Source organism: Anabas testudineus, chromosome 24, assembly GCF_900324465.2.
Source record: "Anabas testudineus chromosome 24, fAnaTes1.2, whole genome shotgun sequence".
NCBI classification, from domain to species: Eukaryota; Metazoa; Chordata; class Actinopteri; order Anabantiformes; family Anabantidae; genus Anabas; species Anabas testudineus.
This window is the reverse complement of record NC_046632.1, coordinates 18,528,227-18,816,584: the sequence shown is the minus strand read 5'-3', so window position 1 is coordinate 18,816,584 and position 288,358 is coordinate 18,528,227. Positions and strand designations below refer to the sequence as shown.

The window sequence follows — 288,358 nt, the reverse complement described above, 5'->3', positions numbered from 1 at the left end:
CCTCTCTGATCACTTCCTTTTGTTTAAAGGATGCAACAACATGAATGAGTCTGGTTATGTCTCGACAAAGTGTAGTCCAACTTGAATACCTCTCAAAGCACTGAGAGCCCAGCTGAAACTCTGATGTTGCAGTTACCAGAACAGTAACGTCTGGATGAATCTGCTGCAATGTCCATTTTGTGTGCAGACACCATGGTTTTGTGATTATATGGTGTGAGCTTCCTTGTATGAGGAGAGATATGGCTGGAACTGGATATGGCAAAGCTTGGGTCGTTTCTCATTTAACATTGTCTTTGTTAGTGAGCCTGGGAAATTCCTCTAACTTTTTTAAGAATGCATCCTCAATAACCTCAGGTGAGCCCTAGCACTCTTCGAGGCATTGCCTGATCTTCTTGGCGCCTTCCGTAGGATTTAGGTTATGTACTGCACGGATCCTTTTAGCTTGTTCTGACAACTTGGGACCCAACCATTTTGTCAACAGGTCTACTTCCTCTCTGGCAGATAGATCTAAGTCTTTAGTTGCACTTATAAATGAGGCTTTCCATGACCAATAATTTTCAGGTTTGTCATCAAATTGCAAGAGACCTGTGCTCACCAGTTCTTTGCGGATGAGATATCTTGCAAAGTCTTGCGTTCCCTTGGAATCAGGTATTTGGTTGTTTGCACAATTGAGTGTGTGCTTAGGAGCATAAATACCAGTGGGACCAACATTTAATCTGTTGTCTTCTCTTTCAGAAGGTTCTACTACCGTGTGTTGAAAGGAAGTGTCTGGGAAGAGTAACTCTCGTTTGTCAGCTAACAAAAAGTAGGAGACTCCATACAAGGCTTGCTTTTCTTGTTTTTACTGGAGTTGTAGTGAACTGAGGAGTACATTGCTCTCAACTACACTTCTATCTTTGTCTTATTCTATCCTTTCTTATCTTGTAACTGAAAGAAACTAAATTCACCAATAATACATAACGTTAGACATTTCGTGTGTTACACTCAGTAGCTTGACTTGAATAAAGCTAATTCAGATAACATGCACAGGTAACAATTCTAACATTCTTCTAATGTCCATAACCATGTTCATACTTAAGACAAATGTTTCCCAAGGCACAAAGGTATAGAGCACATTCAGCACGTACGTGAACTACTTCGTTTCACTGTGAAAACTAGCTTACTGTACCGACGGAGAAACGTCAGAGATGTACTATTAAACAGAGAGTGGAGAGAGCGCTCACTCTGCAACTAACTATCTTTACAAAGATCAACTGAAATACACAACTCTCACGATGACGACAAGTTTTTAGAACAAATACTTTTTAGCTGCCTTTGTCACAACTTACTCTTATTCATTTATCACTTATGAACTAAACCATTAACTTATTCATGCTTTTGACTGAAAGGCATGACATCTCCTTTATAAATAATTTAATAGAAGTTAAACCAGCTTTGAACAACATCTGTTCAATCTGAATCCTGCTCAAAAGCAGCTCGCAGCCCAGACCAAAAACCATCTGCATCAGGGTAACAGGACCTGTATCTGTGGATCTGGATTCACGCTCGCGAGCCAGCCCACAGGTGATCCACCTGGAGGACTGTTCCAGTGACCACTGCACGCTCACTGTACTGTATTTGAATTAACTGAAGGCCTTTGTTGACTCGTGCACAACTTGCTGACAACAGTCTTGCCTGCAGCAGAAATGAATTCAACCACAACCGTGTGTGTTGTAATCAGTGTTTTCAGTTCCTGTTGAGTGCTCTGAAGAGGCAGAGCGAACCTTTGAATAAGTCACGTTTCATTAGTGAAAGTGAAAATGCTATTTTTATACTGCACATGAAGAACATTCTTCAGGACACCAGCGGTAAGACACAGCTATGATTTGACATGTATTGGGTCTGTGGTACGTTTAAGCTTCAGCTTTTAGAGTATTAAAGTATTTAAAAAGTTACTGCTTGTTGTATTAATCAGATGCTAAATGTGTTTCAAATAGTTTTTAAGACTTACCTCACAGCAATGGGAGGACGATCATCTACACCCGCTCCTCCAACTCCTCGTGAGTAAAAAACACCACAGAAACAGATTTTTATTGTTCACTTCATCGTTTCTTTAACATTTGTCTTTGTCAGTTCTTGAAACACCGTGGAGGGAAATAAACTGGAGGTGAGTGTTTGATATCCAAACATTAAGTTTTAACATCACAAATAACAAAGATTTACACGCACACGTGTATTTGTTTCCTGTAAATGAACTGTTGACTGGTGTTTTAGTTTGAAGGTGACCTAACGTTTCCTTCTGTGAGCAGAGACAAACCGAGTGCTCTGCAGAGCGTGAACAACTAACGACCTCAGACTGAAGATCGGCAGCTCAGGATTCTTGTTTGTGGACCAGTTGGAGCTGGAAAGTCTAGTTTCATTAACTCCGTTCAAAGTGTCTTAAGAGGCAGGATGTGTGCAGAGGCCTTGGTGGCCCCCATCTCTGAGGACTGTTTCACAAAAAAGGTGTGAAGTCTGATGTTGCTGCAGTAAAGAGGAAGTCATTTTGAGAAATCTCATCCTGTGTAGTTAAAGCTGCACTTTAGCTGCAGCTGCTGGTTCTAGCTACGTGTACACAGGATGCATTCAGGTACCGCGTTTAGTGTAGGATTTAGTCAGTGCCTAAAATGACCTCTGTGGTTACACATGAAAACAACAACAACAACAACAAGAGAAAGCCTCCTCATATGGGATTATTATTATTATTAGTAGTAGTAGTAGTAGTAGTAGTAGTAGTAGTAGTAGTAGTATTAGCTCATCACTTTGCTCTGTGTACTTGAAATGAAGCAGATGTTCTAACAGTGTACTCTCTACAACATCCGATTAACCATTTAGGAACTACAGCTATTTTTATTTGTAGTGGTTCATTAATATTTGGACAGCTGGCTGCTCTGCTGTTGGACAGACATAATAAATTTGTCGTTGACACAGAGAGAGAGACCGAGAGGAGAGAGAGAGAGAGACACACACACACACCACACACACACACACACACACAGAGAGAGAGAGAGAGAGAGACACACACACCACACACACACACACACACAGAGAGAGACACACACACACACACACACACACACAGAGAGAGAGAGACACACACAGAGAGAGAGAGAGAGACACACACAGAGAGAGAGAGAGAGAGAGACACACAGAGAGAGAGAGAGACACACACACACACACACACACACACACACACACACACACACACAGAGACACACACACACACACACACACACACACACACACACAGTTAAGTACAACGATGGAGTTTAACAGTGAATCAAACGTGACGGTTTGATCTGAATTCATTTCTAATAATTAACGAACACTGTTTTCTACACGTGTTCTCACTCAGTCAGGACGAAGTGAGCGACATGATGTTTATAAGTAGTTCAACAGCTCAAATCTGAATCAACACGAGTGAATAGTTTGATAAAGTAAAAATTAAAATCAACAACGATGTGACGTCACGTTCTGTGTGTTCGTCCTGATTCTTTTTTTTTTAGTTACAGTTCGACAGGTGAGATTCACTGTCAAACAGACAGAGCTGCTCTTCTGATTGGCTGACTGACATCATTCAACTGCCAATCACACGCTTTTTAGATTATTTCAGTTGGTGTCACATGACGTGAAAAAAACAAAGTGAGAAAAAGAAACTCACCTGCAGACAGGTGTGACATGGTCGTCCACGGTTACTGTAAAACACACACACACACACACACACACAGTGCTCTCCAGGAGGGTTCAGTGTTTAAACCTTCGTTCCTGCTGTGGGAGAAGATGTTTGTTCCTGTGTCTGTGGTCAAACCAGGTCACGGTTTGTTTTTACCTGTAACCTACAGGTCGTCGTTTCCCAGGTTACAGTCCGATGTTAATGTCGTGTTACCGTGTTCAGGTTAAGTTTAAACCTGAGTCTAAAGTCCGGCTCCGGGTCACGTCGGTTTTAAACACGTGGCCTCTGATGAAGCTCTTTCTGTGTGTGATGCTTCTCTTTCTCCTCCGCACAGCAGTTACTACGGCAACAAGAGCTGAGCTGACTCACCATCACTCACACTTCAAAACCAGAAGATTCTGATTTTCCTGTAACGAAGGATGAAGTCACAGAAACACAGGAAGTAAACGATGACGAGGTTGAACACACACACACACACACACACACACACACACACACACACACACACACACACACAGTTTCAGCGTGGACAGAACAAAGAGGCTGCTGCTCAGGAAACACACGGAGTCGTGCAGATTCAGGTCTGGACTGATTCAGCTCACAGTTGTTGCACAAACATCATCATCTGCATTAAAGACTCACCACACAGAATAGCGCCACCATCAGGCTGAAGTTTTACTTTGCACCATTACTTGGTTTACAGACCTTCACTTTGACTGTGCTCAAACTGAATGAAGCTGAATTCTGGAGGTGAAACGTGTAAATGAGATGAAAACACATGAGAAACTGTTTAACTACAGGATGAATTCAGATAAAACAAGTGAAACTTAACAAAAACTAAATTCAACATGAAGCTGTTTAATGAACTGGAACAGCATCAAACAAATGCACACAGAGATTTTTAAGAAAATAAATTACCAAATACTTTAACCGTTCATAAAAATAGCTTCAAAGGTTCATTTCAAATGAAACTTTTCACTCTAGTTGGAAACTGAAACACTCAACAGACAAAAAGTATAAATACAGTGATGAATCCAGCAGCTTCAGCTGAGAACCAGAAACCGCTTTTGTCGAGAAACGATCTGTTAAACAGAAAACTAGAGAAACACAAACTGTACACGGAACATATTTACAACATGAACATGAAGGATTAAAGAAGAACTGAGCTCCATGATGTTTGTCCACAGTGTGAGGGAGCAGGAACAGAATGAGGAGCTCTGTAGTCTGTCCTTCGGTGTTCGCTCCTCTGTTACACGACGCTGGGTTTGATCGGTTCATATGTCGTAACGACACTTAACTGAATTTAAAAATCTTTGGTACAATGATCTAACAACTTTCTTCCTGTGAGATTTACGTTCGGTCTCTGATACACTAACTTTAAAATTCAGACTTTTGTTGTATTTATCTAGTTTCTGCTCCAGTCGTGCTTCCCTCTGCTGCTTCCAGAGGTAGTGTCATTGTTCTTCTATGAGCTCAGTGTGACTCTTAAGCAGCTTTCATCTGCAGACACTCGGGTTAAACTAATAAAACTGTCACAGTCTGAAGTGTGTCGAACGGTGGAGGTGTGACGGTCTCAGCTTCAGCCCTGCAGCGTAGGAACAACGGTCTTCTGTATCCCCAGCACGGAGTCGTAGAAACAGTCTTCGTTGATCATGGAGGTCATGCTCTGTACACTGAAGTCTCTCTCCAGCTCCAGCGCTTCTCCTCCGGCGCTTCGGCGCAGGCTGGAGCTCCGCCTCTGCTCCTCGCTCCTCCGGTCGTCACTCAGAGACGGCGCTCCTCGCTCTGCCGCGTCCTCCGTGAAGTTGAGTCTTTGCAGCTGAGCCTCCAGCTCGCTGGTCAGGGAGCAGAGTCTGGTCCTCCTCTCTGCAGCGTGGCTGGGCAGCAGAGGCTCCGAGCAGGTTTCTCCCAGGAGCGCGCCGTCAGGTCTGCAGCTGTCCTCCTGCTGATGGGGAGTCGTCCTCTGGGTGTCGGAGCGACATCGCTGCTGCCTCCTCCTCCAGGAGCCGCTCCTCTCTGTTGTCGACAGCCTGGTTCTCCTCAGGGAGCCGGCGGGGGCTCGGTCTCTGAGGAGGGAGCGAAGAGCTCGCAGCACAGTGGCCTTGGTGTCCAGACCACTGGAACAAGACAGCAGAGATCATTACTGAGTTCTCTGTGTACTGTGTACTGTACACAGTATACAGAGAACTGTATACCGTGTACTGTATACTGAGTACTGTATACTGTGTACTGTATACTGTGTACTGTGTGTACTGTATACTGTGTACTGTATGTACTGTGTACTGTATATACTGTGTACTGTATATACTGTGTACTGTATGATCTGTGTACTGTATATACTGTGTACTGTGTGTACTGTATACTGTGTACTGTATGTACTGTGTTCTGCATATCGTATACTGTGTACTGTATACTATATACTATGTACTGTGTTCTGCATATCGTATACTGTGTACTGTATACTATATACTATGTACTGTGTTCTGTATATCGTATACTGTATTCTGTGTACTGTGTTCTGTATATCGTATACAGTGTACTGTATACTATATACTACGTACTGTGTTCTGTATATCGTATACTGTATACTGTGTACTGTATACTATATACTACGTACTGTGTTCTGTATATCGTATACTGTGTACTGTATACTATATACTACGTACTGTGTTCTGTACATCGTATACTGTGTTCTGTATACTATATACTACGTACTGTGTTCTGTATATCGTATACTGTGTACTGTATACTATATACTACGTACTGTGTTCTGTATATCGTATACTGTGTACTGTATACTATATACTACGTACTGTGTTCTGTATATCGTATACTGTATACTGTGTACTGTATACTATATACTACGTACTGTGTTCTGTATATCGTATACTGTGTACTGTATACTATATACTACGTACTGTGTCTGTATATCGTATACTGTGTTCTGTATACTATATACTACGTACTGTGTTCTGTATATCGTATACTGTGTACTGTATACTATATACTACGTACTGTGTTCTGTATATCGTATACTGTGTACTGTATACTATATACTACGTACTGTGTTCTGTATATCGTATACTGTATACTGTGTACTGTATACTATATACTACGTACTGTGTTCTGTATATCGTATACTGTGTACTGTATACTATATACTACGTACTGTGTTCTGTATATCGTATACTGTGTTCTGTATACTATATACTATGTACTGTGTTCTGTATATCGTATACTGTGTTCTGTATACTATATACTATGTACTGTGTTCTGTATATCGTATACTGTGTACTGTATACTATATACTATGTACTGTGTTCTGTATATCGTATACTGTGTACTGTGTACTGTATACTGTGTTCTGTATATCGTATACTGTATACTGTGTACTGTATACTATATACTATGTACTGTGTTCTGTATATCGTATACTGTGTACTGTATACTATATACTATGTACTGTGTTCTGTATATCGTATACAGTGTACTGTATACTTTATACTACGTACTGTGTTCTGTATATCGTATACTGTGTACTGTATACTTTATACTACGTACTGTGTTCTGTATACCGTATACTGTGTACTGTATACTTTATACTACGTACTGTGTTCTGTATATCGTATACTGTGTACTGTGTACTGTATACTGTGTTCTGTATATCGTATACTGTGTACTGTATACTTTATACTACGTACTGTGTTCTGTATACCGTATACTGTGTACTGTATACTTTATACTACGTACTGTGTTCTGTATATCGTATACTGTGTACTGTATACTTTATACTACGTACTGTGTTCTGTATACCGTATACTGTGTACTGTATACTGTGTTCTGTATATCGTATACTGTGTACTGTATACTATATACTACGTACTGTGTTCTGCATATCGTATACTGTGTACTGTATACTTTATACTACGTACTGTGTTCTGTATACCGTATACTGTGTACTGTATACTTTATACTACGTACTGTGTTCTGTATATCGTATACTGTGTACTGTGTACTGTATACTGTGTTCTGTATATCGTATACTGTGTACTGTATACTTTATACTACGTACTGTGTTCTGTATACCGTATACTGTGTACTGTATACTTTATACTACGTACTGTGTTCTGTATATCGTATACTGTGTACTGTATACTTTATACTACGTACTGTGTTCTGTATATCGTATACTGTGTACTGTATACTTTATACTACGTACTGTGTTCTGTATACCGTATACTGTGTACTGTATACTGTGTTCTGTATATCGTATACTGTGTACTGTATACTGTGTTCTGTATATCGTATACTGTGTACTGTATACTTTATACTACGTACTGTGTTCTGTATACCGTATACTGTGTACTGTATACTTTATACTACGTACTGTGTTCTGTATACCGTATACTGTGTACTGTATACTGTGTTCTGTATATCGTATACTGTGTACTGTATACTGTGTTCTGTATATCGTATACTGTGTACTGTATACTTTATACTACGTACTGTGTTCTGTATACCGTATACTGTGTACTGTATACTGTGTTCTGTATATCGTATACTGTGTACTGTGTACTGTATACTTTATACTACGTACTGTGTTCTGTATATCGTATACTGTGTACTGTATACTTTATACTACGTACTGTGTTCTGTATATCGTACACTGTGTACTGTGTACTGTATACTGTGTTCTGTATATCGTATACTGTGTACTGTATACTTTATACTACGTACTGTGTTCTGTATATCGTATACTGTGTACTGTATACTATATACTACGTACTGTGTTCTGTATATCGTATACTGTGTACTGTATACTTTATACTACGTACTGTGTTCTGTATATCGTATACTGTGTTCTGTATATCGTATACTGTGTACTGTATACTTTATACTACGTACTGTGTTCTGTATATCGTATACTGTGTACTGTATACCGTATACTGTGTACTGTATACTGTGTTCTGTATATCGTATACTGTGTACTGTATACCGTATACTGTGTACTGTATACTGTGTTCTGTATATCGTATACTGTGTACTGTATACTTTATACTACGTACTGTGTACTGTATACCGTATACTGTGTACTGTATACTTTATCATGTTTGTACCTGCTGCAGAGCTGGAACACCGTCTCCGGTCGCCCCTCCACCTCTGACCTGCTGTGGACCAACTCCCACACACACGGGTCCTCGGAGCCTGAAAACACAGAGAACATCTGTCAGGTGAAAAGTGGGAGTGGAGCTGCAGCACAGCGCCACCTGCTGGACGACTGCTGCTCAGATCTTACACCCTGCTGGATCGATCACAGTGATCACACGCTAACGGGTCCTGACAGCTTGTGTCACTGACCTGTGATGTTGGCCGGTCTGACCTGAACTGCCGAAACTGGGATTAACCAGCGGAACCTGAAGGGGTCCAGATCAGCTGAGCGGGAGCCGGTCTGTCGAACAGAAAACACACAAAGATACAGAATGAAAGTTCTTCCATTAGACTAAAAAACCTGAAACATCATTGAAACCCCAGTGAAGAGGATTAAAGTCCAACGATTCCACATTAGAGTCTGAAGTCAGGGTGACGAGCAGAGGAAGACTCACCATCCTCTTCTTCAGTTTGCCGTTCTCACGATAAACCAGGATGACGGCTCGTTTAAACACTGAGAACAAGAACATCAGCTGGTTAAATGTAAATATGTTAACGATGTGGAGAAGTACTCAGAGTATCACAGAGTAGAACTTCTGTTTGTAAAGTAAAGTAAAACATAAAGTACCGAACAGCGTGAGCTCCGGTTCCTTCCTCAGTCGTCCTAAACAGGGCAGAGGGTTCAACCAGACCACTGAGGAGTGGACCAGGAACTCCCCCATGGAGATCTCGGTCACCTGAGAGTCAGAGGGTGAAAACAACATTTATTCATATCATCAGCTGGTTGTCATAGAAACGCGGCTCAGACCGTGGTCGTGGTTTCTGAATACAGACGTGGTCTGTGGTCTTCAGGGACCATCGTGATCATCACCTGTTTGTCAGCTCCGCTCTGCTCTGCAGCCAGCTGCTCGAACACGGAGCCGAAGTCCTCGTAGATTTTCTGCATGTCGTTGATGTGACTCGCCACCTTCTCCATCGCTCTCAGAGCATCTGAGTGGACACAGCGAGGACGCCGTCACAGAAGAACTCCAACATTAATGAATGTCTAAGGACAACGTGCTAGAACTGTGCCGTACCTGTCAGGTGTGCGTGTTCGGGGCTCTCTGTGTCGGTCAGGAAAACCAGCTCTCTCAGCAGCAGCGGATACTTCAGGACTCTCTGGACAGGTTTGATCAGGTAGGACTCCAGAGACGACGAGTGCTGATTGGTTGGATTCCTCGTCTCCAAGAAGTGTTTGAAGGCACCGTCTGTCTTGGCTGTCGGAAACACGTGATGATTTCCAGCAGCTGATACTTGGTTCATTAGTTTCTTAAGAACTAATTGATGATTAACTTTCATGGGACGGTTTGAAACTCACCTCTCTCCAGAACCTTCTGGACTTTAAAGTGATTCGCACAAAAGCCGCTGTAAAGTTTGAAGTGGTCGGCGTAGTAAAGAAACGAGCCTCCCAACGAGAAGAGCAGTTTCTGGAAGTCGACATAAAGAAACATGAAGCACCTGGTGTTTGTGTTACTGACGCTGGTTTTACTGATAAGACGCAGGTGCAGCCGCACTAATCAACGCATTAATGCAACAGATACAAAAAATAATGGACCTTCACTTTACCTGGAACTGTTCAGGTGTCTCCAGGTTACTGAAGTTCGGACACGAAGCGATTCTCTCCTCTAGCGTTTGAAGAAAAACTCTCTGGAAGTCCAACATCTCGGGCAGACTGCCGAACAACGCCTCCATCTGAGGGAGAGACGACGCCGTCAGAGACACAAACACATCCTGACGTCTCATTGGGTCGAAGGGTTTTTCTGTACGTACCTCGTCTTTACTGAGGAAAGTCTCCTTCTGCAGAGGAGTCAGGTAGATGTCGAACAGACAGACCAGATCCTGAGAGACACAACGTGAACCAGCAGCGGAGGAGCAGAGGAACATGAGGAAAATATTTATTGATCCAGAGGAAATAAAAGAAGAATCACAGAAGAACAATAAAGTGAAAAACACGACTGCACAACAAAAACGGAGGTGGTGACAAAAACAGTACTGCTAATAGTACTACTAATAGTACTGCTAATAGTACTGCTACAAGCTGGAGGAGCAGTCGTGCAGTTTTACTAACCTTGACGTAGGATTTCTCTGTGTCCACCAGCTCTTGGATGACTTTACGCAGACGCTGACACACACTCAGGTGGGTGGGACTCGCCGGCTGCAGGACCACTTCTCTGCTGTACGGGTTTTTAGGAACATCCGTCTCCGCCGCTCGGCCTTCTGGGAACGTCTGGTACAGCGAGTACACTCGCTCCATGTTCTGAGGGGGAGACACAGACAGTGATGATCAGGTTTCTTACGACTGATTCAGCGACTGAAGACAAAACGACGATGAAAGAATAAACTCGATGTTCTGGATTCTCAGAATATGAAGTAACCAGATGAAAGAAGGTCAAAGGTCAGAGGTCAGGACAGGTCAAATGGCCACGAAAGACAAGGAAAATATCAGAGCTCAGTCAACGACCGATTTCAAATCAGACCCGAGTTATTTTTAACCTAATTAAACAAGTAGCAACACAAAGTGCTTCATGTTCTTTCTGTTCAGCACAGAAGATAAAACGTTGAGTTCTAAACTGTATGAAGACGTCCTGGAGTCTCTGCTGGTCCGACCCTGGAGGAGGTCGAGGTTTGAACCGACCAGCCGCCTCATTCATCATCATTATCAGTGCTGCCAGCCGCTAACGAACCATGTTCACGCTGCAGCCGCTCAGATTTTAATAACAGACGAGGACGCAGCACCTAACGTCTCAGGAAGTTTGGTTCATCTGGTCTCTGAGGACGGACTCTGATCCGCTCTGGACTCTCACTTAGACAGACTCTCACAAAGAAACACTGGAAATAACCTATAACTGAGTCAGAGTTTAGACACACAAAACCTGAACCACCTCACTCTGTATCTAGAACCTGAACCACCTCACTCTGTCTAGAACCTGAACCACCTCACTCTGTATCTAGAACCTGAACCACCTCACTCTGTCTAGAACCTGAACCACCTCACTCTGTATCTAGAACCTGAACCACCTCACTCTGTCTAGAACCTGAACCACCCCACTCTGTCTAGAACCTGAACCACCTCACTCTGTATCTAGAACCTGAACCACCTCACTCTGTCTAGAACCTGAACCACCTCACTCTGTATCTAGAACCTGAACCACCCCACTCTGTCTAGAACCTGAACCACCTCACTCTGTATCTAGAACATGAACCACCTCACTCTGTATCTAGAACCTGAACCACCTCACTCTGTCTAGAACCTGAACCACCCCACTCTGTCTAGAACCTGAACCACCTCACTCTGTATCTAGAACCTGAACCACCTCACTCTGTATCTAGAACCTGAACCACCTCACTCTGTCTAGAACCTGAACCACCCCACTCTGTCTAGAACCTGAACCACCTCACTCTGTATCTAGAACCTGAACCACCTCACTCTGTCTAGAACCTGAACCACCTCACTCTGTATCTAGAACCTGAACCACCTCACTCTGTATCTAGAACCTGAACCACCTCACTCTGTGTCTAGAACCTGAACCACCTCACTCTGTCTAGAACCTGAACCACCTCACTCTGTATCTAGAACCTGAACCACCCCACTCTGTATCTAGAACCTGAACCACCCCACTCTGTCTAGAACCTGAACCACCTCACTCTGTATCTAGAACCTGAACCACCCCACTCTGTCTAGAACCTGAACCACCTCACTCTGTATCTAGAACGTGAACCACCCCACTCTGTCTAGAACCTGAACCACCCCACTCTGTCTAGAACATGAACCACCTCACTCTGTATCTAGAACCTGAACCACCCCACTCTGTCTAGAACCTGAACCACCTCACTCTGTATCTAGAACCTGAACCACCCCACTCTGTCTAGAACCTGAACCACCTCACTCTGTATCTAGAACCTGAACCACCCCACTCTGTCTAGAACCTGAACCACCCCACTCTGTCTAGAACCTGAACCACCTCACTCTGTATCTAGAACCTGAACCACCTCACTCTGTATCTAGAACCTGAACCACCTCACTCTGTCTAGAACCTGAACCACCTCACTCTGTATCTAGAACATGAACCACCTCACTCTGTATCTAGAACCTGAACCACCCCCCTCTGTCTAGAACCTGAACCACCCCACTCTGTCTAGAACATGAACCACCTCACTCTGTCTAGAACATGAACCACCTCACTCTGTCTAGAACCTGAACCACCTCACTCTGTCTAGAACCTGAACCACCTCCCTCTCTGTCCGTTTACCATCATTATGAGTCTGTCCGTCGGCCTCTGGCAGTTCAGGCAGCAGGCCGCCTCGTCCACCAGCCCCACCAGCCGCTCCACCAGCCCCACACCAGGAAACCCCTCCCCTCCCTCCTGCTCCTCCTCCTCCAGCATTTCTCTGTCCTCCTCCTCCGGAGGCAGCACCCAGCACAGAGCACCCATGGTCATACAGTGGGGTAAGATTGGCTGGGGTCAAAGGTGAACTCCTGTAGCCTCCACCACTGGGGCGGGGTAGCAGAGCGGGAACAACATCTAAGAGTTCTCCCCGGTTCTACGAGCAGACGCCATTAATCCCCTCTGCTCCACAAACACACACTCCAGAAGGTGTAAGCCTGGATTATCAGCCTGATCACAGGTCATGTGACACAGAGTCTGAGCTTCAGGAAGCACAAGAGGATTGTGGGAAATGATTTCTGCAGGTAGGTCCTTACACTGTGACACGTGATAACGCTGACAGAGACCGAGGTGAAAGTTAAGAAAGAGAAAAGGAGAGAAAACCTGGAAAAAAACTGACCAGTCCTGAGCTCCAACTCTCAGGCTGCTCTTTACCTGTGGTGGGGGCCCGGCTTCCACAGCATCAAAAACAGGAGGCGGGACCTTGTCTGGAGCTTCAGGAGCAACGACAGGAGAAGAACCTGAGAGATCATCAAGGTGAGAGCGTGAATCTGCTGTTTGTCATTAAACAGTCACATCAAACAGAACCAACAGATTCACATTTAACTTTCAGCTGCTTTAGTTTATCGAGCTGCGAATGAAGCCAAGTGATTCAAGCGTCTGTGCTGCAGCTTTAACTGTATCTGACTGAGCATCGACCTCCTGAGGGAGCTGCAGGAAAACTAAACCTCCTGCATTAAATCCTGCTTCCTGACTGAGTCTTAGTTGAAAATCTTTGTCTAATCTTTATAAAACATTCATTTGTCTTTAATATTCTAATAAAAAAATGTTCCTGTTCTGTACCTGAGGGAGGGGCCAGGGGCCCACACGGGTCTGCAGAGTCCCCAGGTTCCAGCCAGACGGTGGTGGGCTCCTCGGGGCTGGGGGACTCTTCTCTCCTGAGCAGCAGCTCGAGTCTCTGGTGGCTGAAGAGACTCTGCATCAGCTCCAGGTCCAGTCTGGATACAGAGGCCCCGTTCACAGCCAGGATCTCGTCTCCTGCCCTGAGGCCTGATGGGAAACAGAAACCAACACAGTAGGTGAGGGAAACATCAAGAAGATTTAAAACAGTTTAAAACTAAATGTTAGATTAAAACAGTTTAAAACTAGATGTTAGATTAAAACAGTTTAAAACTAAATGTTAGATTAAAACAGTTTAAAACTAGATGTTAGATTAAAACAGTTTAAAACTAAATGTTAGATTAAAACAGATTAAAAATAGATGTTAGATAAAAACAGTTTAAAACTAAATGTTAGATTAAAACAGTTTAAAACTAAATGTTAGATTAAAACAGTTTAAAACTAAATGTTAGATTAAAACAGTTTAAAACTAGATGTTAGATTAAAACAGTTTAAAACTAAATGTTAGATTAAAACAGATTAAAACTAGATGTTAGATTAAAACAGTTTAAAACTAGATGTTAGATAAAAACAGTTTAAAACTAGATGTTAGATTAAAACAGTTTAAAACTAAATGTAGATTAAAACAGATTAAAACTAGATGTTAGATAAAAACAGTTAAAACTAAATGTTAGATTAAACAGATTAAACAGATGTTAGATAAAAACAGTTAAAACTAGATGTTAAATTAAAACAGTTTAAAACTAAATGTTAGATTAAAACAGATTAAAACTAGATGTTAGATAAAAACAGTTTAAAACTAAATGTTAGATTAAAACAGATTAAAACTAGATGTTAGATAAAAACAGATTAAAACTAGATGTTAGATTAAAACAGTTTAAAACTAGATGTTAGATAAAAACAGTTTAAAACTAGATGTTAGATTAAAACAGTTTAAAACTAAATGTTAGATAAAAACAGTTTAAAACTAGATGTTAGATTAAAACAGTTTAAAACTAGATGTTAGATTAAAACAGATTAAAACTAAATGTTAGATTAAAACAGTTTAAAACTAAATGTTAGATTAAAACAGTTTAAAACTAGATGTTAGATTAAAACAGTTTAAAACTAGATGTTAGATTAAAACAGATTAAAACTAAATGTTAGATTAAAACAGTTTAAAACTAGATGTTAGATTAAAACAGTTTAAAACTAGATGTTAGATTAAAACAGATTAAAACTAGATGTTAGATTAAAACAGATTAAAACTAGATGTTAGATTAAAACAGATTAAAACTAAATGTTAGATTAAAACAGTTTAAAACTAGATGTTAGATTAAAACAGTTTAAAACTAGATGTTAGATTAAAACAGTTTAAAACTAGATGTTAGATTAAAACAGATTAAAACTAGATGTTAGATTAAAACAGATTAAAACTAGATGTTAGATTAAAACAGTTTAAAACTAAATGTTAGATTAAAACAGTTTAAAACTAGATGTTAGATTAAAACAGATTAAAAATAGATGTTAGATAAAAACAGTTTAAAACTAGATGTTAGATTAAAACAGATTAAAACTAGATGTTAGATAAAAACAGTTTAAAACTAGATGTTAGATTAAAACAGATTAAAACTAGATGTTAGATTAAAACAAATTAAAACTAGATGTTAGATTAAAACAGATTAAAACTAGATGTTAGATAAAAACAGATTAAAACTAGATGTTAGATTAAAACAGATTAAAACTAGATGTTAGATTAAAACAGTTTAAAACTAGATGTTAGATTAAAACAGTTTAAAACTAAATGTTAGATTAAAACAGATTAAAACTAGATGTTAGATTAAAACAGATTAAAACTAAATGTTAGATTAAAACAGATTAAAAATAGATGTTAGATAAAAACAGTTTAAAACTAGATGTTAGATTAAAACAGTTTAAAACTAAATGTTAGATTAAAACAGTTTAAAACTAAATGTTAGATTAAAACAGATTAAAACTAGATGTTAGATAAAAACAGTTTAAAACTAGATGTTAGATTAAAACAGATTAAAACTAGATGTTAGATTAAAACAAATTAAAACTAGATGTTAGATTAAAACAGATTAAAACTAGATGTTAGATAAAAACAGATTAAAACTAGATGTTAGATTAAAACAGATTAAAACTAGATGTTAGATTAAAACAGTTTAAAACTAGATGTTAGATTAAAACAGTTTAAAACTAAATGTTAGATTAAAACAGATTAAAACTAGATGTTAGATAAAAACAGTTTAAAACTAGATGTTAGATTAAAACAGTTTAAAACTAAATGTTAGATTAAAACAGATTTAAACTAGATGTTAGATTAAAACAGTTTAAAACTAGATGTTAGATTAAAACAGATTAAAACTAGATGTTAGATAAAAACAGTTTAAAACTAGATGTTAGATTAAAACAGTTTAAAACTAAATGTTAGATTAAAACAGATTAAAACTAGATGTTAGATAAAAACAGTTTAAAACTAGATGTTAGATTAAAACAGTTTAAAACTAAATGTTAGATTAAAACAGATTAAAACTAGATGTTAGATAAAAACAGTTTAAAACTAAATGTTAGATTAAAACAGATTAAAACTAGATGTTAGATTAAAACAGATTAAAACTAGATGTTAGATTAAAACAGTTTAAAACTAGATGTTAGATAAAAACAGTTTAAAACTAGATGTTAGATTAAAACAGATTAAAACTAAATGTTAGATTAAAACAGATTAAAACTAGATGTTAGATTAAAACAGATTAAAACTAGATGTTAGATTAAAACAGATTAAAACTAGATGTTAGATTAAAACAGATTAAAACTAAATGTTAGATTAAAACAGTTTAAAACTAGATGTTAGATTAAAACAGTTTAGAACTAGATGTTAGATAAAAACAGTTTAAAACTAGATGTTAGATTAAAACAGATTAAAACTAAATGTTAGATTAAAACAGTTTAGAACTAGATGTTAGATTAAAACAGTTTAAAACTAGATGTTAGATAAAAACAGTTTAAAACTAAATGTTAGATTAAAACAGATTAAAACTAAATGTTAGATTAAAACAGATTAAAACTAGATGTTAGATTAAAACAGATTAAAACTAAATGTTAGATTAAAACAGTTTAAAACTAGATGTTAGATAAAAATAGATTAAAACTAGATGTTAGATTAAAACAGTTTAACGTGAGGTCGACTCAGATGTTTGACCTTCTCTAACAGACAGTCCCAGCGGGTCGACCTCGCTGGCGTAGATGTGAGTTTTCCCTCCTCCGTCCACATGACCGGTGACAGCAAAACCTGCAGAGTCATCAGAAAACTCAGTCTGAGGGATTTTGTTTTTAACAGATTTCATGTTATTTAAGTAGCTTCTCAGACACAAGTTCTGAAAAACATGAGTTCATAAAACATGTGAAAACTTTAAAGTCCCGACTTCAGAACTAGTTCTGGGGCCAGTTGAGTTTATCCCAACACTCATGTTCTTACCGAAGTCTTTGACAGCGTCGGGTCGACAGATGTGCAGAGTGAAAACACCAACATCCGAGAGCAGCAGCTCATCACACAGCTGAACAACAGGAGAGACGGTTTTATTTAATCGAAGACTGGATTTACTTTGTCCTCATCATTATCATTATTGTTGTTAATCATGATGAAGAAAACCAGCATCAGTGAACACACCTGTAGAGCTGCAGGACATCCTGCAGAGGGCGCCACCTCCCTCTGTTTGGACACAATATCCAGTCTCTGCAGGAGAAAACAAATTCAGATATGTTTTAACTGCAGGTCAAATTTAAAAATAATTCTGAAAGACCTAAAAATACAGTAAACAATAAGCTTCAAACTGTTTCTGAAGAGCTGCAGGTTTTTAACACAGTGTTCGTCATGTTTATTAAAACAGCAGCAGGACACAGGAGACAGACGAGGAGGCATCATGTTGAGAGGAAGGAAAGGAGAAAGGAGGTTAAAAGAGGAGAGGAGTCGAAGAAGAAAGGAGTTGGAGGTCATGTGACAGCGGGAGGAGAGGTCATGTGAAGAAGGGGGGAGGTGGGGGAGTCATTTTCTGCCTGTGTAGATGGATTAACACTCGGGGACAAAGGAATTCTGGGAGAAGAAAAGGCTCTCGGACCTTTTCATCCTTAATCAGCTCCTCCCCCTCTTCCTCTGTAACAGCTGTCCCACTGAACAAACTCTGCCTGAGGAAGAACTATCTAATATTCCTCCTCTCTTTGTCCTCTTCTCTCTCCTCCTCTGGGGAATAGAAGGCGACAGGTGGCCACAGGCTCTGGACCAAACCACGGTTCACATCAGCAAGTCCTGCAGCGAGCTGCAGCCCTGAAGCTCCTGAAGCTCCTGAAGCTCAACTGTCTCTGTTTTTATACTTTGCTGTGATGTAGTAAAGTATTCTGCACTTTTCTGTCTGTGACACGTCCACAGTTTCTTCATCAAACAGCTGCACCACAGTTCATCATCCTCTATTTACTGCGTGTGCTTTTAGAGAGGAACTGAATAGGAGCCTCTACACTCGTCATGTTAGATCTTAGTGCTGCATTCAACACTATAGATCACAACATTTTATTACACAGACTGGAACATGTCATTGGAATCAAAGGAACAGCACTAGAGTGGTTTAAATCGTATCTAGCAGATAGATTTCAGTTTGTACACGTTAATGATGAGTCTTCCATGCACAGCAAAGTCTGCTATGGAGTTCCACAGGGATCTGTGCTTGGACCGATTCTTTTCACTTTATATATGTCCCCTTTAGGCAATATTATTAGGAAGCACTCTATAAATTTCCATTGTTATGCAGATGATACCCAGCTATACTTATCTATGAAACCAGGAGAAACTAATCAACTAGTCAAACTTCAGGAATGCTTAAAAGACATAAAGACATGGATGTCCTCCAATTTCCTTCTCCTAAATCCAGACAAGACAGAGGTTATACTGTTTGGGCCTAAAAATCTCAGAGACACTATGTCTAAACACATTCTCACCATTGATGACTTAGTTCTGGCCTCAAGTAATACTGTAAGAAACCTCGGAGTTATCTTTGATCAGGATATCTCCTTCACTTCATATATCAAAGAAATCTCTAGAACTGCCTTTTTTCACCTAAGAAACATTAAAGTTAAAATTAGGAGCATCCTGTCGCAAAGTGATGCTGAAAAACTAGTCCATGCATTTGTTACTTCCAGACTGGACTATTGTAATTCATTATTAATAGTTTGTCCCAATAACTCCTTAAAAAGCCTCCAGTTAATCCAAAATGCTGCAGCCAGAGTTCTGACTGGAATTAGTAAGAGAGATAATATTTCTCCTACGTTAGCTTCTCTCCATTGGCTCCCTGTTAAATCCAGAATTGAATTTAAAATTCTTCTCCTAACTTATAAATCACTTAATAATCGAGCTCCATCTTATCTTAAAGAACTCATAGTTCCTTATCTTCCAAGCAGAACTCTCCGTTCTCAGGCTGCAGGTTTACTTGTGGTTCCTAGAGTTTCCAGATGTAGAATGGGAGGCAGAGCCTTTAGCTACCAAGCCCCTCTCCTGTGGAACCAGCTCCCAGTTCAGGTTCGGGAGGCAGACACCCTCTCCACATTTAAGACTAGACTTCAAACTTTCCTTTTTTATAAAGCTTATAGTTAGAGATGGATCAGGTGACTCTGAACCATCTCTTAGTTATGCTGATATAGCTTAATCTGCTGGGGGACCTCTACTGATAAACTGAGCTCCTCTCCTCTATCCTCTCTCCTCTATCCATTCAAATGCCACCATTGCATGTCATTAACTTTGTGTCTTCTCTCTCTTTTAGTTGTGTTTCCTCCTCTCTGTCTCCCTCTCCCTGTACTTTTCTGCAGGTATCCTCAGCCTGGAGCTGTACATCTCCAGAATCCAGTTCATCTGCCCAATGTTCTTGATGCTTGTTGTTGTCTTTATTGCCTGCTGTTCTTTTCTCTCTTCTCTTTCCACTCACCCCAACCGGTCAAAGCAGATGGCCGCCCACTATGAGCCTGGTTCTGCTGGAGGTTTCTTCCTCTAAAGCGAGTTTTTCCTCTCCACTGTTTCCTAAAGCTTGCTCAAATGGGATTGTTGGGTTTTCTGTATCATTTTTTGTATAAATATTTAAGATCTTAAACCTTACACTGTAAAGTGCCTTGAGATAACTTCTGTTGTAAATTGACGCTATACAAATAAAATTGAATTGAATTGAATTGAATTGAATTGAATTGAATTGAGCCTGATCGGTAGCTTTTATCAGCTGTACTGGAAAGTAACTGAGTACATGTACCCAGGACGTGTACTTGTAAGAAGTAAAATAAAAGTAGAAAGCAGAGACGGTTACCTCAGAGCTGCAGGCAGTGGCCTGGTGAGCAGATGGTGTGTTGGTGACTTTACTCTGGAAAACCTGAAAGCACAGAGTCAGAAAAACGATGACTCAGGTCAAAACTAAAAATAACAGCTCACTGTCTAAATTTAAACGTAATTAAAAAGGAAGTGTCGAGGGGAAAAAAAGACTTTGATTCTAAATTCTGTTCTGCATTAAAAGCAAAATGAGCCCCAGGGACCCATGGGAAAAAATGAGGGGTTGAGCTGTGCTGAAATTACAGGTTGGTGAAGTCAGAGCCGAGGAGCTGCAGCCAGTCTGGAGTCTGAGGACCACCGAGTGACAGTAAACACACCACCACCACCATCACCATCATCATCAGCAGCAGCAGCAGCAGCAAAGACTAATAAGTCGTGGTGAAGAACACTGTTCATCTGTTTTTACTTCTGTCATAAAACCATCTGACATGAAAACAAGAGGTTGTTAAAAACTGATGTCAAAGGTCAAATTGTCCTGTTGAACATCTCGAGTCACAGCATCATCATGAACATCTGTCCAGGAGCCGTTTTTGAAAACAAAAGTCTGATTTTCTGGAAGGACTGAACCTTTTTACAGTAACGATCTGAGCCCGCGGCTCCGAGGCCGTGTCCAGGAACCGTGTGGGCTGTTTGCAGGACAGAACCAGCTGTTTGTCTCCTGCAGGGACGACGTAGCGAGCAGAAATTAATTCCACATGTACTTCAGAGATGTGACAGATCAGACTGTCTCTGTGGGCTGGCACTGCCTGGAAAACCTCTGTATCACTAGATCCGATCTGAGAACAGAACCACAAAACCCTGGACGAGATCCAGCTCACAGAATTCCGTCTGCCTGGTCTCACACCTCTGTTTAGAGCTTTCCCATCACTGGGTTCTTTATTCTTCCAGGTCTTTAAATTGTGATAAAACATAATCATTTAAACCAGGGTCTCTCATACGATTGTCCACAGAGAGCAGACATGGACAGGGACCAACACACCACAACACACTGAGCAGCTGCAGCGGTCCAGTCTCCAACATTCAGGACTGTACAACGGAGTTTACACAGCAGAGAGCGCGTGCCGTAATGTCAGAACAGAAGAAGTTCAGAATGTTTCTGTGAAAACCTGCAGCCAAAATAAACCTTCAGCTGCAGAGAAAGTAGCTGACAGATTTATCCTCTGAGATCCCAGACGCTGAGAGCCTGAAAATAGCTCACTGTGTATCAGGAGGGGGCTTTCAGGAGCCAGAGATGATGGAAACTTCAGATGACTGATGCTCCTTAGATACAGCACTGAGATTCAGCAGAGTCAGGAATGAAGAGCGGCCAAACACCAGCGTCACACAGACGAATGACGAGCGAGATCAGGTTCGTCCGTGAGACATAAATCTGGAAATGATTCTGCCTGTGTGTTCCTGCTTGGTCAGGACCTCACTTGTACAGTGAGCTGCTGCCAAAAAACTAAATATAAATGTCACTGTCAGCAAAAAAAGGATCAAACTGGCAGAAACGAGGCAGATTCATGGAAAAGAGATGAAGATGTTTCCTACTGGAAAGAAACGCTGCCTCCTGTTCTGCAGTGTGCTGTGTTACCTGGGATCCACAGTGTCTGTCGTCCCTGCTGCGTCTGTTCTGTCCATCCAGAGCCTTTAGAGAAGATGGGAGCCCCCTCCTCCTTGCTCCTGACAGAGTCCGACACCCCCGCCTCAGCGTCACCTCATCTCGACTGCAAACCTGATGACAGCGAGGAGACCCAGAGTGAGAAGATCCAGGCTGTGTTTTTATCTGTTGTTAACGAGCTCTCACTGCATTTCTTACCAGGGCATGGAAGGAGGACACCGAGAAGACTCCCAGACGTCCCAGCATGCTCTTGGAGGGCCGGCTGGCCACGGCAAGGAGGCTCTTGGGGTTTGGGAGTTCACTTCCCTGCAGACTTGACAGATAGCACCTCAGTCTGAACAGATCCAGGTTCAGTTTCTCCAGGTTCTGCTCCCACTGCTGGATCTGAACACAGCATACGTCGGGGTCATACAGCATATATGAACCCATTATTCCATTAGTTTCCTTTGAAAACCTCTGATTTACATTAAATGGAGGTGGGATTAAGAGGAATATGCTGTAGTCCACGTTTTATTTTTATTCATCAAATCAGTAATAAAAATATACACTTGTGCATCGTCTACATAAAGTGGCATCATGCTGAGGAATAATGCTGCAGAGGGAGCATTTCTGAAGAATGTGACATATGACATGAATACAGCAACTGCTGACCCTGTACACTACTCTACTATGTACTGTAGTATTAGTAAATTGTGTAGTATTTACAGCAGTATTACTTTGTGGGATTCAGTCAGAGTTTAACAGTTGGCTAATTAGACATGATTAACTAATTAGCTACTTGCAGTTGCTGTGGATAACGTAATAAACTACAGTTCAGAGCACTTTATGCAGCAGAACAGAGATAAAAGATCAAGGTCACAATGTCTACAATAAACTAAAACCAACGATGACGATATTAATAAGCAGCTGATTTCACACTTGAATCAAACCAACCACATAAAATGACTAATTTCTGACGGTAATTTGTGTCATTTAGCAGCTGGTTAATCTCTTTCTCTGAACAATGGAAACTGATCCCAGCACTGCTGTTTGATCCTCTGAGTGCAGATTAGAGACTAATCTTAGTGCTCGACATTCAATTACACATTTACTCGGGGGGCCACGTGGAACTGAGTGGATGAAGAGATGAAGACGAGTGAAAAATGGAGGAAAGCCGCAGCTTTTCCAAACATAACTGTAAATTATCAAACTATGTTGTTCCCTACATGTGGTGTGTGTTTTAATAGGTCTGTGCACTTATGTACATTTGAACTTTATGTATCTGTATGTGAATAGTTGTGGGAAAGAGTCGGAGAGGAAGATGAAAGGGAGGACGGGGGGGGGGGGGGGGGGAGAGATTCCTTTCACTGGTTTCTGTGATGATGTCAGATTAGACTGATGATGGTGATAATCATACAGTGAAGGACAAAATAACTACACAACAACAAGACTGTAGCTGTGGCCTGTGTCACGTCATGTGTGTGTTTTATGTGTTGATGCTGCTGAAGTCAGTTGTATTAACATCATGGATTATTCCCATTAATGAATGCTATTTTGTTCATGTATGTCTATTTATTCTCCTGGGTAAAGGACGTGATGTGGTCATAAAAACAGCAGGAAGTGAGGTTGGTCAAAGCTTCAGTCATCAGTTGGCTGATGGGAAGTGTACCTTTCTCACCATGGTTGGTTTTGATCTGTTGGTGTCTGCTGATTTGATACAATGGCCGCTGTCACTCTCAACAACCTCATCTGGCTCTATCATTAGGGGGAAACCCCTTGTTGTTTCAGGCTGCCAGTTACAGCCTGAAACATCTGGAACAGATATTAAACTCAACTCCACGTGAGATCAAGTTCGGAGATTTTTCTTCCCTGCAGCCACCAAAACATCCTCAAGGCTGTTTGTCATGTAAAACGTCTAACATGACACACAGTGTCTCCTCTGGCTGCCAACGCTACCAGCAGGACAAAGTCAGCAGATCCCCCTTTGCAGCTGTTGTCAGGCAGGTTTTTCTTTTTCAGTTTTGATGGTGTTAACACGTTTACCTGCAGCTCAGGGCTCTGCAGCCTGCTCCACACTTAATGTCTCAGAGATCACACAGTGTTTCCATTTCAAACACTGGCTAGTTGGTTTATTTTATTACTGAACCCTGGAGGGAACTAAAGCTGCAACACCGGCAGAAGACACAATCACTCGTCTCGCACTAACCTGGCTCTCCACGGCTTTCCTGTTCTTGTGCTCCTTGATGACAGACAGCTGCAGCTCGGCCATCTTCTTCATCTTTCCGTCCATGTCGATCTTGTGCAGCAGCGAGCGGGTCTGGCAGCGGAGGAGACGCAGGGTGTCCTCCCTCCCCTGACGCTTGGCCAGCAGAGAGGCGCTGGCAGAGTGGAGAGCTGTCACCCAGTTCTCCAGGTCTGTCTGGTTGGTGGCCTAGAAGAGAAGAAACTGATAAGGCTGGGTTTAAAAACTGGGCTGCAGGTCACTGCAGGTCGCTGCAGCTGTTTTCAGATCCTGGATGTTGACCATTAAAATAACAGCTTGAACTTTTACTCTACAAATGATTTTTGTGTGTTTTCCATATGTTAAATGGCCCAAGCTATAAACCGTTTGTATCAGGAGCCCCCCCCCCCCCATTTCCAGGTACAGGAACACTGGCAAAGCAAAGCATAACCCACCGCCTTATTATATGATGGGATATACTGTAAAATAATAATAATAAACTAAACTCACAGTCAATACACAGCTGAACAAACAGGTTCAATCTTATTTTACAAATGTTCACACATCAGTGGAAATGTTGTAAAAAGACATTCTGACTAAAGGAGAACTTAAAACAGGTAATTGACACCTGGGCTGGAAAACAAGGAACAAAACACTGGAGAGTCCTTAACAACTGAACTGAACTGTGTTTTAGTCTTCAGGTTTCCCAGATGGTGTGAAAGCTGCTTCAGAGGCTTTAAGAAAACACCCAGCGCTCAAACAGCCAAATGGAGAACAGTAGCGTCCATGACACTAACAGCTGTTTTTGTTTACGAGTCAGAGGATGAACTGGCTCGTTGTCGTCAACAGAGATGTGTAGTAATTAGCCGGGTGTCGTGAATCCCATTAAAGGCTTTCAGCCTCCTCCGCCCTCCACCTTCAGCTCCTTCTAGCTGCCAAAAGCTTGACACCTCAGGACCATTCACCCCCCCACCTTTATTCCACAGTGAAGCTCCAGGAGTCCATGGACATGTGTTGGGGGTGGACCTCTGGGTGATTTGTGTCTGTAAACACACTCCACAGCTGGGAGGAGTGAGAGTTACAGTGAGCTCGTAAAAGGCAGCAAGGAAGCCGATCACAGGGGGAAATGCTTCTTGTTAAATCACGGCTGCCAACGAGCACACAGGAAATGTGGTGCATCTATTTTTAGAGCTCTGTGACCTCTGACCCTCCATTAGTCTGCTTCACTCACTGTAGTCTGAAGTCAAAGAACACACATCCAGCTGCGTCCTTATGTTTACATGAAAGGAATATGACACATTAACATTTAGTCTGGATTAACATGAAGACTGGAAACAGGAGGAAACTGTAGCAGAAGATAAGGAGACAAAAGAACAAACTGAGAAAGTAAAACCCATCCTGCTGTCTGTGGTGGCAGAGTTTTCAGTTTGACAACTGTTAAAAACAAAAGCTCATCTCAAATGTTTGCTGGACTGAAATGAAACTGCAGTGGCATCTGATTTTTCATTTGAAGGTTTACATTTGGTCCGTTCGAAGTCACCATTCAGCCAACACGACTCCTCTCCAACAGTGGTGTGAAACCGGCAGCAGACAGAGGAAGCGCCCACAGCTACACAGTCATTTTCAAGTAAAACAGATGCAGAGAAAATCCTGTGATGACGCCGACGGTTCTGTGCTGGAGAGAAACCACAGCCCTCCACAGCACTGCATCCCATTCATTCCCACTGTCCTGGGACTGAAATGACTGAGTATTATGGGAAAGAAATGCAGCCAGCAATCAACAAACAGACAATCGAGAGAAAAGGGAGAGGACTCTAATTTAGGAAGAATGTGATGAGAACTTTGTGGAAAACTGCAGCTTCACTCAGTGATGTGTCACAGTCGAGACTTTACAATGGGAAGTGTCTTTATGTGATTTGGGATCCGAGGAACTGGATTAAAACCTCCACCTGGTGGAGTGTCGAGGAAAACACCAACACCTCACAGCCCAGTTTAGATGTTGGTTTCACAGGTTTCAATTTCTGACAACAAACTCAAACAAATAAACGAAGCAGGAAACTCACTTGGAACAGATAGACGTCTCCGTACAAGTTGCTCAGACAGAAGACGTGTTCCTTCTTGGGATGTTCGGGGACGGCCTGGACGATGCTGTCGTCAGTCAGCAGGGCGTAACGAGGGGACAGCTCCTGCTCGGTGCCGCCGTTCTTCCCGTAGGTTTCATAAAACAGCAGAGTGCAACCTGAGAGGACGAAATAATGAACCATTAAACTAGTTGGGAGTCAGGACATCCCGTTTATTCTCAAGTCGAGTTTTTGCCCTTGTCACTTTTCAGACTGTTACTTCTGCTGCGTTCATGTAAGAGCCAAGATGCTCAGATTACCATAAAACTACAAAGGCTCTGTTTTTGCAGTTCTCCAGTGATTCAGTACGGTGCTTTCTAAAGGTGGAGACGTCAGTAAACAAGAAGAATCTGCACTTTTACTTTCTCATAGAAATCACTGAATCCTACATTTCCCACAATACACCTGGGTAGAGTTTTACATCAAACTTTCTCCACCTAATAAATCAACCTTTCAGATTCCACGCTATGTGAGACGTGTGCAGCCACAGACGACATTTCCTCCCTCATTTGAAGGAGGATCTGCTCCAGAGACTGAATTTAACTCTGTCTCGTACCTTTCAGTGTGACCCAGTAGTGTCTCCACTTGCGACGGGCGACCAGCTCCAACTTCCTTTCCTTGTTGACTGTGATGAGGGCTTTAAACGAGAGCCATCCTGCGCGTCGCACCACCCCCTGCTCCTTCTCAAACAAGATGTCCAGCTGCTCCCCCCCTCCCACCCCCAGCTCCCCATCCACCTCCACCTCCCCCTCGTCTTCCTCCTCTTGTTCCTCTGCGTCACCTTCTGACGTCTCCGTCCTCTCGGCTGCACTGCTGCAGCCCGTCTCCAGCTCCTGCATGAAGTTGTCATAGATGTTTTGTCTCTGGGCATCGCTGCTAGTCTGGGTGAGACTTCTGGAGGAGCCGCAGTGAACTGGAGGGAACTGGTTCTGGTTCAGAGCGTGGAGGGGGTTGGAGGACCACAGCGTGCTGGAGCCAACCAGACCGGAGTTCAGTGTATTGATGAAAACATCACTGGGGTCGTAGCTGTACGGCTCCTGTGGAGAAATCAGTTCATTGTGTTTCTAAAAGTCAAAGTCACAGGTGGAGGAAGTACTGAGATACTCAGTAAAAGTTAAATGTTAAAGTTAATGTTAAATCACACTGGGGCAGTGTAAATGGATTTAGTTACACTTCGCTGCTGAGTCAGAGGAAATTGTCCGTTTAAGGTGAGACAGAGAAAACACCACCACCATCACTTATCCTGCTACGTCTCTGCTGTAAATTTGCTCTTAAGCAGTGAAATATTTATGAGTTACGTTAACAGACCACGACTTTACCCTTCATTACAGATAATTGGCTGTGAAAGTGCTGCACGCTGCACTGTTGGCGTAAAAAGAGAACAGCCAAGTAAAGATGTTGAAGGACTCCACCCAGTGTTTTACTAGGAGAGAAAAGCCCCAGTGAAGGGTCACCTGCAGGTGGAGCACTGACTGTGAACATTCAGTAAAACATTCATTAACATTATTCTACACCTCATAGTTCACTATATCAAGCGTCTTCAGCAGCTTTCAGCTCAGGTCCCATTCACACTCAGTACACACAGGACGTGACCTCATCCTGCTGAACGTAAACAGGAAGGGGAGTTCATCCGAGCTCAGTCACACACAGGATTAAACCAAATGATGAGAGATCTGGACGTGATAGAAGAACCGAGCTGATCTGAGTTTTTAATGATGTTATGAAGTAATAAAGTTTGTATTAATCCACACGGCCATGTGTTCATGGTCTTTTTTCCAGTATTATTAAAGACTGATGTTTAAATTTAAAAGTGAAAGTAAAGTGATGCTTCCTTGGTGATAACTACTAGAAACAAGTGGTTTACATAGAAACATATATTAATAGTAGTACAAGTACAACAATGTGTTTGGAGGATCAGTCAGTTAAAGACAAAATGCTAAATAATATATTAATTATTTCACAGCCACATGTGAAAGAAACATGAAAAAGAAACAAGAAAAAAAAGATTTGTTTTGTGTGTGTTTTTAAATGATTACTATTAAATTTTGCGGTTTTAATCTGACTCTAAATTGTCTGTAGAAGTGGAAGTCAAATGTCAACACAGTGATAAACTTCACTCTGACACGATGTTAAAATAATTCCTCACCTGAATCCTCCTCTTCTTCCTGCTCAGACTTCCCGTCCAGTCGCTCAATCGTCTTATTCGGTTCTTCAGGAAGTCTTTGCGGCTGTTCCCACAGGTGATGCTGACAGACTCGGCCTTGCGACAGGGCAACGTGAGGGAGGAGTAACACTGCTCCACACCTCCACCTGAACCTCCGTCCTCATGAATCACGTCTTCCAGCAGCGCTGAGGAGGAGGTGGTCCTCTGCTGTAGCTGCAGGGAGGTGTCAGGTGCAGGGGGGAAGCCGGGCAGTGTGTTGTGGGTGGTGTAAACATTGTCCAGAGAAGCTGTGGACGATGAAATTAGGCTAATATCTCTGAGGTCTGGCTGCAGGATCACAGAGTCCCCGATGCCGCTGTCTTCAGTTCGACCAGAGGAGGTGGAGGCGAACTCCTTAGTCTCCGCAGCAGGGAAGAGGAGGTTAGAGGTAAATCCAGGTGAGACCTCCACCTGAGCTGAGAAGAAGGTGTTGTATCCACTGCTGTTGGTGGCAGTCTCCTCTGTGTGGGTGGAGGAGTAGGTGGTGTACCCGCTGCTGTTATCCACGCTCTGCCCACAGGTGAACACGTTCTCAGCTGGCTCAACACCGCTGCCCCAAGGTGAGTCGTACCAGGAGCCGTCGGAGCTGAGCGAGCTGCCTTTGCTGGTGCGCAGGGAGGGTTCCCCCCCCCGGGGCAGTGGTGGTGACAGTGGGGAGGCCAGTTAACCCCTGTGGTTCCATGGGGGTGACCCTACAGTTGGTGAACTCCACCCTCATGCTGCCATCTCTGCTGAACAGCACCTTAGGGCTGCCACCGCTCTCCAGGGATGTGCGGGTCCCACACATCCTATTACTCCCCCCACAGTTCTCCAAGTATCCAAACTGACTCCTGCAGTCCGCTCTGCTGCAGCCCTGAGGAGACCCCGCTCTCAGCCTGCAGCCTCCTCCGCCTGCTTTGGGTTCATAGTGCCAGGAGGTGTGCGGCGGACCGGTGGCTTGCTGGGTCAGGTAATTCCTCCCTCGGCTCCTGCAGGGCCCCTGGCTGCTCCTCCACCAACTGCGAGCTGACGGCACCTCCTCCCTCCTGGAGTAGAACTTCAGTGAGTGGGAGGGTTTGGCAGGAGAGACGAAGCTGCTGTGACTGTCTGTGTTTCCCATCGCTACCTGGAGGAGGATCAAGGAGCATGACTTCATCAGCATGAGGCAGACATGAACAGCAGAAACAGAAAAAGGTTCTGAGTCTGATAAGACTGGACCAGAAACATAAATACGTGTGCACGTGACCTTTCTAAAGGTTTGTACTGAGCTCACACATCAACGGGTCCGTCTCCATGGCAACTGAACAAGCTTCATCTGTTGACGAAGACCGATCGACTTGAAAGATCAAAGTGGGATTGATTTGTTCAACTAATCCCAACAACAAAGTGTGTACAAGTACAAGATGGGGATACTAGTATACATAGTATTTATATTATATTATGTTATGTTATATTCAACCTGTAACTAATTGATCTTTTTTTCCATTCACTTGTAAATCTTCCACTTCTTTAACAGACTTATACAGATTTGGAAAAGAATTACACTAATAAAGTTTTACTTACCAGCATAAACAGGTACTACTACTACTACTACTACTACTACTAGTACCACTACTGCATTTTGTTGCTGCTCGTGAAAACGGACCAAAACATGTAACATTGAAATTAAGACAGCGCACGACCACCAGTGTGTAATCAATGAAACCACATCACGTGGGTTTTGTAAAAAAAAACTCAAATGTACCTTTAGGAAGTAAAATAAAGTTTTATAAAAACAGCTGAGAAGAGAACGTTCAAACCATTGAATCTAAAACAACAAAAAACAGTCAGAGCAGGTTTAAAATAATCCTATAAAATATGTAAATGAATGAAAGTCAGAAGAAAAACACAATAAAAGTCCATCAGTAAAGTAAAAGGAGGGTTGTTGACCTTTTTGTTGTTTTCGTCTTCAGAAACAGGAACTCTGCGGCTCCTTCATGCTCCGTCCTGCTGCCTCCTCTCTCTCTTTACTACTGAACCTCAGTCTCCTCCAGCTGCTCTCTCTCTCTCTCTCTCTCTGTGTTTGTCTATGTCGCTCACCCCTTCTCTTCACGCCGGCTCATCTGTTGGGGAGAACAGAGGGAGGGAGGGGCTTCATGAGCCTCAGCACACAGACTTTCCTTTTGTACACCCCCCCCCTCCTTGGTGTAAGCCTCTTCCATGACGTCCCTCCTTTTCTTCTTAAACCAGACCTCACTCTGTCGTCTGTTTATTTTGCTTTTCTGCTATGGAGCAATTTTCTCCTCATTTTCTCCTTCTGGTTCTCTGTTTTCTTTTTTTAACTAAGCATCAATCAGAGGCTGAGTTCATCAGATAGGAGCTATTTTAAGAAACTATTATTCCAAGATTTTTATAACAGACAAAAAAAAAAAAAAAAAGGCAAAACAACAATAACAAAAAAAAAATTAATGTCTTGCAAATGTTTGAAAATGTCCATCGGAGTTCTCAGAGGTCAAACATGCATAAACTACATAAGCAACAGATAATGATGCTAAAACCATCATTAATAATCTGTTAATTGTTGATACACTAACATAAAGACTAAGACCGGAACCTATAGATGGATAAAAGCCAAAAAATTGTATATTTTAATCACACAACCAAGACAAGTGCAAGTCCACGAGTCAAAGCATCCTCAGGATGAGACGAGTCCGAATCGAAACTCTCAGATCCAATTATGTCAAGTCAGGTCTGAGCCAAACACAAAAAGCTGAGTCAAAAGTAAGACAGTCTGAACGAGAAGACACAGAGTCAAGACCCCACGAGACTGAGACGTTACCGTTGGATCAGGTAACTCCTGATATTAATTCAGACAAACGTCTGATGACGCCTACAGTAGATTGTAGTGCTGTGTTACATAATGTCCAGTCCAGGACTTTCCAGGACTTTCAATAACCTGTGAGCAGATCTTGCTTGCAGATCTGCCTGCTTCCTTCTGACTTTTAATTTAAACACTAAAATCTATCAAATTAGGCTTTCTGAACGTGAATGCTTATTTCCTGAGTGAGCTGGGAAGAGGTCAAAGGTCAGGGTGGACAACCAGCTCAAGCGGGCCGACACCCATCCTGTCCCACAGATCAGAGCTGAGGAGGAAGGAGAAGGAGGGGAGAGGCAACACAATGCATTGCTGACCCTTAAACACATCCGTGACCTTTGACCTCTGTCTCTGAAATGAGACGGGAAGAACCTCGACAGTCGGATCACTCACGCAAACACGAGGAGGAACGAGGGAGCACCTTCAGTTACTCAGCATGTACGTGGTTTTTTAATGTGACTGGTTTGATGAGAGCAACAAGGTTTGTTACTGTTCCATTCAAGCCCGTGAGACCAGGTTTGAGACCTGCTCTGGTTCACAGGTACGACGGCGCCGAAGGTTCCATGTGGTTCACGGGTACGACGGGACCGAAGGTTCCATGTGGTTCACGGGTACGACGGTGCCGAAGGTTCCATGTGGTTCACAGGTACGACGGCACCGAAGGTTCCATGTGGTTCACAGGTACGACGGCACCGAAGGTTCCATGTGGTTCACAGGTACGACGGCACCGAAGGTTCCATGTGGTTCACAGGTACGACGGCACCGAAAGTTCCATGTGGTTCACAGGTACGACGGCACCGAAGGTTCCATGTGGTTCACGGGTACGACGGCGCCGAAGGTTCCATGTGGTTCACGGGTACGACGGTGCCGAAGGTTCCATGTGGTTCACAGGTACGACGGTGCCGAAGGTTCGATGTGGTTCACAGGTACGACGGCACCGAAGGTTCCATGTGGTTCACAGGTACGACGGCCCGAAGGGTTCACAATGTGGTTCACGGGTCCGACGGCACCGAAGGTTCCATGTGGTTCACGGGTACTGACGGGCCGATAGGTTCCATGTGGTTCACGGGTACGACGGCGCCGAAGGTTCCATGTGGTTCACGGGTCGACGTGCCGAAGGTTCCATGTGGTTCACAGGTACGACGGTGCCGAAGGTTCGATGTGGTTCACAGGTACGACGGCACCGAAGGTTCCATGTGGTTCACAGGTACGACGGCACCGAAGGTTCCCTGTGGTTCACAGGTACGACGGCACCGAAAGTTCCATGTGGTTCACAGGTACGACGGGACCGAAGGTTCTCATGCGGCCTACAATAACACAGACTGCAGCACCATCTCTCATGTATGACCATCCATTCACAGAGTGCCGCTGACAGTGTATACACCGAGTCCTATAAACAGAACCACAGTCTTCTGTCCACGTCTCTGGAGTATGTCTGGACCTTCACGGGTTTTGCAGAGAAAGCACAACACAACTTCCTCCATTATTTCTTAGAGATAAGAGTCTTTGTCTGCATGACCTTTACAAAGACAAAAAGGTTTTGTGCACAGCAGGGCTGGGAGTGCGTCTTGTTTTGTTATTTTTGAGTTTGTGAAAAGCTGCATGGAGACAGACTCCAAAACAAGTTTTTAACATCTCTCTTTAACCTCTCTGTTCTCCTCTGCAGGTATCCTCCTCCTTGGAGCTGTATGTCTCCAGAGTCCAGTTACTGGTCCTACCAACCTGTCCAGTGTCTCTGCTGGCTGCTGTTCTTTTCTCTCTCCCCCCAACCGGTCGAGGCAGATGGCCGCCCACCCTGAGCCTGGTTCTGCTGGAGGTTTCTTCCTCTAAAGGAGTTTTTCTTTCCACTGTCTCCTGGTGCTGCTCAGTGGGGTTGTTGGGTTTCTATATAATTCTATATACAGTTAGATTTTTAAGATTTTAAAACCTTAAACACTGTAAAGTTCCTTGAGACGACTTCTGTTGTGATTTGGAGCTATACAAATAAAACTGAATTGAATTAAACAGTTTCCATGGTTTTTATTGAGGAGATCTGAACACGCCTGTTGAACTTGACTCTTTAAAAGTTAATAGTTTATTAAAATTAAATTAATTTTAAATTAAATTGAGTTAAATTCAAGTTCCAGAAGTCAAATATGACGGTTTGTGGAACCTGTTATAAAGTTATGACAGCAGATTTCACAGTGTTGAACTCCGTAACACTTCGCTGACTCTCTCCCCCACCCCCCACCCCCCCACAGGCCGGTGCTGCAGCTCTGAAAGGAGAAAGTCTGCCGTCCACTTTTGTCTGCTCGTCCTATCGGCCATCTGCCGGCTCGCAAGACGCCCCGCCACGGGCGACCCCTCGCATTCTTCACTAACAAAGACCCTGCTCACTCCATCGCCCCCTCCCCCAGGCAGGCGTGAGGCTGACATATTGAAAAAAATCATCTGGTCTGAAGTGAAAAGAGTCTGATTATTGTGCAGATTATTGTGCAGTTTGTATGGAGGAATGCCACCTGTTCTTCAAGTGGACGTCAAAGAGATTTTACCATCAGATGGTTGAGAGCAGACAGTCGATGACTTTTAATCTAAATGTCTCAAACGTCTGTGCGATGAAATCTTTTCTGGACTTTTTTTAGTGTTTCAGAGCTAAAAACAGATCTGACCAGGACGCTGCAGCGATTAATACTGACAAATATTAACACTTCCCTAATGCACAGTTCTCTGGGATCCAACGACGCAACAAGCTAAACCCAACCAGTGAATTTGAATAAATCAGCTGCTCTGTAACCACGGTAACAGACATGTTCGGCGTGTCAATCGAACTGGCGGAGGAACACCAGATCTCAACTGTGTAATAGATAAATAAAAAAACAAAACAAAGAATAATAAGAACAAAAAGACACATATAAAAAATTTAATACATTAATCACTTAGGTTGCTTTTTTGTTTTTTTAATTGATGCCAAGTCGACACAGGAAGCAGGAAGTCGAGGAGCAGGAAACTACAACACCTCCACAAAGCAGCTCCACAAACACACAGACTGCTGAAGCTTTTTTCTTTCTACTTTACTATAACTGTCAGTTTTTTTAGTATTTCTTTAAGTTGGACATTGGATTTTTGATTTTACATCAACAGTGCAGCAGAAACTGTTTGGGAAACAAAGAAAGTCTAGAACCACAACTAATGATTTTCATTACTGATCATCTTCCTGAGCAATCACTACAAGCCCACCACAGTTTCTCAGAATCCACGGTAAAGTCTTCAAATGGCTGGTTCTGTCTGACCAACAGTCCAAAGTAGAAAATTCAGTTCAGTTTATAATAACAATTTGATCAGTTCAGTTAAATTGAACTGGGGCTAAAATGTGAGTTTAAAATTCAAACTTTAACTTTCAAATGCCACTAAAATTTAATCAGGTCCAAAATCCAAACCCTTTAAGTCCCATCCATCCATTATCTATGCCACTTATCCAGTTAGAGGAGGGGGGTGCTGGAAACAAACACAGATGTCATTAGGTAAGAGGTATGATACAACCTAAACAGGCCACTAGTCTATATCAGGACTACACAGACTGAACATCGTTCACACTCACTCATATCTATCATCTATAAAATGGTTCCAAAGTTACAACATTATTTCACACTGGTGTTTTATTCATTCCAGCGTGTGATAATAAACATTTTCTTGTCTTAGAGTTTGTTCTGTGGTGGCATTAGAAGAAGGATCGCAGAACTAAAGGGTTCATCCTCTGCAGGAACATTTACATTTGAACATGTTGCTGTTTACATCCTGAATCTAGCCTTGATCATGTTGAAGGTTCACCATTGTGTGGTGGTCATAGATGAACTAATTAAGGTTACTGTTATAAACTGGTATAAATTCAGCTCCTGACTAAACTGATGATATTTTTTTGCTTTATTCTTTGGATCACAAGTCAATTTAATCATTAGCAAACGTAGCTGCTGCCGAGCGTGGACGTGTTGTCTTTCTGAATAGACATGCTCCACACATTTACTCTAGAAAACATGTTGGGGTTTTATTTGGCTAAGCATCATAAGGAAACGTGAAAGTTATACACTATGACCACTCCCAACACTATGTGTAACTGCTTAAGTTGAACAGCGCCAAAGAGACATGGGAGCAGACCCTCGTGGTGTTGGTGACAACATTTTGGTTTCACAGATTCTCGCAGACATGCAGATACAGAAAATGTGCAGTGGACTTTCCTTTTTTAAGTTTTAGTTAACTGTAACTAAACGCTTTTGACTAGTGAAATATTTTACCAGGTCTCCTCATGGAACCTTCAGCATGTTAAACTGTTGCTTTCTTTCTTAGGGTCTGTGATTCTGGCTATATAAATAAAATTTCAGTTTATGTTTTCTTTGGTTTCAATTCTGGACCACAACCCCCTCCTCACACAAGGGTAGAGGGTTGTGTTGTGTAGCAAAATAAGCTCTCCACCTCCCCATGGGAGCACAGACATGCAGGAGCTTCGATAAGAAGGAGCCAGCAGCTACTTTCCCTCCATCAGAGGAAGTGTGCCTGGGCTGAGGGGTTTTAAGGGCGGGTGGGGGTCGGTTTCCTGTCCTGGCTGACTGGGGTCCTTGTCTTGGCACTGTGGGCAGACAGGCGGGGCACCTTGGACTCAGGTGGGGCCAAGTGTTGAGTTTGGTGTGGCGGCTGCAGCTGCTTCCTCCTCTGGAGAGACTCAAACATCCAGATCAACCTTTACAGAAACCGTTTAATGGTTGCTGCACTTTTGGCTGTGAGCGATGTACTTTATTACTCCATCCAGACTGTAAAGATTGATGCTCTGATATAAATCCTGTTATTTATATTACTATTTATAACAATGATAATAAATATAAATAAATAAAATAAATAATATTAAAGATCATGTATTATTTATTATTTTGCTCTTGCGGGTCCAGAGTCCAAGAGATGTGCTCTACCTTATTTGAAGACTGGAATCAGCGAACACTGTTAGCCTAGCTCCATCAGAAGTGAAAATGTGTAACTCAAAATGCTCAGAGGTGAAGCTGACATCAATCATGTTGTGCAAAAATACAGTGATTAAAAGATCCTGGAACAGCGAGCAGCAACTGGTTTGACAGACTGTGGACTAACTCTGATTTATTGGTGGTTCACTGAGGACCCGCAGATAACCTTATGCTGGTTAAACCAAACTACATTTGACCTGGGACCAAATCTGATTAGTGTCGCTTTAGCTCTGCTGCACCGCCTGAGTCTGTGAGCCTCCGCAACACCAACAAACACTTCATTCAATTAATCCTTCATTGGAGTGCAGGTGATCAATCCATCACAGCAGCTGAACGGCCTGTTGGGAGTCATGATGGTAGAGTTGGACATCAAGCAGCAGCACTGTTCCGACAAAACACTGTCATTTATTATAGGCAGCAATGATCGCAATCTTTGTACTGCCACTAATCAGTTTACTGCTGAAGCTGCGAATGTCTAAACAGTTGTAAAATGCATGGCTATAACGCAAGAGTCCAAAGATTATTCTTTTTTATTTCCAGCTCTTCTTAGTGCTTGGTAATATAATATCACCAGCAGTTGTGTGAGATGCATAAACTAAGGATGGTTTGCCAGTTTTTACTTGTTGCAGCAGCTGCTGTCATGGTATATTTGGAAAGAAAAGTCCTCATTACAAGCACAGCAAAACACTATGGCAGTTTTTAGCACTCGAACATTTTGAAGTTAAAGGAATGAAAGTAACATGAGGATGACTTCAGTCTGAGAAAAGGTTCCAATAGAACCAAGAAAGCTTAAATAGAAGGAAAACTGAAGTATTTTAGAAAACCTACAGCTGTGTTTAATCATATTTCCAGGTCATGAAAGCAACTTAAAACTTTCAACCCACATTGTGGGGACGTTCTGAGGGGCCTCAGTTTAGGGAACTATATGATCTCCATTGCGACATTTGGCACTGATGCAAACGTCTATGAACTCTGAAAGCTGAATCCAACCAGACAGCTATGAGCTTCCTAATGACTGTGGTAAAGTGTCTGAGAGGTAAATGTGTGATGCGTCTGTGCAATCACACCTTTCTTCCTTCTTTGTCCTGGAGAAAGGTCTGAACAAAGCAGTGACAAGTGCCTCACTCGCTCCTTTCAATTCAGTCTCCAGATGCTGCTGTGGGGCCCTCTGGCCTCCAGAACATCCATCAAAACACAAGATTCACTGTCAGAGAGACAAGTGCAGCTCTGTGAGCAGTGCACCATCCTGACACTGACACTCAGAGATTGCTACAGTAACATGACTCCAAGCATCGTGTAAATAAGATCTGGTTTCTGTAATTGCTAGGGATGAAAGATCTATCCTGGACAATACTATTTTCAACCATTTCAAATGTTACCACCACATTAAATAGCTGTTATTAGATGTTATCGTGCCCATATTTTGACTTCAGTAGGGGAAAACTGCACCCAGTACACCAAACATTGAATATCATTGATGGATTTTTCTCTAAACCGAACCAAGTTAATTTTGTGATTAAACCTTTTACATCCTGTTCTTGCTATTACAACAAAGGTCACATGATAACAGCCCATTGAGCCAACAGGGAGTTGAAGTAGGGCTCTACAAATTCACATCTACTATAACATTTAAAGTAGGTTCGATATCTTAGCCGTGTTCCTGATTCAGGTTTGTAATAGCTTTTAGTCATGACAGAAAGAACTGTTTACACAACTTTGTACTATGACCTTGTCAAAGATTAAGGTAGGCAACATTCAGTGAATTCCCAAGCTTGTCCAGTAATCTGATTTAATCAGCATCACAGAAATAACAAACTTGTGTCTGAAATGCGAGTAGAAGATAAACCTAATTTCAGGAAAACTACACATGTAGAGATGCTTCTCTGTGACATCTGAGTCTAAACATGCTTCAATACAAAGAGAACTACATGCAGTACAAAACCTTGTGCCCATGATGCATAATAATGGAACACTAAGCTAACATTGTTGTACGCTTTGACTATTAATCACGTTTACGGGCCTGATGACTAACAAATCGTAATGGCCACTGCATGTGGAGATTCCTCTACATAAAAGAAATTCTCACAAAAATCTTTCCAGGAGTTTAAATCTGGATTTCATCCATCAATTCCTCCAGCGAAAAGACTACAGGACAAACATGCGTACTGATGAGCAAGTCTCTAATGGCAGCTTTGAGTGTCTAAATCTTTCAGGGATGCAGTAATTTGGAGAAGAACAATGTGTATGGTTGATACACTAGAAAGAATAAAGATGAAGACAGTGCAAAATGATTCATCCTGCAAATAGCTCCATAACTCAAAACCAACAGAACTACTGCCAGTAAGAACTGAATTCCCTGTGGGGACTCTAAATGTACAACCCAACAACATTAAACACCCTGATGGCCCTGTACATGTAATTTGGGCAAAAAGCATTCATTAAAAAACATATGCTGTTTTCTTCAGAGATAAAACTCTGATTGGCTCACACTAAGAGAAAGCAGCAGACTGTGAGGAGTCGAAGCTACAAACAGTGAATAATGACGTTGGTCACAAAAACCTCACTGGATAAAAGGAGCCATATGTTGGCAGCAGGTCTCGGTGCCAAGTGTTCACCAAGAGGCTGGAAACAAACCAGCGTTGGATCGCCTGAGAGCAGCCTGAAATCAGCAGCTCTGCTGATAGTCGAGTTTACCTGGTGGCTTAATGTGCAGAAGATGTGTTGTTCATTTTTAGTATGACTGCCTGGCTTTGATTGAAGCCACAGACCAACACCTGGCCAAGGGCAGGAACTGACCACACAGAAGTACACAGAAATGAGCAGGATTCAGTGGTGAGCTCAAAGCTCATGTCAACAGAGTCCAACCACAGCATCAACACTGACTGAAGCTCAAACAAACTGAACACAGCAGGCATTTGTTACTGTCATAAAGTCTTACTTCTGCATCTGGATCTGCATCGAAATAAACACAACAACAGTTGCAGGATACACATGGACGTTTTCTTTGCATTTAAGTATCTGCAGTTCATGAGAAAACACAGAATCTTAACACGTTTTAAAACTCTTGGATTGTCACCTAATCAGTTTGGCTCAGGAACTCACTTTCCACCAAGTCTCTTTGAAATCATGAAAGGATTCAAAATGTGGTTTGGGCTGTTTAAACCAGACATGGCAAAGTTGATTAAAAAAATCGAGAAAAGCTGTTTCACTTTTCAGAAAATGTCAATATTATTTGTAACTGGAAACATTTTAATTGAACAAGTAAGTTTTCTTACATATCCGCAAAACATGTGCCGTTGCTGTTCGGTGGCAAGTGGTTTGTAGGCCAGCTACTCCAACCAGTAAGTCAGCACTGAAGAAGCTTTTCAGAGGAAAAGTGAAACATCTTTAAGAATTTAAATCAACTTGCAGCTGCCACTGAATAGCACCTCTGGGATGCTTATCTTCAGAGAGCTGTCTGCAGGGCACTCACTCTCCAAACAGAACTGGCACATGCTACCCGTGTTATAATGAGGAAGTGGTTTTCTTTTGTATAGTTGCACAGTGCCCGTCTACAGAAAAGAACCCTTGTACTGTGGTCAACACCCAATGCCTGTGGCATTGTTTCACCGGTGCTGTTACGTAAAACATATCTAACATAAAATCCAAAACCAAAAGAAACCCTAACCTTTCCTCTAGGTGCAGACACTGTGTCTTGATAAAGGTTCGTTGCCTGAAACATCATTTGAACACAACTCTGTGTTGTGTTTCCTCTGTGATCTCAAAAAAAAAAAAAAAAAAAAAAAAAAACAAGCTCAGAGTCCTTAAAGTGTATTAAAGAGTAAAAGAATAGAAAGGACTGTTTGTGTGGGAGCAGGTAACACTCCCTAGGGTTTACAGCTCTCAGTGGTTTGCATGTTTTGGTCCTTAAAGGCCACAGTCCACAGCCACTGAGCCTCAGAGGAATGTGAACGTTTTCACAGCGAACTCGTTGAGGTGAACAAAGTATTTAGCAGGACAAACTGTGCAGTTGAGTTTGTTGCCTGTTGGGTTTTCCGTGTTTTGCAGGCTGGGCAGCCATGCAAAGCAGTGGAAATGATCCTGATCTGACAGAACAGCCAGACTGAAGCTGAGAAAACACCTTTGATACAGACGAAGACCAAAGAGAAGTCAGACAGGTTCAGGAATTCTGCTGAGCTGACTATTTGCCCAAATGTAGAGATCTAATGTGACAGGATCGCTGCAGGTGCTTCTCTGTGTTTCCAGCTACCTGTTTCTATGCACAGTCTCTGAAGGATTTATTCTGTACAGTTAAACAAAGTGTGTGACACGGTTCACCCACAGAAACTAAGCATGATGGACGTCTTTTAATCTGTCCAGCTGTGACACAAACACGAGACTCAGACTGCACTAATTCAAACTGTCTAAACAAGAAGTGACCTGGACACTGGATACCTTCAGTCTTCTCAAGAACATTTCCAGTAAATTAGCATAATTCCAAAATGCAATCCAGCCACACCCTTCATTTTGTTTCTGAAGTTACCTCCGTCCACATGTAATTCTGCTCTTGGGCATGATGGAGGACAGATGAGAAGGCCGGTTACAGAAGGAACTGTATATCATTTCCTTTTCTGCCACGTTTATTGTTTATAGCCAGCAGATAAGTTCTGAGTTACAGAACAACCTCTTATCTCTGAACAAGCTGTCACAATAGACAAAGAGCTGTCTACTGTTGCTATTGTGCTGTTTCTTCTTCCTCTTACAAATTTAGGTCAAGAAAACAATGAAATGACACAACAGCCTTTCTACAATCCTGTTTTCCCTCTACACACACAACAAGGACGGGTTAGTGTTTTCTCTGGAGGGTGTTTTGGAAAAGCTTAATTCTTGTGGATAGAAAAATCCAGTTTCAGTCTGTGTGGAGAACAAAAACAGAGGAAGAATGTGTGTTTACGAGCAGTTGAGGAACCCTACAAAGACAAGAACATTCATTCTCTACAGACTGAAGCATTTAAGGCTTCCGGCTGTGAGTTGCTACCCAATTACAATTAATACTGCATTCTGACCAAATATCTTTGAAGGTGAGTCGGTGCCTTCAGAAAAGACTTACACATGGAAACATGTGAAATGACCACCAACTTCTTCAATGATTTTTCCAAAACAGTACATTTATTTAAAGCAGCTAACATGAACACCGTTGGCTCCTAGCCCAACTGGACTGGAGACAAAGTGCAGCAACATCTGGCTGCTGGTGCAGGAATTTCCCACCCTGGTTGTAAACGACATTACATCAACGTGCACGCACATACTCACGCATGCAGAGGACATGCTGATTTCCTGTGAGCCGGGTTTGATGCAAACACCTCTGAATGTTCAAACATCCCGTCACACACTTCCTGTCCTGCTGTCACTGTACAGACACAATGACCTTCAAGCTTTTTATTACCCAACAAGAAACAGAAAGTCCGGAAAGTTTCCAAATGTGACGTCTGCAGCTGGAAGATGGTCACACCTGGATTTTAATGTTTTAGTTAATCACGTATCAAGTTCAAATTTCCACAGCAACATGCAAATTGTTTTATTTGCAATAAAACTCCAGCATGTCTTATTTTGAGGAGTATTTTAAAAATCAACCTAGAGTCTTCTTTAAAGAATCCAGAGTCACAAAAAAGCATCTTAAATCCTGAGCAGCACTGTCATCTTTTATAAGAGCTGCTCTAACCCAGAAGGGCGAGAGTCACTGGAAACCACAGGAAGCTTAGGACAAACCCTTTCTGCTCATTACATAACACTTGAAGAAACAGAGGCTGGAAAACAATGACGAGTAGAGTCAGAAATGAGGAGAAGAAATCAGAGAACCCAGAGAGAGGGGAGAGAGTGCTGCAAAGAAAAGATGGAACGAGAAACAAGGGAAGTATGACTGAAATATCGTAAATCAGAAACCAAATTAAAGGCTCCAAACAAAAAAACTCAGTGAAGCAAATGTGCTGAGGCTGAAAACGTCCCATAAATCCACTGCAGTCTGTGCATTAAAACCTTTCCTCTAAAGGGAATTTAGTCCCATGTTTATGGCCACAAACATTTAGATACAAGTCTGGAATAAATGCTGTGTAACAGTACTCTGTAGGCATGTCCTGCAGTTCGTCTTTGTAATTATATTCCAGTTACACTACATGACACTCCACATCTGTTAGTGTCTTGGTCAAAACATCCAACACAATCGCAAACGACGAGTAACTGTACAGTTACGATAGCAGTGGCAGCCAAAGCAGCGTATGACCCGTCCATTGGGAGGGACGGGAAGGAATTTGGTTGTGCTTTGTGTATTTTCATGTGCAGTATTTTCATGAACTGCAGTGCACTGAGCTCTCAAGGGCACTGGAGAGTTTATCCTGCTGTCTCATAGAACAAATACATGCTTGACTGTATACTGTTATACTATATTTGACTGACTAGCCCGTCTGCTCCTTCACAGTAAAACATCTCCAGTCTCGTCACAAAGATGATTCACAACAGTAAAAGCTCACAAGTCTGTTCAGTAGCTTCTCCTAAAGGCCAACTGGTTGCAGTAGTAATGACTTCCCTGCATGTCCTTGTTTCATCAAGTATTATAAGATTTTATTTACTGTGAGGGATCTGTGTCAAAAACTGTAGGAGAAACAAAGACTTCCTCACAGCATACAGCAGGTTGACTTACTAACTTTCTTTCTGCTCTTTGAACGTGGATTATCACACTACTAATAAAAACACAAAGTCAGTGTGATGCCTGCAGCTTAGTATCAACATCTTCTGGTTTATCCACAGCAGAGTTGACTGGAGAACCAGAGCCACAGGCTGTACGTCTGGGAGCTTCACCCTCCCTCTGTTTCCAGCGTCGCATTACCATACCGAACCAGTCCAAAACCCAAGAGCAACAATGGAAAAACTCCCTGAACAGATCCAGCACGGCAACAACACACAGCTCCAATCCAATGGAAATAAAAACCTCAACATATCAGGAGTGATTTTCCCAGAGGAATCAAAGCTGGTTGGATGATGGAAGTTCAGACGGAGGGTTGGAAAGATGTGCCCAGAATATGGGAAACAGCATAACTGGATATGTGTTTTCCAATCTGAACTAATCCACATTAGTGGGAGGGGGGCAAGGGGCCTCTGATGCTCCATGTGAAATTAAAAATGACCTTTGCTCTCTGATGGAAGGTGGTCTCAAAATGTATTTTCCAGGAGGAGTCCCACTTCCTGGAATGGAAATGCAACAATCAAGGAATTATGGAAAAAATATAAAAGTAAGTTATGAGAAATATCGTGTTTTAGTAGATGAATTAAAAAAACTTTTCTTAGAAAGCTGAAAGTCAGTGTTTTCATTTTCACACATATAACGACCACAAGCCAAGTCCACTATGGTTGAGGATGGGGAGGGCGAGTGGGGGGGTTTGTCATAATGTGGGGAAAGAGACAGAGTATTAAGAGAATAACTGGAAACAGCTGTTGAAGGAAACACTGATCATGGTTGGTTGTTGGTGAGAAGCTGCTCTGAGAACAGCAGCAGGGTGACGTAACACAGCTGATACACAAACACCAATCTGCATTTAATTTAATTCTCAGATTACAATGTTCTGAACCAAAGGTTTTTGAAGTCTGACTAAATTGAGAGGACTGAATTTTTCACTGTTAGTATGTTTTATTTTTAAAACTCTTATCAGTTGTCATTCTGGGGCTTATTCAAAGTCAAACTTTTGGAAGTACAGTTCTTAAGAGAGCGATATGAGATACAACTGTATACATGTTTGGTATTTATTGTCTACATTTCTTTAATTTAGCCAAAATGTCCCGTTCAATGAGCCGAATTAGCCCTTAGCAGCTCCTGTTTGCAGGAAACCCATGAACATGCAGACAAATATCATTGGACTGCTGTGATACAGAAAAACTATTTAAAACAAGAGTATTGTCAGGCACGTTCTGCAGGCTTTTTTTCTGTGATATTTAAAATAATTCATAGACACTTCCTCAGTGTGTCCTTCCACTGATTTACTTATAGTTCAGTCTAATACACAACAATTGGAGGTGAGTTTCTCAATACATTTCATGACCATACTGAGCCTTTTCCACCACAGTCTGCAAAATGCCCTCTCAAAGCCCCACCCCACCCTCCTCACTGCCCCCAACACGCTAACCAAAGTCTCTCAGTCCGGTGGTGCAGACAGATGACTCCTGAAATTACAGCTGCAGGCACCAAATAAACCTCATTATCATGAGCTGTACAGTTCCCTTCATCCTCTGAGTAATCAAAGCAGGATGAATGAGTGTGTGTGTTCAGTGGCTTTTAATGTTTTTATTCACAAGGAAATTGCTCTATTATTTAGACTCTGCTCATCTGGTAGGAAATTGCAGAATTACAGAAGCAAAACTGCATCTCGTCATCTTTTTCCCCTCCAACAAACACGCTTCATTAAAGACGTTTTCAACCACATTTTCACTTGAATTAACTGAAATTTGAGGTGTTTGGAGTCGACTTCAAATTCAGCTTCACAGTCTTTCAGCTGAGATCACAACAACCTTGTCCAAACCACTAAGTGGGGAAAAAAGAAACTTTGGGTTTTGCCAAGAACAGTGTTGGTCTTGTTAAATTAGGTGAAGGTACGCTGGCCAAAGGTTCTGCCCATGTTCTGTGTTGACATCAAAGCCCGTGGAGCATTTTTCCCCCAATAAGAGAGTTTAATTTAGCTGCACGTGAACCTTAACAGAGGCTGCAAGTCAAAGGATGACAACCACAGTGTGTCCCGACAGCTACAGCACTGATTTTTCTACTTTTTATACTGAAGCGACTAATGGTTTTCGCTACACCTACTGCAAAACATTTTCCCCATTATTCTTATCGAGCAATTCAATTACAGCAGATATTTGTGGCACAACTTCACCTACTGTCAAGGTGCAGCAAACTGAAAACGTTGGAACAACATACTGGTGTTGTGACCTGCAAGCTCAGCCGTGGCACCTAAAACTTGAAATATTACAAACTTATTTCATGAGCAGACGCGCTGCCTGAATCCAAACACAGACAAAGCTGAGTCATCAGAAAAACAAACCATAGTCTTACGTGTGCATCACTGTTACTTTTTACACAGTGAAATGGTCCCAACACGCAGATGAATCGTGCAGGGTGTCTTCACTGACCAAAAATCACAGGAATTCTGTGAAATTTAAAACAGGAAATTGAATTTACTCCCAAACTGCAGGTTCTTTTTCTGCTCATTCAAAGTTAAAGGACGTTTGAGTCTTTGGAGCAAATATCAGAGGTAACGTTCTTTGACTCTGAAGCTTTCTGAAGTCTTAGGTCTAAAATCTCAGTTTAACCTTGTTGTCTTTACCTGTAATGAATCCATCACAGTGAAAATTTGATCCAATTAGTGTAATTGGCCACAAGGTGCCTCACTGAGCTGTAACTGAGCTCTGCTCTGCTGAGTCAGATCCTATCAGCTCTGCTTCGAGCCACAAACACAAACAAAGCCGCTCCGTTGTTGGACGGCTCGCTCTGAGCTGGGAGGCCGAAAGAACCAACGCCATCGGCTCAGACGGCAACATCAAGGTTAATTAGGGAGAAAATCCACCGCACATTCCAGGCGGACACAGAATTCTTTCTTCTGCTGCTGCTGTTCGGAGCTGCAGGGGTGGCCACAGTCGGCTCTCGGCCCACTATGACGAGAGGAAAAACAAACTGCTGGTTTCACCTCCACAATGTATGTTTGTGTTCTGGTGCTGGGAGAAGCCGCTGAATGAATTTGAAGGAATCTGGTCAGAAGTGGTTCTGTCACGTGTTTCTCTGCAGTCACAAAGACAAACCACAGTAAATCAAGACGCTCACTGGACAAAACTCTGCAGAAACACCAACTACATCGTCTCTGGTGTAGTCAAAGTAGAATTTAACGCTTTTTTCAGAGTAACTGATCAAAGAAACGTCTTTAACAAGTCTTTTCATGATTTGTTGATAAAGTAAAAGACTAGTCCTTATTAGAGAGATATTGAATATTATTAGTCCAACCAAAGGAGAGTGGTCCTTATATTTGCAATTAACAAACTTTACTAAGCCAAAAAATCTGGTTAGCTTAAGGCTAAAAAGCCAACTTCATCCTCCAGTGTCAGAGTTACAGGGGCAGTAAGCAGACTCAACATATGTCAAACTGAAATGATGAAGTTAACTTTTCCTAACCGCCTCAATCACAGCTGCTGCGTCCACTGATGAACAGTCAGTGGTGACTTGTTCAGGATCATTCACGGTTTCTGCTTGGGGACGCTCAGCAGACGCCTTCCACACATACACACGGCTGAACCTGGTGCTTCAACAGTGTCGACTGAACAGAGTCACCAATGTCGAAACACACAGCGTGACGAGCTTCAGAGGACTTGTCTGGCACATGTCGGTCAGACAATCTACACGAACAACGTTTGGAGCTGCATGTGGATCACGACCAGCACTAGTCCCTAAAACACATGTTGGACTTTTAAATAAACAACTAAATAAACAGCATCCATCTGAACTGAGGACACCAGAGGTCAATGAAACCAAAGAAAGAAAGAACCTCACAGCTAATTATTGTTCCAGGTTCCTTTTTGTCACGGAGCTGATGTGAAAGTGTAAACTGGCTCTCATTAGCACACAGCAAAGTCTAATGAGCTCCACTCAGTATTCATTAACACGGCGTTTAACTGTGAGGTGACAGATGGAGAGCCAGGACTGAACACTCGACTGACAGAGCATCACGCTCCCAGAGAACAAGTTCCTATTGTTGACCACACTGAACCAGGATCTCTGGCCTAACACATGTCACGCTGATCGATGAAGTGTGTTATTGATCACTGAGCCCCCCACAGGGAATCAATGGCATTTCTGTTTTTAATCACTATAACCTCCATCGGTTTCAGATCAATTCCTCTTGCTGAAACAAAGCTGGTTCGCTCAGCTCTGAAAATGTGTTTGCAGAACAATAATTCATCCCTATTCTCAAAGTATCTGTATCCACGTGTCAACTGTTTGTCTGCGGTTTCCGACCTTTGTGTCAAACAGAGGATCGTCTACTTACATCACTTGTGATTTTACTTTATCATTTTAAATGGTATTATACAGGTTTAATCATGATGTATTTTAGAGAAATAATTCATTAGTCTTGCTGATTTCAGCAACGTGTTTCGTGAAGAGGTTTCGGTTTTTGTGCCTACTGCTTTAATCAGATGGTATCAAAGAAGCAACATCAGGAACCAATCTTTCTTGGTAGGTGATTATTTTCTTCTTATTATTATTATTGCTGCAGTCCGTGGCCCCAAAGATTTAACCCGACCCCTACCACCATTTAACCATCTCAGTGTCTTCAGTTTGGATCACTACAGTTTTAGGATCCATTATTTTGAAGAGTCTTGTTTCATCTCTAATTCTTTCCTGCTCTGTTTGACAGCATGTTGTAAAACCAGACGCTGAGAAATTTTCTGGTCTACCTTTGGTGTCTCACCACTGACTCCAGTTCAATGTCTATTCTGTCCATACAGTGAGGAGTAAACTGGTGGCTACTGGTCTACCGTCATCTTTGTTATAATACAACATCACATCTGCTTGACTAATCATCACTGATGGCGATGCCAGCTCCACCGGGAAGTATCTGGAACTTGGATTTAGTGTCAGTCGTTGAACAATCTAGAACAATAGAAACGAAGGCAGCATCTGTAAGGATGGATACATACGGTGAAACATGACGTATACATCCAATTGTAACATGCTAATGCCTGACAGACAATGTGTAATCCAGTTTAAAAGGTTTTGTTTCATGAAAACCTGAGATTATACAGGAAAACTGAGCTCTACAGTTTGTCCAGGACAAAAGCCGGGTAATGCCTCTGTAACATATTTAATAGAACAAGGACGTGAGTCTGTTTGGCATCAGTGCTCTTGTCCTTTTTATTGTGACAATGTTAAAATGAAACCTGAAGACTCAGTGTCGGTGTTCAGGTTTCCTCCAAACATTTAATAATACTATCAGGACCATGGGCCTGCTGGACCTTCCAGCTGTAAACACAGCTTTGTGTGTTTTTTTGGACACAGGCGAGCAGTGTTCAACCTGCCAGGGTGTTTCCCGCTGCCACATCGCCACCTGATCTGCTCGTCTTCCAACAAAAACAACCAAGTCAGACCACGGCATTAAGAAGAGGAGGAAACCTACAGCCGAGAGGTGAAAATGGGCAGTAGGGCAGAAAAATAAACACAACTTCTGGATTTCTTTACACTCTGACCAGTTACATTCCCAAATAACCCACATAAAATTAGGGTTTGCTCCAGATGTATTAAACTGCAGGTAAACATGGCACCAGGACTGACGTTTCAGGCTCCTTTCGAGGTTCCTGACAGGTGAAACGACACTAACCTGGGCTAATAACAGCCTCTTTGTGCCGTTGGTGACTGGACTCCTACTGGTCTTCATTTACCGCAGCAGAGAGGACGTTTCATCATTAGCGTGTAATTTAAAATATTTTTTATGGCCACTGTGTGACAGCACAGACTTAATGTGTGTGTTGGGGTTTCAGGTCTTGAACCCTCCTCCCTGGGGGGTTTGGGGGCTCTGCAAGACACCACTTAGCTTTAAATGTGCCTGCTCTTTACTCAGCCACACACCACAACAAAGGCACCACAGGGGCGTACTGGGGGGCTATTTAACAGGGTTTCCCCTAATAGAGACACAGCTGCTGGATTTCATGCTCAGTTTCTTGCTGTGAAATTTCGGGAAACACTAAATGAAGCAACAACTGAGGACGAGTCGGAATTTCTATCAACAATAGGAGCTGATGATTAACGTTTGTGGTCACATGAGGAAAAATACGGACGATGCACCAGATGCAGAAGTGTTCATCAAAGAGACATTATGGGCAGAACAGATCAAGTATTCATGATAATAATAATAATAATAAGTCTACAACCAGTTCAAATCTAAGCAGGAAACGTGTTTCCACCAGTTAAAGCAGCAGCAGCTGCCTCTGGAAGCTGAAGGAGAACATGTCATCTCTGTGCTCACGTTATGTAATCAGCTCAGGAGTCTCCGTCAGGAACACACGAGGCTCTGAAGTTACAACTGTGCTGAAACGAGTCACTACAGTCACATTAAAAGTTCTTCACACTTCTTCTCATGCTCTCATTTCTCAATAGGAACCAGGGAGAGAACCACCACCTTATTTTACTGAATGTTCTTTTTTTTACATGATGCTAAAGCAGGAATTTTGCTATAAATTCCTGACTCGCTGCAGATCCCACAGGAATGTGACACATGTACAAAACTACAAGTTAAAACTGTTCAACACACTGTTGCATAAACTCAGTCAGTCCACGTATGATGATCCAAACTAATGCTGTGGTTTAACCAAACACTGGCGGCCGGGACAATGAAGACCACACACTGCACTCATGAGTCACCACCTCACTCCTGAATTACCTCCAAACCAAAGAGCAAAGTGAAAAACCAACGCACCTAAAAGTGACTTCCAGGATAAAAAGTCTCTTCTGTCCTCTGAGAAGAGATGTGGTTGTTTTTCCACGACTATTTTTCCTCAGCTGTCTTCACGTTGAGTTAAATCTCTGCTCGACTCTCACGTTTCCCGTCCTGACAACAGGAGGGTGGGTTCCTTCAGCTGGACCAGGACCAGAGGGAGGAGGATTTGTTTCTCTAAACCACACCTCACTGACTCAGTGGTGCAGCTAGAAGTATATTTACTCAAGTAATACTTTGTTTTACTGCCATTAGTTAGTTACTGAAGTATTTTCTCAGATACTTGAAGATTTTGAAAGAATTAAAAACTGTTAAAAGTTGTTTAAATGAAACCTTCTGAGAAAACATTAAACCACTGAAGTCAAACTGATCAGGAACCTAAAAACTAACCAGGACCTACAGCTGACAGATAATATACTGCAGTAAAAATTACAGTACTACTCTCTGTACTGTAATGAGGGGGAATGCCATCTAAAATGGAAATAATCATCTCGAGTAAATACTGAGCTACGGCCATCACTGCTCGAGTTCTATATACTGGACTTTTAACTTCGGCACATCTCCTTTGAGGTCGTTGCCTTTAACACTTGTTGTATTTAAAAGTATATGACACATTGTGCATAGTACTATTGTTGTACTGTTATTACTGCTTTCCCAGTATCTGAGTACATCCTCCACTCAACCGAGACCTAAAGTCCACTGCTGCCCCCTACCTGCTACACCTGGGTGTCACTAAATGACCCATGTATTAGAAAATACACTTCTTAAAAAAAATAAATAACTAAAAGTCCCCACCTGGATTTAAGTGAATAGGTAAGAACCTCCCACTGGATAATTACTGCCGGTGGTTGGGTGCTCTGCACTGAGCTCTGTGAACCTGAAGATTCTGCAACAACACAATGAAATGAAATTACCATCCTGATCCGACTCTCCTCTACAGTCAAAAAGAAACGAAAGGACAGAGGGAAACTCCCAGTTAAATAAACCTGAATGTTCTGTCTCTACCTCTTTCAGTGAAGGAATCTCCAGTTTCGTTTCCTCAGGAGCTTTAATAACAATCATCGGTCAGGCTGAACAGCTGACGGGCGCAGCTTTCGATGACCAGCACGTCCTCCATCAGCTTCATGTGCTGTACTTCTCTCCAGAAGTTCTGCTGGTTCCTCCACAGGAAGCTGGAGATGGGACTCTCTCTGCAGAGAGAGGAGCCAGATAGTAGGTTTACCAATTCAGACAGTGACACCTCAGTAAACACACACAATATGTTGTAGATGAAGCAGAAATCACAACAGTCAGCAATGAACTGATCATTAAAGTTACGGTTGGACACAAGTTTCTGTTTCTTTTTAAATTCCTATAATCGACTACTTTTTAAACCTGTGTCTTTGCTTCACGTCCTGTTCACACTTGGAGAACCTCAGACTTTAAAGACTCACAGAGACTTTCTTTGATGAAAAACCTTAAAATATGAAAACCCACAATCTGAGGCATTAGTGACCTGGTCTTCAGAGTCTCTGGATTCTCTAAACCTCCACCTGCATTCTGAAAACCACAAAGAGAGAATCAGAACAGTTCAAGCTGTGAAAACCAGTCTCCAGACCTGCTGCTGTGGACCAGGTGGAAACATCATCTTCATCCTCATCCTCCTCCTCCTCCTCCTCAGAGGACTCTGCGCCCCAGGAAGCGGTCGGGCCCAGCGGCCCGTCCAGGTTAGCTTCATGGGTCTGTGGGGAACCTGAAGAACCTCCTCGGTGGTCGGGTACAGACCCCCTGGTTACCGGACTAACGGTCCCGGTTCATGTTGAGCAGACACACGTGTTCGGTTTGTTTTGTCCGAGTCTCGGTGGTTTTCAGACCGGATGTGATCAAATCTAGAAGAGTCATTGGCGCCACCTGCTGGTCATAGAACGAATTACAGCAGGTGTTGAACCTTTACAGGTGTGCGTGTTTCTGAGGTCACCAGGCCAGTTTTCTCTGCTCTCCACCTTATCTAGTTTGCATTAAACTCTGGTTTATTTCCTCCCACTGTCATCTCATGATTATTTATATGATTCAACTGGATTAGAAGGTTTATTATTGTTCTACTGGCAGCGTGTCTCACTTCCTTATTGTGGCTTATGAAGAGGACAAACCAGACTGTCTGACAGAAGGTATCTAAATGTATAAAGACTGGTTACAAAACATTATCATTTTACATTAAAAGCATCTGCATAATATAGCTGATACAGTCCTAAAAAGTAAACTCTCAATATGGTGATAATTAGGAATTATTATGTTTAAAAAGTTATAATGTCATGTTGTCATGTTATAAAATAAGAACGTCAGCTCAATGAGACAAGTTTCATCATTTTGGCTCTGTGCACACCACTGTGGATTAAAATGAAATGATCAAGACACGATTCACATGTAAACTGTCAAAAAACAATCTGTCAAAGCATGAGATGCCATGAGGAAGAGCAGGGACGCAAAGACAGGAAGTGGAACTTTCTAGAGTTTTTCTTCTTCCTCCAGCTTCAGAATTTTGAACAGAACAAAAATCTTTTTTTATGTTTCAGATTTCCCGTATTTTCTAAGATTCATTATTGTGTCTGTAGGTTTAGCAGCTCTCATTTTATCTGCTGTTACAGTCGACATATGGACGAGAACTAAAGATAAAAACATTGACACATGAAACTTATGAACAACATGTTCTGATGTTCTGGCCTGTGTTTAGTTCCTAACCTCACTTTTATCCCTTGTGCCTGGACCTTTCCTTGCCCTTTGCCCTGTGGGGGGTCTTTGCCTGTCCTGTGTTTTGGACCCTTGGTCTTTCTCGGATCAGCCCTTGGATTATGGACTTTAAACCTTTGCCTGTGTACGTTTTCACCTGCCCTTTTGGTGTCCTGCTGTGTTTACTTAATACTTTGCTTTGTGTTCTCAGTTTCATGCTTCTCCTGCCTGGTTCCTGTGTCATTCTGCTATAATACTTTATAATAAACTATAAAACTACAACTGTCAGACAGACGGTGACAAACGTCAATGAGGTGAAAGTCATTAAAAGGCTGAACCCCATTCAAAATGTTCACACTAAAGTTAATCTAACACCAGTTCATCTGTGGAGGTTTTGGTTTCACTCAGAAATAGAGCAAACATCCTGTTGAAAAGGAAAGCACCAATGGAGGGTGGGGTCTGCAAAAGGCAGTTAGAAATAGAGAGTGAGAATAACTGAACAGCTACTGTTTCATTACATACACATATTACTGATTACTGACTATTACTGACTGCGTTTATTTACCTGTATCAGAAATCAATGTAATAAATTCTCATTTGATGTGAGACCTGCTCTCCAGCTCGGTCTCGTGTTATCTGCAGCCTAAATCAACTCAACCAGAAACCACAGCTGACATCACTTCCTGTGCTCAGTCTGTTCAGCTTCTTGCTCATTTAGTGATTAAACTGATCATCTTGGAGTGGTGGATAGGGATAGGGTCTCCCTACCGCCCCCTGCAGCTTTCCCACAACTTGTCCTTCCTCTGGAGCCAGATCCAGAAGCTCCTCTGCTATGGCTCTTCAGTCAGTCTTTACTCTCTCTTCAGGTCGATGCTTCTGATGCCCAGAGATTTTAAGAGGTGCTGTGTTTCAATGTAGTCTCTGCACCCGACCTCCACAGGGATCGTGAATGCCCTTTAACCAGCTTTTGAGCACTGTGCTACCAGCTCAGCGTACGTATCTTTCTTCCTCTCGAACGCAGCCTCCATTCCATCCTCTCACGGGATTCTCAACCATGAAGTCTTTGTGGGCATGGACCACAACACAATGTCAGACTTGGATTCTCTCCTCTGTGCCATACCAGAGGTGCAGGGTGTCATATTGGGCCCTAATCAGGAAGCTGAGCTTGCAGTATCTTCCACATGTTGGCCCAGGTGACCGTCCTGTTTATCACCACCTGACAGCTTGTCCACTTTGCCTGATGTTGCTGGCCACAGGCTTTTATTATTAGATAGGGGCCTATAAGTAAAGGAGACAGAATTACTTCTTACTCCATTAAAGCAGAGAGAAGAGAATAAATGCAGCTATATTTTAAACATCAACACCCTGCCACAAATCCTTCTCCTTTAAAATGGACTTTATTTGATTCCATAAATACATCAACAACAAGACAGTGATGATACAGAACAAAGAGCATCATCATCAACAACCTATCCAATCCTAAGCCTTTTTAATAATTTCTAAACTGTTCGAAAAGTTGCGGCCATGTTTTAAACTTAAAGTTCAACAGAAACTCGCCTGAGTCAGGTTAAAATCTGAAGCATCCTGTAGTCTAAAGAGAAGGGGGGGTTCTGTAAAGAGACATTTCCTGACAAGTGAAAGTAAAACCAGGAGAGACAGAGTAGTTTCATTTCACTATTTTACTCTGAATTGTCAACAGCTCAAAGATCTGAATATTTGAGTCTGTCTCAAAGCAGCACAGGTAAGATGACTAATGACTAAATGTGTTAAAGATGCTTCACTTATGTTAATTGAAAACTGGTTATCAATAGAACGTAAAGACAGACGAACCGGTGTAATGACAGAGGAAGACAAACAGAGGAAATGTGTTCAAAGCAGCTACTGTTACTGTTCCTTGTACTAAATTCACTGTACTAGTTCTAAACTTCTCTATGTAAGGTGTTGGAATCATTTTGCAGTATAGCAGAAACAACATTAATACTTAAACCATAATCTCAAGATAAATTCTTTTCTTTCCAGTAATGGGAAGAGGATCATCGAAACCTGCCCCACGTATGTTCATTTAAATACTGGTTGAAGTTCATTGAACTTCTCACATTGCACCTTAATATCATTGTTTCTTAAACATTTGTCTTTGTCAGTTCTTGATAAATCACAGAGGAAAATAAGCTGGAGGTGAGTGTTTGATATCCAAATGTTAAGTTTTAAACATGTTTCACAGAAAGACAGATCTATTTATGCGTCTCGAGATTAAAACTAACAGGTTGTTGACTGGTGTTTTAGTTTGAAGGTGACCTAACGTTTCCTTCTGTGAGCAGAGACAAACCGAGTGCTCTGCAGAGCGTGAACAACTACCGACCTCAGACTGAAGATCGGCAGCTCAGGATTCTTGTTTGTGGACCAGTTGGAGCTGGAAAGTCCAGTTTCATTAACTCCGTTCAAAGTGTCTTAAGAGGCAGGATGTGTGCAGAGGCCTTGGTGGCCCCCATCTCTGAGGACTGTTTCACAAAAAAGGTGTGAAGAAAGTCTTTATGACTGTACGCTGCTGGAAATCAGCTCGAATGTATCGTATGTGTCATTCAGTTTCTCTCTGGGATTCGCCTGCTCGGGCCATGTCCCACTCTTGTCCCTTTGGCCGGAGTTACTGTCGGCACTCTGGGGCGTGTTCACGCTCCTGCACTCACGCATCACGAGCATGAATCACCCGTTGTTTTGCTGCACCACTAACGAAAGAGTCCTCCCTCTCCTCTACTTGGCTTCTTTGGAGGTGTGGATGTTTTCTGCTCTTTGGTTCAGAGTCCTGATGGCTCTTAGTTTGTGTTGGACTGGGTGATGGGAGTCCAACAACAGGTACTGGTTAGTATGGGTGGGTTTACTGAAACCTTCCTGTAAAGGCCAGGAAGTACAGGGCTTCACAGACCAGCTCTCAAGACCTGTAGATGTGAACCTTCAACACGGCAGCGTCTCGGTCCAGAAAAAGGGCCGAGACTGAACTAAACAGTCTGAACAGGCCAAAGGAAGAACCTGCTTATTCTTTACATGACTGGTGTATCTGAGAAGCTCAGAGGGACTTTTGGACTTTTGGTAAACACAACATAGCTGTGGACTTCAAAAAAATAAAAAAACTGTAAAGTTAAGATTAAACAGAAAGTGAATGTAGCTCTGAAGAGTAAACCAGATCAAACAACCTTAACAGATTTTATTTTCCACGTGTTTCACAGTACACAACGTACAAGATCCCAAAAGGGAAAAAGGGAGAGGCCTTCTACCCTTTTGTCCTCAGTGACATGATGGGACTAAAAGAAAGAAGCAGAAGAAACAGAAAAACCCATGTGAAAGACGTCAAACGCTTGTTGAAGGGACACGTGAGAGACGGATACACGGTGGTTACTGCATCTTAAAAACTGATGAAACATCATTTTTAACTAACAGCTCTGTGGTTTGTTAACGTGTTGTACAACTGTTGAACTGTATTTGACTTTATTTCCAGTTCAATCCTGAATGTAAGATCTCAAAGGAAGATCGATTCTACAACGAAACTCCAACTATCAACGACAAAGTTCATGTTCTGGTTTTAGTCATTGATGCAAACAGACAAACTCTGATGAGAAAAGAAGTCGTGGACATGATTCAGGACATCAGAGACGAAGCCAGTGACCTGGGTGAGAGAAAACTTCACCTTCACTAACCCGAACCCTAACACATCACCTGAATCTTCAACTGGTTAAAACATCAGATACTCCTGTCGTTACCTTTAGTCCGTTCGACCCTCATAGAAACACTGTTTGTTGTCACTTTGTGCTAAACGTCCGAAACTCTGTGTTTGTTCCTGAAGGAATTCCTCAGGTGGTGGTTTTTACCAAAATTGATGAGCTCTGTCCTGAGATTAAAAATGATGTGAAGAAGGTCTACAGGAGCAGGATACTGCAGGAAAAGGTACTACTACTACTACTACTACTACTACTGCTACTACTACTACTACTACTACTACTACTACTACTGCTACTACTACTACTGCTACTACTACTACTACTACTACTACTGCTACTACTACTACTACTACTACTACTACTACTACTACTACTACTGCTACTACTACTACTGCTACTACTACTACTGCTACTGCTACTACTACTACTGCTACTACTACTACTACTGCTACTGCTACTACTGCTACTACTACTACTGCTACTACTACTACTACTACTACTACTACTACTGCTACTACTACTACTACTACTACTACTACTACTACTACTACTACTACTACTACTACTGCTGCTACTACTACTACTACTACTACTACTACTACTACTACTACTACTGCTACTACTACTACTACTACTACTACTACTACTACTACTACTACTACTACTTATTATTAAGGGTTTCTGGAGTCTACAGACTTATTTCCAGTCCCTGAACACACCGTTCTCATTTAGTCTTGATTATTTTATGATTATTAAAATGCAGATGCAGCAGTTCAGTGGAACTGTGGGTTTTCCAATGAACTGCATGTTTGCTGTGAAGAACTACACCAACACCAACTTAGACAACGACACTGACACTTTAATCCTCAACACCCTGAAACACGTCATCGACTTTGGAGACGACTTCCTCAACAGGATGGTCACTGATCAGGAAGAATCATCGATCGTTCAGGAAGACGCCTCAACAGTGGCTGAATTTCATGATGTACAAACAGCACAGTGTGACGTTCAGGAGCCACTTCCATAATGTGTTTTAAACGGATCTTTTTTCTAAATGTGTCCTAAGACGTCAGACGTTTCTGTATTGTGTATATTTGTACTGTATGTGCCCTTCCTCTTGTAATATCCTGTAGACTGAATGACTGTGTATCTGGAATATTTTAATTTGATGTAGTAGTAGGTGTTTTCATTTCAACTCCTGTAACACACTCAAAGTTGGAATAGAGTCATGTTTACCACTGTGTTCCAGCAGCTTTCATTTTATTTATACTGTCTAGTGATCTGGGAGCTGAGTGGACTTATCGTTGCAGTTCTATCAGTGGAGTATTTGTCTCTTCCTGCTGGATATAAGTTGTTCAGTGCAGAATCTCTACAGAGTCTTATGCATCTGTAGATCTTTATATACCATCGTCCACCTGCTCATCCTCATACCTTTCCACCAGTGGAGCTGGAATCCCTCCTAGACGCCCGTCTTATCATTACTACCTGCCTGATTGACTTGAACAGTCCATTTTATTGAACCAGCTCAACACCTTTCCTTTCATCAGGTCGTCTTTTGTGGACTCATCAACAGCCTTAGTGTCTGCATTTTGATCTGCTTTAGTATTTCCTTATACACTCACTTGTTAAGAAAAATAAAGTATAAGTAAAGTGAACGTTATTCTTATTTAAAGTCTGAGTGTCAGCCAGACTAGAATTAGCCAACGTAATTTAATCAGTAGAACTGTATGTCGGTTGTAGTTTTCTGTTTAAGAGGTGCTATGAGAAGGTGGTGGAGCTCAGCAGGTGAGTGGAGTCTGTGGGAACACACAGTCTCTGTCTTTTTGGTCAAAGACAAGGTAATGTGAGCCCATAATGTCACGTTAACCTGCTGGGTATCGACACATGAATGGTGATTTTTATTTATTTTTTCTGGCTTTTGTTCGTTTATTGGAGAAATAACTGTAAATGGGACAGAGAGAGATGTGAAATGAAACACGGGTCACCAGTCAGAAATAGAACCAGGTCGATGTGGTTCAGTGGTTTGTATCTTAATTATTAACACAAGATGAAATATTTGGGAGGAGAAGCAGAAACAACTTTTAATTGAAGTCAGTAAAACGACCCACAGAGCGAGGTTCAGGTTCAGGTTTACTATAGTCTGACAACACACACAGAGCTTTGAACAAGAATGATGTCAGTGGAGTGATTTGAGTGCTGAAATCTAAAAAGTCATGTTCACTAAGTTATATTTATTTATTATTGTCTCCTGGGACACAACTTGACATAAAAACACTGAAATGATTTGCAAATCTCATAAACCCACGTTTAATTCAATGTAGTTCTGAGAGATCAGTGGAATCACCAAGAATCAGCTACAGCAGACTCACTGCAGCGTAAAGCCTGCAGACGTTAACCAGTTTCTACTGTAAAACCTGAGCCCAGTCCTAATGCGAAACCTCAGACCCTGTTCAAGTAGCTAAAAAAAGACTGGGCTGATTCAGAAATAAGTTATTATCTGATCTACTGCAGACATCAATAATTAAATCACTGGATTATTTCAGTCCTAATATTAAAACAACAAATTTCCAGTGTCTAATTACTACTTTTCAATCTCAGAGATTGAAATCAAACCTCTAATAATCTGTGGATTCCTCATTTTCCCCCACGTGTCACTGATGCACAGCTATCATCAAGCTGTCATCAGCACATTAGCTTCAGTGAATTCATTAAATCTAAGGCTTCACTAACCTCTGTGGTTGAATTTTAATTTAATTTAAACATGATTTCTAATTGTTCTGATGATGACACACATTCTCTGCCTGGAGCCAATTTATTTCCATCTTGGTCTGTATGAAGTGCAGGACCCTGTGACAACATTTAGTTTTTTCAACGTTATGATGTTTCTGGTTTAATACAAAATGAATAAAGAAAGAACAGAGTAAAAGTAAAGTAGCTGAAGATGGAAATACTAGAAATACTCAAAGTACAAGTACCTCAGCAGCTTTGTTGCTGTAAACGTTCCTTCTGTTCTCATCAACTGTTCCACGGTACATTCAGATCTGTATTTAAACAGCTGTAACACGCTGTTTGACTGTTGCTGGAGTCGTTTCGTCTCCAGGTGGAGAAGTCTGAAGACTGATTGATTTAGTTTGGTGTCCTCTAGGAGACACGAGGACACCATGACCATGTTCATGCAGTAGTTGTACCCAGGTACCTCTGGAGGGAGTCATGAACTCATCTGAGCTGACGTTGGACACCAGGCACAAAATTAACAAATGAACCTGTTGAGCTGTGGAAGTAAAATGAAATGTAACGAACATTTGAAATAAAACTTTAAAGGAGTGGTTTAAGATCCATAGAGGACGTTTATCCCAGCAGTGATAACTTCTCTGGTATTTTGTTTTCAAGAAGCTCAAACAAGTCCGGTCACCACCGAGTGGCGCTGTTGACACGTCAGAGGTTCAGTGATGGAGCGGCTTGTTTCTGTATGTTTTCTGTGAAGGGTTTCATTTCTAAAGTCTATAAAAGCTGCCAAATAATAATAATGACACCAGTGACACACAGAAACGTATTGATCCTCTTCAAGAGAAAAGACAAGTGCAGCAAAAAGAACTAAACTAGAACAAAAAGAACTAAACTAGAACTAAAAGAACTAAAAAAACTAAACTAGAACTAAAAAGAACTAAACTAGAACAAAAAGAACTAAACTAGAACTAAAAAGAACTAAACTAGAACAAAAAGAACTAAACTAGAACTAAAAGAACTAAAAAGAACTAAAAAAACTAAACTAGATCAAAAAGAACTAAAAAGAACTAAAAAGAACTAAAAGAACTAAAAAGAACTAAACTAGAACTAAAAGAACTAAAAAGAACTAAACTAGAACAAAAAGAACTAAAAAAACTAAACTAGAACTAAAAAGAACTAAACTAGAACAAAAAGAAACTAAACTAGAACTAAAAGAACTAAAAAGAACTAAACTAGAACAAAAAGAACTAAAAAGAACTAAAAGAACTAAAAAGAACTAAAAGAACTAAACTAGAACTAAAAGAACTAAAAGAACTAAAAAGAACTAAAAAGAACTAAAAGAACTAAAAAGAACTAAAAAGAACTAAAAGAACTAAAAAGAACTAAAAAGAACTAAAAGAACTAAACTAGAACTAAAAGAACTAAACTAGAACTAAAAGAACTAAAAGAACTAAAAGAACTAAACTAGAACTAAAAGAACTAAAAGAACTAAAAGAACTAAAAGAACTAAACTAGAACTAAAAGAACTAAACTAGAACTAAAAGAACTAAAAGAACTAAACTAGAACTAAAAGAACTAAAAGAACTAAACTAGAACTAAAAGAACTTAACTAGAACAAAAAGAACTAAAAAGAACAAAAAGAACTAAAAAGAACTAAAAGAACTAAACTAGAACTAAAAGAACTAAAAGAACTAAAAAGAACTAAAAAGAACTAAAAGAACTAAAAAGAACTAAAAAAACTAAAAAGAACTAAAAGAACTAAAAAGAACTAAAAGAACTAAAAAGAACTAAAAAGAACTAAAAAGAACTAAAAAGAACTAAACTAGAACTAAAAGAACTAAAAAGAACTAAAAGAACTAAAAAGAACTAAAAGAACTAAAAAGAACTAAAAAGAACAAAAAGAACTAAAAAGAACTAAAAGAACTAAAAAGAACTAAAAAGAACTAAAAGAACTAAACTAGAACTAAAAGAACTAAAAAGAACTAAACTAGAACTAAAAGAACTAAAAAGAACTAAAAAGAACTAAACTAGAACTAAAAGAACTAAAAAGAACTAAAAGAACTAAAAAGAACTAAAAGAACTAAAAAGAACTAAAAAGAACAAAAAGAACTAAAAAGAACTAAAAGAACTAAAAAGAACTAAAAAGAACTAAAAGAACTAAACTAGAACTAAAAGAACTAAAAAGAACTAAACTAGAACTAAAAGAACTAAAAAGAACTAAAAAGAACTAAAAGAACTAAAAAGAACTAAAAAGAACAAAAAGAACTAAAAAGAACTAAAAGAACTAAAAAGAACTAAAAAGAACTAAAAGAACTAAACTAGAACTAAAAGAACTAAAAAGAACTAAACTAGAACTAAAAGAACTAAAAAGAACTAAAAAGAACTAAAAGAACTAAAAAGAACTAAAAAGAACTAAAAGAACTAAACTAGAACTAAAAGAACTAAACTAGAACTAAAAGAACTAAAAGAACTAAAAGAACTAAAAGAACTAAACTAGAACTAAAAGAACTAAAAGAACTAAAAGAACTAAAAGAACTAAACTAGAACTAAAAGAACTAAACTAGAACTAAAAGAACTAAAAGAACTAAACTAGAACTAAAAGAACTAAACTAGAACTAAAAGAACTAAACTAGAACAAAAAGAACTAAAAAGAACTAAAAGAACTAAACTAGAACTAAAAGAACTAAAAGAACTAAACTAGAACTAAAAGAACTAAACTAGAACAAAAAGAACTAAAAAGAACAAAAAGAACTAAAAAGAACTAAAAGAACTAAACTAGAACTAAAAGAACTAAAAGAACTAAAAAGAACTAAAAAGAACTAAAAGAACTAAAAAGAACTAAAAGAACTAAAAAGAACTAAAAGAACTAAAAAGAACTAAAAGAACTAAAAAGAACTAAAAAGAACTAAACTAGAACTAAAAGAACTAAAAAGAACTAAAAGAACTAAAAAGAACTAAAAGAACTAAAAAGAACTAAAAAGAACAAAAAGAACTAAAAAGAACTAAAAGAACTAAAAAGAACTAAAAAGAACTAAAAGAACTAAACTAGAACTAAAAGAACTAAAAAGAACTAAAAGAACTAAACTAGAACAAAAAGAACTAAACTAGAACTAAAAGAACTAAACTAATCATCAGTAATCAAAGTCTGAACCCACTCAGAAACTTGAAAAGGGTTTTTAGAGTCTGTCGTTTAAATCAGCTCCACTTCAACATCAGTGTGACGTTCTGTCAGTGTTTCTCTAGAAAGGATGAAGACAAATCATCATCACACAGCGATGTCACATAGAAAGAGAGTTTTCCTGCTCATTCACAGTTGGAGGCACTGAGAGCACGTCTGTCTCCTCTGAGACACTGATCTGACTGTGGACTCAGGTTCTTTGAGGATTTAGGGAGAAAAGAAACGAAAACATCATCATTTATCAGCATTTGACAAACGTGATGGTTTCACGTGCTTCATCCAGAAACTGTGCCGCACGTTTGGAAATCACCACACTCACACGTCATTCATTGGTTGTTTTAATGAGTTTAAGTCATTTTAATCTGTAAACAAATAAATATCCTGAAATATAAAATAACATAAATGTGTTAAAGGCCTCGAGTTCAGAACATCTGAAGTTAGTTTACAGCTGGAGTTTGTCGCCATGTCTGAAGACATCAGGACAAAATCGAATGAATAAAACCAGATTTCTGCTGCACAAATGTTGTTTGGATGTGAGCTCAGACTGAGTCACCTGCTGCTCTCCTGGGACGAATTAATGCAAAGATGGGTTTTTAATTGTGACCCGTTAATCATGGTTCATGTCGGCAGGTGGAGGAAAACTCTCTTTTAAACCGCTTCACGCAGCACGACCTGCTCTGGACCGTGAATGCAGCAGGAATGAAATGGGAACATGTTGGACTGATTCTTACCGAGTGACTCTGAGCTTGTGTCACAAAGATGCTTTATTACAAACAAGAGGCCGTTTGTCAGCCAACGATTCCGATTCAAACCTGACAGAACCTCTGTACGGACATCAAGCAGGATTATTGCTCTTTAGAGTCCAATTAACTCGTTTCCTTTGGCTTTTAAAGAGTCTGTGTTGCTCAAATGTTCAGTGCTTTATACAACTTTATGTTCCGAGTAGTTCAGATTCAGAGGACACCACAAAGCTCAAAGCTCCTCTAACACTCTGCAGCTGATTCAGCGTAAACGTGTGGAGACGTGATGCAGCATTTAATCAGGAAACAGGTTAAACCACTGATTCTGTGGTCAGTAAAGATTCTCAGTGATTCTACAAATGCTTGGTTTAAATTCTCTGTTTCTTTACCTGGAAACTCTACTCAGGTTGAGACTGCAGTGAATAATAAGAGCAGCTTCCAACATGACAGTAAAAAACACTAGTTTCTCTTTGTGTTTCGCTCTTAATCAATTAACAAGTTCAACAACACTACTCACTATCCACCCTTTTATCTATGTCAGAGCTCAAATATTTGTACTACAAATATTACTACAGTTTAGTAATTTGCACTAAATGTAGTAAATCCATCTGAAGTATCTTAAGTATGATGACACCCAAAGTTTTCCTGCCACCTAGTGGTCAAATCTGGATCCATTTTTCAACTGTTCCCAGGCTTTAAAACGTGCTGCCTGAAGTAAGAGCAGATGGTTTTCTATTAGAACAGTGAGAGAGATGTGGCCACATTCCCACTGAGATTCTGATGATGACACTTGTAGTGCTGCTGAGAGGTCGACATGCACTGCTCAAGAAAATTAAAGGAACACTTAAAAACATGAGATTTCAATGGGGAAAAATCATTCTGAATATTTATACTGATATGGAAGAAAAGAGGCCACATCGCTTGATGGAAATGAAAACGATCGACCTACAGAGGGTTGAATCAAAGTAGGAAAATGATGCAGCAGTTCAGTTCATTTTACTCAAATTTCATTCCAGAAACTCAACAGCAAGCTGCCGTATGACCAAACATATGATTCAAGGGTGATCGTCATGCTGGCTGCTGGTTCTGATCCAACCTGCTGGAGGTCATTTGGCTCTGACAGTGCTCATCCTGTTCCTCCTGTTGATGGGTTAAGGACCTTCTACAACCCTGAAACTGATTAACAACCTACTTAACTGACCAGATCAATGTCCCAGAAGTTGAACTGACTTGATGCTAAACTCTGATTAAAGTGTTTCCTTTAATTCATGTTCCACATGCACAGACAGACTATCAGCTGTGAGCTCCTTCAGTGTCAGTAAATATATATATGACTGGTTTACACACACTTTTATAAATAAAAGACCCTGGTTACATGAAGTCATAACTGTGCTGTTGTTTCATGCTTTCTTGTGAAAATATAAAGATTCTCCAACAGGTTACAACAGATAACAGATATATTATTATTCACATTCAGCTCTGAGAACAGGACGACTGACTGATCAGCACAGGACTCTGGTCACTGCGTCTGAAAACCTCACAGCTCACTGTTCATGTCCCACATTATACAGAAGGACCATTTTCTGATCTTACTATGTGTTGAGCTCATTTGTGTGAAGCTGCAGAGACTTGAAACGGTCACAGTCGCTTCTCATCGCTCATCTCTTCAGCTGCATTTCACAGTAAAAGACTCTTCTCGCCTATGGAGTCATGAACTGAGGGAGGAGGAAACCCCCACAGGAACAAGGTCCAAACGCCAACTCCACACTGGGAGGCACCAGGTGGGAGGTTTGAACCCACGACAGGAGCCAAACCACCAAACCCTGATCTGCCATCTTTTCTTTGTGGTATTTTATTTAAAGAATAAAACTTCTCATTAATTAATCGTCCCATTATAAGTTCTTGAAGCTATTTAATTCGTAAAGTTGATTATTTCATATATTCATAGCTGACATCCAGAGGTCGTTCACTGCAGCTCAGTAAAGTTTGTCCCTCTGCAACAGTCCAGGTCACCACAGATTGAAATAAAACATAAAATCAACATGCAAAGAGGGAAAAAATGAATTCAACATCGTACTCGTCTGTTGCTCACTTTATCCCACTCTGCAAATGTTCTTCTATGATGAAATGAGCGGTTTGGGGATCTGAGAGTGAGGTTTTCAGTTCACAGCAGCGGAGCCGTCGCTGACTGAAGAATTTCAAATTAAAACACAAAAAGTTGTAAATGCTTTTCTCTGTGTATCAATCAGACTCAGCTGAAATATTTTCTGTCCCTCGCTGCTATAAATCACATGAGATCATCTGATAACAGGAAGGTCGCAGGTTCAACTCCTTCAACTCCCTTCGAGTTCTCTGTCAGACACTTGAAGGGAGTTGAAGATGATGAAGATGAGCTCATCAGCAGTCAGTCCTCCTCTTCTGAAACTAGCTTCTAAATAAATTCACAGACACACTGTACATGAACAAAAGGGTCCATTTTTGGTGTTTGGGATCCGTCGAGTCGAGCGGCTCTCACTGTGCCTCTCCCCCTCAGGTCTGGTGTTTGAGTGCATGTCGGCTCCTTTTCTCCCAGAATGCAGCTCTGTACTTCTTCAGTTGTTTCTTCAACATAGACTTTTCTCCTCTGAGGAAGAGCGATTGGTGAGAGACAGTGGGGACGGGGTTGGTTTATTATTCTGTGCCCCTGTGGTGTGTCCATGCTTTCATTGGTCTGTGTGTGTCCTTACCGTCTTTGTGTCTGGTTGGAGCAGAAGCTCAGACACTTGGCGTCCTGTGTGTCCTCACAGAGGCACCGGCTCAGCTCCCTCCTGAGTCTCACTGAACCAAATCCATAAGGAACCACGTAGCTGGAAGACAAAAACACCGGGTTATATATTCACACTACGTCCTCTCACTGTGTTAACAGCAGCACAGCGGACGTGTGACTTGGGCCTTAAACCGCAGTCACACTGACTCACTGTGTTTATGCAGTGGAGACGGGCACCGCGGGGGGCGGGGGCCGCGATGAAGAGAGCTGGATCTAGTCCAAGTCTTTCTGCAGCCCCGTGTGGCGTCATCCACGCTGTTATTGCATTACAAGTCTGCTCTGACGCTTTAGTCTGAAGGTAGTTTTGCTTCAGGAGGCATCAACAGCCAGTCGAGCCTCTTTTCCTGCTGTGTGGCTGCAGCGAAGCATCGAGCTGCTGATCCATCTGGAGCCAGTTTGACCACAGCGACAGTTCTGTGCTGGCTCTGTGTTAGAGGTGGATCCACTGCTGCGTTAGTGGTGGAGTTAACTAGACCACGGGGAGAACTGCCAGCAGATGCCGGTGGCTAACCAGCACTACATTTATGTGGGGACCTTAAAATAAAACAAAGCTTCCTGCTTCATTGTTTGACACCACTTGTGTCGCATGTTTGAACTCAGGTCTCTGGGACAAGTAGTTGGACAGAACTGAGGTTTCAGTCCAGTTGGGATAAATCCATTAGTGGTCCCATCGTCTCTTTCTAATTAACATGTGGGTCCTATTTCCACTGTGTGGTCGCTGATACCTTTCATCTCTCTGCTGCCAACACTCGACCAGCTTCTCTCTGCTCACTGCTGCTTCGTTCACTCTGATACTGGACGACTCTGGACAATCTGGATTTCATCTTGAAGATACCAACATTTCTTAAACATTCCTAAAACTAATCATGGCTGCGGTTAGGGAACAGTTCCAGTTAAGATTACTGACTAAAGCTAAACATGAATGTTGGGCCTATGACAGGTAGTGAACTACAACAACCTCTCCACCTTTAAGGAATCACTGTGCTCCAAACCAGGACATCCATCTAATGCAGGAATGTTTGCAACTGTCCAAACCTGACAACCGCGGCATTAAGGTCTTAAAGGAGAATGAGCTAAAACAACAACGTGGTCATGGAAACTGAGTCGCAGCATTTTAGCATATTGTATAAAATCAAATCAAATCATAGTTTTATGTTGCCTGGCTTCGTTCCTTTGGATGAATGTGTCCACCGAACGGCAGAAGTTATGTCAACTGTGTTTCTCTGAGTTCACCAAAGGTGATTTTATCCTGGAGGAGGTTTTCTGTCCTTAGTTTGGATCGCAGCTTTGTTGGATGGATACAGACATTCATCTGTGATTCCACTGATTTCCACTGGCTTAGTTTGATAAGAATAATCCATAATCAATGTAAAGATGTTTGAAGGTGTAGATAAACGGTGTCTGTTTGTTTGGTTCAGAACCAGCAGCATGACAGTCACTTACATCTCTGTTCTAAGATTCACACCATCTTATAAAGATGTTCCATAACTTTAATCCACTTAATGTACGTGCACGTGTGTGCGAGCACGTCACACCTGGTAAGATGCTGTTTGACTCTTGTTTCTGCACAACGAAGGCAAACTGGATGAAACCGCTGCTCGTTTCTGATTGGTTCAAAAACTGAAAGTGTCAAAACAAAGATCTGTGAGCCGAGTCTTCCACACCACGTCCCCACATTAAGATAAGTTAGCGAGTATATTTTAATCTTTAAAAGCAGCTGGTATTTTTAGCTGCAGAAGAAAACAGCTCTCAGGATCTCCCTGTGGCCCACAGAGTTTAGTGGTACAGTAAGTCATGGTGGGCACTACCACTGCTGTTTAAACCCTCTTTATGATGAAGGCAGCACCATTTTATCACACTGCTATGTTTAGACTAAACTAACAATCTTAGAGACTTAGTGAGAGGGTCTCACCGCTGCAGGAGCTGTTTTTGGATCATCTCTGGAAGCTATTTTGGTGACACCTTGCTCCTTTTCCCCCAAAGTTAATTCATTTAAATGTGAGTTATTGCCAGGACATTCAGGAAGCTGCAGCTCAGTGTGACCGTCGGGAACAGTCTATAATTTGGGAAGCAGAGTCAAATCATTACCGCTGATAATGTTGATGCCACTGGAAGAAGGAAAGTCCTGGTCACAGTCATTAGGAGCTGTACTTATGAAACATTTGAATCATCAGAGCGACTTTGAACAGCAGTAAATAAATATTACAGATGTGTCTCAGCTTTTTATCGTGAGCTCAGCTTTCAGTACCTGGAAACCTAGGAGCAGGCGGTGGTGCCGATCAGGGTCCAACCACAGTAATTTGAGACTCTTTGTGGTCTCCTCGCAGGGTTCGTGTTAAAGGGTTAAAACAGGCTATTTAGAACAGCAAGGAAACATGGCAGAAATTATCCTTCGTTAGGAAGGTGTGCTTTCTTATTAGCTCCACCACATCTAACTGCTGCTCATTGCTTGTGCACACTGAGCTAAAATGAAGTTAATTACTACCAATTGTGAAACTGTGGCGCTGCGTCTCGGTCCAGTTTGAAGCAAAACAACTCAAACATATGAAGTGAACCTTAAAATCAACAACAGAGGCTCCTGTCCGGATGAAATAACGTTAACATGATGTTTTTCTGACTCGGCGCAGGTGACGTGGCCAAAAAGATATCACTAATAACTAATAACTAACAACCTACTCTCTCATACCCACCATGGGAGCATCTCTTAGGGCCCCTACAGCCACTGATGTGCCTCTGAGGGGGGGCTACACTATAATCTGGTTCCTGAGGTGTGTAGGGTCTCGGGTCACCCTGGTTAATTCTGTGGAGGGACCCCATGCTGGTATTTTCAGGCTTTGAATTCCCCCAGGAGGCTGCTCAGCTTAGACTAACGTCTTCCACATGCTTCCTAAGTCCTTGAGGAAGTGATCAAACCAAAAGACTGAAGGTTTTTGTTCTCTACTGACAGCGAACCCAGCTCAGCGGTCTTACTCTTTATCCTGTTGTCTGTACTTTAGTGTCCCCACCAGGCCTCAGATGATCTTCAGGGACATTCCACCAGGAGGTGCACTGCAGAGAACTAGTGTCAACATGCACCGTGTGACGGTACACACAGGTGTGAACATCCTATTTCATTTATACAGACACACCTGTGTCCACTTTGGACTGTTCAGATTCACTGAGGTCAGCTCCACTATTTCCATTTATGTTCAGTGTTTCTCTTTTTATTTTCTCTTTACTCATGAAGGAATCGCTCAACAAGAGGAATTCCATTTTCTTTAAAAACAAAGACACTTACATGAACTCTTACATGAGACGGGCGTCATGTCATTTTTCTACTTGGGGATCAGTGTATTTTACATTTAAAGAGAGTGAGTTAGGAAACATTGAACTAAACTCAATATTTTTTATGAATAAACTAATTTTTGTTTATGTCATTTATACATTTTTAATGTCAAATCTCTCGTCATGTAATTAAATCTGAACGTGTTAACACAGTGTTAATTCACTGATAATGTTAATTGTAAGACTCTAACCCAGAAACCATCTCTGTGGTCAAACACTGGATCATTTGTCTTCGTTGGACTTGAGCTGCTGTGCGGGCACCTCCTCAGAAAGCTCCCAGCTACTACTTCAAACATAATGTTGAACATCCCTCTGAGGCTGCAGACAGATTACTGACTGCTTCTTATCTGTGTTTTGTTTCGTTGTCCCATTTTACAGCTGTAAAATATATCACAACGTTCCCGTGTTTCGTTACTGTGGATCCACTCAAAGAAAACCCAGTGTTTAATTTTCTTCTCTCGCTGACGGCGAACCCACCTCGGAGTGTTGACCCAGACGATTCCAATGTGGCAGAAAAAAATGCACTCCTTGTCTTTCTGGTTCTCACATGAGCAGCGCTTCTCTCGCCGGTGGGCCGTGTGGGGGAGCTGCGCCACGGGGCCCTCCTCCACTGTGGGACTTGTGTCAGAAAAGGATGCAGCTGAAAAACCCAGATGGAAAAGAGAAGTTAGTCACGTGTTGTTTTTATTAGGCTCTTCATTTTTGTACTGGAGCCGTCCCTGCTCAGGTGATGTTCTTAAAGAAACCTAAATCTTCAGCTTTCAGGCCAGCTCCGTGTGAAGGCTCAGCTGGGTACAGTACTTCGAGTGACATAATACAGTCTGACACAGCTGGTGTGAGTTTACTTTAAGAGTGTGTGACTCGTCTCTTCCTTTGTTTTTTAGTTCGGGCCTCGTGGCACAGCTCCCGGTCTCTGCACACTTTACAGCACAACAACCACAGCATGAGCAGAAATGGTACCGTACACGCTCACGCTCTCACAGAGACAGACAGAGCCCGTAAAGCCCAGAGTCACAGACAGCCTTTGATCTGCTCTCAGTGCACACAGGGGAATATTTGGGCCCCTAAAGAAGGATTACACCATTTACACATCGGGACAGAATACCACCTCTTCTCAGCATAAATGCTGCAGCTCCGTCCTGTATGTGTCCCCCAGAACATCTGATGTAAGAGGAACTGTCACATCCCAGCTCTGCCGGTCTGACGTGTGGAAAGATGCTCAACTGATGCCTTTTGTTCTCAGAAACTGAACAAATAAAAAGCCCTATGTCCTCAATCACCAACTTCAAAAACAACCAGTACAGACGCCAACATTCAGAATTCAACACATTGTAATAATTGAAGCTAACACATGTAAACAGAGCTACAGGAAAGCTCCACTTACTGGCTTCAATCAGGGCTTTCAACTGGATTTTATAGTCTTCATTATTGAACAGAACGGTTTCTTCAGTGTTAACTGGCTGGTGGGGAGTCCCAGGCTTCACATGTCTGTGGAGTTGTTCACACCCTGGGGGTTGGAGAGGGTTGTTCTTCCACCCACTCATCATGTGAAGCCTTTGCTAAGGTGTGATAAGTGGTGTCGTAGACCAGCTCATCAGTTTTGTGGTGGTTACTCCAGTTTGATGTAGATGGCCTTCTTAACTCCCCAGTGAAGATAGTACGTCAGATCTTTGTGGAACAGTGAGGAGACCGGAACCTCCCTCACATTAAGACATGCAACTAATAAAAATCATTTCCTCATTTCCATCGTGCTTTCCCACTCAGCCTCCAACGACATCACATCCCATGGTTCATCTCCATCAACCACATCCTGACGGACAATTTGCCTACAGATGTTTAAATTTTTATATTCAATAGAATTTGAGGAGAACCGTCACTGTTTTGCTGAATCTGTGCAGAGACCTGAGGGTTACCTGTGAGTAATGTTAACTTGATTTAACACCAATTCAGTTTTTACCTGTTAAGATTTTTAAATGTTAAACATTTAGGCTGATGTGAAAAGTTCACATTCAAACACAAATCACCAAAACATCAGGAGTGTGTCGGACGTGTCAGGGTTCATTGAATCACAGTTCAGGAGTTTGTTAAACCTGCTTTCTGGTTCAGGCCCCTAAAACTACCACAATTACCAGCTTCAATATGACCTCCTGACCTTTGTGAGGGGCCAACATCATAGACTTCTCTTTGGGTAAAAGCTGAAATGTTCCTTTAATGAACGGTTTGAGACTTGATGAACTGAGATTTGCTGAAGCAGCATGTTAAATGGAAAAACAGATAAAAGATATAAAAGGACTTTTAGAACATCTGTTTTTGGATTAGAGATATGTTAGAGATACGGAATCAGTCTGAAGAGAGCAACACTCTCCAGATGGAAACTAAACTCTCAGGTTTCAGCAGAGAGTGCCACGCCGTCTCCTTATCTCGAGTTTACGTTGCAGCAAAAATACACAGAAAGCAAAAAACAACCTTCTCATTGGTTTGCAAGGTCACGTTCTGACCTGCCAAACCAAACTGGACTGAACTGAGGTGTTTTGTGCTGCTGCTGAAGAGCTACAGCTCTAATCCGTTTGGCATGGAGATGTCACACTTCATCCATGGTCATCACTCCACCTCCAAAGAACACACACAGCCTCCTGTGCTGGGCTGACTCTGGTTCAGACACAAGTTAAACAAGCAGGTTGGAGGTTTGGCTCAATGAGCAACTGATGCTCTTCATCCTTATTGTTACCGTCGACGTACTTTAGAGCGACGAACCCCTTCTATCCAGACAGATACTACTGATCTACCAGAGAGGGTTATGGTTACGCTACGAGCATATTTCACTAAATGTTGCTTTACAGCAGGAACATGAACTGAAACGTGCCCAACTCAAATTCACATACGTGCACAGATGTTAAATACCGTCTCCAGCCGTGTGGTGGGAAGAGTTGCTTCATTTCAAGATCTACAATAACAGGGATCAAACTGCATGTAGCTCCTCATTTCAAGCTTAATGAGCTGATTGATGAGCAGCGGGGGGGCTGGGTCACTCCTGTAACCCCACCGCTCGACCTCTCATCACACAGCTGGTTCATCAACAGTCCTCAACTGTCAGCTCACTGTCATGATGGAGAGTGGTTAAAAACACAGCTTAGGGTTAGTGAGGTTGTTGGAAGCACGTTATATATGTATTATAATACATATTTTTAATTTTCTATAGATGTTAGTACAAAATTCATCTTATTCAAGATCCAATTTCTGTTACAGTTTCAAACAGAGAAGATCGAGCAGCTGCTTTAATCACTTCCATCACACCTGAGTCGTCACGCATGCAGCAGATATTAACTCAACACGTTTTTTCATAAATGAAAGTTCGTAGCTCGACTTCAGAGACTCCAGTGCGATGCACATGACCTCTGAATCCCACATCTGCAGGCACCTGCGGCGAGCATTTGCACGTGTTTAAATGATTGTTCACATTGACATGAAGCAGATTCAGTCTGTCTCCAGCTACATAGCAGCACAGGTCAGTTTCCATCTTTCCATCCTGCCGATCCACTCTCTCCCTCCCCACCACCATTACACATCACACTCAAACTTCAGACTTTAGAGCAGGACAAACATATTTTTATGTTTTTGAATTTGGGTACCGCTCCTTTGTGTGGAACCATGTACCAACAACCAGGCACAGTTGGAGTTTCGAGCAGCTCCATGAGTCCTTGTTAAACCGCGATTAGTCAGACTATGCTTCTCGTTCTTAGCGGAACAAATAACACCACAAAGTCGTTGTCTGCCACCAACAGACCACAATATGTGCTGTAACAATGTGAACAACAATCCTGGTAAACATCAGAACCCGTTGTTTAGATCCTTCCGTGTCACCGAGTCCGGTTCAGAGAGCAGCTGCCAGAAGACGGCAGAATCACTGCAAAGAACAAAGACGTTAAAACAAACACCACAGATCTTTAAATTCATGTTCATTGTCTGTTAATAGATGCCAAACCGCAGAGAAACCTCAATCAGTCATATTGTTCCTGTAGTCACAGAAAGCCACATTGTGCTCAACCAGATCGTGAAGTCGTTCAATGTTCACTGGAGAAAATCTCAAGGAATTTTATGGAAACTCAAACCAGACCTGAATAATCTTTTAATCTTCTTACTCACATTTTGATTGGAAATTTAAAAAGCAACAGCTGCCGCGACACTTTGATTTTCTTTCTCTAATGTCACAGAAAGCCGTGCCTGGATATGAGCCAACCTTCTGTTGTACTGGAGCGAATGGTCCGTCAGACTCCATGCTGAGTGTTAGCGGTTTGTTGTTCCTTTGCTGAAGTGAACAGATCATACTTCATGAATGTAGAAGTACACATTTTTACAGACATTAGTTTGGATCGAACTGTGCTGCTTGTTTTCTTTCCGCATGATTCAATGAAGTATTTTCTGGTCTTGGAGTGCAGGTATTTGTGTGCCAGCACCCAGAAACTTACATTCTTTGCGTCCATGTGCAAGCATTCATGCAAATTCCTGCATTAGTTTTTTATCTGTGGGAAAACCTAAGGGGCAAAACCCCGGTTCATACTCCTGCATTGTTTGGAAACGGCCAGGCCAAAACCCTGGCTCCGCAGGGTTTGACAATATCTGACAATAAACAGGTGGATTAGCTGCCTAATCCATGAGCTGGCTGTTTGGACGGGCAGGAGTCGGACTGCAGGTAGAAGCCTCCAACCATCATAGATTCAGTAATGTGTAATTTAGCTTTAAAAAACACCAACAAGACAAAACACGACGTCCTGCACACGTCTCAAAATGCAAACTCTGCAAAGACATTAACAGGAATCATGTGATTGCTGCACATCCAGTAAAGAGCAACAACATTTAAACTAATCCTCACTACTCAGCATCATAGTGATTTTTATTTACACATATTCAACAGAAACAGGCTCCTATTAGAATCTAACACCACACAAGACAGAGTGAGAGGTCATAGGTGAGCTCTCCTCCTCCTGACGCCCTCTGTCCATGACTCTGACCCATCATCCATCACCTCTCGGCTTCACCTACATTCAAAACAGTCCATCTGTGCAACCCTGATTTATCATGACTTTATTTATTTGGACTCGTCTCTGCAACACAGGAATCCACCAAACCTGCAGTCAACTTTCTTAAACCTCTTTTTGTCATTGGTGATTCACAAACAGCACAAACAGCTGCTGTGACTTGGACTTGAGGTGGAGGAACATCTCCACAGTAGATTTTAAACTCTGCTCCTCACCTCAGCTCTTTCTATTCACCTGTTTTCTTATCGGGCGCCTGTTTTGTGATAAATGTAGGAATTTAGCATCTCATTTAGTAAAACGTGTGTTTGCTTTCCTGTGATTGTAAATCACGCTCTTCAGTCACATGAGAAGTGAAACATTATTTCCTACAAGATGCTAATTATTATTCCAGTTGTCGTCATGTTTGGCCGGCAGGGACAATATTCCAGATCATGTTATGTCCTCAGTTCTCCTGCTGGATGGATGAGTTACATACAGTTATTCTTTATAATTCTGCAGAACTCGAGACTGTTTTGTGAACCGAGTTTGTTGTTTATTGTGCTGATGAATTTGCCAAACCTCAACATGTGTGAGCAGTTAAGCATCATTGTGCACTTTAAATACACCACCAAGTACTTCACGTCTATTCTGATATTCGTGTCTTGGTGGACTCGACTTTCTCGGGAGATAATAAAGGAGCTGAAGCCAACGTGAAAGCCAATGTAAACTGTCAGCCTAATTTGTAGCTTTGAAAGCCCCTGAAAGGCTGGAGGAATCTTTCTGGACTCATGAGAGTAAAACTGACTTTGACTTCATCAACAATCCCTGACGAGTCACTGAGGACAGTTAAGCACCACTGGACCTGATGAAGTGTGAGAACCAGTCGTGAACTCCAGAGGGAGCACAGCTTGGAATCCTTCTCAGGGTTAAGGAAAGTATGTTATGCTTGGTGTGGATTCAAGTAAAAATAGAAATCAGAAATATTAAATACATGTATTTTCTGGCTTAAACTGTGGAAACCAGGAGATGGATATTAAGAATTTATCTAAATCGAGCTGCATTCAACTGATGCAGCTTATTGACTGGAGATAAACGGCTCACTGTTCATAAAGCTGCACAACCAAATGTAAATGTAACATGAAGGAGTGTGTTCTAGTTCACATAGACCACAATGTCAAACACGGCTACGAATTACATCCATATCCAGAGGGACTGGGTCCAGAGTCCAGAGTCCAAGTCCTAAAGAAGTGATTGTGTGTGTTTTCTTCCACACTCAAATACGTCTTTTTATCTGTTGTCAGAGAAATTAAGAGATGATTAGCTTTTTTTTTTTTACATCACACTTTTTAAATTGTTGAGTTTGGGGAGGACACGATGTCAAAAGCCTCGAGTCCAAGTGAAATCATGAGTTACTGGGGTTAAGTCACAGACACAGTCTAAATCTTCTGTCACGGCGACTCGAGTCCTGATTTGTGACTTGAGTTCAAGATATTTGCCTCCATCACTGTAACTAACCTGAGGAGTGAACAACCTGTGAACCGAGTCTCTACTTTCACAGTTACCTGACTAAGAAAGAACATTTTTATACATGAAAGTAATCTGAGTGCACACCTGATGGGATCAGTCTCCAATCCAGCAATAAAAAAAAGAGTCTGTACTAATTAATCTGGACACTTACTGCACCGTTAAGGGAGCCGTGATGAAACGTTGGAGAACTGCTGGGTTACCTATGAGTGGACAGTGGTCCTCGTGAGGAGAGCATACTAAGCTGTTTCCCTGTGGGGTCAGATGAGCTGTAATACAGCAAATCCACTTTAGAACGACTGGTAGCAGCTAACAGAAGCTCATCACAGCGCTGGCACAGCACAACCGACTGTTGGCACGAATCCTCTGACGATAATATGTTTAGAGACCAGAGGTGCAGTGTTCTAAATAATTCCTGTTCCTGGCACCGTGCCTTAAACGTGCACTATTTACATCTGTCCCCTCGACTCTGGTGCTACTAACGTGTCCACCTTTGACTTGATTTAAAATCCTGAATGAAGTTCTCAGAAAACAAATGTACTTTTACACTTTGGTATAAACGTCTCACGCAGTACTCCGGCACAGGTTGCTGTAGGTTAAACAAACCCAGTAAAGAGCCTGAATTCTGATCAGGACCAGCTTCCACATGTGTTAGTTTTACATAACTTGTAGCCCCACATAATTACACGGTGCCATAATGACATACGAACCTTTGGCTTTGGCAGCGAGAACATGTTTGCTGACATTAGAAGAGACCAAAAACAATGTTCAATCCATTCCTTATACTTCGACTCTCCTAAAAAAAACTCTTCACATGACATGATTTACAGAGTCAGGTTGTTTCAACATCACTAGATTAGTCAGGGGAGGAGGTCACTCTACTGTTTAGTCTTTTGAAACACATTTTAACGTTAAGACATCATGGAGCTCATGAATTATTTTAAGTGACTTTTCTTTACAGAAAGAAAAACAATATATTTGATGCTCACAGTATCTTTGTGGGCAGGTTTTGTTTGTCTTTGTTTGGATTATTCATCCACTGCTTAATACATTCATGAAATAAACCATTTCAAGACAAGACCAGACCAGACGGACTTCCTGCTGGAGCCACCCTGCAGAGGCACAAACAGTGTGTTGCAGGTTTACTTTCACTTCACTAACTCGGTCAGTCGTTCCTGTACTAACACGGGCTGTTAGGTTTAATTTAATCTCTTAAATTCTTGTAGACAGATCATCTGGTGCCGTCTTGTAATTTTTAAGTATTGTTTTCATCAAAGAAACCTTAACAGGCTTCAGATGTCTGGGTGTCACACATGATGAACACCAAACAGGCAAAACTAATTAAGACCAAAGGAACAGGGTGCGTAGTGAAAAAAGAAAAACAGTGAGAAGAGGAGTGGAAATGGAAAAGGTAGGAGCAGTGAACGAGTGGTTGAAGAAAAGTAGAGCAAGAGAAGAGACGAGATGTTGACAGGAGGCTGCTGGAGATTCCTCTGAGGCCCTTCCACTAACACAGACTCTACACTAAAAATATTTATTTAACCCGATGGAGGCGGCTGTGGATGAATTCAGCGTGGTCCACCTTGGTAAAGATGTTCCCTGTTACAGTAATAAACCCGCTCTCTGTACGCCACAAACCCTATTTCATAACGACAAAGTCAGCTTAGGTAGCAACACACCTCTCCTCAGGCGACAGGACAGTCGGCCTCCGTGTCCTGGAATTCATAAAAACAACAGTAATTTATGACAAACCTGTTTCTGTAGCTGTAGATTTTCATCCCACCTCCAGTACACACCGCTCACTGATCATTAAAGTCTGGGGCACCTGGATGATGCGAGTTAAAAACTACTGCAGAGCGAGCAGAGCCTCCAACTTGGCCCCACTAAACCCTGGCATGTTCCTGGGTGGGAAGCCAGTGAGGGATCAGGATATTGTTGCTAAAGTGGACTCGTGGACACATGCATGGAGACAGCTGGTGGGGAAATTACATAAAGAGCCCAGGGTCTGTCCTGCTCCTTGTCCCCTGATCAATAAAACCACAACTACTTCAGTTTTACTGTGTTAAATGAATCAAGTGAGGAACTGTGGCTATGATAACAGGTCATCTGATCAAAAGCAGCATGCTGATCTAGTCCGATAGTTACTGTTTAAAGTTGAGCTTGGACTTGGAGTCTACAGTCTGCATTACAAACAGGTTAGAAGACGTGGTACTGCAGCACAGACTAATATTAGTGCCCAGTAATCAGATCCAGTGTTCAGTCCAGAGACAGCTTCCTTGTCTCTTGACTGTCTCCACTGACCCTTGTTGTTGCTCTCGTCCAGGTTTATTTTTACTGGCTCAGTGGTGCTGACACTGAATGATGAATTGTGATCTTGAACGTCCTAAAGTTGGACATGAAGACGACCTAAGTTCTAATGTGAACGTAGCTCTAGATTCATTTTAAATCTCTTTCAAGTTCTTGAACTTTACAGAGGTGAAACTCTAAAAAGGTGTAAGTGACACTTTCTGTGTTGAGTCACTTCTGACTCAAGTCTTTGAACCAGTGTAATGTTCACACAGGTCTCACACTGTGCACGCAGATGTGAACCGTCATTACAACTTCAAAATGAAAAACTGTAACACAGCAGTGACACGTTCCCTCTTTGATCTGACAAAGCTGAGATCTCACTCAAAAATGTTCCCTGTAATCCAACAAGTGTGAGGTCGACTTACTGCATCAGCTCAGATAAGTTTTTAATTCCTGTCCTGTGCACTAACGCTTCTCTCTCTTCAAACATTAGGCCCAAAAACCAAACAGCCAGTAAAATGTTGTCACAAGTTAATATTTAACTGACAGTATCAATTAATCCTGTTTGGTAATCGACTCTTTGCACAGGAGACACATGGACACACCCATCGGACTGTCAAACATGAGAACTATTCGAACGCTGGTGGGCACGACATGACTTCTCAAACATCAGCGCGGCCACAGGCTTTTCTCTTACCAACTTATACTGGTTAATAAAACTGACGGTCGAGATTGATCTCTGATCAATCATTTTATTAAAAGTGATCATTTGCTCGTTGATACATCTGATTTATAAAGGATACAGCACGGTTGGGGTTTTTAAATGACACATTTACTTTTACAGCAACATTTTAGGAGCTGGAACATCAGCTCAGATGATGACAGACACGTGCATATTTTAATTCTCTGAAGTCACTCTTCCTATTTCCACAGACAGTGAAGAGGGTTTTACCTTCATACTGGTGGAGCAGCATCAGAGTTGTGGTGAGGAGCCAAAAGTGAGTGATGTCCATGCTGCGTCCAGCTGAGAAATCTGCTGAAGGCACCTCAGTCTTCACGTGCAGTGAAATTCCTCACAGCAGCTCTAAGATATTTAAAACACCTTCTACACGCGAGGCAGGAAAAATCCCTCAAGTTTGATCGAGTCAGGTCGATGCGCTGCCACCCAGGTGCAGCTCTAAGCTGAAGTCTGGCTCAGAGTGTGGAGCTGTGCAGTTTCCAAACAGAGGGAGGACACAGCGACTGGCTGGGAGCACAGTGCTGTGGAGCAGTATCAGAACAGATGTGAACTGCAAGAGACGAGGGGGAGGAGGGGGACGCTCAGGGGAGGCTGGGTCTGCAGGGAGACATCGCCACAGCTTGAATGTCATTAATCACAGCTTCCCCGCCTGTGGGTGACCTGTGTCATTCTCTCAAGCTCGCTGCGTCTCTCCCATCGTCTCAGGGAGGATCTCTGCTTTTCCTGTTCTCCACCACACGTGGTACAGCCCTGTTAGAGACCTCAGGCGTGAAACACTGATCCACACACACACACCTTGTTATTCCGAGCTGCTCCAGCACCACAACATTTCATCTACTGCCGGAATCTGGAACATCTTTAACATGACTGGAGCTACAGATGATCCTTTAGGAGAAGGTGAACTTTGAACACAGAAAGCAGGTTCACAGAGATGCAGTCAGTATGAAAGTGCACGTTATATAGTCAAAGGCACGACAAGAAGCAAATTTAAAGATTCCCACAAACTTTCCTCCATCAGATCTGCCGCCTCCCGTTTCTGTTTAGTTAACAAGACCAATAACTGAGGTGTTGACGACTGCAGCGGCGTCAGGTGTAAGTGTGAGCTTCTCCTTAGAGCTCGTTCAACGCTAACCTCGGCCCAGAGAAGCTAAAAGAGCAAACAGAACGTATTCCCGTCCTCCATTCGTGATTTTAGTCCTGAAACTGTGCCGTTTAAATTTCCCTACCACTTTGACAGATAACTGAGTTTTAATGCAGAGGAGCTTCCTTCTGTCTTTAAGAGACTATTCTCAGATCATCTGGAACAAAATGCTGTCCACCGGGCCGGGATAACACAGAACCACGAAAGCTGGACCCCTGTTCCGGTCTCTGCCCTTATCTTTTTTTGGGCCCGGTTTAGGGGAAGCTGTCTCGCTGCCTTTCTGTCTCAGAGGCCATTGTGGTAAACCAGTTTCATAAAGAGATTAACGAGGACAATCCAAACATCTGGGAGGCAGATTCTATGGCGAACTCCTGAAAGAGTCTTTTGGTTGGGTTTCCCCAAAATTGCTTGACCAGATCTCATGAAATTTTCTCAAATGAGCACCGTGCCGAGATGGAAATAGCACGTTCTGTGGGGAGGATGTGAGTTTCAACACCATGAAAGGGAGGCGGTAATTTACTGTGTATCGGAACTGCATTTTCCCTCCTTCACCTCTTGTTAAGGATGTGGAACTTGTTTAATGTAAATGAGCAAGTCCACTGTACAACTGCATGGATTAGATTCCACCACGTGCTGAAGTTTTTATACAGTTTATTTACACCAGGTAAATGCAGCATAATCTTTGTTTGTGGTTATGCTAAATAAATATGCTTAAGGCAATGTTAGGATTAGAATTAGCATTCAAACAACTGGTTTAGATTAAGGAAAGGTTGCAGTCACATCTTCTGTGATTGGAGGAGAACCCCGGTCTATCAGTCCTCCTACTGCACCCAGTTGCATGCAAAAGAACCACAACAACACACATTTTTAGATTAAGCGGTCAACATATATGTTAATTAGTCAACTTCACAGCTGAAGGTGGGAGTGTCTTTAAACTGTTCCCCTTCACATGACGTCATTGCAGCAGATTATTACAACCAACACCAACTAACTGCGACTGAAGCAAAGCTGAAGGTTGGTGACACAGTGAGAAAGTCGACACGACGAGGAGGCCGGTCAGAAAACACAGGACTTTCCAGGAGACTTTGTGTGAGTGTCTGCACACCATTTACCGGCTGTTTGACTTTTCATCAGGTCTTCAGAAGATGTAATTAGAGATTTGAGGGAAACTGGAAACAACAACAACTTGTTGCTCCCTTTAACCCAGAGATACAGCACAATGCTAGAGGTGAGAAAACGGTGCTGAGGTAATAAAAGACTGAGAATGAGTAGTGTGAGAGAAAGGGAAGCATGACGATGAAGAGGAAGAGAAAGAAAGAAAAACAGAGAGGCACCAAACAAGTGACATGAGAAACAGATGGAGGAACGTATGGATTTCATAAGCTGATCAAAAACAACATGTTTCTCCCCTCAGTCACTGTTTGAAGTCCAGACAGTGGAGCTTTGGTTTGTTGTTCCAACATACAGTAACAGGGACATTCAATCCATATTAATGGACCACAAAGAAAACCAGATAGGATTAGAAATGTCTGTCCGTCACAGTCCAGATCTTCCAGACTGAAGCATCACAACAGCTACTGAAAGAAGTGACACTCAGCTGAGACGTCGCCACTATCAATTTGAACTTCTTCATGAATTTTGGTGATTCTCAGATATATATATATATATATATATTTTTTTTACACATTTTTATCCAGAAACTTTTATCAGCGTTGTTACATGAAATGGTTTGAACGGGGATATCGTCCTGTTTACAGTGGAGTCAGATAAGAATATGCTGCTGTGATTTGCTCTAGAGGACGTGGACCTTTTAGATATTTACATTTGGAGGACAGATTCACAGAGAACAAAAACAAAAACCCAAGAAACTCCTGCTTCACCTGTTTCCTGTTGTCTCAGTGTTGTTGGAGAGAAAAAGCATCACGAATGTCTGAAACCACCTTAGTGAGCTCAGAACGACGTTCGAGAACTGCTGTGAGTCCTGTTCTACTTACTTTTACAGCTATAACTAAAACAATTGATTATCCAACGGTAATAAAATATTTTTAAGCACAAAAAACTTCACTATGACATAACTGTACATATGACATAAAACCAATAATTGATCCGTACTCGATCCTTTTTGCAGCCTTAAAAGAACAAATAAAGCCACAGCAGACATTTATTGTTGTAGTAATTCCTCGTCCATTTATCTGCGTCCATATGAAGTCTGCTTGCTGCCATTTCAACATTCCTTTCTGTTAATGACTTGATGCTGCAGACTGAAGAGGAATGTCTGATTGATCAGTTCTCTTATTGTTCCCTGGAGGGGGTAAGGAGGAGTGAGGTGGGGGTAGTTCAGAGGTTTAGAAGGACGATAAATGGTTTGAATACAACAAAATACACTGCAAAAAGTGAAGACGTGAAAACCTTCTGATGTCAGATCATTGTTATCGCCTTGTATTGAAGAAGCTAAATTAGACAGGTCCCCAGCCCCCGTCCTCCTACTGCAGGGAGACTGGTAACATCGGATGGGTTTGTAATTCGACTCGTAGCTGTTGCCAATTCAGCCTTATTCATCAGGATTAAAACATTTTGCTATTGTGGAAAAATAAAAGTTTTGGAATTGAAAGATCCAATTAAAAGTAAATAAGTTACCAAAGAACCTAAAGCCAACAAAAACTGGATGCTTGTTCCTTTATGCACCGTTTTCTTTGTTAGGAAGTCATTGAGAAACACTGACACTTGGTCCATTCAGTGTTGAAAAATGAGCTCTGTTAGAGACAAATCTTTGGCAAGTAGATAAAAAAACAAAAACAGAAAATCTTTGTGAAGAAAACTCTGCATAATTAGTCAGAACACCTTTTAATTTCAGTCTATTGGGAACTGAGGACAATGAGTGCAGCATCATTTATCAGAGCTGCTGATAAATGATGCTGCACACTGAGTGCTCACAGCTGTGAGAGCTCAATGTGCAGCATCACTTATCTACAGCATTTATCAGAGCAGTAGATAAATGATGCTGCAGTTAGTCCCCCACTGACAGACTTACTGACTGAACATTGTTTGGATTGGATTTACAATCAATCTGATAGTAAACTATTAAAATCAGGATTGTAAAAGAAAATGTGAGCTTTCCTGTGATTTAAAAATAACCATAATGCTTCAGATTCAAGTGGATAAGACTAAAAGAAGTTTTTAACTTCCAACCGTCTCATATGACCAGAGTCACTGCTTGTTGTTAGAGCACCCCCACATCCCCGTTATCACCAGGGAGTTTGGGGCATAGCGTCATGTCCAGTAGTTGATCAGTGGCTGAGACGATTCTTTTACCTGCACCAGTCACTGATGAAACTACGATTCCACTGAAAATCTGCAGGAATCACATTTTCCAACTGTTACCAGTGTTAAATAGACGTGTGTCTAACAGCGGCATTCTATCCGAGCATGTACCGACTGTTACCAAAAGAATAATGATGACGTCTCTCAGTGGATGTGTTAGATTTAGACATATCCACATGTTAGATATATGTAAGATTGTGATTAAGATAAAGTATTTGCTGACATATACAGAACCTCCCTGATATCACATGGTAGAACTATGTACAAACATTAGTAATGAGAATGAACTGAAGCAGGGATGGTGGAACAGATCACCTGCAGTCTGTCCTCACAGATGATAAACAGGAATATACAGAAATATGTACAGCAGACTTCTGTCAGGTTATGGAAACTATCAGACTTCAGAATTTCCACTAAATGAATGAAAGTTCATGAATGTTTCACAAGAGTTCTCTTTTTGGCAGGTTTTTGAAAATGAAGCCAGTGCAGAGATCTGAACAGTGGTGTAACGTGTCCTCTTTGGCTGATCAAACAAGACGTGCTGCTGCATTTTGATCATATGGAGGTTTGATGGTGCAGAACTACTTCAAGGTGTCACCAACAGCCAAAACCTGAGTTATACCAGGCCCAACCCAGAAAGAAAGCAGACAACAAGGTAAAGCGTATTCAAACCGGCCGCACATAACAGAAAGAAAACACACAGAAAGAGGGAAAAGATCCATAAACATCTGGAATGAGGCCGCGACAGTCGGGGTGGGGGTGGGTTGCAGCACCGCTGATGATCCAGCACAGCGAGGCAGAGTGAAAGGAGAGGACTGGGAAAAGCTGTGAATTCACAGCTGAGAACGTCAAAGCATTTAGTTGAAGAATTACTTCAGTGATTAATCTGTAACAAGACGGGACTCACTCACTTGTTCCTGTGCACACAGGTGTGCAGAACTGAGCCCACATCTCAGCCAAGGTCAGATCATCTCCTGCTCCCACAACCCTTAAAACAAGAGATGGACGGTCGGTCAGTCTACTAACTGCTGCAGCTCTGACATCACTTATCATTTATGAATGAATGAAACATATTGTCAACATTTGTTTTTAAACCTCCAATAAAACCACGTGGAGATTTTAGGAGGAGCACATCACAGCGTGGTGAGTTCATGGAGATTTGGACAAAATTCATTCGGAACAAATCCTGAACATTTGGCTCAGTGGTGCTTTGAACTGTGAGTCACCCACTTTTTATCTGAACCTTCATATTTGGCTCTGGATCCTGCAGCTCTTTAAAACTGGACGGTGTCTTTTGTATTTTCACTTTACACCCGTCTCCTGCTCTCATTGATCTGTTGGTGTGATGGCTCTTTTCTCACAGTTTCTCTTTTTTTTTTACCATATGAAGCGGATCAGTGAGGATGAAAAATGACTAATTTCCTGCTCCCTGATGAGTTCTCTGATGGACTGTAGTAAGTTCTCCTCAGAGGTTCCAACAGGTGGCCTCCACTGGAAGAGACGACTTATTCTACCAAACAGTCTCAGCATCTCACCTCTTCATTTGAATAATAAGAATCACAGCTTCACAGACGATCTGTGGTCGTCTGGCCAGGTTGCCTGCTCAGTCTGGGCGTGTATAATTACCCTCTAATGTTTAAACGAGGTTGCTTCAATCCAGGAAGTGCTCTTGCCAATTTTCTAGCTTTGTTGTTGCTGTGTTTCTATCATGAGCCAGTGGGATTCTGCTGGAGAACACACCACATCATACAGTCTGAGGCCGGGACCAGACGCTTCTAGTCTGAAGCCACCACACCTACGCACCTCCTGCCCTCTGAATACCAAACACCCACCTAATCCCTCAACCCACAACCCCAGCCCAGAACACCTCTTAAAAGTCACCCCCATCTGAAAGTGTATCAGAGCTTGGGTTAGAATAGTGCTCCTTCAAACTGTGCGTGCAAGAAAAGAGAAGCATAGAAATCAATGTCACGGTGGTTGAGCTCAGACACAGTTCTGTGCACTGAAGGTGGTTTTTGCCTAAATCCCAGTACAGTAGTTGGACAGTAAAGATGTTACGCACAATAAAACCCTTTGGGTTAGAGCTGGACACATCAAGCTCTTGTAAAGCAAAGTCATTACTGAGTCTGTGGTTAATATTAAAATGTATCTGTCCAGTGCAAAGAGTCTGCTGGTCAAACCAACAACATCAAGACACGAGAGCGTAGATCATCTTAAGATGATGACCAGAGCCAACGGTGTTAATATTTAGTTAACCAGATCTGCACAGTGACGGTGTGGTTACAGGTCAGTGCAGAGCACGACTCTGGTGTCACTCAGGAAACTCAGACGTACCCACAGTTTGACTTATCACCATGTACGGCCAGTGAAAGGTACAGATGGGAGAAACCACCAGTAAGTGGGGTTAGTCTCAGGTTAAGCCTGAGACTAACCCCACTTACGCTTAAGATTAACCCCACCAGATCTGCTCTTCCATTAACCTCCATCAGTCACTGAGTCGTACAGCCATCAGCGATCAACAAACAGTCCATCCAGAAAGATTTGTCATCATCGCTGGCAACTTCAGTTCTGCAGATTCAAAGAGTGATGAGTTCAAGTTGTACAAGCAGGTCAGGCTTGTTGTAGGAGGAGGAATACACTGGACCTTGTTTACACCAAGAATGTATACATTCCCCTGAACATGTCTGTCATACTAATCCCAGCTTACAGACTCTTGAAACTATCCAGACCCTGGGGGGGGGGGGGGGGGGGGGGGGGGGGGGTCGTTTCAGACGCCCTCAACAGCACAGATTGGAATAGAGCATGTTCCAAGAAGCAGCTTCCTGCATTTCTTTACTGGTTGATGCAGTCAGTTCAGAAAACAACTTACACTAAAGAGTTGCACCAACCAGCTGCATGCAAAGTGAAGGACAGGGTGATCTAGACGCCTCACACTGACCACACACTGTTCAACGATGGGTCAACAGCAGAACACAGAGGAGCACTTCAGGACCTCACGTGAGAGAGCAACTTTTCCACTTTCTACTGTCGGCAGACAAAGGTCAGTGCATCCAGAAAGTTTTCACAGCACTTTTCCACAGTTTTTAATGTTAAAGCCTTATTGCAAAATTAATGAAATTCAAATTAAAAGCGACTGGATGGTGCAGTGTTAAGATCGTTGCCCTCTGTGCAGGACAGCTCCTTCAGTAGGGTTCAGGGTAGGTTAGACCTCCTCACACTTAGCCTGCCGTTGCTTTAAGAGTATTTTATTTGCTCAGTACTTTGTTAAACCACCTTTAGCACCAATTACAGCCTCAGGTCTTTGAGTCTGATGCTTTACACACTTCTCTCATTCTTCTTTGCAGAACCTCTAAAGCTTTATAAAGGTTGGATGGGGAGTGTTGGTCCACAGCCAGGTTCAGATCTATCCAGAGATGTTCAATCAGGTTCAAGTCTGGGCTTTGACTGAACCACTAAGGACATTCACAGAATTGTCCTGTAGCCACTCCTTTGTTATCTTTGCCGTGTGCTTAGGGTCGTGGTCCTTTACATTTAGGCCAAAGAGCTCAATCTTTGTTCCATCAGACCAGAGAACCTTGTTTCTCATGATCTGAGGAGTGGTTTCCATTGATGAGTGCTGCAGAGATGGTTGTTCTTCTGGAAGAGAAGCTCTTTCAGAGTGACACTCTGGTTCTTGGTCTCCTCCCTGACTATAGCCCTTCTCTCTCGATCACTCAGTTTGGCCGGTCGGCCCGCTCTAGGAAGAGTCCTGGTGATAACTCACTTTAAGTTATCAAGGACTTTAGGAAGAATATCCAACTCCTCACTTAGTTACCCTTATGACAGAAGGTTCCTGTGCTGACTGAATAAGGGGAGTCTCCCTCCAGCCGTCCTCATGCTAGGTTATCACAGATCTCATGTAGACTCATGCTCATTACACACTGTTGGGCCTCCCTTCACCCCGTCTCACATTAGGTTAACACGGAGCTCATAAAGACTCATGCTGCGAACACACTGCTGAGCCTGTGTCCACCCATCCTCACATTAGATTATCACACTGCCCACACACACTACTGACCATCAATCACACCCGGGAGAGGAGGTCAGCACAGGGTTGCTGGGAATGCAGATAACAGAGGACCTCTCCTGGACCTCACATGTGTCAGGTCTACATGAAGTGAAAGAGGCGAGCCTCCTTCCATCTGTCCTCACATTAGGTTATCAGAGGCTTCACGAAGACATGTTCACCACATACCACTCAGCCTCCTCCCCCATCTGCACATTAGGTTTTCAAAGACTTTGAGAAGGTGCATGCTGATCACACAGCGCGTAGGTTCTTAGGTTTTGACTGTTTAAAACACACTTGAAGAAAACAACAATGAACCTAATTTAACAAACCGCAGCAGCTCCGTCGGCAGAGCAGTCGTCTGTGGACCATACTGCCCTCATACTAACAAAAGTTAGAAATAGAAAGACACAGACTGTTCTCCTCACAGTTGTTAAGGTCGTAGCCAGAGAAATTACCGTGGTTTGGAGACATTTTCAAGACACATCAGCTCAACACTGCAGCAGAATCTCTGGTCAAAGTGACTCAGAATAGACAGAACAGAAATACAGCTCACAGCAATCATGTAAATAAATGTGGCTTTAACGCTAATGTAAGTTATTTGACCACAATAAGACAGAAACTCAAACGTAAAGCTACACAGTCAACATACGATCGATTTCATCTGCTGTCAAAGGTTTCTACTATTAAACTATTGATTAGTTTACATCCACACACTGACTCCTGCTTTACAGTGTTTTGACAAAACAGTGTCGATCACAAAGCTATGAGTTTCAGGTCAAAGGTCACAGCCATAAAATGGTCACTTTGATTGAAGCGGTGTTTTCTGTGTGTCAGATGAAGTTGTTAAAAACCAGATGACTAAAATGTCGAATCACTAAAACTAAATCTTTGAATGAACTGAAAGATGCAGGCTGACTCCTTTCTTGTGAGACTGCTAATGATGCTACAGTTAAAATAGCGGCTGTAGCTGCTGGGATGGAAATGTATGATGTTCAATGAGCTCATGACGGTGACCTCGTATTGATAATGCTCCAGTCTCGTGAAGCGTTTCCATCCACCCGTTGATGGGGGTACACCACCTATTACATACTGGAAACCTGCTAAACACAGAACTCCACGTGAAGCTTCTTCAACTAGTAAAACATAAATCTGACTCTTTCCCGCCTCTGTTCTTTAAGCTCAGGAATGAACTCTGTCTACCAGCACATGTAACCCCGTCCTCCCTCTTGCGTCCTTCTCCCCTTCCTTCCGACCACACTTTATACCGAAGGCATATATGGTTTTATGAGCTCTGATGTTGGGTCGACTTCATCCCTCCTCTCTGCTCCTCCATCCCTTCATCCCAGCTTTATGGGGAGAGACAAGGCAGCTGGGTTTGGTAAGTATTGTACTCAGCCACTGGTTTTAATCAGCAGCACTGTGAAGGAAATGTGATGATAGAAGGAGAGAGAGAAGGAAGAAGTGCAGAAGAAGATAAGAGTCTGATTTACCTTGTTGTTGCTCCAGAGGCTGAATCTCCGATAAATCCACAGATACACTGTTTATGGGCGATTCGCTGAACATGAAGAGCGCAGAGCTCATCTTCGTTTCCTCATCACCTGAGTAGAGAAGAGATGACAACAGGAGGATGTGAGTGAGGATGTTCAGATAAAATACATGTTGACAAGAGCAGCAGCTTTTTGTCCAGCTGGACTTAGACTAGACTCTAGATACAGAGGTGCTTTAACCAAAACGCTGACATGTTGACGTTGGAGTAAATTCAACCTCAAACTGACAATAAAAAGTTGCTTTTCAACAAATATTAATGCACTTTTCCTTTTTTATTTCACTAACACAAAAGGTACTGGCTCTGTTATTCTCGTCCATCTTGTTCAGTCAAACCTGGAAAACATTTCAAAGTCATTTCATGTCACCATCTTTGTTTTGTTGACTGCATCACTTTCGATTGTTTGATCCAGTGTAAAATCCCACAATGACAGTCGAAAGATACAATAAAAAAAAATTAAAAATCACCATTTTAGGAACAAAATCAACAGATTTCAAGTTAACATGACACTAACTCCACATGTGAGTGTTACAACCAGCGCTTTAAGTCTTTTAAGACTCGGTTTTTAGCTATAATTGTTTTTTTCATGTTAATGTTGTGAAATCTCTTACAGATCATTTTCTAATATTTTTTTAAGAAGTTTACTGGAAAAAAGTTACGTAATCTGGTTCTAATTATCAGAACACACACTGGGCTCACAGTTATTTTAACTGGTGTTGATTAGTTGATTTTTACAGAAATTTTCTGTCCCATTCAAAAACCACTGGCACAAAATAGAACTGAGCTCTGTGAGGCAGGTGGAACCCACGACCTCCGCATCTCTAAACCCTGGCCTTGGATGCGATGTGGAGTTATTTAATGTCTGATTAAAGTTAATGACTTTAGACGGCTCAGGTCAAATAAAACCAGCATCAAGAAATTCTCCCAAACAACAAGCAGAACTTTGGCTCAGCAGACATTTATCAAATCAGTGAACAGATGACTGGAGAGCAAAGAACGCAAAACTGGAGAAATCCATCAGCAAACAGTGAACACACGGTCACAGAGGAGACATGTAGTGAGGACAGAGACTGACGTGTCCAACTCACCTTAGTTAAAGTGTGCACACGTTTTAAAACACAGACTAACACAGATGAACTCTTCTTGCTTCACGTAGTCTCCTGTTTGTCTGACTGGACTCGTGTCTCAGTCTCAGTTCACCATGTTTTTAAATTAACCTCACCTGGCTCCATCATTAACACCTCTGATCACACACGTTTACCAGCAGTTATGAACCCGAGGGGGCGCCGTTTCACCCTTTGGACAGATTAGAAAACTCTGCTCCTGCTTCAGATCATAAAATCAGTCCGAGCTCCTGCCACCGTCACGCAGAACTGTTTGAAATAACAACTGGTGCCTCACTAACTGGTTGATGTTGGACTCTGGTGACCTGTAACACAAGTGACCACTGCAGCTCACTCTGACCTTTGACCTTCCTCTTTTCATCTCTCTGCTTGAAAGAAGAGGGGACACAATGAGAGAGTGTTTTATTAACATTCATGATTCGTTGTCACATAATTCACAGTCCAGCAGTTCGATTGGAAAACAGCATGTGTTGAAATTCCAGAGATTGATCCTGAGAACAGATCGTTTCTGGAGCAGTGAAGGAAGTTGGAGGAAGGAAATGTTGAGGATCAGAGAGGGAAGGCGAGACTGCAGATATCGAAGTAGAGAGGTCAAGAAAAACGGGAAAACTGAAAGTACGTGATGAGTTCAGACTGTGAGGAGGCTGAAACAGAGTGTGACCGACGTAGAACGGATCTTACAGAAGCTTCTTAAATGAGTTGTTTTCAACCATTCATGTTTTTACTCTTAATGTTTCAACCCACAGGTTTTTAATGTGATGTAAAGGGAACGGTACATTGGCAAACCACAGTAATCAGACGTAATGAATCATTGTACAAGTTAATATCGCAAACAACAAGCTTCTGTTTATTACAGCTTATAATAAAAAGAAGATGAAACCACGCAGGCACCAGGACACTTCCCGTCCCACCTACACTGCGTCCGTGTTTCCCTTTCATTCTCAGCAGTTATTACTCTTGAAGAGTTTTTCAAACTGGTCCCGTCAGGCTGTGAAATCTAAAACCACCTCATCTCCAGACACTGTGTGATGAATGACCTGCGACTTCTTGTTCCCTGGACTCCTGGCAGATACATTTTAGTGACCGACATCTCTCCTACCTCTCTCTTCCCACTTGTTTAATTTTAAATCCCAGTGTGCTGCTGAAGAAAACCACATCTGGCTCCATCCTGGAGATTAAATAGCGACAGATCCTCCAACCTACACGATCTCATACAGTACAGACACATTCAGATCCACCTTCTTATCCAGTGGTTGTTTTTCACGTGGACATTAAAACAGTAAACATCAGATCTATGGAAACCACATATGGCACTTCTGTTCTCCAACGCCGTCACCTTTTGCCTCAGTAACGTTTGATTGGCATCATCTCAACCGGCTCCATGGGGTCGTTACTTGGGTGCTTTTCCACATATGCTGAGCACTTGTTGGCTGCTTTTCATTCACTCTGCAGTGCAACGCATCCCAACAACCTCAGCTGGGTTTAGGTCGAGGTCGGATGACGGTGGAGGCCAGGTCACCTGCTGCAGCATTAATCAGCATATATAAAAAAAGAGTGCTCGTTCCATCTCATTAATAAATAATGTGTCACTGTAGAAGTCATGTTGTGGAAGCTCATTAACTGTGATGCTCTGCAGCCACACCATCACACCTCCTCCTCCCTCCTCCATGCTTCCCACACATTTAGAGACCATCCATTCCTCTTCTTTGCTTCCCACAAAAATGCAGCGGTTCCAACCAAAAATGTCAATTAGATCAAAATACAGATCTAAATTAATGTGTCACGTCTTTAACCATGAAGATTCACACAGTCTCTGGACGGATGAGCACTGATGTGAGTTCTAACCTGAGAGGTTAACACTGATTTCTGAGGCTGGTAACTACTAAAATCTATTTAAATAAAGGTCTGAGGTTTGAGTCTTTATTTATTATTATAACAATGTGACTGCTGATTGACACGTGTGACTGACACTTGTTCTCTGCAGTTCCTGGACTCACACTGAGTCAGACTGTCAGGACTTCTGTTTCCTAATGATTAAAAACACGTTGACCCACTCAGTACAATATAATATGTGAAGTGAGGACGATTCCTCTGACCATCACCAGCCTGAGAAGGTGTCAGTATTTGGTGGCTGGGGAATATGAACAGGTTGGAACTGACTTCAAGGTGAAAAGATGGAGCCTGTAAGCTGCAACTCGATTCTACATAGAGTTTAATATTGACCTGTTTCACCGTAACTATTTGGAGTTAAACCACTAACCCTGAGGTTACTAGACGAGTCCTCCTCCAACCGAGCCACCTTCACCCGGTGGTGGGCGACGGCGCTCTGTGCTTTGACCATCTTTATGTTCCACCCACTCATTTGCTTTAAAACAACCTCTGTTCACATTTCATGGAGTTTTTAATTCCCTTTAATGACAAACCACACAGCAGCAGCGTCACTGGCTGCAGACAAGAGTTTACAGATTAATAATAATTAAAATAATAATAATACAAATACTACACAATAAAAAGTCAGGATCCATTAAACCCTCAGAGAAACAACTTATTCAGCAACTTGACATAGTTCAGAGATACAAGATAAGAAATAGTTCAATTACCTGGAGCTGTACACACACACACACACACCACAGACCAGCTACAGACCAGCTACAGACTGAGCTGTTTCAGTTCAGTCAGGGGGAATTTATAGAAACTCTCTTGTCCTGATATTTTTGGACCCTTTAGACAGTTTGTGTAACCGTGTGGTTTGTAGAAATGCAGCTCCGTCACTGTCAGGCTCCCAGATTTACTGAGCTCTGACCACACGCATCCAACCTTTAAACCAGGAACAGATGAATCCACTTGATTTGTGTTTGGAGTGCCAACGATAATCTGTCGTATCGTTGAGCTAAAGAACGGTTATAGCAACAAGAGAGGAATGATTAGAGACCTCAAAGTCCTTTTCAGTGTTTGTGTTTGTACCATACCAGCAGAATGGGGGTGGTGGGTGGGGTGGGGGGGGGGGGGGGGGGGGGGGTCGACACTGGATTAAATCAGTTTAATATGTAGAATATAAAGAGTCATGTATATCTGCCCTGTTGTTTTCACATGAAACCCGTCATTAGACTGAATCTTCTGTTGTCCTTCACTTTCAGTCCAGGAGAATCATCAGGAACTGATGGAGAACTGATCTCCACCCTCAGGCTGAACTCAGACATGTGACTGATTTATGCCACGATGCCAAAGGGAGTGACTTCTACTTTTTTACATCAATCTGGGCAAAAGAACAGAGAAACAGGCTCCAGGGCGCCTGACGGTCAGTACAATTCGTGCTTCACTACACAGTCCTGAACACAGCTGGCTCCATGTGGACAATAGAAGAACGCTGAGCCAACATGAGATGAGACAAAGTCCCAACATCCAGAGTCCAAGCGCTCAGATGATTGTAGATAAAGTGAGTTGTACAGATCTGTGATCAGCTGCAGGCGGAAAAATAAATAGAAGAAAAACCATGTTTACAGTAAACGGCTTGTGGAGAAGAAGCAGAAGACACAGTTCAGAACAAGCCAAACATATTGGATAACAAACAGCACAAACACAGAGCTACTTTACATAAGAAGTACAGAAATCATTTCAAAGAAACCCCACAAAATGACGTTCAACTGCACCGAAGCTGCAGGTCTGAAAATATTTTTTTAATTATTAATCAGACACAGTTTGTTTTTTGTCCAGTTAGAAAATACTGAACATGAATTCTGGATGAAAAACCAAATCATTTTTCTCACTCGCTGTAATAATTCAGGTTAATAAGAACACATCAGGTGCACAGAAAAAGAATCTGATGAAGTTACAGCTGCTACTGGGGCCGATGAAGACACACGTTGAACCTCGTAATTAACCATGTTCTTAATTTGTTGTTCAAGTGTGACGTTGATGAGCTCTGGACCAACACCCGTCCTGTTAGGAGAGCTCCATCAGGTGTCTTTATGTTTACTTTCTGGCTTCATACGATGGAAATGGGTTCACTTAGTGAGAGGATATCGAGTGTGATTGTTGACAGACAGTTTGACTTTTTACAACTCAAACCAAATGTGGAAATGATGCAACATCACTATTAAGCTGCAATAATCAGAATCAAACCTGAAACCGATGTCGTGACTCAGTGAATCTTATCTAATACGTGGACTTGATTACATGAACGCTGTATCTGACAAACCAGAGCTTTAGATGCTGGGATTTCACTTGTGAAAGAAATGTTCTGATTAGTTGGATAATCCACAGACCACTGGACATCGTTTCACAGCTAACATGTCCGTTTGCAGCTCTGTGCATCGTCAGCTGTAATCAGGTTTCTGGAAACACATTATTTAAACCACACAAGATGAAAACTGCAGGGTGAGTGGATTTCTTCATGCTATGACTTCTTATTGCTACCACAGAACGTTACTATCAACGGCTAAAATAAAAAGCACACAACACAAACACATTTCCTCACATTTTAGTTCAGTATCCACAGACCACCAACTACTGATGCAGGGTTTAACTGTCCAATCTGACACACAGGAAGCGAGAGGGGATAAATATTTCATGATTACAGTATGATCATTATTAACAGTCCACAAACTGTGCTCCGTCTCATCCATCCTGTGAAGAGTTTCTCACTGTCACAGCATGAACGTTTGGTTTGTATGAACAGTGGTGGTGACCTGTCCAGGACCCCGTGAAGGCATGAACACAAGCATCATCTAGACACAGTATAGTGCTAAGAATAAGGCACATAGAAGGTACAGTTCATCAGTATTTACATAGGATGTGGCTCACACACACACACACACACTCACACACACACAGTTTAAACAAACATCACAGTAATAAAACGAAGCCGTAGCTGTTTTCTGTCTGCCTTCGCTGTGCTCTCTCCTCTGCGACCCCTTCATTTCCTCTTAGCTTCGCAGCACGGTCGGCCGATTCTGGAACTTGATATGATACAGTAGAATTGCAGAGTAGCTCTCAAACATCATCCGGACGACCCCGACATTAAAAACCACTGAGTACGACGTGGTCTGATTGTCTGAACGTGGTCTCTGAGCTTTTAGCAGTTTGTTAGTTGAACATTTTGCATGAAAGACAGTTTCTTCTCGACTAGTAGGTACGTTCACATGGAGCTAACAGTGCACGACGATCTTGGCTCTAGGTTAAGTAATGCAGCTACTGTTCATGTACTACACACTGTTTACGGCTCTACCCAGGTAGTGATGTGTCACACAAACTAACAAGGTCCATGTGAATTCTGGAGACTGGATCTGGAAACCTCTTAGTCTAAATTAATTCGAGTTTAAAGAGCGGCTACGTCTGCCAACACGGTACATGAAAAAACAACAACAGATTAAATTACAAGAGCAACGCAGGAAATCCAGATGACAACGTGTTGAGAGGAGTTAACGCTCTGGAACATGTTCTACGGTTCGAGATGCTGGTCCAAGTGTTTCACCACAGAAGGCTTTAGGATGTTTTCCGTAGATGGATCTAAAACTCCTCCGTTAGGCCGATGACCTCGAATCCTTGAAGAGGTTCTATAACAGACAGGGTTCCAGGGAAATCCAGAACCCTTATTCATCACTGAGGATGTTTTAGTGTTCTAGACTGTCAGGGTTTTTTTCCACAACCTGAAAGGTTCTTAAAAGTTGTGCAGCAGTTCCAGAACAAAAGCAAAGCAATAAATAACATAGTAAGACGTCAAGGAAAAGCAAAGCCTCCATTTTTGGCCTCTGAAATCAAACAACCTGCTGACGCTGGCAGAACAATTCAGAGAAGCTCTAAAACCCTCGGGGGAGCGGGTGCTAGAACCTGGTGCTGGTAAAGCTGTCGGACATGAGGATGTTCTTGTAGAAGTTGTCTGTGCGCATGGAGCAGTAACCCTTCACCTTGTCGATCATCTGGCTGACGGGGAGGATGGATGATGAGGTGGAAGAGGAGTTGGGCTCCACCTCCGAGGAGCACGAGGACGAGGAGACGCACCTGGGGTTGGTCTGATTGGAGAAACATTTATCTGCATCCAGAGAGCAAAGAAACAGGAACAAGTCAGGATTGGGACTCGACTGTGTCGTTATCAAAGCAGTTACCAACAGATAAGGCTGGAGATGTTCAGCGTAGATACTGTGACTGTGAAAGTGTCACAGATGAGCGGTTAGTGGTGAGAAGACCTTTAACTGTTGGTTTAGTCTCTAGTTGAAAATCACCAGCATTAATCTGTGACTGTTAAAGTGTGAGAGTCAGTCGGAGTCTCATCATATGAACCTGCAGCAGGTGAATCATGTCAACACCATTAGTTTTATTACAGCTTAAAAACAGAGACACCGTGGTTACGTGGTTCAAATAAACTCACAGAGGCAGCAAAGCGAGAACTGGATCATCAGTGAGGGCAAAATGTCCAGAACCAAACTGGATCCAATACAATACGATGTATGAGTGTAGATGTCTGCCACCACCCATCAGAACCCCAACCAACCTGTGTACTTATAACACGCATGATGACCATCGTTCAAAAGGTCAGAGGTCATCGAGCAGGCTTTAAATGGATGAAGGGAGTAAACCTCTGGGTTTGTGGGTAAATAAAGACGAATTCACCAGTGAAAATCCCAGCGTGAGGTACAATTCCTTCCTTAAGTTACTTTTAAGGATTTCACACATTTCAAGAGATCATGGGTTTAATGGGTATAAACAGACCTTTGATTTTCTATTTCTTTATTTATTTCTAGTCACAGTGATGTGTTAGCCTCTTAGTTCAAGCTGAATAATTAACAAAGTGGTTGTTGACGTGTTTTTCCGCTTTTTTTTCCATATAGAAGCGGTTTGGTTTCCTAGCACAGTAAGACCTATGGAAACATCAGGGCTCTTCATGAACTTGGAGGAAACATCTGGAAACTATAGAATGAGAAACTGATGCTGGTGCAGAAATAATGTTGACTGATCTCAGACTGAGAGAGAGAGTAAGAGGTTTTAATGTGTGATTATGTTTTCTGGTTCCACTGGAAGATAGGGTTTGTTTCTTTTCAGAAGTTCCTGTAAAGAATCCTTAAATTACACTAAATTGTTTCCTTCAACTTCATCCAGTGTTCACTTCACACACACACCCAGCACACAGTATTAGTGACGGGGCATCCAACATACATAAACTGTACCTCACTTTTAAAAGGATTCATTTCAGAAATGATTTGGACTCAAACTAAGTTGATGCATGTATCATGTTGTTCACACATAAGAATTCAAACAGCTGCTATTTATAACGATGAGATCCGGTTTTGAAGCTCTGTGACCCCTGCAGAGCCTGAAAGGTGAGAAAGGTGCAACAGATCCGCTGTCTGTAAGTCTGCTAAGAGTCAACAGTGATCATCTTAATTCATGTGGAAACAGAAGCAGAGACTTATTTCCTACTGATTTTGTGGTTTTGGGTTCTCAGTTCCCATGAGCTGGACACAACAGTGACTCTCCACCACTCAGTCTGACAGCGTATGTGGGAAAACAAATGTCTCATCACAAAAGAGTTCAGTTGATTTGACAAATCCATGAGAGTCCAGAACAAAAATGAAGTTTTAGCTTTGTGAGAAAACATTTTGTGTTTGATTAAATAAATTTACTACAGTAAATAAGTAAGTTATCAACTAAAGTAGCAGTAAAGATATTGAGGATGAAAACAGAGTTTCTAGGAGCTTTTCTAAACCTGCAGAAGTTTCCTCGAGTCCAGAAGACATTAGCAAAACACTGACGTAGGTAACATGGGAAATGACCTGATACAGAGAGAAAGTCCTCCATTAAAAGTAGGAAGCAACGTGCAAACATGAAGCACAGAGAGCTCATAACACAGCGTATGAAATATTCCAAAGTGGAGGAAAACTGGTGGATAACATCTGGACAGTTTTCTTTTCTACAGCTGCATCAACAACACAGAGCAGCTAGAGGGAAAAGAGCTAACTGATGAACTAACCCAGAAAAGCACTTCTAGTACTCATCACAAAGTGGGATGAAGAAATACTGGGAGGTGATAAGAAGATAAGAAGCACGTTATCAGGAGTGTGTGTGTGTGTGTGGGGGGGGGTTGTACAGACTAAAGAACAGAAACTGGACGATGATCATGGTTTGATTATGACCTACTCACTATTACACATCTGCAAGTGTTCAGTCAACACTTTTACAGTCTGGACTGTGTCTTTGCTCAAAAACCACCAGGAACTCAGTGAATGTTGTTGAACATCCCTCTGTAGAGGTGAATACTCTGAACGGAGCCTCCTATTGGTCAAATCTGTCTGGAAACGCTAACGTGCACTTGACGAGCACCTCTCTGCTGCCAGTGCCGAACACATTAATCATTGAGGAGATGTTATTCAGGTGTTTGGCTCCACTACCTTAGTTACAGGGCAGTAACTCATCAATATTTTAAATCATGACAGGAAACGTTAGTGAAAGTCTTTTAGTGCTTTGACTAGTTTTAATAAAAACTCTGAGACTCTTTGTTTAAACCTGTTTAAAATCATTTGTAAAACTCTAATTCATTAGTATTTAACAGAGAGAGATCCACACACAGCTGAGCTGCTTCAGACTCAGCTACGATGAGTTGAAATACAGAAACAACGTGGACTTCCATCCCTGTGGGTCCTGGACACACACAGACCTTCATACATCACTACAGCGATGTGGTGAAATACCAGCTCTCAAGTATGAGCGTGGTGCACAGACTGAAGCACGACTCTGCCACAGGAACCACATGTGGAGATTTACAGCAACACTCAGCATCTCTCCCCAACGCCTCTGTGATGACAGGAATCTGTTGACTGTCTCTCGGACACGTTAGAAACCACGTGAGGAGCGTTGGAACAGGCCGTCGCTGCCGGCGCTGCATCGTTGCTACTGTTTCATGGGAGAATTGAGTTGTAAGATAAGATATAGAAATAGAACGTTCCACAAGTCAACTGGAGAATTTCAGGCAGAATAGTTGATTTCTCCAACATGTTTCAAAATTCAATCAAGATTTCCTGGCAGGAGACGGGAGCACATTGCATTTCCAACGCCACTTGTCCTTTGGCTTCACTTTCTCCCACCTGCTTTGTGTCTGACAGGAGCCAAATTCACAAGCAGCTCTTTTACATTAGAGTCCAGTGGACGTTCGTGCTAAATCTCTTTAACACTAATGGTTCACAGTCTCACGCAGGCAGTCAGTGTTGACATCTTTGTTATGTGAATAGAACCACAATCATTCCCTTTAACCAACACGCTTCCGTTGCCTAAATTCAACCACACGCATATTAAATCCAGCAGTGAGAGGTTTGTGGATATGCACAATGGGAAAGTGATGGAGATGGATTTACTCTACTTAAAGCTGCAATAATCATTATCATGAGTCACAACAAGTCAGTAGCTTATTCTTTTAATTCCAGTCTAAACAACTGATCTGAACTCTTTCATTTTAAAACTAAAACGATTGCGTGTCATCATCGTATCTGTAGTTTTCTACTACTGAGAATCACAGTGACGCAAACTCAAAACAGTACAAAACACAAATGGGAAAGAAAAACACTCCAGTCTCCACTATTGAATGTTACCACCCTGTTACATTATCATTAGCTAAATTACAAAATCAACATAAAGGTTTTATAATATGTGTGTGTGTGTGTGTGTGTGTGTGTGTGTGTGTGTGTGTGTGTGTGTGTGTGAGTGTGTGAGTGTGTGTGTGTGTGTGTGTGTGTGTGTGTGTGTGTGTGTGTGTGTGTGTGTGTGTGTGTGTGTGTGTGTGTGTGTGTGTGTGAGTGTGTGAGTGTGTGTGAGTGTGTGAGTGTGTGTGAGTGTGTGAGTGGGTGTGTGTGTGTGTGTGTGTGTGTGTGAGTGTGTGTGAGTGTGTGAGTGGGTGTGTGTGTGTGTGTGTGTGTGTGTGTGTGTGTGTGTGTGTGTGTGTGTGTGAGTGTGTGTGTGTGTGTGTGTGTGTGAGTGTGTGTGTGTGTGTGTGTGTGTGTGTGTGTGTGAGTGTGTGTGTGTGTGTGTGTGTGTGTGTGTGTGTGTGTGTGTGTGTGTGTGTGTGTGAGACATGGGTAAGACCAACATTCAGGACACGGCCAAGTCAGCTGGTGAGCAGAGCTGCACTTTGTTGTCAGGAAATCAAAGTTAAAAGTCAGAGGAGGAACTAAATCCTCTGCAGCTGTGCAACTTCACACTGACACAAATAAAACCATAGAATCTTTATTTATATTTATAACTGTGCAATAAAATCAAGTTTTTGAATCAGTCAGTGAAAAATGACTGATGAAGAGTCTTTTTGTTTCTGTGTGTCTGACATGAGAAGATGTTGAAGATGGATTTGGATTAATGCAGAGAGAAACATCATCTGTTCAAGTTCAAATAAAACTGCAATAAGTCACTGCTCTGATCAGAAATCATGTCAAAGGGACTTTTCAATGTGCTGTTCATTAAAAGAAGAAAACCCTTTGTTTACTGGTGATGTAGAAGAAGAAGCACCATGAAACGTCTCTTTGTCACCAGTGACTTTACTCTCTAATAACAGTAACTGTTGAAAATCTTCACTTTGATTTCAGGTGGTGTGAATTTAGAATTTCACTGTAGAACTGGTTTTCATCAAACTTCCAGGTTGTGTTCCAGGAGAAAACCACATTCTTTCTCTGCTAATCACTAAACGTCCCGCCTGAACTGAACCATGTCATTACAGAGTGTTTTCAGATAAAAACTAATAGTGTTGTTTCCACATTATTAGTTTTATAGCAGCTGTTTCCCATGAGGAATGAGAATAAAACAGAAAGTCGCTGAAGGACATCAGTCAGTGAGCAACAATCACTCTGCACGGTTTTAACAGGTCCAAACAAATACACTACGCAGCTTTTATTAAAGGTTTTCAGTGTTCAGGATTCAGTTTGCATGTTGTTTTAAAGTACGTCAAAGTAATTGAATGACGTGTATGAAGCTACATCTATTAGCAGAAACCAGGGGCAGGTAGTTGAGGTGGATGGAGAGTGAATAAGATGAGTGAACATGTGGTTAATATCCTACTGGAAAACAGAATTCAGATATTACACACGAACAGATTCGTGATTTATCATTTTAAGGAGACTGGTTTACTGAGATAATGACTTCCAGGACTTTTCTACTTCCTAATTTTTCAGGATTTTAAAACCTCATTTTCTATTTTTTTAATTATTCAATAGATGAACAACTCATTTCCTGTAATGTGACAAACTCAGATGTGTTACTGATCCTCTAATGGATCAAAAGCTGAGCTGTGAAGAATTCACAACTAGAGAACTCTGAATCCTGAAACTGATTCTCTCCATAAGCACAGTTTTTATCTGCCTACGGTTCCTAATGGACATTTGTTTTTTCTTCTTCTCTGTTTCTCTGTGCTGTCGTTTAGGGAGCAGAGACTCAGTTTATCTGATTGACAGTCGACCACATCTCTAACACGACGTTTGAGTTCATGCTATTTGCCGACATCGTCCTGAACGTCTGGTGTTGAGTTTAGTTACTCAACACCGATGACTGCTCCGATGTGAACACAGCGTTAGCCTGTTACTAAAACTCCAAACATCACAGTTAAACCCACATGTTAGCTCGGATGCAGTCTGCTTGTTTCTGCACCTCGGGCACTCGGGGGGGGGGGTTGGAGTTTGAGTTTAGTCGGTTTTAACGGGTGTAAACTGACCTCCCCCCACTCACAGTGTCTCAGGCTGCAAACAAGCTGGCGTGACATCACAGTGACCAGCCAATCAGAACACACACAGCGGCTGCTTTCCCAAAATGTCTGAAGTCTCTGAATTTGAGATTAGTTCCAACTTCAGCACAGATGCTTTAACTTCCAGATCCACTTTGAGCTCAGGCATTTTGGGAAACACAGAGTAGGTCACGTGATGCCAAAAGCAGGAAGCCGATGCACCAATCACCTCGAGCTTTACCTCAGTCGCTGCTCCACTCCTGCTATTGGTTGGAAGAGCTGTCTACACACCAAACACAGAACATGACAGTGAGAGGACATTAACAACGTGTAAAAACCAACTTCAGTGACATATGAAACAGCTGATTGGCTGTGAGATGAACACGAAAACAAAGCAGAGGAACTAAATCCCGATGTCGATTAAAAGGTCTGTTCTGTGTTTTATTATTGAGGCCACAGGACGGACACGTTCAAACTCTGAATGTTCTGGTGATTATTACTGGAGAGAGACGCTCTGAGCTTTAACGATGATCTATTATTAAAGCAACAAAAGAGCGTGTGCTGCGGCGTTCGATCTGCAGAGAGCTGAACTTCACAAACTGTCTCAACCACAAATCACGTCTCCTGCTTTTCTTTAATTCCTTCACTTGATGTCTCCCACCTCTTTGTTCTCCCTTCATTTTTCTCTGTGTTTTATGAGAGTGTGTGTGTGTGTCTAACCTGTGTTACTGTGCCGTTTGGTGAAGGGGTTGAGCGAAGCTTTGGCCTTAGACGTCCAGTTGGCGGTGCTGGAGCCAAAGGAGCTGGAGGACAGAGACTTGCCCAGGTTGTCTGAGCTCACCTTCTTCGTGTTGTTGGTGGCCGTCTTACTCCAGTCTGCACGAACAAAAGCATTAATGAGTTAAAATGTTCTGATCCATCAGTTCTGTCCTCCTTCACATCTACTTAACAGAACACGAACCCTCTGTTTCCTCTTCCTGTCCTCCGGCCTTGCTTCCTTACTTCCTACACTGCCCACCTTACCTTCTTCCTCTACCTGCCTCTTTAATGTTCCTCTCTTCCCATCTCACCCGTTACAGTCATGGCTAATTACACAGCCAATGTGATTAATACAGAGCAGATGTGCATTAGTTCGCTTCATCTCTGGTGTGACTGCAGGCTCCAGTTTCATGTGCATACCCCAGGTTCAGTAAATATTACAATAAGAAATGAATGTTCACACAGAGTCAGCAGAATCACTGACTGATGTTTAGAGTGATTTAAAACTGAAATGCATGACAAACCGATGAAAACAAACTACAGTCACTGCTGTTTGACTGAAGGAGGGATCGGCCACTGTGAAGGCTGCAGCTGCATCTTGATTTTAGACTGAATGAACCTTTATTCTTGTTTACTCCTGCTTTCTGTGGCTAAGTGCCATTTCAGAGGCTTTGATGCAAATACTACCTTATGAATAAAGAATTCAAAAACAAGGACTCATCTGCCAACTTCTAAATGAGATGGCAGCAGTACAGGGCATCCACATCCACCAGGAGCAGCTGGAGACTCCCTGACACGACTCAGTTTGATCTTTTTTTATTAGCTGCAAAGCTGAGTTGACTCAGGTTTTAGATTTTAATATTTCTGCTGCTGTGGGAATGTGGCCGGTGTCCAGCAGACGGACTGGACAGGTCTCCTGTAGAGAGACGTCCATTTACTTTATTGCTCTGATGTGAACTTTCGAGATGAACCTGAGACAACCAACAAACAGAAAGACAGACAGACAGACAGACAGACAGAAAGACAGACAGACAGACAGAAAGATACCTGAGTTGTCGGACAGCCTGAGTTGGCCACAGCAGAGGTATCTCCTCCACTGCTTCTGGACGTTTTCTTTCAAGGCGCAGTGGAAGATAAATATGAACAGACCTGGAGAGAGCGTGAAAATCATTTGACAGTTTTTAGAAATCTCAAGTTCTGAGTCTCATCATAATAAACTGATGGTTTGACAGTCTGATATTTAGCACCTCTAAAGGAGCATTAGGTCATATTAGAGAACGATTCTAAGCTCCTTACATCTGGAAAATGAATAATAAAGCGAGGACGCCTCGTGTTAGGCTGCGTTTGAAGTGTTAAAATTGAAAAACTGTTTTAACTTTCTGTCTTCTGCTGGGTCGGCCGCTCCTGTCTGCACATGGCAGCACATATTCCTGTTGTATTACTTTGTAAGATGTTGGTGCTTAATGTTAAAATTAAAATGACCCTAAATGACCCTCATTTTTCAGGAATGATGGTTTGCATCCCAGCCGTCATGGCAGCCGCATGCTCGCTGCTAATATACAGCACGCCATTCAGTGTACTCCTCATGACTGACGGTCCCTCCTTTTACCACCTGGAGATCCTCATCTCCTACCTTCACCTCAGGGATCTGCTCCCCTCACCTTCCCCTCTCTGTTCTGTGATCCCCACTAACCTAAGTTCTCTCTCCTCTAGCTGTCTTGTCCACTCTGTACCACCTCAGGACAACACACCTGTCACAGGTTATCATCAAGGGGGGAGCAGGTGTTACTCCTCATCAGTGAGGCATTTCACCAGCTCCCTCAATGGTCCAATCTGTGTCAGTAATATTCCAGTTATCATCAAAGGCAGACAGCAAACAGGTCACAGAGCAGCACAAAGAAACTATTCTGATCTTGTTAGGCCTCTGACCAACCCCAGTACTAATATTAGTGCCCCTACTACAAGACTTGCTCTTCTAAATGTCAGATCCCTCTCTAACAAAACATCTCTCTTAAACGACTTTATCCTCTCTCAGAATTTAGACTTCTTTTTCTTAAATGATACCTGGCTAAGGATGGGTGAGTGTATCCAGTTGCAGGAGCTCTGTCCCCCTAATTTCATTTATTTTACCTCCCCTAGATTAAGTGGTCGGGGTGGTGGTGTTGCTGTGGTCTTTAAAAATCAATTCAAATGCTCAATGCTATCACTTAAACAGGTTCACAGCTTTGAAGCTCTGTCGTTTCTTATCCACTGCTCTGTTCCTGTATGTTGTACTGTCATCTACCGCCCACCAAAAGCTAATGGTAACTTTTTGTCAGAATTCTCCCAGTTTGTTGCTGACATTGTTGTGAGGTATGATAAGGTCATTATCGCTGGAGACTTTAACCTTCATATTGACAATAATACTAATACTCTAGCAAATGATTTTATCAGTCTTACTGAATCTTTCAACCTGGTTCAACATGTCAAAGGTCCGACCCATAACCAGGGCCACACCCTTGACTTGATATTCACTTTAGGTTTGACTCTAAATTCTATTGAGTTAAAGGACTCCATCTCTGATCATAAATGTGTCCTATTTGATACTTGTCTTCATCCAATCACTGTACCTCAGAAATCCACAGTTAAACGCCATCTATTTAACAGCCAGTCAGCAGCTAAATTCACTAGCACCTTCTCTGTGTTGAAGCAGGGTATTTCTTGCACATCACATGTTGATGATGTCGTCCGCCTTTTCAACAATAATTGTGCCTCTGCGCTAGAGGCTGCTGCTCCCTTAAAAACTGCAAATGTGTCTCGTAAAGACACCAACAAACAGCCTTGGATAGATGTCAGCATTCGTAGTTGTAAAGCTGAGTGTAGGAAAGCTGAGCGGAGATGGAAGAAAACCAGACTTCAAGTGCATCATGAAGCTATGAAAGAAGCATTACTCCACTACAATACGATGGTAAAGAACGCCAGATCTAAATACTTCTCAGACCTGATCACTGCTCACTGCCATAATCCTAAATTTTTATTTCAGACTGTTGACAAGTTAGTAAACCCAACCCCTCCTAGCATCCCAGCTGAAAGTGATGCAGAGTGTGAGAAGTTCTTAACCTATTTTAATGATAAAATAGAATCAATCAGAGCTTCTGTTATCCCCAACTCTTCACCAGTCATAGTTTCACACCCTTTTAGAGAATGCACTTTAAGCCAGTTTCCTCCCATGTCCGTATTTGAGCTACTACAAACTGTCTCTAAAATGAAACCATCTTCCAGCCCAGTTGATGTCATCCCAACTAAGTTCTTAATCTCGATCATTGATTCGCTTGCTCCCTCTCTCCTGAATATTTTCAATACTTCTCTGTCCACTGGGATTGTGCCAGATTATTTTAAAATTGCATCTGTGCAACCTCTTTTGAAAAACCTGGTCTAGATCCCTCATCCCCCGAAAACTACAGACCAATCTCCAAACTACCCTTCATATCAAAGATTTTAGAAAAGTACGTGTCTAAACACTTATTTCTAGCTGCAGACAATTATAACATCTTTGACGAACTGCAATCTGGTTTTCACAAACACCACAGCACAGAGACCGCCCTACTGAAGGTAACCAATGACATTCTGTTGGCTTCTGATGCTGGTTTGTGCTCTATTCTTGTCCTCCTTGATCTTAGTGCTGCTTTTGATACAGTAGACCACCAAATTTTGTTAAACCGGCTAAAGCACTGGGCTGGAATAGAAGGCACTGCACTGGACTGGTTCTCCTCATACCTGTCCAACAGATCGTTTTGTGTTACAGTTAATAACTACAAGTCGTCTTTTTCTCCTGTAAAGTACGGAGTCCCACAAGGTTCAGTGCTGGGGCCAATCTTGTTCTCTTTGTATATGCTCCCTTTGGGACATATTATTCGCAAACATGGTGTTTCTTTTCATTGCTATGCTGATGACGCTCAGCTGTACTGTCCCTTTAAGATATCAGACCACGGGGACTGAGTTCCTTACATGAGTGTATAAATGAGATAAAAAACTGGATGGCTCAAAATTTCCTGCAGCTGAATTCTGACAAAACAGAAATAGTTGTCATCAGTCCACAACGTGTAGCCAGACACATTCTGCCCTGCACAGATTCTCTCTTAGCTAATTCTAAGCCCACTGCAAAAAGTCTTGGTGTTTGGTTTGATAGTAAACTTAACTTCGAGCATCATGTCACAAAGCTTGTCCAGGCATGTTTTTATCATCTTAGAAATATCTCCAAAATACGTTCAATTCTTTCTTTTCATGACACTGAAGTAATCTTACACGCATTTATTTCCTCACGCCTTGACTATTGCAACAGTCTGTTCACCTGTCTCAGCCAGAAATCTATTAATCGGCTCCAGATTGTTCAGAATTCAGCTGCAAGACTCTTAACTAGAAAAAGAAAATACGATCACATCACTCCTGTATTAGCTTCCTTACACTGGCTGTCAGTATGTTTTAGGATTGATTTTAAGATATTATTAATAACTTTTAAAGCTCTGCATGGCCTTTCCCCCAGCTATATATCCCAGCTTTTAAAGCCTTATGAGCCTGCACGTAGCCTGAGATCCTCTGGTAGAAATCTTCTGTATGTCCCCAATGTCAGAATGACTACTAGAGGTGACAGAGCCTTTTCAGTTAGAGCCCCTAAACTCTGGAACAGCTTACCCGAGGAAATAAGATCAGCTGACTCAGTAACATCTTTTAAAACTCTCCTTAAAACATACCTCTACCGGCGAGCCTTTTGCGATCTTCTGTAAGCTAAAACAAATCTGTCCTTGGGAAGACTCTCCATTAGATTACAATGTCTTTACGTTGGAACTGGTCTCCCCAAGGATCGATGTGGTAGTTGTTTGTATTATTGTTTTGTTTGTATAACTGTTTCCTGCTACCCAACCGGTCGAGGCAGATGGCCGTCTAGCTTGAGCCTGGTTCTGCTGGAGGTTTCTTCCCCTAGGGGGAGTTTTTCCTCTACACTGTTTTCCTAGTGCTTGCTCAAGTTGATCTTGTTGGGCTACATGTGTTTCTTGTCTGTCTTGTGAAGCACTTTGTAACATATGTTTAGAAAAGTGCTCTATAAATAAATTTATTATTATTATTATTATAATCATGGTTCATATTTTTTTTAAAACAAATCCATTTCTTATTTAAAACTGTTTCCTTGACAACAAGTTGCCAAATTTCACTGAGAAAAATGTTCCAGTCAGAAATCAGCAGGTTCAAACGTGACAAATGTGCCTGAGTCAGAGGTGATGTTACACCTGCAGCTGTCAATAGCGAGGTCACGGTGTCGCCAGAAGAAACAGGTGCTGAAAACGCTGCATCACTGAGATGCTACGTTACAGATCTGTAAACTGAGTCTAGTAAATCTGTTTTTCCCTGTTGTGTTGAAAGAGAGCCAGCGTCACGGTGAAGAGTTACCAGCTGGTTACTGTACCTTGAAGTGAGTTGAAGATGGTGAAGAGGTACGTGAAGGCCAGGTTGACGGGTCCCCAGGCGAACAGAGCGAAGCCCCACGTCATCCCCAGCAGGAAGGTGAGACTGATGGCGCTCCGCAGGTTTCGCAGAACCTGGATCACACAACACAAACATGTTCGGGTAAATATTAGCTGTTAAACACTTTATGTGACACGTGGTTCAGTCACTTTACTCCTCTCCTCTTCACACACTGTTGCTGCCTGGTTTTTATGATTCAGCTAGTTAAAAAGTTCTGCACGTTACTAATTATAACTAATTATTACAATAAGAAAATAAATGTTTTTTTTCATTTAAAATGTCGTCAGATTATTTGCAGACCTCCTCTCGCAGCGTGCGGTTGCTGCGTTTGCCGTTGCGGCCACAGATCTGCATCATCACCACGATGAACATGGCCACGTTCAGTAGAAACACCAGACAGAAGTAACCGACACAGGTGGTGTAGAAGACGGCTGCATTATCGATCCAGCAGCTGACGAGAGAAGGAGCATATGAGAGTGTTAGTGTGGAAGACAGAGAAAGGACGTCCCAGAGTGCAGCTGGTCTGATTATTATTCATTAATTAAACAATTAACAGATGTTTGTTTCTCCTAAAGTTGGTTCTGACACTAAAATGATGGGATTTCATATTTGATAGTGTAGAGACGTCCTTAATGTAAGTAAATGAATCACACAGGCTGGAAAAAAGACTCACAACTGGGGGGTTAGGCCTTCGGACCCTCCATCGTACAGCAGCTTGTAATGTTGTTTATTCACTGCAACAACAATCACCACCACCAGCGCAGGGGAGACCTGCAACAAAACACACCACTGCTCACTGCTCTTTTTTCATGTCGGATTTTCTCCTTTGTGACGTCAGCTGAGTAAATACTACACATGTACCAGTACATACAAAAGGCATCATGGTGGTAATTCCACTCTTACGGTTGTTAATATTTTTACACTGTATAGGACCCAACTCACCGTTGTGTTAACTAATAACGACACAGTTGATGATACGATATTAAAAATCAAACAGCCACTCACCCCACCCGACGATACAGAACTTGAGGATGTATCTGCGTACGTAGGTGTTAAAGACTTTGACCAGAGCGATGTACATGTGGATGGACTCCAACCCCATCCAGGTGAAGGAGGTCAGCAGGAAGTAGTGCAAGAACACAGCCACCAGCTGGCACAGCCAGTCGCTTCCCAGGCTGGCCAGCCATCCGTCCAACAGGAAGACCATGTTGAGGAAGAGTAACGACGCACTGAGGTTCATCAGGATCTTAGACGGGTAGTCGCGTCGAAGTTTTCTGTGGGAACGGAAGACAAACAGAAAAAAGATGTTAAATCAAAAGAGGAGAAAACCACCAAACATGAGCTTAGAAAGACGAACTCCTGAGGAAACCTGCACCGCTGTCACCCTTTAATAATAATAATAATAATAATAATAATAATAATAATAATAATAATTTGGTCTCTGATTGACTGTGGTAATCGTAGATTTATAGGAATAAATCACAGTTGAAGGTGTTTCATCAGGTTCATGTTTAAATGTTCACTGAGTGAAATCGATTTCTGAAGCTGTGGTCGTTTAAATGTGACATTCACAGTTTTATACTGTGATTCTATGAATATTTAAAAGAAACGTTGTGGAAATGTGCCTGTTTGATATTCACTAGTTATTTACTTTCTTATCAGACAGGTGATATTAAACCCAGTCAGTCTACAGCACAAGAAACCAAGTAACAGGCAATGACCTCCTCTCTTCACTAAGTAAATAGTCATTCTAAGTATAACAGCACCAATTTCTGACTCATCAAGTCTCAAGTCTAACATGATCCACTATGTTTCATTAGCGACACCACTGAATCCACGGGTCGGCTGTTTGTCTTTCTGGGTGAGGCACTCTGGCTTCCTCCCACAGAGGCATGCAGTTAGACTCTGACTGGTGTGAAAGGTTTTCTGCCTCTGTACGTCTGGATAGGATGATGGATGAATGACTGCGTGTACTGGGACTCACTCGAAGGCGATGTATGTGAGCAGCGTGACAGCCGTGAAGATGGCGGAGACGCCGCAGCCGACGTAGGTGATGAAGGTCAGTATCTTGTTGTTCTGTGGATCTATATGAGATGAAGTTCTTGATATGTCCTAAACAGAGAAATGCAAACTGAGTTACGAACATAAAGATTTGAAATAAGAAAATCTTTTAACAGAGACAAAAATACAATTTGTCCTTTGATGTGGAAAAATGATTGAATCTAGTGTGAGCTCTGGTTGGTTAATAGATGCTGAGGATGTGCAGAGAGTTCCTGGGGGACAGAGACCAGCTTGTACATGTAAAGACAGTAAACTCTGACTAGTTTGTACTTTAAGATACTGAATTTCTACAGATGTCAATATGACAAGAGATTCTAAAAAATTGTACTAATAGTACTAAAATAATGCAGATAGTACTACCAAAGAGTGAGACGATGTTAATGTTGAGAGGGGCAAACTGTTTATTATTGAGCATATTTAGGAAAGTACCTCGACTTTCACCTGTGCATTTAGTGTTTGTACTTCTACCACCTGTGACTGTGAAGCACCAGCGTCTTACCATAAGGATAGCGAAGTGTGTCAGGTGGTCACACAGACAGACGGTTCTGTTGTTGGTGAAATTCTTGGACACGGTGCAGCCTTCTCTGTTCCAGCCTCCAGTCCCACCTAGTGGCAACACAGAGGTACTGCATTACAATCACCTCACCTGTATAACATCAGCTTTTCAGAAGACAGCTGACAAACGGCTGTCGCTGCAGAAACACTGGAAAACAACTCTCCTGAAGATAATTTTAAAACATCAGCACGTAGTTTTATTATTCACCAGCACAGGTACAGTTGTTTTCTTCTGTACTTTATGGAATAAATAAATTCCTGCTGTCTTTCTACCTCAGAATAATCACTTTACAGTAAGAAGATCCTCTTTTTACTGTTGGAAGCTGTTTGAATGCCAGAAAAAGTAAATGTGTTTTAGATAATGCTGAGCACCGTGACTGAAATTCAAGAAGCAGAGAAGAAAGAAGATTTATTTATCGGCCCGAAAGACTGACAATTTATGAGCACGCTCAAGCGCTACGAGAGGATCCCAGCGGAGGAGAGAGTTGATAAAAAACCTTTAACAGATGGGATCCTCTCCTCAGAACGTTTCCCTGTTGGTCTGACCTGGAATCAACCTGGAGAAGTGTAGAGTGATGTGATAACAGACGCACAGACTTACTGTTCATGCTGAAGTCCCAGAACACGCAAACTGGATTTGAGGACTGTCAGGACAGGAGGAAAAACAAAGAGCATCAAGTTCACTAAAGCAGATGCTCAGAGGCAGCTCATCACAGACACCAGAGCAGAATCCCAGTTTACTTCACTTTAAGTTGTGTTGGGTAAAAACACACTAACACTGCTGTACCTGTTCAGACAGGTGAGCGATCTCGATCTGCACCGGATCCTTCAGGCCACTGATGGACAGGTTCCCCACACTGCTGGCCACCACGTAGCTGTTCAAATAGCGACCGTCCTGCTTCGTCTGCAAACAGCCACAAACAACAATCAGCTTCTTTAACGAGTTTACTGTTGCTCAGCTTTATTTACCCTGATCCAATATTTACAGGTGTTGTTTTGTGTCTTCTCGTTTTCTCTGTGTGATCTGAGCTGAACTGACCTGAAAGAAGTTTGTGTTGTTGAAGAACATGAAGTTGATCCTGGACAGAGACGATCTGTCGGAGACGTTGGACAGTAGAGAGGCAGGAAGGGTGATCTGAGCTAAAGGGTTCATCCTGTCTGATTCAAAATCAATCTGTGAGAGGAGGAGAGGAGGAGGAGGTGGAGGAGAGAGGAGGAGGAGAGGAGAGGAGAGAGGAGGAGAGGAGAGAGGAGAGAGGAGGAGGAGAGGAGAGAGGAGGAGAGGAGGAGGAGGAAATAGGAGAGGAGAGAGGAGGAGAGGAGAGGAAGAGAGGGGAGGAGGAGAGGGGAGGAGGAGGAAGAGAGGAGAGGAGAGAGGAGAGGAGAGGAGATCGGGAGGAGAGGAGGAGAGGAGGAGAGGGGAGGAGAGGAATAGGAGAGGAGAGAGGAGGAGAGGAGAGGAGGAAATAGGAGAGGAGAGAGGAGGAGAGGAGAGGAGGAAATAGGAGGGAGGAGAGAAGGAGAGGAGGGAGAGGAGGGAGAGGGGGGGAAATAGGAGGAAATAGGAGAGGAGAGGAGGAGAGGAGAGGAAGAGAGGGGAGGAGAGGAGAGAGGAGGAGAGGAGGAGGAGGGGAAGAGAGGAGAGGAGAGAGGAGGAGGAGAGGAGAGAGGAGAGGGGAGGGAGGGGAGGAGGTGAGGAGAGGAGAGGAGGAGGAGACGAGGAGAGGAGGTGAGGAGAGGGGAGGGAGGGGAGGAGGTGAGGAGGAGAGGAGGTGAGGAGATAATCAGCCCTCGTTCATTTCAACCCTCTGTGACCTTCGACCTTCTCTGGATCTCTGATCTCCTGTCACCTGTGGCTCGGTGGAGTTCGGAGTCCTGAAGGCGCTGAAAGACGCCCCGTTGAAGGTGCTGGTGTTGAAGGCCAGAATCCCCAGAACCAGGTTTCTGGAGGTGATGTTGATGGACGGGCCGTCGAACTCGATCTTCTGAGCCAGATCATCAACAGTCTTCAGAGCTCTGAGGGAGAGAAACATGTTAGTGAGAAATTAAACCGAAAAAGAAAAAAGAGGAGAAATGAAAAGCTGGTTATAGCAGCTACGAAGAAGTGACATAGTACAAGTACACGGAGGGAAAGTAATACTTCATTCTTACAACACAATACACAGAACAAGTACAAGTACACGGAGGGACAGTAATACTTCATTCTTACAACACAATACACAGAACAAGTACAAGTACACGGAGGGACAGTCATACTTCATTCTTACAACACAATACACAGAACACCTCGAATCAGTGAACTCTACGTCCACGGTCGTGCACGTCCGTCCAGACTCATGTTCTGATCAGATGATGTTTGTGTCAGATGAAATTCCCTCCAGGAGTTTTTACTATTTTACATTGCAGTGAGCTTGACCTTTGACCTCAGATCTCATCAGTTCATCCTCGAGTTCAGGTTGATGCTTGAGCCAATAAAAAACTAAATTCCTCAAAGTATTTGTCTGATGTCGAATTCACAAAATGGGACAGATGTGAAGCCACAGCGACCTTTGACCTTTAATTTACCCAATGTCTAATGATCTAATCTCTTTATGTAGAATAAAGGAATAAAGGCGAGGCCGAGATATATGTAGGAACATATGGACACAGACAACCTGAAAACATAATGTCACAGCGATACAGGAAGTAGAAAGTAGCAGAGCAGCTCGTGACAGCTGAACGTACTCCGAGGCAGCAGCAGGCACCGTGTCGGCGCTGGTCATGACGTTGGAGATGATGCTGACGACGCTGGAGGCCAACGTGCTGTTGACCTTCGCCACACTGACGAGCTCCTTCACCTTCTTCACCACATGCAACAACTGAGAGAGGCCGAGGAGAAGAAGAAGAGTTTCATCAGTCTGTGATCTCAGAGCTTGTCCAGAGTCTGAGAGACGTGTGGACTCTCACCTTGTCATTCGACGCGTTCTTGGAGAACTCGACGAGCTGCACCGCCACATCTGCAGCATTGTCTGCACAGAAACACACAGTTTTCACAGTTTTCCTCTTTGACATTCTCTGCCTCAGTCTGAGAATCTGATTGGCTGGGGGAGACGCGTACCTGCTGACACCTGAATGGTGTCGATGTCCAGGCAGTTGCTGAGGTTCACAGGCGACCAGTAGGACGAGTCGTTCTGTGGATCGATCAAACTGAAAGAGAGAGAGAGACGGTGTCTTCGTGTCTTAATGTGATAAAGCTGAGAGAGGACGTAAGAGGACGTGGGTCTGTCACAGGACGGGACGGCAGAAGACGTCCACACTCTGAGAGCATAGTTGGAAAGACGCAACTCCAAAGACAAAAAGAGTAAAGGTGTGTGTGTGTGTGTGTGTGTGTGTTACCAGGTCCTGGATGCATTCTGGTCCTTGTTGAGCAAACAGGGCAGGTACTTGGTGACTCTGGGTCCGGTCTCAGGCCAGTAGTACTGAAGAAGACTCTCCTCTGGACAGTTTTCTATCAGGAACATAAAAAAAGAGTTGTGTCCATTTATTGGCTGCAAAACGAAAACGTTATTTAAACAGAAGAAGAACAAGAGAGACGGACGAACGGTACAGACCCAGAGGAGAACGGAAGACAAATCAAAGGGAGCAAACACACCGTGTTGTTAGTCATTATTTGTCTCTTATGATTTCTATTTTAATTAGGTATGTTAGGGCCTTCAGGCCTCCTGCTATGCCCCACGTTGGCCTCTAAGTGGCGCTCCAGTATCTCTAAATGTTAGACAAACTCTACTCCATCACTTCAGGTCGGAAACCCTGCAAGCTGCAGACATTTACTGATATTCTACTGAGTTTTAGGGAGCAGCTGGTTATTTGAAGCATTTTAAATGCACCTTGCAGGATTTTGTCTAAGTTAGCAGAGCAGGACGTCTCTACCAAGAAGCTGGATGGATTGAAAAAAGGTGAAGATTCACAAGCACATGAGATGAGATAGAGGCAGAGTCTTAACGGTGGATTTAATGATGGACTGAGAGCAGAGAGACAGAGGTAGAGAGGGAGAAACTACATTCCCTTTACTTTAACTAAAGGTACCAGGCCAAATGCTACTGTGTGATTAGGCTCAGAATCATAATGAACCAATTCTTTCACTACAGTGCACGGTATTCCTCATCATAAACAGTTACTGATATTCTATGCTGCAAACCCGGCCACCTGAAGAGCAAATCTAATTATGCATTCAGTCTTAAAATCTTGAAGTTTCTTTGTCCCCATAACTAAATAAGCATAATAATTTAATTTAAATACACTATATGACTAAAGTCTGTGGAAAGCTGAATATTATATACCATATTGTTCCAAATGCGGTAACAGGCTATACTCTTTGTAGAAGGTGTTTGTGGCTGTAGAGATTTAGTCCTGTTGGATGGGACTGATGCCAGAGCAGGTCATTTAAAAACCATGTCTTTATGGGGACACAGAGGTGAAACAGGAAGAGACAAAGACATACTTTTGCCCGTGAGATCTGATCTTTAGTGACACTTTATCATTAACAATCAAACGTGCAGAGGACCTTTGGCCATATAGTGTATACTGCAGTCTGCAGTGTTGATTTAGTGTTATATTTAAGTTAAGCACCTACTTTAACACCCCCCCACCTGTTTTTGAATATATACACAGACTTTAAGACTTAATACAAGTTACTATGATGATTTTCTTCACATGCATGCTGATGCAGATGATTGTTCTATATTCTCTACATCTACAGTTTTGGTACTGCATGACATACTGTTCCCTGATGACAGTCCACACAGACATGTAAAATGAAAGCGTTGTTTACATTGGCATGGCAACGCAGGCCTGGAAGTTAAGTCCACAGTTGGGGATCCAGGGGTAGCGCGCACCGTGGCCTTTTTGAGGCCCCCGCTGCCACCACTGCTAGCTGACGCACTGACAGCTTTGAATGGAGCTGCTGGAGAAGAGTGCTTTGTGGTTATAAAATGGTGAGCATCACCAATCACAGGCTGTGTAGTGGCAAGGTGGACAACTTTGACATCGCTGTGGTCTGGGTTCATGGCTCCGTTCACTCCTGAGCTCTGATTCCAACTGTGATTCAACACACTCAGACTAGAGTTCAAACTAGCATCTGAAATACTGAGATCTGCTGTTGGTTTGTTGTCTTTGACGTTCCCCTGGGAGACTTCCATACTTCCATTTTCTCTGAGTGTTGTAGCATTCTTGGCTTTTATGGTGTCTGTCATCTGACCTGGCACTGCAGGAGGATCTTTGAGTGTTGGAACAGTGGCCACATTTGACTTGGCGATGTATTTTAATCCTGCTGTGTTTGTATTGTGGCTGTCAATCTCAGTAGGTGAGAGCTCTGCAAGACCAGAAACGATGCCATGATCTAGGGCATCGATAGAGGAGCCAGTGGATCTGGAGACTGGGGCGGAGGATGGAATATTAAGCCCAGAAGAGTGCAGGGGGTTTAAAATGACGGGACCTCCAGTGGGTTGTGCTGATTCTGCAGTAGTGGGGGGGGTGGAGACAGTTTTCATTTCAATAAGGAAAATCTGAGTGTTCAGGACAGCTTTTTGATTAGTTTGAAGGCTTGAAGCAGTGTTTAACATTACATCCAGAGTTACATTGTCATTGGTGTTGACTGCTGAAGAAGCCTGTCCTGCATCAAAGTCATGTTCATTTCCAAGTTGGATTTTTGGAAGAAAATCTGCAGCTGAAGTGAGGTTACTGGATGTCTCAGGTGATAACACTGGAACTGTGACAAAACCCGAATCATTCACTGTCTCTGATTTGTTTGCAAGCTGTGACAAAAGCTCATCGTTGTCATACACTTCAGCAGGAAGGAGAAGTTGTGAATGGCTAGATTTCAGTTTGTCATCATGGAGTGAGGACGCTTGGTGAAGAGGAAATAATTGGCTGACTGCAATAAACTGCTGCATTGACTGTGTTGACTGGCTAATGGGGTATGTAGTTAATCTTTGGAAGGACTGCCGGTTGTCCAGAGCGGGTTGGGTTGTTGTGGAATGGTTAAATCCAGCAGTTGGTCGAGTTGGTGACAACGAGCCAGTTTTTGCTTGTGCCATACTGGCAGCAACTGCTGTCTGCGAAGCCACCCAGCTGGAGAGGACAGGAGTGATAGAAGGAGTGATTAAAGATGAGTGAGGAAGGAGGGAGAGGGTTATGGAGGGATGGATTGTAGGATAGATGGGAGAAAGGTGAAGAAAAGGAGGTGTGAGGCTTGCTGCAAGAGATAGAGAAGACACAATGGAGGATGAAATGGGAGGTGAAGTAAGAGCAGAAGTTAGGTGGGATTGTTGCTGCTGCCTCCCCCCAGCATTGACATGTGCCTCTGCATACTGTGCCTCCTGCCCTGGCATCTCACGCATTTCTAGTTCCTCTCTTGCATCCAAAAACTCACTCATATATGGCCGAAAAGCCGAATGTGAAAGCATCTGTGTTGAACTGTGTGTGTGACGGTGTTCTTCAGTGTTAGTTTGTGTCAGGGCTGAGTGGTGCGTATAATCCAGCCCCGGAGCATGCTGAGGGGTTGTGATGCCAAGCTGTGCACTAGGGCTGTTGTGTAGAGCCAGCGTCTGTGTCGGAGCCATGACAGATGGATTTGACAAAGGGGGAGTGGGGTGATTAAATGCATGATCATAGCCAGGGAGGGCCTGCGAGTCCACAGAGTTAGGCTCAGCACCAGCGGCTGTGTTCACCTGATTATCGGTGTGGAAATGAGAGATTGTTTCCTGAAACCTCCATGGAACTGTGTTAAAGGTCAGACTGGAAGTATGTCTGTCTTGTGACCCAGATGAAAATGTCCCAGCCAAAAGAAGAGAGTTCTCAATTACAGCATCTTGGGACAGTGACATGGAAGACGGTGTACTTTTCTCTTCTTCTGTGAGTTCTGTCACATCAGCAACTCGCATCATGGCGTCACCAGGAAGAGTCTCTGACGATACAGTGAATGACACACTGTCACGATGATGTACAAGGGGACTCCAGCTTGAAAGAAAGGGATTTGAAGATGTGGCAGACAAAGAAGCAGAGTGCAAATCTTGGCTTCTATCAATAGTTGCTTGAAGCAGCGCTGGGGTGCGTTCAAAGGGCCAAATGCCAGCAGCTGGCAGGGATGTAAAGCCAATGTCAGACTGACTCACTGGATATGACACATGTGAAGGAGTATATATGTTACTTAAATATCTCTGATCAGCTAAGAACTGACTGACTGACAGACTGGCTGCATTAGAAGAAGGCCACAAAGCTAGTGACAAATCCAAATCAGGGACATGCAACTCCAATTGTGACAGAGACATTTCAGGCGGAGAACTTGGTGTGTTGGTCACAGAGCTGGATGACAACTTCTCCATAGATAGTCCTGAAGGAGTTGCATTAATTTGATTAAAGGAGGGGTCTATAACAATCTCAACTGGCTCGACAAATATACCTGATTGAGCATCAAGAAACTGATTATTGACCGAGTAGGGCAGTTGACTTTTAACAAGTTCTGCTATATTGTTAGTGGACCTTTCAGCAGAGAATAAATTATATTCAGAGAGCACTGCACCCTCAACAACTGGCATCTGAGAATCACTAGGGGCTTTAGAAAAGAGAGGAAGTGACAACAAAGACGCTGTTTCAACCCCTGTCACCACAAGGTCCCTTTGAAGGTTTGAGGACAGAGACAGAAATGACAACAGAGAAGGCTGAAAGTTCTTATCATCTCCATCTGACTCTGGAACACGACCAGGTTCAACAATGCCATCTGTTTCTGAAAGCATGTGCTTGGACTGCGGGGAGGGGGAGGGCTGCTGCAGAGCAAAGGGTGGAAGAGGAATGGTGGTGGACCAGGTTTGAGGAGATGCTAGGAGAGGAGGGAGGGTGTTTGTGTGCAGAGATGGGGGGGTTGGAATTTGTAAAGTAACAGGGCTGGAGGAGACAAACAATGAACCAGATAGATTGAAGGCATGAGAGGAGGTTAATGGATTAGAGGCTGCCAGGAATGCAAAAGAAAGATTTTGGGGACTAAGAGGTAGGGCAGTGGGTGTGGAGGAATTATGGATGTTAAGAGAGGACGTAAAAGTGCTAGAACCATTTTTGGGGAAAACAGAGGGAGAAATTGGGGGTGTGTGGAGAATGAAGTGCACAGATGAATTCAAGTCTGTACTATATAAATTGCTTAAAAGTCTACTTTTGGCTACTGCAAGTTTAACATCACTTCCAGCAAAGTCTGCTTCATCCATACTTTCCAGTAGGTGTAAAGAAAGGGAGGATTCAGAAATCTGTGATATGTCTTCCTTCTGTGGCACTGAAGAAGAGAATATCTGTTTGGGGAGACTCTCCTCTGCATGATAAGCAGAGGAGCTCAGTCGTATCATGGGCAAAGAAGGTGTTGGCTGTATAAGGAGGGATGAAAGGGATGAAAGTGGGGGAATAAAAAGATCTGGTGTTGGGTGAAAAGTCAGTGTTTGTACTTGTTGAGTGGCAGCCTGTGAGTTGGGATTTTCCTCTAGCCTCTGTCCACTTGAGCTAGTGTTGTTTGAAACCCTGTGGTGGGTTTGAGCTCCTGTCAAAGTCTGAGAAACAGCTACTGTAGCAGTATGAGACCTGCTAATAAATGGGACTGCTTCTGGGTTTAGTCGATGGATCGAGTACGTTGGAGAACTACTGTCTGCTACTAATCTACTGTCTAGACTCATGGGGAAATGTGTTTCCATTAGCAAATGTTCACTTCTTCCTTCAGAAGCACTTAAGGGATGTGGTGTTGGAAGTAAAGTATGAGGCTCGAATTGGTTGAAGGACTGTTGGTTGTTGGTATCAGGGCTGGTAAAGGCTGGTGAGATGGTGGTTGGTTTATCCAAGGAATAGGCAGCATCAAACTCATACAAGCTCAAAGAAGCACCCTCTTCTCCAAACGGAGTCAAATCATACACAAATGATTCATCATTCCCTGATGAGTCCTCATCACCCAGTGTTTCCAGAGGATCTGTCCAGTTACCCTTAACCATGGTTTGGTTTTCCCCACTGTTCATGTTTAGCAGTGACCACTGGGGTGCTGCAGGCTTGTTCTTCCTGTAGCTGAGTGCAGATGATGGTGACAACAAAGATGATGCTGATAATGACAGGGGTGATGCCCCCACCACTGAGGAAGATTCTTTTGTATGTAATGCCTCATCTCTACGTTGCCATGGATATGACCCTTGAACCCCTGCTGCAGGAGAGAGCTTTGAGTCTGGAGTAGTTGTAGGACTCTCCTTGTTGGAGCCCGGATAGTGCAAAGGGTTTGCTTGTGATGTAGGTTGAGTTGATGCATTTTGGCAACCTGTTGTGTTTTGCAACACAGGTGACTTTGTGTACATAGGCGTGTATCTGAATCCAGTTGGTTGTCTAGCATATGTAGGCCTGGATGTGGATTTAAGTACACCTAGTGATGCAGCAGGTTTTGTGATGTGAAAAGGTGGCCTGGGTGATGCTCTTGTGGAAGTTGGGCGTCTTCCTCCATTCGGACGTTTCCTCCCCTGCCAGATCAAAGGTGTAGAGATGAACCCCAGGAAGGTCTTAGAGCTGCGATGTCCTGGAGGCCTGGGAAGAGAAGCTGGAGGTCTAGAGTAAGAGGATTCTGGTGGGGCCGGAGGACCAAAAGCTGGAGCTGTGAGTCTGGGTTGATCTGCTGGATGTGAGGATTTAGGGCTTTGGTCTGGAGGACTCAAGTGACTAGATGCAAAGGACCTACGGATTCCTGTCTTTGGAGGTCTACTTAAAGTGGCAGGAGTAGCATCTGGTCTAGGTGCCTCAGAAACAACAGGTCCACCAGCAGGTAATCCAAAAACATGCCTGAGTCTTCTGTGGTGATCAGTTGGTCCAGAAGCTAACTGATTGGACTGGGAAGCAGGGGATTCAGGAGAAGAGTTTTTGGTTGAAGATGTCTTCTTTGCTGCCAGAACATGGTACATCGAACCAGGTGTCATTATAGTAAAAAGGCAGGTTACAGAGAGTAACAAAAAGTAATAGAGTACTTTAAAGAAAAAATACCAGTGCACACAACACACATTAAGATTAAGACACTTTCACCATTAAATAAACCTCAAGCTTCACTTCATTAGTTTCAGGAAATCGTACCTTGATTTTAATCATGTTTAACATTATATTTGCTTATTAGAGAAAAGTTACAATTACAAGAACAGAAGAAAAGAATAACAGGAAAGGACCGAAGTGTGAGTAACGAGTAACACAAACCGAGGCACCAACAGATTATGTAAATGTACTGTATGTACCATATGAAAGGAGAAGTTTGTACGAGCAGGTTAAGATGTTTTATGGATTAAATTGTGAGTAGCACAAGAGAGAACAGCAACAGTATCCCAATGCTGATCATTATGAATCAAGGGACCTGAACACATTACAGCTAAATCAGGAAGATAGTACATCAACATGCTAATAGAGAAACATGATTTACTAAATCATAGTTTGAATTCCATCTTTTTTTTTAAGAGAGCACAGAAATAAAATGACATGGATGGCAGCAGTTTATCATACAGATGGTCGTTTCTGAGCTACACGTGCGAGAGTGCGTCTTACCCCAAGAGGAAGCAGTAGTAACAGCTAAGTTAGTGGTTGGCTGGTTAATAGTTACTAACAGCAGCGGAGGAGTCGTTCCTTCAGCTGTTGGTGGGGAGGAAACAACAGGAAAATCAAGCTAAAGGGTGAAGGCTGGAAATTTAAATGAAGCTAGAAGAGTAAGAAAGGATGATCATGTTCTTAAGGGGGCAGAATATTTGGATGGTAGTAATGAGTGCTTCAGAAATGATAGTTACTAGTAAAATATAAAAATATCTAAAGATGTCACTGAAGGATTTTACAGTCTATAACTCGACTGTTTCCCTGAGCTTCCTGAAGTAATTAATATAATTACTTTGCAGAGTTGTACATAGGTCTAAATTAATCAATAGGAAACTTATTATTTCAGACTCCGGAGAATGAATTGATTTTCTTAGAAACATTAATTTTGCTGACATGAAAACAGTGTAAATAGATTTTCACAGGTGTTAAAAATTACAACGACATTTTATATGAAAACTGGTTTAACCAGGTTTCCTGACCAGGTAATATACACATGAACTGAGCTGATGTATGGAAGTGAGTTTAAACCGACATGCACTCGTGGCAGTGTTAAGCTGGTCAGTCTTAGCACTGGCCTTATTCCAGTATTATGGTTCTTACCATGCAGTGGGGGGTTAGTAGCTGGGTTGTTAGTGGGAGCAGCTGATGTAGTTGTTGTGGTGCTGGTTGTCTGTTGTTCTATGGGAGAAAATATCACATCAGCATAAGATTCACCGGTCTGTGTGCAGATTAATGTCACATTCAACACCTGTATTTAAACGGGAAACTTTGTTCTTGTTGTTGAAGTGTTTTTGTGCAAGAGGTTCATGGGAGGCCGACCTCATGTTAACACCCAGATTCACTCCCACTAGCTTCAGTCACAATGAGACAGAGGTGACGCCGTGTCTAAACAGGGAGCATAGTACGGGCAGCACGGTTAACTACTTTACCATGTTCTGTACTGTAGGCTGAAGGGGGAGGTGCAGGGGTAGCAGTGCCAATGGTAATGGTGATGGTAGCAGTAGCCAAAACTGATCAGCATAATGAAAAGGTCAGCAACACAAAACACACAATCCCACTTTGTAATAAGAAAATCGTCTAGCCTGTTCAAGAAAGGTTTCTTCTTGATTTAATGTAAAAAAACGTGACATCTGCTGCACAAACTGAGTTTTCCAAAAGCAACCAGGAGTCAGTGTTAGTTTGGTTTCAAGAGCTGGAAGTACATAGATATAAACGGGTCCCTTTTATCTCTCTTTGAATCAGAGTGTGATCCTGAATGTGAAGAGGAGGAACCTGCTGTCAGACAAGATGTTTTACAATGGTTAAGCTTCTTACCAACTGTAGGCAGTAATAGATTGAGGTTGAGGTGGATTTTAGCACAGACATATTATTAACTTTCTCTGTTGTTTGGTGTTAAACATTTTTAAATGTTTTAACAGTTGTCCAATGTCAGCACATGGTGCAGCATGAATAAACTCTACATAACGTTTTTGATGTTCTCTTATTTAGGTATCAAACCGCAGGAATATGGAGATGAATTATGACCTCTCTGGCATTCAATTTAGTACTGCTAAGACACCAGCAATAGCAATCTACAATATTTAAATTAGACATGACATTACCTATTACTGCTTAGAATAACTCTACAGAAAACTAATATATAATAAAATAAAATTGCTTTTGGCACACTCAGTTTGACAGTCAACAGAAGCAACGGTTGACAGAACAAATGTTCCTGGACTTTATGTCGTTTCTCTTTTCTGCCCTAAATTCAATCAATTTAGAAGAGGAAACATCAAATAATAATAACATAGAAAGTCTAGAGTTGCTCATGGCAAAAAATAAAGCAGCAAAGCAGATGAAATCTTACCAGACGAGGAGGAGCTGGTTGTGCTGGTAGTGGTGGTACTGATTGTGGTTAGAGACATGCTAGTGGTAGGGATGATGGATGGAGCTGGAGTGATGGGAGGAAGGACTGGACACAGCAAAGCGAGAAGGACAACAAGCTGGTTTTAGGTGTAGATCACCCAATGCTCCCGTGATATTTTCAACACGCAGAACTTTTACTAAAAATATCATGCCACGCTGCAAGTACAGGGTATTTCCCACCTCACCTGAGCTATGTATTTAGAATTCCAGTTCTTAATTAGGAAAAAAATCTGCATTACCCTAATCAAAGATCAAGATCTGATTTGATAGTTCCTGGAAACATCCACTACCACAACTAAAGAAAAGAACTGATTAACTCCTGTTTTTAAGGCAGTGGTAGATAATATTGACCAGGTCTCAGCTGTCCAGAGTCAAACACATTCAAACACGTTCATCAGAACAGGACTAGGTGAGTTTTCTTCCAGGTAGATAATGAATAATAGACTGAACAAATGAATAATAGAGGGTTTCATTTCTCAGAGGTGCATGAAAAGTAAAATAGCTCTGAGCAACTTTTCACAGGTACTTGAAAAGTCAAACATGGCACAAATTCAGAGGGTTCTGATTTGTGATCAGAGGGAAGCCGCTTCAAAAACTCATTAAGGATAATTGTATTTGCTGATGAACTCTAAATGACTTTCTTGAAAAGAACTTCTTGGACCTCAGACAAGCTCCAGAATGATTTTAAATTGACAGGAGATGAGGCGAAAGAGAAAAAAGAGATGGTTAAAAAAGCTATTTGGTTCCAGTAGATAAACAAAACTAGTGAGATGATCAGAACAACAGCTGAACAACATGAATGAGCATCAATAGTGGGTGGTAAACGAGGAGGAGAGAATAATAGTTATTAGAGTGATCAAAAAAGAAAAAGGAATTAAAGCGGGACAGAAGTGGAGAAGGTGACAGCTGGCAGCAAAAAGCAACAGATGAAAAACAGAGAGTCCACTGAGAAAAACATAAGGAGGTGGTTGGAGAAGGAGGTGGAGGGTGAGGATGAGGGTTCCTTACCGTTGGCGGTGGCATTAGTAGCATTGATGATGTTAGTGGCGTCAGTGGATGAGGTGGTGGGAGAGAGAGTGGCTGGTGGTAGTGTCAATGGGATGGGATGAGAGAGAAAAAGATGCAGTGGATGATGAATGTTGGAGAAGCAGCGTGACAAGAGATCATCTTTAGAGCAGAACCTTTGTGGGTACACAGTAAAAATGCTCCACAGTACTTTGGTCTTTGAGATGCTGGGGTAGAAGAGGCTTGATCAAAAATGAATCTGACTTGAATCTCACGACACCAACTCACCACGTAGGAGCTCTAGTGGTGAGCGAACAATGTGTCCGTGCATGTTTGAAGGAACTTACCTGATGTTATTTGAACCAGTCGGGTTATGTAACTACACAGTACCTTTAAATAGGTTTATCATAGTTTAGCTTGTGCAAATGTCTCAGTGGTACAATTCATTTCAAGTCTGTAGAGCTCCTGAGTGTACGGTAACGTGTATTACCTGGAGATGATTAGTGGCTTATCCAAGAGACTTCTTCAGTTGTGATCAAGTCTCATGCATTTAAAACGTTCATGCATTGTCAACATACAAGTTATAAGTAGGTTTGGGGGTTTAATTACACTCTTCTTCAATCTTTCCATGAATGTAATTTAACTGCATTAGAATCTGAAAACTATTTTATTCACTCTTACACACTTGGTTTGTCAGACTTACAGCTGTGGTGTCTGAAGTTGTTCTGTTTAAGTCATATCCAGGTATTGAAGACTGAGTGCATTTGTTATGATGAAAGACAAAACCTTCCTCAAAATGTATCATCAAAGAGATTCTACAGATGGTAAAAGATGAGACAAGACTACTGTATGTTGGAAGGAAGGAAGTGTTGGACACACACACTCTACTGAGTCACTTTTGCTGCAATTAGCCAAGAATTGTTATAAAGAACAAGAACAATCTGTCCAGTCCTGAGGTGAATGTTACAGTTAGACCTGTTCCTGAGTGTTAATTAAAGAATGACTCTGCAACCTGCCACCACCAGGACAGTTCGAACAGCCTATTTGGGATGTTTTCTGTATGGTTTCACCTTAATGAAGACTCTATTTGCTGGAGCACACCTGTTCTCAGCGGGGGTTCAGGTGTCCTGGTGGCCCAGTAGCTGTCTACCCACTCCAGGGGTGCTGCTCTTTAGCCGATCCTGCACTCTATAGACCAATTTATTCCAAGGATTAAACCCATAACTGTGTTAGTGCTCTCCCATGGCCTGTTGTATGGCCGGGCTGCCGCACTCATTTATATTCAGGAACACGAGCTGTAGCTTAATTTGCTTCACTTCTTCCCCCTCGTGAGCACAATCCCACAAAAACTGACCTTTAGAAAAATGTCCCTGTGAGGTCGTTCTAGTGCAGGATAGTGTGAGAACTGACATTTAGGGAGTGGGACTGGGTCACATCATCAGATTGATCTCAGCTACTCTTCCGCATGAGTCCTATTGGCGAGATCCAGATCATGTGACATCCTGGAGCTAAGGTGATTGGGTGGAGACAGGTTTTCTTTAGGTCATGAGCTGTGCATGAGCACTATTCTAGTTATTATTCTAGTTTTAATGTTCTGGCTGGGTGGTAAGGCAGATGAACAGCACCCTTGGGTGAAATTTGTTCTAGTCATGTCCTGTTTTAAAGTAAATATGAACAAAGTGAATCGGAGATTCATTTCCACCTTGTTTGGTTTGGAGTGGGTGTTAAAGACTAAATGCTTTGTATGTGTTTCTCCCTTCAAGTTCAGACACAAGTTCAACAATTGGCTTAGTTTAGAACAAGAGGAGCAGCTGCTTCTGTCTTCTGTCTTCTGTCTTCTTCGTTCAGACTAAAACTAGTAAAAGTTCGCAAGCTAGATTATTTTCGGGACTGTGGGCGATGTGGAGGTTCAGGTTAGAAAGTTTCTTTCCTGACTTCAGTTCAGGGACTGAGTAGCTTCAGGGGCTTCAGAAAACCTTGATGGCGTTGGGAGTCTGAAGGTTTCTTAACAAGGCACATAGAGAATCAACTGACAGCAGTATTTGGAACCGATGCTGCTGAGTTTGAGAGTTTGAGTCTTACGTTCCTACAATGACATTAAATATGGAGAAGGACGTCACTTATGTCTGTAGGATTCTACAGCACATCGGTGGATGGTTCAGGATGTGGACACTGCCAGGGATCAAGTCCCACCAGTGTCAGCCTTAACAACAGTGATGGAACCTAAAGACGCCTCAGGCAACACCTGTAACCTGGAGTTTCATTAGGAAACCCTATAGAAGTAAACGTACTGACAAACACTGAGAACAGATGAGGATGAATCGTACAAGATCAAATGGAGATATAATGATTATTCTTGTCACAGAGGGAAGGAGGAGGACAACATGACCTATAATGTATTGCTGCATGTCACTATGCGAAGGTGCTGTGATTTCAAGCCCTCTTGCTATGTTGTAGTTACAGCTGTGAAGCCAGTGTTCACCGTGCATGTGTGTTCATGAAGTGTGTTCGTGTTTCCTACCTGGGCAGACGAGTCTGGAGAAGTCACAGCTGGTAACGCCGGGTGTGCTGCCTGAGAAGAGAGATGAGGGAAGATTTAAAAGACAAAGATGAATCAGTTAAAGATCAGAGAACACTTGATCATTGGTTTTAGCCAGGTTTACCTACTAAACTGACAGCTGAATGTTTGCTGGGTAAATAGAACTCCTTTGACATCCTGCAGATTTCCCATCAATCAGACTTTCTGAACCGGTGGGACGCAGATTGGCAGCTTGCAGGGATCAAACCCCTGATATTTTATTTCAGGGACAGACTGTCTATTCAACTGTGAGCTTACAACAGGCAAAAATCAACAGCTCCTCAAGTACTTTGGCCATTTGAAATATAATACTGAGCCCCGCTCCGGCCCACACATAGTGTTCATTCACAGGCCGGGGGAGCAGTGAAAGCCCAACACACTAACAGGAGGAATGTGTTCAAGACAGTGTCAGCAACACAGGAATTCAATAATCAGGGATGGTATGTGGTTCAAAGGAGGTGAGAAGGGCTGAAGATTGTGCCCAGTCATGATCTACCTCTGTCACTCGGTCTTCTTGTGTCCCCCTCATGGTTTGTGCTTTGTTCTTCTCCTGGTTTTATTTCTCTTTTCCTTCTCTCCCAGTTTTTTATCTCTTCTGCACCCTCCTCATATCCTGTTTCCACTCACTGAATGTTCATGTAGGTTTCCACATATTATATTTTATCCTCCGCTCTCTTTCTTTCTCGCTCCAACTCCTGCCAATTCTAACTCTGCTGATTAGCGCGAATGAAAGCTGCTCATTGCTGCTCTGCTGAGCCCTTTACCAGCAGAATGTGTCGGCCAGTGTGGAGGCAGATAAAGACAAGTATGACTAACAATGAGCTACAATTAATCTAATCATTGTGCACCAGGTAGTGGACTAAATTTCCACATCATTACAGTAAAAATATGTATATAATCTGCAAGAAAAGAAGCACACAAGCCCATGTTTCTACTGTAATTTCTGCAAAGAATAGCTAATCATCCATGCTCATTAGGCTTATTTGAATTTCAGAGGGACTAGCAGCAATCAGTAAGAAAAGTAATGTTGTGTCAGCTCAAGAGTTCAAAATGCAAATGATGCAAAATAAAATAATAAATTTCCTTTTCAGCGAAAGTCAAAGCTTTTATTTTCCAGCCAGTGTGTTTCCCTGTATGTCTTTATCAGGGCGTAGCTGTGGTGGCAGTAGCTGATGAACTGTAATTAATGTAATGACTCAACACCAGGCAGTTTGCTATAATTCACTGTCATTACTAGAAAAACATGTTTATTATTCGCTGCAAGAGAAGCTGTTACACTTGGCCTCCGGGGTTCATAGTTAAAGTCATATTCTGCAGCAGTTTCTGCTGCAGAAAATAATGGATGACAGTTGGTGAAGAGTTGTAACCAATATTCAGGTCATTAAAGTTTTTCCAACTGCTGCTCCAAACCCACAGTGTCAGGTTGAACTTTACTGGGAACATACCTTGTTCTAAACTGGCAAAGATCGATGAGGATTTAGATTTCCATTTAGATTTAGGTCTTTCTGTGGTCTGGCAAGGTCATGGATGATTTAAAGGCACCCTGTGGAGTTCCTGACCACTAGTAGGGCTATAGGGAGCCATTCAAAAAAACCTTTATCGTGACTTTAACAGTCAGATTGTTTCAAACTGAGAACCTGGTGGCTGCTTGGGAAATGTCAAATTTCTCTTGGAATAATCCGGTCAAGCGTTTTTAGGTCATGAAGTGAAACTGAGCTTGAGCATAAGAGTCTGGCTTCAGCCTTTTAGCTGTGTCACGGTGTCTCCAAACCTAGGACAATCATCGACCCTAGTGGTCACTGCACACCTTTCATATTACTATTTATTCTATTATGCACAAGTCACTTTAAGTATGAACACTTTACAGCATACTTGCACACCCCCTGGACATTTCTATTTCTATTTGTCCAGATTCTATATTTTTCTACATTGTTCACCTAGGTACACCCAGGTTTTATTTTCTTATATTTTATTTTATTTTTCTCATATTGTTTTATTATTTTCTTATATTTTTCTCATATTTTTCTTATATTGTACATTTGTACTGTACAGATATTTTTATTCTTGTACAGATATTTTGTTCTTTATTCTTTTATTCTTATTCTCAGTTAAATCTACTTCTACTTCTTTAGTATATTAATTTCCCATAAACAGTCTTTAATAGTCTTTTATTTTTTAAGGTCACGGTGTATGTGACAAATAAAATTTGAATTTTGAGATATTAACCTGGGGAGAGCTAAAACTATAAGAAATAAGACCCAAGTTGTAAAAACCTGGAAGTAACAGGTGATATCACAAAGTGTGTGCATGTCCGACTTCACCCTCGGGCATCATTAAGAGATAAAAGACACAGAGCACACACACGTACCAGGGATCATGCAGAGCTCAATTTACCTCAGGAAGCAGAAATATAAATAAACATATACATAAGAACCTCGTTTCCTCACACGCACAAACACACATGTAGCTCAGCAGGCGCCCGGCGACAGCTCTCGCCCGGCCTCATTAACAGACCAAAGAGAGACATAAAAATGGCTTCAAATAGTCCAGACTCGTAAAAAGGAAATAACATTTTGAAGGTAAACACAATCAAGCGCACATCTCTGTGGAAAATAGAAATGAGCACAGGTTTTACTGTAGGCTGGGGCTGGGTGGGGGGCTGCACATCCTGTTAACATGGACGTGGATTTCATTTTTCATTTAAATTCATTAATCTCGTTGTGATCGGCTGTGTTATTGTACACGCGCCTGAATGTTGTAGCATCGACTTTAGTCTTAAAGGCAGTGCTGGGTGGGATCTGCTGTGTGAACCGAACACGGTAACAGGTGGAGGATAAAAGAACACTTACTGTTAGACCTCAAACTGCTCCGTCTCTACATTAGGAGCTCGTAGCAACTCAACTGAACTGAACTATGATTAACAGTCAACACATCTCACTTTCTCAGCTTGTGAACATCCCCTCAGTCTTTCCCCAGCCCTTAAACAAAGCTTCAAGAATCCCTCACAGGATGTCTAGGTCCTGACCTCTGCCCTCCCCTCCTGTCTTCTGCTAAACCCTGGATTATGGCCACTAGAACAACTTGAGGGAATGTTAAATGCATTTAAAGCATTTTCCTCCCGTTCTTCCAGGTTTAGTCATTAAAAACCTGGAAGACATTGAATGTTTACTTTTCCATTCTTGTCTTGCTCACAGCTCAGCACAGACTGAATTTAAAGATTAAAGCCTTTTTAAAAATGTGTCTCCAGGACTTTGGATGAGATCCACACAGGAACATACTGTAACTGTACTTTCTCCAGCACAGTGAAGAAATAAACCTCAAAGCCATAAGAGAGAAAAACAAGTCAGTCTTTCAGCCCACAGCAGCTATAAAACGTCCATTATTGACGAATGGAAAATGTCAAAGTTTGTGAGGCCTCAGGCTGTAAAAGTGCCTGTCAAAACACTGCTGTCTTCAAATGTGCCCTTACCTATCGAGTCTAATCCTTCATGGAGCTCCATGTGAAGACGGCCCCCAGACTGAAACACAACATTTCACTCAGACTATCCCCAAAGTGTTTGTTTCCTCACATCACTGCTGCTTCTTCGAGGCTGGAAATCTCTGTGCACCTTCGTTGGTGTTCACACGGCACAACGATCAGATGTATTTATCCAAATGTAAAATGACACCCTGTGACCTGTATTTGAACTTCTGCTCGGACACAAAAACCTGGGACAATTTCCGAACAGCAGACTGTCTTTGTGTTTCCAAATTAATGCTCTGTTCCTCTTTCCTGATGTTGCAATAAACCAGTTCTCCTGCAGGGATCATTAAATTAATGCAGCTGTGCAAACCTGAAAACCAGATTTATATCGCTGTTTTCTATATTACAGTTTATTAAGGGCTACAACTAATGATGATTTCGTAATAATGTTTTTTCAGTGAGTTTATCTAATGCATTGTATTGCTCAGTACGTGTTAAGTCTCAAATTCAACTGTAAATAGACTTGACATCCAGATCATAAAGATTCAGCAGACGGACTCGGTGCTGGATTCCAACTTATCAGACTTCACTTCTATTAAAACTGTAAAGCTGTCATGTTTGTATCTGGTCACAAGCTCGTCTGCAATAACTTTGGAGCCACATCGTTGCATAACAGGCTCAATAACGGCCTCAGCACTCTGACAGGAAATCTTTCTGACTGACAGTTTCTTGTTGGTGTGAAAATCATCCACATCCGAATGTAGATGACACTGTGACTGACACTGCAGATGATCAGTGGCAACGAGCAGAGTCTGCTGAATGCTCACTCATCAAACCATGATAACCTGAGAACCTTATCAGAACCTGAGAGCTGAGGACCAAGAAACCACCAGGTCACAGACAGAGTATTAAACTACCTAAAAGCTTTGTACAGGCTTTATTAAAAAACTAAAACACATATAAAACAATCTTACGACTGTCTGAGTTATACTATATTTTAACATTTCAGATTTTAATATTTATGAGTGGTTATTGAACCTTAACCTCCATGCATCATAGCGTTATAGCATCATAGTATCATAGAGTTAAATTACAAATCCAAGCACACACTTCAATTAGCAGCATGTTAGCAGCACTCACCACTAGTTGGCGCAGCAGGAGTTAAGTGAATGCAATTAGGGAAGCAGACTGTGAAGAGAAAGACAGATGAGTGGACATCAGTTAAAAGAAAGCATCAGTTAGCATCAGAGATAATAAGTCACTGAACATATCAGTTAATAAGGGCTGCAGAACGGGGGTGTGGTGCATTACAGGTAATGACAGAACACAGCTGAGCTCTGGCAGCACGAGATCAAAATATCCAAAACACACTTAATGAATCGTAACATGAGCAATCAGTCATTTAGACATTAGGTAATAATGAGGTGAACATAGAGGGTCAGACGCTGAGGCAATCAGCCAGACAAGCATAAAATGAAGGTTGTGTGAAGGTCCAGGAATTGAACCAATCCCTCATTAATAAAGGGCTGATTTTTCATTTCCTTAAGTCACCTTGTGAATTCAGATGTACAGGACCTAGAGGCAGCGTGTTGGAGACATATGAACAGGAAGTGAACGTTTGTGATTGACGCCCTCTTTTCTAACCAGTCACAGTAATTCAACAATTTCTGCTTGATTGGGACGTTTTGCAGATTCTTATTTATTAGAGTCCCATACCTGGTCCCATACCTGGGACTATAATAAATAGTCCCTTACCTGGTCCCATACCTGGTCCCATACTTGGTCCCATACCTGGGACTATAACGGGTCACAGCAGATATAGTTTCATGTAAAGTAAGAAAAGCTATAGTAAATTTTCCAACTGTGGACACAAGTTTGAATAGAAGAGAACTGAATAAAAAAACCTTTAAGTGTGTCTGTGGTACTTTGTGGGAGTGTTCTTCTAAATGTATTTTTAGTACCACTTCCACAGGGATCTGAAATCTTGTCAGCAGCCAGACCAGCTGTTGTAATCAATTCATTTACCAGTGCCACCTAAAATTGATTTGTTGCAATTTTCCGAACCCTAACCCTGTTTGCATATATTATCTTATTCATATCATATTTTATAACTTTCTGACTTCTCTATTCTATCTGTGGATCTCAAACCTGTTGTTTTCTACCTACACCTCAGTAATTAAAGCTATGTACTCACGGCAGGTGAGCGTGGTGTCGGTTTGGGCCACTGTGGGCGGGATGGTCCAGTAGCTGTTGTCCCAGTCGATGACGTTTCCCACCATGTCACATGTTAGTGCGTAAAGTTGATCCACTGCCATGGCAAAATCCCAAAGTCGGAGGTTATAAATGTAACCGTCAAAGTTCTGTGATCCTGAACCAGATCCAAGAATACATAGTGAATAAGAAGGTCCGACAGTTTAAGGATCAACAGACAGTAAGTTAAACTGTGTAATCCGTTCTGAAACTAAATGGTGGCGACTGCAGAGAACAGGTTTGATGTGGTACAATTAGTTTTTGTGCAAAGTTTTGTCCAGTGACAGCGAAGTTGAGAAGATCAGAGGAAGGAGGGAGGATAAGGAGCGAGTGTGGTGTGTAAGTGCATCTTATATAATGATATAATTAATTTATGGACGAATGTGAAGGTTAAGGTGACAGTTTCCTGCCCTACTTATGGTTTGAAGCCGTCAAGACTATCAAAAGTCTCCAGTAAGTTATGTAATTCTGAAAACTGCCTTTATATGATCTGTGTAGATGTTGACAGCCACCACTTATAGAGGAGTTATTTTTAACCTTCAGCTAGTTTGAACTCAGGCCTTGTAGTCAGTCGTGCTGTGGTTAAGAGGGAGACTTTGGCCTGGGAAGGCTTCTTATTGAGAGTGGCTGGTTCTTCTCTGGTGGGAACACGTCCACATCGTTATTTAAACTAATGAGGGAATGTTCTCCTACAAGACACAACTACGTTTCAGTGTAAATATGGTAGAACTACAAACAAATGATATATCAGACTTATCAGAACTGTTTATCGGAACCTTCCAAAGCTCAGCTTACCTCCTAACCGGAACTGTCCACCTCCCGGCACTGAGTGGCCCTTAGAGGTCGAGCAGATGTTGAACCATTGCACTCCATTGGCGTAAACTGCCACCCTTCCATTTGTTGAGTCCCAAACTATACAGAAAAGCTTCATCTGGGACGTGAAGGCAGCAGGTGAGAGAAGAGAGCTGATGACGCAGTTCACTCCATCAACAGTCAACGTCATGCCGCTTCCATCGGTGCCCAAACTCAGCGCTGTGTTGCTGCTACTGTCAGTGTAGGTGAAGAGCCACTCTTTCTGCACAGGAACACAGAAAACTCCTTCAGATTGGTTTTGTAAATTATTATGTAACATCCTAGAACATCTGCTAGAACCCCCTAGAAACAAGACCGCACCTCTCCCACCTCTGACAGACATACTAGGGTGGCGTATCATCAGAATCCTGGATCAGACTCTGAATTAACAGCACAACTGGATCTAGTGCTGATGGACACTGGGTGAATCACTGAGCTTACACAAGAGAACTACTACTGAAACCATTTGTTTCATAAAATGCACAAAAAGCATCATGAAACACAAATTCAACAACAGTTCTTCAAACTTTACCAGCAGGTACAGATACATCAATGTATAAACTTTAACCCTGACAGTGCTCAGCACACACACCTGCTTCATCTGCCACTGGTGTCGAGTGTGTGAAATACCTGTTTCTGGGTGATGCGCTGCACCTCAAAGCATATCGTCAGTTGATTAAGTGTTGGTATGGAAACGGTGTCAGCGAGCTGTGTGATTCTGCCGTTACCTCCGGTTATGCTGACCTTCTGGTTCCTCAGGGCCACGGCAACTAGAAAGGAGCAGTGGAAGAAGAGAATAGAGGAGGAGGGGTGGTAGAAGAAAGGGAGCAGGCAAGAAGGTGAGCAAGAAATAAAATTAGGAATAATAAAAGGTAGGAAGTAATGCAAAACATAAAGTGAAAGGAAGGAGAGAAGTGAAAATGAACAAAAAGGAAAGTTAACACATCTTAACACAAAGTTTTTTCACAACACCTGGCTGCACCTGATCTGCATTTTAGTGACCCAGATGATAAGAACTGAATTTAAATAAATCAGTCTCTGTTTTGCTTCATATTAATCATCACAGTCAACGCTGGAGTTGAAAAGTCAACACAGTGACACGACCGAGGTTTTTATATTACTCTGCATTTCTCAACACTGGTTGTAACAAATCAGTGAGTTTGTGTCTTTTTGTCATAAATCAGAAAAACTCTGGCCGGAGCTGCTGCTCGTGCACAAAATACCAGCAGCCACTATGCAATGGAAAAACACCATTCACACAAATATGCAGACATGCATAAAGACACGAACACACAGATGCACCAGACCAAACATTAATGTCAGAGCAGCTAAGTCTTCTTTTTAAATGTCGATCCACTCTGTGTCCATGATGCGATTTGGTTTTTTTTGCAGCAGAAAATACAAAAGCTAACGAGGTAAAACACACTTTCTGACTGAAGTTAGATTCACTGACACATGACAATACAAGCAGCCAACAGACACACCAGCTGTATCACTCTGAAGTCATTTTATAAATGAAATCGAAAAGGTTGCCACGTTTGGAGTCTTTGTTGTGTTGCTACTAAAACATTTGGGCAGTGATGATGAAATCTCAGGAACACAGTTTGACAGACACCTATATTCTCCGTATACTTCTATTCTGCTCTGCACGTTCACCACGTCCCATCGATCTGCTGGAACATTTTAAAACTGCATCAGATGAACTGAAAATACATATTGGTTTACTTTTCTTCTAAGCTGAGATCTGAGAACTTTAACTGATTCGATTCCTGACACGAGGGAATCGTGTCAGGACCTGTAGAGCAGGTCTCAGCCTGGACCTACCATGTCGGAAGCTAACACTGAACCCCTTCTTCTGCACGCTGAAGTCAGATTTAAAGAACAGGTCCATCACATTCCCCGTCGAGTTCAGTGTCAGGCCGTTCGCCGTCAGACCACAGAACGTAACGTTTGCGTTGCCTGTATTCACCACGACTTGGTCATAGATGCAGCCCGGTGCCTCCTCCAGGTCAAAGTCCAGGAAGGTGAGCTGGATGATGAAGCCAGCGGGGGCCTGCGTGGTCCACGTACAGGTCTGCGAATTGGGGTATTTCTGGGGGTAGCAGGGCGACGTGATTTCCCCCTGGGCATCCGTCAGCAGCTGGTTACAGTTGGTGGAGGTGCAGCCCAGCACTAGATGTCATGGCAGGATGATATATTCATGAATTTTCAGAAAGGTACAACCTCCACTGAAGCTGTTAACGTAAGGTCATATCACTCAGAAGACAAGACGCTGGATGACCAGGACACAGGGGCTCCCACTTTGAATGTTATCATCCCAATAAAGAATTGTTATCAGTTTGTCATTGGGGCCATGATTGTGATTTAGCAGAATCTACTCCACCACCGTCAGCTCACAAACCAACATGGTTAGGTTTGCGAAAAGGTTGTGGTGTTCAGGTTTTGTTGACTCCCTCTCTCTGCAGACTTTATTACTCTTAAAATGTGACTGTTGCACTTAACACGATTACTACAGCTGCTAATCATAACTCATATCCATGAAATGCACCTTCTGGCCTACTGGTAGGTTCACTGGTATGGGCATGATACCAACTGACAATGACCATTTAATGGGATGATAACTTTTGAAATGAGAGGGACCAGGACAAAGGAGTAGAGGCCATAAAAGTGATTAGATAGGAGGAGGTAAACACCCGCTACCACTTGCAATCAGAAGGCAAGTAGGTACAGTAGATTTCAGGGACAAACGCAGTTGAGTTGGTTGTAAATGTCAGTAATTCCAGCTCAGAGAGTTAAAAGATACAAAAGAATGAACAGAGACAGAGCTTTTACGACTGTAGAAGACCAAGCCACTGTTACATCATCAGAAAAGACAAGAAGAGCAGATTAGGACCTTCATCAGTAAAAGATCATATTCCAAAAATCAAAAGTAAACAATCAGGATACAGGACAAGACAAGTTGTGCAGTTCTCTAAAGCTTCAGCAACCAGGAGAATGATGAGTTAACGGGCTGGTTAAGACAGAAGTGGACTGAGAATGTTCACTTCCACCAGGTCAATGTAGAAGTTTTAGGTATAACAAAGTACCAACCATGCACATGCAGGAAAATTTTACACGTTAGATTAAGAAAAAGTCACATTTGTCTCAGAAAGGCAGTCAGATCCTGTGACTGAAGTAGGATTAAGAACATGTACTTTAAAACGTACTTCATTTGATTGTGATGTTACAGCTGCATCATATTGAACAGGAACATTAAGTGTGATGCTGTGTTTGTGTCAACAACTATAAAGACCACAATAAATTGTTCTCCATAAATCAACAGAAAAGCACATTTAGGTTTGATTTACCCGAATACCACTGACTGAGATGGATTCATTCATTTGAAACATAAAACATGTTTGCCTTTATTAGAACAACAACTAGAACGATGAGCGGCCTCTCACAAAATGGAAAATGGAAAGAATAGTTCGCCTCTTTCGCTCGGGGTAACAATGGCCTTGTTGATTTCGGGCTCAGCCTTCGCCACAGCCAAAACCACAGCCAACGCACTGGGAACGTCAGAAGCACCAGGACGTGTGTGAACGTTTTTTTTCTTTATGGGTTTAAATCCCCCATTATTCAAGAACGCTGGCTCCACATTCATCCTTGTCTTGACATTAAGACCCTGTTGCTGGTCTTCCGACCCCTGTAACTGTACTAAAATGATTCCAAGGTGGTTTTGCTTAATAGGGTACCGTTAACTTTAATTAAGACCTGATCCTTTTCCCACGTGCGTGTCCTGTTGAAGATTACTAGTTGACTGCTTGTCAATTTGTCCATCTTGCGCTCTTAAACCTTTTGTCGTCACTTAACTTCGATAGATTCTTTGGCTGTGAGCAAAGCACAAACCACATATGTATGCACACACATTCGAGGCATACATACTGCACACATTTCCAATCCCCACACGAGCCCATTTGCACTCCATTTGAGAGCGTGCAGTCAGAAAGACTCAGCCCACACTGTGTCTGCTGCCATTAAAGTTGTTCAGCATAAAATTTCAGGAACATTTGGATGCAACATCAAAAAAGCACCAAACTCTTTTTTCCCATTAACGGAAAATGTTGAAGCAGTCACATGATTCTTACTGAGCTCACTCTCTCCTTCTTTCCCAGCACTGTTAAATACACACCAGAGTTCCTCTAGGGGAGTGTAGGCTTCTCTTGGCCGAACCACTCCACCTCTCCTGCTCCACTGATTTCATTCAGTCGATAGGGGAAGTAGCTGTGTTTCTGTGTATGTGTGTAAGGAAGCCACAAAGTCAATGCCCCCCCAAAAGCCTAAAAGCTGCCTCTCAAGTTTCTGGGCAGCACAACCTCAGGTTTCTCTTTATCCATTCTTCTGCATTCGGCCTCTGGAAGCTGTGACCCACTGGATCAGCAATAGGAAACAGACAAGCACATTGTAAGATCCAGTTCAGCATCACTCTTAACATTGTCATACAGCAACAGAGCAAAGAATCATTATTCAATTCAATTTTTTAAAAACTAGCACCTCAAATACTCACACTGCAACTTGACCACTGTCTCATCAGTCAGAGACTGGGGTTTGGGTTAAGGTTAATTTATGCTTTCCACTGCTCTTGCATGAACACGTCCTCACACTACATGCTTGTCCCACTTCTGTTCATGTTATGGTGATGGATACGTTCCAAACGTGCTAAAGCAACAGCAAGAACAGGAGCTGTAGTGTTTGTTGTTTGGACTGAACAACGTGAGTGAAACTGTTTCACGAGTGCCACCATCCAGCCATACACTGGACAACTTGGTACCAACTGGTATTTGGAAACCCTTTTAACTTAATTTATTATTGACTCCACCCAGATGAGCTGTTGAGAATGTTCTTACCAGGGAAATCCTCAAAAGACAGAAAACCTGCATTAAACCAAGACTACAAATCTGTGTTAAAGAACAAAGTCAACCTGTCTTAAATCAACAGCTCTCTGGACACCTGCTTAAACCAGATGAGCACTGTTTGCATCCTGACGTCTTTAACTTCACAGACTCTCTGTAGAAAACTAAATGTGTCTTATTTCTAAAGTCTCCTGCTGTGGAGGAAGCACTGTTGTTCATGTACACAGGGAACCACTGTAGACCCAGAAAACCGGCGTCTGTCTCCTGCAACCTGCATCTGTCTTGCATTACTACAGTACAGAGTGGCAGCACTGCCACAGCCCCCATCTTCATGCAGCTATCCCTAACCTGTCCTCCATTAGCCACAGAAATACACTGCTTCACTACATCAGCCCAGTGCAAGGAATATGTCTTAAACCTTATGTTCTGTGCACAATTCAAGCTCTATTAAACACTGACACAGTGAATTAAAACCTGCCCAACGACAGCGTCCAGTTCAGTGTCTGTTTAAAGAATGAGGAAGTAAAGTTATCTAATATTACACAAACAGTAAAGAGTAAAAGTAAAAAGAATGAAAATGGATTAGTGCGGAAGACACAAACTGATGCATGATTTTTAGGAATCAAATAACCAAATAAAGTCATATATTTAGTTTGGTCCTGAAAAACCTCAGAGACACTATGTCTTATTACATTCTTACTTTAGACGACATAATATTGGCCTCGGGTAACACTGTGAGGAAGCTCAGAGTTATCTTTGATCTTTGAAGGATATCTCCTTCACTTCATACATCAAAGAAATCTCTAGAACTGCCTTTTTTCACCTGAGAAACATTAAAGTTAAAATTAGGAGCATCCTGTCCCAAAGTGATGCTGAAAAACTAGTCCATGCATTTGTTACTTCCAGACTGGACTATTGTAATTCCTTATTAATAGGATGTCCCAATAACTCATTAAAGAGCCTCCAGTTAATCCAAAATGCTGCAGCCAGAGTTCTGACTGGACTTAGTAAGAGAGATCATATTTCTCCTACGTTAGCTTCTCTCCATTGGCTCCCTGTTAAATCCAGAATTGAATTTAAAATTCTTCTCCTCACTTATAAATCTCTTAATAATCAGGCTCCATCTTATCTTAAAGACCTCATAGTTCCATATCTCCCCAGCAGAACTCTACGTTCTCAGACTGCAGGTTTACTTGTGGTTCCTAGAGTTTCCAAATGTAGAATGGGAGGCAGAGCCTTTAGCTACCAAGCCCCTCTCCTGTGGAACCAGCTCCCAGTTCAGGTTCTGGAGGCAGACACCCTCTCTACATTTAAGACTAGACTTAAAACTTTCCTTTTTTATAAAGCTTATAGTTAGAGATGGATCAGGTGACTCTGAACCATCTCTTAGTTCTGCTGCTATAGGTTAGTCTGCTGGGGGACCTCTATTGACTGTCATTAACTTTGTGCTTCCTCCTCTCTGTACTTTCCTGTAGGTATAAAATTGAATTGAATTGATTATAGAAAGATGACTACTCAACATTTTATGGTCACACTGCAGAGTTTTTGTCTTTAGCTACAGAACATGAAGCTGTTGATTCCTCACTACTTCAACATACAATGGAGAATTTTTACATGAATAGTAACTTGTGGATTGTTTCTTCCTGATTACATGACCTTAAACTGGAAAACCGATGACTGCACATCACACACAGCTCTAAAGGGTTTGCTCTGTAGCGTCTCCATTTCACAGTGGAGATAATCAAAGTCTAACTGATAACGTTCCTCTGTGCAGCTGATAACACCTCATAGACAAACACAACAGACAGGTGTGGAGGCTTGTTTCTTGACCAATCAGGGAAAAAATCCCAGCAGAGAGGAAGTCCAATGATGCAAATATGACTGATAACCACATGTGGGAAATAACAGAAATAACAGGAGAGACTGGTTTCACAATAATCTGTTCAGCACAGATTAGAAGAGCAGTGTGACTTCATGGCGGGAAAGACCGTGCAACAGATGAAAGGATCAAAGCGGCTGATATGTTGTCAGGAGCACCAAGCAGTCAGCAGCAATAAAAGTCATCTTACAAATGAAGGATGTGATCACATCACCGGTAAAATGCAAAGCTCGAGTATGAACATCACTGCTGCCCAAGTACTTTACTAAGTTGTTGATTCATATAATTTACTACAACATGTGGACACCAGCAGTGAGCAGTGCAGAGACCTACGCTTTGTCTGTACCAGGGGGATGTGTTCACGCTCACAGTGGAAGCACCTTCTTTAAAAAATGTACAGAATGGGGTCCACTGTGTGTCAGCTGGTAGAGGCAGTCATCTACGAACCCCAGGGTTTCCGATCCAAGCCACATGTCAAAGTGTCCCTGAACACTTGGCGCCTCAAAGGGGCAGCCCCACAATGCAATTTCCCCTCTAGGGGAATAATAAATACAAATTTTTCTGAAAAAAATAAAAATACAAGAACATGCACAATTTTGGTTACATATTGTAACCCCAGCTCTAAGAGTAAAGAGATATAGAGATAGATAGGATAGATTTATCCAGAAATACCTGGTTTTGAATAGTGTGTGCATCAAAAACACACTTCAGGTGTACACAGTGCTGATCCTGGTAGCTGCCAAAGGTCAATCCTGTCTCCTAGTTTTGCTAAAACTGCCACCCCAAATGTTTTATTAAGGGATGTAATTCCAACTGGATTACAGGTCAGGTTAAAAATGTGAATAGAATGAATTTAGATTCTGATATTAATAAAAAACAAAAATGGTTACCAGACAGTGTTTTTCTTCTTTTGTTTCACAGTATAACATCAAGTGTTACTGAATTATTTTATGGTTGTGTTTAGACTTCACCAAAGTGTTTCTGTTGGTTTAGAGTCAAACTCGGTTTTGTGGCGTGACAATCGTGTATTTTGTATGTTCACTAGCCACCACCTTATGACTCAGTTTTAATAAATGTAGTGTTTCATTTATTTGAAGAATTGCATCATAAACCACCCAGTGATCACATATTTACAACAGCAAATCATTCGGACAGAAACTGGGACCTAGACCTGGTTCACCAGGTCACGTCAGAGGATAACAACAGTCTATGTTTGAGACAGAACAGATAAAGTAAAGAGGACAATATCACTGTATCTGAAGCCTGGAACCACTGGTCTTGTCGTCCTTTGCATGTTAAGACCAGTTTTGTGCAGAACCACACACTGCTAACAAAAACCTCCGAGTATAAATCCAGTAAGTCCATCAACGATTTCTCCAGTCTTCATTTTGATTACTTCAGCAACATCTGCTGATAATTTGAGGCTTTGACTCACATTCTGTAAATAAATTCAATTTAATTCAATTTGACTTGGCCTTGATTTCTGCTGCAATCCAATTAACACACACAAGCCCGAATTTATGTCAGTCCACAGAGGAAACACTAATGACAATTCTGTCAGGGCCATAAAATATTAACATCTCTAATTAATTCCTTAACGGTGGGAACGTCTTCCATCGACTCTGTGACAAACTGCCGCCCTCGTGCTGCCAAAGCCAACCAGCCATCTAAATGTAAATGTGTGTGAGTGCCAACAGTAATCCTGCAGTCTGTACACGGAGACAGTTTTAACGATTCCTCCTGTCAACTCGGAATCAACAAAGCAACAGAAAACTCTTTATAACCCCTCTCTCTCCCCCAGTCTGTGTTAATGTCTCTCTTCATTAGTCCTGCTGCAGAGCGTCCATTTCATTAGAGAGAGAACAAGCAGCTGTGAAGTTTTATATTCTGATTAGAGGCAAAGGGGCTGAACTCACATCTAATAGAGACACAGAAAGTCTGTTAGTCTGCTAACAGGTGGAGAGGAAATAGTCCAAAAGTAAAAGGAAAGGAAAGGAAATATGAGACGAGTAGAGATAATAACAAAACAGGAGACAAGATTAAAAGATAAGGAACAGAAAGAAGGAGGTGGGAGACGAGGAAACATGATGTGAGCATCTCCTAAATACTGACGTAGAGGAGAGGAGACGTCAAGCAGAGAAAAACACTGAAACATATGTGGGAGACAAACAGTGGGACGATGAGTCCCTGAGGTCCACCTAATGGACATAATGCAGAACAGGCTCTCTGGGTAACTCACTCCTGTGAGAACGAGGACATGTGTGTGTGTGTGTTTCCCTCCCTGTGATGAGAGAAGCTCCATAATGAGCCATTTAGTGTCTTTGAAGACTTTTCCTGTTTGAGTCCTTTAGCAAACAGGAACCAGGTTTCAAATTTGCTCCAAATGTGCTGCTGCCGTCTCCTCGACACCAGGAGACTCGAGGCTCCTGACGCTGCTCGTACATTTAACTAAAAGACATCTAGTAGAAGGACACAAAAAGGATGACGACACGGACGGTTAAACATGTGAACATCGACTGTATGTCTGAAAGTGATGCAGCGACTGGGCGTAGAAAACACCTCCTGTAGCTGGAATAACGTGTCTCCGATGCTCGTCAAGGTCAGACAGGTCTGACTGCTGATGGTAACGTGTCCTCTACCTGTAAATACTTAACCCAGCACGATTCTCCGATGCAGAGATGACTGCAGGAAAACTCTGGTTACCATTTTACACATTTGGTGAAAATCTCTGTCAGGTAAACTTAAACTGAACCAGAAATCCAGAAACAGGGATTCAGGCAACTCTGTTGTATTTTATGTAACTCCACCAACGTCTCTGTGCGTCTGTCCAAAACCTCACCGGTGAGTTATTGGTGTTCTTCTATAAAACTACAACCAAAGAACCGCGGAGCACAGATGAGATTTACGGTGAAGCAGTTAGTAGTGATGGTTAGGGTTAGGGTAAGTTAGCACACGTGATAAATTAAAAACAGAAACAGAGATTAACATGAGCTGTCAATGAGTGTCCTCACACCGACTGCCATACAACAGTGTGTGTGTGTGTGTGTGTGTGTGTGTGTGAGGCTGTTTTGTAAGAGGTGAGATCAGGTTGGACGAAGGCTTCTGGGATGTCCTGCTGTTTTACGAGCTTCTGTGTGTGTATGTGCTGTTTAGCTTTAGCCTCCACTCTCCCGCCAACACCTGAAAGAGCCTGTGACACAACCAGCTTCATCCAAACAACACGTCGTTTTAATTATCGACATTCATTTAATGTGTCAAACACGTCAGCGTTTTCAGAAACTCAGAGGACGAGGCCAACGACCAGCGCTGAGAGTGTGTGTGTGTGTGTGTGTGTGTGCGCCTCGGGCTGCTAATTACTGGCTGCACTTCAAGCTGACAGACGAGTATGTGTCTCCTGATAGAAAGCTTTGTCCCACATCTCTTCATCTTTAAGACTTGTAGACTAGTTGAGTACTAAAATGCATCATCCCACATCGACACGCTTTTCCTGAAACACTTTTCTCTAACAGCATTTCAGATATTCATTCATTCAGATGATGAAACTGAAGGTTTATTCGTTCACATGTGGATTCACACCAGTTTTCCTTCACCTTTAGTTCTTAAAAACAAAGTTAGCTGAACAAAAATGATCGGATACGTTGACTGGTAAAAGGCTGACTCGGCTCTTTTTTAACAACCCCCCATTTTATTGATTTTCTACTGGGGAGCGGTTAAACCACAAACTTCCACTACTGACCACTGTTTAACTCTTAACAGCAGGACCATAAATCATTTGAACCGGCTTGTTTAGCTGATCAGTGGTCAAACATCATCACCAACACGGCTGAACTTCCTCAAACGAGCTGTAACCCCCTCCCATCACCCTCACGCTCCCCCCAGGATCAACCCTCACTGAAATCACTCGGACGATTTCCCCCAAGTGAGAACACGTCTCACACAGACAAACTCCTGTTGTGTACGACTCTGGACATTGTCCGGAGTTCATATGTGAAAACAGAATATGTCAGTGATATCAGCATCAGGCTCATGAGGAACAATCACCAATGAGCTGTAGAGGAGCTGTGTGGGTTCACAGCTTTTTAACATCTCTGTTAAAACACAAGATCTGTTTCACAGTAAATCCTTGACATCACATCTGCTTCAGCTTTAGGTTCACTGTGTTTCTCTACTTCTGTTTCATAAGCTGCTGAGACTAAACGGTTTGATACGATTTACAAATGAGAGAATAGTGAAGAACACATGCTCTTGTCAAAAAATGATTAACTGACATGTTTTGAAACACTAATTATTGGGCTTGACCGCGGCCTGAGTACGCTGCAGGACCTTCATCCAACTCTAAAAATATGGACCGGGCCTGAGCAGTCTGACAATGAGTTGCTTGTTTCACTGTTTACAGATGTTACAGGGAACCAGGCTTTACAATGATGTAATATTCTGGTGTTTTTGGAAACCCGTGTATCTACTTAGCTCGACTTCTACAGTTACACTGGGAAACTGCCACAGCCATCGATCACATTCAGCTATTTTCTGGTTGTCCATTTTGTCTGTCACACGCTGTCCAGCACCGTTCAACAGTACATCTGGTAAAATGTGAGACGAGAGCGATGAAAGTTCGGGACGAGCCAGAAGCTGCTACTGTTACTGCTGCTGCTGAAGTTTGTTTCCTGCAAAACAGAAAGCCAACATGTGGGTCCACTTCTCTGCCAGAGGCAGCGCTGAACTACAAACTACTGCTCATTTACTCCACCTGACGGAGACGGAAACAAAAGGCTTCTGTTAACAACCTGACGAAGGAGACGGGAGCTTGGCTGAGCCACAATCTGGGCACTGTTGTTTTTTTAAAAAACGCAGCAATCGTGGAAAATCAGAAGACGAGTGATTTACAGCAGCTACAGGTCAGGAGCTCAGCATGGTGGGGGTTAATAAAACCTCCCCAGTGACTTTCATTACATCAGTCATCATCCTCTAAGGATACTGATCTGTGGTTGTCACAGGGGTTTGTTGACCCCGCGTATAGTTCCACAGTCCACAGACATGATGTTTAACTAGATACTGTCCTACACACCACAGACAGTACGTGAGCTACACAGTGTTAATGTCAGACAGAACTTAGAGTAATTACAAGTGTCTGATTTCAAAATAGCACTGAAGTCAACATCCAAGACCAAATTATGACTGGGAAACTCATTTGTGTGTAATCTCAGATGCAGAAGGTTTAATAGTACGGCAGCGCCTGGAAAGGCAAACAAACAAAAGCCTTAGATCAGCCAAGTGCAGCGTTTACTGTAAGAGAATTAAACCCAACAACCGAAGCAGCGTTCTCATATAAAGTGAACATGCCCCCACCTCTGGAGTTACACAACCCAGGAACTCTGCTGTGCTTCACTGTGAGCTGATCCTAAAAAGCTTTTCTACAAATGGTTTTAACCAACAGTTCTAATGAGATATGTAATGAGACTGTCTTCACTTTCAAAGGGTCGTGACCCCCTTGACCCTGGTACCCAGGTCCCAGCTTTTTAAATTTGACTTTGAAGGATTTACCAGGAGAAAGTTTCTTCCGTTCCGTTAACACGCTGTAAGTACGAGTGCACAGCTCAGAAAAGTGATGACGGACAAGTGTCAGGAACCAGGAGCTAAGTGGACGACGTGGGAAGGATCTCACTTCAACTTGAAACCTTTTTACATCAGATCTGATCTCATGCTACTATCAACATGCTGCTGGCATTTCCCTGTGACTCAAGGAGCTTAGTGATACTCTAACTGATATTCTTCAGCAACGTAACTATACTAAAAATCCCCCCTCGGCCCGTCTCAGTCATTTCCAGACACTAATCCTGTAGATTAGTCGGCTTCCATCAACCTGCCCTTCTCTCTTTTCACCTCCCCGTCCTCTGTAGCATTTCTCTCACATTCCTTCACTTGCATTCCTCTCCTCCCTCGTTCGCTTCACTTTCTCCTTGTTATCTTTCTTGTTCCTTCTTTTCTCTCTATGAGTCAAATACAGTATTTTTCACTGTGTTCACACTGTGCAGCTTGTTTCTCCCAAATGAAAGTACAACAGCCTTTTGTAGCTGATGAAATGTAGGAATGTCTTTGTGGTTCATGTCCCAGCTGCAGCACAAAGAAATCACATCCATTCTTTAGGAAAATTAAAGTTGAGGGAGCAGTTAGAGGTTTTGTAAATTACAAACAAGACTCAACCTCAAAGGTTCTGTGAATTGTTTCTTCAAGGAACTCCTCAGAGATATTCTATCAAGAGACGCTGCTTCATGTCTCAGAACAGAACCACACCGCCTCATTCAGTCCCACAGGTTTCAAAATTCATCAACTTTTACTTTCTGGAACTTGAAGGTGTCATTTGAATGAGAAGACCACTCAACAGAATTCAACTTGTCTCCCATCACGTCTGCTCTCAGACACACAATGAATTGTACGAATGATGCTTCAAAGATCAGTAACACAGATCTGTCACAGTCTGCATCGCTCCTCTGTGGACTAATGTTAGTTACTCACTAGTCTGTCTTTCCACTTCATCAGAACTCTCCATTAACAATCCCAACATCCTCGTGTGTGAGTAACGAGCTTCCTGCCTCTAGAGTCAGTCAATGACTGGATGTTTTTCTTTAGATATCATCCACGTCACCCCCATAATGTCCAGGACTCATACGTGCCTGTACTGACTGATCCTTCACACTGAACATCTCTCTGGTGCTTTAACAAATGTCAGTTTGTCATTTTGTATAGAATAAAAACTGAGACCCTTCTATCAACTATCCCTGCACCACCCACAGCTGATAACCTGGATCGGGTGTGATCAGTCATTCAGTCTGTGTTAGAGAAGCCACAGGAGTCTAATCTGTTCCACCAGACAACGAACAATGGACCTGAGCACGTAAGCAGCTGCATAAAGGAACAGATTCCTGAGTTTCATGTGGAAGAAGTTAATCTACAAAACATGTCATGATGCATTTAAATCAGCTTGAGACTGATTTGTTATTGAGTGACCCACAGGAGGGAACTGAACTCCTCCCCCCTGTCTCCCCAGGTGAACGCTGACTCACTCTCCCAGGTGTTTGTACTCCGTCCTCTCCTGATCCTCATCTTTCACTAGGAGATAATTGAGAGTGGCATCCGAGGGGGAACGAGGGAGGAGGAGAGGAGTGATCAGCGAGAGGAGAAGAGAAAGAGGGGAGTTCGGCAGCGGAGACGGAAAATAAGAAAACAGGAAACGAATGAGCTACGGTGACTTTTCTCTGTCTGATGAAAGAAAGATGCATGAAAACAACATCAGAAATCCATTAAACTGGTCAACATCATACGTTAACACAGCTTTGATGTTTGGAGGGTGGATTCCATGAGTCGAGCACCTTAAAGAGCTTTTAATAATCGAGTAAGAGACAGAGTCCGACAGATCCCAGAGAACAGGCCGAGCTAAATCACTGGGTTTGTCACGACTCCACCTTCATGTTACTGTCAACATCCAATTAAGAAGAAACTCTTTCATCATGTTCATGTGTCGTCGTCTTCTGCAATCGTTTGGTGGATCTACTCCACCCGTGAGCTCCATCAACCAACTCTCTTTGACAGAAACGCACCTTCTTCCACGTTTTCTAGTCTCTGAACATGTTTTATATATATGTGGATGAAAATACACCCGACATTAAAGAGGAGAACTGTGAAGGAGGAGAACGAGAAATAATATCCGGACTGTCCACACCCATGTAGTGTTATGAAATATGTAATATGTTCTGTCACAGCCTCCCTTCTTTCTGTGGGTCTCAGATGAACGACTCTAGGGAGGAGACGGGAGAGCGTTGTTGAGCCCAGGATGAATTAAATGTCACTGCATCATGAAAATGAGGCGCAGCAGAAGTGATTTTAATCATGAGCTGCTGACAGCAGTCTCACACAGTATCTGTGTGTGTGTCCATCTAAATGAGCTTCAAACTCTAATCTCTTCTCTGTGACAGCCTGAAAACTCCACCTCAGCCTCTCTGTACTCTCCTCTTCATCCCCACTAATCTGATCTTTGCAGCTCTCTCTCTGAATCACCTTCAACCTCTTCTCCTGTGAGCTTAATTGAATTTTAGAGACTGAAAGTTAAGAAAGGAACCAGGAAGAGAAGCGGCCCGAAAATGATCATATAACAAAACTCATTCTGGATTTTATGTAGTTATGCAATTTCAGTCCGTCACAGCAGGACGAGTGCTGCATCAGCAAATCAGCAGCATCAACATCAGCTGCATCAACATCAGCAGCATCGACATCAGCAGCATCGACATCAGCAGCATCGACATCAGCACCATCAACATCAGCTGCATCAACATCAGCAGCATCATCATCAGCTGCATCAACATCAGCTGCAGCATCAACATCAGCAGCATCAACATCAGCAGCATCATCATCAGCTGCATCGACATCAGCTGCATCGACATCAGCACCATCAACATCAGCTGCAGCATCAACATCAGCTGCATCATCATCAGCAGCATCATCATCAGCTGCATCGACATCAGCTGCATCGACATCAGCTGCATCGACATCAGCACCATCAACATCAGCGGCATCAACATCAGCAGGATCAACATCAGCTGCATCAACATCAGCTGCATCGACATCAGCTGCATCGACATCAGCTGCATCGACATCAGCTGCATCGACATCAGCAGCATCGACATCAGCTGCATCGACATCAGCTGCATCGACATCAGCTGCATCGACATCAGCAGCATCAACATCAGCGGCATCAACATCAGCAGCATCAACATCAGCTGCATCAACATCAGCTGCATCAACATCAGCAGCATCATCATCAGCAGCATCGACATCAGCTGCATCAACATCAGCAGCATCGACATCAGCAGCATCGACATCAGCAGCATCAACATCAGCGGCATCAACATCAGCTGCATCGACATCAGCAGCATCGACATCAGCGGCATCAACATCAGCAGCATCGACATCAGCACCATCAACATCAGCGGCATCAACATCAGCAGCATCAACATCAGCTGCATCAACATCAGCAGCATCAACATCAGCTGCATCATCATCAGCAGGATCAACATCAGCTGCATCAACATCAGCTGCATCAACATCTGCTGCATCAACATCAGCTGCATCATCATCAGCAGCATCGACATCAGCTGCATCGACATCAGCTGCATCGACATCAGCTGCATCAACATCAGCTGCATCAACATCTGCTGCATCAACATCTGCTGCATCAACATCAGCTGCATCAACATCAGCTGCATCAACATCTGCTGCATCAACATCAGCTGCATCGACATCAGCAGCAATAACATTCCTGTGAGGGTGTGAGGACAGAACAACAGCCTGAAAACCTCCGAAATATTATCGACATTTTCAGACCAATTTAATCCAAAGATGCAGCGATTCTAACACACGAGGTACATTTACATTTACATTAAGTCATTTGGTCTACTGTAATCTGTACAGACCCCGAACGCCTCAGCACCTCCACAGCACACAGTGAAACGCTGCGTCACTCACTCATGTCAAACATCACACATCAGACAACAACACACACAGCACGTCATGATCTCATCTCCAGTGTCCAAACTCACTGAAGAGTCTGAAGATCAAAAATCGACCATTTTAAAATGAGGAGATTAAAAAATCCTGATCGAGATGTTGTGACTGGACATTTTCAATTAGAATTAACTGCAGAGCTCTCAGGTGGGTTCATAACAGACACACACACACACACACACACACACACTGTGTGTGTGTGTGTGTGTGTGTGTGTGTGTGTGTGTGTGTGTGTGTGTGTGTGTGTGTGTGTGTGTGTGTGTGTGTGTGTGTGTGTGCTGTGGTTTAATGCTGCTGGGAACATTTACGATTGTGTGAACCGCTCGTTTGGCCTGAAGCTGCGGGGACGATATGGAAAATACATTAAACACATGCACACACTCTCCTCCTCTTCCTCTCTCCCTCTCTGCTCCTCTCCTCTCCTCCTCTCCCCCTCTGCTCCTCTCCTCCTCTCCTCCTCTGCTCCTCTCCCCCTCTGCTCCTCTCCTCCTCTCCTCCTCTGCTCCTCTCTCCTCCTCTCCTCCTCTCCTCCTCTCCTCCTCTCCCTCTCTTCTCCTCTGCTCCTCTCCCCCTCTGCTCCTCTCCTCCTCTGCTCCTCTCTCCTCCTCTCCTCCTCTCCTCCTCTCCCCCTCTGCTCCTCTCCTCCTCTCCCCCTCTGCTCCTCTCCCTCCTCTCCCCCTCTGCTCCTCTCCTCCTCTCCCCCTCTGCTCCTCTGCTCCTCTCCTCCTCTCCCCCTCTGCTCCTCTCCTCCTCTCCCCCTCTGCTCCTCTCCTCCTCTCCCCCTCTGCTCCTCTGCTCCTCTCCTCCTCTCCCCCTCTGCTCCTCTCCTCCTCTCCCCCTCTGCTCCTCTCCTCCTCTCCCCCTCTGCTCCTCTCCTCCTCTCCCCCTCTGCTCCTCTCCCTCTCTTCCTCCTCTTCCTCTCTCCCTCTCTGCTCCTCTCCTCCTCTCCCTCTCTTCTCCTCAGCTCCTCTCCCCCTCTGCTCCTCTCCCCCTCTGCTCCTCTCCTCCTCTGCTCCTCTCCTCCTCTCCCTCCTCTGCTCCTCTCTCCTCCTCTCCTCCTCTCCCTCTCTGCTCCTCTCCTCCTCTCCTCCTCTCCCTCTCTCTTCCTCCTCTTCCTCTCTCCCTCTCTGCTCCTCTCCTCTCCTCTCCTCTCCTCCTCTTCTCCTCTGCTCCTCTCCTCCTCTCTCCCTCTCTGCTCCCTCTCCTCCTCTCCTCCTCTCCCTCTCTCTTCCTCCTCTCCCTCTCTCTTCCTCCTCTCCCCCTCTGCTCCTCTACTCCTCTCCCTCTCTCTTCCTCCTCTTCCTCTCTCCCTCTCTGCTCCTCTCCTCTCCTCCTCTCCCCCTCTACTCCTCTCCCTCTCTCTTCCTCCTCTTCCTCTCTCCCTCTCTCTTCTCCTCTCCTCCTCTCCCCCTCTACTCCTCTCCCTCTCTCTTCCTCCTCTTCCTCTCTCCTCCTCCTCCATCTGCCTCTCGCTCACTTTCTATTTGACTTTTAATTTTTTGATTTAATGAGTTTATTGGCTAAATGTGGAAAATTGAAACAGGCCAACAGTCTCCGTGTCCTTCTGTCTCTTCCTTCCCACGCTACTTCCACCGCTCTGGTTACAGCACTGACTGAGGGAAACTGAAAAACACAATATGGTCCAAAGTATGTTGACGGCCCCTCGTCGGCCATCGGACGGCGTCCGAGCACGAATCCAGCTCCATGAAGAACCAGTGTCTCCAGCTGAGCTCGACTGTGCTGTGGAAAGAACGTGGAGGTTGTTGCAGCAGCAACGAGGCTCAAATGTTTGTGTCCACACACTTTTGGCAGCGACTGAGTCAAACATAATGAAACATTTCATGGAGCTGTAACGATCAAATCACAGCGAGTGTGTTTAACATCACGCTGCATTTTACACTTGGAAGAGAACTCGACCAGTTGGACCAGTCGTCACGCTCAGAATCGTCTCTACTGTGGCTCCTCTTTACCCCTATACCCAAATCTAAACCCTCCAACTGCTAATTCAAGGTGTAAAGACTCTAGAATCTCTAAGATTAGATTATTAACACTGAAGATTCAGCAAAAACAACCGAACAAATAAATCACAGATCAGCTGGAGGATAAAGGGCCGAGTGTAACGAACGAATGAACCAACACAAGGGATCAAATAAACGAGTCCAACAAGTCTCTCACTCAACTATCAGTGAATGAGAGACTGATTCAAACTAGTAAACTAATGATCAATCAAGCAGTTTAACACACAAATGAACCACTGAGTGAAACGTGAGGATGTCATGACATGTCTGATGATATTTGGAATAAATGAATCAGGAGCTGGAGACGATTGAACGTGGCTCCAAACTGAGGAGAAGAAGAAGAAACCACATGGAAATGATCTGACTGCAGAAGCCATGAAAGAGCTGTGACTTTTTCTGCAACATGACACTGGAACTGTGTTAATTGAAGCAAGCTTGAGCTCGCAAAGGGAAAATGTGAGGAAAACATGAAGAGAGATGAAGCGGCGAGGAAACGTGGAGATGGAAACATGGGAAGAATGAAAACGATGAATCACTGCTGTCAGATGAAAACGTCGGAGGAACTCCTCTCTCTGCTTTTCCAAACACACAACAGAGTTTTTCAAGGATCGTTTCCTTGTTGCCAATGGAAGTTTCACAAGGAAACAACTAAACAAAACTCCTTTAACGTTTTGATCCGACAGCAGCAGCAAAGGAAACATGAATGACAGCGAGGAGTGAAAACACAGAGGAACAGGAACAGCTGAAGTGCTGAGCTGTGTTCACATCTGTTCACATCTGTTCACATTATCCACTGTGAGCTGCCAGAAAAGCTTTACATAGATTTCTACTGTGAAATAGAATTAAAGGGAGCTCTCTGGTGCAGAGGCTGTTCCCACATGTCATCATCACAGAAACATCAGAAGATTGGATTTCAGTCCACATTTCACCCTTAAAGGTACAGAATTAGATTTATAATATTATCATTAAAATCATAATGTGAGCCTGGAAATAAACAAAGATTCATTTGACTTTGAGGATTAAATAAAGATAATTGGAGTTCAAGTCATTATATGTAATAAGTCCAAATTGATTTATGTTCGTTTGTTGTTGGAGTTGTTCTCACAGCTTTGGTGACATTAACACTGATTTCTGCATTTGTAGTATTGTGATTAATTACTGCCCACGTGTGTGTGTGTGTGTGTGTGTGTGTGTGTGTGTGTGTGTGTGTGTGTGTGTGTGTGTGTGTGTGCATCTATCAGGTGATTTTTCTATTTCTTTCTTTCTTTTGAAAGAGTTGATGTAGTGTGTGATGAGTTCAGGGACACTTCAGGACTGTCCTCATTCTACTTCACTTCTACATCGTCGTCTTCTCTACAGACGTCAGTCCAACAGCTGTGAGAGCAACTCGTCAAATTAAACGCTTCATCACGCCTGACGTTTCCTGATGGAGGCGACGTGGTTCCTACCTGGCTTGTGAAGACTCATCCACAGCAGCAGGACTGGGAAGACGTGACGGAGCCTCCACCTTCCTCCTCGTCCTCCGCCTGTACGGGACTCCCTGCAGAGACACAACAGTAGGAGCTGATTTAACTGTTACACCTGATGTTTCCTCTTGTTCTGGTTTTTATTAACTACTGCTGTTATAACAGATGCAGACAAACATATAAATGAATACCTACTCTGTGTGTGTGTGTGTGTGTGTGTGTGTTATAGCCACTAGCTACAGAGTAAACAGGTGAGCAGGGACCACAACACCCACTCTTTGATGATGTGTGTGTCAGAGGACCATCCTCAGGAGAGGAGTCCAGGTGAGTGAGAAACCACGGACACAGGACGGATCATTAGACTGGCCCCACGTATCTTTACCTTCCCATGGGTCTGAACTGTGGAGGAACAAGCAGCTCTGACATCAGGACCCAAAACTAAATTATTGATCAGTTCATTTCAACATATGAATTAAAAGTGAAGCTGCAGGTTTCACTGGTTTCACTGGTTTCACTGTGGGACAGACGGGGTCAAACGCAGCAGAGCAGAGCAGAGCAGGGTCGCACTGTTCCTCACCTCTGCTTCATATTTTATTGACACATCAGCTCTGTTTGGATTCTGGAGATGAATCTCACCAACACACAGACACAGTGAAGTCTGAGGACGACACCTGCTGTCGCCTCCTGTTGCTTTGACAGACACGAGGTCAGGTGGCTCTTATCTGTTGGCCAGAGATCACAGCGGCGGACGGAGGGAGCCGTCATCGTGGTGCACGAGGGTTCAACACGAAGCAGAACAGAAGAAAGACGCAACTTGTCTCGTCACAAAAACACACACAGCTGGGAGCGAGGCTGCGTATCGGATTTAATCCAGAGTCACAGTGGAGTCGTCAACGTGTGCCTTCATTTAATATCTGAACAATAATCAAGAAACATATTTTAATGTGTTTTTATGCTGCACTCAAATATATAAATACAGAAAATAACAGACTCCACCTCACAAACAGCAGCACCACCCGTGTCAACCTTCAGTCTTCACCAACATGAGAACCAGAACATCAAGCAGCTCCATACAAGTTGTTAAAAACACTTAACGCTCATACACAGAAAAAAGCTGCGACTGGTCTCAGATCAGTGAAAATGACAGAAACAGGAGAAGTGCAGCTGAATTTAAAGTTTCTCTGCTTCCATTTGATGTGACGTGACCTCCACCCTTCTCAGTAAATGTGCATCATGAATATTTCAAACCGTGAGAACAGAACTCACTTTAACTTCATCATCCAGCGTCCAGAGCTACAAATTGATGCAGCTCCTGACATTAAGGAAAACTCGCCTCTTTGTCAAGTCGTGCATCTTGTTTCCTTGTTTCCTCGTCTCCCCTCCTCCCACCTCCATCTCCAGTATGGAAATGGGAGCGAATGACAAGTGGAGCGAGGTCACGGAGGAACAAGGCTGCGGACACGATCGCATAAAGAGAGCGATTCATGTGTCTGCAGGGCTGGACGGCAGCCTGCAAACCCTCCGCCTCAAGTCGGACATTTTGTGGACCAGAAGTCCAGGATCCCACAGTCGCAGGGAGGAGAACAAAGAGCGGTGAGCGGAGAGGGTCACCTCCACATGACGGAGAAACAGCTACAGACACAATGATGAGAGCTTTTAGAAATGAACCCACGTTAACAAGGACGTGAATCGTGAAGTTATTTCACTGTAGGTTCTGATCAAACAGCTGGTTTTAAAACCTGAGATACTGAAAACACACAAACACGTCGGTCTCCAACCTTAAACCCACGACCACCACCATCAGTTCAACAAGACGCAGCTCCAGCTCCCTCCTCCTCCACCTGAGCTGATTCACATCCTCTGTGATTTAACTGCAGCTTCAGGTGTCCACCAACACAACCTGACACACACACACACACACACACACACACACACACACACACAGGTGACAGGTGACATCACCTTCTGGGAGAGTGTGTGTGTTAGTGTTTGTGTGTGTGTGTGTGTGTTAGTGTTTGTGTGTGTGTTAGTGTTAGTGTGTGTGTGTTAGTGTTAGTGTGTGTGTGTGTTAGTGTTAGTGTGTGTGTGTGTTAGTGTGTTAGTGTGTGTGTGTGTGTGTTAGTGTTTGTGTGTGTGTTAGTGTTAGTGTGTGTGTGTGTTAGTGTTAGTGTGTGTGTGTGTTAGTGTGTTAGTGTGTGTGTGTGTGTGTTAGTGTTTGTGTGTGTGTTAGTGTTAGTGTGTGTGTTAGTGTTAGTGTTTGTGTGTTAGTGTTTGTGTGTGTGTGTGTGTGTTAGTGTTTGTGTGTGTGTTAGTGTTAGTGTTTGTGTGTGTGTGTGTGTGTTAGTGTTAGTGTGTGTGTTAGTGTTAGTGTTTGTGTGTTAGTGTTAGTGTTTGTGTGTTAGTGTTTGTGTGTGTGTGTGTGTGTTAGTGTGTGTGTGTGTGTGTGTGTGTGTGTGTGTGTGTGTGTGTGTGTGTGTGTGTGTGTGTGTGTGTGTGTGTCGCTCTCCTCTCTTCACCAGCACTAAACCCAAACATGCATCATGGAAACAGCCCAGAAACAACCAAATCTGATCAAACTGTTCCTGAGCTCCGAGCTCCGAGGTCAGAGGTCAGAGGTGAACTGGACCAGAAACGCACTGAAACTGCTGCTTAAAGCGACACCAAACAGTTTCCAGCACTGGTTCTGTTTTAATGTGGACTTTTGAGGACTCACATGTTCTCACTGGACCGGCTGGTCCCCCTGCAGGATCATGGTCCCTCCGCAGAGTCCGGGGGAAGTTTTCTCCGTCTGTCGCTGAAAGTTTGCTCAGACTCCAAAACACTTCTCCAAAAATCCACAATGCGCCTCGGTGACGCGCACAAGTCTCCAAAGTTCCCAGGAACAGGGGGGGGGGGGCAACGGAGCGGATCTGCTGCTCGCTGGGTTCGGTTCGCTGGTCCGGACCCGTCCGAGGCGGTGGAGACGTGAAGATGCTGGAAGAGTGAAGAGCAGCGCAGAGTTGGAGCGTTAAGTTTGGACGAGGAGGAGTCAAGGTGGAGAGGATGGAGCCGAGTGCAGCTTCCGGTGCCAAGATGTCAAAATAAATGTAGCTCCACAGACCTGGGCACAAACCTTCAAAATAAAAGTAGTCGGACTGAATAAGAATAAAACCAGGTCCCTGATAAATGAGATGAAATAACAGAATGAACCAAACCTGGTGCTCTGATCTCTGAAGAGCTGTCTCCTCCTGGACACACAGCACAGGAGAGGAATACAAACTGCTGGTTCTGGTTCCTACAGGTTCACTTCACTCAGGACCGGACGTGGTGAAGAAAACTAACAAAGACATTATCACATCAGCAACCTGTCGTTTATTATGAGCACATGCTCGGTGTGTATTTATTTCTGTTTCTGAGGAGTTAGAAAGAAATGGAGGCTGCAGCCGGGACACGAGTTCATCTTCCCTCCATGTCTGTGAACACCTCGGACAGGTCACCTGTGTATCAAGGTGCTGGATTGGATTAGGGATTCTAACTAATAACTACAGTTCTTGTCCACAGCCCCCCCTCTTTCCTTTACCATCCACCGTAGGGGCCACAGGGCCACATCCTAGCTAAACGCCACCCTGTAGGTTCCTGAGAAAAGGGAAGTATGAATGAAACCATCTGTGAGGAGCTACGGAGCTGTGATGATGATTTGATGCTTCCTCTGTTCTGTTTCGTGATCCAGATCCTGTGATAAACCTGGAATGAGGTGATCGGGAAGTGAGCAGCTCATTTGCCTCAAAGCGTCACGTAGGCTGATGTTCCTGAGTGATAACAGGATCGGGGGGGAGGGGGGTACTGTTCATCAGTACCAGGATCAGAGATTCTTAAAGTATTGAAACTAGACGGACTCGTGTTGTATCCCTGGTTTGTAATCACTGATTTATCGGACTCCCACATACCCTTTGACCTGCAGACGGGTGAAAGTGCAGGAGTCACTGAGCTGAACATGCACATGACCTTTATTTTGAAAGTCCTTTTTAAAAGACCTAGAGGGTCAAATGTTTGAGCAGCATTTTTTGTTTGTGATATTAAGTTCGGTGAATTTCTGTATTATCCAACCTGCAGCACACGGCTCCTAACAGCAAGCGTCAGTCAGTAGGAACCAGAACTCGGGTCTGGCCACAGTTTTCAGGACGTTTCCCACAGGATCAAGACACAGACTGGAAAAATCTCTGCTGTAGTTTCAGGCATTTGTCTCTTTATGGTAGTCGTACCAATCTGTTTACTTCTTCTTTGTCTCCAGGGGCCTCCCGACCCTTCTGGACCCCTGGATCTGTGCCTGGCAGGTCCTCAGGGACGCTTCAGGGGAGGAATAAAAACACAATCTAATCTTCAACATTTGAACAGTTTCACAGGTAAAAACCGTAAAAATGATCTGATGTTTTTTCCTCTTCCAAAATAAAACGTTCTGGGGCGACATCACGCTCATTTCCAGTAACACTGACCCGTCGTCATCAAGCCCCCACCTCGCTCTGAAAACAGAAAATATTCAGCAAAGACGGCAGGTTTGTAATATTATTAAATAAACAGCTGCTGGCAGATACTCATAAAATAAAAGTTTAATGACAGAGCAGTGGACACAGTGTGCAGAGTCCGGACCGAGCAGCGCCGGGACAAAACAGCAGGAGACACAAACTGAGTTCTTTTCCTCACATTCAACTTTGAGCTGAGTATTTTTCTTCTTCTACGTCATGCGACTACATTTCAGAGGGAAACACTTTGCTGCACCATATGTGTCTGATTACCCAGAAGTACATACATAGTACATAGTACAGTCATTTGTATTCTATAAGACTGAAAACATGTGGTCGTCATTACAGCAAAAGGTCGTTTAAATTCACCAACAGCAACATTCAAGTGGTCTGAAGATGCTAAAATATTATCTGTGAAACTGTGAAGTCAGACTGGAGGAGATATGAAGCCTCACAGGTTTTCTGACTTCTCTGTGTCTTCTGTTAATGATGTTCAGTTTTTTGTCCTGGACCAGTTTCTGTGCGTCTAAATAAACGTTTCAACTTGATCAAGATTATTTCGGGTTTGGAAAACGGTGACATGCTGAGAGCATCAAGCTGTGGCTTCATACGTTGGAATCCTACAAAGCAGATGATGGAAAAGACAGACGAGTCTGGAATGTGGAGGAGAGACGGACGTAAATAGTTTTCTCACGTCCCACATTGAGGTTTTAATCTGTTTAAAATGCTGCTGCTACTAGTTTGAACTTGACATCATTTGTCAGTCAATATAAATGAGAAGGACTCCTGGCATGTGAATGTGTTTGATTCCAAAGCTGAATGAACATTTGCAGCGTCTGGTTTGACAGAGCAGAGCAGGGACCGATGGGGGGAGGAGGTCCGAGCTTGGTCTGAGGTCGTTTTAAGACGAGCTGAGACACTTCCTGTTACGACCTCCTCCTCCTTCAGCCCGAAAACCTCATGAAACAAAGTCAAACCACATGTCGCTGCTCTCTCTGCCACAGACAGGCCACATTCCTTCAGTCCGGACTGACTGGACTCTTCTACAGCTCAATCTCACCTTCAGCTTTAGTTGACTCTTAGTTTTGTGTGAGCTGGAATCCGGAGGCTTCTACAGCAGCATCTGGAGCCTCTGAGTGAGAGGAGCTGTGGGCTCTGATCCCTGACGACGGCCTTCTCTGGTCCAGAAGGTCGAGCCTCAGTCTGCTCTGCTGCCCGTGAGACTGAGTGACAGCAGGATCTGACATCTTCACAATAAGATGAGCTAAAAGAAACGTACAAGGTCGACAGTGGAGCCAGAAGAATGAAGATCTGGACTCAACAAACCTTCGTAGAGCAGATGATCAAGTAGCAGTCAAATGAAGAAGGGATCTGATCCAGGTCTGAGCCAAACACCAGGAAACACACATCAGTCACAGCATCCTTTCAAATATTTTATTCAAACTGACTTTAATGTCCCACTAAAATAAGAACCTGTTAAATAACAACAGAGAATTCCCCACAAAGAATCAGCATGGACACAGAAAGTGATGTGTGAGCAGCAGGAGTTAAACTAGGAACAGAAAGTCGCACGCCGCCCGTCCAACACCCAGCCCCCGACGGACTGAAACAAAGTCTTCACGAACTTCAATGATTTATGTTGAACTCAGATCAAACTATTGAGTGTGATGGTCAGATACAGTCTGAATTTATTGTTACACAAAGACAGAGAGATTTTCCAGAATCAGTCTCTGGACAACGGCCTGAATAAGAAGTCACCTACTGTGGCACCAGTCGGTCTGTTGCTGGTTAGTTTATTGTCCTCCTGTCAGTAAACTAACAGTCGGACGTTAATTCTCTGTCCCACATGGACAGTGTGGAACCTTCAGGGGACATATTTGACAACTTAAAGCAGAGAAGTGATGATATAGAAGAGATGACTTTGTACTTAAGTCTGTGGTTGTATGTGGTCACTTTGATGAACCAACCTAACGTCTGCAGACGCTGCACCACATCAGCTGCAGTGGACTGTATTCACCTCGTGCTATTTAATGCTATTTACTGAATACAACATGAAGGACACATGCTCGGTCCACTGATGACAAGTACACTACAGCATCAGCTCTGTGATGAACCCAAACTTTAAAAAAAGAACAGAAGGAATTTCAGGATTTAACACACTAGTTATCTGACAGCACCGACTCTTCGTGAAGCCAGTGAGGCTTTGAGCTCAGTAGAATTTGATGACAGAAAAGTCTAAGTACAGGTCAGTAACGAAGCTTTGATGTGCTCGTCTTGGGCTCTGCTAATTAAAACCGGTCGGACAGTCGGCATGTTGTCCAGTCAGTCAGTCAGTCAGTCGATCAGTGCGACACAGTGTCGGACACAGGCGGCCATTGTTACAGACTGATTTTCATCATGTCCTCTGACGACGAGCTGAACAGCTCTCTTCACAGGACGCCTCAGTGTGTGTGTGTGTGTGTGTGTGTGTGTGTGGGGGGGGGGCTACGTCTTCAGCTGTGGGCCAGATCAGGGACAGATAGAGCGGCACTGCTGGGGAGAAAAGGGGTCTATGGAAGGAGGGAGGGACGGAGGGAACAGACCGGAGGAGAACAAAGGCTTCATTCTTTGCCGGTGGTGAGGAGTTTCAGCGCTTTCTGGAGGTTCTGGACGGCCGTGCTGACGTCTTCGTACTGCAGGGCGCTGCCGGCGTACTTACAGTACTTCTGGGCCTTAGTGAACTCCTCTGGGGTGAGATGGACACCGCCTGGAGGGAGAGATGAACAGAGGGCGGGGTGACAGGAGGAGAAAGAAAAGAGAAGAGTCAGAGTGCATGACAACAAGAGGAGACGACCAAGGAAAAAACAAGAAGGAAACGTGACATGAGGGAACAAAGAGGAGGAAGCCGGTGAGACCAGAGTGAGATATCAGTCAACGAACGACAACGACCACACAATCAGAGCAACACAGTTACTGTGAGCAGCACAAAGACGTGGAAATAAACCACGAAACCCAGTCCGAACACGATCATTCAACCACTGAGGCAAAGTTTCTGAACGTGAAAACCAACGTGACAAAGTGCAGCAACTGAAGATTTAAACAGAGGCGAGATTTAAAGATGTTAGAGCTTCAAACAGACGACTTCAATCATCCTGTAGAGATTAAAAACCTTCAGTAATATAATAACACCAAACTCTGCTTGTCCTCCGTTTACTCTTCAACACTGCAGAGAAAACTGAATCAGTGTTGTGCTGTTCATTAAGAAGCTCTACAGCAGCAGGTGGTGTTGAGAGCTCGACTCGAGGACACACTGAGAGCACCGACACCGAGTGAGTGGAGACTGAAAAACTGGATTTAATGGGAACAAAAGCTTCAGGTTGATAGAAAAACATCAAGCTGGTGGTGAACGGATTAGAAAAGCAGTGATGTGCAGAAGAAAGAACGAGTTATAATGATGACAGATACAGAGAGAAAGAAATAAAGGGGCCGCAAAAGTAGACAAGACTCCTTCAAACAGAACAGACCTTCACTACCAACGTCACATAATGATTAAATGTATTCACTGTATTCACTGTTAAGAAGACAAAGCAGAAGAGCAGAAGTACTGTAAACAAAGCTGATTTGACAGCGTTGGCTCCACATTTCTACACCCCCCTCGTTTAAAGCTACGTCTGCTTTTTCCACATTAATTAACAGAATACGTTGGCATGAAGTAACTCGCTGATCGTGGTCTGTGCTCTTTAGTGTTGTGGACCAAAGTTCACTGTAGACTGGAATCCAAAGAATCTGAGTTTCTCTTCCTGTAAAAGTACAGTTCCAGGGAACGTTTCTGCTAAAACACTTGAAGGTCCATTGTGACCTGCGTCATGGAAAGTCATCATGACAAGCCCATAATCGCTTGTCAGCACTGAGGGGATTGTGGGTAATTTATGATAAATAACAACGTGACTCAGAGCTCTGAATGACTCGACTGTTACCTGCCTGATGAGGGTGGACGTCAGTGTTCAGACAGTGAGTGAGTTAGACACGGTGTGTGTGTGTGTGTGTGTGTGTGTGTCTTCACTAGATCAAATCTCGTTAGCGTAGTTTTTAATAAAGAAAGAGTAATGTCGTCCTCTCAGTGTCCCACTGAGACACACCACTCCCTGTGAGCTCATCACGTCTCTCCCTCTCTCTGTGAACCTATAGTCCAGCAGCTCCTCACGTTTACATTTCAGCTGCGACATATTTTCCTGAATCAGTTTATGAAACATCATGAATTAAGTGATGATGTACAGGTCAAACTCAACAGCTCTACTTTTCTACTGTTCTGTTTCTTACTACACAGAAGAACGACTCAAAACTTTGTCTGACTCGGGATCTTTACTTCCCAGGTGAATGTCTCAGTTGTTTCTTCGTTGTCTCCAGTTGAAGTCTTAAAGTGAGGTGTGCTGCATGTGAGAGCAAAGCTAATTCTTTGTGTAGTGCAATGAAAACGTTGTACTTTATGTATTTCACTTACTCACTTTATTTCTCTCTGCATCCGCATAAAATAACATTAAAACCAAAATAAGAAAACAAACCAGGCACTGAGCTCATTTACTATGTGGTGTTTTATGCCTTGTTTTCCTTCATTGTTCACAGCTTTACACCATTTTGTTGTCGTGATTAATAATTGATTTGCTCTCTGTACGTATCCAAAGCAACAGGATGTGTTGATGTTTCTGCAGCTAATAACTCTCACAGCCGTCGACCCCTCTGGAGGACTGAAGGAAACATTTTATAGTGGGTGTGACGGTGTAGAATTCATACAGACTTATATATACATCCACTCTCCTTCATATGTGGCCCTCCAGTGTATGATACAGAGTGCAGGATCCTCTGTAATCCGTCAAAGATCCGTCCAGTAGAAAATGTCTCACATCGTCAATATGTCTCTGTTTATTTTTCCCTCTTCGTTAATATCCTCTCTACAGTCTCTGCTGACTGTGACAGTAGACTTCTCCGTCCTTACATGTGCTGTAAGGTGTCCAGATACTTTTGACCATTATTCCTTTTCTATTCCGATTCATTCTTTTCTTCTCTCTCTCTCTCTCTTCCTTGTTTTATTCCTTTGCACCACATATTCTTCTTGTGTCTTCTTCCTTTTCTAGTCCACGCTCAGTTTCTCTTTCTTGTCACAGCTCCACTCCATCCTCTCTTCTAAATTTGATTTTATTTCCTACAGTATGTGCTTCATTATTTTTCGAAAGCATTAAAGACAGTAAAAAGGAAATCTTGACATGGTAATATGGTTTTAAAATCTGTTGAAACTAACAACTTTGACACTAATGTTTCTTTCTGTCTCTGGTCTCCTTTTTCCCTGAATGAGCACTGACTCTTATTTATTCTCTTGGCCTCTCTTTTCTTCCCCTCAAGCTTTTCCTTTCTCAATAATCCTTTATTTCTCTCCTGCCCTGTACATTAACTCCTCTCCACTCATTCTACCTCTCTCCACCCCTCAATCAGTCCTCCCCTCCCCAGATGATTCTCTTTAATCCAAACCATGCCTCTGTAGCCCTCCCATCCTACCACATTGTGCTCTGCAAACCGAGCATGAGACACAGTCCAGGACAGGAGACGCTCTCCATATTAAATGCATTCATTCATGCAGATGCAGATCATATGGTTCCAAAATGGCCGCCTGTGTAACACCTATTCTTTGTTACCCTCTGTCTTTGGTGACTCTTAAAGTCCTGTTTTGTTGACCCATCTTTCCACCCCAACCTCCACCTGACAAATGCTTCCAGGTGGCTGCACTAAAGTTTCCCATGCAGACTTTCACCAGGTGCTTCACTGTTGTAGCTGATCACTGCAGAATCTCACCTCTCGAAGCACCACAGTGAACTTCATTTGAAAGGGTGTTTCCAGAAACAATGTTTCAGTGGTTACTCTGGATGATCCACAGGCCTCTCAGTAGTTTTCATTGGAACTACCTTCCACATATGAAACTGTCCCAACAAAAACTGTTCTGTGGATGTTTAGCACCACTGATATCTCGAACCTTCGCCAAGTCAAACCAAAACCATCTGCTCCAGTTTGAAAGTAACAGCTGAAAATGAGAAATTGTGTTTTGCAATGATCAAGCTCTTCAAGATTGACATATCTTCTTTTTTAAAGCTGTAAGATTGTTTGAATCTGGTTTGAGGGTTGTATCAGGTGAACCGTCCACCTCAGCACAAACTATATTTTACAGTAAGTCAGCGATCACTTGACTGTGGTGTGTGGAATAAATCTAACAGACCAGTGTTTAGTAGAGTTAAGACCAGTGACCTTTGTAACTTCAAATACAAAAACAACCAGTCTAGCACATCTCATGTGCCCTTTTTAAGAAAACATCCAGTTATCTGTGTTACTGTGTAAACAAATGTTGTGTGGACCTGAAGAGTCAAATGCGACTGGTGCAAACAGAGACTGAACATCATCACGTTGTCACACACATTTCTCAGACAGATCTAGCTACAGTATATGAGCAAAGCAGCGGTTACACACTGGGATTCTGCGTTTTAGAAAAGACCAGCTGGGAACAGAACAACCTTGAAAGTCCTGTTTGAAGCTTTCATTTGAGACCAAGAAGCTGAGTCTGACCTGCTGAAGTCTTTAGCAGAGACACTGCTGATGTCATGCTAACTGTAGCTGATCGACACATGTAGCTACCACAAAACTAAACAACCCACTTGGATCTTATTTGAGATTCTGTGTTTGTTCACTGGTGATGTCGCTGGTGTATTTTTAGATGTACAGTACAAACCATAGAAGACAGTGGTTAAAACCTGACTGTCCACGTAGCACAAGGGATGAAACTGAAGATCCACACAGCTAAAGCTTCTCTCACTGAATTAATGTCAAGCACATGAAATAATAACAAATCGTCTTCTTGTAAAGACGATGGGACCAAATAATGAACCTCAGAAGGTCCCTGAACCACACTTTGAGAATCAGTGAAAACACAGCAACAGAGAGACAGATAATGTGTCTCTTGGCTTAATAACACTCATAAAACACGACTCTCTGCTCTTAAAAGAAGTCCTGGAGAAGAACAGGAAAAAAAAAGATTAAATAATGTTGCACCATAAACCTCTAATCCTTTGGCTGATTTCTCTCCACCACCAAATATGCTGTGGAATAGCCTCATGAATATGCTGACTGCAAGCTGCCAGGGATGGGAATGGATGAGAAGAATGGAAAATGGTGGGAAAATAAAAAGAAATTCAGCAAAGAGAAGGGAAGCAGACACGAGACATGGTAGATAGTAGAAGAGTTTTAGCTTAAGTCACTGTCGTCAGGACACAGTACGTAAAAAACATGTAAATTAAACACAGAGAGTGTAGCTTGACTCAATCTGACAGATAAATGATAACAACATCATGTCAAACATTTTTATCTCAGGAGTCTAATAATACAAACCATTGTTTCATCAAGGTGACCACCTGTCACTAGCAGAAGTTTAAGGATTAATGGTAGAAGTTTTTGTTTCTATAGCTTTATGCAGCATTACATCACAGATGGACGTGAAGAGAAGAAAACTAAAGAGACTGTTGACTGAACAAATTAAAACTTTCATATCTCATCTGATCAATAAAAAATGCAGACAAGACACTCGGAGCCGCTCAACAAAAAACATATGGTCGTGGGTTAATTTACCTCTTCTTTTCACACAGTTTGACATGTTTTAATGAAGTGCTGCAAGCAACATTTCTCTTCATTTATCTGCCTGGACTGAGGCTTAATGTTCCCCTCAAATAGGCCTTTTCGTTTTAATAAGAGTAAGAGTGATCGAACAAATGTGTAATTACCCGAGTCGCACAGTTTATCACTCTGTGAAGAGAACAGCAGCGAGTAGAAAGGAGAAAACTGCTTCTTTTTTCAGTGACGTTGCAGTTAAATCTTGAATTATTCATTTCACACATATAATTCTTTTTAGTTCTATGTATGACACTTCCTAATGTAACTGCAACATTCAGCTGAGGAACTGCAATATTTCATTTATCCATGAAAAGCTGACAAAGCCCACGCTCAGTCTTTATCTGAAACTGGCAGTGGACTTATTGTAAATCAGCTACATTTACATATGGCACACACACAGAGGAGCAGTTGGCTACTACAAACCCTACAATTAATGGAGCTGAGCCACTGTTAACTGCAGACCTCGTTCACGGGGTTACGTCAGTCACTGTCCTTCTGCTGTTATCCTATTTCCTGAACATAGCGCACATGAGAAACCTGGTTTCCTTTATAGGCCTTTGGATTTACGAGCAACGTGTCCTTTATATCAGAATATTTCAACTCACAACACATTTGGCCCAAACTATGTTATTTCTTTCATTTGTTATCAGGCTTATCTTTACCTGCAGAGTAAATGTGTTGTGACTAGATCAAATCTAACTGTGCTGACTAATGCTTCAGATTATTGGTCAGATGATTAATAACTAGCTGTATTATTAACTAAAACTAAATAATCTCAAAGAGTGAGTTCTCTTCTACCAAAAAGCTGGTGTCTAATGTTCATTTAAATATACTGTGGTGGTCGTTGAAGGGGGAAAATACTTAGCAAGGGTGAATTATGGTAATTCAGACCACTCCTACCACTTGGCCTCGCTCTTTCTCACTGTCTCAGCAGCTAATGACAGTCTGTACAGAGCCAGAGCGACGATGGTGTGGTTGTAATAACAGGTTAGATGGGAGACAGATGACTGGTGCAAGGACCAATCACACGGCAGCCATCATAATCACCGCCATGTCCAGCATATTAGCAAACGTCAATCATTTCCATCTCTTCTCAGACTCACCATATTAAACTCTATTTTACATTATATTAAATATATATTGTACACATATTGTACTTTGAAATAATGTCAGAAGAAGAAAGAAGTTCAGTTTATGCTGCGCTGGTTTTTGAATTTGGAGACTACAAAATCTGTTCCTTGACCTTCACTGAGAAGCTAATGACGTCGTTCAACGTTTAACAATTCAGCTTCTGACTAAATATTCCTTCTCCATATCCAAGTTCTGCTGTTGTTCATACTGTGCTACAGACCATACCAGACACTATCCTCGACACCGTAGTATCGACACAACGACATGTCTACTCACTGAACTGTGAGAGATTCAAAACCTGATGTCAAACGTTCTCTGAATTCAGCACGGAAGAATACGTATTGAAATCTGATCTCCAGGCCTCCTCTTTGCATCTGTCCTCCCCTATTTACATCTGGCTCTGTCCTTCTTACAGATATTATCCTTAGTCCAGCTTTGAAAACCTCAGAGAGCTCACAGATGATCTCAAAACACTATCACAACTTCAAAGTGGGCTTCAAAGACCTCTCAGAACAGATTTGATGTCTTAGTAGAGTCTTCTCTACTAAATACTCCAAAAACTGAAGGGAAATTTGAGCACAATGTAAAAATATGCGAACTACATACTGTGCATGAAGGAGTGGAGACATAAGTTAAAGTCTATCCCATTAAAGAGGCCAAGCTGTGTCACAGAAATACCTCTGACAGTCAAAGTACTGAGAAGTATTTCCAGCTCCAGTCAATCAAGGCTTTCTGACTCATAAAGGTTCTTGGGTTCTTAAGAGGAAATGGCAGATTGAGTTTGTGCCACTGTCTCTCATTCAAACTTCTATACTAACTTCTAAACTACTATATATATATATAAATGGTAAATGGTAAATGTTCTGCACTTATATAGCGCTTTTCTACCTAGCTGGTACTCAAAGCGCTTTACACTGCGTCTCATTCACCCATTCACACACCGATGGCAGAGCTGCTATGCAGCTGACCTGACTCACCGGGGGCAACTAGGGGTTCAGCATCTTGCCCAAGGACACTTTGGCATGTGACGTGGCAGCCAGGAATCAAACCACCAATCCTGTGATTGGCAATCAACTGCTCTACCTATTGAGCCACAGCCACCCCCATTTATAAACTACTATATATATATATATATATAGATATATAGATATATATATATATATATATATATATATATATAGTAGATATATATCTATAGTTAATATATATATATATAGTTGATTGATTGATGATTGATTTCAAAGTTTGTCTTTAAGTCAACAACAAACACAGATAAATATATTAATTAGAACTAGAATAACTATCCGGCTCCTACAGTTCATATACAGAACGCTAAAAACAGTCTTGTTTCTAATTTGGATTTAATTAAGCTGGTGATTTAGAGCAGCTACTGAAAATTGTTACTGTGTAAACTGGACATTATTGTATGTTGGAGACTCTACACCATTAGTCTCATTTAATGTATGGTGCTTCATTCTTAGTGTGTTACTCATCTACAGTGTATGATGTCCAACAATGTTCACCCTTCAACTATTGATATAATTAATATAAATCTATTTATCGTCAGTCAAGACAGATAGACTGTAATTGATTAATGAGTAATTTTTGGTGTTCAGATTGGAGAACCCAGTGTATAACGAAGATGCTGGACTAAACCCTTTGCTAATAAACAATCCTTCACTGCTTTCTTTATGAAGATTCAGTCACCGTACAGTTGTGGACGGTTTTCTAGACTGTGTTCATCTTGCAGTTATCGGCACCATTTACTTTTTCACACATGAATAAACACGCATTCATGACACAATATGAACAAACAAAGAAATCCTTTCAGTCTTACATACGGTCTGATTCCAGTGAGCACAGATGGAGAGAGACAGAGTGCAGAAAGTGTATGTCAGCTTTAAACTAATAAACTATGTCTGATGGTGTACAGTAACATGCAAAAGTAGGTTGGTAAAACAGAACCAAAAACAAAGAAATATAAACTGAAAGTAGTTTAATGAAGGTCAACAGGGAAAATTTGTTGTAACTACAGGTTGGATCCACTGCAGAGATCAGACGAAATGAACCTTTTCTTACTTCTTGTTAGAACCTTCTGAGCTGCTGCTGTCAGCATTAAGAAATGAAGTGTGTCTGCAGGTGAACATTCAGTGAGTGTTTATTAGTGTGTGTCTGAGTGTGTTCTTACCCTGCTGCTGGGCGTTGAGCAGTGCGGGGTCAACAGTGGGCACTGATCGAGGCATAGGCACTGGTTTAACTGCTTCTGCTGGTCAACAAAAACACTTCCATAAATACTAAAAGAAATGTTGAATAATTTCCATAAGTTAAGTTTCCAAATGCCCGTTGACGGTTACTTTTAAAATGTATATGTGAAGCGAAGACAAAGATTTACAGTAGTAGCTGCTGTGACCTGGGACACACTGAACTAAACAAAAGTTGATGTGATGCTACAAAAGTTTAGATGAATGATGAATGAGGTGATTTTGAGTCAGGGTGGCTGGATGGCTCAACAAAATGTCTTAACACTTCCATTCTCAACCAACACTTAACATTTCTATCTTTCTTTGACTCAAACCATCATCCTGCAATAACCTTATCAAGTCATAACCACAGCGGAGTCAGCTCTGAAAACAGGTACAAAGATCTTAGACGTCCACAGTAGTTTGTGTCTTTGTCATGACATTAAAAACTGTCTTCATGTACAAACAGCAACACTAGTTTTAACCGTTTCTCTGACTTGTTTTGTCTGAGAACAAACACTACAATAATCCAGTAAATAAAAGCCATCAAGAGCAAAACCACCATGAATCTGTTAAAACGTTGAGCGTAAATAAGGTGAAGGGAGGTTCTCAAGCCAAAAACAATACTGCTAATCTACTTCTGAGGAACAGCGTGACTCACTTCTGAAATGGTTCCAGTGGACATGAGAAGTAACCTGTTCCAGCAGCTGCCTATTTTGAGATTATTAAACAACTGTTAAATTAAAAACATAACCACATAAATGTGGGTCAGTATCACTTAATGTATCATTAAGGTAGCCAAACTGTTGCATGTGAAGGGCTTAAACTGAGTTCTTCATTAGGTTTACTGTACTTTGGCCAAGACACGTCACCATACGTTACTGTAAATGTGAGTGGGAATACCTCAGAGGATGTTAGCTCTCACAATCTCTCAAAACAAAAACTTTAAACTGTTTATGCCTCACTCTGATTTTTGTATTAAATCAGATTCTGGACTTCTCTCCAGATTTCCAGAGAAGTCCAAAAATAATTCGATTTTTAAAGGAAGGAAAGGAAGTGAGATCAGGTTTGAATTGGAACCAACTCTGTGTGTGAACACACACCACGACTGTCGTTCCCACACTGAAGGCAGCAGATATCACACAGCTTTTGTGTGTTTAGCAGCAGCAGTCTGTTGCTATCAGCAGCACTCACAGGGAGCGAACACACCTCGTCTGCCAGCAACGCTCTCAGTGACTAGACCTCTCAGCACCATGATCAGCTTCTCCTGCTTGTTTTATTTAATCACTTCTTCCTTAGTAAGAACATGCAATTCAACACCAGTCACACAACATCCAACAATTGTGTGTGCGGGAAACAGTGTTTGTGTTTTGTTTCTACCTCCTTCTGCAGAAGGTTATGTAATCTGTAATCATCTAAATTACTTGATTTCTGTGTATGTGTATGAAACACTAACAGCGTAGTCCATCTCTCCACACAGCAAAACAAAACCTAAAATTGCTCCCAACCCATGCACTTAAAAGTCAGTGCTTTTACTGTGTATGTCCATACACCAGCACAGGGGTAAAATTAAGACACACTTTAAATTTCACAGTGTCTTAATGTCAACCTACAATTTATTACAAAACCCCAGAAAAGTTTGGACTTTTTCAAAAATGCAATTAAAACTAAAAAGCTTTTTTTTAAATAAGCTAAAATGAAAAGAGTTTCAGTGTTTTTATAAGTAGAAACTAAGAGAGCTTGATGCTGAAACACAAGCAAATATTAAATTTAGGAGTGAAACATTTATAAAATATTCAAGCAACACTATTCTGGATGAGTCCTAAATTAGCAGGTTAATTGGTAACTGGTGAGGTGAACATAACTGGGGATAAGAGGAGCAGCCTCAGTCTCTGCAAGTGAAGGCAGATTATAGCTCACTGCTTTATGCCAAACTCTGTGAGAGAAATATCCATCTTCACATCCTCAAGAGGACATCTGCAAACAAGTGTTAAATCCCAAACATAAATACACACACACACTCGCAGCACTTGTTGAGGACAGTGTGCAGGAGTCGGTCCAGGAGGTGTGCTATTGGATGAAGTGACAGACAATTTGTAGGGCAGTCACGTAGTCGGTGTTATCAGGGGAAATTAGTGTGAAACAGAGATTATAAGACAGACGATAACAAGGGTTGCCAAATAAAAAGAACGACCAATAATGACTACGTCTTTATTACAGTCATTTTGTATGGCCGTACTCGACAATACTTTGATCCTCCTTAGGCCCACCCTTTTTCCCCTAGGAGAATAAAGTAAATCCATCACATCTGGACCTGGAGCTGCTCGGCTCCCTTCAGTGAAGAACTCCTGAAATCCATCTAATCAGGCCAATTTACAAGATATGAACTGCAGCCTCCACTCAGGAGGTCTATTTGATTTTAGGATGAGGAGCTGCTGCTGTCAGCCAAACAGCATGTATGAAAAAAACTCTGACTGGCCCCATATACTAGTACACTAGACGGAGAGTTTCTTACTTCTCAAACACAGAGAGTTAAATTAAAAAGTCTTGAACAATCAAAATCTGTTTCATACCTGTGGGTGGAGGCAGCTCAGCTGGAGTATTAGCTGGTGCGTGGGCTCCTGGGGGGATGTGGATGTTGTTGTAGTTGGTGGTGGGAGGAACTGAAGGTCCTGATGCTGGACCGGGAGTAAAGCCAATACCTGGAGCAGGACCTGGACCCAAACTCTTGTCCTCGTCCTCATGGGACTGGAGAGTAGGATCTTGCCTGAAGGAACCTCCATGAGAGAATCCAGCTCCTGAGAAACCTTCAGCTCCAAACTCATCTATCACAGTGAGACAGCGGAAGAGAAAAAAGGACACGGTTAAGATTGTTGGAACTTTCATGGTCAGGTGACTGTGACTTTGAGCAGCATTAGATTTCAAAAAACTAAAATTGATGTGTGTTCATAATTGCATTGTGTGGAGCACTCAAAAACTTGGCAGGAAGTAGTATGAATGAAAACTGTTGGCATCATTTTCTAGATCATCATCTGAAAAGTCACCTTGCTACAGTCTGGCTCCAGACCCTATAGTTAGTTCACATATCTCAGAACAATCAGGTCTGTTCACAGTCAGCCAATTCCCTAACTGGAAAAACAATCAAAGTCAATCAAAGTCTTTAAGGAGGGATTAAGTCTGAACCAACTGAATTATCATTACATTTCACTACTTTACTTCTTGTTAGGTGGGTGGTTTATTCATATCAGTAACTAATGATCTGTCAATCCCTCAACAGTCAGCAGTGCTGCAAGGAGCAGCAACAGCAATCCCAAAAGCATCAATGAGCATAATGTGATAATGGATTCAATAAAATGCAGAAACAGGGTGTAGGGAGTAGTGGAGCTGATGTGATGAATGTAATTGTTATACTTATAATAGATGTACAGTTAAAAACCACAAGTGGTAAATAGTGAAATGTTGGACTTAAATGAATGATAACATTTAAATTGTATGTGTGTAGTGTTATTATGTAATAATTTACATAATATGAAAGAAAATACATTCAATGCATCTCACATCTCTGAGATGACAATTATGGTATTGCCCTAAACCATTCATTGCTAACTCCTGACATGCTCCTCTAATTGCCTGCCCTCAGCTTATACAGAGGTGCCAAGGCCTAAGAAAAATTAGATACTAAGCTGTGGAAATGACATTTTGCTGCTACAGAAATGTTCAGCAGATTGGTGGTGAATGAAGGAGTTTAAATCTCCTGGCCTAGCGTTGGCTTAAATCAAACACCAAACATTTATTTTTCCATCAGGTGCACATTAGATGAAGGAGTGGTCAAAAATGAGTTTGGGTGCAAGGATTGGAATTCATGAGAATATGAATAAATTGCCCTGTTGGAAAGTGTGTAAATCACATTCATAGATATTAAATCAGAAATTGGTTTTAGATGAGGAATGGGACATGAAGCAGGAGCTTTCTCAGCATTAACAGTGTGCAGTGCTGCACATGATTTCAATGACATCATCACCCTCCATTTGTTCGAAGCATTCATGAATTCTGGACACTGCGGTCAAAAGGTCTTTCTCAACTGATGATTAACCCAAATTTTGTGTCTGTGCTCGTTCATCAAGAGATGCTGAATTCCAGTAAATGTTAAAAAAACATAAAGTTCGAATGGGAAGCACAGTTATGTTTGAGCTAAGTGCTTTGAAATGAAGTAATATCCTTCAAAACACACAACAGTTGTTCAAAACAAAGAATAGAGAGATGCTGACAGGAAGACCCTTCGAAATGAAGTATAAAAAAAAGTTACAGCCTGTGGTGTTTTCATGTTCTGAACATGAGCCCATTCTTGAGACTTCGCCTCTCTCAGCAACCACACCTAAAACAAAGAAAACATTTCTTGACAGCCAAAGATATTTCGACAGATTTAAAAACACCAGCTTGGATTTGCAGACACAGGCTGTATTTGACACCACGTTCAAGTCCAACCTCTGTCATTACTGCATTACGGGAAGGAAAGCAGGCGGACATTAGGACAATTTCTGACACTTTCAAAAATCTGAGCTGGGATATTATGTCTTTCATTAAGTTGTTAAAGTTTGTTTATGCAGGGAACGTTAAGTGCAGATTCACACACTCCAGCTTAATTTCTATGTTGTCACAACCAAGCACATACACATTATTTTACTGCTGACATGTTGTTACTAAGATAGGATCAGTACATTAGCAAACTAGACATCTGTTCGATTTCCATTAGAATTAATGTCATTACTTTAAAAGCAAGACAGAGTGGAGAGACCATAAAGCCTTTATTTATACTGTATGAATGCAGGGTGCAAAATATTCTATCAACTAAAGTTCCTCTTTCTAATGTTGGACTGGGTAAGCTAAGGTTGGGGGCTGTGAATATAACAGGCCTAATAATCAGAGATCATCGTCAGCGATGTTGAATTAGAGGAACAGTAAACAGGTATCTAATTTTTCATCATAATCAGACTTAGGCTGATTAAGATTAAAGCTGTGAATCACAGTGTTTAGATTTTAGTTATTAATAAATGGCCCGTCAGACACCTATTAATTAGTTAGTTAATGACCTCACTGTGATTGCGAATTGCACATTTTCCCGCACTACTATAAAGTAGATAAGGAGAATATGTGCTACGAATAACCATGGCCTAAAGGGTTTCGGACAAGACTCACAGCTTATCTCTAACTACCAACATGAGTTACAACCAGAAACCGATGTAGAACTGCTTGGATGGAGTTTTACACTGGAAAGGACACAGGCCACATACATACTCATGCGTATGGTACGTACACAAAGAGGACAATAAACGCATGAATTTGACTATGAACAGATAAAATACTGTAGCACAAAATAAGAAAAATCCAGAAGTTGTGTTCGCCCTTGTTCCCTTTTGACTTCTTTGGTGAATTTTAATGACATGAAATTACACCAGTAAGTGCGAACACATACATATACAGAATAATGACTACCTGCCATCTGAGACTCCGTACCACCTCCCTTAAAGTGCCATGTAGCAAAGATTTGACCAGAGAAAAATCTGAGCATCACTTTACTCTGAACACGTATTTACACAGACAATTTAATTATGACCACAGAGGGAAACTACCAGAAGCCAACTTAGGAAAGCTGGTTGTGGATTTTGGCTGGATGGCATGTTAGTGTACCAAATGCTCTTGGGGTAACAATCATCATTTGGTTTTTACTCTTTTCTAAAGAAATTGCATTTAGTTGGTGCAATACTCGAGCTGGCAGCAGAGTTTTGGAAATAAGCAGACACTGTTGCCAGTTTGGACTAAAAAAAATCTGCTTCCTGCCCTCCTGATGAAGACATCCTTGTTTACAGCAGTAGGGAGGATGATTCACTGTACAACTGTTCTGCTGCTGGACACTGAGCAGCTCCTCTGGGATAATTTGCAGCTTAATGTCTTGCCAAAGGGTACAAAGGGCACAAAGGGCACAGTCGAGTACTGTCAGGAGCAATCCAGCTGCCAGTCAGAGGGCCCTCTTTGCTCTTAATATGTAGTTAGCTGGAAAACATTTCCAGAGTAATACGAATATTTTTATGTATCTGGTTTAGTGTGTATTATTCACAACATGCTTGCAAAGCAGCGAAGATGTGTTTAATCTGTGGCCTCTCAACAGCCAAGGCTGCCACACAAAGATGGGTTTCTGTAATTCTGCTTGGAGTGCGTCCATCCAACAGGTCAACATGTGTGCTGTAGACCACGGTTCTGTGTACTGCTTTTAATGTACCCTGTGGTTTGGAATTTAGCTTCACTACTACGATAATATTTCCTAAGGGTCAAGGCACCAACCATGAACTCAACGTCTAGAGGCATATGACGGATATCATTCCTCATCATTCCCTACCTCATTTCATCAACGTTCCTAAAATGTTCAAAGTGATAAAAGTAATCTGTCGAACAAGTTAAGGCAAGAATTTGAGAGTAATCATCATATCAGACTAAAACATTGTGTAATCTGCACATGGCATTAGGATCTTTGTAGAATATAGAATGCTTCACAATGTCCTCTCTCTTCCTTTCTACCTTGGAGAAGTTATCTGGAAGCATCTAAAGGAAGAGTTACTCGAATATCTCCCACTGGTTTAGTCAAACAGGCCATTATTACATTAGCTATTAGTCAGTCTGTTAGAATTGATCAAAAAGCTTTATAAGGACTAAAAAAACAAAAGCTTGCCTGCAGTTAAACCCATTTTCCCAAATTCTCCGTGTGTCTCACTGTATGTGATTGTGATGTTGGAGGGATTTCAGAATCCCTCAATAAATTTCCTCTTACAGCTGAGTCACTACCTTTATTTTCCAACCCGGCAATGAAAGTTGTTTTCTTTCTTTGGCCCCCCATCCATTCCTTTCCTCTTGCTAAACACGTTCCCCTCCCAGCCAATGGAAAGTCAAAGTAGAGTTGCTGGGTGACAATGGTCTTTCTGTACCACTGGTATATTTGAGATAGTATGTGTGTCTGTGTGGGAGTGAGTCTCTCCAGGGGTTAATTAACCTAGTCAAACTGGTTCATGTCACTGCAGAGTCCCATCCCTGCTGATGTGCAGTTGACAGAAGTCTGTCCAACAGAGCAGCGTGGTCCTGGCATAAAAAACATGTAAATATGTACTTCTGACCTGTGGAAAGCTGCAACACTGTCAGAATCTTTCTGCATATTGAGAACTATCAGCTGAGGGCGAGAGGAATAGCTTAATTATAAAATATGAATCCAGAGTCCATGAATATTCTCTCCTTGAAAACAGGAACAGTTCAGTCTCAATAATATTGACGGGGTGTATTTCAGTTCAGAGGAAAAATGAAAACACACCCACTAGATAAAACAAGAATGTAGTATTGTTCAGAAGGCCTAATTTAATAACAACCACCCCTATGATTAGTCTAGTTAAAATAAGACGTAATAAGATTAAAAATAGGTGTAGGTAAACCTCAACAGATAATGAAATAATGAAGAAATTAAATATGTGGGGGGGGTAGTTTACGCCTAAGGTCATGTATTTGCAGCCTCACTGTGCTGTTTTGCTTCTTGTCTGTTTCGACTGTCAGCTGAGAGTCTGGCCAGTTTAGTGTTTAACTTCTGGACTCTAGAGTCAAACAGAAAGTGTTTCTAAAACAGAAAATGACTGTTGGTCTCCAAACATGACCTCCACCCACCAAAATCATGTTGCATCTATGAGATTTATAACGATAAATTTAAAAGTGATCACGTCAGAAAGGAATTCTGTCAGATGGAGGGACAAATGTGCTTATTCTCTTTAACACACACAAACATCTGGGCTGCTGATGTGTCTGAAAGACAAACACACTCTCCAAGACACAAGTGTTGAAACGCTGATAAAATCCCGATGCAGACAAAAAAAATTAAAAAGAAAGAAACACACCAGGGAGCTCCACACACACGTGCTGGGTGGATGATATCAGCTGTGTCCTGGTGGCGCTATCCATCACTGGGAATAAGCCATCATGATGTCATTACTGACACAGAGACCCTAAAGCACCATGGGAGAGAAAGAGTGTGGGGTGTATGTCAGACAATATGGGGTGTAAATGTGTGTGAGGGAAACAAAGGAGAAAGAAGGGAGAAAGAAACTGTAGTTACATGAAGCTACAGCGTTTGCGTGTGTACTGTATCTGATTTATAATGATATAAGTGATGAAAAGAGCGAGTAGGCTATGTGCTTGTCAAACATATCCAGGTTAATGAGGACTGGATAAGCGTGGACAAGCAGGTGGTCTTTATTTTAGAGAGGAATCGGTCAACACCAGTGACATGAGTGATTATATTTAAAGTTGCCTATAGGGAAGGGAAATGTGCGTAAGCCCATAGGTGTTCATGTCAAAATACATTCCTGTTCAGTCTCGTGCCTTCCCAAAGGGCCTTTGACACAATTTCTAGCTTTCAAAGTGCAATCTGAAAATGGATCCAGATGCTGTGGAGCCAGACTTGTAGTCGAAGTCCACGGAGTACAGGAATTATCAGATTAATCACATCACCCACTCAACAAACTGCTGCGTTGTCTTTCAATATCAGGATGTTGAGCAGGAGTCTTTTGCTTAATCCACACTTTACTAGTTTCAAACTGGCTGTCTTTGTCCCCTCCTGCTCCTACAACTTTTGGTACATATACAAAAATAGTTCCATGATCTGCTTCCACCTAGTCCATCACTGAAACCATTCCTGCCACAGACTTCATAAGGTGATGCAGACATACGGGAAAACGTTGCTTTGTTCCATGAATATTTACTATTATAAAACACCAAAATGGAGTTGTTGGTAATAGCATTGTTCTCTACAATGTCTGTGGGAAGTGGAAAATTTTGTACGATCTTCTATTGACCATCACTACAATGCCAAGGAAAGCGTGAGAAACAAATGGACTTAGTTCATTTTGTCATTTTTGCTGAAGCATTTTTTAATTAACTTCTTCATATGAACAGTGAAAAGTGTTCTGAATCCAAAATATAGTAATACTTCACTCTTTAATCACCTGACACAATTTATTTTAATTGAAATGTATTAAATACATTAACAGTGTAAATTGATGTATTCAATTAATTTAGATTAATGAAACACAACATGTTGCAACCTTTGACCCAAGGCAGGCGTAAGAATACCTTTCCACCTGACAAAAGACAATTGCTGATAAGCTTTGAGGATGGCTAATAAACTAAAGCACTTGAATAGCCAAAGAAAACTTTGGGAAGAAACGGACCCTGTAGCAGCTGCTAAAAAAAACAAAAGAAACAAAAAAACAAAAACAAAGGTAGTTTCCTGTCATGGTTGTTTCCACCACATGCTTCTCAGAGCACAGTGATCTTTAAAGGCTGCAGTGGCTATTTTGTTGTCTCGTTTAGTCAGTTTCCTTAGGATTTAGTGGTGTTTTCCAAAGCATTCAGCCTCCTAAAGGTTATGTTTTATGGTGTAGGCCTGGCATCAGAAGCCAGAGCGTTTCAATGCGACAAAGGTCAGGCGCTTAAATCTGATTCACGAGGGATATGAGGAGAACAGAAGATAATAATCTAAATATCAGCTCATAAATACACATGGACCAGTTTTTTATTCAGTCTGTTATAATTTCATTCAACCTCTCACTCAAGAAAAAAATGACTTCGGACATAAGAACACATAACATGACTAATCTACCCTCTGCACACTTCTAATCTCCCACAGTCTCGGGTTCCTACCGCAGGGTTTTCCTCCAACAGTCTCAGACCTGATAAGGCACATAATGCAGAGCCAAGCTACTCTCACACACACAGACAAACCATGTCAAAAAAGGCGCTGGCCTCAGTGTTCTTTAAAGAGCACAGTCGGGAGAGAAAGTGGAGGATTGTTTCACAACAGGGAGCACAGCTATGTATGTGTATGTTTGTGTCTTTTAGTGCCATATCAGTGTGTCCCACCTGCTTCCTCGTCCTCATCCATGCCAATGGGCCCTGCCTGAGGCGTCTCACCATTCTTGAGACAGTTGTGGATGTAGGTCGCCTTCCAGCGGGCATACTTCCTGTGCTGGAAGTTCTAGCAGAGGGTGAATAAGAGAAACATATAAGATGTTATCACTCATGTTTTAAACTAGTGTGCAGGGAGTAAGGAAGTCAGGGACAGTCAACTGTTGGGTACAGGTTGAAATAGTAAGGTGTTTGGGTGTGGAGAGCAGAATACGTAAGAAGTAGTGTGTGAAGGGACCAAAAGGAAGCTTAAACATAAAATGGGTCAGGCTTAATGGCTTTGAATGGGCCGCAAGTTGTTTGTGGGTTATCTGAGGTAAGGGTGGTAAAAGACACATGAAAACTGGGCTGAAGAATCAGGATGTCTGAAAAGCGGGAAAGGGAGGTGAGAGCAGCAGATTTTCTCGGAAATGAACCTGATAAGAATGAATGTAGAAATTCCTGCTTTTACCAGATCCGTGCTGTGTTTTCAGCAGTGGCTCAAAAAAAATTGCCCCCGAAGCACCAGTTCTGAAGTGGAGCTACGTTTGTTTATCCTTAGTCTTACAGTAAAAGTCGGGCTAAGGACACTCACCAATATATTGTAGGACTGGTGGGAACTCACTGTGAAGTACCATGAATTACAAACAGGTTTGACTTGGAAACCAAGTGGATCCAGTCTAAAACTTGGATTTGAGCATTTGGTAAATAACATGTTTCTAGAAATTTGCATAATCAATTTTTAATATTTAAGAATCTAGATCATGATCAGGTATTTAGATGCCACATGTACGTTATCAACATCTGGCCTTCAGCCTCCTAAAAGCATGTTAGTCAAGTTAAACGTATATAGCTAATTTTTGTGGTGTGAACAAACTAAAACCTGTTGCATGGCTTAGATTTATCCTGACACTGTCCACTCACCGACAGCATGGGCGGCAACAATTAAGCAGTGTTGACGCAGATGCTCAACACCGCCTTTGTCAGCTAACACAGACTGTCTGATATGATATGGCTTGAAAGATTTTAAAGTTAGTTGCATAAAGTTAAAGGTCCTTTAAAGGTCCCTGGGGTGGCTGTGGCTCAATAGGTAGAGCCAATCATAGGATCGGTGGTGTGATTCCCAGCTGCCATGTCACATGCCAAAGTGTATTAACCCTGTTCTGATCCTGGTTTATTTTCTGAACTTATTATGCTCTACCTGCCAAACAGCAACCTGACGTTGTTTGGCAGGGCTGAGCAGAAGTCTTACAACTCTTGAGCTTAAAGCTTGTGGACGTGTTTCCAACATGTACATAATTTATCATTAATTATTTATTTAGCTCAGATTGGGCTCAGGTCAGGCATTTGCAATGTAGGAAGTAGTTTGTTTCTCACCCAAGAGGTTTTTTTTTTTCATTTTTGTGCTTTTGTAGAGAATGTGAAAGCCAATAACTGCAAGATTTTTCTCAATTTAGTTTGAATTTAAAAAAGTCGTTACTCTCAGGTGGTCAGAGGACATTTCACAAAGTTGAATGTCTCTCAATTACCCCACATCAAGTAGCAGGGTGACCTTTGAGTCTTTGTGAAATTGATTGGCCACATCTGCAAGCTTTTCGGGTTTCAATTCACAATGGATGGCATTCTGTCGCATCTCCAGTGCCTGAGTCTGTCTGTGTGAACTGAGCGTGAAAGTGGTCCTGCCTTTGTCATTAAGAGTCCAGTGGTTTTGAACAGCCTTTCTGAAGAGACCCGGTTTCTCCTTTGAAACCGCTGCTTGAAATTCATTGTTACAGACTTACCTTTACACTTTTTGTTGTTGATAATAATTGATAAGATATTTTCACCTGTAAGGAAGTCTTTTCCACCTCCATCGTCCTACTCTGCACAGAGAGATCAGAAATCGAGAGAAGCTAGCAGGGTGGCTTGAACCTGGTTTCTACTCTGTACTCACTATGTCACAGTCCAGTCCAGAAGGAAGGTGTCACTGAGAATAAGGGGTCCTCATGGATGACAGTGTTACATAACACTGTGCCAGGTAACTCCACTCAGCTCAGGTGAAAAGCTGCTGAAAAACTCCTTTTAAGTCCCTGAAACTCAACCACTCCTGACTGTCAGTCTGCAGAGCACTCACCGCCAGCTACTCTGAGGACTCATTGTATGATGGTGGACTTTGTGTGTGTATGTGTGTCCATCAGGCCACAGCAAACTGTAGGAGTCTAAGTGTCCTGTTGATGTTTTAATGGATTTTACATGACTTAGACACAAAGTTTAGAAAGACCTGCTGTGTCTCACACATTTATATGAAGGTGGACAAGAGTGTGGGATGATATGGGCACATTAGCACACTGCTGCTGACCACACATTAAGTCAGGGCTGCAACAAATCTATTATTTGCTATGATCCATTAACCTACCAGGAGCTGCCTTAATTTCTTGATTAATTTGTTGGTCTATAAAAAAATCAGAAGAGTGTGAAAAATGTTGTTTGCATTTTCACACTGTCAAAATGCAAAAAAAAAAAAAAAGTACTTAATTCTTACAGATGAGTAACATAAACCATATGTAATACATATGGATAATATATATACTTATTATAAATGACTAAAACGATTAATCCGTTTGGTCATGTTTTGGTACATCAACTAATTAACTGAACTACACATAATCTGAGCTGTAATTCAGTCATAAAACATGGTGTGTCAGCTTTGCGTTTACATTTAGGATTCAGGAAACTCATAACAATTAGCTGACTTAGTGCTTTTGCTTATTTTGTGACAAATTCAGTGCAAGCGATTTATTTTTACTGCATTCAATAACCAGAATGTACGAATGTAGCCTGTATGTTATAAAAATTGATGAAAAGTACCTGAACGCTCCATCAAAAAATTAGCTGTAGCTCGATAAATGAATATGGTATTGTCTTTGGCTGGTCTTTGTGTTTTTAGTTTTAGTTCAAAGCAGAGATTGTTATCTGGCTTTAACAACACAGATGATTCTTGTTAACTGGATATGTGTTTGATTGGTTTTGGTCTGTTCAGGGGATTTTTAGATAACTTCAAAAAGATCAAATTAAGCTGGCTGTATCCTTAGACAAGTTATCTGACTTCCTTCATTATCCAAACTTCTTTCGCTAATCTGGATTTTGTAGTAAATCTGTTCTGATGATTCCTATCACTGAAGAGAGTCTGCAGACAGTTTAAAGAGGTCAAAAGTGTGACTTCAGACACAGCCTTCATCTTACCTCCTCAGACAGCTCTCCGAACACAGACAAGACATCCAACAGCAAACTGGATGTGTAGAAAGACTTGATCATGTTCCTGGAGGAAGAAAGGAGATGGAGGAGGAGCAGGGGAGGAGGAAAACAAATCCACAAAAACTATTAGTGTTTTATTCATGTATGATGCAGTAATGTGTGAGAACAGTTCAAGCTAAAAAGATTTAGGTTTATATTTTCTGGCAAGATTCCAAACAATGAGAGAAACTGCTGCAGTGTAGATACACTGTGCAGCCTGCTGCACTGCTTTATTAGATGTAATTACACAATCTCAGGTTTCAGGCCAACATGAATTAAAAACTAATAACTATATTCCAAAAGACAAAAACCTTCAGGTAGAAGGAAAACTTCATTTCAGATGAAGCTTTTAAAATGTGGTGGAAAGTTTCCAGAAGATTAAGCAAACATGCCCTTAAGTTGTTGTTTGCCCAGCATCCAAAGTTAACTTTTATTGTTTTATACTTGCCAAAACACCTCACCATCATCTACCCAGTGAGTAAAGTAAAACAGTCATCTTTCCTTAAAGAACAGAGCGTTGTGTGTTTAGCTTCAGCAGCAGTAGCGGCTGGTTGCGTTGAGTATTCATAAGCTGTTTTTATTACCAGAAGGGAACAGATAACAGCCTGTGAACAAAACACTGGTCTTCATATAGATGCTGGTGGACGATAAAGAGCACAGAACTCATTAAACACCTGGATAAAATAACCTGATGGGATCAACAGTAAATCATCCTTTCACAATCATGGGTATGTGGTTCAATGTGAGGTCATGTGAAATGCACATTAGGTTTTGGGTGTATAAACACACACACAACAAACACAACACACACACAACAAACTGAACTGAGCACACACACTCGCTAGATTTGACATGTTTCCATCTTTCAGTTGTAAATTGTATTCATTTCCGCTACTGGTCGCTGCTGTTTTGTGTTTTGTGTTCTGTTTTTGCACTGTCTTCTGACGTCTGTCTGCACTTTTTCTTTGTGTTCTTGCACTGTTTGCACTAGGTTGCACAGGATGCACTTTATGTGGCTAGGACAACTTAGCAGTCCTCAGCCCCATGTTTGTCTTGTTGCCGTTTTATGTAGCACCATGGTTCTGGAGAAACGTTGTCTCATTTCACTATGTACTGCTTCAGCTATATGTGGTTGGAATGACAATAAAGCTTCTTGACTTGACTTGAAATATATTATAGGATAAGATTTACTGGCACACTCTTAGGGGCGGTTTCCCTTTGTGACACACAAAGATAAGGAACATGAATGGGTTCCTTGTGGTGCAGCATTTGAGCGACTGAGCACTGGCATCAACATGTGGAAGGAAGTTTCTTACTCCACCAAAGTACACATAATGTGTGTGTGGACATGTGTACTAATATGTGTTTTTATACATGTACAAGTAGTTATGCCGGTGTAGGTAGAGTACTTCTACATGCATGTTTGTGTATGTACTTGTTTTGAATTTGTGTGTTCCTGTATGGGCGTTGAGGGGTGACACACCACGCCGCTGAGGCCTGGGTCCTGTTAACATAAGCCACTGCTTCTTGTAAAACCACAGGCTGTTTGTGTTCCCCTTTCAGCTGAACAGAAATATTGGCCAATCCTGCTTAATATACCTGCTGGAAACAGGGAGCTTCTAAGCTGTTATTTACACAGCAAACAAGTCAAGAGAACCTGTCGCCTGCATCCATTCATCCTCCACAGGCCGTTCACACTCACTAACAGGGAGGGAAACTAACCTTCCTGTTGGGGTTCCCTGTTTATCCCTAAGGAAAGTTGAATGTGTCACTTGCAGAGGTCACAAGGGAGAAACTAAAAGAAACTTTAAATCACCCTAGTTATTTCTGACCTTTTAGTTTTCCATTAAAGTGATCCCATTTATTTATTTAATAGAGGTAACATCTTCAATAGATTTTCCTACCTATTGCTGATGTGTTTTGCTAATTTGTTGTTTATGCTCCACTACAAAGCTGTTTGGATCCAGTTTTAAAATTCCTTCTTATATTTATAATGAAAAGGCAAACAAAATGTGTATTGTTCTTTAAAACCTGAAGTAAATAGGCAGCATAAGTGAATCCCCCCCTTTCCTATCAGAAAAAGACTCCTTAAACCTCCACACATCCCTTTCAAGGTGATAACAAAGAAAGCAGGGAGGAAACAGAATGTAGATATATCAGAAATCATCTAATAAAACATTCCCCCTCTTTAAATATGACTACATAACAATGCTTTGTGTGTGGTAATGATTACGAACACTTCAACCATCACATTAAAATGCAGAATTAAATTTTAAACTTGATTGTAGAAGCTGAAATATTGAGCTAATGGTTCATCTTTCATTCAGTAAAAAGCGGGACAACTTGGCTTCTACATCCCTTTTCAAACCTTCCACATCCTCCTTACTTCTCCTTGAACCTCCTTCTATAGTATTACCAAGTTCTTTGGAAAGGGAGCTGCTGATACTGGAGATTTATGAAGACTTATTCATAATAGACAACATTCCAGTTTTACCCCAATGCCTGCCAAAACACTCTTATCACATACTGTCTGATAAACACTTTCACATGCACATACATACACACACACCTCACATTGAATCAACAGGTTGCCATGCACGCTGGCTGAGTTTCCTGACCGAAATAAATTTTGCAATTAAAGACAAATGTTCTACTTCCATGGAAGGAAGAACCCATATCCGAGTTCCACAGATTGTAAAGCTCTGACAGAAACACAATTTTAGTTGTGTTAACCAAATTTACCTGACCCAAAAGAAAAGCATGTTTTGGTTTAGTTTATCAAGAGAAATCTGGGTGAAGGACTGTGGGACAATAGATATGTTTTCTAAAAACCAAGTGTACACCATCAATAAGATCACTGATCCACAAAAAGCATATACACCTTCAGCTTCTCAACTGTTTTTCTTTGTCCTACATGATGATTAACTGACGATCTTGAGGCTTTGGGCAGTTGGATATTTAAAGGTGCCAATAAATATCATGCAAATAACAAGCAGATTAGCTAATAATGAAAATAATCATTGGTCAAACACAAATTCAATCCTCTGTATATCCTGGATATATAGCATAATTGGCAATAAAGCTGACTTTGAATGGTAAAATCTCACTCCGTCTTCCTGCTACTTTAACAAATAAAGACCAGCAGCAACATGTTAAACGAGTTGAAACTAAAAGCTGCTGCTGCGAACTCTGCACATAATTTGCATCTCTGCTGTTTTAGTAGGTTACTGGAGCCAGTACGTCTTATATTACAGGATCAATCAGTGTGTTCTAGTGTTTATTACAGCCTCTCTGAGCCTGTGTGAGGCCAGAGCTTCACCACAAATGGAAAAGTGTGGTGTGGACGGACAGAGATGAAACGATTGTGGCCTGAGGAGAGGAGCAGCTGAGTCATTGCTGTTATGTACATGGACACTAAGTTATGTACTGTACATGCACACAGACGGACACATGTGAAGAGATATGCATGATACCCACACAAGTATGTACAAGATGTACTGACACACGAACATAAAGTGTCTGTTGCTAAGAGACAAATAACCTGAAACCGAGTTTTGTAACGAGTGAATGTGAGTGGGGGGCAGTAATCACATGTGTGAGGGAGTTTAGGAAAAAGGTTAAATTTATTAATGACACAGAGAGAAGAGAAAACAAGGACAGTAGAAGAGGAAGTCGGGAGAGGATGACAGGAAGAAGGGAAAAGAAAAGGGGAGAAGTAAATGGAAAGAAGGAAGGAAGGAAACAGGAGGAAAGGAGATGAGAAGAAAAACAACAGGAGAAAACGAGATGACAGAGGGCAAGTGAATGTCGGACAGAAGTGGACAGAAGTGGACAGAAGTGGACATGGATAAACCACAAACCCAAACAAAATTCAGATGAATTTCTTACTTGTGGAAACGTCCTCCTCGGTCCTCGTTGTCGGCGTACAGAAACATCTTTAAGGCATAGTTTTCGATATGGGCGTTGCCTACAACCTCCTGGGTGATGGACTCATTGTCATTCAGCTCCTTTTTCATCTAGAAAACAAAAACAAATAGAAGATCACTTAAAAACATGAATAGACCATTTTAACAGAGTATCTCTTGAAGAGCCATCTCTAGCTTTAATCGTGAAAGGTCAAACCTGAAGAATACTTGATGGGAGAAAAAAACATCTCATTTCAAATGAATGTCAGCTTTAATAATTACAACTTGTTAAGGAACACTAGAGTAGGTTCACATAGGCCCACACACACAGTGACAGAGCACAAGAAGTATGAATCACACACACTCATACCCTCAGTGAGTGAGTGTAAAACCTCATGAGCACGGCCTCCAGAGACCGAGAGCAAACACACAAAAGCAATAAAAAAAAAAAAGACTGAAAAAGCTCAGTGGAGAAAACAAGTAGAAAAACAGCAGCAACTTCTGCTGCTCATCACAACAAAACCACAAACACAAAGTGCCAACAGTAAAGCTCATATTTCCCACAGCAGAACAATGAGCTCACATCTTCCTTCAAGTGTCCATATTATATTTAATTTAGAGTTTAGATATGGTTCTGGGGCTCCACCGATACAAGATTATAAAATTTCCAAGTCAAAAATGTGCAACGATGTGTTCCAATGCCTCTGGCCAGTAAGAGCTGCCATTCACTGTGAATTAGACCTGGCTTTCCAGGCATATATCCCCCACAGAGTTCGACAGATTCAAAAAGGGAGAAAGTTAAGAAAGACTCAACTTTGTGCACGTTTTCTCAGACAAAATGCAAGTTATGACCCGGCGAGAGCCCATAACCATCATATAGATTCCAGTGATACTGATGTAGAAATGCTGATCATTGCAGTCACAGTTTCCTGAGGCTTTATCATAAGTCTTTACCGTGATATAGGAATAAATCATGAATGCCTCGTCATGAATACATCAGAAAACAACTATCCAGTCAAAGCAGAGGATGGAAATGAGGGTTCAGGTCGGGTTCCAACAGAAACTTAGAAATCACGTTTGCATCCCACTAAGATTCTGTCACATAGGTCAGATGGGTGAGACATTAATGGGTTAAATCGTAATTTTACTTGAATTTGCTTCTGGATAAAAAGTAGGTCTATGAACTTAAAAAATAAATAAATAAAATCATATTTAAATACATTATCTGTGAGATTTCAAAAGTGACAAATGTGCCAAAGCAAAAGTCTTCAGTTTGTGTGGGAACAGTTAAGGTTTTCTACTTAAAGAGGCACTCGAGGAACGCTCTAAAAATCTTCTCCACCTGTAATTCCTTTTCTACATAAAAAAATACCTTGCACTCTCTCTTTTTCTTTCCATCACAGAGTCCAGCAGGGCTTCAGGTTTCTAAAACCACTAAAGCAAACACGACGGTTCATTCCAGCAGGTGGACCCTGACCAGCCTGAATAGATAGACTGTTCACTGACTACATCAATCTGTGTGTGTGTGTGTGTGTGTGTGTGTGTGTGCTGAAGGAATGTAAAACCACCAAGCTGAGTGCAGAATGAAGAACGGACAACTGGACAGGGAATAAAAAGAATCTACGATCAAAAGAAACTCACTACACTCAACACTGTCTCTCAGGGTCCAGGACATTTTTAGCTTCCATCCGACTGCTTACCAAACTTAACCAACTCTTAAACTATAAAACCTGCAAAATGTTTACTAATTTGACATGTTTTACCTGAAGACAAAGAAAATAAGCAGTTTGTGGAATCAAGGTTTCTTAGAAATATTCAGTAGCATAGTTTAAATCAAGTTAGCAGACAGAACAAGTTAATAAAATGAGGACAGGACTTCACACCCACTTCTATTTTACACGTTAGTGAATAAATGAAAAAGGCTCAGTTATTTATCCAAACTGAATTGAGTACTGGACATTTCTTCTGTATTTTAACAATCATCTTTCTGTTTACAGCTTATCTTATAGAAGTTCCTAAAATTATGAATAAGACTCAAGGGTCTATGAGTTGAGAAGAAAGTTTTTAGTAGAAGTCCAATAAATGATCACAACCAGCACCTATGACCTGAACTTACAATCAGATTGAACGTAATTCATCCTTAAAGACACAACAGAGCCAGCATTCAGTCACCGTCATGGCCAAATTATAATAATATCACTGATGATGACGGATTGTTTTGGTTCATTGACATGAAAAATGTGTGTATTAGTAGTAACCGTGTTACAGGTTGGATCCAAATAATCCTAATAAAATGAAGCCAAGACAAACAGCAGGTAGTATCACTGAATAATTAACAATGTGGGTTTCAGCTCCGACATTTTCTGCAAAGCTAGGCATCATTAACAGTTGGCTGGTTCATAAAGAAACACTGGCTATACTGCAGTTCATTTTCAGATGATAGATACATTTATCGTGAAATATCTAAATCATAATGGCATAATTTTGATCAAACTAAAAATAAATCAAACAAGCCTCTAAATTTAGCAACATCTCACTGGTAGCTGCTGGTGTTTTCCCACCCTGAAGGATATGAAACTGATTTTTAAACAAGTGATTTTCCACCATCCCAGTGAGAGTAAGGCCTCTGAGAGTTGAGCCGGCGATGATGGTGGAAAACAGAATTAATGAGTCCAACATGTATTGTATGTACGAGCCAGGTCATCAGGGAAAGTGAGAGAAGCTGCAGTAGGAATGAGTCAGAACTACCATCAACAGTCCATAAAGGAGTGGAACATACCAAGAAACCTCAGGGTATCCCATGTTTAAGAAAGCTGAATTCAAGATAAACTCTTTTACAGCAGAAGTGTTGCTTGCTTGTCTTCATTAGGAATATAAATTAACAGGTTTCTCCATGTGTGGTACTGATGGTTCCATGCTGTCAGCAGCACCTTGAAAAGCTTTTACTGTGCAAACCAGTCACGAGGTTTAACAGGGCAAATAAACTTCTTGATCAAGTTGAGGAGGTGAACAGTGTAGGAAAGGTTCCTCATTTACTGGAAGATCTACTTTCCAACTCTTACAGAAAGAATGAGATGAAGGATACTAAAGGCTGAGATAGGTTTCCATCCCGTGGTGTCTAGATTCAACCTTAGAAGTTCAGAGATCCAGAAAGACTTTGAAGCAGAACCACTCCTTCATGCTGACAGTAATCATGGCTCTGGCATTCGATCAAGAGGGCTTCCCTGGAGGTATTCTGGTCCAACTAGCACGAGAGCACGGGCCAGACCCAGAACACACATGAAGAATATAAACGCTATGTGGAGTTGGAATAATTGAAGCTACCAGTGTGGTTTCTCAGAACTCCTTCAGTCAGCAGGCTGAATTACTCTGAAAAACACATCACCCTGCACCTTAAAAAAAAAATCAGTGAGAGGACAGTGTCGCACAGTTTCTCTAAGACTGTTCACAAAAATAGCCTTGGTGATGCAACTCCGTGAAACGTAAGATTCATAAGAAACAGCAACTATAATAGCAAAGAATAATATTAAATACAAACTTTACCTGAAAGGTATTATGTGTAAAATGGGAAAGATTAAGCGGCATCTAGTGGTAAGGCTGCAAAATGCAACCTTCTGATCATCCCCACATCCCCATTTAACAGCACTTGGGAGTTTTTGGTGTCAATAAATTAAATAAAGAATCTTCTACAACGGCATCAACTAGTAATACAGGTGTTTGGAAAGCTATTAATGGTGAAACTGGGTTTTGTTCAACAGTTTAGTAAGATAACAAGTATTATTGCAACTCTACTGTGACCAAATTCAAGCAAAATGCATTTTCTTCTTTTTAAAGCCAGTGTTTGGTTTGTCTGCTCTGAGCTACTGTAGAAACATGGTGGTGCAACATGGTGGTGTCCATGTTAGGGGACCCGCTCCTTACACAGATATAAAAGGTTCAGTCTGAGCTAAAGTAAGAATGATGGTTGGACAATAACACACTAATGACAACATATTTATGAATACTACATTTCTGTTATTCCAATGGAAGCACTCTGAGTTCCCTGGATGAACAGTCACCTGTTCTGGCACTTGCAGCAAATAAAGTAATTTATAAATGACTGACTAATTAATACAAAGACCTTCCTACATGACACAGCACAACTCAGGAGCACAACAGCCACTGCAGTAAAACATATACAGACAAACACATGGAGTTAACAAACCACAACCAGAACATCAATGACGGTAATACAACGCTAATAACTAACACATCAAAGCAGCGGATGGGAGTCCTGTTGGGAGCAGCATCCTGAGTGTGTGACAGTAATGACCATCCCTGGAGCCACTGTAAAACCAGGATGAAGTGGGAAGCTGTGTGCGTGCATGCATGTTTTTATCCTTGTCCACTGCTTCCTTTAATTGGCTCTGAGTGATATAAAGTGAGCCCAGCATCGCTGTGGGACTTCCCACCTCCTCACCACCTCCCCCTTCCATAAAGACTGCAACCCCATCTCATTCACTCCTGTTAACTCTCGCTAAGAACTGCTCTGAAACTGAAAAACAAAAACTATTATTTCACCTTTAGGTCTCTTTGTGGTTCAGGCATGCTGCATTAGAGCAGTGGAATTATGAGTTCAAATTGTACGTTCCTGCTCCATCACCTCTTCTTCTGTCCATCTCAATCTAGATAAAAGGCTCATTTGCTCAACCCTGTTGGGAGGTTCAGAGCCCCCCCATCCTCATCATAATAACCCAATAAAGTCTAATTAGTTTCTTCTCCTGTTAACATTCCTGAGAGAAGCCTACTTTGAGTGAATGTGTGTTAAATAAAAACTTAGGCTTGAATCAGCATCTATACTGTCTGATACGCGTCTGATACTTCTCATATGGGAGAACTTTTCCGCTGATGTTAGCAAAGATGTTACTTGTGAGACAGGGTCAACATGAATTTTATCGTAATGAAGTATTCTGCTCTGTTGCTCATATAACCCCTTGGAGTCGCAGGGCACAGTTTTACTGATTCCCTGGGAGGTGCTGGTAGCTGTGGTGTTGTTAACATCTCTGAGGAAGGAAACCTCAAACCTCTGAGAAGAGCCACTGCGACTAGCCCAGCCACTGATGAACAACAGGCAAATGTCAAGCCTTTTAGTGAGTGTGTGTGTTTCTATGTGTGTATTCATTACAGTAGAGCTCTGCAGTGTGTTTTATAAGAAAAGAGCCATTCATCCATGTGGTTCTGTGGTAAAGGTGACACTACAGGCAGCCAGCAGCTATGCCTGTGTGTAATGACTATGATCCAGCAGCGTTTTCCATTTTCAACAACCACAACAACCACATCAGCAGTAATAAGGCTGTCAGCTGAACCATGCAGCTCTACTAAAGGCCATTATTCTTTCTGAAGTATTTTCTGACACTCAATCTCACCTGTATGAAGGAGTATGAACCCAAACAATGCCTTTACCAACCTGTCAGTGAGCTAGTTTCCCAGACTTCTCTTCAAACCTTTTCATACAGTTTATCCTTAAAACCGTCTGAATTCTTATAGTCCAGTAATTCTCAACTTCTGTTGAGCCCTCTGCAGATAAAGATTTGTAATATTGTCTGAATTTAAAACAAAACTCAAACTTCAATATGCGGTAGTTCATAATTCACATAACTCTGGAAAGAAAAGAGTTGATTTTTGGCAGTATGCTGCAGACAGGTGCGTCTTCTATGAGTACTGGTCAGTCATATGCTGAAGAATAAGATAAAACACATTTTGTGCATCAGTGCTGTAGAAAAGGCAAACAATCCTATCTGGTTATGTGATTGTGTGATATCTAAAAGTCCCAGAGCAGTTTTGATAACTGCTGTCAACTTCCAATCCCTACCTCCCACATAGCTAAGAAGTGCTTAGAAAAGAGAACATCCACTAGTACAAAATCAACCTGACAGTTTGTCCGTTTCTTTTCCTTTATTTGTGATTACACCATTATATTGGAATATGTGACACACAGAAAACAGAGGTCAAAAGCTGGTCTGACTTACCGACTCCAGCTGGTCCATGAGTTTGACCAGGAACTTTCGGCACTCTGGTGTTTTACTGTCCAGCTTCATGCCTGTCTGCATAGCATAAAGGCGACCTGAAGGAAAGGACAGAAGGTGGGGGGAAGATGAGGAGGAAAGATGAAAGACGGAGAGGATTAAACATCCTTTTACATCTCAATCAAGTCTTTCCTCATTTGAAGACTTCATGAAGGTTGCTTGCATGTTTTCTTCTCCTCTGCAACAGGATTAAACACAACAATACTCTCGGAGATGGAAGAAGGTCAAACGATTTCCCACCCAAGCCAGGACAGGAGAATCTCTGTCAGAGCTCCATCTCCCTCAACCCCTCACCTGTCAATTAGTTGTGTGGCCAAATCAGCAAGTCTGCTGAGTACAGCTAATAGGGAGTTATGGGCCTAACAAACACATACACAGTAGAGATATGTACAAGGTAACTATATATCTAGCACCTGTACTGCCAGGCAAGCAAACACTACAGGTGTCATCCACATAATCCACAGCAGGCCTGTCTGTGTGCAGTCATGTGTGTGCATTGTTCAACCAAACCAAGTCAGCAGTGTGTGATCTGTCTGAGCTGGGGGGGGCGGCTTACATTTTCTTCTTACTGCAAGCACAGAGGACGCCACCAGGATTAACAGTCAGCATGAGGACGGATTAGATTTCCTGGACAGTTTACATTTTACAGCAGCAGTGAGGCATAGCACACTGAACGACAACAGCTGACATGGGTCAATCCAGATTTCTGCTTTGTTAGAAAAAAAATATATTTGATCAAATATAGTGTTAACCTTCTAGATAAAAGAACAGAGGTGCTTTATGGGGTAGATTTGCGAGTACATAATGTGTTTGTCAAAGCTCTAGTTAAATGAATCACGAGAGCAGCAGGTTTTAATAAGAAAATCATGTTTTTCATGTTGAAAATTTCAAGTAAAGAAAAAAACCTAATACTAGTTACTACTAGATACTAATTATTTCAGCTCCTTTTATAATCAGGTGTCATACAGTAGGATCTGATACCAGGCAACCATCCAGATTTGGTTCTTCTTTTCTCTCCTCAGTTTCCACCTCATGTTTAGTGGTTGAGTCACTGTGCATCAACAGAACAATGTCCCATTTCACAGGGCAGGATGGTGGGGAGTCAGCGCCAGGCAGCCACCACTCAATATTTCCAAAAAACCACCCGAGTGACACACATGCATGTTCTCCTGTGGAAGCCACAGAATCAGTTAACCAGCCAGCGTAGAGAGAGAGAGAGAAACAGCCGGCAAATCCTCAGCCACTGCAGCAGGCAGGCAGCAAGTGACAAAGGCTTTCATTGTAGTATTCACCCATCCAGAGCAACACTCACAGACAATGAACTGCAACACAGACGGCTCGGAGAGCAGAGAGGATGTAAGGCCACAAAAACTGAAAAACTACAGCAGAGCCAAGCCTGACCCACCCTCTCACACTCGCAGATGTCGTTCCGCAGTGCTCCAGCCCTCTGCTGGTCTTATGATGGAAATAGCTGTTCAAACTCTACCTGCTTCACTGCTTACTGCTGCTAGCTGCTGTGTGCATTTCTGCCCTTTCACTGTCAGTAGAAATGTGTGTTCTGTAGGGCTGCAAGGATTGTGTTCAGATGATGAATGACAGAAACAGATGGAAAATATCCACCAAACATTCCCTGAGGTTTCTTCATCAAATGCTATGTGTAGTCAAAATCTTCAAAGGTTAGTTTAATGGGTAGTTTTGATTTATGAAACCTGACAGGTTATACAAATACATACTAATTAGAATATTCCTTGCAGGTAGCAGTGACTTTAGGTCACCAACTGACTATTCCACATAATCTGATTACAGAAGTATACTATGATATTTTTATGAATAATTGTGCTGGTCCTGTTATTTCTGTCCATTACCATCGAGAAAGTAGCACACAAGTGTTTGTAACTGGTGAAATAATAAACCTTTCAGGCTGTTATTTGCTGAGATTACATGGTCTCTGGTGGAACTTTCCACTTGGCTGCACCTCTTTTCTGTGTGTCATGCACTTAATTAGAGTAAAAAATGCTTTTTACTGCCAGTGTTTCAGCTACTATTTAATATCATCCATCACCCTAAAACGATAAGCTTCAGGTGAAGGACTACTGCAGCCAAAGCACAAAAACAAAAAGTGGTTTTGTGCTCTGATGGTAAGGAAGGACTTAACAGCCTGAATTTTCTACACTGAATATGTGGCATGCAACATTTCATCAAGGGTGTTTTTCTCCACAGTAAGAGGTCACATCTCATAAACGTACCCTCCTGTCACAAATGGCCAATTTCAACCGCAAGATAAGAACAGCACAAGAAAACCAGAGTGAGAAAACACTCAAAGCAACCTTGCCTTTCATGATTTCAATCTCCATTTGCACTTCTGCACATTTTTCCAACTTCCATTCACACATCACAGTCCTAAAAAACATGTCTCAATCGCAGCCTTCAATTTTCTGTTATCGTCTAATCTTCCTACTCTGTGTGGTTCTTCAGGTGAATGTGCAAACACAAATGTACCAAAGGGACTTCTAGCTCCTGAGGTTTCGGGACTATTTGGTCAAAGAAGTTTTTCAGGGCGACACAGGACATTTTAAAGCTGCATTTAGTGGATTGCACAACACATCTGAGCATGTCAACTACTACACAACTAAGAGTCACAACTAGATATCATCTCGTATACATGTAGAGGCTTTCACAACCATCAATAGCCCACAGTTTATAATGTAGACATCAGTAGCTAGAGGCAGCGTGCTTTGTCTTCTTTTTACAGAATACACAAATTTCCAAAATTACTTCTTCTTCTTCTTTAATGTACTTTAATGTGCTTTGGTTTTAACCTGCTGCTCTGAGACACCAGCAAACAACTCAGAGTTCACACACAAAGGCTGAAATAACTCATGGATTCACTAAACTCTGACTATTTAGTATTAACAAATGTCAGTGTAGAAAACATGCAGCCAACGCAGACGATGCATTTGATGATTAAAATGATAAATGTAGCTGACAGCAGGTAGTTTCAGCTCTTACTAATTACTATTTAGTCTGTGAGTATCTTATCAATTAAAGTGCTTCTGTAGCTGGAGTTTGACTGAGTTTTGAAGCAAAGTGTTAATTCAGAAGAAATAATAAAGATTTCTTTAAGAAAGAACTTGATGAATAACTACATTTCCTTTGATTCCTCTCAAAGCGACAGCTGTCTCCGAGTGTAGAGTAAGAAATGAGGTTTAGCAGGGAAGAATTAACAACAGTGTAAAAAGTGCCGGCAGAATGCCACAGCCTCTGCCACGACGCAAATTTGACGTTGGTCATGAAGAATCTGTGCCAAACTGAATCTGGGCCAATGCAATCACTCTGTCACTTAAATGACAAGGAAGTCATTATGCAGGAAGGCTGCATCTGACAGTTAGTGTGAGAGAAGGAAATATGCTCACTATGCTACGACATAGTTACAGTACAACATGTCACTGTTTGGCATCTGAATAAATCATCTGCTGGTTCAACATGACTTTAATACAACATTGAAGGAATATACAGTATAATACCTTAGTGCTTATTATTCATCTGCAGAAATGACTTGGCTGATGAGCTCTCACTCCATGTTTTAGCTGGCTGGCACAGATTTGAGTATTTATTCTGTAATAACCAGGACAAATTTAAACCTCAGTGTGAAAGCTGTGTCTTGCTCTTCACCAGGGGCTATCAGTAAAATTCACTCTAATCCACTGTATGCCCCGTTATCCTATTAGTACACTAGTATTTATTTAAATTTTTTGTTAAAGCTAAATGGTTGGTGCTGAAAGGAAAGTTATGACACCTGTCTGAGAAGACGTGTGTTGGAGCATTTCAGATTTCACACCATATCAAAAAATCTATTCTAAATTAAAGCTGTTCACATCTGTTTAGAAATGCAACAGCATTACATTAATGGCAGATTCATGCTCTGTCAGTTCTAGTTTAATTCTAATTTGAACAGGTTGGAAATCATGTGAATTTTTCTAAGCAGCCCACGTGGATAGGGGATGAGAAATGTATTCTAATGAATAAAGAAAGGCAACTTTAAATACAGCAATAATGCAGATTAATAACCTAATACATTAAATAAAATAAAGACGACAGTTTCTCATCCAGAGGCATTTATTGGATAACGTAAGGTACCGATGTTCAGCCTCAGATCTACAGCTCATTTATAATGTCAGTGATCCAATCTGTGTGAAACGGTGGTTGTAACGCAGCCAAACGCTGTCAGCCAGGGAGCTGCAGCTGAATTATGCCACTTCATTATAGCTAAACAAATCATGGCTTTGACTCAATCCTCTATTGACTGACCTGTTCTGGGGTGGAGGTAGGGTAAAATATTGGGCAGCATTATCAGGCTAATTTAGACAGACCTGCTGATGTAGAGCTGAGGCTAAATGTTGGATAAAACGCAATAGTGGTCAGTGGAAAAGATGGCAGCCCAATGGCCCCGTCTGACTCCGATTGTAAAACTTGAACAATAATGAACTCAAATATGCTGATCAATTCTTAAAGACTACATAGTTAAAGTAATATATACTTTAATACTACTCCTGTCCTGTACTTTACTTCCTGGTTGTTGGTGGTAATGAAGAAACACTATAAGTGATGTGTTTGAACCGCTCCTGAACAAGAATCTAACACAAACAGAGAATTAACATATCAGGCTTTGGGTACACACACAATCCAGTAAAGTGTCTGTAATAAAGGTTTAAAAATATATAAAAAAATAAAAACAAAACTGACATCTCGACAGCCTATTGACTCGTCCTCTCTTCCACATATGTGTCAGTATCTGTCAGATTTCCAATCTGCTCAACTCAAACTCCTCTGGACGGCCGGATTTGTAACCATCTGCTTGGGCAATTAGTGATAGTGTCGAATTTATTTTGGGGAAGCTGATGATGAAAACCAACGCTCCTGAGGAATATGCTGTAATTAACACAGCAACACTGAAAGCAGAAGTGAAGGCAGAGCAGTAGTTGTAATATTTACAGGTTTTCTTGTCCTGATTCTTTTTATCAAATTTATATTTTAACTTTAGCTTATTTTTTTATTAAGCAACAGGGTTCCTGGCAAAACAGCTTCTCCCACAATGTTCATTCTCCAAAGCAACAAGTATCAAGTAAAGTCAAGTTAGACTCCATGATAACATACACTCACACTCAGTAACAGTAAGGCTCAGAGGCCCAGACACATGGTGCTGCTGACCTCCAGTGGTCTGGCTGGATCACTGGTTCACCTCAGTGCCCATCAGGACACCGTGACTGCATGCCAAACAGAACACAACCATCCTGCATCCTGCACAGGTTCCTACGGCACACTGGTGAGACCACCAGCTTTAACAACAACAAATACAAATACTGTACATTTCCTATGTGAGTACAGATTAAAAAATGAATGAATGCAAATCAAGGCTTATAAAGTTCCCTACTTCTTTCTTGAAAACTTGGAATACTGGTCCACAACATCTGTGAGAACAGGTCTGTTTGTGCTTCGAGATAAAGTTAAACCTCTTATCTGCTGCAAACTGACTCAACACAGTGTTCACAACATAAGCAGCCACTTTCACATCAAAACCAGCCCAACCCCCCTCCTACGCCTGACCCCTGATTCTTAAAAGTCATCACCGTAGCAGGCACACTGTTTGAGTTACATTAACAACAAGTGGCACAAATGTTAACTTTGTTTTCAACCTAAACACATTTTCAGAAAATTTAAAAAGGTGTCATGTCATCAATCTAACCCACTAAAGCTGCTCAAAGCACAGCTGGTGTTTTCCTATAGAACCTCTGTCCCATTCACATAAACAATGTAAAACCCCCAATTAAAAAATATTAATTTAAGTAAAAACCCTGAAAGCTTCAGCTGCACAGAGAGCAGATGGCCGCGAGGACGATTTCACTCGTTTCTGCAATAAACTGCAAAACAAAAAAATGAAAACAGTTTGAGATACTTCAGAACGTGTGTGCAGGTCATTTTTTTTCTATAACATTTATTTATTTTATTGTATTTTTTTATTATTATCAATGCCAGCCTCAAAGTTGCTACACGGCCTCAGCCTCACCTGTTTAATTTGACATTACAACAGTATCACATTGTGGCTGGAAATGACGATGGGCCACAGATTTGTCTGTGACTGATAACTGAACCAGTGGATGATTGGTTTGGAAGATCTCCAACTATCCATTTAGAGGCAATGTCCAGTCCAAACAAAAACATAAAAGAGTAAAAGGGTTTGATTGAACTTTGCAACCAAATGCAAATGGACACAGGTCATAGGTACTTTGATGTTTAGAGCAGCCTCTTCAGAAAAACCTAAAACTAAACAGTCTGTAACTGCGTGTTTGCTTTGAGAAAATGATCAGAGGACGGCCGCTCACTGCCGTTCCATTTAAAACACAGCTTATAAAGTAAAGGTGGAAGTCTCCCCTTCATTAAAGGTAAGATCAGCATTTCTGGGAATATATTGTTTTATATATTCTCATATTTTGCTATTTAAATCCAAAGAAGGCACACAGTCAAAATCCACGACTACCATACATAAATCTGTGAGCATGTTTCTGACACACACAAACAGACTGTTATGTACAAATGGTTATATTCACATCAGAAAAACAGAAAAGGAAGGTGTGTCTTGAAGCATACTGTTCACCCACCCCACACCATCCACCACCATTCTCAGTGGCCTAACACACTTCCCAGCAGGGGCTCTCCTTCCCTGTGACAAAGCCAAAGAGGAATCAGTGATGAGCCACATTGAACCTTAAAAACAGGAAAAAAAGCCTTTGACCATTAACATCTTCCTGCATAAATGTTTTTGAATAAAGCTATATAGTGTTTCCCAAAGGATGCTGGGCACATACATTTATTTACCTACCGCCTGCCAGTGGAGGACCAGCTTAAAATAACTTTCAAATCATTATTGATGAGGTAAATTATGTTGGTTTTGTCATATGTGTAAGCTTTAAATGCTCGAAAGACCCTGGAGTCTTGGATAAATGAAGCAACAAATGAAGAAGACTAAAACACTTCAACGCAAATTGCTGTGAAAAGTTATGGGCATGCTGTGAAAAGGTGGTCTGGTAGATAAGAGAACAAATGTCCATCAACCAGAAGCCGTCTACAACACTAACAAGAGGATAGCTACACTCTCTCGACTCTTCACACTGCAGCCTGTGATTGGCACGTTGTGTATAGGGCCATCGCCCTCGTGTCTTTCACTTTTAATGTATCTACTTCTCCATGGTTTTACATGTACACAACTGGGATAACACTTCTGTGACTCATTTCCTTTGTGTCTATGTGCAATTTTTTCTATTGCACAAAATCTCAACAGCACCTGCTTTGTAGTTTAATTGACACAACAAGTGCACTGGCAGGTGGCCTTCGCATTCACAGCAGCGAGAGATGAAGGATACGTAAGGTGATGAAGATGACAGAGCCACTATGACTTCAAAGCGTTGGCAGAATCTACAAAAGCACTGAACATCACACTCACACACACACACACACACACACACACACTTCAAGTGAAGTGTTCAGGTTCGAGCTCTCGAGGGAGCGGGCACCAAAGTGTTTCTGAGCACGACTGAATCTTAAATCAGTGCTGACGTCTTTTACTATTTCCGTGATACAGTAGGCTACTGGTATTACTGGGAGGGGATGAGAACAGGCTGTTTGAACTTGAACTAGTTAGCTTTTTTCATATTATGAAAATGACTAAATCCTATTTACTCTCGGTCTAATTAATTATTTTCTTTTCCATCGTATGTTTTATTTTGTTCACATGATTCAGTGAGTCAATTCACAAGTGATCAGTCAATGCACCACAGGCCTGATCTTTAAATCTCACTTCAGTAATTCAGCTCATCTGCTGTTATCAGGCTAAAATTATTGTGTTGATTTCTTGTTGATAAAGTTACTTTGACAACTGTGTGCTCTCCAGCATTCACATGACTGGCTGAGTGATGATCGTGTGATTGCAAATACATGAAGTATGTGTGTTTGGAAACTTTCCAGCATGCACTGGGACAATAGACTCATGGCCATAAATCTTCGCCTTTATACTGTTGCCACACATAATTATTTACTAGTATTAAGTAGGTTTACTGTAGCTGCAGGGCAAATGTCAACAGAGAGTTTGATACACAAATGATTTACATAAATCTAATAAAAATCAGTAGAACTAATAAAAATCTCCCTCTTCTACTTCTAGTTCGATCCAACAATCAAATAAACAAGATACAAAAACAAACAAAAAAATAGCTACTTGCCAAACACAATGATTAAATAAAGAGTCTTTCTTTTTCCAGTTTTCCTCAGCTGTCAGAAAAAAGCGTCAGCACACACGTCTGTCACCACGGTGGACACATGATTTTGATCTGACAGTTTTTTTTTCTTCTTCATACCTCTTGGTGTGCATCTCGCCTAAAGCAGCTCTTTCATGTCACAGCTCAACTAGGTCAGATGCAGACCCCTGCTGCATTCAAGCACATGCACACTGCACTATATTATCAGTCAAATGCCAAAAGGTTGGCCTAATTCACAGGAAAGAAGGATGGGTGCTTTAGGCTAACACCTAACATTTCATAATACAATTGCATATAACAAGTTCATAACCATCTGTACCTGTTCAAGTAAATTAATAAAGGTGAATGTAAAAATTTTACTTGAAACATTCATTCAATCAGCAGCTGTGCAATGGGATGTTTACTTCAGGTCAGGTGACTCATCACTATCGGAAAAGCTACAGTGAAGACAATCTCTCATGCTTCATGACGGTGATGTTATAAGGACAGGAATGGTATGAAAGTTTTCTAGAGAATACAATCTGGTCTATTGTAGTCATATAGGCAACAGCATCATCAAATTTTAAATAATGGCAAGAACCTCACATACAAAGGAGCAGTAATGTACGTAACAGATTATTTTCTATTAGTATTAATAGAGTCAACAATAGTTAACTAACTACACTTACTATGACATCACTGTACAGCATGTCATTCAAACTCATTAGTCACCAGGTTATACTGTTTAACAACTGACACAGCGTGACACGATCTCACAGTGTACTGGGGTGGAGTCCATTCTTGACAGCTGAGCCAGTCATGCCTGAATATGAGGGACTTACGACCATCGATTAGGCAACGACAAACAAGCTGGACCAGTCAGAGGCTGAAACACTTAGACTGTGACTGTCCACTGACTCTGGACCTGTATGGCAGCTAGGTGTGACTAACTGGAGGCAAACATGACCAAACATGTTAAAAGTAGTTACTACTTAGGTAAACGTTTTCTATAATAATGCACCATTATTTTAGGTGATTATATTTCACCAAGGGCATCAATAAAGTATTTCATTACTATCTGCAAAGTAACAAAAGCTACCAAATACATCCAGTAGTACAGTATTTGCATAAATTTACTGGCTGTTTATTACTTTGTACGACTGAACAAAACCGACAGTGTGTGATTCCCCACCGACATGAAACACCTCAGTGATCCGTTGGAAACTCCCTGATGTTAAGTAGCTAACAGCTAAGTGTTAGCCGGTGGTGAAGTTTCTGTCAAAGCTACAGTTGAGGTCAACACTAACTTAGGTAACGATGTGGTACATATTACTGTAAAGCAGCGGTTTGGTGGCTCGTTAACGCTTTGAAACGGTTGTCGTGTGTGAGCAGTTTAAATTAAAGTTCAGCTAAATTAAAGCTGAAGAGGCTAAGCTAACGCACTGTCAGCTGTCGGCTCAGGTAAACAAAGCTAGGATGCTAACTGTAGTTACGGCTAATATTAGCCAACACACAAACTTACAATAGTAAGCGACGACTGGGTCCCGTTTTTCATGTTCCTGTGCGGTCCGCAGGTAGTGTTGGATGGATCTGAGCTGAGCCGGTAGAGCCATGTTTGTTAACAACACTCAGGGAGGCAGAAATACATCAATAGAAAAGACAACACAGCTCCTTGTTGTTGTTAGCACAAGTGTTCACTCACTTCCGCGTGTTTATCCAATGGGAGCGGTCTCCTAGGCGGGACAGATGACGTCAGCATGTATTCAGGTTCAGAATTGATTTCTATTAAAACTGATGGTAACAATGATCTTTTATATTTTATATATATATATATATATATATATATATATATATATATATATATATATATATATATATATATATATATATATATCTTACTTTTGCTTTTATTCCACTACATAATAAGAAAACCATTTACCCCCTATATTTACTTGGCAGCTTTAGTTTCTAGCTACTTTCCAGATACAGATCCTTCATTCAAAATCCAATCTGCTAATAACATTTGTAGTATAATGTTGGATAACCACATGTTAGCACACACAGTTTGCAGTTAACAGCACACATCAGTGTGAAATCAGTTGACAATTAAAATCTTCTCCTTTTGGTTGATGTTTATACCCCACAATTTTATTGTTACTAACTAAAGGGTTGATTTGTAAAGAGAAGAAATTATATTTATGTTGATGATTTTTAACAGTAAATGTTCAGGAATTAACTTTAAACTAGTACTTAGAGGAGTACATTTTTAGGAAAGCCTCCTCAGCTCCTCTGAGCTGTTTCTCACTCACAGTCCAAATCTCAAGGTCATAGAGATTTTTCCATTTCCTCTCACAGACCAGGGAACAGTCAGATCGTCTTCTTCTGTTGTTTTAAATCACGGCTCTAGAATCATTATGACTCATGATTTTGTGTAAGCAAAAGTATTGGAACCTGTGACTAACAGGTGTTTCTTGTTAGCCAGATGTGTCCTGTAACTAGCTCAGTAACTAGCTCTCAATGACTACACTTGGTTTTGACCTTGGGCTTGACCTGTAAAGACTGCATAGGTTGTTATAAAGGGTTAATGAAAATTAAAAGTAGAGAGCTGCCTGAGAAGAAGCCTCTGAGAAAACAGGGAAACATTTTCACATTCACGTCCAGTACAGTTCCTTTTTTTTTAAACCTGTGTTAAAAAAGAAGTAAACAAGTGGTGACTGAGCAAAATGCACAGAACAAAGAAAAGCTAATGACAGAAACACTGTGACAGCTGTAAAGACCACACCAACAGCAACCTCTACAGAGCAGTGGTGAAGGTTTAACAATCCACCATTGAGAGTAGATTAAATGAGCAGAAATATCAAGGACAAACCACAAGATGCAGACTTCATCAACAAGCCACATTAAATCCATCTGGTGGTTTTAAGTTGCAATGCAGTGTTATGATACCTGACTATGGTCAGCGTTATCTTTTTTTATTACAATATGTGGGTTTGAGGTCAAGTTAAAACACTGAGCCTCAAGTCAAGTCAGTCATGTATAAGTCAAAACATATCCACAATAAACAAACTGAAAACATGCTGAACCATGAAAATCACATGAATCACTGCAGATCTACAAAGTAACGTCTGCTCGGAGTAGAGACGTCATCTGTTACAGCTGAGAGTTTCAGGCCTGTGGTAAAACGTAGAACTTTAAACTGTTTGGTTTAGCCTGTGGTTAAATGAACCTGTGACCTGAGAGGCCCAACAAATGAAGAACTACAACAGTTTGATGCACTCAGAGCTTTTCATAAACCATGTTGTATTCTGACTGTGGTGTGGCCTGTGTGCTGGGTGCCAGTGTTTTCTTTGGTACAAACCATAGTAGAAAACCTTGTTGTATGTTTGTATGTGGTTCGTTTAGGTTCACACTGCCCAGTTCCTACTGAACCAGGATTTGGAAACACCAGTCATGAAGACTGGAAAGCGCTTGTGGTGAGGAGCTCGGGTTGGCAGTTTGGGAGACTCATGAGGGCTGGTCGATAGATTAATAACTCACGCCCAAGCCCACCCACTTCTTTGGTGATTACTTTTTACTCTGCTTGGCTCCCACCACATTAGACTTCTATCCTTACCTTTGTTCTTGTGCTCAGTGGAGCCCAGCTAGCATTGGCCTCACTGTACTAGATTCATTTGGTTTGGTTTCAGAGGTTGCATTTGAAGACTTGTAGAGTGGTGCATTCCCAGGAACTCTCTGAACACTGAGGGCTGCACAAGTTCTCAATTCATCAAGTCCACAAAAGGTTTCAAGCAGACTTCCTGAGGGCTATCCTAGACGCTTACAATATGGATGTGACAGTGTAAAATAAAACAGACTTTTATTGGTCATACTCAGTAAAAAGTTTATCCATTGTCTATTCATCCAACTAACAGAGTAAATAAACTGTCAATGTCAATGTAAAAAAAACATTCAGAAACACACACAGAGGTCTGTTACAGAGTCAGCAACGTACATCAATAGTCACAGAAATAAATAAAGCAGATTGGACATCACAGTGAAATAGACTGAAGTCTGCCACAACTCAGAACAGTGAAGTCCAGATGCTAACTTTCTTTGTATTCTGCAAAGCTTGTTTCGAATATAGCACTACATAAATAATGTAATTTGATTTATGAGATCTGTCAGTTCAAATGGGTTTAGACTTTGTTTACTGCTGAGCAGCTGAAAGTGAGACAGAATCTGTCTCTATCTTCATTTGTCTGACCTTCCACTGAATAGACCTCCTTCACAGCAGACAATTTAGGTTGCAGCAAGAACAAGCACAGTTGTGGTTAACAACATTAACAATGGCTCAGTTCCATTAAGTGTCACTTAGTCATGTTTCTCAGCAAGCATGCACGATAGCAAGTCTCCAGAAATGGCTTATATAAGAGGAACGCAGCCATTGTTGACATTATCAATTAGATCTGTGCTAAAATATCAGCTTTTACCTAAATTCACAGGAGCCCTCGTCTGCGCAGCATCAATTTGTGGACATCTTAGACGACATCCTGTCAGACTGCAGAATTTTAGACCTAGCACAACGTAACATCTACCTCAGTCTCATGGTAAAGTCACGGTAACTTTCCCAGGTATTTCTCTTAATGTAGAGGTTTAACTGTTAATTATCACCTGTAGAACAACAAGAAGTAAAACAGATTAAACATCTTTTTACAGTTCTAACCCAGTAGTTTGTGTCTGTGTTGATTTGTTCCTTCTGAAACTCTTCTTACAGCACATATTTCTGCAGAAATATTGAAATTACCTCAATAAATCAATCAAAAATGAAACAGAGACAATTGTAAAACATTTTTAATCATCTCAAGACAAAACAAGTAGGAGTCACCGACATCACTCAGACAAACAGGAATTTTCAATATGAATGCATTGGTCATAAAATGTGCCTCTTTTTCTTTCAAAAAAAAAAAAAAAAAAAAAAAAATCTGTTTCACTGGCCAGTATCATGCACCATATCTGATGAAATTGGTTAAAACAATCATATACTAAAGACTTTGTAAGTAGTAGTAGTATCCCCACAAGAGATTGGATAATTGAAACTCAAATTCATACATTTATTTAAAAAAACAATTTAGGATTCGTTGGTAATATTTAAAAAGTGTAGTTTTAACATCTGTGTCAGACCAAAAAAGAAAACAAAAAGAAAACTGCAAAAGATTTACCATATTTATCCGATGACTCAGTCTTATAAATTAACTGTGCTCATTCTAAATTACTAACTCTAAATCAGTCATTCAAAGACAGTTAACCACAGCTTCATGTATTAATTTCAACACGTTCTGCACCAAGACTAGATTTAAGAACTAAAACCTGAACCCTTCCCAACATGAGCAAATCAGGTGTCTTATGTGGATTGAATTATGCATTTTAAATGGTCCTGGATCAGGGCTTTGTCTCCTAAAAACGGTGCTGACCTAGGGCCTAAGTCTTGGTGACAGAACTTTCAGAGGCAAATTTAAAACCATCCTCCACTCAACACAAATCAGAAGACAGACGCATCCCAACCACAGGAGTCACATGCCTGTTTCAAATCCTCTTAAACCCTGTCAGACTAACTGGACCTTTGGAACTGTGGGTTGGGATCAATTAGAGAGGTCCCTCAGTGCTGGAAAAGGCTTATTTAAAGGTTTAAAAGGGTTTGAAATGAGGGTTTGATCCACTTTTGTCTGGTAATGCCATTTTGTACCTGAGATGATAAACAGATGCTGAAAACTTCATAACAAAAGTTGGATGGATGTCTGATTTAAAAAATACAATTCCCAAACATGAGAGGTAATCTTACGTTACACTGACAGTGACAATGAGGCAAATGTATATACATTATACTATAATGTTTAATACTACAAGCTAGGAAAAGATGATATGAAGATAGTGGGGGTAGAGGAGCCTTGATGAGAGATAGAGGAGAATGGACAAAAGTACCAAAGAGCATGGTTTCAAATATACAGTACAGTTTGTGGGCTGAATAAGCACTTAGCTTAGTGAAATAGTTCTCACACTGTATATGTACTATGATACCAAAAAAACCTTGACTGTATGTGGACTTTGTCCATATGTTGTAAAAATTAAAGAACATCATTTACATTTTTTTTAACTAGCTGAGACCCCATCACACCTTGGATGTTGGGACACATTCGGTAGTTTAGTACCTATTTTACAATGCTCAGTACTTCCCCCAACAATTCATCACTAGATATCAACCAACCTGCTTTTACGATTGCACAAAAACTATGCAGCATTTCTTCTTTTTCCCTCAGATACTTAAAAAAGGCTTTGGAACTTCGAATAATATTAAATATTCTCAATGTTTACATTTCCAATACATATGTAACCCAAATTTATATTGTATAAAAATATCTTCATGTAATTTCCCCACTGTTTTGTATACTAGTGTATACGTTTTAATATTAAAACCATTTTATATTAATATAGTGTCTCTGGTGAAGATATTAAGCCTCAAAGAGTAAAATCCTACATTCATTCCAACAATTCTTAGTAATGGCATCAACTGGGTCTTTTGTTTAGCTCTTTCTGGTACATAAATTGTAGGCCTATCAGGACAGCCTTCCTTGATTCTACAACCAACTTGTGACACTCATGATTACAGATGGAAGTAAAGATCAGAATCAGCTGGAGGCAATAACAGGCACATACTGGAAGTGATGACTGTCGCAACTGTCACACATGGAAGTGTCAGGAGTAATGCACCAGCAATTCACTTGCCCAAAGTAAGGTTCCTGAATCACAGCTTCCTAAGAAAGACACAAGTTCATTCTTGGCCAACTCTATAGTCTACTTGTCATATTTAACCAGCACCTGAAAGACAAGCTGGACCATAAAGTTTACCTGCACTTATTTACACCTGCACTTATTCACAGATTAGTTCTATTATTTGCATTGTGGCTGTTGATGCATTATCTACAAATGTGCATTTTCATCAAAGTTATGTGCAACCTTGTGCAAAATCTCCTGAAATAGAGCTGTGTAGGTCCATTGTTGGTACTCCATAAGGGAGCAACATCCAGAGAAGATGATGTCAAGTTGGTTTGATGAACTTTGATGCATTTATTGCAGAGGTCCTTGAGCAAATTGCAAATTGTGTGCAGATAATGCTTCCAAGGTCTTTCAGGATTTTAGGGACCCTCAAGCCACTATAGGTCACCACGTTTGTGACAAGTTTGTGCCCTCAGTCAAAGATGATTATATTTTTGTAATAGTCCCATTAAATTGACGTGTCTTTTAGTCGAGTGGTGGAAAAAAGAAAATCAGAAATCTCTTTATCCAATCCCCCAACGGTTCAGATTCAGAAGTGCATATACTCTGGCTATCACGTCGATACAAGACCCTTGGACACAGCCAGTACAGACCCATTGATATCTAAAATTTGACCAGGGATGATCATGTTGTAGCTAAAGGCAAAAAACACCTAGAGAATATTTCAGACTTGGCAGCGCCGACACTGTCACACATCCTTAAATTTCTCTGTGCAACTCACGATGAACTACATGTGAGGTTTTCTCTTACGTTAGCTTCCCCTTTTAAAAAAGTCCAGCAGCAACTAAAAAAGAGCCTGATAAAAACTGGCAGAAGTAGAGTCATATATTTTTACCCTTAGTCCTTTGTTGTGAGCATGTGTGCCTGCATGTATGGGTCATTGGTTGTTGAGATAACCAAGTCGTCGGCACAGTATCTCAAATATCTCAGCAATACACAGAAGTATGGTGATTACTGTGAAGGTGTACATGGCACTGAGGAAGATGGTTTTTTCAAAATGTTCAGGCACCATGCACTTAGTCACATTAAAGGCCTTTTCCAAAGCACTGGCATCACACATGAACAGTGGGTGGACCTGAGGGATAAAAAGAGAAACATGAGGCAGTAATACTTTCATGACTGTCTGAACTTCCAAGCACTGATTGTACAATCCCTTCAGTTGTCTCTGTCGTCTTAATCCTCATACTTAGCACATAATGCCAGAAATCCAATTTGACAGTCTTGTAAATGCTTTAAGTAGCATAGTGGCTACAGCTTTTGATGCTGGTGCTCCAGTGAAGATTATTAATACTTATAAAAAAGAAGAGGATTGAAAGATGGCCCAAAATGAGACAGTTTATGCATAAAGGAATTTTGTTAAAAAATACAATGATGAATAAGTTATTATAATACAGTAATAGTAATACAGTTGTGGGGTTCCCCAAGGATCGATTTTAGGGTCACTGCTTTTTAATATATAATTTACTGTATATAGGGCTGTCACAATATACATGGCATCTCTTAGCTATGCTGAAAATGAATTCTCTAGGACTTACTCTGAGCCAACAAACCAGATACCTACTGTTACTAAATTTGCGTTTTAGAGCAAACTCTAACTTGCAAAACCTACTTCTTTAGGCTGGCTTTTGATTAAAATATTAAGGAATTATGTATTCTGTTTATATATTTATTTTATGAATTCTTCATCAAGGATTACATCTACTGATGGCCTGACAGAGGGGACTTAAAGAAATTCCTTGGTGAAAGGATGTAGGGGATGCTCTGCATGCCCTAAGACCCCAGGGACCCCACTATGACAATAAACTCCAAAATAGATGAATGATGGATGGACAACCACTCTACTGAGTTCTGGTCCAAAATAATTCAATATTTACTGACCTGAAAGCCAAAGAGGTGGCTTTGTAGCCAGAAGGCGATGACTTCCAGAATGATGCGTAGAAGAACAGAAATTATGTAGAAGACAGTGTAGAGGGGGCGTTCGAGGATCTCCTCTTGGTCAATGTTCTTACAGGCTGCGTACAGGTGGAACACAGCTCCGGGAACTAGTACTGTTACCAGCTGTAATGCCCAGAAAACCTGGACAGAGCAGAAAGAAATGGAACAGGGGGTAAGAAACCCTGCAGAATGAGATAACAGGACAAAAACTGAAGGAATCGTGAAACAGATGAAAAAGGAAAATGTCAACACAACTGGGAGGCTGAAGTACGAAAAGCAAGAAAAGCAGATGGGACACTGGAGGGAGAAAACAAGATGGGCTGGGAGAGAACATGTGAGAATAACAAACAGAAAAGAATATTTGTACATTTATTTTTTATCAGTTGACATATTGCTTTTAATTGGCTTCCCAGATGGTACCAGGAAATAGAATATGTTTATATTTTTGTTTTTGGTTACTGAGGCTGGCAGAAACCCAGGTGACTTCAGTGATTGCTTCAGTGTTTGAAACACAGCCAACACTGGGATGCTGATAATCATCTGCGACTGTTTGCTAACCACAAATGTATTCCTTAGAGTGATGTCCCTAAAGAGGCCTCATGCTAAATATTCTGAATTTACCTCATTCGTTCACGGTTCTGTATCTTCTGCAGTAACATTAGTCTATTACACAAAGCTTATTCTAACACTTACTTTAGCTTTTGTCAATTACAATTGCAAATGTGATTTATGGGTCTGAATCAGATTACAGAGGGAAGCTACTGTATGTTGATGTCAATTGACATCACTGCTATTTGAGAATTTTAAAATGACGACATAGCTTTTGATACTATTATTGTAAAGAAACAACACTGCATTTTTGTATCACAGCACGTGTTAAACTATGCAGTGATGGAGCAGTTTCAAAAGTACCTCAAAGATGTGTTTGGGAATTCTGTTGGATAATTTCCATTGTTTCTTATTGGCTAACATGTGCACAGATAGAGATACAGATAATTCTAAAAGGTAGGTCAGCTTAGTTTACCTTAGTTCTGTGTAATATTAAAGGACTAAAACTGTGGCACCAGTAGACTACATGGCTGCATAATCTAGTTGTACCACTTAGTTTACCATGTAGTTCAGCTTAGTACTACCTGAGGTGTTATGGGTCTGAACTGGTTGTAGCAGTACAGGTTGAGCTCTCGACGATCAGGGTCGCAGCTGAAGTGCAGCGCCTCATTCCCATAGACAGCGAAGCCAAGAACGCCCAGGAAGAACATCCGCACCGAGCCGAAGAACAAGGTGTGGAACTGGCCTATCACTGTAGGAGGCCTGAGCTGGAACACACACACATACACACACATGCACACACACACACACACACACACACACAGGCACAATCATACAAACAAACACACATAGCATGAAGACAGGGACAAACACAAGCAACAACCACATTTACATGGACACAGACAAAGACATGCGACACACACACACACACACCAACAAAGAGAAAATAGCTTTTGTCAGCCAGATAAATGCAGCTGCGACAGCGAGTCACTGAGGCCCTGAGCTCTGAAGGCTAAAACAAAACCCATTCAGAGCAACATTTCCTTCTCTGTTCTGACACTAACACCGAGTGATTTACTAAGTGACACTTTCACAAAGCAAACTGCCTTTTAGCTTCCAAATATGCCACTTCACGACGTGGCGACAGGCGAGAAGAGACGGATTAAAATGAAAACAGATCCATGTCTCTTCATTTTAAGGTTCCAGGGAAATAATTGTTACACGTTGCTCCTGTGTTACTGTCAAATCCTCAAAGGTAGAAAGTGTCAGCGAGGTTGGTCTGGATGAAAGTAACAACGATCTGTCTCTGAGGTCTACTTACGCATCCTTCATAGAAGTTTTTGATGTAGTTTAAAGACATGGTTTGCTTGTCGATGTCCCCAGTTTAATTCCAGGGTTGCTCCGGGCCCTCATGGCCCGTTAGCTGCTGGCATTAGTTAAAGGCTGTCAACAATAGGGCTCCAAAATCTCCAACTGACCCCTCTCCCTCTCTCCCTCTCTCTCTGCCCTGAAAGCCCATGTCAATGCATCTTTTTTGCCTTTTATCCCTCCATCAATTGACTCACTCAGTAGAAAAAGAACAACAGAGAGAGAGAGGGGCCGACAATGGCCTGTGAGAGCATGTGGTCCCTGCATTATAATCCCCACTGACCTATGTCAGCAAAAAAACAACCTCCTGTAGCACACAATGCAGAGAGGGAGAGATGGCAAAAATGCATCAAAAATAAAATGCACCTAGTAAAGTAAAGGATCATGGGAGCTCAGCTGAACTTAATGGCTTCTTCTTCCCCTTTTAAAATGTATTATAAAATGAATTTGGTTATTCTGATAAATACGCGTCTTTAAATGTGATAAATAAACCAGTTATGGTCCTGCTGACACCTTTTGACACACTTCTCACTTTCTGGTTTTGTGGAGTTTGTTTTATACGTGCACACATTCAGAAACATAATAAAAGTTCAAGTAAGAGTGATGACAACACACCCTGCACTGCAAATACTTCTGGAAGAGCATTCACGGAACTGCTGTTGTCCCAAATACAGCCCCTGGAGCACCCCGAGCGAGCAGCCACCAACACAGAAAGATCAAAACTCAAACGCCAAAACTGGACAAAGTGAAAGAAAATGGAAGTCCACACACCAACCGTAATCCTGGCGGCGTGCTGTTCATTCCCCCCTCTTTTTTTCCACCCAGGGATAAACCTATGCCAGTTGCGGTACCTTGCGGGAAAAGAGAGTTGAGTCAAGTAAGAGGGACTTAACCTGAGCTACTTCCGGTCACAGCTTTCAAAATAAACAGCTTCTTTAGAAGACGGTCCTTAAAGTGGACAGGTTACCTGCTTAACATCAGATGTGGACTTAAAGTAAGACAAAACGTCATGATCTGTAGCCAACAGGTGGGTGTACCTGTGTAATGCTGAAGTACTCTTTGGTATCACCACAGTTTGTATAATATATAAGTGTAAAGAGCACAGTCTGTGGTACTGGATGTATTAGATCCCATTATTTACACTGAAATAAAACAATGCACAGACTAAAAGATTTGAATATGGAAACATAAATGCATGCTGTGTGGATTTAATATATAAAACAACCCAAACTACACCTCAAACTGTGTCCTTACCTGAAGATGAAGGTTTGAGTCACTTCTGCTCTGTTAAAATCTCCTTCAGCGCTCAGGACGCCAGCAGCAGAAGCCATGCTCTGTTCCTCAACCCAGCTCTGACTCTCGTGTGGCAGCAAAAGAGAAATGAGGATTCTCACACACGATCTGGAAGTGTCGAGTTATGGTCTGTGCGTTTATTTTGAAGGTCTGATCCTAGCGCTTCCGGCGTCACCCGTGCTAACTCTGTCGAACTTTGACACCAAGCTGCTGGATGGAACCGCTGTGCGCCACGGGCCGGAGAGCCGTGTCCGTGCGTAAAAGCGCATCGAGTCAGACAGAAACACGGGATGAAGTCACAGACGAAACGCTACTGACGGATCTGATCCCAGGTCAGCTGACTGACGGCTGTTCTGTAATAGGTGAGCAGAGGAAACAAGAGCAGAGGAAACAAGAGCAGAGGAAACAAGAGCAGAGGAAACAAGAGCAGAGGAAACACGAGCAGAGGAAACAAGAGCAGAGGAAACACGAGCAGAGGAAACAAGAGCAGAGGAAACAAGAGCAGAGGAAACACGAGCAGAGGAAACAAGAGCAGAGGAAACAAGAGTAGAGGAAACACGAGTAGAGGAAACAAGAGCAGAGGAAACAAGAGCAGAGGAAACAAGAGCAGAGGAAACAAGAGCAGAGGAAACACGAGCAGAGGAAACAAGAGCAGAGGAAACACGAGCAGAGGAAACAAGAGCAGAGGAAACAAGAGCAGAGGAAACACGAGCAGAGGAAACAAGAGCAGAGGAAACACGAGTAGAGGAAACAAGAGCAGAGGAAACAAGAGCAGAGGAAACACGAGCAGAGGAAACACGAGCAGAGGAAACAAGAGCAGAGGAAACACGAGCAGAGGAAACACGAGCAGAGGAAACAAGAGCAGAGGAAACAAGAGCAGAGGAAACAAGAGCAGAGGAAACAAGAGCAGAGGAAACAAGAGCAGAGGAAACAAGAGCAGAGGAAACAAGAGCAGAGGAAACAAGAGTAGAGGAAACACGAGCAGAGGAAACAAGAGTAGAGCAGAGGAAACAAGAGCAGAGGAAACAAGAGCAGAGGAAACAAGAGTAGAGGAAACAAGAGCAGAGGAAACAAGAGCAGAGGAAACAAGAGCAGAGGAAACACGAGTAGAGGAAACAAGAGCAGAGGAAACAAGAGCAGAGGAAACAAGAGCAGAGGAAACAAGAGCAGAGGAAACACGCTGGTAAAACATTCATTTACTGCTGATTAACAACATGTAGTCATCTTCATCGTCGTCTTCGTCAGCAGCAGCAGCCAGAGGCCATCAGACACCAACTCTGTAAACCTGTTTTTATTTCAGTCTTTATTTCCGGGAAGATCTTTTAATTTAGGACCCAGTGAACCAGAAGAAACTCTGGAAGCTGACTGTCAGGTGTTCTAAGACAGAGGTTAACACTGATAACATGACAACCTGCTATATGCACATTATTAATATTTCCTCAGCACTTCAGCAGTGAAGGGCTCATTTCTGATAAGTGGCACTTTTTGAATGACGGAACTGAACTTACTTCACAGCGATCAGAAACGACAGATTGGATTTTTTTAAAGATAAAAAATTCAAGATCAAATTCCAACTCATGTTGTGCCACCTCTTCACACTGCCATCTGCGACTCTAATGTACTGGGCCTGCGAACGTCCATTTGCTCTTCTTGAAGCAGCAGAATCACAGGCTCCAGATGGCAACTTTCATGTGAAAACCTCAGAACAGGGACAGAAGTAAGAAAAAGTAGAACTGGACTCTGCTTTGTCCTGTCTATCATTCACTTTCACTGACATGAGGTGTTTGTCACTACAAAGCACTTGTTACACCAGACCAGACACATCCGCCTCGCTGAATGGAGTTCTCAAACGTGCAGCATCCAACCAAAAGACCAGGTTTTGACTTTAAAACACATTTCTACACTCTGTAAAACGATTGTTTGTATTTGTCAGTTATTCACTTGCTTCATTTCCTCTTTGCTCCAGATGAAGTTGACGGACACTCGGCTGGATTAGAGGCAGTGTTCTGGACATTTAATGATACGGTGAATTAGTCCACACAAAGTAACTGCTGAGTGTTTTCAGGACAGAATAAAACATGCAGGTGTGACTGAGAGATAAGCACATCGATGCATTGTGTCTCGCTCTGCTGTGGATTTACATGCTTTCTGTGGACGGCTGTTAAATCTCGTCCTGCAGCTTTTTAACCTCGATCATCGACCAGGTTTTGTGCAAAACATTTAAAAATGCATCTCAGGCGTTTGTAGAATTTGTTGGCAAATTAAACTTCTGTCTGTCATTGGAAAGATTTTCGCCTCTTCTCTAAGCTGCTGGGGTCTAAATCCGGGGGGGTCACATGCTGCACTAGGCACGCCTGAACGATGTAATGTGTGAAACCCTCCCTGCAGTAGGAGCAGGTTCACTCCCAACATGCAGTTGAACTGGTTTTCAACTCTCACACGGTTTCTCTCTCACACTATTCACTCATAATGAAAAGTGAAAACAGTCTGGACAGCAGTCATTTATTCGACATCAGCATCCAGTCCTGTCTCCATCACCCCCGGTATCTATCACTGTTATCATCACAGCCGTCTCCGTCTCGTGTCCTTCAGTCTCCGTCTCCTCCTCTTCACCTGTGTCCAGAACTATGTGGCTGATACCTGATACATACTGAGACCAGCGCTCTAACAGCCTCTGGTATCAGTCCTCCCAGGAGATGTTGAACCTGCTGCAGCAACGTGCTCCCACTCAGAACCGGAGCCATTAGTGGGTCCAGTTCTGAAGTTCACTGACTGGAGCAAAGAGGCCAAAACCTGCAGAACCCACTGAAAGGCGAGTCTGCGTCCTCCCCCTCTTTCTGTTTCTGTTGCCTCTTCATCTGGTTTTGTCATTTTTCCTCCGTTTTCTCCTCCCTGTTGCAGTATCGAGCTGCCCCCCCCACTCGTCTCCCTCCCCTCTCTCTCCCTCTCTCTCTCTGCCTCTCTGTGAGACGAGAGTCTAAGAAGTTCCTCCTTCTCCTTCTGCTCACCAGTCGCCTCTCCCCCCTCATTCCGTCCGTCAGTAGTTAGAAGAGGCTTCTCTCTCCTGACAGGTCGCCTCGGAGTGAAAATCCCGGCTGACATTGCGTCTTTACGCGCGGAGCACCCCGTTGCGCGCTCGGTTGCGCAGAAGCTCCTCTCCCGTTTACTCCTGTGTGGATATCACCGCGCTGCGCAGGACGGGCGCACCCTGCCACTATGGACGACGAGTACCTGTCCAACTTATCCCCAGACTCCGAGGCTCTGAGCCCCAACTCCACGGAGGAGCCCGGGTGGCCAGCGGCCTCGGACGGCGGGGAGACGGTGCACTTCGTCGTGCGTTGCGTCATGACCTCGGTGTACATCCTGATCATCACCGTAGGTCTGCTGGGAAACATCACCCTGGTGAAGATCTTCATCACCAACAGCGCCATGCGGAGCGTGCCCAACATCTTCATCTCCAGCCTGGCGGTGGGAGACCTGCTGCTGCTGGTCACCTGCGTGCCGGTGGACGCCTCCCGCTACTTCTTCGAGGAGTGGGTGTTCGGAAAGGCGGCGTGCAAACTCATCCCCGTCATTCAGCTCACCTCCGTCGGCGTGTCTGTGTTCACGCTCACGGCGCTCAGCGCGGACAGGTAGGAGAAGAAAGACAGACTGATTCCCAGTTAGCATCCTGATGATGTGTTTTCATGCTCATTCATTGAATTTGCACAGTATTAGTAACCCTGACCCTAACCCTAACCAAGTGTCCCAATTCAAACAGCAGCTTCCAAATACAGCAGCTGAATCAGTTCTAACATTAATGTTTCAGAGGAGCAGTTTCCTGTTTCACTTCTTTTCTTCTTAAAATACTTTTAGCAACTTTTGAATGCAGAACTTCAGCAGAGCGGAATTTTTAGTTTTATTTTAGGTTTTACTGAAGTAAAAACTCTGGAATCTTCTTCCTCCACCGATCTGAATGTTAAAGGTTCACTGGTGACTCAGTGATTTGCATCTTTGTCCTGAAATCTTCTGCTTCCTTGTTTGTGAGTGTTTCCATTCACTAAGTTCATTTTCAACACGTCAGATAGAAACAGTACTTTTTACTCCATCATCCATCACTTTGACTCAGCTGCTTCAGAAACAATATGATGAGATCTTATACCACATGATGCATTGTTGAAATAAACTAGAGGCTTTTTGAACTGTCTGGTTCAAGCTTTAGGCAACAGTGGAGAGGAAAAACTCTCTTTAATATATATATATATATATATATATATATATATATATATATATATATATATATATATATATATATATATATACATATATAATACTTTGAGTGCCTTTTTATGAGTATTTATATATATATATATATATATATATATATATATATATATATATATATATATATATTTATATTATACTTTAAGTGCCTTTTGATGAGTATTTCTATGTATTTTTACTCTGTAACATTTCAATCAAACTTTTACTTGTGATGGATTTTTTTTCCACTGCTGTATTGATCATCAGACTTTTGTAAGATCCTTGGTGGCATTTTTAATTTCCTTATCCTTTATATTTATACTCCTCCTTGCTTCCTTCCTCTTGTTTAAAATGGACGTCCAGTGGTCGCAGCAGGAGTCTCTGCTCACACTGTGATCATGAACACGTATTGAACTGCATCTCATTAAGCTGTTTAGACTCAGCTGGAGAAGCTCAAATAAAATCAAGTGCATATTTTCTTGGTGTGAGAAAATATTAGGGGAACATCTAATTAGGATGAGATTATTCACTCCCAGCAGCTGTAACATGCTGGACATACTGAGCAGCTGCCGGTGAGTGCAGTGTGCAGGTAAAGACATTTCATTTAGAGTATATGTGAATAAAAGATGCTGGGGCTGTGTTTAAATGACTGTTTGATGAATTGGTAATTTACTTGGAGCTGCAGAAAAAGAGTCTCTGGAGCCTTGTACGTACTCTGCAGCATAATTAGAGCTGCTCAGGCTGATTTGTGGAGGAGTATTGATAGGTATTAGATAATGTCCAATCCTGCCTGAAAGAAGAGGAGGAGCGAGAGGAGGACTCTGTAACTAAGTCAGAACGTGGCAATTTTAAATCAAATGAGTCGGGGCTTTTGCAGAATGGGGACAGTTTTGGACATTTCTGGACAGTTTTGGACATCAAGTGAAGATACTTTGTAGAGAGATGGGATATTTTAGAACATCGACATTTTTAGAAAGTGTGGACGTTTGTATAAAACACTTGGGGAAAGTTAGAAGGTTTGTTAGACATGAGGATATTAAAAATATAAAAATCTGTAGGCTCACATTTAGAAACACATTTTTGGAAGGTGAAGACAAAATGGGGACAGTTGTAAACGTGGACACCTGCTGAAAGCGAGGACAGCTCTGTCTGGTGGTGACTGTTTTAAGAGTTGGGAAAAGTAAAGACCTTTTTAGAAAGTGAGGTTTTGTAAAAAGAGTTTTTGAAAGATCTGAATATTTGTGGATTATAAGAACACGTTTGGAAACAAGAACAACGAAAAAGACTCGTTCCAAGTGAGCAACGGGGTTAAAGCTGTAGAGAACGTGCTACGTATAGAAAATCAATTCTGGCTGCAGCTCATTCATGTCCATGAGCATGAAATATTTATCATCTCAGACGTGTTTATAGACCTGTTAGGCATTCATTCTTTAAGGCCTTTGTGGGTGCAAACATGCAGAGAAAGATGATGTGTGTGTGTTGATGTGCTGATGAGGGCTGTACAGTGTTATGTATGAGAAAAAGGAGGGAGCCAGACGAACGAGCAGTCAGGGTGAGAGAGGTGGAATGATCCAGTCGCTTTTTGTTCCCGTTAATGAGAGAAAGTATTTGAGGGAAAAATGATGAAATAGAAAAATCTAATGGAGAAAGTGAATGTGACAGAGAGCGTGTGTGGAAATGAAATGAAAATGAATGAGAGAAAGGAGAGGAGAGAAATAGGTTTCTTTTACATATCCACCTCTAAAATGACATAATGTGTACTTATACTGCAAATATAATCAGGTGGTGATGACGTACTAACACATGTTGTCCATCATCAGTGCGACTAGAGATGGAGTCACGCTGCTCGCGGCTGCAGGGAGGTGGCATCAGGTGCTCCACATGTAGATTAGTGGGTTAATTAAGATCCCACTGATGATGGGGGATGCCTGCTGTTTGTTAGGAGAGATGAGTAATATGTTTTCATGCTTTCTCGACTGGATGCAGAGAAGTGGGAGAAAATCTGAAGTGGAGCTGAGAGAGGGACACCAACGAAGGAACAGAGGAAAGGTGCAAACAGAGCATCACCAGACTGCAGTGTGGGGGTGGGAGATGTCACATCACCATCATTCAGGATTTCTTCATGTGGGTTCTTACAATAATTTCTAAGTTACTTTATAATTAAACTAATTTCCTTATTTAACCAAACATAATAAAAAACACATGAACAGGCAAGTTGTGAATTGAATGATTGGTCTGAAGTGCAGGTCGCGCTGCACAGAGAGTTCAGTGTAGCACAAACTAAACTAAACTAACTCAATCTAAACTAAAGGATCATGGAGATATTTTAATCGTTAATCCAGTATCGTCATATTAGACACCACAGGGGCAGACAGTCAGTTCAGCGAATAGGTTGGACGTGTAAAACCTTCTAATCCATCAGTGATGTAGAATAACCCCCATCACCTCGCTGCTGCAGTATTTCCTATTCTGAAGAAATCAGGACTCAGTCAGTCGATGAACGCCTGTCTCACTACAAATCTGTTCGAGTTTCTCACAACAAAGAAGCCGGTAATGAGAGTTTATGTTCTGTTTCTGTAGAAACTACATCAGCTGCTGCTGTACTGGTTCTAAATCTTTGCATTGTTACGTTCGTACGTACTCGAACATCCAGCATCGAGAACATGTCAGGACGTCATCAAGTATTAGACAAATGAAAACAGTTTGAGTAAACAGCAGTGGACATGTTTTAAAGTTTCCACTAATGTTTCAGTCTGGAGGGGATCCAACCTCTATCGGTACATAACGAACAGCAGCAGATCAGAGTTTGGACTCACTGTAGCTACGTTACTGTGAGAAGCAGCACCTGGCTGTAAATCCTCTCACCTCCATCGTCTGTCTCCCAGCACTTCAGACCGCAGCAGACCAGCTTGGTGATTTATGCTCTGGGAAGTTTGGAGGTGCAGCCCGAAAGGCTGACTCAGATTTACACGGCAGCAACTCACCGGCTGACACTCAACAAACACCTAAGATGTACAGAGGTTTATAATAAGCTCAGCTTCGCTGCCAGGTCTCTGTGTGCTGGTGACCACCCATCTCCTTAATGGTGGAGAAAGAGAAAGTGACAATTAGCAGGCTAATATTTAGATGAAGATGGTTTCAGTCTCGCTATAACAAAGCAACAAAGGAGAGGTGGAGTGGTTTTAAACGAAGCACAGGTCTGTGTGGAAACGGTACGAAAGAAGCAGAACAGGAGCCACAGAGAGAAAATAAGAAAATGCCAGAATCTTGTTGTGTTGTGGGATGTAAACCGGAGCTGACAGCCAGATCTCCCTCAGGGTGGCACATGCACTAATGGGCTTCTGAGGTGGAATTCAATTTGCCTGCAACATTTGCCAAACAGATAACTTAGTATAACATCCAATAAAGCCTGAGTGGAACACGGCGGGTTTGCACGACACTAACGAGGGTTTTCAGAAACCGATAAGAAGGTTGAAGAGTCTGCTCTTATATATATAAGGTCTCTCTTATAGGGTCATCTGTTTTGTTTTGGGCTGAAAGAAGATGAACCCGTGTTTTTCCCGTCTTGAGCCCCATCATAGTGCCGTTCAGGGGACTCGATTCAAAACATGTCTCACTTGTGCTGAATGAAAGAGGAGTGTGAGACAGTCAGTCAGGGTCACGCTGAGCAGGAAGTCACCTGATTCTGAATGTATGTGATGCACACGGACACACGCAGATGATTGTTTGTGAGAACTGCAGCAGACGCTCGTCGCATTCGTCCCTCCAGCCGACTGCAGATAAAAGATGAAGCGGCTGCAGTGGAGCTTGGCTGAGATTTTATTGTTACTAAGACGCAGCAGCAGAGAGAAGGTGAGAAGGAATGATGATGCTGGGCTCCACGTGCATGCTGGGAGCAGCTGAGCGAGCATGCATCATAACTGGAGCAGGTTATTAGCGTGTAGTTGACCTTCACATGCGCACTGACCCTGGCTTTAATTATATATGGGTTGTGATGTGGATCATAAAATACACACGCAAACATGGATAATATCTCACAGACAGGGAAAGGCCAAATATCATCAGCCTCTGACTTTTATGGTCCAATATTTATCTGTCATGACTTTGGCTGCCATTAGGACAAAGACAAATATGATCCACTAGAACACAGGTCGGTTAAATTATTGGTATATGTTTGTTTGTTGTAGGTCGTGTGACTACGTTGTGCTGCCAACATCTGTAACTTATTATTACTGAATTTAGACAGAGGACACCTAAAAATGATGTTTCTATAAAACTAAACTAAGTCACAAATATATTGTGCTGCTTCATTTATTCAAAAATACGTTTGTCACAACTTGATCATTACAAACCATCAGAGGGAAACTCTGTGTGTGTGTGTGTGTGTGTGTGTGTGTGTGTGTGTGTGTGTGTTTCCTGCAGGAAAGACAAAGGTCAGCACATCATGTGTCATGCATGGGAGCACCTGAAATCCTCACAACGTTAATGCAGCTGGATTTCGGTTTGACCTTTACATGCAAACCCAAAGAAGACGAAAGGAAACAGTGAGTCGTACGTTTCCACAGCGACTCAGCGTCTTCTTCTGGATTCAAACATTTTGTGACCATGTTGAAAATAAGTCCCGTCACATCAGGTGTTAAAGAACAACAACCGCTGAAGGACAAGAACAGAAGATTAGATATAATATCATCTCCTGATATTCAGGAAGTTCCTCCAGTGAAAAGTTATGACATCGTCGATCTGCTGTGTGACGTGTGGGACAGATTCATGAGTGGACGTGTTTACTGACGTGCGGCGTCGTCGTCCCTTTAAAACCCTGTGATATTAGCTCGTTACCGGGAAACTCATTTCCTGATTACACAGCTGCGGCTGTGTGTCTGACCCTGATGGCCTCAAATGAGCCTCTAACGAGCCCATAACGGCTCCTAACTTGCCTGAAGGTCCTTGATGTGCGTAACAAGCCTAATAGATCATTAGCATAATGATTGGGGTGGCTGCTGGAGCCACAATCACTTCTTATCAAGATGATACACACAAATATCCTGTTTTGCCGAATGTGTCCAGAAACAAGCTGAATGCTGCTGCGTGGTCGAACGACAGCAGTGAACTCCGTGTCCGTCCATTTCCGAACTGGTAATCCTGAAAGCCTCCAGGCGTGAACAACCCTTATACCATAAACGTTTCACTTCAACCTTAAAATATCAGCCTGCCGAGGACAAATCAGCATTTTAAAAAGTTCTATTAGGTGATTTTAGCTGTGGGAACATACTGAGCCGTAGGTGAACTGAACTGCCCATCGTCTTTAATTATTATGATATTGTAGAGTGCCCGTTTCCTCTAATACAATCATCTTTTCAACCAGCTTTTAATTTGTCCTCGATCTCGGTTTGAATTGTAACAAAAGCCATTTGTAAGATTACAGATCAAACAACCACCACACGGGAATTGAAATGATTAAAACAGACACTTCGATCAGCATCAAGATGAACCAGTGCAGAAACCCACAGGTCAGAGGTCACATCATCCCAGCAACAGACAGAAGTGAATATTCCTGCGACCCTGGGAAAAGGTCCTGGTGGTAGATAGTTGGCAAGAGAGGTAATCAAAGCTCAGGTGGAAAGGAAGACGAGATCTTAGTTCCAGCTCTCCAGCCACTAAATGATCGACAGCAGGAGTTCTAGTGAAGTCTGGAATCACCTGACATGGAGGTTTAAAAGCAGAAGATGGCTTATTCAGAACGGTGTGGGGTGGTCAGAGGAGAGGATGTCAAAGATGAAATGAGCAGAGGAGAAACTGACAAAGGAAACCAGGATGTGGAAGAAACTGTAGAAGAGGTGATTAAAGTGGAAGATGGGATGAAAGTAGAGACGTGTAAGTGGAGAAGAAACGAAGTAATTGGACAGGACAGGAGTGAAAGTGCAATCAATGGAAAGAGAGGAAGGAAAAGAGCAGTGAGATGAAGTTCCTCCTGTCACAGTCTGGACTCTGACTGCAAACCAGAAATGAACCCGTCCACCAGAACTGCTCCATTCATTTCCAGCGCCTCAGTTTTTTTCTAAATCTTTATCGGGTTTGATTCCTTTGACAAAAAGCATCAACACTCTAAACTAAGCCTGGAGTATTCACAGGGACACGGTGCCATCTTTCAGTCTGTGTGTCCACAAGTCGACTCATGACTCACAGTGTCAGTGTTACAGAGTACAGGGTCCATCAACGAGGCTGCAGAGGCTGGAAAAGGACACACATTCAGGCTGCTGACTATAAAACCTCTAAATGGAACAAGGAGCTGCTGGTGGAGTTCATCACATGTTGGACTACAAGGTGGCCCGGACATGTTTTCTGTCAGTGCCACAGATTTTAACCTGTGGAAAGGAAAACGCTTCAGTACCAACACTTTCTTCAATATCAGCACTTTATTTCAGTCCAGGCTTTGTTTTTGATGGCAAATATTAAAGTTGCTGTTCTGGCTCCGTACAGTCGACTGTCAGAGAAACAAAACAGTTTATACTAGTGTCAGGAAATCGAGTCGCACTGCGCTTCTCATTCACCTACTCAAAAATATTATATTGGCAGAGCTGCCACAAACGTCCCGACTCAACAGTGGGAGCAGTTGTCGTTTGGTGTTTTGCCCAAGGACACCTCAAACTACCACTGCTGCATTTAAAAAGCTCTGCCCCCCGACCCCGAATTGATGGTTTCACGTCACAAGTGACCTCTTGTAGACTTGCAGGTAATGACTTATCTCAGTAGCACAGGATCAAGTAGTGTGACTCTAAAGTAAATTAAACCTAATCTCCACAAATGTATTTGAAAAGACGTCCACCGCTGCTGCTTCACTGAATCATCAGAATTTGTAAAGCTCAGATTTTCCTTTGTACCCAACTCAGACTGCAGCATTAGGACTAGAACGTGAGCAGAAAGCTGAAGAGGACATTCGGGCTCCAAAGAACGAACGAACTACCTGCTGTGATTCATGATCGTACTCAAACTCATCTACACAACAAATGATTTCCGACCTCAGCACCAGTTCCAGCTCCGGCACAGACAGTCACCTCAGCACTTCTAAGACCAATACATGCAAACAGTAACCGCTGTGGTGATGGGACATCCCATAATATTGAGAAATGAATGGGTTATTCAGCTTCACTAAGAATGTCAATTTGTATTTTGATACCAGATAATCTGCCTGGTGACACCCAGAGAATATATTTTACTTGATGTAGATCAGACAAAGAAGACGAGCAGTCGACGTAACGTCAGGAAAACCAACACGGTTTGTCAACAGGAAACTGATGACGCTCCAGAGCAACGATTGTCTCGTTAGTCCAGTGTGATCTTTACTTTCATATTCAAAATCCTCAATTTCAGTGGCTTTAATTTTTATTCTGGAGCCACCTTCAGGCCTGCTGGTAAAGCTTCCAGCATATTCACATTTTTATTTTCATTACTCGTTGCGTTTCCAAATCTAGTAGGACAGAATTATCAACACCCCCAGTGAGTGAGTGCACGTGTGCGGCCTGTTTCTTTAAAGAGGGGACACACGTCCAAGCTAAGAATGTATTTCTTAGAATTGAAGAAAACACAAAAACAGGATTATTGATTTAAAAACTTATGGTTAGATTATATATCTGCATTCATACAAGGATCCAGCAGGTGGCAGTAGTGTGCATTCAACGTTTAAAAAGGGAAAGCAGAAGAAAACCTGGCCTGCAGATATGCAGACTATTCTTTTTCATGCCACAGGTTTTTCCAGTAGCTTCTTCTAATTGAACACATGTCTGATAATAAGTTGTTAATGTTTCTGCTCATGTGCAGTGATTCGCTAAGCTAATCCAATCAGAGTGGCCTCTCCTCCGGATTGATTCAACATGCTGAATCGGGTCTGATTGGTACCAACAATGTGAATTGAAAAGCAGTTTTAGAGCCTGTTTAAGAGGAAACCGTGCAGTTCTGTATGTTTAGCCTGTTGCTCTGTTTGGTTCCCTCACCTCCATAAGGACAGAAAACCATGAGACCATCCTGAGCTGCAGACTCCAGTGAGTGTCACTGAATGAATGTGAAGCAGCAGGGCTGGGGTCAGTTTTCCTTGACTAAGTAAAGGTTTAGAAAACACTGAAGGAGGTTTGAACCCATCAGGTGTGAATAATGGAAGGTTTCAGCAGCACTCTTCAGTCTTTGTTGGATAAAACAGATATCGGACTGTATTTCTGTGCTGTACCACATAAAAAAAACATCCCAGCTCTTTAACCAACACACTTTACTCATTATCTCTGGTCCTTTATATGTGAACAACTTATTAAAAATGATGTCACTGTGCCACTGAACAGCAAATGCAAAATACACCCACCTAAACCTTTTTCTGTTCAACCAAACTCATCCAGTGCTCTGAATGTTCTAACAGAGAGTTATGGTTAGGGTTAGGAGCTGGGTTTAGGGAATGCATCATGTCAATGGTTGTGCTGTGTAAGTAACAGGGATTCTACTATTTAGGTCTGATATCAACAACTTGGACTCTCAATAGGAAGAAGAAATAAGAGAATTAAAGGAGGAAGTGTCAGTTTTCTCTGTGGAGACGACTCAATTACACAAATCTGTGTCCTTCAAATTACATTTGTATCCTCATTAACGTTATCTGATAATGTTTATTAGCAGATACGTTTCCTCATTATGTTCAGTACAAAGGTTTGTTTCTCACAAAACATATTCGCTGTTGCAAATTAATCATGAAAGGAGATCTGTATCTTCATTAACAGCACAAAGTGTCAGTGTGTAGAGCTACAGCCCGATCATACTCCCACATTTATTAACTCTTCAGACCGTCGGGATGCTGAAGTTTTGTTTTCCTCGGGGGATGCTGTATGATTTTATAGGAGTGGAATCTGCTGCAACTCCAAATTGGTTGAGGTGTCAAACAACAGAAGCTGAGCAACGAGGATCATCAGGCGCATTGATCTGGATCATACTGATGAGCTGGGTCCTGATCAGATTCCTGATGGACGCAGGTTATTGTGTAGGGAACCGTGTGTTTGCTGCTTCATTTGCTGCAGACGGTCCCCATAGTTACAGTAAACCCCTGCATTATTGAGCCAGTCTGGACTAGATGTATCCCAACTTTAGAGCCTTGGGAAGAAACTAAAAACTCATAGTTTCGACATGACACAACTATTGAATAAATCATTTCATCAATAAAACATAGAGTGGGCTGCAGCACAATGAGGTAAGATTTATGGTGGAGGAGTGTACGGTGGAGTCTGAGGTGCAGTCGACTCTGAGGTCCCTGAATGAATCATCGAGCAGACTGAGCTGATCCGACCTCGCCGTGACCCCTTTTTGTGTGTTTTGGTATAAAAATTCAGCAGGAAGGGAAAGACACATGTTTTTAAAGACGCACGAGATTCACAGTATAAATCGTGATTATTGAAACTGCATCCAACTGTCTCACGTAATCCTAGTGGACTTAGAAGATCCAGTGATGAGGGCGCTTCTGGAAACAGTCAGTTACATAAACACCGTCTAACATCCTGACAGTCTCATGCAAGCATCACTGGATGAAAGATGAGCCAACACTGAGATGTTTGTGTCTGCAGAAACAAACAGCAGGAAACGCTGGTTTCAGCCAGCGTGCAACTGCAGATAAGGACGAAGGATTTTCACTATTTCCACCTTTTCTAGTGAACAGTGACGCTGAGCTACAACTTATCACAGCGACCGGTCTCCTCAGTTCACACGCTGTTGTGAATTTAACTGTAAAATACAAATGAGGTAAGAAGCTACAGCCCCCGTTCCACCATCTGACCTGTGGGATTCTCTTTGTGCAGACTCACAGATGGCTGTTAGCCACGGGTATAAATGAGCCCCGTACTGTCCCTGTGCAGCTGAATCACTGATTGTCTAATGAGGGATTTAAAATGCAGCTCCATGATTACACATAAAGAATAATTATCATCAGAGTGACAAAGTCCTATTGTTCCTGTCTTTGTCCTCCAGTCTGCAGCTGCTCCATGGCTGATGGAGTCTCTCATTAACTAACAGAGCCTGAGCCATTAATGCCATAAAAAGCAAACTGATCTAATATTTGGATGATTTAAGTTTGGTTTCAGGCCAGAACATCTGAAGTTTGACGGTGGTTTCATTACATAATGTTTTACTCCTTTACTACTGTGGACGTCTGCAGTGGCTGCTTTTAAAGTCTAATTCAGTTTATTAATCAAACGACGTCTGACACTGAGCTCGCTGAGGTGGAGGTGTGGAGGTGGGTGACACGTCTGCAGACGCTCAGCATCATTTAAAGGACACTGAGGAAGCTACTTGTGTTTCAGGAACAACTTTACCTCAGATGTGTTCACGTCGTCATGTGTAAGAGCATCGACGAGACAAAACAAACCAATCAGCAGAACGACAATGTTCGTATTATAAAAGAATCCACCCGAGCGCGTGGAGCTGGACACCACAGCTCTACAGTGGAACCAGATCCAGATTTTCTCTGCAGAGCCCCCTGTGGTGCTGCCTCGTGCTCCCCGAGTTTTTCACACATAGACACCTGGTGGACAGAGAGGAGTGGGAGGGGTCCCAGCATTAATTCATCTGGACTAAACGAGGGAACAGTGGACAGATGTGTAGTGAGGAGCTGTGATGAAGATACTTTAATGTTACTGTGACCTCAGAGAATCGTTTCATGACGATGTCGATGACGTCGCCCGGTTCGTCCACATTAAAAACTAAAACTGTTGTTTCAGTGTTTTTCTTTTGATTTATCACTGGATCAGTTCGAGAGTTGTTTCCATTTGAAGTCTACCGACACGTTTAGAGACCAGCGCCTGCTGAGTTCTTTACTTTATGTCTTACGTTATATTAGTCACAGCTTTCTCCGTCCCACTTCACGTCATGTTCAGATTACATGAAGACACGTTTAACTGACGTCTCGCTCTGTCTCCATCAGGTATAAAGCCATAGTGAACCCGATGGACATCCAGACGTCCAGCGCCGTCTTCTGGACGTGTCTTAAAGCGGTTTCCATCTGGCTGCTGTCTGTCCTGTTGGCTGTTCCTGAAGCCATCTTCTCTCAAATCGTCCTGATGCAGGTAAAATTAAACTAAAGTGTGACTTTAATACAGCGAGATTTCTTTAAACAGCATCCAGACGGTCGACCGCCAGCATTAAACCTGGAACTCAGATTTCCTCCAGTCACAGCTGATCTTTGTGTTGATAGATCATGTGGAAGTGACATGAATCCATTTCCTGTGTCAGAAGCGTTGAGGTCCTGAGCTTCGTGTTCAGTCAACACGTTTTCCAACTTGACTTTCTCAGCAACCGTTTCATATTTAGCGTTTGTGACCTTGTGTTCATTCAGACTCATCATGTGACGTCCACCACTTAGTGCTGGAGGCTCATCACAGGCAGACGTGTCCCCTCCAGACAAACATCATCTTTGACAGCTATAAACTCTGATTTATGAACGACTGCTTCCGTTAAACTTTGTTTTATGATCTCTACGTGCTCCGTCTGTCTCCATCCTGTCATCTCTTCTTATTTGCTGCTTGTTTCCGTCTCTGTTCTTCATTCTTCTCTGTTCTTCATTCTTCTCTGTTCTTCTCTGTTCTTCATTCTTCTCTGTTCTTCATTCTTCTCTGTTCTTCTCTGTTCTTCATTCTTCTCTGTTCTTCATTCTTCTCTGTTCTTCATTCTTCTCTGTTCTTCTCTGTTCTTCATTCTTCTCTGTTCTTCATTCTTCTCTGTTCTTCATTCTTCTCTGTTCTTCTCTGTTCTTCTCTGTTCTTCATTCTTCTCTGTTCTTCTCTGTTCTTCATTCTTCTCTGTTCTTCATTCTTCTCTGTTCTTCATTCTTCTCTGTTCTTCATTCTTCTCTGTTCTTCATTCTTCTCTGTTCTTCGTTCTTCTCTGTTCTTCGTTCTTCTCTGTTCTTCATTCTTCTCTGTTCTTCATTCTCCTCTGTTCTTCATTCTTCTCTGTTCTTCATTCTTCTCTGTTCTTCTCTGTTCTTCATTCTTCTCTGTTCTTCTCTGTTCTTCATTCTTCTCTGTTCTTCGTTCTTCTCTGTTCTTCATTCTTCTCTGTTCTTCGTTCTTCTCTGTTCTTCGTTCTTCTCTGTTCTTCATTCTTCTCTGTTCTTCATTCTCCTCTGTTCTTCATTCTTCTCTGTTCTTCTCTGTTCTTCATTCTTCTCTGTTCTTCATTCTTCTCTGTTCTTCATTCTTCTCTGTTCTTCTCTGTTCTTCATTCTCCTCTGTTCTTCATTCTTCTCTGTTCTTCTCTGTTCTTCATTCTTCTCTGTTCTTCTCTGTTCTTCATTCTTCTCTGTTCTTCTCTGTTCTTCATTCTTCTCTGTTCTTCATTCTTCTCTGTTCTTCTCTGTTCTTCATTCTTCTCTGTTCTTCTCTGTTCTTCATTCTTCTCTGTTCTTCACTCTCCTGTTCTTCTCTCTCTGTTCTTCATTCTCCTCTGTTCTTCACTCTTCTCTGTTCTTCTTCTTCTCTGTTCTTCTCTGTTCTTCACTCTTCTCTGTTCTTCTCTGTTCTTCACTCTCTCTGTTCTTCTCTCTCTGTTCTTCACTCTTCTCTGTTCTTCATTCTTCTCTGTTCTTCACTCTCTGTTCTTCACTCTCTCTGTTCTTCTCTGTTCTTCACTCTTCTCTGTTCTTCACTCTTCTCTGTTCTTCTCTGTTCTTCATTCTCCTCTGTTCTTCATTCTTCTCTGTTCTTCTCTGTTCTTCATTCTCCTCTGTTCTTCATTCTTCTCTGTTCTTCATTCTTCTCTGTTCTTCTCTGTTCTTCATTCTTCTCTGTTCTTCTCTGTTCTTCATTCTTCTCTGTTCTTCATTCTTCTCTGTTCTTCGTTCTCCTCTGTTCTTCATTCTTCTCTGTTCTTCATTCTTCTCTGTTCTTCTCTGTTCTTCATTCTCCTCTGTTCTTCTCTGTTCTTCATTCTCCTCTGTTCTTCATTTCTCCTCTGTTCTTCATTCTTCTCTGTTCTTCATTCTTCTCTGTTCTTCTCTGTTCTTCATTCTCCTCTGTTCTTCATTCTTCTCTGTTCTTCTCTGTTCTTCATTCTTCTCTGTTCTTCTCTGTTCTTCATTCTTCTGTGTTCTTCATTCTTCTCTGTTCTTCACTGTTCTTCCTTCTTCTCTGTTCTTCATTCTTCTGTGTTCTTCATTCTTCTCTGTTCTTCATTCTTCTCTGTTCTTCATTCTTCTCTGTTCTTCATTCTCCTCTGTTCTTCATTCTCCTGTGTTCTTGTATTATTACACCTTTTACCTTCTCTTCATTCTCCTCTCCTCGTTTTCTTTCAGGGTCACAGAGACAATCCTAACATCACCTTTGTGAACTGTGTTCCGTACCCGATGTCCAATCAGATGCATCCCAAAATCCACTCAGTGATGATCTTCTTGGTTTACTTTCTCATCCCTCTGGCCATCATCTCGGTGTATTACTACCACATCGCCCGTACGCTCATCAAGAGTGCCCACGACATGCCGGGGGAAGTCAGCGAACACACCAAGAGACAGGTGAGCGATGGCTGGACGAGTGTGATGATGATTTATGTATTTTAAATGAAATGACAAAGGAAGAGAAATTCAAACGAGCAGCTGACTGATGATCACGTATTTATTTATAATAACCAGATATAATAGAGTAGATATAACAGTCTGGAGTTTAACATGACACCTTCTGAACAAACCTCCCACAACCTCAGAGGAAACATTTCAGTCATGAGGGAGGTTTAGTGGCAGACTGTGTTCACCGTAGTGAGTAATCACTTTACACCAGATTGATCTTCACAGATGAAGGAGAGGTCACAAGGACTGAATTATTAAAGACCCAGCAGCAGCAGGTCAGATCAGATGTACATGACCAGAGATGGAGAGGCACAGGTGGAGATTACTGATAAATCTCTGGTGATCACTGTTGATGGTATACGGTGGCAAGAAAAAGTAAGTGAACCTGGAATTGAATAGTTTTCTATATTAATTTGTCATAAATGTGATTTGATCTTCATCTAAGTCAAACGAATGTGGAACAAACTCAAAAAGTTAGAGTGGTTTTAGTCTAGTCCACATCTACAAACTAATATTCTTAACTCCAGTTAGCTTTATTCCAAGGGTTCATACTATTTCCACTTGCTCCTAGAGATTTTTATAGTTGTTCTCAATAAAGACATGAAAGATCAGAATCCTTTTTGTGCTATTACTTTAGGAACATTGTAAGTGTTAATACTTTTGACTTAGATGAAGATCAGAGCACATTTTATGACAAATTAATGCAGAAAACCATGAAATTCCAAAAGGTTCACTTACTTTTTCTTGCCACTGTATACAGTACAGTATTAGTAATCATTTCACAGTATTAATTCTCTCAATGAAAACAGACAGCTCTGTGGCTTTCGATTTGTAATTTGAAACCATGTAGGAAGGTTCTCAGTCGTCTGGACGTGTTGATTTACTGGCATCAGTAACCGGTACTTGTGTTAGTGGAAGTAACTGTACAGGCAGACTGACTCCGATTGGACTGGACTCCATCCATCCATTGTCTTCTTATCTGGAGTTGAATAGCGAGCTAGTCCAGACGTCCCTCTGCTCAGCAAACCGCAGCAGACCAGGTGAGATACACAGTCTCTGTAGCGTGTTCTTCATCTACCTAAAGGTTCGCTGCTGACTGCACTGGAGGGCGGCACACGATGAGACGTCTTGACGTTCAGCTCAGAGCTGTTTTAGACAACTTGGACGTGACATGGAATCATTTTTAAATCACTTCAAACTGAATCTTCACCTGGAGATTTTTTAAAACACCTGAGACCTGACTCAGACTAATCGAGACAGATGAAGATGCTGCGGATGAATATTGAATCAACCACATGTGGTGTCGCGTTTGTTGTTGTTGACCACACTTTCCTTGTTTGGCCCCAAACACTGAAGGCGTCTCCTTAAAAGCACATAAATACTGAACAGAAGGTTATTTCAGCAGAGAACACTGAGCTGACCTCCACAGCTCAGGGTTAATGGAGAGTCGCTGACTAACGAACAGTAAATCAAGTCATGACGCTGAGAGCTCAGAGATGAGGAGGGTCACTGTGGAAAACACACTGAGGGTCTGGCAGTGTGTGAACCAGGTGTTTGTACTGTATTATGGTGTAGCTCCACTTAACAGGCTTTTTAATATAGAAGTTTTAAAGTACCACAGATATTATTAATTAATCGCTTTCAGAACTCTTTCAGAACCACTCACACGTCCTTTGGGACAAACTGGAAAAGGTTACAGCAGCAAATTCATCCACACAGGTGTGACGTTAAGATACGTTTGACCAGTGCACGTTACTTTAGGATGAATTGAATTAAACCATTAAAACACGTGATACAAAAAAGATTCTCAAGACATTTCATTCCCAGCGTCCTGTCCCTGTCCTCCTGTGCCTTGGTCCATCACGATGTGTGTGTCACCTAATTCATCTCATTACAGTTACATCTATCTTTGCCTCCTCACAGGGAGCGATGCTATCAGCTCTTTCACATCCTGCCCTTATCTTCACATCTATATCGGTTGGAAGCCAATTACTGCATTAACAAGAGGCGCCCACATCAATACCAAGCGCTGGCACTATTTGAGGGCAGAGCCAATTCATTATGCTCCCAGAGATAAGAAATACATTAGAGGGCACACACACACACACACACACACACACACACACACACACACACACACACACACACACACACACACACACACACACACACACACACACACACACACACACACACACGTTTAAATGAAAACATGTCACTGCGTTCTGTCAGATATTTAACAGAACAAACTCTGTAAATACACCGTTCATTTAGATTCATTCATCACAGAGGGTAAAGAATTTATTTTAGGATTTTATTACAGAGGTTTATTATTAAAATTTCCTTCGGCACCACTGTTTAAGACCAAAGCCCCCACGTGGCCCCAACAAGAAGATATCTCTGGCACCATCTATGTGAATGACTTGTGATACAGATTGAAGGTTAGTGCAGGTTAACCCCCACAGACAGGCAGGATTCAGTTTGGCTGTAAGTAAGAAACAGATCGATAAAGGTTCAAGACAGTGGGGGGGTTAACTTGTTTGGAAACAGACTCTGTAGGAGAAGAAACCTGAAGAAGCCCAGATGTTAAAACCTGAAGAAGCCCAGATGTTAAAACCTGAAGAAGCCCAGATGTTAAAAGTTGAAGAAGCCCAGATGTTAAAAGTTGAAGAAGCGCAGATGTTAAAACCTGAAGAAGCCCAGATGTTAAAACCTGAAGAAGCCCAGATGTTAAAACCTGAAGAAGCCCAGATGTTAAAAGTTGAAGAAGCCCAGATGTTAAAAGTTGAAGAAGCCCAGATGTTAAAACCTGAAGAAGCCCAGATGTTAAAACCTGAAGAAGCGCAGATGTTAAAACCTGAAGAAGCCCAGATGTTAAAACCTGAAGAAGCCCAGATGTTAAAACCTGAAGAAGCCCAGATGTTAAAAGTTGAAGAAGCACAGATGTTAAAAGTTGAAGAAGCCCAGATGTTAAAAGTTGAAGATGCCCAGATGTTAAAACCTGAAGAAGCCCAGATGTTAAAACCTGAAGAAGCCCAGATGTTAAAAGTTGAAGAAGCCCAGATGTTAAAACCTGAAGAAGCCCAGATGTTAAAACCTGAAGAAGCGCAGTTCTTGGAGGTGGAACATCAGTTTGTGTGGAATGAAAAAGGAAAATTAACTCTGACCCTCATCACAGGAAACACTGTGATTCCAGATTAACTTTACTGTAATGAGAAGAATCAGATGAAGCGAATCACCGTGTCCAAAAAGGCAGCTGAACTATTTTATACCTGAGAGCTGACAGCAGCTCCTCAGTGTTGTAGGGATCAATATTAAAGTCATTAAACAGCAGAAAACATCACATTCACCTGTGTGGTGTTTTAATGGGGTGTTTTAAGAGGAGTTAAATGAATCCGGAGAACTAGAGCGGGTGTTGGGATGAAGGCCGGATGAATTAACAACACTGTCAAAAGCAAAACTAGATCTTCATCGGATCAAGTTCACACAACTTGAACATTTTGCTGATGGAAAAAAGCTTCAATATAAACCAACAAGAATTTGAATTTTTCAGACAGAACGTTTCAGTATTTTACAGAGTTCAGAGATTTTGTCTCCGAGCAGATGGAGGATTCAAATACAGACACACTAAGGTGAAACTAAGCTGTTTAGTGGATTTCAGTATGAAAAGTGTTCATACTCACAGACGGGGAGGGTGGTAGGGAACGTTGAGGTGGTTAATCCATAATATGACCAGAAATAAGTCCAGAAATCCAACATGGTACAATCCACTGGAACAGACATCATGAAAACACACAAACTGGCAAAATGCAGGAGGAAATCACAGGTATTTATACAGAGAACATGGCAGACAGGTGTGTGATTGGTGGAGCAGAGTCAGGTGGGACAACTGGAGGGAAGCAGGAGGGGAGGGGCAGGAGGACAGGTGAACACGACTCCACATAAAAACCAGCGTCAGTGAGAAACCTCAGGTATCAGGATTAAAAGGTTTAAATAAACTGTATTTCCTTCAGACACAGAGGTGAAACAGAACGGAGTCTGTCGTCAGTGACTCTTACACCAAGTGACAGATGAGCGACAGGTTCAGAACAACAAATAATTACCAGCTCACATGTTTGACAGGAATGATATTAAAAACTTCATCCTGTCAGACGTTCAGGATCGATGGACTTGGCAGAAAATAAAGTGTTGGTCGAACAGAACATCGTGACAAGTGAAAGTGAAGGAGAGCGGTTTGAAGAGCGGGAGATTATACGTCTGAGTTAGAGTCTTGGTATTCAGGGACTGAATGAATTCAATTAGCTTCACCTCCAGCATCCAGGGTGAGACTCCCAGAGCTGCTCTATGCAATTTATCACCTCAAACTCCAGGTGAATTCAAATGCAACAAGTCATTATCAGTGTCAACATGTGTTGGTGAAGCTGTGCAGCCTGTACGTGACGGAACATTAGAAGTAGAGTTTCCTCTGATTCACGTTTATAGACTCGTCAAACTGTTCTACATTAAATAACACGGAGCTTTTCAGCTGTTTTCATAGTTTAACAAACGCTTCACACAAAATGCAAAGTTTGACCACGTGTGCATCCAGAGAAAGCCAGAGGTCACAGAGATAACTCGTCATTTGATCCAACACTTTGCTGGGTCAGACTCTACTTCAGAGAATTCAAGTCCCCTTACGAGCTAAAATCTTCCCAGAGTGCATCACTTCACTCACAGGCTGATGATACTCAGTCCTCCCCCCCGCTCCCTCCTGATGCACGAGCTCCACAGGCCTCTTCACCTGCCTCCTTTCATCATCGTCACACAGCCATCGTCCAAAAGACGGTTCAACTCTGACCTCCAGCACCTTCACACACAGGATTCTCGTTCTTCTCTGGACTGAAGCTTAAACAGCGACAACGTGGAGCTTTTCAGTTTAGAATCTGACGTGTGTGAAACAGTTGGAGAAGAGGTGCTGGATAGAAAATATGATGTGATTGAAAAGAAATGAAAGCAGCTACACACACACACACACACACACAGGAAATAAAGTGAGTCGTCAGTGAACTCACCTGAGGCGATGCTTCTCTTTTCATGACTTCAGGAAACAACAGCATCACCTGATGGAGCTGATGGATTTATCACATTCATGCTGTCAGAAATGAGCAAGTGAATAGTTCAACACGAGGAAACACGGTCTCAGCGGGATCATGTTCTCAGCATTCGTTGTGTGCTTAATTCTTCACTGTGATCACGCTGTGATCAATTCTACTGGACTTTAGAAGGATTTTCTGTTGATGTAAACATGATATGTTGTTCATTTCAACAGTTTTCAGCTGTTTGATCAGCCTCTGGTGTAAAACTGAAAACTGAGACTTGACTTCAACTAAACGATCCCGTGTTTCTGCTTCATCTGCTGACGACAGTGAAGAGCTTTGTCTCAACATCCACCCAAACAGCTCCCGGAGCTGCTGCCATCAGCAAATCTAAGTTCAAATTAAAGTAAAGTCAGAAACCAAAGAGCAGAGAGTGAATGTCTTTGTCCACAGAGAGTCAGAGTCTCATCATCCGTCTCCGTCTCCTCTCCTGTGTGACAGTTTATTGACATCATCTAAAATCCTGTCTGCTTCTTCCTGCAGGTGAATAAATCACCTCAGCTGCTGAGAGGGTTCAGCACAGCTTAAAGCAGCTTAATAACAAGTGGAATCAGTCACTGAATCACAGAGTGAGACACAGCGAGCGGAGAGGTGAAGCTGCTCCACAGTCAGTGTGTGAATCAGAAACATGTCCACAGCTCATTTATTCCAACTCCTCACTGTAGTTTAATAACTCTACTCATCTTTTTATTATAGATCTAACGTTATCGTGCTGTTTTGTTAGTAATAACATCCCAACATTACTGTAATATACCTGTGCAGCTCTCACACTTCAGACAAACATCACTGTAGTTTCAGAGTCACTGTAAATGTGAATCACTAATTGAGGCTCAGAGATTCGTCCCAACTCGTGTCTGTGCTTCTATCTGAGCATCCAAACGTCTCGGTTTCACGGCCTCTATGTCGAGGATGTTAATGAACCTTCTGTGTCTGAACTCATAACTTATGATCTGTCCACGATGCTGGTTTCCAGAGTTTCTGCTCAACTGCAAAACAAGCAAGTGAATCAATTATGAAACTATTTTAAAATTAGATATTTTATAAGTTTATGACATAAAACTATCGACGATGTGCAGAATTCCGAATATAATCAGCATCTCTGTGTGGTGAAGGAGGAGAAAACAGCCTGTTATTGACTCAGTTCAATATAAATGTGAATGAAAAGAGATGAAATACTCAAAAGTTAAGTTTACCAGACTGTGGGCTGATGTGCTTTCTGATTTTGATCCAATGATACAGCCGAAGTGGTTGTCGCACTGATTTAATTTCCCCACACATCCGAGTTAATCACAGCAGAAAGTGATGAAAACAAACACGGGGAGAAAAAGATAGAAAGCTGTGCACAGAAAACAGACACGTTTAAAAAAGCAATTAACAATTCAACTGGTCACAGTCTGTAAACGCATTAGGAAGACACAAACCCAAGGAGCCAACGCAGAGCGTCAGGCAGAGGATGAAGATGAAAAGTGCTGCAGCTGAAGACGAGGAGCTGCAGCTTTACCCTGGTTAACAGTGAAAACCCAAAGCACAGTTCATTACCAGAGACAAAGAGACAGGAAGAGACCAGCAGAAAGTCATGAAAGTCTGAAACACCAAACAGCAGCTTTGACTTCCCACCTGGACTCATGGTTATGGATGTTATGGATGTCTGCTGCCTGCTGGACTCTGTCCCATGGTTCAGACCAGATCTTCATTTTTTAAAAAGCTGATTGAATCTATATTCTGCTATTAACAACAGACGGTATGAGCAGCGTGAAGGGCTCCTCACAGGAGAGCAGCCGTGTGAGCACAGAGCTGCTTTATGAGGCCGACAGTCACCACACAAAGAGCAGAGAGAGAGAGAGAGAGGTGTTAGACAGGAAACGAGCAGCAGGAGGAAATAATAGAGGTCGAGAGAAGACGGAGAGAGAAAAGGGGTGATACATGAAGGGGGGGCGGCTGTCACCTGGGGAAGAAGTGCACGTGAGAAACGGAGCAACAGCTTCAGTTTAGGGCTGATGTGTTCACTGAGGTTCAGAAGCTGCTTGTTCGGACAAATATACACAATTAGTTAATGTTCAAGACAGAATGGAAACGAGCTGGAAGAGTGACGCCGTTAGAGAGCAGAAGTACTTTACTGTACTTTACAGTTAAAAGTACTTTACTGTACTTTACAGTTAAAAGTACTCTACTGTACTTTACAGTTAAAAGTACTTTACTGTACTTTACAGTTAAAAGTACTCTACTGTACTTTACAGTTAAAAGTACTTTACTGTACTTTACAGTTAAAAGTACTTTACTCAAGTACTGTTGGTACCGTTTCCAGGTACTGGAGTTTTTCCAACATAAAGATCTTTATCCTAAATCTTTTTTTTAGATCACACAGATGACTCTGCACATGTATAGTAATCTATCATGTGAATCATGAAAACAGCAGCAGCGACAAACACAAATAAGAAACTGACAAAACCTCAGAAACAGAAACAGAAACAGAAGCTTCTGATCCTAAAACAACAAGAAGTCATGTTTACTCATGAACCCGCGAGCTGAGAAACAAACTGTAGTAGATCGACTGCGACTGTGTGTGTGTGTCTGTGTGTGTGTGTGTGTGTCTGTGTGTGTGTGTGTGTGTGTCTGTGTGTGTGTGTGTGTGTGTGTGTGTGTGTGTGTGTGTGTGTGTGTGTGTGTGTGTGTGTGTGTGTGTGTGTGTGTGTGTGTGTGTGTCTGTGTGTGTGTCTGTGTGTGTCTGTGTGTGTGTGTGTGTGTGTGTGTGTGTGTGTGTGTGTGTCTGTGTGTGTGTGTGTGTCTGTGTGTGTCTGTGTGTGTGTGTGTGTGTGTGTGTGTGTCTGTGTCTGTGTGTGTGTGTGTGTGTGTACAATGAGACAACAGTGTTGTGACGTCAAACCACATTCACACTGTGTCTGAGTTGTTAACTGCAGGAGCTCTGCTCCTTCTATCAGTAGGTGCTCTGTCTACTGGGGGGTTTGGATCAGCAGCTGTCGGAGCTGAAGAAGAGTTCACTTCACCACTGGATGCAGCGTTAGGGGAGAAACCACATAACTCAGGAGGTCGGAGACATAGAACCAGCAAATATCAGACCTGCTTTCAAAGTCAGTGGGAAAAGAATCAGCTAGTGAAGTTTTAAAATCACCATCAAGTCAAACGTTCCCTGAGGTCATGAGACGCAGCGAAACGTCTCCTCTGGACTCAGGTGAACTCAGAGAAGGTGAATGAAAGTCGTCCGTGTGTGCTGATGACCATCCACACTGTCACTGTCTATCTTATTCATTCTGCTTCTGTCCTCCTCCGGTGTCACAGCTACCCCCCCCCCCAGGTATCCCAGTGTCCTCGGTTCACCTGCTGCTCTCTCCCCACTCACCTCTCCATATACAGCCCCCCCGTCAGTTTGTCCTCGACTCTCTGACAGATCATCTATTGAGCTTTTTCTGCCTCGGCATTTGAGTCTTTACCTCTTGGATCAGCTTCTGTTCGCCCCCTTTGGCTCTGATTTCTGTTTTCTACCTCTGCTCGTCCTCACTTACATTAACACTGACTGTTTATCACGTGCGTGTTCCTCAGTGTGTGTCTGTGCTCCAGTCCCACGACTGTAAACTACTGTAAACACCTGGAACCTGTGCGTTTTCGGACTTTCTCCAATAAATGAACGACAGGTTGAATAAGAGAAAAGAATTGAAACAAGACAGGAGACAAACAAATAGATTGATTTTCTCTTGAAGCTTCACGTCGCCATGATCACTTTGCGTCCCCTTAAATTTGATGTGTGTTTGCTGCAGCCGAAGTAGTAGTAGTAGAGTTTCTGAGACAACTTCAGGTTTCATGTGGAGATGAGAGAGGAAATCACCTGCAGCTGGATTTGAGCAGCTGCGGCTCCGCACATGCGTGAAAGTCACTGAACATGACGGAGCTGCAGCTCTTGTGTTCGCTGATGTGCTTTAATGGATAAATGCTCTAATCAACACTTCAAAGCAGAATCTGCAGGATGAACTGTTAATGGAGCAGCGAGTGTGAGGTGACAGTAACACGTTCTCAAATGAAGAAGGAGTCTTAGAAAGACTAAAATCATGTTCGTTACATGTTGAACAGTCAGTGTATGAAAAGACGTGGTGACGCTGTAAATACTCTGCTGCTCTGTGTCACAGCACCTGGCCACAGGTGGGTTGTAAAGCATGTTTCTACAGAAACAGAGAACAGACCTGAGAACAACATGCAAAGATCCACAACATAGTGTCAATTAACAGAACAACAGAATATTTCAAAGGACTTCGACGCTCGCTGACCTTTAACCCTCGGCTCAGAATCAGGAGACTTTAAACAGGGAAAGATGGAAGAGGAGCCGAGTTCCTTCTTCCATGACGGACGTAGAGAACAGAGCAGCTCAGCAGCTGAGGCAGGAAACCCGGGTTTTCACTTTATTCTGACTTGAGCCCGTGTTTCAGATTTTCTTACAGGTGCTGCTGACTTGATATTTTAGTGAAGACGCTGCCGTTCTCTCTGATCTGCGTCTCTAATGTTTCTCTTTTTTCATCCAGGTGTGACCACACAAAATGTGTTGCTGCAGAACACGCAGGCTGCAGAATACTGCACGGAGACTGAAAACAGATCAAACATCATCTGTGGTTATCAGCTGTCTCCCACCGAGCTGCTGGATGAAAAACACAAACAAAGGCTTGTTCCGTTTGTTGTGTGCCATCACTGTCACGTCCGTAACCACTATAAATAACATGCTCTTCGACTTTAGCAGTGACTCATCGGAGGATGATCCAGCTCCCTGCTGTCCTCTCGTTGTGTGGAGATTTCAGTAGACACACTGGTCACTTTAACGTCCTGCACGTCCTGTTCTACACTTTAGGATCTGTTGTTGTTTTAACTGCATCATGTTGAAGTTAATTCCTCCGTAACTCTTTTTAAGTGCGTGATAGATGCAGGTTAATGCTTGAAGGCAGCTTTTACAGGAGACTTCATCAGGGTCTATACAGACTTTCTCATCACTTGCAGCATAATAGAAATATGACAACTTGACAGCTCTGTGCACCTCAGGTGTCGATATGTCTCGTGTCTCTAAAGGGAACTGGCAGGCTGCAACTTCCAGGTGGTGTTGCAGTTTGCCTCCTCAGCAACAAAGGCTGCTCTGCCGGGGAACTGAAGATTTATCATGAGTGAACCGGAGAGAAGAAACTATTACGGACATCTGAATTCACAAAAGAAAAACGTACGCTCATGCCTTCATGCACACAAATCCACCATTCCAGATGAGCCATGGCCTGAAGCTGCAGGTGCCTAAGTGGATCTTGGGAAAAGTGCCAGACTTTGCCCAGCTGCTGGCAGCAAATGAGAGAAAACACAAATCAGCAGCAGGCAGTCTGCACAGAGGAGATCTCTGCTCTGTGATCAGCCCCGTCTGCTGTGGGTGAACTTGTTCTATTTACTTTTTGTTTTTAAGAGGCGAGTCAGTCGAGGTGAGACGCTGTTTAAACGAGAAGCTGGAAGCCACAGCTGTTCCTCTAAAGCAGAGACAAACCAATGTTCATTCATTTGCTCATTGTGAGAAATTAACCTGTACAGGTGTAATCCTCCTCAGCCCAGTTTTCTCTGTCCAACCTCTCACGAGCCACTTATTGTGTGCAAATGAGGCTCCAGACGTGTTGAGAAAAAGAAGAACAGATGAAGCTGATTCTTCTGGCTTGTCTACAGTCTGATGTCGTTGTTACACAGCATTTACTCCTCATGGTAACAGTCCAGAAGCTTCCTCCTGTTTGAACCTGTCAGTAAAACCTCCACACTGACTGTAGTCAGTGCTCTGTAGTTGGTAAAATGTTTGATCAGCGGATACAGAGACTTCCCCCTTCATTGACCGGACTCTGCAAACACAAACCTCTGCTGTGCTTGACCCTGACGTTACACTGCACCAGTTGATTGCTACTGACAAACGAAGCCTCTCACTTCAGTTCAGCGCACAGCTCAGTTCGGTTCACAGTGATTCTCCAACATATCAAACAGGTGGGAGCAGAATCCTTCCTGCACCTGGGGAAACACGTGTCCTCAATCAGGAGCGTGGTGTGGTCGTCTGTGTCGACAACACTTTGGTCTTTTCCCTGACGTTCGGGGTGAGAAGGTTTAATGAGCTCCTCGGGGTTTATTTTGGTGCATATCAACTATTCTGGATGTAGAAGCATGTAAAGCATTTGTCTGCTGTTCTCCTTTGCTGAGCTCCGGCTCTGAAAACAACAGGAGTGTGTGCATCAAAAGGTCAGAAGGTCTGATGTGTTTGACATCTGCAGTACACAGAGAAGCACTCGGAAAAACGCTGTTGACATTTTGAGCTGCAGAGATGAGTGACCTGTGAAAATGCATATGACTGAAACCGACCTTTCCTTATGTCTCGGTCGTTCTCCACGAGTCTCGGGCTCTTTGTTCGGTGCTGTAAACATAATGAACTTGGGCTTTAAACATGATTCCAAATCCATTCTCTCCTGCTCTGTTTGATTCATCCATCTTACTCATTTTCATCAGTTTCATCGTGGATGGAAGCTTTTAGCATGCAGATCGCAGCGGGAGTCCCATTCTCTACTCTGTCAAGCACAATTAAATGTTGCCACCAAAACACGAGTGTGTGAAATTACAGCTTTCACCATTTAAATGTGCTGTTCGCATCTGTAACTTTTGTTTAAAGCACTGATTTAAAACTACGGTGGAAAAGCGTCAGTCTGTTTGTAGCATTTCTACTTCCATTACTTTCTGTTGACCAATCAGCATCAACCACCTCTTTGAGCGTATCTTTTATGTTTTCTCCTTATGTTTTAAAGTGCTGGTTTCCCGTTGGATGGTTCAGGTGCTTTTTCAACACTAAGTTTGTCAAACGTTACATCTGAGCTTAAACATTTTTGCAAATGTAAGTGGACAAATGGTAAGTGGATGTGGTTTGGGCGTCTTATCAGGATCCCACCTGGGCAGAGACCCACAACACGCTGGGCAGATTAGAAATCTATATCAGCAGTAATCAGCAGATTCAGAACAACAGCCAGCACCGTGTTAAAATGAGTGCACTGCAGAATGTCATCCCTCCTTTATACCACCCAGATGACGCTCTCTCATGTTATGGTTTTATCTAACCCCTCACCCCCCCACCCCACTACAGATGGAGACGAGGAAGCGCCTGGCCAAGATAGTGTTGGTGTTTGTGGGCCTCTTTGCTCTGTGCTGGTTCCCCAACCACGTGCTCTACATGTACCGCTCCTTCCACTACACACAGATGGATGTGTCGCTGGCCCACCTGGTCATCACCCTGCTGGCCCGAGTCCTCAGCTTCTCCTCCTCCTGCGTCAACCCCTTCGCCCTCTATCTGCTCAGCGAGAGCTTCCGCCGGCATTTCAACAGGTCGGATCCAGTGTACAGTGCATTTAAAAGTTCTCTGCAAAGTCATTTTAAGAACAGTAATGAGACCACTTCTCCAAAGGTACCGTGATGTTTTCACCTCATGAGTTCCTGGTTTTGCGTATTTAGAGTATTTATTTATATAGTATATATTTAGATTAACATGACTCTTCTCTGTTAACTGATTTTGGTGTGAGACATTTTGAAATGAAGAAACAGTATCCTGAGTTTAAAAAGTTGAAATAGAAAGATAATAAACAGGAAGTTGGGTCAGTACTGTGTTTTCAGTTTTACCAAACTAGTTTAAAATAAAGGTAACTTCCACACAAAATGTGGCTGATCAGAAGAAAACTGATGGAGAGGTGATTACATAAAATTACATAAGATACTCACAGTAACTTAATAATTAGACTTTTTAAAATAAAATTATCTATTTTAAAAACAGGCTGCCAAATAAGATTTAACACTCTTGTTCTCATCTTATATGTAAATCAAGATATAATCCCAAATTCTCAGGATGACTAAATATTTGTCTCAGTAACAAAACGTGGTGTTTCCAGATCAGAGAGGCTGGGAGAAGGAATAAAAGACAACAATTTGTAGTCCTATATAGATTATACCTAAAAATACAAATACATCAAATGTGTTGACTCGTGCTCTCGCAGGCTGCTGCTCAGTGTTTTGCACTCTCTGTACAGACCATGAAAAATTGCAATTGTAGACTAATCAAAACTTTCCAGCAGGCTGCACATTTGCAGAACACCGAGCACTCAGAAATAGATTGAGGAAACGAGCAGACAGTGGATGAGCTCCATAACATAAGTAATAATCATTACTTTGTCGTTTTCTAAATCTCCGAGTGCTCCCACTCCCACTAAACATCCTGAACTTCTCATTATTTTACCTCTACGAGATGGAAACTGCCTTTAACCCTCCTCATGCCAAATCTGACACAATCCTCCCAGACTGTGTCATTCACTCGGGGACAGGCTTGGATTTTTTATCCAGGTCAGATTTGCAAAAACCTCCTTAAAATTACAACTAAACAGGAACTGGAATTATCTTTTTGTAGTGAATGTAATTTTCAGGAGACTGTGTTGCACAATCAACTTACAACAGAAGACATTCAGTTTGATCTGATAGAAGTCTAAGGTTGTGGATATACTAACTCTTTATCTACACATACGTATGTTTAGAGGATTTAGAAGTTTAGCCACTTGGAGCCAAATTAGATCCTCGTCATCTTTGTTTAGTAACTTTTGTCAAGCACTAGAAGTGAAACATCCCCATTGTCTTTGCGTCTTCTGCGCATGATGAGACAAGATGTCAAGAAAATGTTCCAGCAAACTGAAGAAAGGAAGAACAGTGCATCTGCTTTTCTTCCAGCAGCCTGTTGCCACTGCAACATGTGAGATGAGAAGTTCAGATTCTGAATGGTTTGAAGGTGTCCAGCAGCTTTTAACAGACATCAGGTGGCTGTTTGTTTCTTAAATTCTTGAACATGAAAATGTAAAGACAGCACAATGAGGGATAGCGGTTAGGCTAAAGAGACACAGATGTAATAAATAAATGTGGAAATCCAGGAAACATGACCAAAACTGAGAGCTTTGTGTTAGGTGGCACTATTCTCCCATTACATATAACTTACCTGGTATTTTCTCTTCCCATCACATCCTTTACTTGTTGTTTTAATTCCTGTCGAGATCTTTTCTGCTCCTCTGTCCTGTTTTTGTTATTTCAGTATATTTTATGCACCAATTCTAAAAAGTTATTATTAACAAGAGTTATTATGACTTTTGCACAGAGTGTTTGGAACAAAAAGATCCTATTTAATATTGAACAAAGAAATTAAAAGTCTAAAAAGTCATAAAATGTCATGTTTATGTTTAAATAGAAACCAATAAAATCCGTCTGATAAATGGAAACGCTGTGTTCCGTCCCCGTTTGATTTAACTTTAAGCTTTAACTCACCAAATATTCCTGTTAAATCATGTTAACACTTCATTGTGAAAGTTTTTCTAACTGAAGTTCACTCATTTCCTCTCTCTCATGATGTGATAGACGAGAATCAAACCTGTTAAATCTGAAATAAAGATGTTCGAGCATCATGGAGGAAGCTTCCTTTTGCCGTCTGTTTACTCATTCTTCTTCTTCTTCTTCTTCTTCCTCAGTCAGCTGCGATGTGGTCGAGGTCACCACCCTGAGCGCCAGGCAAGCTACCTGCATAGCACCTCCCACATTCGTCTCACCTCTATCAAGAAGGCCACGCCCACCGCCGCCGTCGTCGTCGTCCCAGCTGCCAATGGCAGCTCCAACAGACAGGAAGTGGCTTTGTGAAGCAGGAGGCTGGAAGTCAGGGATTTACTGCTTCAACTCATACAAGACTTCAGCAGACGTAGGACAACAACAACACTGCTGAGAGATAAAACTCTACGAGTCACTCTGGACTTCATCATCCACATCCTCAAGTTGGCCACCAAACAAAAAGTGCCTCTTGGAAGTGAAACAGAATTCAAATCCCTTTCAAACTGAAACACGCTTCACTTTTCTACAGCCACGACTACAGTCACTGGAAACAGTTTGGTAAAACTTACTTTAGGTGGTGGAAGACGTGAAAATTGCAGGGAGACATTTAATGAATGACCAGCTCGATGCTGAGAGGACAGAGAGTCTTGTTGGTAGCATGGTTACCGCACTAGCATGTCTATGAAAGCTTGTTTGTCTGCACTACGTTGCTGGAATGCCCATCATTGATTGACCCACAAAGCCATTTTCATCTATTAGCTGACACTGTATTGATCCACGGAGGGGATTTGGTCTTTTGTCTCCTGCCTCATGTTGAAGAGGATCAGACACTGAGCAGCCTCCCCAGAGACGTGATGCTGTTTTGGAGAATTCTCTGGAACACTGAACATTTTACTGTCCAGGTAAAGGATGGCCTCCTGCTACGATTATTTGATGTTGATGTCGCCATTAAACTCTACCCAAAGCCTTGTAAACCAAAATATCCCTTTGCTTCTTTGCGGCTCTGTTACTCTGTGTCCAGCAGGAATCATTCAGATATCAAAGAATACGAAGCACGTTATGGTGGAAGGTGCTACTGAAGCTTCAGTTTGTGAAGTCCTGTTATCAGTAATCGTTTTTATGGATCCATATATTTCTAATAATTCCTAAAACATGCCCAACAAATGTCTTCACACACTCCTTTAATTTTATAACTAACCAGGCGGATGGAGCTGCGTTAGAATCTGGTGTCCTGGTGAATTCACAGACTAACAGAGCCACGGGTTTAACGCCAGTTCTTCGTGTTGTTGCTTTGGCATGAACTGACAGGTGATGAAGTATGTGTGCACAGGTGGACGTACGGTATATTTAAATTAACCACTTACAGTAAAAGATGATGCTGTGATGTACTCTTGGCTACATTCAATGTGTTTTTCGTACCGGCATGCTTCACCTCTCTGTGTTACTCACATAATAAAAGTTCCTTTTTGAAGACAGATTCACACACAAACTCTCTGATTGCAGCAATTTTCCCAATCAATGTTTTTAAAGCAACATTAAAGTTGAGACAGGACACATCTCACCGCGTCCTAAATGCTGGTTGTCACCTCGGTCTCAGATTCTCAACAATAAGATATAAATGAAGCCGAAATTACAGCAGGTAGGTGGGTGTTAAAGTGTCTGAATGCACCTATTGATGGCTGCCATCATGCCCATAAGAAAGAGTAGTAGGAGGCAGACAGCTGTCCAATAAAGTCTTTCCATCCCATTTTGAAGACACTACGGAGATAGACTCATTATGAGTGAGGCCACAGGTTCAGTCATTCACTCAGACACTTTGACATCATTCACTGCAGAGACTGAACCTGGACAAAGACGGAGGAAGCTCCCACTCTTGTACGGTGGTTTGTCTGAGATCATGTTGGTCGGACTCAGTGTAAAACCACAGAGAGGAAAACGACACAGGAGCTAATTTAACTCCTGATTTATACACTGCAGAGAACAAACAAACCTTGATTTAAGATTATGATATGACGTTACGTAGTCAATTTGTATTTCCAGTGATTCTTGAACCTCTGCAGGAACAATTTCACCTGGAGTGTTCAACACTGGTTCAAATGAGTCCGTTGAATAAAGTCTCGGCCTTTCGTTGTTGTGTTATCGCTCTTCAGGTTTAGATCTAACTCATTTTAAAATTCACTGTTGTAGAAGAGCAACAGTGTTTTCATAAACTAAAACTGAAATATTAGAGTGAAGACTGTGGATGCATGTTATTAAAAGGGGACAGGCAGCAACCGCTATTTAATTTGATCATGTAGGCATAAAATTAGTGGAGTTCTTATTATGCTAGAAGTGATGATAATTCACTCTCAGCTTCTCTGCATCCAATCACACCAATCTATCTAACTGTGGCCACACCGGAAATAATGAGGAAACACTGTGCAGAGTCTAATCTCTTCCTCTAAGTTTCACCTCTCGGGCTTCGATTTGTCTTTGTTTCTGTTTCTTTTGTATATTTTCTGTTTTTTCTATCACAGCTCTCACTGTGTCTCTCTGTTCAAATACAACCAGTGGTTGATGCCATGAAAACCGGTCTCTCTTAAACATTTTAACTTCTGATTTATAATCTAGAAAATGCCATGAGACATGAAAAGTATCATACAAGTCAGTAACAAGTGCTCAACGCTCATATAGATATATATATATATATATATATATATATGTCATTTGTTGCTGCCCATTCATAAAACCCATCTTTTGAAATGGCACCATAATGGCAGCAGACACACAGGAGCTTTCTCATCATGGAAACATCATAAACACCTACTTATGATTAGGAAACCATCAGTTTGGTTAGTTTTAGTAAAAAGGTTGTGGTTAGTCTGTGCTGTTTTTAGCTCTGACACCACAACATGCTGCTATGTACGAATCACATATGAGCAACCAGGTTGAACTTTCATGTTGAGGCGGTGGATCACTCACAGTAGATGAAACTGTTGATCTACTACAGTCACCCAGCAGAGCTAACCAACCCCCCCACACTGCTGGGACATGGAAAATGATGCATGGCAGTAACATCATCACGTAGGGTTGATGAAACAAAGTCTAGATTGATGAACAACCATCTGCTCTGACACTGAAGCAGCTCTACATGTGAGCTAAACATCATCATCTGTTTGCAGTCACCGAACTTTACAGCTTTTGTAGACACTGCATCAGTGTGGATTCATCAGCTGCTTTTAGCTGATCACAGATCAGTTTCACTATAGTCGGGGCCTCAGATCTACCACATGTAAACCCCCTGCTGTGAATGGTGAGATGCAGTGAGACAGAGGTGGGGAGGTTGTTGGTATTTCTGTGAAGATTGAATAAAGACATGTTCAAACCTGCCAACCTTCACACCAATGCTCACAGACAAGAAGAAATAAAGCAAACGAACGCCTTCAGAAATGTGTTATGGAGGCAAAAAATACCAGACGTGTGTTTGAGATCATTTAGAAACAGGGTCACCAGTTTACGTTCTAATGTTTGTTTGTCTCTCCAATATCTCTATCGACATCTGCCAAACAAATCTAGCATCAATCTGGTTCTTGTCCATGACACTTTCCTGTTCTCCGTCTCTCTCTTTCCTGTGTTCTGACTCCCTCCTTCAGACGCTCTTCCTCCCCCTCTCTTAGCTTCTTGTCCATCTCCCCCGCTGAGTCCCACCTCCCCGCTCTCCCACACTCTAATAATGTGTGTTAATGCAGAGAGCTGTTCCTGCTGAGAGCGAACCGTTATTCCTCTGCTGTGTTCAGATGGAGCATTTCAGGTCAGCACTGGCCGACACTGAAATGACTAGACCGGCTTTATATTACATTTCTTTCAATATCAGACTCTCTGCAAACATTTGTAGATTCAGGAGCATTTGACTTGTTGGGAAACATGAAGAGAAGATTAATTCCACAATCACATTTGTTGAGTAATTTATGATGAGAAAATCAATGGGAAACGATGTAAAAATTCAAAAGGACACCCAACAGGGTGTCCACAAAAATAACCACAAACAGTTCACAAGAAATCTACTTTTGTTAAGCTTCCAAACATGGTGGTTTGGTTAAAGGCTGCATTACTGAGCGAAGCACTCTGAGCACTTCCAGAAGTTTGGTCAAATTATTGACATGAATCAAAGAAAACATCTGAGGAGGGAGGAGGAGAGGACCTAAAACTGGGTTATGAACTGTCCAATGGAAGAAGGTCATGTGGTCTGATGAGTCCAGATCGACTGTTCCAGAGTGATGGAGCATCAAGGTAAGAAGAGAGGAGGTGAAGTGATGAACCCATCATGACTAGTGTCTACTGTACAAGTCTGTGGGGGCAGTGCTATGATCTGGGGCTGCTACAGTTGGTCAGGTCCAGGTTCAGCAATGTTATGAGTCCAAAGAATGAGGTCAGCTGACGACCTGAATATACTGAAGGACCAGGTTATTAATCAATAGATTTATTTCTTCCTGATGTCACGGACATATTCTAAGATGATAATACCAGGATCGATCAGGCTCATACTGTAAAAGAGTGGTTCAGGGAGCATGACTCATCATTTTCACACGTGGATTGGTCACCACAGAGTCCAGACCTGAACCCCACAGAGTCCAGACCTGAACCCCACAGAGTCCAGACCTGAACCCCACTGAGAATATTTTTGGATGTGCTGGAGAAGATTTTGTGCAGCGTCCAACTCTCCATCATCAAAATAAGATCTTAGTGATAAATTAACTCTGGATTAGAATAAATGTGAATGTGCTGTAATCAAAGCTGAAGGCAACAAAACATTGTGTGTGTGACTTTTATCTTTGGGACGGTCGGTGTAGATGCACAGAGAACAAGTGAAGGAGAGCAGCTCATGCGTCAAGGGAGGTCATTACAGCAAAAGATGCTTCAGAGGCCTGAGTCTTCTCCTGTGGAACCATCAGGCTTCAACCATCAGGATACAAGGCCTCGCATCTGTGTGGTCAACGTGCAGATGATGACAGATTAGTGCCCACAACACTGTAGTCGAGTCTAAATAAAGTGCTTTTAGCGTGTGAAGTCTATTTTATTTGTGTAGCACTTTTAATTCATATCAACATAATTTATCAAAACTCTAAAATCATTTCAAATATAAAATAACAGGGATCACTGGTCACCAACCAAATGCAGAAACAGAAACATGCACACAAGCTGCTAGATGAACAGGTTTAAACAGGGGGCCAGGGGGCTTGAACCACGGCGTCGGCTCACATGCAGCTATCTGGCTTCATTGAGTCCAACAACCAGCTCAGTGAAGCCCGACTTCTCCTGCAGCTATGAAACAGTTCATATGAAAGAGAAGGAAATGTTAACCCCACCCACCTGGGCTTCCTACAGGGATAAAACAAACCTTATTAAATCCGACCTGCTGTCAGCAGATGACGGTGAGTCCGACCTCTGCTCATCACGTAAACCTGCCGTGACAGATTTGCATTCAGAGAGGCCAGACGCTGTCTGACCACGTCCACTTCGATTCATGGTTGGGGGGTGGCTGATTGGATTAGAGGAGCCAAATATGCAAAAGAATAATGAAAATGAATAATAAGACAAAAGATGGAAAAAGACAACTGGAGATGAACTGAATGAAAACTGAAGAGGACAGAAACTGGGGAGTGGTCGGTGTTTTAGTTTAGAGCCACAGAAACTTTAAGGAAGAAAGAACTGAAATCTCAAGTTGGGTTTAAGTCTGAAATTCAGTGGCAGTTTCAGATCTGACGAATTGGTAATGATAACGAACCACATTAGGCCAGTAAAGAAAACAAACATGACTAAAGGCTGTTTCAGAGAGCAGTACTATCATACACACATGTTTAATATACAGTGAACAACCTTACTAAAATCATTTCCACTGTCCGATGTGCAGCTATGTACGATTTTCATGGCACAGCTAATTTACTTGATTCAGCCTCTGTGTTGCGACCTCTCAATGACTCGTGCTTTTGCAGACAGAGATGATTGAGATACATTAATAAAAGTGTGTGGGAAGAAGGGGCCTGCAAGAGGAAGCAATCGGGAGTGTGCCTGCCTGAGCTTTTGTCTATTGAACCAAAGTGATGTCTGGAGGCAGCAAACCATTTCCTTCTTTAGATTCAAAGCGATAAGACCTGCCTGTGAGTCAGTCGTGCTTCAGCATTGTTCGGATGAGGCATTTAAGGATCACTGGGTTGAAGATGATGTTCATTACCTACTGGGGGAAAACCTTATTGATCTCTCCGTAGCCTTTATGAGGCTGAATGGGACTTAAATCACCTGTCCAGCTACACTGTGCCAAGCCGGATGATTACTGTCTCTGTCTGGCTATGTCCGTCTTTCTGTTCCTCTGCTCCTTTCAGCTTAGTGTCCATGTTCGTCCTTGTCCCCTGTGACTTTTTTATTATTATATTAGATAAGATTATATTCAGTTTCTCAATCTGCAATACATTTTATTGGTATAGTTTCATGTACATCAGTTAAATAAAATGATTAAAACGTGACGCGACTGCTGACGTTAGAAGACAACGTAGAATCACTGCATACATATGTACAGCTATGCTCACTAGTTAGCTTTGGTTTGTTATCTTTCTGATGTGGACTGCAATTATCCAGCTTCTGTGTCATGTAGGTTCATTTATGTGGAATATGAATATACTGTATAACAAAAAAAAAAGTCACTATTTTCACTCAGATTTCATCTCAAACATTAAAGTTTTTTTAAGATGACAGTTTACAGTTCTTTGTATATATGAAATGACTTCACGGTTTTATTTGTGAGCCATGATTTCTTGAACCATCAGACTAACAGCAGCCTGTCCTGATGCTGAATGGAGCCAAGAATCTAATCTGTAAAAAGTTTGCCGCGTGCTGGGAGAACGGACAAATATTCAATGAGAAGAAACTGGGCACACGTTTCCAATCATTATTTTACTGATTTCCTTTTTTACAGAAAAGCACATTTCTGTAACTGAGCTGTTCTGTCAGGTGCTGCTGTCACTGGAAACCTGTGTCTAACCTTCTTCCTGCCTCTACGTGACTGCTATCAGGCCTGAACAGGACATCCTGAGGCTGGCGGGAGACGGGCTGGTCATTTAGTGTTATTTGCACAGTGCGTTCTCACCCTCCTGCTGCAGCGATTTGGCTCTGCCAGTCTGTGATTTTCAGACCCTTTTACATGTAAGTGGGAATATTTTCCATCAGAAGTCATCTCCTGTTAAAACCACCAGTGTATTGTCTGAAAATGTTCCACCCCCAGAAATGAAGCTTCCCTGTGTGCATGACTTTTAAATAACATCATAGGTCTCTTGATGATAAAAGTATTAAGGCTCAAAGTTCATTCTTCACCTTGAAAACAGCAGCAGGTTTAAATCATTTTACATGATCATTAAATAAAGTCACCTCCATCTGCTGAGCGATTAATAAAGTATGTGACACTTCATGGTTCACTGATTGACACATTCAGTTGTCTCCAACACCTTAGATCACTGTGTCCTGCTGTTTTAGTCTTTACTTCCTGGTTTTGTTGAGCCTGACCTCTGCCACCAGGTGCCCCTCGCTCTCTTTCCCTGTACCTGGCTCACCTGTTGCCCCTCCAGTTTTACCACCTGGCTCTGTTCCACCAATCCACACCCCCCTGGCTGCCATTTAGCTTCATTCCCACCATAAGAACCTGCTGTTTTCTCTTGTTCAGTGTCCGTTTGTTGACTGATGGATGTCTTTTGTACCCGTCTTCTAATTATTCACCTGTTTTGGACTTTTACCTCATTTTTCTGGACTCTTCTCTTTGTCTCTTCCTTTTTAGATTCTTTGCTGCATGTTGGACTGTTTGCATGATGCCGACCTCCACCACCTGTTGTACCTGCCTGTCTTTGCCTGTCTGGTTGTTTTCTGCCGATCTCTCTCTTTCTAATGTATAAACACAACCTATGACAACTCCAACCTGCTGGAGGTGCATACTAAAACCTGTATAGATCTGTTTACACATCATGAAACTCATACACAAGAATGCTGACAGCGATGCTCACTGAGCTTCTGCAAAACATCACGGAGCCTTTTAATTCACTTAAAGAAGAAGCCGAGGCTACAGCTGCCTGATTTAACGCTGATTGCCGTTTCATTTGCAGGTTATTTGACTAATGATAATCATCTGCTGCAGGTTGTAGCTCACTCACATCCTCAGAGACTCAGAAGCAGGGAGGCGGTTGCTGTTTTGTTCTAATGATGCAGCCAGTGTCCAAGAAACAGCCTCTGCAGGATAATAAGCCTCTTTTATCATCGTCACTGACCTGCACCCCTCAAACACACACACAAAAATCCATTAACCACTCCCATGTCACAGGACTCCTGTCAGCAGGCTCCAATTGTGATGAGACACTCATGAATATATTAGCATTTCATTTGTGAGGGAAACCTCACAGATGTAGCTGGGCTTGGATTTAGGAAATAATGTGAGGGGTGTGTGTCGTTTCTCTGGCTACACCAGGGAACCAACCCTGTCTTCTCATTGTAGTACGGATTTATGATCAGTAAGATAAAAATCAGGTAAAAAATAAATCTCTTCTAAAAATAAATTCAATAACAGGACAAATGGTTTCTGTTAGATGATATTGGGGTTCTCTGCACTGATGTAACAACAACATATCTCAGAGAGGTTATCGAAGCCTCCTCAGACTCAGAGATAGTCCGGCAGCATCTGCTGAATCCAAGTCTCGTGCTAGTGTTAGTTTAAGTTGCATATTGTAGTTTCATCGTTCAGTTCCTTTGGAGATGAAGAATATACGGTAAATATCCAAAAGTCTTCCCTTCTTTAACCACCAATAACAACAACAACCTCCGACTGGCATCCCAACCTGTTCAATGTCACAGAAACTGAACACGTCACGTGTCATTAAAGTAAACCACACAGACTCTCTACAAGCGTCTGTTTAACAGATTTTATTTACAGTTACAAAAGTGGATGTTGAATATCTTGGTGGAAGGAAATCTGCCCACACTACACACTACTGTACATGTTCACTTATTCTTCAGCTTTCCAACAATGAACAATGGATAAAAGGACATTTGACTGCAGAGAGTCAACAATCGCTGGATCTGTTACTATAGAGTTTAATGAGCTGTAAAGACGACCTTTCCTTATCTGACCAGTAAACCATACAGTGGCATTTTCAGCTGCCTAATTTAACTAATTAAAAGTCAAGGAGTCTTAATCACACAGACAGAAGATGTCACCTGCATTTGTGTGAGTGTTAAAATCAATACAGTAATGTAACCACACTATAACTGTAGTGAATTATTATAATATATATATTATAATTATGACATGATATTAGTGACTTTAGTCAGTTAAAAAGGTGCTGATTTTTATTAAGTGACTCAATGGTAAAAGGTTCAATTCACTTGTTGTAAACACAGAATGATGTCACAGTCTGTGGGCACGATTTAATCTGTGGTAGCATTAAACTTTAAACATGCACCTTGGAAATCTAATATTTTCTAACTTACAACATAAAAATCTTCACTGAGATTATTTGTATGCTGCTGTCAAATAAATGTAGGGTAGTGGAGTAAAAGTTAGAGCTGCAGTCTGTTCAGTTTGTGCTATTAAAATATTTCAGTTACTTTCCACTGCTGAGATTCAGAAATATAAAAATCCCAAAGAGACAAACATTTGGTGCTGAGCTGAACGTTTTTTAATCAACTGACAGACTCGCATAGTTTCACTGTGAAAACTGTGCTGCGGCGCTTCACCTTTTGGGTTTTGTTCCATCAACTAAATAACTGTGCCGAGCTGCGTCAGATCGTCTCTCCTTCATCTCTTGTTGTTTAATGCATCAGGTAATGAGGCAGAAAGATCATTAACATCCCCTTAAAGGAAACTAATGTTTCAGGTCTGTCAGAGTTCATTGACCAGCTACATACAGAGGCATGCAGAGACAACCATTCATGCTGAAATTCAGCCCTGCAGGTCATTAGAGTCACCAACTACATGTCTTTGTATTGTGAGAGGAAACCGGAGTAACTGCAGAAAACCCACTCAGACAGGGGGAGGACATGAAGACCAAAGACAGAACTCCAGATGTGCTACCACACAATGATGAGAGTGAAAATGAGCAGTGACAACAGCATCGTGTGACTGTAGAGGAGGTTCATTGTGCACTGATTAGCCACAACATTAAAACCAGATGACTGTGACACAATGGCACCTGTTGAGTGGGATATCATGCAACAAGAGCAAAACAAACGCTGACCTCTGGCCTTCGATACAGTGACGTCACCACTGATGCTGTGTAGGCAGAAGATGTTAAATTCATGCTCGGTACTCGGCTGTATTAACTCCTAGCTGCAGGTGAATATGGTTGAAGATTTCCTTCAGTTAGCATCAGTGAAAATAAATGAAGACATGGTTCAGCATGTTATCTTCATGAATGAATGTGTGTTTTAATCTGCATGGCCTTGTGCTGACCGACCCCGATCTCTGAGAAACTGGCTGTAATGTGAAACGTCACCTCTCTGTTGGTCAAGAAGCTGACGTGTCAGAACGATTCACAAACAGCCAAACTAAACAAGCTGATCACAAAGAAAGAGGCAAAGAACAATCAAGAGAAACAAACTGAAATCACGACTCTGAACGTCTCAGCTGCTGCACTGAAAACTATTATCACACCTGCATGAGGCCACAAATCAAATGACAGCGTCGGGAGATGAATGATGACAGAGAGGAGGTAAAAACGTCAAGAGAGATGTTTCATTTGAGCAAGTGCCAGACAAGAGTCCAGGAAAGGCAAAGGGACAGGCTGTACGTTACAGGACGAGACAGCACTTTAACAGTTAGAGCACATACAGACAGTACGACACGTGGTTTCAAGCAACGCAACAACCAGTGTTTCAGCCAGAGACGAGGAAATGATCACGTTTCAAACCATCCACCCCCTTAAGACCTGTCCTAAGTCAAGTTGTAGTGGCAGCGTGTAGTCCAGGCGTCCCCCCCCCCCCGCCAGATGTTTGGAGTACACCCTTCCAGTAGGGTTAGAACGATAAAGATTCACACCTGGAAACATCCAGTGAGATGTAACGTCAAGAAATAGTCACTGCTTAATTCTGATTCTCTCATACTGCTTAGTTAAACTGTGTCTTACGTTTATTACACTGCATGTTTTACTTATTTCTCCTTCTAATTAAATTGAATACACAACAATGTGTTGACGGTTGTTACTACTAATCTCACCGTCTCCAGACGCTGGAGCTTTAACAGGCAAATTAAAACTCAACGACTTTCTCATGTAAGTGAAGAATCAGACTGATGACAGTTGATAAAGGTTTTCTTAACCTCCAGGAAATTTATTTAATAATGTACCAACAATGCCTTGTATCAGTACATTAGACTTCCTACATTAAAACAGCCACTGGGAGACAACGTCTAATAAATGAAGCAGGTCACTAACTGTAACAGGGCACTTGAGTATCTCACCAAATGTCTGAGTCACGGCTGAAGAGACGAACACAACGAACAGAGGAGTGGCTCAATCTGAGGGACAGAAGAAAACATCTCACAGAGACAGATTATACACAACATAAAAGATGAGTCTGACTTACATGGATTAAATCGTACTTCTCTACAAAGAGGACCATGTCAACAGAAATTAGTTTCCCGAAGGATCACAAAGGGCACCACACACAGCAAGTATTAGGCACTGCCGGAAAATCACTGTACTACTAAGGGAAATTAAATTCTGTGAACATAAATAGAACTCGTCTGAAGCTTCCCAGAACTCACATTCACAGAAATTCATGGGTGAAATCATTTTCTGTTAAAAAGCTTCGGCCTCGTTGGTACAAAGCTGCTTTTTATTCACGTACAGCAGCAAGTTGGAGTTCAGCGTCTTGCTCAGGGAAACTAGTAACATGAAGTTATAAAGTGCAGTATTCCTTTAAAATAAATGCTGATGAGCACTTTCTGAAGGTCCAGTAACCATCAGGGTGAAACCTGAAGTACAGTTTGTTCACTGATCAAACACCGTGCAGCCTTTAAAAATCCCTCCTCACACATAAAAACTCAGCTGTTTGGGTTTCGGTTCATCAGTCCTCTGTCCTCTGGACTGCTCCGGAAATCCAATCACAATTCATTCCAAGGGACTTTCATAGTGTTCCACTGTGGTCTTTACTTGGTCCCCCTCACACACACTGTCCTGCCCCAGATGTGCATTAAATCCCCTGAAAACAGCCTCAGGCCTGTTGAACCAAAGTGCACAACCTACTCTTATTAAGTTGACAACATATCAGCAGCAGGACACGTGTGTGTTGAACAACTGGAGCTGGTCACTGCAGAAACTTTCCAAAAAACGCTAATCAGTGAAAAACTTGTAATTTTATGAAGGTTGAAGCAGAAAATTGTGCAGAACAGATTGTTTGATATGAAACGTCTTTAAAAATGTTCAGCTGTGTTTTATTTTCAGCTTCTCTGGATCAATACAGCTTCATCTCACTTCTTCTCAAGTTAAAGCGTCTTTTGGCACAAACACCTCGTCTGAAACACTGTTCCCCTCCACAAAAAGAATCGACGGTGCACTTTGAGTATTTTTCATTAATACCTCACACACACTGTGTCTGTGTGAGAAAACAAGCCTTTCATCCACTCCTAGTGAATAAAACATGAGCAGCAGAGAATTCAACTCATCTTTCAACTGTCTGACTTTATTTTTGGGACGTTTTGCATTTTGCACATGCGATCAACATTTTACCTCTCTGGAGCCTGATGAGTCGGTGACGAAGCGTCTCATTATGTTTTCACCTCAGTACATTAAACTTATGGCAGATACACAGCAGAAGCTCCCGGGGGCGTCTGGCAATTTAACTTGGTCACACTTGAAGTCACAGTTTGTGAACTCAGGAGGCTGCAGTCGCTCAGCGAGGCTCAGTCTGACCTTCACTTTCAGCTACAGATTTATTTTCTAACAAACAGGCGAGAGCTAATGTCCAAGAGATCAGCAGGTTCCATAGAGAGGTCTAAACGTTGAGGACTGATGAGGAAACTAGGAGCAGATGTGTGAGTGGATGGTGACGAACAGGTGATGTTAAATGGAGAGAAGGTCCAGGGACACCTGGTGGTTAGATGTAAAATAGCAGCTGATGGAGAGCAGCACAGCCAGAGGTGTATAATTACATCATCAACAAAATGGGGCTGAAGTTGAGTTCATTTTCTGTTCTAATAAACTTTACTGACTATCAGTTATTGTTATATATGTGAAGGATTCTTTTATTATTGTGTTTTTTAATTTATTATTATTTAAAAGTGTTTAATAAATCCTTCACAAAGACTAAAAACTGTGAGACCTGCTCTCAGTACTTTCATTCTCTATCCCAAACATCCTTTTACTGGACAATTCATCCACAGTTCAACGTACCGGACCTGTGTTTAGTCCAATAACACCCAGTGTAATGTTCTATTGAGCAGGTTTATCTACGAACACAGTGGATTAATGAAGCCTACTAACTTTATACTACTATACTATAAACTATAGAAACGTATGATGATATTCAGCCATAGAACTGTTCAGCTGTTGTTTGACTTCGAAATCGCTGCCGACTACTTTTTCATTTTACCTCTTTTTATCTCACCACATTAAAAACCTTTTGCTGCCTCCATTTTCACACTGAGTTTAAAAGTGGAAATCATGTTTTCCTCAGATGGAAAACCTCTCCAGGTTGAAAGGTTGTGATGGAATAAATGTGACAAACAGCTTTACCTACACACTCTTTAAAAATCTAATTCAATGGAAGGACCTTCTTCCTGATTGAGTCCCATGTGGGGTTTCCTTGTGTGTGGAGGATCAATCATTCTCAGTGCCGATGAAGAGTCACGCAGGTCATTTTTCTTCCAGTAATAACCGTCCTTGCCTGTTCTCCACTGACACAAGTGTCTTCCCTCCTGCTCTTTCTGGCCCATTTTCAGATTTTCTTTCTTCTCCCATTTGTTTTGTCCTCAACTTTCACCTCTGCTGCTTCTTCCCGTCCTTTATTACTGTCTTTGTTGCTTTTTGTTTCTGTCTAGACAGAAGATTCCAAATGTGCAAAACACCTGAAGTGTAAAGATCAGTTTCCAGAAGCAGTGCCTGCATTTGATGGTTATACTATTAGACAAGCGCACGGGGCTCGTAAAGAGAGAGCACTGAAACCTAGACTGTGAGGAGAACCCTCTTCTGATGGAGAAAATACTTCACTAATGTTTGGCAGTCAGAGGAAGCAGAGGGAGAGCAGTGGAGACGTGAGAGTGATGCTGCAGAAGAAACTGAGAACAGAAGAAACTAATTCTAATGTGTGTCTACAACGTGAAGAAAGCTGCAGACAGCAAACAGAAAAGGTAAAATTCTACTTCAACAGTGATGATTCACAGGAGAGAAGAGATGCTAAGATGAGGTCGTACAGCGGACGTCTACCTACAAGTCCTGCAGCACGTAGAGTCTTGTGTCTGTACCAGGTTCATGTCATGGCACATATTCACTCACAGGTTGGAAACATAGGAAACACATTAGATTAGAGAAAACGTCCACTCAAACTATAATGGTACCACTAGAAACTATCATGTATTTATTAGATGTGCCTGTTTTTTTCTGAAATACTTTGGTTGTTTTCTATGAAGCATTTTAAATGGAAAACAAACAAACACACTTTGCACCAAGTTTCTGTGTGTAACACGCTAACTGTCATGTGCACAGTGCAAACAGACTGATGCAGCTTCTCAGACGCAGGAGCTACAACAGAGACAGAGGGAAATAAAGAAGTTTGACGAGCTTCTGTTGATTCAAACTGGAACATACAGTGTGGAACAGGACAAGTTCACATTTAATGTTATTGTACACGTGGTTAAATCTGCAAGTGCACGTCAGTTTAGGTACATTGGAGCTGGATACATGAAACTAACATAGGAGAGTCACAGAGTCATTAGTGTGGTCAGTGGAAGAGCTTCAGGGTGAGAAATCTCCACATCACAGCCCCCAACATCCGGAGTAAGACATTAAATAGAAATATGTGAATTACCAGATAAAATGGTGTGAAACACAAGAGTCCTAGTTTACATCCCTGAAAATAAGTTAACAAGCAGCTGTGCCTCAAATAGTCTGAACCCAAATATGAGTTTTTTAAATGTTGAAAGTAAATACGTGGACGGATTGACTGGCCCCCTCCCTTAAAGAAATAACCCACAAAAGTCACTGAAATAACTTCAAACTGACAAAAGTCATAAATAAAAATGAACTCAGCTTTTAAGTTGTGGTTCAATAGATGATTTTTAAAAACCAAACTCTCATTCTCATTAAAACCAGACCAGTTTCATTTTTAGTAAAGTTTTATTTATTACTTTTGTCGGTTTCAAGTTTTTTAAGTGACCTTTGTGGGTTTTTCTTTCTTTAAGGAAGGGGGGCGTTAATTTCATCCACGTCTGTAATTTAACATCTTTGAGATCTTTGAGCCGTCATCTCCAGCATTTTATTTAAATCTATTTATTTCATTCACTCCTTCAAATTACCAGTAGACAGTCAACATATTTAAACCGTGATCTCATTTTCATTTTCAGCAGGTCGGGTCTGCTGAGCTGGTCAAGCCACACACTGATCTTCCTTTTGATGCCGACAGAGTAATGAAGGTATTTCACAGTCAGCTGCTCGTGTTTGGAGGAGCTCAACCTAAACCCAAACTCTATTTATTCCTCTGGGACTTTTCCAGTGTCCTTTCAAAAAGACATCGACTCTCACAGTGCATGTAGCATCAGCAGGGTTGGCTGCTGCTGAGCAGGTTTGCTGTTACAGTTTCAGCTGTTTTTCCAAATGGGTTTTTTGTGAAAGGAATGAAGCACTTTACTTATTACTATTATTCCTGACTGAAGTCAGACCAGTTCTGTAACGTACTGAAACGGACCATCTGACAACACCAACCTCTTCACACAGGATCAGTCAGCTGTGCATCAGCGAGACAAGAAGCCAGAGCTCCCTCTTCTTCTTTACACAGTAACTACTGTAACTGAACACTGTCCATGTCTACGTGAGAGCATCACGTACTGAAGAACTGAACACACCCAGAATCAGAGTGGCACAGACCATTAGAAGTTCTCCTCTATTTAATGACACATAAAATGTCACTCACTGCTTCTACTGACCAGAGGAAGGAAAAATAACACAGAGTCGTGGTTTATAGGACATTTCCAGATATTGTTTCATTAATTCATTTATCTTCTTAACTAGGGGACGGTCCAACAGCTGTTCCAACAGACGTTTCATCTCTCAGGGTTGCATCGTCTGTTAAATGTCTGAAATAGAAACTGAGAACGAGCCGGGGCGACAGCTGCTCCCTTCTCTCTCTGTACTGGGGCAGTTTGAGGCGTCGAGATGAGAAACTGCCCAGTAATAGCTCTGTTCTTAGAATTCCCACAAGTTATCACTGTGTGCTGCTTATTTTAATTCTGCACAATAATGAACCTATATTTACTTCACACTTCTTTTATAGGAGAGATATCTTGATGAAGGGATGAGGGCAAATGCTTTAATCCAAAGGGAAATTTGACTGAAACCAAATCAGAAGTAGATTTAAAACATATGTCTACAAAAAATATTCCACAAATACAGATTTAAATTTTTCATTTACTGGTCAGTTTAGGAACGTACATATTAATGAACCATAAATTTGGTTCAGTTCATTAAATTCAGGGTCCCTGTGTGAAGTCCAGTGACTCTGTTCTGATCTCTACCTTATTGAGCACCAGACTTTGAACAGTTGGGGTTAAAGTTCATGTTTAAAAGTCTTGATGTGTCCAGAACGGAGTCCGTGACCTTTCTGTCACACCACTGCTCCTCTACAGCTACATCTTAAACTGCAGGGAAGACATTTTTAAAGAAGTACAAACCCTGTTACAGTACCTCTCAATAATATTATATGAATAAATAGAAGAGCTCCTCTGAAAACGTCCTGAGAGTTGACCTACACCCAGTTGGAACAGCACTGGCTGAAAATCCTGCTGTATACTGGGGCGGTTTGTCCATGAACAAACAAAAACATCACTCAAAGTCTGTTGCTGCTCTCTAACTGCATCCATTGTTTTTTATGGTTTCGTATTTGGAAAGGTAAACCAAGTTCCATTTCCTTCACAGTTAAAAATCACATTCCTGTGAGATAGAATCTATCTCTGTTGATCCAGCTCGTTTGCTTTGCTGCAGCTCTGTGTGTGTTTTACCGCCGGTTTGTTTCCCGTCTGACAACCTGTGGACAGTTGGTCTTTCTGCAGTGAAACTACATTTTTAAAAGAGGAATATTAATATTTAATCTGGATTTGGATGATTTATAAAAGAATCTAAATGAAGAAGTTGCCTGTAGAGAACACGTCATCATCATTTCTAAGAGCAGCTTGTAACTACTGTAATTCACCTCCCATTAGTATTGACACCACCTACTTTCATTAAATCCTAATGAACCTTGTTGGCTCAAGCTTTTCAAACCAATTTTGAGACCGTATAGAAACAGTGTCGATGCGGAGTCATTAACTAAATTACAGGTTTCACAAAGGAGAAGTGTAGTTGGAGCAGGGAGCTGTGGTGACACTGCTATTTAATATGAACAGTCCAGAAATAAAACATCTTCAACGCCACGCGGAGCTCTAATCTTATTTCTGCAGATACTGCTAAAGCATTTATCTGAAAATTGATTAGACTGAAAACAGCTAGTGTTTCTGAGTGCTACTGGCCGATGAAGCGTTCAGTTGATTAATTAAAGGAAGAGAGAAAAGACGAGAGACGCTGTGAGAGACGAGATGATTGTTGAATGAAGGAATAAAATGACATGGAATTATCCACTGTTGAAATAACCACGGCTCGTGATGGAGGCGTGAATGAATGAATACTCGTTTATTTGTTGTGGGGGTGCAGTTCAATATGAATCAGTCAAATAATCCATCCCACACACTATTAACCCACCAGTGAATGACTCTCAAAACCATCCAGCAGGTCATGAATGAAGCTCAGCTCCAGATGAATCCTGCCCTTTAAAGTTCACCAAACACGTGATCAGAACAACGAGCTCTGAAACATACACTCCTAATAATTAGCACAGTTTCATTTAGTATAATACGAGGTGATTAACAGGAGCGCTGGACCGTGATGCTTTTACAGAGTGGGTGAGAGAAGAATCGAGCATCGTTTCATCAGAAACTAATGAAGAATGAAAGAAAACAAAGACGTTTAATTCAACCACTCGTGCTTCACTCGAGGATTTTACAAGTTTCACTTTACTGTGGAGCAGCTATAGTTTCCAGGTAGATACTTTATAATACACAGTCACATTTAAAATCATCTGTTTTAAGAAGTTATTTTATAATTTAGTCAAAACACTTAATAAAAGACTTCCAGCTTCTTTAGTTTAACATCAAACGTTCTCCTGCTCAGATTATTTCCAGTTACAACCACCTCCACCAACAATAACATGCTCACACATGATGAGAACACCACTGTGTGTATGAGTGTGTGTCTACATATTTACGTTTATGGATGGATTCTTTTTTTAAAGCCATTATTTCATGATTACAGATAAATTATCTCATGATCTAAAGAAAACAAAGCCTGGTTTCACTTGAGATAACTCATCAACATGCACCTGATGCGTCGTCCTTCACACACTCGTGAATATGAATGTGCTTGTTCCAAAACACGGCGATGTTCGTTCATTTCTGTTTGTTTTTAAACAGATCTGGATCAAACCACCGCTGTGATGGTGATTTGTCGTGTAGCAGCACGGCGCTTCGTGCCTGCAGAGGGAGCAGATTTCTCCCCAGTCAGACTCGACAGCAGGTAGCATGATAAACTCCTCATCAGTGAAACCACCTGCATCTGTTCGAGGCTCCGTAACTAACATGCAGAGACATTTTTATTAACAAAAGACAGGCCACAATATTTAGAAGGACAAAATACTGAGCTGCAGTTGCTGGTGGAAGGAGATTCACTATCTGCAGGTCATCGGTCTCACCTGAGCAGAGTGTGAGACGGACACAGAGCAGGGTTTATGACATTGTCACACCTGTAAACACCCTTCACTCCACATGCTCATCTACCCACCTCCCTCACACACTCCTTCTCTCACTGTTTTATTGACATGACAGGATTTAAACCTGTGTCGTCAAAGCAATATGACTTCAGCTGCACACTAACACGTCCTGTCCTGGGAGCAGGTGTGTGGCTCAAATGGTTCTATAAGCAGGAATAAACTCTATTTGATTTGGTTATAGATGTTATTATATCACTCTGTATCCAGTTTAAGCTCGAACATGCACCGGTCCACCTGGTGGTGTTAATGTTGTGGTCAGACAGGGGTCAGCACAGGAAATGAGTGATTGACAGGTGTCAGGACACTGTGGACTGTGAGTTTTCTTATTTCCACAGACGCCTGTCGGTCCGATGAGACCAGAGAAGTGTTCGATCATTTAGGTTCAAGGACTCGTTAACTGTGAACGTTACATCTGACACCTGCATGTTCACTGACCACATCATCAGCTCATCTGACACCACGGGGCCACATCACTGAAGTACAGACTGAGCAGCAGAGCCCAGAACGAGCCATTGTTGTACCCAGGTCTAATCGAAGTACTTGGTTGTTCGTACTGGGAGCTGGTCGGGTCACGCCTGCTCCTCTGGGTAACGTCTACAGACGTTCAGGGTTCCTGTGTTTGTCTGAAAACAGTTTGTCCCATCTTCTTAACCAGTTCAGATGAAGACACCATAGGACGTGTTTGAGGCACCAGTTCTTCAACGTCTGGTTCAAATCCTGCCTGTTTTGTGTTCTGTGAGTTATTAAGTCACTCTAACGAAGCAGAAAAGTCAGAATTAAAAGTTGTTAATGTAAAACACACGGTGCTGATCAGACGGCTGAGCCGTCAGCTGCAGTCGCACATCATCACAGAGTGATGACAGGCTTCTCCTCCTCTCTCCATCCTGTTTTCTTGTGTCTTCGACCATCATATCAGCGATCGGTATTTGGCTGTCAGGAGCTGTTTGATCACATATTAACACAGAGACACAACATAAAAAACAGCTGTGGGCACAAACACACATAATAACACATGAGCACATGCTGACGTCGGCCATTACGCCCCCACATTGGGAACATGTTTGTCTCACAGCCTGTTTTATTGGCACAATCACTGACTGTGCAGCAGCAGGGACAAAAATTACCCATAATTCAGGGGGAATAAAGCCGCCGTGATGTCAGAGGAAATCAACAGGAAGCGAGTGGAAAATGAGACGTGTGTAACACAGTTCATCATGAGGCTCGTGTAGAAATAGAGAGTGTGACAGGAGAGTTTAATATATTATTAATCATCCTTCATTCATACAACATAAGTCTTGATTTGAAGCTGCTGATAATGAAAATAATGTAGGACAGACGGACACTTATGACGTGACCGATACATTAAAGTGGACGAGTGGACCATGAATCAACCTCTTATCTGTCCAGTACGAGATAAGTGATAATAGGTCGTTTTGAAACGTTCAGTGCTGCCTGAGAGGTCAGACTCAGGGTAGGAAGGCTGCCAGGACACTTCCTGGTTCTTATTACCAAACACTTCCTGGTTCTTACTACCATCACTTCCTGGTTCTTACTACCATCACTTCCTGGTTCTTATTACCATCACTTCCTGGTTCTTATTACCATCACTTCCTGGTTCTTACTACCATCACTTCCTGGTTCTTACTACCATCACTTCCTGGTTCTTATTACCATCACTTCCTGGTTCTTATTACCATCACTTCCTGGTTCTTATTACCATCACTTCCTGGTTCTTACTACCATCACTTCCTGGTTCTTACTACCATCACTTCCTGGTTCTTATTACCATCACTTCCTGGTTCTTACTACCATCACTTCCTGGTTCTTATTACCATCACTTCCTGGTTCTTACTACCATCACTTCCTGGTTCTTATTACCATCACTTCCTGGTTCTTACTACCATCACTTCCTGGTTCTTATTACCATCACTTCCTGGTTCTTACTACCATCACTTCCTGGTTCTTACTACCATCACTTCCTGGTTCTTACTACCATCACTTCCTGGTTCTTATTACCATCACTTCCTGGTTCTTACTACCATCACTTCCTGGTTCTTACTACCATCACTTCCTGGTTCTTACTACCATCACTTCCTGGTTCTTATTACCAATCACTTCCTGGTTCTTATTACCATCACTTCCTGGTTCTTATTACCATCACTTCCTGGTTCTTACTACCATCACTTCCTGGTTCTTACTACCATCACTTCCTGGTTCTTATTACCAATCACTTCCTGGTTCTTATTACCAATCACTTCCTGGTTCTTACTACCATCACTTCCTGGTTCTTACTACCATCACTTCCCGCTGCACGGTGACAGTTTCATTCACAGTGTCCATGAATTAAAGATTTTGTCGCTGTATAAAGTGAATAATCTCCGCTGGTGACTCTCTTAAGGAGGACGGAGCAGCTGCTGGTGAGAATGGTTTGTTTGGTGGTGATGAGCCGACACGTCAGCTCCACTTTCTACAACTGAAGAGGAAACACAATCCTTCTTCTACTTTTTCCCTGATGTCATCTTCATCATTTGTTCTCTGTTCGTTCAGTTTCCTTTTTCAGGTGCTGTTTCTTTCGACTTTCACCACCTTCCTCTCTACCATACTCTCCTCCCTCGTCTTCCACGTTCACATTCTTCCTTTGGCTTTCACAGAATTTCGTTTCCCTTTTTGTTCTAACCTCTAAAACAAGTCACAGTGGGTAAAGTCATTAGACAAGATGGATGTGTTTGGAGGTGGAGGGAGGCCGTCTGTTCCGATGGCTCGAGGGCCCTGGAGCCAAAACACCAGCGTGACTCGTCTTCATCTTTGTCTGTGATAAGTTCAGCTGGAGACACAAACAGTGAGAGATCAGTCAAATCCACCCAATAATGTGGACATTAAGCATCTTTTGTTTTCAGGACAGTGAATTTAAAAACCGTTTTTCTTTTACTAACGGTCTCTGGTTCAGTTCTGCTGAGATTCCTCCACATCATGTATGCGGAACACATCCACCCATTTTCAGCTGCTCAGCGAGGCTCTGGCTGTGGCGGCAGCAGGTGAAGAGAGTCGGTCCAAATGTGTTTCTCTGCAGTCATGTCCTCCAGCTTCTCCTCAGGGGCGCTGAGGCATTCCCAGCCCAGATGGGATATGTAATTCCTCCAGCATGTTATGGGTCGGCCCCGACTTGAACATGTCCAGAATGTGTCAACAGAGCTCAACAGCTGGATCACCTCAAGTGGCTCCTTTAAACTCAAGCACCGAGCTCCGTCTGGTTTTCTGAGGCAGATAAAACTGGTGATTTTCAACGGGTCACAAATTTAATGTCAATGTATAGAACGAGCTTTAAGTTATGAGTGAAACCGTGATCATAGTCAGAGTGGTGAACTGCACTGTGTCTCTAATTCAATGAAACGCTGCTGTTTTCTCTTAACAATGTTCAAAATGTTCTTTTAATGCTATAAAAACTAAAATCGTGTTTTCTGTGTTGATGTCACATGCACCTTTAAACTTCGTCTTGTACTAAATCCCATTGCAGGTCTGTTTAGAGACGGTGTCTCCGATCAATCCAGCACAGATTCATGCTGTGGGAGGTGTGTGACCACACGCCAGCAGGTCATTGAAGACAATTCTTCACAGTGTCCCTGCCTGAGATCAGTCCAGAGACTGTGTCGATATACGGGAGAACTTTTACTATGTGGAAAGTTCGACATCAAAATGCTCACAGATTGTGAAACTGATCGTCGCGGTTGTTACTTCATTGAAACTGAAATATAATGAAATCCAGAATTTCATTATATGTGGTGGACGCTGCTGTACGAGCAGTGATTCTAGATGTGTGTTTTCTTTTATCTCTTTACAACTGCTCCCAACATAACAGGAATAAAGTAACTGCAAACGTCCTTAGAAGCTTAGAAAGCGTGAAGCTCCAGTGTGAGTTTAAAAGCAGTAAGAGGTGGAAGTGAGGGTGGACTTCATGTTTCCAGCGACTGAACAGTTCGTCCTCCCGGCTTTTCTTCTTCATTGATGTTAAAACTGACGTGTGGTGTGTTCAAGCATAAATAGGAATCGAGTCTGACATCTCTTAAGGTCATATCTGCTCTCTGGAAAAGGGAGAAGTGGTACAAGCAAAAGGTTTCAGCACAGGGCCCCTGGGTCCAGAGCTGCGAGTGGGGAGGATCCAAAAAAACAGCTCCAGACAGAGGTGTATGTACACACGGCCGTATTCAGATACATGATCCGTCCTCACAATCAGCTTTTAATTTGGATTCACACCATCACTTTCCTCCGTGTTTAATCAACCACAGCTCAACTGAGCAGCTATTATACTGTACAGTACCTTTATATTCGTCTGCTTAACAAGAGTCCCACCTGGGAGCTGCTCAGTGTAACTGCTGCAATCTGTCTGGCACCACGTCCCTTTAAAATGAAGCCAGCTGTCGGCTGCTCGACGGGCGACACCAGCAGAAGTGAAAAATATTTAAGAGTTCAGTTTAGTCAGCAGCAGTTGCTGTGTGAGGAGGGAGACATGAAGACACTTAATGAATCTTCTTAGTTTATACTAAATGTGATATAAAAAATGAACCTTTGATGTGAAACACTGCAGAAACTATAAGTGCAGATGAAATTAGATTAGGTTAACCAACGTGCACTTTAGTAATCTAAGACATTTAGTGAAGTTCAGTGAGAACAGATTTCAAAAGGACGTTTCTGAATCTTTAAATCCAGTGTCGAGAGTCTCGTGGAAGATTGAAGTCTGCTCAGACACAGTGGATCAGGAGAGAGGGTGTGTGTGTGTGTGTGTGTGTGTGTGTGTGTGTGTGTGTGTGTGTACAGATACTTCAATCTTTGAGTTAGTTGTTCAGTAGGCTACACGCTGCTTTTGGTTTTTACTTGGACCGTAGAGCTGCTGCTGCTGAACTTCAGTTCAATCACAACATATTTCTCTCAGACTGACAGACTGACAAGAAAAAGTATGTGAACCTTTAAATTTCATGATTTTCTGCATTAATTTGTCATTAAATGTGATCTGATCTTCATTTAAGTCAAGAGTAATAACAAATATAATGTTTCTAAAGTGCAGAGCTACTTTGATAAAAACCACTAACTTTGTGAGTTTGCTCCCCACAAGAAGAAAAACTATTATGTGAGTCATATCTCAATAAAAGAAGCTTTCAGAGGATCTACAATCAAGAATAGATTATTTACTTAAAGCTGGAAAGGGTTATAAAGTGATGTTGAAGACTTTGGGACTGTGGCTACTCTACAAAGAAGTGGGGGGGGGCAGTGAAAATGACCCCAAGAGGACAACAAACACTAAACAAACAACCCTGAGTGACATCACTGGAACTGACTAACATCTGTGCTCATGAGTCTACAGAGAGGTTCAAATACTTTTTCTTGCCACTGTATGTTAATCTCAGCCTCGTGTGCCGAATGTCAAGTGTCCAAAAGGAACCAAAAGGTTTGAATTTTGATGAGTCACAGACTTTTGTTTCTCAGCTCACTCGTGTTTCCAGACTTAATGTGAAAGTTGATCTTTTTACCCAAACATCATATCGTCTTTAAAAGGATTCACTTCACCACAGTAATGTCACTGTGCTAAATATAACTCGTCCAGCACATCGGTCCATAAATGGGACAGTAGCACAAACTCATGGGCAAAAGATAAACTCAAAATGTTTCAGAGTTTCTATCGTGAATATGCACAAATATCCAGAGGAGCAGTTGGAAAATGTTCAATATACAAGAATGAATCTTCCTAACGTGTCATTGAGCAGTGACTAATCTATGATCCATAAATACTTAGATAATGTGCATCGTTCTGATTTCAGTTTACAACAGGTTCAAATCTCCATGTTTTCAGTGCAGCATGAAAATAAATAGGTTCATTACATGAAGCAGGATCAATAAAGGCACAGGCTGGTTGTACAGTACATTGAAAGGATGAAAAAAATAACGTGAGCATCCGGAGAAGCCTCCACGTGATGCCGTCAAACTGTCCCTGAACTAGCAATTAAAAGAGCTGCTGCTGGGACATGTATAGCGCTGTGTGTTCGAGTGAGCGTGTAAGAAGTGTGCTGGCATGCAAAGCCAGTGACACGGATCAGATCCAGACCCAGCAGGAACACCTCAACACAGATAAACATGTGTAGTGTGTATGTTTCAGTACAACCTCAGTCCTGACCTCGTTAACGGATAAATATCAGTAATAACACTAAACTGAGGGGAAAAGTGAACCAAACACAGCTAAGACAGATAAAACTGGACAAAGCAGACCTAGAACACCAAGATAAGGGTTCCTGGCTACACATGGGCTAAAAAACGAGGCTGAAAGGGAAACAATAGAACCCCCTGTCTGCATGTGGAAGTGTGTGTGCATGTATTCTGTCTCATACTAAGGCTGCAGTCGGTAGAGATGTCGGTCTCTCTGCCTCCTGGACCTGCAGTTGAAGGGTTCTCGTCTGTTTTATTGGTTTGCCTATGATGTTGGTCTCTTTTTTATTTTATCACGCTGATGAAATATGAATCAGTGAATTCCTTTAAATCTTCTCCTCTGACATTTGAAAGAGTAATTACAGTGGCTGTTGTTTATCTCTTCTTATCTTTGGCTCTGGCTTTGAAAGCAGAGCTCCACAGCTGTGGCTTTGTCAGGATGAGGAGACAGGCCGCTCTGCTTTTGACCACTGAATTTTATTTCTATGGCTCCTTATTAATTCGTAGTCTGACGTGTTGCATAGACCGAGGTGAAATAACAGTTTTCTATAAAGTGTCCAGCCCAAAATGTTGGTGGACACATTTGTACTGTGAATCACAATCTGCACTTTTTGGCCAAACAGGATTAATTCATCTCCCTGAAGCCACTTAGTGAAGCTTGAAGGTTTGCACACTTCAAGCCTCAGTAAACACAGATCCTCCCTCATCCAGAGAGCTTCCACTAGCACACATACTGGGTCTACACAGTCATCCCTCTTCAGCACGTCTCAGCAGGCTGCTGCTGGAAGGTAAAGAGGTGCCAACGCTTCTCCTGCAGGATATCAGAGCAGCAGAAGCTATTAGCAGGTATTAGTACAAGGCTTTAAGACACAAATACATTAGCAAGGGGGCTTTAGGTAAAGCTTGGTAATTAGAAAACCCACCTGGATCAGTGGGGAAACAGATTATTCTCACACCTTTAAAACAAAAGGTTCAGTAAGGAGCATTGTGGATGTGATGATACATGATCACGTCTAATTAAAACCAGATTCATTAATAAATCATTAAATTAACACAATGATTTAGTTCTTCCTCGACATGATAAAGCTCCTTTAGGTGCCACACTAGATAAAAACAGTCCTGCTGTGTATGAGGAGTTTGTCCTGTTTCCAGATCAGGTGCAGAGAAACATCCTCTGACAGTCACATGCCTCAGCAGTTGAGAAGTGTTTGGACAGACTGGTGCAGAAATCCATACACAGCTGATTGTATTGACTTGGCAGACTGTTAACACAGGCAGTGTGCCAAGTCAATACATGTTTAAGATTCATTGCTGGTGCCATAATGACTCCCCAGTGTGCTCTCAAAAGGTGGAAGAACAATATTCAGTGCATAATACAAAACCATTTCTACTGGACTGAGAATTCCCAGCTCAGAAAATGAATCACTAATATCCTAATTAAAATGTTCTAACACTGCCTCCGACACCTCACAGACACCTGCTGGGACGCACATTGATTAATGATAAACAAAAAAGAAAGAAGCCACGAGGCCGTGCTTTCATTAAAGTAGACATTTAAAGTCAATCGTTTTATTGAAATGTGAAGTGTTCTTTTTAAAGCGTTCAGCTCTTTTCCTCTTACGTTCTTGTGCTTGCAGAAAGTAGATTTTGGAGAGAGAGAGTTTAAGCAAATGCAAGAAGGACAAAAAGAACCAGATCCAAATAGTGATCTGTGTAAACTGTAGAGGAGAAATCAGTCTTTGTGCAGCAGTGGAGACCGACCAGCTTTCCTGGTTCTGATGAAGCTACTTTAAAAATGTTCCAGTTCCAATGGTGCAGACGATGAAAGAACGGATCAAGTGGATCAACAACAAAATAAAACAGCAGCTTGTTTAACCTCCAAGATTCTACTGTGACTCATTCAAACACCACCGGAGCTTTAGGTTCTTCTAACACGGTGCAGCTTTAAATAGCTTCTCGTGATTACAGTCATTTACTCTGACATTGATCTGTGCAATGTGAAAGAACATGGACATAAGAAAGAACAGTGAAGAACGTGAACCCATTACATTAAACGGTGCTGTCTGTTCTGCTCGAGACACATTTAAGTTGAATTGTATTTTTCATCAAACAAACCTAAGACTGCATCATTTTCCCTGTGATGGGCTGTTTTCTGATTTCACTGCTTCTTCAATCTAAATCAGGATCCAACACTGTTGGTGGTGAACAAGCCGCCTGATGTGAGCAATAAGAGAAGAGTTTAATTAGCATCAGGTCTTTCGTGTTGTCAAGCTCAGATTCTGTGGCTCAAAGGTGAAACATGTTCTTGTATTGACAGACGAGCTCTGAGGAGCTGAGCTCAGCAGGAGACGAGAACACTGAAGGTGATGATCAGTTTTCTTCTCAAGCCTTAAATTAGACATTTTCATTACACAGACCAACATACCAGGAACTCTCAGAAGCAATTAACTGAGCGATTTGACAACGTGATTGATTTAAACGGACACTTTAGCCTTTTAGGGGATTCCACTCCACAGTAGCTGCTCGGATGATTTTCATGGACAAATGTTGATCTATAGAACTGTTTCTCCAGTGATTTTCTTGATGAGCTTTGCATTTATTTACTTGAAACTAATACAGAATTATACATTGATTCAATAAAACACAGGGACTTTTCCAAACAGCTGTTGGTTCCTCTGCTGATATTTTTTTTAGTGTACGTCACCATGTTTTGCAAAAGTGTTTTGACCTGGTGGGAAATCACACAATAAGAACCATTATCAAACCTCACATATGTGCCCAGAGTGCATCTCACAAGCTCCCATTTCACAGTTTGGACACCTCGGGGATGCAGGTTGGTCAACCATGTAACAACCAATCAACATTTAGATGATGATGTGACTCCAACTCCCAAACCTTGTTAACAACTGCTCAAACCTGAAGTTGTAGATACAAAATGAGGCCTGATTCTCAGAGTGCGTGACTCATTTCTTCCCTAAAATTAATCCAGAAACTCATTTAGATGGATAGTTCATCCATAGCCGAGAGAGAGCACAATGTAAAATGACTAAAAAGCCGGTCTACAGTTTCATAAACACCACAACAGACCAGGAGATAATCAATAAACACCACTGGTTTCAACAGGTGAGCTGCCACCATTGTGTGATTAATTACTGTTTACCTTGAGTTAGAAAGTCGAACGTTGTGGAGCTTTAGTCACACTGACAAATCTCCCCAGACAGAAACACACCCACACTCTTCACACAGTTCGGTAAAAGCATCACTGATGAACCTGAGGGAGTTCAGGAGGCTGGTCACAGTTTCCAAGCAGCCAGACAAAGTGGTGCATTTCTCACCTCAGCTGGCTCAGCTGGTGTTTTCCAAAAGCAGAGGTACATGAAATGGACAGTTTTCATGTTTCTACCTGTTTCAGAGCACCTGCTGTCACTGTGCTTTAACTGTGGGTCTGACCTCCATTTTAAAACAGATCTGTGCATTCTGCCATCAAGTTTCCTTAAGTCTTCTTAAAGCAGATTCAAGATTCAAAATAATGTAGTGGGATGTAGTCACTGCAAACACATCAGCAGGAAAAAAACGATGACCTTAAATGCATGTGTAGGTACACCAGCACAAATCTTTGCCTTGAGCTCAATTTTTAACACATGAATTTGCATTGCTGACCAATATTAAACTATCTTGACAGTGTTGACCTTTGAGGGAACTGAGTGTTCAACACAGTAGAGATTATCACTTATCAGCTGTGCTGTACCGTCCAGTTTTAGAGGACTCTGCTCTGCTATAGTGTAGAGTATAATATATAGATATATAACTAATACTAGTAATATACTAATATAAGAGTGTAATCTGAACCTGATTGGTTCGTTTGTTCTTTGATCAGGATCAGCTGCAGCTTCTAATGACGATTGGCTTCATATGTAATTAACCAAAAACAGATTCTTTTTAACGCTGAAGCTTTATTAAACACCAACTTCAAACCCACTCTCAAATTTTATTATGTTATAAAAGAGGTCAACTGTTGTGGTTAACATGTTATTTTAAACAGACTTTTTAACAAATGCAAGACTTAAACGGGACTTCTGTGTTGTTTCAGTGTTATTGATGAAGGCTTGTGTTTTTAATCCGTTTGGTCTTGGAGGGAGATCTAGTCTGCTGCACCATCAGTAGAAAAAACAGGCAAACTACAAAACAAGTAGCATATGGCCAGGACCATAACACTGTGACTACAATCACAAATATGAAGTTACAACTTTCACAGCCATCTGCTAATGTGGTGAAAAGTGTTGAGTCAGTGGGAGAACAACATGCTGACAAGATGCTGATGCTGTTTTCAAGTTCTTTGTTGTGATAAGTCATCGGGCATATTTACATTAATCACAGTCACTTTTCAGCCTGGAGACATGTAGTAGGTGTTGTTTGGTCTGCTCAGCTCTCTGCTGACCCTCTCTAGCAGTGGAAGGACAGACCTGCTCCACCTGCTCCACCTGAGTACTAAGCATTCATAAAACGAAGCGGTGCATCCCCACTGAAAAAGCCCTTCTCTACACCTGCTGCATCTCAATTGAAATTTCACACTGTTTGGTTTCCATCAAAGCACAGAGGGGAAATGAAGTCGCAGTTACCAAGAAGACCTTGGGAAAAGGGGAAATTAATTATCTCTGAGGCAGGAGAAGACGTTTTAGAGAATATAGGTTTTGTGTAAACAAAGAAATCATTTAAAGTCCTCAAAACAGAAATGACTGTTTGTGTCGACCACCACAATCTAATCAGTCCATGGTTCAGTACAAGTGAATGATTGTGGCAAATAGGAAAAAGAACTGGCCTGTAGTATTCCACCATGTTCACAAGAATGGGAGGGAGGGACATGACGGATCTGAGGTCACAGTGACCTTGACCTCCGACCTTTCACCACCAAAATCTTATCATTTCTGTTCTGTGAGTCTACGTTGACGTCTGTGTCAAATCTGACAAAACTTCCCTCAAGACGTTTGAGTTCCTTTGAGAATCACGTGCACGATGAGCCCAAGATCAGCTGCTCATTGTTTTACTGTCGTTTCTTCAGCGGCTTCATTGTGTGTTGTGTGCGACGGCAGCTTTAAAATTGCTTATTATTTCTACTGCGTGTCCTTATTTACTGGGCATTAAATTGAAGCTGATGGTGTTTATGACCTCGCCGGGCGAATCGACTACATGCTGAGATCTGACACAAATGAGAAAATGAGGTAGCCGGTTGATGCTCTGTCTCAGGATCAGGTTGACCACCGAGGCTGCAGACAGATTGACCTTATTCTGCACGTAATGGAGAGGAGATTGATGCGGAAGACTGAGCAGACAAGGGAAGGACGCCTCTGTGTTCCTGTGTGAAAATAAGCTCATGAAAACACACAACAAATCCTGATGTGAAGTGATAAGTGGGAGATGAGAAACACCAGTCAGAGATTGCTCTGAGTCAGTCGGACCTGAAATAGCTCCAAACCTAAACGCACAGGCACCTGGTATTACTGTGGTGGTACTGTGAGGACCTTCTCAACCCTTTACTATATGTTCTCCTGTTAAGAAGCATTTCCTGAATGCTGGTGTTCGATCATTTGCCATATGAACTTACTTCAGTGTAGGTTTTACTGCTTTTATCTATTTATTAATATCTTGACCAACCAAACAACGACAAAAAAGAATTTCTATCCAGCACCATTTTGTTGTGTCCTGGTTCGTATGATTCGTTAATGAGACAAAATTCAACATTACACTTTTCCTTTCAAAATGGCAGCTTGTTTGGCCCATGGTTCACACTAAAGCCCTGTCAGAGTGCAGGGGGAGGACACTCACTGACACTTCTGACAGGACACAAAGACGGTAATGGGCTCAAATTACAGATTGGACGCACCAAACCTTGACTCTTGCTGTTAAATGGAGACTCTTTCCTCTGGACCTTTTTGTCCTGTTAATGTTAGTTTTCAAGCCGGCTGGTGAAGGTTCAAGAACAAAACAGGGTTTTACCCAGGACCTAACCTCTGGTTCAGACTGTGCATCCTGACGTTTGTACATTACCTGAAATAAAAACAATCAAACGTTTAATCATTATTCTGCCAAGAGCTTCGCTGAGGAGCTGCATTCATTTATAGAAACTTTACTAAATGACGTCTGCAATCTTCAAAACTGTGCATTTTGTTAGTGGTCTGCAGCTGCAGGTGATCTACAACAGCTGCAAACATGGTGGAGGCGGCATCTGTCATTGAGGGCTGTGTGTTTCATTCGTCATCTCTTTAGTTGGAAAAGAACATGGGCACAGCGCTGGTTCTAACAACATACGAACAATCACGATCAGGAAACCAGCAACCACATAAAAGCTCATGAGTGTGCAGAAACTTTAGGGAACGGCCCAAACGGTTTTTGTGTGTAGTCTTCCAGACCTCACGTACCACCTCCTCAAGGTGTTAGCTACTCATTGTTTTCAGTCACATAATACCCAACTGTCTCTCAGGTGAAAGGTCAATTCATGGGTTCCATTAGGCACTGTTGTTTTAAAATGAGACATTTTAGCTCTGGGTGTTGGACTGATGAGTTCCAAAGACAACAGTCCAGGACAAATGGCTCAAAGAGTGAGTGAAGTTTTAAAGTCAAACTATTGGTTGTTGTCATTCCTGTAAAGTCCAGTGTCCAAAGGAAAAAGTCAAAAGCTCAATGAAATTAAGTTCAGATGAACAACAAGATGAAAGACTTGAGAAAAAATGGACATGAAGTGCCTCTGAGGACCTCTTTGAAGATCTGAGGATGCAGGCTTTTCACTTCCAACACTCAAAGTGAACACTGCTTTTTTCCACTGATGCAACTCTACATTAGTTTGACAGATGGTACAGCGCTAATACACATTAGTTAATAACCTGTTTGGAAGACATCACGGAGGTTTCACTGTGTTTTCTCCACACTTGGTCAACAGAGGCCAACGGTATAGAATTGGTAAGGTGTGTGTGTGTGTGTGTAGTCCTTGTCCTTGCATTCATGTGTCCTCACCGTGCCCTCTGCTATGTACGTGTAAACGAAGGCTGCTTTTAACAAGTGAACAACAGTGGGCCTGTTTCCTGTCCTTCATGTATAATAGATGATGCTGGCAGGAGGTCTTCAGTGAAACCCAAGCATCAGAGAGGACCAGCTGACAACTAACGGAGGAATGAAATATTCAGTGCTGCTCGGACTTCATGCAACACTTGTTGCTTTAAGCTGTGTGTTTAAGTGCTGCTTAAATAATGTAAAGATAATACAGAAGTATCTGCAGCGGCTGGTGCAAATTAATCAGGTTTAATTCTGCTGGAGAGACACGAATAGGTTTATAGAGATTAATGCTGATTAAATACACTAATATGTCTTCAGGAAAGGTGATCACTCAATAAATTAAATGGACAAGTAGAGACAATGGTTCAGTCTCTGTGTTTGTATAAGGTTGGACAGTAAAAGATGTCTTAACCTCAACGGATAAAAGAGAGAGGAGGAGTTCTTAAACCCAGCTGAGATGTAATCCGGTGATTAGTGAAGACACCAACTGTATGTAGGGGTTTAAGAACAAAAGGATCTTTAAGCGTTTTCCTATTCTCTCTATTAGCAGCGTTCACTGAACCAAGAAGACTTTTTAAAAGTTTCTCTCTGTCTTGAATTTCAGTCGTGACATATTTCAGTGTGAGTGAATGAGTGAGTGACATTAACTGATCACATTCATTTAACATTCATTTTCCTAAAGACCAATAAAAAGTGATTTATTTTCAGTTCTTTGTTAACTGACTGTATTCTCTGCATCCTAATAATATTATAGTGCTATTAATAACAGCTAACATCTAATGTTTAGACTAAAGATGTAAACACCTTCAACGTCATGTCCAGAATCAGTGGATGATCATTCTCAGAACGGTCTCTGATGAGCTGTGTACTCACTGTGCTTTGTGCTGCTAAGCTGCTCAATCAACAGCCAAACTACAAAAATTGATTTCCTGTTTTAGGAACACATGCGTGCACCGACCTCTTTCACCTCATACAGTATCTTTGAATCACATCTCCGCTGGTCTCCTGCAGCAGTGAGGTTAAAAACCCCTCGATGACTAATTGTACATGTGCTTTACACTAATGCAAACTGAGGGAAGCAAAGGGCATCTTCTGAAGGTTTTTCAAGGCAAACGTAGTATTATTAAAGTTTCTTTATATCTACAAGTGATCAAAGACAGATATTAGAAGAGAGTAAAACTACGAAAGCAGTTTGGTTAATGAGCCTTTGAAGAGAATCACTTCAGATAATCCTCAGTCACCGTCCACGTGCGCGCCAGGTCTCGGATCTTTTGTATTTTTTTATTATGTTCAATCACTTCTTCATTTCACTTTGTGTTCCTGGATGCTCTGCTGCTTACCTTCATGATAATCAAAGCTACAGAGTGAGTCACACATCCTGAACAAACCTGGCAACCTCACATTTGTGCTTTAACTCTGTTTCTGCCTGTAAACGACAGCATTCGACTGTTTCAAGGTATAAATAATAACCTGCAGCAATCTGACGCTGCTGGTGTCTTAAATTAACACAAACACCATGGAGTTTCCAGATACAAAAAAGGAATGATGAGCGCCGCTGAGGACCTGAACTAAAACCTCTTTGTTTTGACTTGTGTTCTGGATCGTGGGGTTCCCAAAAAACACTCTGCAGTCAACTCCGCCAGCCGTCGTAACCAAACTCTAGCCTGTAGTGAACTAAAACAACTAATCCCCTGAGCCGCTCTCTGAGAGAACAGATCACGACGGGAACACTGGGAGCATAAAAACACACACAAACACTTTTAATTGCGCCTCACACCGACTGAAATTGGCCGTAAACTGCCTGGTGAGAAAACACTGCGTTTACTCAGGAAATTCTCTGGATTCTGAAAATACCTTGAAAACAGGAACAGTAAATGTTATTAAATGACCTTCTGGGTTTTTCTAAAGGGTTTTAACCACTTTCCCAACTGGCAGCTCTGATTGCCTTCCTGTCTACCTTCCTAAAATGTTCAATTTGAAAGTTTAACCATCCAACTCACTGTCGATGAGCAAAAACTGGCAGCTTAAAGTTAATGAAGTACAGGACTTTCACACAGGAGAACAGAGATCGAGTCCAGTATGAGATGTTCTATTAAATGTTATTGTTCCCAGTAAAGAAATAAAAGAGACCAGTATGTTCATCACCTGACGAACAGCCTGTGAAACTAAGGAAGCAGCGTTTTTAAGGCTAAAAGTGTTTTGTCTTTGTATCAAATCACAACCTAATCACATTCATCATCATCATCATCATCGTCGTCGTCTTGTAGGTCACATGATGTTAAGGAAGCAGGAACCCAGTAGTTTATTTAGTGTTTTAACATAACTCAGGTATTTGAGTCTAACTGAAATGATTCGTTTGCACAACTGTTGTGGTGCAACTCACTGAAAAATGAGTTGCACCACCCTCCGTTTTGCTGCCATTGTACAAGATGGCAGCTGTCGTCATGACATCACAAGGGTGCGATTTCAACAAACACCTGCCTCCGTACGTGGGGGTGCTCTTACAACAAAAGGTTCATATGACCCTCTCTGGGTGTCAAAGCTGGAGGAATGGACATGCCCCCTGTCCAGCGTGTACCACACCCTTCACCCAGTGACAGCTGGGATCAGCTCTGAAATGACTCTGGGTCATTGTAGTGACGTGAACTTCCTTTAAGGGATGTGGGTCTAAATTGATTTTCTGGTAAGAGGCTGAAGGACTGAGCAGTGATGACAGGAGGAAGCAGAAAGAGCTGGTTACAGCTGCCTGTCACCACCCTGATGTTCAGTGGTGACCCCCGGACACGGGGCCATACCCAGGCTGCTCTTTCAGGCATCACAGGCCAGCAGCTCTCTGCAGGAGCTCTCTGCCATTAATGACCACAGTCATAATTGGCTGCATCCCATTTTTTAACGACATGTAGAAGAAACAGCAGAGAGAGACAGAGTAAAACATCTGACTGAGGTTTGTGGTAAACACAGAAAATAGAACGTGTGTCAGTCACAGTAAGTTTTCATCAGCACTGACAGTCGAGGCACTTTGGTAGAGTAACCACTAGAGTAAGTGTTCAGCTTAACAAGTCACTGCAGATGAAGAGAAATATAAAGAACGAGCTTTGAAGCTTCTGTGATGAGGAAATATAATAATAATTGCCAAATAATGTACTTTCATACAGTTATGATCTGTAGCTGCTATGAGCAGATGTTAGATACATTATTTTATGACTTTAAATTTGATTAAAAACACAAACACGTGCAGGACGGCTGCTCTGTCTCCTCTCTGCTGAGTGATTGACAGCTGGTCGATGCACCGTAACAACTGTACAACAGGCAGCAAACACACACACGGCCTGACGAGTTGTAAAAGGAGGTACTGTCGTTTACAACCATGTGATGTGACAATGATAGATTAACCCACACAGCTGTGTCTCCTCTTCATTTAATTAGCCTGTTATTGTCCTTCTGTCTTCATTAGAGCTCCTGTTAGAGTCTCAGCAGCTACTGGACGTCCTGAGCTTCAATAAAAACATTTAAATAACATTATACATACACCGCACCTGACAGAGCAACAGAACCGGGGACACTGATTGGACAGACAGCGCTTTGGTTGAGTCTCCACTGTGTGCGTCTCTGTAAGGTGATTAGCTTCTGTCTCACGGTCCATTACGTTTCTGTGTGTCGGCCTCCAGGTCTTAGCACTTTTTCCTCAAGTACAAGACATTAACCTTTAAATGTGAGGGATTCAAGCACCAAATAAATTGTATTATTTTAATTAACATTACCTTTTATTGAAGTAAATCGTTTTTAAGTGCAAATTGATATTAAGGCTATAAAGAACAATAGTGATGAGAGAAAAGTGCACAGTCGACTTTCTGTGGAGTCAGAAGGGTTGGAAAGTTTGTTTCTAACAGGTGTTCATCAGGGAGAACATCCTCTTTCGAACTGTGACCTGAGTCACACCACTGTGTTCAGGTCTATTAACATCTGATGATCGTTTAAAACACATTTAACTTGCAGCGTTGGTAACGCGCTGCTAATCTTTTGGTTTCTTTACCTGCTGACAACAGGTCCTCAGGGCGTCTCCTGCAAAAGTATCTGGACGTCTCTTGAGCTGATTCATTGTTAAGCGATGCAACAAATATCTGGATGCTGGGCTGAATTAAATGCTCAGCGTGATCGAGGTGCCCTCATCATCTCCTCATCATGTGCACTAGGTTATAGCTGATGTCATACTACAGATGGGACTTTAACCCACAGCTTTATTCTTTAGATAACAAAAGATACAAGGTGCAAAACACCTGTGCACGAGTGTAGATGTCAAAATGAAAAAGCAGACAGATAACAGAAAGACAGCTGCTCATTAGTGTACATCAGCACCTACTTCTGCTAATTAATGTTTAGATATTTGAGTCTGGACCAAAAGCAGCGACCTGACTGATGCATCACGTATCAAAATAAATTCAGCTTCCTCACGGTCTAGTGGAGTAATATCAGGTAGCACAGGTCAGGAGCTGCAGTGTAGACAAGCAGAGACTTAAAAAACAGTTAATCAGCCTGGTTAGTGACCAAGTAAAACGGCCTGCAGGACTGTGAGGAGTGATGGAGCAGGGTCTGGAAAGAAGCGGAAGCTGGGCAGAGATAACAGCTGAGCAGCAGTTCATCCATCTGAGCAGCGAATAGATGTTTCTGTTGTAACTGAGTGAATGAATTGAGAATATGTCGGCTCAGCACCCCGAGTGCTTTGAAACACTTTGAGGGTCACACACTCTGCAACTGCTGTCAAACGGCTAACAGGAATTAGCCGTTTGACAGCAGTTGAGTATCCCTCAAGGCCATTAACTCTCCAAGAACAAGACCAAACAGTGAAGGGAAGAAAGAAGATGAAGCACACACATCCTCCCACCCAGTGCCATGCCCTCCTCTGCTTGTCCCCTCCAGCTTCTACAAATTAAAGCCCTGAGCCGTGGTTTGATCCATCATTACCATAGATTAACTAAGTCTACATTAACGGATGCTGTCTCCGCAGGCCGACTGCCTCCTGCACGCAGACGCTCGTGTCTTTTATCTCAAACTGACAGACACAGGAGGGCAAGTGAAAACGCAGCTAAATAAAGAGCAGTACTTTAATTATGCCACTTAATGTATGCACAGGGAAAATTAGTGGGAAATTGTTGCTGAAAATGAATAATAAGGTTCTTTAGAGGTTACATAAGTGGTGATTTGTAATGAATTTCAGTGTTATTCCCCCAAGAATTAATTGTCTGTTTAAAATTAGTACACTTGATTTTGTAAATCCATTCTGACCTATATACTCCGTGTGGGTGGTGCAGTTCTAATGTGCATTTGCCAACAGGCGCTGAAGTAGTCAACAAGTTTGTTTTTGTGGAGGAGGGAGAACTATTAGGGCCTAGAACATAGTCAGACGACGCTTCTCACTGGAATTAATCAACAACTGGAATTCTCCTATGACATGCTGATTTTCAGATTGACCACAGCTCTCACAGCAGATGTAAACAGCTCTACAGAGAAGAAGAGGCTGCACTGGTCAATCTGACTGATCGCTGCCTTGTTGGGTGATATGAGCCAACAGTAGAGACTGATTCAACGTTTCTCCGTTGGTTTGCTTTGTGCACAGTTGCATCAACAGAGGAGTCTCACTGAAATGAATGAGGTTGCTGTGTTCCCCAACACTGAGGCTTCAACATACTGACATTATTGATTAAGTCTTTCTGGCACAGAGTAAGAAATCTCAACAAGTCTAGTCGAGGTTTACTCGTCATCAGCTGTGGAAATCATTTCTGTAATCCGATATTTTGGGTTGGGCCACCGTCGATGGACAGAAGTCTTAATTTAAATACCATGAAGTCGGCTCTGTTTCTGAACTCATACTGAAAAGAATTCAGTCCTGGGGGGCGTCTGTGATCTGACTAAACACTAAAACAGGCTGCTACTGTTTCTTATTCAACAAGTTGAGTCCTGACCGTACTTAAGTCCATCATGTCTTCTGGGTTATTTTTTGCTACAGAGTCTCTCTCTCTCTTCTGCATGTGTGGTGGAGTTGTGGTCTTTCCCCAGTGTTGCAGAGATGCCAGTGAAGTAAAAATGAGCAGAGGCCATGCTGCAGAGACCCAGTGCTGGATTTAATTAAATTAACAACAGCAGGTGTGTTCTGCGTCGTGGCATTTGCCAATGTTCACTTATCAAATCAGAGGCAGCAGAAGGAAACTAACCTGCTGCTCAGGAAGTTAAATCAAGTCGTTGTCACACCTGCAACTGAATCAGATGAGACATTAACTTTGTTCTGCTTTTCTAGCATCACTGCCGTCATTTTAAGAAGTTGTATTTTGTAATCAACTGATAATAGAAAGGTTTAAGGTTTAGTTTAGTTTTGTCTCTTCATGTTGGACTTTTTTAGTTCTTAACTAAGATGCTATTGTTTCTCTAACATTAACCTTTAGTTAGAAATAACAGATCACATCAAGTCAAATGTGACATTTTTCTATAGGTTCAACATTTCAATAAAACATCTCTTCAAATAGATAAAAAAGTATTTATTTAAGACCAACCGTCTCTTTCCCCACATCTTTTCTAACCAGCGTCTGGCCCGACCGTCCTGTCTGGACAAGCAAATGTTATTTAGAGGTGCAAGAGAAGAATGCAGGAGAATTTCTAAAAGAGGTTTTCATTTGACAGAGAACTCAAAAGAATCAGGAATTTGTATGTAGAGCATCCGTTCCTCTGAGTTGTAACAACACTTTGGGATCATTAAAGTATCAAACTGTCTATTTTAGAAGAGAACGTACCGACTACACGAGCCCTCGGGCCTTTTAGCTAAAAGCTAAGACATGACTTACTGTGACTCCCTAAAACTTCTACTTGCTTTTATTCCTGACAGGTCAAATTACTGAAATTACCTGTTTTTCCAAAACTGGCTGCAGCGATACAAAACAGGAACGAGCCAAGTTTCCTGCTTGAAGACACTTGAAGGCTTGTCATGTTTTAAGAAGTACTCGAATGTGAAGAACCTGATACCAGATAGTAAAACCAAGGTCTCCAACGATGCTTTCATGGTTCCATTTGTTATTATATTTATTATACATTTAAAATTTTAAGAAAAGACATTTAACAAACAGAATGGAGGTTAATGGACAAACTCACAATGTCTAAAGGTCGTTTGATGGCTGAGACTTGATTTTAAAGTCTGGGTAGAATCAGACTGAACCAAGGCTGCTGCCTAATCAACGTGTTTTTATTATAATAAACACTGATGCACAGAACAACAAGGCTTCGACAGAGAAGAGGTGCATGATGTCAGCAAGAGAGAGAGAAACGCAACACTTAACCGTCCGAAGGGAAAAGACTGATTAGAAAAGGTCTGACTAACAAAATCAAACAAAGTGACTCCAGCTGCTGCAGCAGGAGGCAGACGGAGGCTCCCAGCTGGAAGTCGTGCAGTCGACTGAGAGGACAAACAACACTTAACATAGCTGCTGCGAAACATTCATGACTTCACCTCCAAATATGCTCATCTGTCACTTCTTTCTTTAATCAAAAAGTGAACAAGGCGTTAGGAAGCGCACAGTGGAGGCTGAGTTTATTTCAGTGATAGAAAACGTCACATTTAATGAATTGAAACTATTAATAAGAAACAAAGAACCAATCAGGATTGAGAACAATAGACAACCTGTTGGAAGCACACACTGAACTCTCCTACTTTAAACAGATCAAATTATAATTTTCTTCTGTTTTATCCATTCGTTGAATGATGTTATCAGTGACTATCGTAGCAATTAGCACTAACGTTGTGCAGCAGGAAATGAATGAAAGACGGTATCAGCAGAGTGTCCAGAGTCTGATGAGAGAGGAGCCGGAGACTTCAGCTTCACACTGACCAGACTCATTATTTCTATTTTCATTCTTATTTCAAATCATTGTTTTAAAAAATGTGTGTAACTGTTGTTGGGATGTGATTTTCAGATCCTGTATCAGAGTGGATACTGAATGTGTCAGGTCCTGGATCAGTCAGTTCATTTTCCTCTTTAGTGGGATGTGAAGGCATCACGAGGTTAATTCAGCTGCAGAAGTCCAACTTCTCAACTCTCAACTTCTCAGCACTGGTGCTGTAGAACGTGGACTCCACCAGCACTAGCTGGGTCTGGGACTGTGGACTCTTGCATTGTGAGAGCTCTGAAGGATTCTGCTTCACATCAAACAGCAGTTACGTATTTAAGATATTTCACGATGTGATGTCAGGACACACTTCAGTCAACAACTGTTCTTCTTTGTCTCTACAGTGACATTTACCCTGTTAGAGGAGGTCCGATGGTTTCTCGGTGTCTGCTGCTGGTCAGCGTTCAGCACAGTGCTCATGTTGGCAGCCTGCAGGGGGTGGATTGAGAAAAGTACTAATTCCTCCGAGCCAGTCCGTCACTGCCTGACTGGAAGCTGCACGTGTTTGGCTCTCGTTTTCCCCCTCTGTCCTCGGCTTTTGGCCTCTTTTCATCACTTTACATTTCAGCTGAACTACAGAGGCAGTGGATTCCCTGTGAATGAGAATATGAATGAGTCACTATTCTGGATTTTGACTGAAATTAGTTTCAGCCCTAACACTGTTCTGACTCCCGACCACTCCTTAGATGGTCTATATGATCTGTCCAGCTCCCTCCAGTTTGTTTCTCTGCAGCTCTCCGTCTCCATCTTCCCATTTTATTTATTAAATAAAGCTTCCAGTTTGCCTCCATCTTTTATTCATGCAGCAGAACTTGTAGTCATCCTGAGCCATGTCAGCTGGCCTGCTGCCCTCAACCTCCAGCAGCAAACACGACCTTATGAAGAAAAAGTCAAAAATTGACAAAAGTTGGAGACAGTCAGGACGAGTTGGGAAGAGAAGAACACCGAACAGTGAGAACGGTGTGAACACTTCAGTGATAACGATGAAATAATATTTAAAAATCTCCACATGACAAAAGTTAAAACATGCAAATATAAAATAAAAGTCAAAACACTGAAGTAGAATTAAAAACACAACCAGCACCATCAGTGCACAGATGGAAAACACCTAAAAGAAGAAATAAACACTTCAATCCATATATATCCACATTTCTTTTAATGTGCTGTTAGTGGGAACGTTCCATGCCACCATTCATTCATCAACAGCAATCGACTGGAAGGGACAGCTAAATAATGTAGCTGCACCCTGGGTATTCAGGTCAGTCTCACTGAACTGCTCCAAACACGTCCAGTTTGTGCAGATCCATTTTTAGCTGGGTCAGGCGGGTCAGGCCTCGAGTCTCTAGTGGGTGAATAAAACCAGGACCAGGAAGTGGAAGTTAAGAAAAGTTCCCTTCTTTGTCTGTTGTTGTCTCTTTGCACACTGCTTGAATTCTGAGACCTTCTACTTTCAGTTAATTTGTCAAATTTCAGGCATAAAACAGATTTAATGATTTAAAAAAAAAAGAAAAAACACATGGTGCCTCCTCAGGAACCAAGACCTGAGTTAAGGTCTTAGCTGACGATGCTGAAGAAGTCATACAGAACATTTACGGCACTTAACCGTTAAAACGCCTCTGGTTTGAGTCTGGTTGCATGACGTTCCCTCTTTCTCTCTCTCCACTGTAAAACTATTCAATAAAGGCTAAAAACGATCTTAAAAAGATGATCTGTGTCTGCTGGGTGTGTACACAGGCAACGGTTTACACATACTTTCATGTTCTTGTTGACATTTCAGTCCCTCGGAGCTGCCAGAGCAGCTTTACACTTCTAGTTGTTGTACTTTACCAGGGATTCAGCCCCCAGCTCCATGTTCTTACTGTGCAAATCATAATGCACGGCACTGATATTAAAAAGCTGCCACTTCTGATCCCCTATGACAGAAAGATTTCCCAGAGATGGAGAACTTTTAATGGCTGAACACGTTCGTTCCCTGAATAGGAGAGAGCGAGAGACAATGAGTGGAGGGCTGGGGGACGGGGTGCTCGGGGCCTGGTGTTTGTCTGAATTACAAGTCAGACCTGAATGATTAGATGTGATTGTGTTTAATTAAAAAGCTGCATTTGTCTGTCAGGCTGCTGCGTTTTGGCCTGTTGCTCTATTGTTTATGCCAAATCTGAAAACCCCCAGACAATAGAATACACAGGGAGCACTCACACATTTTAATAAAGTCTGTCAGTCAGTCTCCACCTGCAGTGCGACACTCAAACGTCCCCTCATTCGGGGCCTTTCACACCCCGATTATTTGGTGAGTGTTCCTTTCATCAAACTGAGACGACACGATGAATACAAATACGCAGCAGATCCGAACGCATCCAAAGATTTTCCAAACTTCTGCTCATCCTCTTATTGTAGAGGTTCACTCAGGTGTGGTCACTACATGGAGCCGCTACAGCCAAAGGAGGTCACTGCTGAGCCATCAGATCCTCATAGAAATACATTTATATATAAAAGCACACAGCAGAAACCTACAGGAAGAACAGACTGGCCACATCCTGGTGTACAAAGCCTGTTGAGATTTACCTAACGAGGCTCGAAGCTGCAGTTGTTGCATGAAGGTCTGAATACGTCTGTAACAGAAACTCCAGAGGTCTCAATGAGAGTAGATCAGTCAATATTATATATAATATTAATCTCCGAGGACGAGCTGTAAAGTATTCCAGCAGCTGATCCTCCCTCCTTCACAAAAGTCAGAGCTCCCAATCAGCTGGATGCTCATCAATCCCCTCAGTATCTACTGTCTGCAAATCAAGCACGAGCTCATTTAGGAAGTGCAGATAATCAATAACAGGCTAAAGTACTAGTACCCAGCTGATTGTGTTGGTTTACAGGGGGGCAGCAGTCGACAGGACAGTTAACGTTTGTCAAGAGATGACGGCTTATTATTTATTCAAGACTTCAGCTTAGTGGAAAAAATACAGTCGTGGTGAGAGAGTGGAACAAAAGAGGAGCGAGGAGGAAATGAGTGAGTTACGGTCTCGACCCACAGTTTGTATTAACGGTGCAGAGAAAGGCACCGGTCCCTCAGGGACCTGAGTCTCTCTTTGTCTTATCTCAGAAGAAAAAAGACGCCACAGGCGAGGAGGAGCCGACCTTTAGACGACCCCCCGTCACCTTTCTCCTCCCATGAACAGAGTTTCCGTCTTTGTGAATGACGTTATACACAGTCTGATGATAATGAGCCACGGTGCTGTTATTGGCAAATAAATAAGTGAATGAAGACGATGAAAGGATGAAGAGGATTTACATGAGCATACAGATGATTCACTGTCATCAAACGCATCTGAAGGGAATCCAGGTTAGTCAGCAGCCAATCACAGACAGACGTTAGCATCTTTACAAAGACAGAATAAAGACGATGTACACCTGACAGCAGAGGTAACAAATACCTGAAGATACCGTTCTATCAGGGGAATAAATAAACCACATTCATTTATAACAGCAAACATTTATCAGTGTCAACAGCCAACGAGGAAACAACGCAGCCACTTCAAATCTGTGGTCTAAAGGATCCGAGTGCAGCATTTGGAAACAGCCTAATAGTGCACAGAAGGTCAATTAACATTTGAATCCCAGTGCTGCGTAGGAAGATCTGCATAATTAACAGAGCCATCAGCAGGATTTAGCAGCTCCGGGTTTGGGCCTCGTCCACCAGTGACACTCTGCTGTTCATTTTATTCCTGATGATACTCTTCATTTTTAATACTGTTCTTAAGAAGCTGCTCGTGCACAGTCTGACTTGTTGGATCCTCGGATCAACACTTGATCCGTGGACTGG

At 42.0% G+C, this 288,358-nt stretch overlaps 7 protein-coding genes and 1 long non-coding RNA gene across 9 annotated transcripts in view; 2 read left to right on the top strand and 6 right to left on the bottom strand.

Annotated features, from left to right (window-relative positions):
* Window positions 1-3,944: 3,944 nt before the first annotated feature.
* Window positions 3,945-50,086, bottom strand: LOC113149180 (T-lymphoma invasion and metastasis-inducing protein 2-like). The gene is given in 26 exon segments (XM_026341086.1): window positions 3,945-5,808; window positions 8,809-8,896; window positions 9,050-9,140; window positions 9,295-9,353; window positions 9,468-9,576; window positions 9,711-9,829; window positions 9,916-10,095; window positions 10,197-10,305; window positions 10,445-10,570; window positions 10,649-10,717; window positions 10,947-11,135; window positions 13,699-13,784; window positions 14,107-14,313; window positions 17,366-17,455; window positions 17,642-17,720; window positions 17,834-17,899; window positions 20,502-20,564; window positions 22,095-22,235; window positions 22,320-22,505; window positions 24,307-24,531; window positions 26,385-26,560; window positions 26,998-27,478; window positions 28,588-29,278; window positions 29,280-29,749; window positions 30,553-30,725; window positions 49,944-50,086. Coding segments are annotated over 24 exon segments (4,632 nt in total). The 5' UTR covers window positions 29,744-29,749; window positions 30,553-30,725; window positions 49,944-50,086; the 3' UTR covers window positions 3,945-5,270.
* A 4,227-nt stretch (window positions 50,087-54,313) lies between these two features.
* On the top strand, window positions 54,314-58,032 carry LOC113149181 (interferon-induced protein 44-like). The gene is made up of 8 exons (XM_026341087.1): window positions 54,314-54,408; window positions 54,687-54,719; window positions 54,809-54,842; window positions 54,986-55,181; window positions 55,889-56,050; window positions 56,158-56,329; window positions 56,503-56,603; window positions 57,141-58,032. Exons 2-8 carry the CDS (start codon window positions 54,689-54,691, stop codon window positions 57,402-57,404), a joined length of 960 nt encoding a protein of 319 aa, XP_026196872.1. The 5' UTR covers window positions 54,314-54,408; window positions 54,687-54,688; the 3' UTR covers window positions 57,405-58,032.
* A 6,217-nt stretch (window positions 58,033-64,249) lies between these two features.
* On the bottom strand, window positions 64,250-88,750 carry si:ch211-202p1.5 (uncharacterized protein LOC103909337 homolog). The gene is made up of 5 exons (XM_026341606.1): window positions 88,720-88,750; window positions 84,093-84,169; window positions 69,630-69,792; window positions 65,749-65,868; window positions 64,250-65,645 (listed from the first exon to the last, which is right to left on the bottom strand). The coding sequence occupies exons 2-5, from the start codon at window positions 84,130-84,132 to the stop codon at window positions 65,552-65,554; spliced, it is 417 nt and encodes a 138-aa protein (XP_026197391.1). The 5' UTR covers window positions 84,133-84,169; window positions 88,720-88,750; the 3' UTR covers window positions 64,250-65,551.
* A 6,230-nt stretch (window positions 88,751-94,980) lies between these two features.
* Window positions 94,981-155,938, bottom strand: adgrg6 (adhesion G protein-coupled receptor G6). The gene is made up of 31 exons (XM_026341874.1): window positions 155,653-155,938; window positions 152,922-153,013; window positions 134,954-135,301; window positions 133,760-133,899; window positions 133,073-133,352; window positions 132,222-132,395; window positions 131,168-131,215; window positions 126,508-126,558; window positions 123,990-124,061; window positions 122,923-123,027; window positions 121,674-121,751; window positions 121,032-121,115; window positions 115,155-120,387; window positions 114,329-114,378; window positions 113,838-113,949; window positions 113,560-113,648; window positions 113,409-113,470; window positions 113,187-113,320; window positions 112,313-112,478; window positions 111,502-111,636; window positions 111,250-111,366; window positions 111,064-111,106; window positions 110,407-110,513; window positions 109,831-109,958; window positions 108,849-109,120; window positions 108,520-108,613; window positions 108,147-108,297; window positions 107,788-107,920; window positions 103,395-103,496; window positions 102,309-102,464; window positions 94,981-95,930 (listed from the first exon to the last, which is right to left on the bottom strand). Coding segments are annotated over exons 1-31 (8,967 nt in total). The 5' UTR covers window positions 155,655-155,938; the 3' UTR covers window positions 94,981-95,721.
* Window positions 155,939-158,858: 2,920 nt separating this feature from the next.
* On the bottom strand, window positions 158,859-201,608 carry vta1 (vesicle (multivesicular body) trafficking 1). Of its 2 annotated transcripts, none has more exons than XM_026342106.1 (8): window positions 201,518-201,608; window positions 191,651-191,745; window positions 185,626-185,753; window positions 181,687-181,762; window positions 178,441-178,555; window positions 171,066-171,317; window positions 168,441-168,518; window positions 158,859-160,184 (listed from the first exon to the last, which is right to left on the bottom strand). In XM_026342106.1, the coding sequence occupies exons 1-8, from the start codon at window positions 201,606-201,608 to the stop codon at window positions 160,039-160,041; spliced, it is 981 nt and encodes a 326-aa protein (XP_026197891.1). In that variant the 3' UTR covers window positions 158,859-160,038. The 2 variants fall into 2 exon arrangements, with proteins under 2 accessions (XP_026197891.1, XP_026197892.1); XM_026342107.1 differs by having other exon boundaries at window positions 160,039-160,184; window positions 168,441-168,515.
* Window positions 201,609-207,682: 6,074 nt separating this feature from the next.
* Window positions 207,683-210,649, bottom strand: cx23 (connexin 23). Its single transcript, XM_026342110.1, has 4 exons — window positions 210,611-210,649; window positions 209,874-210,056; window positions 208,684-208,881; window positions 207,683-207,880 (listed from the first exon to the last, which is right to left on the bottom strand). Exons 1-4 carry the CDS (start codon window positions 210,647-210,649, stop codon window positions 207,683-207,685), a joined length of 618 nt encoding a protein of 205 aa, XP_026197895.1.
* A 4,517-nt stretch (window positions 210,650-215,166) lies between these two features.
* Window positions 215,167-244,608, top strand: nmbr (neuromedin B receptor). Its single transcript, XM_026342101.1, has 5 exons — window positions 215,167-215,582; window positions 227,132-227,273; window positions 229,499-229,714; window positions 242,036-242,274; window positions 244,443-244,608. The coding sequence occupies exons 1-5, from the start codon at window positions 215,167-215,169 to the stop codon at window positions 244,606-244,608; spliced, it is 1,179 nt and encodes a 392-aa protein (XP_026197886.1).
* A 39,138-nt stretch (window positions 244,609-283,746) lies between these two features.
* The window catches only part of LOC113149806, a 10,169-nt gene continuing 5,557 nt past the window's right edge, over window positions 283,747-288,358 (bottom strand). Inside the window, exon 3 of the long non-coding RNA XR_003297592.1 lies at window positions 283,747-285,416. This is a non-coding gene — a long non-coding RNA (uncharacterized LOC113149806). The remainder of the gene's footprint in view (window positions 285,417-288,358) is intronic.

What these genes read in the sequence shown, in the direction of transcription:
- LOC113149181 (XM_026341087.1), top strand. Translation starts at nt 54,689, where the DNA reads ATGGGAAGAGGATCATCGAAACCTGCCCCAC. An exon ending in ACGTGAGAGACGGATACACG is followed by an intron (nt 56,051 to 56,157) that starts GTGGTTACTGCA and finishes CTTTATTTCCAG; the next exon opens with TTCAATCCTGAATGTAAGAT. An exon ending in AGACGAAGCCAGTGACCTGG is followed by an intron (nt 56,330 to 56,502) that starts GTGAGAGAAAAC and finishes TTGTTCCTGAAG; the next exon opens with GAATTCCTCAGGTGGTGGTT.
- si:ch211-202p1.5 (XM_026341606.1), bottom strand. Translation starts at nt 84,132, where the DNA reads ATGTGGGCTCAGTTCTGCACACCTGTGTGCACAGGAACAA. An exon ending in ACCTGTGTGCACAGGAACAA is followed by an intron (nt 69,793 to 84,092) that starts GTGAGTGAGTCC and finishes TGGGTTTTTCAG; the next exon opens with CTGCATCCTTTTCTGACACA. An exon ending in GTCTGGGTCAACACTCCGAG is followed by an intron (nt 65,869 to 69,629) that starts GTGGGTTCGCCG and finishes TTTGTCTTCCAG; the next exon opens with CTACGTGGTTCCTTATGGAT.
- adgrg6 (XM_026341874.1), bottom strand. An exon ending in CTCACATACATCGCCTTCGA is followed by an intron (nt 109,121 to 109,830) that starts GTGAGTCCCAGT and finishes CCGTTCCCACAG; the next exon opens with AAAACTTCGACGCGACTACC. An exon ending in CAGGCTGTCCGACAACTCAG is followed by an intron (nt 102,465 to 103,394) that starts GTATCTTTCTGT and finishes TTGTTCGTGCAG; the next exon opens with ACTGGAGTAAGACGGCCACC.
- vta1 (XM_026342106.1), bottom strand. Translation starts at nt 201,608, where the DNA reads ATGGCTCTACCGGCTCAGCTCAGATCCATCCAACACTACCTGCGGACC. An exon ending in CCCAGTCGTCGCTTACTATT is followed by an intron (nt 191,746 to 201,517) that starts GTAAGTTTGTGT and finishes CCTTTCCTTCAG; the next exon opens with GTCGCCTTTATGCTATGCAG. An exon ending in TGAGCTGCCTCCACCCACAG is followed by an intron (nt 168,519 to 171,065) that starts GTATGAAACAGA and finishes TTTGTTGACCAG; the next exon opens with CAGAAGCAGTTAAACCAGTG.
- cx23 (XM_026342110.1), bottom strand. Translation starts at nt 210,649, where the DNA reads ATGTCTTTAAACTACATCAAAAACTTCTATGAAGGATGC. An exon ending in AAAACTTCTATGAAGGATGC is followed by an intron (nt 210,057 to 210,610) that starts GTAAGTAGACCT and finishes TGTGTGTTCCAG; the next exon opens with CTCAGGCCTCCTACAGTGAT. An exon ending in TCAGACCCATAACACCTCAG is followed by an intron (nt 208,882 to 209,873) that starts GTAGTACTAAGC and finishes TGCTCTGTCCAG; the next exon opens with GTTTTCTGGGCATTACAGCT.
- nmbr (XM_026342101.1), top strand. Translation starts at nt 215,167, where the DNA reads ATGGACGACGAGTACCTGTCCAACTTATCCCCAGACTCCGAGGCTCTG. An exon ending in ACGGCGCTCAGCGCGGACAG is followed by an intron (nt 215,583 to 227,131) that starts GTAGGAGAAGAA and finishes TGTCTCCATCAG; the next exon opens with GTATAAAGCCATAGTGAACC. An exon ending in GCGAACACACCAAGAGACAG is followed by an intron (nt 229,715 to 242,035) that starts GTGAGCGATGGC and finishes ACCCCACTACAG; the next exon opens with ATGGAGACGAGGAAGCGCCT.